The sequence below is a fragment of the Leptodactylus fuscus genome, chromosome 7 (genome assembly GCF_031893055.1).
Source record: "Leptodactylus fuscus isolate aLepFus1 chromosome 7, aLepFus1.hap2, whole genome shotgun sequence".
In the NCBI taxonomy this organism is placed as follows: Eukaryota; Metazoa; Chordata; class Amphibia; order Anura; family Leptodactylidae; genus Leptodactylus; species Leptodactylus fuscus.
In genome coordinates this window covers 12,258,047-12,488,803 of record NC_134271.1, presented here as the reverse complement: position 1 = coordinate 12,488,803, position 230,757 = coordinate 12,258,047, and the positions used below count along the sequence as shown (strand labels likewise).

General features: G+C 46.3%; 8 protein-coding genes across 9 annotated transcripts; 2 read left to right on the top strand and 6 right to left on the bottom strand.

Moving 5' to 3' along the window:
* Window positions 1-1,554: 1,554 nt before the first annotated feature.
* Window positions 1,555-17,307, bottom strand: LOC142212928 (catalase-like). Its single transcript, XM_075281059.1, has 13 exons — window positions 17,181-17,307; window positions 15,035-15,206; window positions 14,228-14,338; window positions 13,367-13,497; window positions 12,963-13,067; window positions 11,795-11,920; window positions 11,234-11,425; window positions 6,310-6,462; window positions 4,773-4,914; window positions 3,189-3,319; window positions 2,969-3,076; window positions 2,504-2,590; window positions 1,555-1,857 (listed from the first exon to the last, which is right to left on the bottom strand). Exons 1-13 carry the CDS (start codon window positions 17,211-17,213, stop codon window positions 1,813-1,815), a joined length of 1,536 nt encoding a protein of 511 aa, XP_075137160.1. The 5' UTR covers window positions 17,214-17,307; the 3' UTR covers window positions 1,555-1,812.
* A 3,045-nt stretch (window positions 17,308-20,352) lies between these two features.
* LOC142212927 (catalase) lies at window positions 20,353-36,767 on the bottom strand. The gene is made up of 13 exons (XM_075281058.1): window positions 36,692-36,767; window positions 31,145-31,316; window positions 29,790-29,900; window positions 29,576-29,706; window positions 28,074-28,178; window positions 27,262-27,387; window positions 24,988-25,179; window positions 24,746-24,898; window positions 24,177-24,315; window positions 23,502-23,632; window positions 22,544-22,651; window positions 22,145-22,231; window positions 20,353-21,069 (listed from the first exon to the last, which is right to left on the bottom strand). Exons 1-13 carry the CDS (start codon window positions 36,755-36,757, stop codon window positions 21,004-21,006), a joined length of 1,587 nt encoding a protein of 528 aa, XP_075137159.1. The 5' UTR covers window positions 36,758-36,767; the 3' UTR covers window positions 20,353-21,003.
* Window positions 36,768-38,735: 1,968 nt separating this feature from the next.
* LOC142214416 (catalase-like) lies at window positions 38,736-54,299 on the bottom strand. The gene is made up of 13 exons (XM_075283361.1): window positions 54,240-54,299; window positions 53,791-53,959; window positions 50,521-50,631; window positions 49,945-50,075; window positions 48,709-48,813; window positions 47,296-47,421; window positions 45,879-46,070; window positions 45,644-45,796; window positions 44,856-44,988; window positions 42,640-42,770; window positions 42,303-42,407; window positions 40,378-40,464; window positions 38,736-38,930 (listed from the first exon to the last, which is right to left on the bottom strand). The coding sequence occupies exons 1-12, from the start codon at window positions 54,297-54,299 to the stop codon at window positions 40,378-40,380; spliced, it is 1,503 nt and encodes a 500-aa protein (XP_075139462.1). The 3' UTR covers window positions 38,736-38,930.
* Window positions 54,300-69,236: 14,937 nt separating this feature from the next.
* Window positions 69,237-83,440, bottom strand: LOC142214689 (catalase-like). The gene is made up of 13 exons (XM_075283640.1): window positions 83,375-83,440; window positions 77,282-77,450; window positions 76,884-76,994; window positions 76,429-76,559; window positions 75,082-75,186; window positions 74,644-74,769; window positions 74,077-74,268; window positions 73,498-73,650; window positions 73,193-73,331; window positions 71,753-71,880; window positions 71,423-71,530; window positions 70,796-70,876; window positions 69,237-69,297 (listed from the first exon to the last, which is right to left on the bottom strand). The coding sequence occupies exons 1-13, from the start codon at window positions 83,438-83,440 to the stop codon at window positions 69,250-69,252; spliced, it is 1,557 nt and encodes a 518-aa protein (XP_075139741.1). The 3' UTR covers window positions 69,237-69,249.
* Window positions 83,441-93,040: 9,600 nt separating this feature from the next.
* Window positions 93,041-103,598, top strand: TFIP11 (tuftelin interacting protein 11). The gene is made up of 13 exons (XM_075281031.1): window positions 93,041-93,115; window positions 94,004-94,209; window positions 95,167-95,302; window positions 95,697-95,853; window positions 96,481-96,608; window positions 96,712-96,864; window positions 96,953-97,456; window positions 98,096-98,199; window positions 98,455-98,623; window positions 99,290-99,533; window positions 101,712-101,854; window positions 102,212-102,377; window positions 103,041-103,598. The coding sequence occupies exons 2-13, from the start codon at window positions 94,010-94,012 to the stop codon at window positions 103,388-103,390; spliced, it is 2,454 nt and encodes an 817-aa protein (XP_075137132.1). The 5' UTR covers window positions 93,041-93,115; window positions 94,004-94,009; the 3' UTR covers window positions 103,391-103,598.
* A 3,966-nt stretch (window positions 103,599-107,564) lies between these two features.
* Window positions 107,565-169,290, top strand: ABTB2 (ankyrin repeat and BTB domain containing 2). Its single transcript, XM_075281052.1, has 17 exons — window positions 107,565-108,576; window positions 156,668-156,814; window positions 157,066-157,279; window positions 160,087-160,239; window positions 160,469-160,634; window positions 160,783-160,872; window positions 161,366-161,467; window positions 161,897-161,993; window positions 162,185-162,320; window positions 162,692-162,918; window positions 163,076-163,254; window positions 164,600-164,705; window positions 165,160-165,262; window positions 165,732-165,822; window positions 167,341-167,409; window positions 167,915-168,028; window positions 168,924-169,290. Exons 1-17 carry the CDS (start codon window positions 107,715-107,717, stop codon window positions 169,119-169,121), a joined length of 3,054 nt encoding a protein of 1,017 aa, XP_075137153.1. The 5' UTR covers window positions 107,565-107,714; the 3' UTR covers window positions 169,122-169,290.
* A 467-nt stretch (window positions 169,291-169,757) lies between these two features.
* On the bottom strand, window positions 169,758-186,370 carry NAT10 (N-acetyltransferase 10). The gene is made up of 29 exons (XM_075281030.1): window positions 186,305-186,370; window positions 184,363-184,484; window positions 183,728-183,819; window positions 183,071-183,242; window positions 182,856-182,978; window positions 182,334-182,395; window positions 182,119-182,233; window positions 181,923-182,030; window positions 181,706-181,839; window positions 181,523-181,616; window positions 181,126-181,224; window positions 180,801-180,937; window positions 180,595-180,719; window positions 180,290-180,440; window positions 179,584-179,680; window positions 179,365-179,481; window positions 179,054-179,155; window positions 178,793-178,867; window positions 178,253-178,369; window positions 178,042-178,175; window positions 177,918-177,966; window positions 177,696-177,792; window positions 177,338-177,448; window positions 176,483-176,655; window positions 175,984-176,103; window positions 175,145-175,243; window positions 174,865-174,938; window positions 174,704-174,784; window positions 169,758-170,197 (listed from the first exon to the last, which is right to left on the bottom strand). The coding sequence occupies exons 2-29, from the start codon at window positions 184,468-184,470 to the stop codon at window positions 170,098-170,100; spliced, it is 3,066 nt and encodes a 1,021-aa protein (XP_075137131.1). The 5' UTR covers window positions 184,471-184,484; window positions 186,305-186,370; the 3' UTR covers window positions 169,758-170,097.
* A 1,848-nt stretch (window positions 186,371-188,218) lies between these two features.
* CAPRIN1 (cell cycle associated protein 1) lies at window positions 188,219-210,373 on the bottom strand. Of its 2 annotated transcripts, none has more exons than XM_075281027.1 (19): window positions 210,219-210,373; window positions 208,266-208,406; window positions 199,526-199,588; window positions 198,131-198,217; window positions 197,725-197,963; window positions 197,339-197,421; window positions 196,203-196,340; window positions 195,780-195,832; window positions 195,380-195,463; window positions 194,705-194,863; window positions 194,522-194,630; window positions 194,379-194,431; window positions 193,878-193,988; window positions 193,638-193,787; window positions 193,388-193,535; window positions 192,828-193,022; window positions 192,095-192,198; window positions 190,665-190,728; window positions 188,219-189,012 (listed from the first exon to the last, which is right to left on the bottom strand). In XM_075281027.1, exons 2-19 carry the CDS (start codon window positions 208,404-208,406, stop codon window positions 188,948-188,950), a joined length of 2,046 nt encoding a protein of 681 aa, XP_075137128.1. In that variant the 5' UTR covers window positions 210,219-210,373; the 3' UTR covers window positions 188,219-188,947. The 2 variants fall into 2 exon arrangements, with proteins under 2 accessions (XP_075137128.1, XP_075137129.1); XM_075281028.1 differs by having other exon boundaries at window positions 194,705-194,845.
* Between the last annotated feature and the right edge of the window lie 20,384 nt (window positions 210,374-230,757).

Sequence of the window (230,757 nt, the reverse complement as noted above, 5' to 3'; positions counted from 1 at the left end):
GCAACCAGTGGCTATCTTCCTTATTTTGGCATTGAAGGGACACCTAGGACCCCCTTCCTATTAGTTGGATGCGGAAGCCGCAGCATTCAAGTGAACACTGTGGCCTCTGCACTGAATGCCAATTATAGCGCCTTATATATTGTAGTGGCTGTGCTTGGTATTGCAATTCAGCCCCATTGACTTGAATGGGACTGAGCTGCTTTGGTACTATATGACTAATGAATGTGATGTCATCAGTACAGAGAAAATGATGCATCTGATGGATGGGGGACCTGGGTGGCAGACCCCCACCATTCACATATGGATGATCTATCCTAAGGATAGGTCATCAACATACAAGTCCCAGAAAGCCCCTTTAAGAGTGTATTCCGTGGGGACAGGCAAAACACATGGCACCAAACCTCCTGCTATACAAAGAAGAACCCCTTATGTAAGTGGACTTCCGCCTTAATTTGTAGCCCCTCCATTCTCACGGTGGTAGTAAGGACCCCTGTTCCATTCAGCAGCGCTCCCAAAATGTGGAAACACCCATTTTAATGCAAATATGTGCAGGCTCCTCCTCTTTAGGGTCCAGTTTGCAAGAAATTGGAGAGAAGGGGACGGAGATCTGCTACTCCTGCTTCATATAGGCGAAGTGTAAATGATTGTATGTAAAAATGTGAATAGAAAGTTGTCAATTCTATTTTTATGCAAAAACCAAATAAATATTATTTAACAACCCGGCGTCTAATTCTTGGGTTCGCACTTTGTGTTGGGAATTTTCGCCAGGTTCGCCCACCAGTTACTTTTCAGATAGTCACGTCCACTCACCTCTCCCGGGCTCCCTTGTCTGGCCCTCCATTGTGGTCCTCTTCAGTTGTCTTCTGGCCTCCTGGGGCCTGTGCTTGGGCCACAGCAGTCACATGGGGCATGGCATGTCATTACCGTGTGCCGCTGTTACATGTTACAACTGTATACAGTATATCCACACACGTACTTCAGCTTGGTACCTATATCTCTGCACTACATACACTCTGTATGGATGTACTGTATACTATTGGGAACTGTAAAAAAACTCTTGTGCGTTGAGCTCCCCCTAGTGGATGATGGAGGCAAATGTTATGAGAGTAAGTATACAGTATACAGGCTCAGTACATACAGCATGAAGTCTAGTTTCTAGGTTATTACGGATCGGTAATAGGAGATAGCACACGGACCCATTCATTTCTATGGCCAGATCCGTATGGGGTCTGTTGGACGGAGCCACAAACAATAGGGCCGGTCCTATTCCTGTCCGTTTTTGCGTCTCGATGGATGTCCATTTAGCTTTTTACAGACCCGCACATGACTACGGCTGTGTGTATGAAGCCTCATTCACTATATAATGCTGAGGATGGTGTGTGTATTGTCAGGGCCAGTGCCTAGGGCGGCGCCCTTGAGTCGGTGGTATCCTGCCTCTCGTGCATATAGAGCCACACATAGGGAGCGCCGTGTCACCTACAGCCGGTATATTCACATTTCCTCTTATGGAACAGTTGGATGACAAGCTCAACTCTGCTACATCTCTAATTTTATTCCAGACCTGATACAACAGACGTCATATATAGATATCGGGATAATAAATGTCGTAAGATTTTCCATCAGAGTAAAACAGAAAGTAATCCTTTTGTCTAAATCCGGTAGATCAAGCTGAGGCTGCTGGGCAGACTGGGACTTGTAGTTCTACAGGAGCCGATGACGTGATCTTTGGTTCAATAGCATGAAATATTTCCTTTGGTGCAGCAGGGGTTAAGTTTGTCGGGGATTTTCGTCCTGAGATCTTCGTCATGGTCCCTATTTCCTACAGGGACTGATTCGGGTGTAACAGTGCAGCGGTTCCTGGGGAGAAAAACAACAGCTTTAGTGTACGGTCATTAACCCCTTAGGGGTGTGGGGTGGTTTGGGCACTGAAGGGGGTGGAGGAGATAGCAAAATAAATTTTTGCTGTCCCACAAGAGGGCTCACAACTGCGGTCTCCACTTGGAACAATTGCTTCTTAGATGGGTCTCCTAACTGAAAGATGTTCACTAGGTTTCCTGCTTGAAATAAGCAGGTTCAAGTTGCCAACAGCGCTCCCACAGGACAAATAAGGCATCACACAGTCCCTTGACAATAAGATGAACACAAAGTGTCCACCTCCTAAGACGCCCAATGACCAGCTGTAATCTGCGTGGAAACCTGGTAGTAAGTGTTGAGTTTCCCTGCAGCACCACCACTGGAGGAATGAGGTATTACACTATGTCCATACACATCAATAGGCTGTGTGTATAATGTAGGACAGTACCGGTCCTCCAGAGCGAGGGACACTCTTTATAACCAGCGAGCAGATAAAAATCCTGCATTGAGGATCCCTTTTAATAAGTCAGAATTCTCTAAGACTGTATAAAATGGGTTTTCTAAATCTGACAATCCCTTTAAGATTTTTAGAGGTTTTTCACCCAGTTATTACATTGGAATACAGTCCTATGATTTCACTGGCTGTTACCTTCTTTCCACAGCCCTTGTTGTGCTTGTCCAGCAGAGTTTGGATACGGGCACCATAGTCCGGGTCCACATCTCGGAAATTTTTAACCTTAATCAAAAAAATAAGATAATTTAAGATTTTTATATAGGATTTCCATCTGCAGTCATCTGAGAGGAGGGATGACCGCAGATATGCTGCTCCCAAACCTCTCCTTTAAATTTTGTCAGTACCGTACCAATACAGACCTATAGAGACAATTTGACACTTAGATATTACACGTCTTGCAGCCACCACTAGAGGGAGCTCAGCTAAGCACTGCATACATGAATCTCTCTATACACTTCAATGGGATTGCAAAATTATCCACAAATGTATTCTCCGCTGTTACAGAGCTCCCATAGACGTAACTGCACATGTACAGCAGCCGCTTACATCATATATCATCCAATATAGAAATCCCCTTTAAGTCCTGTCATGGTCACTTACGGCTCTTTCTTGGATGAAGATCTGAGCGTCCTTCAAGTGCAGGGCGATATTTTCACACAGTTTCTGACGTTCGGCTTCGCTCAACGTCTGCCTGTAGAAAGTTCTCACCTGAAATCGAGCATTGATGATGTCACTGATGATGTCATCACGTTCCCCTAATCCTCCACTCAATGTAATTTTACATATATATGGCTGGTGGTTCATCAACCTTCCCCCTCACCTGAGACACGTTGTCATCATTGCTGCTATCATGGCGGGCAATGTCGCCAGAGGTGGAGAAAGCTTTCTCATTGTACTTGTGATGGTGCTGGGGTGAACTGAAGCTGTTGGGGTAATAATTTGGGGCAGTACCTAGAGGATAAGGTGGAAACAGTGGAGAGGTAAGTCATCAGGGTAGGTGGAGAGGGCTACAAATGTATAGGTAGGCCTGCAAGTTTTCTAGGCCTGCACGTTACTATTGAGCTCTGCTTGGTGCAGGACCTAATAGGAACGGCAATTTTACCATAGACTGCAATACTATAGTAGCGCAATCTATGGTATGAGCGATATCATCTATCAAATCTGAATGTATTTCTATTGTACGGCGAACGCCACAATGGGAACGAAAGTCAAAATGTTTCCTGGTTGTATGGAATATTAAGTGGTGCCATTAGGAAGTACAATCTGTCCCATAAAAAACAAGCCCCGATAATAATGGAAAAATAAAAAAATAAAAAAAAGTTTGGGATTTTGAACAGAAATTGGTTGTGGCTGGAAGGGTTAAAAATCTTGTGTTCTAGCCCATGACCGGGTTCAGACGGCTCAGGCACAGGATATTGCTGAAGGTTTATCACGGTAACATCAGAGGGAGCGCGGCATGTGACCTGTATGACTGGCGCTCTTATGTAGTCAAAGAATAGGGGAAATCTGCTGACTGTCACACAACACGAAAAATGAGGACAGAAGGCAACACAAGGGGTGGGGGGGCTTAGAAGAGAACAGGCCGAAGTTATAGAGGGGCATAAGCTAGGGGTGAGGGGCAGCGTATAGAATATCTGACTGAAGGCAAGTCTCTGTATGGCTGCAATACACTCTAGTAACCCCATAAGCCTTGTTCTGACGTTCCTCTGTTATTCCTCCTACAAGTTTTACAAATCCCCATCTGCCTGATTAAAGGGGCACAATCTGGCCCTGGCAGCTCTGACCGGACAGTACCACACGATGTGGGGACACACCCCAAACTGGTAACAGCCATTTGTCATACATTTCCAGGAGGAATAACAGAGGAACAGTGCATAAATTTTTATTTCAAGGGGAATACAAGTATTTATTGAAGCAGACATGTTAGGGGAAATTACATCTTATAGGGTGTTATTTTTTGGGGGGGCCAGTGAATCTCAGTGGGAGATTGGGGGTAATTAATGCTTTTGAAAGCAGAAAGTATAAAAGCCCGCTATATGTATTTCTACCTCTAGGTGGCGTTTAGAGTATTGTGTTGGAAACCTCTGAACGATTTGGTGTTGGATAAGTTCACAGCAGCGCACCATGTGGTCAGATCAGGTATTGCAATGGTTTAATATCATCCCTTCTTATCTATTGCACCCCATTGCACATGCCTGATAATGGGGTGTCCTGTTATTTTGATAATGTCTCATTGCTGAGAGCATACTTTAAAGTTTCTAAGCCCTAGTACAAAACCAGTACCCCATAAGTAGCCAAAGTCCATGCGTCCCATGTACTATATATATATATATCCCCCACTCAATGAAAATGAGACCTGTGTCCCATATTTGTAGGGCCATCACTATGGCCGCCACCCCCTTACTTGGAGCACTGAAGATGCACATCGGCCCATCCTGCTGATAGTTGGAGACGTGGGCAGCCCTCCGGGGGCAGTTGACTGGTAAATGTAAGTAGTTGGCACCAAGACGATGTCTGTGAGTATCCGGGTAGGAGAAGAGGCGTCCCTGTAAGATATAGACATACAATATGGTCAGAGTCACGTCAAGGATTCGTTTTATGCCACCAGTAGGGTTGAGCCGATCTTGAGATTTCAGGATCGTTTTTAAAATCCGATTTTCGATCATTTTCCAGACGATCCCGATCATGAAATTTGCTCGATCAATGGGGGCTACACGGTGGCTCAGTGGTTAGCACTGCAGCCTTGCAGCCCTGGTGTTCAAATCCCGCTAAGGGCAAAAAACCATCTGCAAGGAGTTTATATGTTCTCCTTGTGTTTGCATGGATTTCCATCCCATATTCCAAAAAAAGACATACTGATACCAATCGCTCAACCCTAGCCACCAGGTATGGTATTATTAGGAGCCTGTCCCCAAAATACACCCACCAGTGTTATGTTCCCATTATGTCTATCGCTGTCCAAATCTCCCACCAGTATGTCACTTAGAAGTGACCTGCGGGGGCGGTAGAATTTTACATATACCTGTACAATACACATATGCAACTAGTCTTCCTGTAAGCAAGGGGGCAGCATCATAGTGTAGGGACCTGGAAAGGGGCAGAACGGCAGCATTGGGAGACCGGCGAGGTGCCTATGACTTTTGTTTCTCTTTTTTTTTAAAAAAAAAAAAATCATCCAGACAATCCCTTCAAGGATGCAGCAATCGTTTCACTTTTTCATTGCCACGTTCTCAAAAAATCTTAACTTTTTTATTTCTCTGCAGCATCTAATGGGTTAAATGTGGCGGTTGCAGGAGGGTGCCCGCTGTGTGTTACAGTCTCTGACAACCCGGCAACATAGTAGTACGGCAAATAGCAGGAAGGTGTCAATCCTATCTGCTCATAAGTGAAGGGTATGGTAATGTGTGATAATGGTAATGTAATTACGTGCTCTGACACTAGATGGCGATATCACACTATCACTAGCTGGGTAAATGGGAAGAATATGCAAATCTGTCTTCCATGATCTAATTAGGAAGTCAGTGCCTCAGTCATGCAGTCCAATGGAGGGCGCTCCCTGAGGATGTGCAAGTCTGTCTTCCATGATGTAATGAGGCACTGACTTCCTAATTAGATCATGGAAGACAGATTTGCATATTCTTCCCATGTTCCCTTGCACAGTAGAGTGCTAATGGCTTAATAAGACTCCACACACCTAAATGGTGGCCTCTCCCTATGGAGGGTCAGTATCCCCCTAACCCTAGCAGGGTAAAGGATTATGTCGCTGCTATAATCACATGTTATATGGATAGAGGTGTCCCTTGACACGCTGCAGTGCCCCACACAACCACGAGATGGCTCCACATGATCACATATGACATTTGCACCCCACAACCACTAGGTGGCTCCACATGATCACATATGACATTTGCACCCTTCGCAATCGCAGCCACTTGTCTCACCTGCAGCATTTTATCGGGGCTGGGCTCAATCCCAGGGGGCATGTTGCTGGGGTCAAATGCGATCTGCTCTATTTCTGCAAAGTAATTTTCAGGGTTCCTGTTGAGCACCAGCTTACCCACAGGGATGAGGGGGTAATCCTTATGAGGCCAGACCTGAGGAAGACAGAGACCAACACAATATGGTGAATCCTAAATCTGCGCATCGTTCTAGACTTCCATTTTTCACGTAAAGACCCAACAGGACATGATCTAGTTTATGTAAGATTGTCTTTGATTTAAGAGGTTGCAAAAATTCAGAAAAAATGTCTGTTTTATTCCAGGAACAGGCAGTGTGCGAGCCACTAAGTGGGCATATTACTGTGTGAGGGCACTAAATGGGCATTATACTGTGTGAGGGCACTAAGGGGGCATTATACTGTGTGAGGGCACTAAGGGGGCATTATACTGTGTGAGGGCACTAAGGGGGCATTATACTGTGTGAGGGCACTAAGGGGGCATTATACTGTGTGAGGGCACTAAGGGGGCATTGTACTGTGTGAGGGCACTAAGGGGGCATTATACTGTGTGAGGGCACTAAGGGGGCATTATACTGTGTGATGGCACTAAGGGGGAATTATACTGTGTGAGGGCACTAAGGGGGCATTATACTGTGTGAGGGCACTAAGGGGGCATTATACTGTGTGAGGGCACTAATGGGGCATTATACTGTGTGAGGGCACTACGGGGGCATTGTACTGTGTGAGGGCACTAAGGGGGCATAATACTGTCTGGAGGCACTAAGGGGGCATTGTACTGTGTGAGGGCACTAAGGGGGCATTGTACTGTGTGAGGGCACTAAGGGGGCATTATACTGTGTGAGGGCACTAATGGGGCATTATACTGTGTGAGGGCACTAAGGGGGCATTGTACTGTGTGAGGGCACTAAGGGGGCATAATACTGTGTGGAGGCACTAAGGGGGCATTGTACTGTGTGAAGGCTACAGGGTAGCATTATAATGATGGGCACTAAGGAGGTAATATAGTGTGTGGGAACACTAAGGGGACTTTATACTGTGTGGTGGGCACTAATGGGACTCTATACTTTGTGAGGGCACTAAGGGGGCATTGTACTGTGTGAGGGCACTAAGGGGGCATTATACTGTGTGAGGGCACTAAGGGGGCATTGTACTGTGTGAGGGAACTAAGGGGGCATTGTACTGTGTGAGGGCAGTAAGGGGGCATAATACTGTGTGGAGGCACTAAGGGGGCATTGTACTGTGTGAGGGCACTAAGGGGGCATAATACTGTGTGAGGGCACTAAGGGGGCATTGTACTGTGTGAGGGCACTAAGGGGGCATTATACTGTGTGAAGGCTACAGGGTAGCATTATAATGATGGGCACTAAGGAGATAATATAGTGTGAGGGAACTAAGGGGGAAATTATACTGTGCGACTGGGAATTAAGGGGGCATTAACCTGGTGTAAAGAGCATTCAGAGGGCACTATACTGTATGACGGTACTAATGGAGCATTATACTGTGTGAGGTCATTAAGCGTGAATTATATGGGGTGAAGGGGCACTAAGGGGGTTTTATACAGGCGCACTGGGCACTCAGAGAGAATTATACTTAGTGGAGGAACCAATGGAGCATTATACTGTGTGAGGGCACTAAGGGGGCATTATTGGTGTGACGGACAGTATGGGAGACTTAAATCATTTGAGGGACACTAAGGGGGTATTATACTTTATGGGAATTTTAATGTGGGGGGCACTAAGGGATCATTATACTGTGGGGGCACTATTGGAGCATTATACTATGGGGCATTAAATTGTGGGAGCACTAATGGGACATTTTACCGTGTCAGGGTACTAAATTGTGTGGGGGCCACTAAAGGGACATTGCCAAAGTTTTTGGATAATTACTGTGTGGCACACAAACAGGGCACTATGGAAGTATGCGATTGGACGGGGAGGCGGAGCTTGACATCCCATATGCAAAGTAGGGCACTTATTAGAAATCAGAGCCCCACCCCTGGCACATGGCATAGTACTAATAAGTGAAGTACATCTGACCCCGATGGCGAAATCATTAAATCCTTGCATGGTTCAGATTATTGCGGATTAAAATTTAATATAAACCCTTTACTTGGATCAATAACAGGCCGATCCCAGACACCGCGTGTTGGCTGCCGACCATGACTGGAGGTTTCATAACCAGAAAAACTACAAGTCAATAACCCCATCAGTGTCATACATAACACTCCAATATCTGTAGGATCTGAACTACCACGACCGAATCTAATTACCAATTATGAAAGGACTGACACATCGGGGAGAGACGTGTTCACATCTGTGCAGTCTGGTTTACTAATGTCACTAAGGTTGTACTTGGAAGCCCTGAATTACCAGGAACCTATTAACAAGTTCACATGAATGTGACCCTCCACCCTGCTTTACTGATTTCGGCATATTTGAGATTTCTTCTTTAGCCCCAAACGTTCCTGAGCAATTGGTACAATTAGTTTTGATGGCGGATATGATAACTAGACTCCCTCATGCCAAGTGGGTGATGAAACAGGAAAAGGAACAGGCAAGGGGGTGTGACTCAAGGCTCTGATACTGTACACCTCTGACTGGAGTTTGGTGGCACTCCCCCTTGCCGACTCCTACCTAACACCACCCACTTGACATTAAGGAGTCTAGTAAGTATATCAGGCTGATGTTCCCCGAGACTTCAGCGCTCGGCCATCTATGTAATGCAGCGGTCTCCAATCTATACAAAACTACAACTCCCAGAATTCTCTAAGATTTCATATAGGGGACCACTGATAAAATTCATTGGACCTCATCCTATGGGCAGCTAAGCCATGGTGGGCCCCGCATGACTGTAATGGGCGCCATCAACCCCAGTAGGCCCTTCACATTCCTAGAATAGTCCGGTCTGCCATGTTACTTTGTACAGTAGCACGTTCCCCTCCCTTATATACTGTGCACCTACCAGCAGTTTATAATACGGGTCATGTTACTAATCTGTAATTACATTCACACAGTCTGACTGCACAACCAGGAGATTATACGCCGCGTTACATAATCTGTGCTGCCTTAGATGTTATAAAACACTGATCCCTGCATTAGGTGCCTGAAGATTAATAATAATAATTATGATACTTATTAGATTATAATCCTCATTAATATTATTATAATGACTCAGGTTCTTAGAATCGCTCAAATCTGCAAATACTTAAAGGACATGTCCATATATACATAGACCATCTACATAAATAGTAGAGCAAATCCATTATATCCTATCCTAGACCGAGATATAGTCTGTATTACACTCCAGAGCTGTCAATACAATTCTACTGAGTCAATGGAAACAGTCAACATGCATTTTTAATAACATTCACTTAAACCTGAACTCCTATAAGAAGGAACAGGCTGTTATTATTAAAATGTCATTATTAATCCTAATGGTTAAGACAGCGCCAACCCCATGGTCAGCACCAGCTAGGAGATTTTAGCACTAAAGCACCTTTGTAAATGCCACTGAGAGTATAATACTCAGGATCAGTACAGGATAAGTAATGTAATGTATGTACACAGTGACTGTACCAGCAGAATAGTGAGCGCAGCTCTGGAGTATAATACAGGATGTAACTCAGGATCAGTACAGGATAAGTAATGTAATGTATATACACAGTGACTGTAGCAGCAGAATAGTGAGCGCAGCTCTGGAGTGTAATACAGGATAAGTAATGTAATGTATGTACACAGTGACTGTACCAGCAGAATAGTGAGCGCAGCTCTGGAGTTTATACAGGATAAGTAATGTAATGTATGTACACAGTGACTGTACCAGCAGAATAGTGAGCGCAGCTCTGGAGTATAATACAGGATAAGTAATGTAATGTATGTACACAGTGACTGTACCAGCAGAATAGTGAGCGCAGCTCTGGAGTATAATACAGGATAAGTAATGTAATGTATGTACACAGTGACTGTAGCAGCAGAATAGTGAGTGCAGCTCTGGAGTATAATACAGGATAAGTAATGTAATGTATGTACACAGTGACTGCACCAGCAGAATAGTGAGCGCAGCTCTGGAGTATAATACAGGATAAGTAATGTAATGTATGTACACAGTGACTGCACCAGCAGAATAGTGAGCGCAGCTCTGGAGTATAATACAGGATAAGTAATGTAATGTATGTACACAGTGAGTGTGCCATCAGAATAGTGAGCGCAGCTCTGGAGTATAATACAGGATGTAACTCAGGATCAGTACAGGATAAGTAATGTAATGTATGTGCACAGTGACTGCACCAGCAGAATAGTGAGCGCAGCTCTGGAGTATAATACAGGATAAGTAATGTAATGTATGTACACAGTGACTGTACCAGCAGAATAGTGAGTGCAGCTCTGGAGTATAATACAGGATGTAACTCAGGATCAGTACAGGATAAGTAATGTAATGTATGTACACAGTGACTGCACCAGCAGAATAGTGAGCGCAGCTCTGGAGTATAATACAGGATAAGTAATGTAATGTATGTACACAGTGACTGCACCAGCAGAATAGTGAGTGCAGCTCTGGAGTATAATACAGGATAAGTAATGTAATGTATGTACACAGTGACTGCACCAGCAGAATAGTGAGCGCAGCTCTGGAGTATAATACAGGATAAGTAATGTAATGTATGTACACAGTGACTGCACCAGCAGAATAGTGAGCGCAGCTCTGGAGTATAATACAGGATAAGTAATGTAATGTATGTACACAGTGACTGCACCAGCAGAATAGTGAGTGCAGCTCTGGAGTATAGTACAGGATAAGTAATGTAATGTATGTACACAGTGACTGTACTAGCAGAATAGTGGGCGCAGCTCTGGAGTATAATACAGGATGTAACTCAGGACCAGATTGGAGGAACCAGCATCACGTACCTTGGTGAGGTCGAATGGATTGAATGGACAAGTCTCGGCCTGCTTGAATGTCATGACCTGGATGTACATGGTCCACGATGGGAAGTCCTTCTTAGCAATGGCCTGGAATAGGTCCCGGATTGCATAATCGGGGTCTTGGACCACCAGCCGGTCTGCGTCTTCTACTGACAGATTCTTGATGCCTTGATTAGACTGCAGGTAAGAAAACATTTTTACCCCATATTTTAACCTATGAGACACCTTATCGCTGCAATAAATGGGAACCAATGAAGATTAACCAGGGAGTGAATTTGTTTTGCAGCAGGGAGTACAGAAATAGATGAAGGATTGGGGGTGTTGGAACCGGAGCAGCGGGAATCGACAAGTAAGTATGACTTATTTTATTATTTTAACCCATTCTGAAAATTTTGGAGGACCCCTTTAAGATTTGTAGTGCCAGTCTATTATCAGGACAGAAGTATGGTGCCAGGAAATTTGGACCATCACCCTGTTTGTCATGGAACTGGAAAGCCTCAGAAATCCGGCCGAGATTGCGGTCCCTGATATATACAGGATACCCACCTTATAGTGGAATTTGCAGTATACGGCTTCTCCTTTGGCATTGACAAGTTTGAAGGTGTGAGATCCGTATCCATTCATGAACCTGTATCCATCGGGAATGCCGCGATCCGTGAACAGAAATGTCACCTTAGTAAGGAGAAAGAAGCAGGAACAAGTGATAGGAATAAAAGAAAATTCTTAACAGATGCGTCCATAGGTTACGTTTATTAAAAAAAAAACTCGGCAAAAATGTTCACTTTCTTTGTGTCTGATCCTATAGTCCTATGTAAATCCTTTCACTCTGACCAGATTGAGGGGATTCCTGCCACAGGGCTAAAAAGCAAATTTTGGCAACTGTGACTGCAGGATCAGACTACCCAGGGTGCATTTGTAGTCTGTAACCACACAGACACATAGAGATGCATAGGAGCTGTATGTGACCACGTAAGAGTTGGTTGTACATTAGTAATACTGTATATCTGTGAGCTTTGTTATGGATTCGATGGCTATAAGAGGCGATGGTGGTTGGGGCTACAAGCGGGGCTGGACACTCAACATCAAGGTATCAGGTCTCTGGAGTAAAAGATAAGCTCAGGCCGGGTGTGACATGTGGCAACCGGCCATCCTGATGTCATTTAAGGATAAACTATGGCGTGTTGTTCTTAGTGTAGCAGGAAGCACACTATTACAAGGCTCAGTTCACACTCACATCTGTAAAACTATAACGGATACCGGCAAAGACATTGTCTTAGATTTGGGTGATATCCTTCATTAGAAGAGTTCTCTGAAAATAGACTGATAATAGGGAGTCGCAATGTCGGGACCCTCTGCAATCATCTGGTGTAAAGTTCAGCAGCAAGTGTGTCATTCTCCTGCAGTGCCTCCGCAGGATAGAAGAAGTATTACACAATCAATGACCTCCAGAGTAAAGGTGTAAAAGTTTGTAGCCTCTCTCTACTCTGGCAGGTGAATCTGAATGAGGGACAACCCTTCACCCCCTGTATTAACTCAGAATTACTTAAAGCTGTGTTACCTATCAAAAATGGAGAGGACAAACTTAACAAAATAAAATTTAATAGTACTTTGCGCCATTTTAAAAAACCTGAAAAAAAGTGAAAGCCAGACACAAACCCCACCACTTTTTTTTCTACACTTATCTGGATATTAGAAAAAAGAAAGAAACACTTACCTGATGCAGTGACTCTGGCCGCAGGCTCCAGAAATCCCAAACCATGTCAGGGTCCTTCAGATGCGACTGTGGGTTCCTTTTCTGACTGTGTATGAAGGATGGAAACTGCACAGAACACATTATTAGTTTATACCAAGACACTGTTTCATTTCAGTAGAGTAGATGCTCTGTGCAGATCTGAGGGGGCTGGACATGGCTCTCAAGCACCGCCCCCGCAGAGCCTGCAGTAAGCATAAAACCACGAATCAGTTTTCCCAGGAGTGTTCTATTATTTGGGGGTTTTATAAGATGTAAAGCAAGGGGGCGGCTTTTTTTCAGGCTGCCATAGGTTGTATCTGGTATTGCAGCTAAGCCCCATTCAATTGCTTAGTAGTCAAGAACATATAATAACAGGTTTAATTTACCAAAATGGGATCCCGGATGAAGAATATTGGGGTGTTGTTACCAGCCAGGTCCCAAATTCCTTCATCTGTGTAGAACTTGATTGCAAATCCTCGTGGGTCACGGACAGTGTCAGCAGATCCGGCTTCTCCAGCTTTTGGGTGCAAAAAGAACAGGGCGTTTGGATTATGAAGGAGGAATAGGATCATAAAATCAAATTCACATGGGGTTGTCCCCCTTATACAGTGCCCTCTTCAGCTCAAGCACCCCATCAATTAACTAGTATTGGCTCGCAGCAGGAAATGGGTAATAAAAGGTTAATAATGTAAAGGACCCCATTTATTCATTCTATATGCCTTAAAGTGACTTTTCCAGGTCCCTCCCTGATGTCAGCATATGTTAGAGGGGAAGATGCTGAGTCCGGAGATATATAGTTTTCTATAATTTAATTCAGTATTTCCATGTATGATGCCATGAGAAAGCCTGTGAGTTCTAACCCCGCCCACACACAGCGATTGGCAGTTCTCCAGTTTGTATACAGATAGTGCAGCCAATCACAGTGTGTGGGCGGGGCAAGCAGGACTCACAGTCTTTTTGTAGGAGTCCTTACAGCATTTAAGTTTTTTTTTTTTAATGAAAATACTGAATAAACCCTAGAAAACTATATATCCCCGAACTCAGGCTCTCTTCCTCTATCACATGCTGGTCTCAGATAGGAGAATTGACAGAGCCACATTAATAGGACATATGGAAAAGATGTTGAGATCCTTTAAACTGCAGGTTCTAGGAGGGAAGTTTTTGCCATTTTTTTGCACAGTAGGGCAAAAATATTGTACAGTAGACAGAATGGGATTGACCCCAAGGTCATTGTAATCCAACCTTACCAACAGTAGAAAACCTGACCCCGATATCTGTTTTCTTCCCAATGGCCTCAAACACTTTGGCTTTGGTGTACTGGGTGATGTCATGGGTGACTTCAAAATATCCAAAAGCTCCTGCAGTAAGAAGAAAGAACACAAAGTAGTGAGAATTAGGACACGTCCACTACTACAAACCCAAGTCTGAGTCTGGATCCTTAGAGAAGTAGTGGTATCATAGTAGTAGCATACATTGTATGTCCCTTTGTCTTGGTCGGACATCTAAGGGATCTATGGCATTATCCTGCCATTGTGCATTTGGAGGAACTAGAAGTACCAGCAATCCCAGACTCTCAACCAGCCTGTTATAACAGATTTCCACACCTTAAAACTTAATCATGGGAAATAGAATTCAGTCTCATTTACAGAGATAAACAGAAGCTGCAGCTGCATTTCCCTCCTCTCCCCTCCTCTCTCATGTATTCCACCTCCTCTCCATCCCCTCTTCTATACCCGCCTCCTCTCTCTTCCATCTCCTTCCTGTCTCTTCCCTTACCCTCTTCTCAATTCCCCTCCTCCTCATGTCTTCTCCATACCCCTCCTCTCCCTCCCTCTCATTCCCTCTCCTTTCCGCACCATCTCCCTCCTCTCCCCTTCTCTCTTCACTGTCTTGAATATATGTTTTTATGATAGGTGGATGTTTCAGTAAATGAGGAGATTTGTGACATTTACAAAGAGCCTGAAGACAAGAAATGGAAATCTATATGGCCCTGGAAATTCAATGTACATACATGTAAAATGAACACACGTGTCCTCTGCAGCCATTTTACTTACCTGCTCCTTTAGCATGTACTACTCTCTCAGGGATCCTTTCTCGGTCAAAATGAGCCATCTCATCGAGAAATAATATGTCCTGGAGCAGCAGTGGCCCCCGGGGGCCCATAGTTAAGATATTAAGCTTGTCCCCGGTAGGAACACCTGCCCCGGTGGTGAGGACAGAAGAATCCTGGAGACAAGAACATTATAGAGAGGGGTGAAATTCTGATATCAGTAGATAATGAAATAATAATTCATCCTATTAATATTAAGTTTGTGTGTTTGGATGTTTGTGGGTTTGTGTGTTTGGATGTTTGTTTCAATCACACTCGAACGGCTGAATGGATTACCTAGAAATTTCACACACACACACATATTGGGCAGGAAGTGGTAATAGGCTACTTTAAAAGTGTCTCACTCACCCCAAAACACCACCGCGACCCTTCAAAGTTGTCGCCTTGTCCACTGTCGGGCCGGGCATGACGTCAGCGCAGGTAGTTAGACGCCACTCCTATTGGATGCATGGCGGTGTGTGGGCGGGATAGGGAGCCAGCACAGCAGCCCATAGCCAGGGGCGCAGGTGGAGGGAAAGGGGAGGGCCGGAGGTGCAGCAGCGGGGCCGTGGGCTCCCGGCCCATGGCGCTGGGGGAGGTGACCGCGCTGGCCGCAAGGAAAGAGCCGTGGGGGGCCACGGGCCGCGCTGCAGGTGGATTGTGCAAAGGTGAGGGGACAGCGGACGAAGTTGCGGGTTATAGCTAGTATAAAAATAATCTGCAAAATGTACCGCCATTCACAGATCCATTCACTGACAGCAAGCAGGGATCTCCAAAATTGCTGCATTGAATACAAAGTATATGGGAAGGTTGCAGACACTACGACTTATTCCTTTACCCGTTCTAATATTTGGTCAGGGGCACGCCATGTTCTCTGCTCACCCTTTGTTCTGTGCCATGTATTTGCTTGGCACGGTAACATTTCTGGATCTCGGCCAAACCTCACCCATTACCTTTGTCTTGGTATAATCCTCGATCTGATCAAACTCGGAAAACAACGCCATGTAGCCATGGAAAGGTCTGTAGAACTACAAGTCCCAGTATATCTGCATTGTATTGCTGATGCTCCACCGATGACCCCAATAATATCTTAATGACCCAGTCGGATTACACCCCCCCCCCCCCCCCAATCCTACACATCGCCTCAGGTATTTACTCTAGTGAAATAATAGGCTTTATTGTTTACCCATAACACGCCCAGTACAAGCCTTAGAATATTAACCCCTGCAGTACCATATATTATCCCTTCCAATACAAGGGCATAGCTATAGGGGGTGCAGAGGTAACAATCACTACCAGGCCCAGAAGCTTGAGGCGGCCCAAAGGCCTCTCTATAGTATATGAAGACACCAGCATTATAGATAGCACATGCTGAGTGCGGGCTCTGTTATAGATTTTGCAATGAGGGGCCAGGAGCTTCACAAGACGCCCCTGCACCAATGGTCTGCAGCCTATTGCTCTTCAGGCGTTGTAAGGCGAAACACAGCAAAAAAAAAATGCTGCAAAAAGGTATGTTTGTATTTTTGTCTCCTGCCCCTCCTAGATTAGCCTAGGGGCAAACACATCATTCACACAGGTAAAAGACAGTACACTGCATTTTTGAAAAAAAAATTTGAAACAAAAATATTTCTGGCAATATTTGGGTGAAATTTTTTAAAAATTAATTCCCTCTGCTGGAACTAAACCAACATGCTGCAACATGTGGCCTCAGCCCTACACTAGAACCCACAGCATGCTGGGCATTGTAGTCCCACAATACCTGGAGAAGTATATATAGAGGGCCACGAGGATACAATGGCTAGGACACTTTCCAAAAACATTCGCCGCCTGCTCTTAGTCAGTGACCTGCAACCTGTGGCTCTCCGGTTGTTACATAACTATAACTCCCAGCCTGGCCAGATAGCCTGCAGCACTTAGGACATGGTGGGAGTAGTAGTTATACAACATCTGGATAGCCACAGGTTGGAGTATGTCCATTATCCCCCCCTATGTCCCACAAGTCGCACCCATTGGCACTCCTTGGTATCATGTGTCTATGGCATTCCTCCCGAATCTGCCTCTTACATAAATACCCTTCCCTGCAGGTCCCCTCTGAGGTCCAGGACTCTTACTGGTCTTGTGGTGTCCTGCTTGGATTGTTCCATGATCAGGGTCTTGGGTTGCAGTCGGATTCTCAGATCTTGGCACTCGCCTGTTTGAGTGTCCCCTGGAGTGTTTGTTGCCGTCCCTTTATCTGGCCCTTCGCCGCCCTATCTGTTGTTATTTCCCCTCCCTCCTCACTTCTTGACTGGACTGTTACTGCCAAAAATATGTTGCAATCTTCCTCCTGTGTGCAGAAGCATCCTTGCACAAGCCCTAGGTCAGGATGAGACTGCAAAATGCCTTTAAGATGCAAAAGTAAGACAGAAGAGATGACATACCCTCATAGTACATTGCGCCCCATAGGCAGGATCCCCTGGATGTAGCAGAGCTGTCTGGGCTTATATGCAAGAAACTTGCCATGTTTTCTTCAAGACCCACAGACATGATAAAGTCAGCTCTGCTACATCTGCATTCATGACAAGTACGGTTATCTGAAGATCTTCGTCCAGATGCCCTCATGTCAAATATCATTTTGGATTCTATATACTGGCACTTTGGTACAACCACTTGCAGTGTATTGCACAGTAGGTTATCCACCATGTACTTGCAGTATGTGGCCTTCGTCTTAGGCTACATTAGCACGACCATAGCCAGCCATGGCATGGGTGGCAGATGGATGACATCCGTGTGATGTCCGCGTATCCAGGCCCCATTCCAGTGAGCCCATAAGAATAGGACCTGTCCTGGGTTTTGCCCCAGGCCTGTAAAAATACACAATGTGTGTGTATGGAGCCATAGAGATGAACGGGTTAGTGTGCTAGCCGTGAAAAAAATGGCTACCACACTGTTCGCGTGCATGAGGCCTTAGACTAGGTAGGCTCCGTTCGCAGAATCTGCCAGAGGAGAAAGCTCTGCACACTATTTAGTCTGGTGAAATCAAAGATAAAACAATGGATACCCATCAGCCCCCATTATAGTCAAATGGATCCCTCGTGGTCGTGGTTTTAATGTTTAGTCTGTTCATCAGTAGAAACAGAACGGACCAAAACATTGTGACTGGAGCCCCACGTGGCATAAACCGTGGCGTTTCACAGTCCCTTCTACTGAATCCCATCCACACATTGTAGAAAAATACTGCAATTTCCAAAACGTTGCGTTTTTGGAAATCGCAGCATGCCAATTATACCTACAGAAGCGCCAGCGGTTTTCTGATAGGAAGCAGAAAGATTTGTGGGGAAAAACTGCCATGTGTTGCCGCCACAGTTTTCCCCACAGCATTTCTTTGCGGTGGGACGCTATAGGGGGTCGTAGCCTCAATGTTTATACGTTGTGCGACAATAATTGAGTCTCTTAACATTCCTTGTGTATCCGCCACCATCGCTCATGACTTAATAACTTCTCCCCAGTATGATATACCGCCACCTCAGCTCTGCTACATCATATAGGATTTTAGGGACATAGTGTGATGTAAATGCAGAAACTTCATCTCTTCCCCTTCTGTAGCAGTTTCAGCCGCCATACAGGAAGCAGAGCTTGTCACACCGGGTGGTCCGGTTACACAACATCCACTTCTCTCCATTTATAGGGAAACAAACACCTGCATTACTGTCGAGTCACCCTGAGCGGTCAGAACAGGGACAATAAAATATCTGGAGCCATTTTTATTACTTAGGAGGGGCTATAAACCAACACGGGGCGAAAAGCCAAAGATCACAGTAGAGCGGCCTGCTGTGAAAGTCAATATAGTTGCATTGCCGCAACGGCAAGAGGTCCAGGCCATTGCTTTATACATAGTAGGCCTCAATCATCAAAAGTGATCTGATTGGCCATAGCAACCAATCACAGCGCAGCTTTCATTATTCCAGAGCAGTTTAGGAATTGTAAGCTGAGCTCTGATTGGTTACTAGGGCCAACCAGTCAGTCTTCCTGGTGTATAAAACCAAGGCCTGGGTGTCATGCAGTCGTAGTAATTTTGAGAATTGAGGCCTAATGTATACACGCACCTATTACATGTGCAAAGGAGATCATGACCCCGACAAGGCAAAGATTAAAGCAATGGTCAGATGCCATTTATTGTAATGTGGATATTAAGAGCAGAACCAGCACCAATATTAGTGCAAAACATAATAGGCTCAGATGGTGCAGTCACATGTTAGCGACTATCCAAAGATAATGTGTGTATTATCTCCGTACTGTGACATCACTGTGTGTATTATCCCTGTACTGTGACATCACTGTGTGTATTATCCTGTACTGTGACATCACTGTGTGTATTATCTCTGTACTGTGACATCACTGTGTGTATTATCCCTGTACTGTGACATCACTGTGTGTATTATCCCTGTACTGTGACATCACTGTGTGTATTATCCTGTACTGTGACATCACTGTGTGTATTATCTCCGTACTGTGACATCACTGTGTGTATTATCCTGTACTGTGACATCACTGTGTGTATTATCCCTGTACTGTGACATCACTGTGTGTATTATCCTGTACTGTGACATCACTGTGTGTATTATCTCCGTACTGTGACATCACTGTGTGTATTATCTCCGTACTGTGACATCACTGTGTGTATTATCCTGTACTGTGACATCACTGTGTGTATTATCTCCGTACTGTGACATCACTGTGTGTATTATCTCTGTACTGTGACATCACTGTGTGTATTATCCCTGTACTGTGACATCACTGTGTATTATCCCTGTACTGTGACATCACTGTGTGTATTATCTCTGTACTGTGACATCACTGTGTATTATCTCTGTACTGTGACATCACTGTGTGTATTATCCTGTACTGTGACATCACTGTGTGTATTATCTCTGTACTGTGACATCACTGTGTGTATTATCCTGTACTGTGACATCACTGTGTGTATTATCCTGTACTGTGACATCACTGTGTGTATTATCCTGTACTGTGACATCACTGTGTGTATTACCTCTATACTATGACCTCACCATGCACATAACACTCATCATAAACACAGGTCAACTTGCTGGGCACAAATATAAGCTGCACGATGACAGGTTGCTATAGGCAAAAAGGCCAATTTCGATAAATGTGGCTAGTGTGTGTGATACTGCCATCTACTACAAGGGGCCCATGCAGAGTAGCGACTACCAAGTTGCTTTGGACATCCCGTTTTGCGTTCAGTCCCCCCTTCCCACAGAGCCAAACACAACAACCCACACATTAACTGCATATAGATTTATTGTAAAAACACAATTATATAATTAATATTTGACATTGCCTTTCCAGTTACAGAAAACCCCACATCAAACAGAACAGGTGGACTGCCGCCATATTGAACACATGTACGGAAACTGTCTAGTAGTCAAACGCAGCCCTGCTGAACTACATACCACATGAGATTTGTGAACCGCGGGTCAATTACTGCAACGCCACGTCCGAGTGCAATGGTCTCCATATTACACAGCAATTATTGAGATCTTCATTATCGGAAGGCACAGAGCGTAGACAAGTTATTACACTTACTGAAATGTTAGATGTATAAAAACTACAAACTGCGCAGCGCCAGATCACCGAATCCAAAGCCTGGGCCCTCCGCCTGTTAACAGTCCTATCCAGTCTAGACTATACTAATCGACCACCGTACTGTATTCCAAGTTACTATTAGCTTCTCATTGTGCGATCATTGGCTTAAGTGCATATTAGAGCTTTGCTTGTGTATAAATCGGCGGATTATTTTTTTCTTAAAGAATTAGCTGGAAGGAGCCCAAGGATTGCCGTACATTCGATATGGTCTTATCTAAGCAATATGCTAAAATTAAAGGAGGCAGGTAAGATCTTATGGACGGATCATCCTGAGGAAGAAGACGACGTCTACAAGTTGGACTTGTCCTTTGCAGTTGTATAGGAGGAATGTTGGGTGTAGGTCTTCACAGTTTTCTGGATAAAAAAGGAAAAGAGAAGGAACCTGCTAGTTAACTAGGTCCTGTGATCACAGCAGCATCAACAGGGTTGCAAGCAATGTGAGAGGGTACGGTGCCAAGAAAGGAAAAATAAGGAGCGTCAATTGTAATGAGATTCAGTTTCCCCCCTTCTTGCCATATAAAAAGGCATTAACCTATTTCTAAGGGAGATTAGGATGCTGGATAGAATCATCAGATTGCAAGACTGGTCAGATTTTACTTGTCATATGCATTAAAGGGGTTTTCCAGCCTTACTACCCTTAGGGTAGGTCATTGATTGAAGACAAGAGGGTTTCCAAGACTCTGATACCCTGACCGGGTGTCTTAAACGACAGCAGCATTCCAGTCTCTTCACAGGATACCAAGCACGGTGTTGTACATTTGTATAGCAGCTGTGCTTGGTATTGCAGCTCAGCCCGTTCACTTAATAGGGACTGATCTGCAAATACGTCATGCGACCGATGATAGTGGCATCACATGGTATGCAAACTGGTGCTGTTGCCTCTTCAAACAGCTGATCTGCAGGGTCCCCGGAGTCACACCACCACTCATCTCTAAATAATGAGCTACCTGAAAGATAGGTTATCAATTAATAAGCCTAGAAAGTTCCTTTTAAACTTTATAGCACACACTGTAGGCTTCAAGTGTAGGGGTTCAAGGGTAACATGTTTTGGGGTTCTAACTGGGAACATTTGGGGGGGGTTCCATTCCCATTGACTCATTACAATCTATAGAACAACACAGGATAGAAAGCAAGGGCTGGGCTGACAACTCCTGACATTATAAATGAGTCAATGTAAATTACCATATAAAAGCGAGTGACATAAAAGATTATTCATGGGGTTATTTACAGGCATAAATCAGCAGAATAAAGAGGCAAATCCAATGTGTCAATGTTCAAGACTGATGTAACTGGGATCGTTCACTTTACTGGCCTGCAGCTACACACATCCAATACTGACACTTATGTAGGATATAGAAATGTCGCACGGTAGCAGAGGTTAGAGCGGCGGTCACACACAATTCCTATGACAGTATAATGGGATTATTACCTTTTTGTGGCCTTCTGCATTGTACTTGTCCAGCAGAGCCTGGATACGGGAGCCATATTCAGGGTGGACATCAGTGAAATTTTTCACCTGGGAGAAGAGAAAAAGCAGATGATGATGATGATCTGTCCATTGTGAGATTGTCATCTGTCTCATCTGAAGCTCCTGCACAGTGGACCAGTATAGCCAAGGTGGCGAGCTTCACGACGCATGCGCCCGAGGTCTGGCTCACGTGCACTTTCTTCAGATTCACTGAACCTCTGTTTTTTTGCAAGCGTATTTGGAGAAAGAAGCTTCTCAGACTGACCCCCATAGAAGTCTGGATGGATTTTGACGTCTCCAGTCCATTTGCAGTCAGTGGTGAGCGCAGACCTACAGCACAGAACTCAGGAATTTACTCACAGCTCTCTTCTGGATAAACAGCTGGGCGTCCTTCAAGTGTCCAGCGATGTTTGCACACAGCCTCTTGCGTTCCTCCTCGCTCAAAACTTTGGTGTAAAAGTCACGCACCTGCAGAGGAGAGGCAAGCAATAAGTCAACAACTGACAAAGCACAAGAGGGGTCTTAAAGGGGTTAGAATACCAATGACCTTATGACAGTCAGGGGTGCTGACACCCAGTAATCCTACAGAACCCCTTTACAAGCCCATGGTATCAAGTTCATCATTCCCAAGGCGATGGCAATTAATCAAATGACTGAGCTGTAATACCAAACATGGCCACTATGTAGTGTGCGGCGCTGTGCTTGGCAAATAGTAAAAGGAAAGCAGTACTCAACCAAGTGCTGCCACCTCTTCAAATGCCTGACAGTGGGATTATCAGATGTTGGACCTACACCAGGCTTATATTAAAAACTGATAATCTATCCTTAGGATAGGTTATTAAGTCCGGAAAACTCATTTAGGTCAGAGCCCCACATGGCGTAAACGGCGCTGTTTGGCGACGTCAAGAACACTGAGCAGACATGCTGCGATTTCCATAATATTGCTGCTTTGGAAATCGTAGCATATCAATTATATGTAGTAAAACCCTGGCGGTTTCCCTATAATGGGTATAATGGGAGCAGAAAGGCTGCAGAGGAGACCTCTGCAGACTCTGGGGAAAACCGCAGCACTTATTGTCAGTAGAAAGTCGTGGAGTAACCTCTCGTCCACCGCTTTAGCTTCAAGCGCCTGGATGCTACCAGAACAGCTGATCTGTGCAGGGTCCAGGTGTTGGACCCCCACAGACAACAAACTGATAACCCATGCTGTGGATAGGTCATTGGTATGAAGAAAAAAATAAATAAATAAATAATCGATTTGGGGCAGAATACCCCTTTAGTACAGACGGATATAATGTAAGGCATCCCGACTACTTACTTGTGACACATTGTCGTCGTCAGAGCTGTTATAGCGGGCCACGTCAGCAGACACACGGAATCGGCTTTCTCGGGCACAAGTCTGAACTTCAGGCGCGGAGAAGCTGTTGGGGTAATAATTCGGAGCACCGCCTGTGTACAAAACAAATGAACATATAAAAGTAGGGGCCACACGGTGGCTCAGTGGTTAACACTGCAGCCTTGGAGTCCTGGTGTTCAAATCCCACCAAGGGCAAAAAAACCTATCTGCAAGGAGTTTGTATGTTCTCCCCGTGTTTGCATGGATTTCCATCCCATATTCCAAAAAAAGACATACTGATAGGGAAAAATGTACATTGTGAGCTCTATGTGGGGCTTACAATCTACATTGGGGGTGTTAAATTTCAACTCTGCCCATCATCCAATGGAAGAGCCTGCATCCAAGCACAGCTGATCGGTAGGGGTCTCAGGAGCTAGCCCACCACCGTACAGGTAACAACTATAGCGGGAAGACGGAAAACTACAACTACTTATTGTCCAGTAATGAAAATAGCACCCTCGAGTTAGGGTCAGAAAATGGTCCAGCACAGAGGACTACATAGGACCTCCCCCGACCAGGTCACAGCACATCCACCCAATGCATTTTTAGGCAAGATGGCCACCAGCTCCTAGCATCCATCACCTTTGACGCACTTACCTTGGTTTTCAGTGAAGCACATGGGTCCGTCCCGTTGGTAATTGGCCACACGCGCTTTGTAGGGGCAGTTCACAGGTAACTGCAGATAGTTGGCCCCCAGGCGGTGTCTGTGTGTGTCTGGGTAGGAGAAAAGCCGACCCTGCAACATGTCAAACATGGGGTTAGAGGGAAAGATGGGATTTCTCTTAAAGCTCTAAACGTACCAGAAATGTACTGCGTTGTTTATAGTGGAATGTATTATAGAAGGATCATTTTGGACAGTGTGTTTTTGTTAGAAGAGTTTTCTGATTTCCCTACAGTGCCACCATAGGGTGAAAAGAGGAATTACACAACAGTGCGATGATGCAGGGTGTGGCAGGCCACTTCAAGGCTAAGGGTAAGTTCACACGGGGTTTTTGGAGTCCACCTCAGGTTCTGGTCCAAAATACGGGTAGCTGTGACTGTGCACCGGCATCCATCCGCGCACTCCACTCCGAATTAGGCCCAAATGAATGGGCCATGTCAGGAGGAGGGAGCGTCTTCAGGCTGAATCGCGAGACCAAACAACCTGCCAATTTGCCCGAGCTCACCTGTAACATTTTATCGGGGCTTGGCTCTATTCCGGGGGGCATGTTACTTGGATCAAAGGCAATCTGCTCCACTTCTGCAAAGTAGTTGGTTGGGTTACGGTTCAGGACCAGCTTGCCCACGGGGATGAGGGGGTAGTCTTTGTGAGGCCAGACCTGGAAGAAAAACCCCAAAAAACATGAAATAAAAATCCAGATACTAAGTGCACTCTGCATACTTTGGTGTGGAAAGGGTTACTACAGACCTTGGTTAAGTCAAAAGGATTGAAGGGGAATTTCTCAGCTTGCTCGAATGTCATGACCTGGATGTAGAAGGTCCAAGAGGGGAAGTTCCCATTGGCGATGGCGTCAAACAAGTCGTGGATTCCATAGTCCGGGTCTTTAGCCGCCAAGCGAGTGGCTTCCTCCACCGTCAGATTTTTGATGCCCTGATCGGTCTGAGTGTAACAGAGAAGAAACAGGTTATTGTGACCTGCGGAGGAATCACGGATGAGGTCAGATATCTGCAGCGTAGTTGTCTGAACCTGCAGAACGTCTATTATGGTTGCAGGTTCCAGCGCGGCTTTCATTGAACTTCAGAATAATTGCATGGGAAAGTTGTGGTGGAAGCCAGGAGACATCAGCGAGGTGGAGGAGTTTACAGAAATCATACAGTTGACTGGTCCTAGGTGTCCCCCTGGCAGTAGGCTAATCTTAAAGGGATAGTGCCCTTAAGGGGTTGTTCACATGCAGGAATTTGATCCTTAAGGCAGTGAATGGAGCAACGGTCATGCAAGCACACTGGTACACCATTCACAAAGAGGCTTTAGGAGCACATTCGGTCCCCTGTTCTGTTCACTGGGGGACCCACGGTTGACCCCCAGTGATCAGACACTTATAACCAACCCTATGTTAAGGGGATAAGTGTGTCATGTGACAGATCTGGCTTTAAGAAGCTTTATTTAGCGTTATTAGGGCACCTTTAAGACTGTCTTAGGAACCTATAACTACACCTTGTAATTCAGAGGACAGATGTAATTTATGTGCTAAAGTGTTAATATTACTTTTTAATTACATGATAATTATTAGTGAACGAACATGTCGTGTTTTATAAGACCTAACAAGACGATGACGCAGCAGCAGCTCTTACAAGTCATCCATAACACAGGTCTTTAGGGGGACACCTAATGGCAGAGCAGTGTACTGCACATTATATGTAACCTGCCATAAGCTTGTACAATGGACGTTTAGGCTGGGGCCCCATGTGGCATAAACAACGTGGCAAAAACTGTGGCGTTTTACAGCTCCAGCGAAGTGGATGAGATTCTAGCAAATCTCATCCCCACGTTGCAGCCAATTGTGTGCAGGAGATATGCTGGGAGTTCCAAAACCATTGCAATTTTGGAAATCTCAGCATGTCAATTATAGCTATGGAAATGTCGGCGGTTTCGCTATAGGTTAAAACCGCAACGCGGACACACTGCGATTTACCAAAACCGTTGCGGTTTTGGAAATCACAGCACGTCAATTAAATCTACGGAAACGCCAGCGGCTTTCTCGTAGATGTAATTGTGAAGTCCAGGGAGGAAAACACTGAACTTTCTGTTCAAAGTGCTGCAGGAAGAACGGCGATGTGTTCCCGCCGCGGTTGTTCCCTCAGCGCTTTGGTGCTGCATATCATCCCGTGGGGCCTTAGGCTCCGTTCCCACGGAGTAACGTGCCACGCATTCAGACACGTAGACACGTGTCAGAGTGTGAGCGCTCAAAACAGATCCCATTCACTTCAATGGGTGCCAGCTCACGCGCGCTACACATTGAAGTCAATGGGTTAAAAAGCCTCCCATTGATTTCTATGTGTAGCGCCCGTAAACCGGCACACATTGAAGTGAATGGGATCTGTTTTGAGCGCACACACTGACACGTGTTTACTAGAGATGAGCGAGTACTGTTCGGATCAGCCGATCCGAACAGCACGCACGCATTGAAATGAATGGACGTAGCCGGCACGCGGGGGATTAAGCGGCCGGCCGGCGTCAAAGCGGAAGTACCAGGTGCTTCCATTCATTTCAATGCCTGCGTGCTGTTCGGATCGGCTGATCCGAACAGTACTCGCTCATCTCTAGTGTTTACGTGTCTGAATGTGCGGCGCGTTACTCCGTGGGAACGGAGCCTTACAGTGGAAAAACCTCTCTTAATAGGTTCCTCACTGAGGACCTGACTGTGGTAGGAGGTGGTCTTTAGTGAGAAATCCCTTCCCTCAAGGCCAATCCACCCTACAACAGTCAGAATCAGTTGTGAAAGCGGTTGCTCCACGTTGGACATTTATGGCAAATCCACAAGATATGCCGCAAGTGTCTGATAAATGCAAGACATTGAGCCTGCCTCCATCTTGAGAACATGGTCACCTGACCCTAGTCCTATAGCCAATGAGAAGGAAGAGGCGGTCATGCCTGTGCTGCTCTCTCCACTCACAGCTATTGAAGTCCCAAAAACATAACCGTGTCCTATCCGTACATGCCTAACTAGGTGCCAGTACTAACCTTGTAATGAAATTTACAATACACGGCCTCATCTTTGGCATTGACCAGCTTGAAGGTGTGAGAACCGTAGCCGTTCATATGTCGGTGACCGTCAGGGATACCACGGTCAGAGAACAGGAAGGAGACCTGAGGGATAAAGACGTACAGAAGGATTTAGATGGCGGCTCCTCGAATATTCAGTCATTAATATTAATGTTCATTCCTGCATATTAAAGACAAAGGCAACACAAATATCTGCCGAAGGGAGCCCGCACCCATTTTAGACCAGAATTTAGCAGCTGCAATTAAAGGGGTTTGCATGGACTTTAAAACAGTTAAACTTAGGACACGGACACCCAGTACCCCTGCTGATCAGATGAATGATGGCGCTGTGGCGTCCAAAAAGCAGACAGTGCCATACATTATGTATCTCCAAAAAGCACCTCAAATATCACAATCTCTCCTGTATAAAACAAGGCCATAAATCGCCATGACCATGACAAAATATTGGCTAAAGTCTTGTCCATTAAGGCCCCATGCACACAGGGGAACTGGGACCAGAAAATCTGGACTGTTTATCAGCCAGACATGCCGCCCCAAATCCAGCCAGGCGATCTAATGATGCCAGAAGTTCCTGCCCCTTGTGTAGCTGCAGACAAGCAGGGACTCCCGACCTCATAGATGACTATGGTCTCCAAACTGGCCGAATTTCCTGGCTTGAACCCAATGTACCTACTGGATTTCCAAGCTTGGATTTCACCGTGTGCATCAGGCTTAAAGGGATAAGTGAAAGCACCCTTTTAGTGCCATAAGGATTAGTAACAAGCACTCACCTGGTGCAGAGATTCAGGACGCAGAGCCCAGAAATCCCAGACCATGTCGGGGTCTTTCATGTGAGTCTGGGGGTTTCTCTTCTGAGAGTGGATGAAAGAAGGAAACTAAAAGGAGAAGTTAAAAAAAATTACTTAAATTGCATCAGATGTAAATTTTTGCAAATTAAAGTCCTTCATATAAATGTGGCCAATATTACTGGCCCCCCTGAATGTTACGGGAGTTGTCCAGGAATTACAAGTCTCTGACCAGGAGGCCGGGGAAGGTGAAAAATAAAAATTACTCACCCGTTCCCCACCACTGTCCGCTCCAGCGAAATCCCTCGCCACACGTGACCATCAGTGACCTGAGCAGTCACAGTAAACGACATTCAAAATCAGTGACTAGGACAAGCCCCTGAGCGCTGATGGTCTGGGACATTGGTGGGGGACACTTTCTCCTGGCAGAGATCCCCAATTCCTGGGTAACCCATTTAATTACAGCTCTGATCCACCCTGCTCTATAAACATAGGTGCATCGGAACCTTGTACATTCCACTAAACTGCACCTGTGTGAGCTACAAACAGGAGTATCTCTTTGCTTTTTGCAGCAGACGCCGGCAGCTCAGAGCGCCCTGTTACAGCACCCTTAAAATGGCCAGTTTTATTTCCTGCTCTTTGTTCACAACGGGCAATGCAAGAGCGGTCTGAGCAAAATCCAATCATCTCCATCGCAGGCAGTCCAAAGGGTACAAGACCATCTCCAAGGTCCTAGTATCCTAGCTTCAACAAGACTAAATCTTATCAAAAAGTTTTGCTACTCCGGAAACAAAGAACCTTCCAGGACGTGGACAGGCAAAGTGATGAGAGAAGTCATGAAAGTTGATGTGAAATGTGGCAAAGGAGCCACATACGACATCCAAAGAGGTCCATGATGAGCTGGAGAGATCTGGGGTGATGGTTACCACTGAACTTTTGGATTCTACCCAAACCTACAACTTTTGGAGTTTGCTAACTGCGAAACACTATTATACTTTAGAGTCTCCTTCGACCCCAGAGCATAATGAATGGAGGGGGAGCAAAAACAACAGAGTATTCAGGTGTCCTCTTCCAGCCTCTGATTGACATCGTACAGGGGTCAATCCCAGTATTACGTGAGGACAGGCAGAGCAGTGACAACTGCAAAAGCCCCCGTCACATGGGGTCTGTGCTGAGTGTTCCTCGGTCTCTCCCATCTGCTAGGACAGCTCTAGTAGTATCCTGATTGGACGACACATTGAGAAGAGGGAGGGGCTGTGGAGCGTTTAGGACGCCACTCAAAGTGATCACTTGTAATCACGTGGATTTCTCTGTCAACTCTCATGACCATGACTCAGTCCCCAGTCCTATATATAAAACCCATCAGCAATTTTGCTTGACAGACTTCCATGACACCCTCTGAATACTTAAGAAGATGGGATGGGAGGTCCCAGTGCCCCTTTCCTCTGGACAGGTCAGAAGGTGAACAAGGAACCCTCTTCACTCACCAACATGGCGTCACGGATGAAGAAAATCGGGGTGTTATTTCCAGTCAAATCCCAGTTTCCGTCCTCCGTGTAGAACTTGACTGCGAACCCACGGGGATCACGCACCGTGTCGGCCGAGCCAGATTCTCCAGCTGCAAAAGGAAAAAAATTCTTATGGCGATCTATTAAAACGAAGCCATAAGCTACAGAAACTAGAGAGAGAAAAAAATCTTACCGACAGTGGAGCAGCGCACGGCGATCGGGGTCCTCTTCCCAATGTACTCAAATACTTTAGCCTTGGAATATTTAGTGATGTCGTGAGTCACCTCGAAATAGCCAAAAGCCCCTGGGAAAAATATATGAATATAACATTTACTCAGATGTGTGATTTTTTTTTTAAAAAAATTTTTATTATAAATTGTGGAATTGAGGAAAATACTGCCAAAGTGTACACACCCTGTAAGTGATGGCACTGGAACCAGAGGTGGAGGCCGCCGCAGGTTCCGGTCCAAAATATGGGTAGCTGCGACTGGATGCCAGTGCAGTGCACCGGCATCCAGTCGCGCACTCCGCTCTGGATTAGGCCTAGTCGGGAGGAGGGAGTGTCTTCAGGTGGAATCGCGAGGAAGAATGAGCATGTCGCTTCTTTTTTTCCGAGAGCCAGAACAAACGGCTCCCGGAAAAAAAAAAAAAAAAAACTGACCGGCTCCCATTGATTTCAATGGAAGCCGTCTTTTTGGTCAGGATTTTGAGACTGACACGGCCTCAAAATCCTGACCAAAATACCCTGTGTGAACTCAGCCTTAGGCTCTGTGCACATGACCATACTTTTCACACTGACATGTTTTGTATGGCTTGTACATTATCAGGCGTCTGTGCAGGGGACCGTAAGCCTGGGGAAGACTCAGGACAGGGCCTAGCATGGGACTCATGATTATTGGTGTCCCAAGACAACTAGTGGTAATGAATGGGTATGTGGAAGGCATGAATATGACCCATGTGCAGTCTGTGCATCTTCCCATGGACCCTATAACACGTATTCACCTGCATGTAGCCTCAGGGTGCTTCTAAATGGCGTGGCCTGGCTGTGGTAGTCACGTGTAACTCACCAGTAATGCCAGGCTACATCTATACTTGCAAGGTAAACCACAGCAAGGCTTCGATCCTTATGTACTGAGAATTTAATGCGTCATACACCCCACTTGTAACGCTGTCCACGCCCGTACTGAACTAAACCTCTATATTTACACCATGTCTTTACTCCCAGAACCTGTGCAGCTCAGTAAGACCAGAGAAACTCCACCTTGGCTTCACTGCGCATGCGCTAAGCCGCAGGTACACACATGGTGGAGCTGAGAGATACTTCCCCGGCTTCACTGTTCAACCGCACAGGCACTGGGAGCACCAGAGAGGAGTCTGACAAGAAATATAAAGGGTTTCTTGTTCCAAACCAGCAGGGACAGCTTTACAACGGGGCTATGTGAGACACTAAACGAAGGAGGCAAGGTTCGGGACTTGTGCACCCCAATGTCATCCCCTCTATGCCATAAAACTGACGAATTCTCCCCATTATGAGCCATGAGGTCTCACCTGCTCCTTTAGCGTGCACCACTCTTTCAGGGATCCTCTCCCGGTCAAAGTGCGCCATCTCATCTGTGAAGACCACATCCTGAACCAGCAGCGGCCCGCGGGGTCCGACAGTCAGGAGATTCAGCTTATCGGCTATAGGATTCCCACCGCCTGTCGTCAGGACATCCGGTTTCTAAAGGGACAGAGAAACAGAGTGACCAGTGAGAACCAAGGCAGGGTCACGTCACGTCTTCAAAAAACAAAAAACATGCCCCACACTGGCGGTCACGCAAGCCTAAGGGACTGACAGACATGGCAGGGGGCAGTACTGCCATTTTTGTTTGCCGGTCTACTGGGAACAAAGACCCTCAGATGTTGCAGACTTATTTTTCTAGCTATAGCTTTTGATCAGAGCAGCGCCCGGTCTGTGTCCAGAGAGGACACCCTACCCCCACCCCCTCCGGGTACCTCCCACCATTGCATAAGCTGAAGATCGCCCAGATCATGGGATTTTACTGGTGCCAAGTCAAACTGCTGACCCTAAACTATCAAAGCAAAGTCAAGGCCCGTGAACATGTGACAGGGAGTTTGGGGAAGGGGGGGTTAGAATGTGTTACAATGGCTGCCATTTACTGCTGCCCAGATTTCGAGAGCGATGTCTGAACCCACGGTCACACTTATGAAATATGATGGAAGGTCAGTCTGCCAAATCAGAAACGCCCTGAACTGCAGCAATGGACGTGGCAACTTAGCTGGAATCTGTGAGGAGACCTGCAGGTGTTCAGGTTCCCTGCAGTGCCCCCACAGGGGAAATCATGCATTACATGGTGTCTCCTGATATCTATTGACTATGCATAGTCCAGATATGCCAGGTCCTCTTTGCTTCAATTAATTGTCACTACTTGAACAGCGCCATACATTATATGGTGGCTACGCTTGGTACTGCATCTTGGCCCCCCATTCATTTGAAGCAGAGTGACCAATGGATGTGGTGAGTGGAGCCATTGTAGTCTCAGTATAGCCCTTTAAATAGTGGGGACCCTGAATGAGGACAACCCGATTCCTTGAGGACATAACAGGATGACCCATTGCGTTTGACCATCTGCACAAACCAACCATTGGGTAAGGCAGAGGAACTGAAACCGCTCCAGAGAACTGAATGGTCTGGCTGCAGTCCCTTGCAGAGCCAGGTGGGGCACCACTGTGCAGGGACAAATTGGGTATGCAATGCCAAGTTAGCTCTGCTGACCCTTCACTCTTACAATTGGCACTAGGTAGGGCTGTCCTGTCCACGACCACCCTCTAGGCACCAGAAGAGTCGCCACGTACAAGTGGCTCAGATTCTGCAAAACGTGCAAATGAAAACTCTGCAATGTTAATCCCACCATGTTGTAGCAGTGCTGGCTCCGATTACAGACTATTCCGCAAGACCTGGCACAAGGTCTGTGGCGGAGGCGCCAATTCTTCCATGAAATCAATGTAAACACCAGAAACCCCTTGGGATCGAGGCGTGGACGAGTGGCCTGGCAGATTGACGACCATAAGATCAGATCCTGCGGGGACGGTGTGTGTGATCACTGCTCTATATACACTCAAAACTCCTAGTATAGTATTACCTGCAACCCCACACCTAGTGCATACACTCAGGGTAAAGGTCACCTGCACGGCCGCCATTGTATGATATACATGGACCTTCACTGGCTGCAGAGTTTAACCTATGTCATGCCAGTTCAGAAGATTTACTATACTGCAGGCTTCAGAGGTGAAGTCATCCAATATAGAAAAAGTAATGTATGTACACAGTGACTGCACCAGCAGAATAGTGAGCGCAGCTCTGGAGTATAATACAGGATAAGTAATGTAATGTATGTACACAGTGACTGCACCAGCAGAATAGTGAGCGCAGCTCTGGAGTATAATACAGGATAAGTAATGTAATGTATGTACACAGTGACTGTACCAGCAGAATAGTGAGTGCAGCTCTGGAGTATAATACAGGATAAGTAATGTAATGTATGTACACAGTGACTGCACCAGCAGAATAGTGAGTGCAGCTCTGGAGTATAATACAGGATAAGTAATGTAATGTATGTACACAGTGACTGCACCAGCAGAATAGTGAGCGCAGCTCTGGAGTATAATACAGGATAAGTAATGTAATGTATGTACACAGTGACTGCACCAGCAGAATAGTGAGCGCAGCTCTGGAGTACAATACAGGATAAGTAATGTAATGTATGTACACAGTGACTGCACCAGCAGAATAGTGAGCACAGCTCTGGAGTATAATACAGGATAAGTAATGTAATGTATGTACACAGTGACTGCACCAGCAGAATAGTGAGCGCAGCTCTGGAGTATAATACAGGATAAGTAATGTAATGTATGTACACAGTGACTGCACCAGCAGAATAGTGAGCGCAGCTCTGGAGTACAATACAGGATAAGTAATGTAATGTATGTACACAGTGACTGCACCAGCAGAATAGTGAGCGCAGCTCTGGAGTATAATACAGGATAAGTAATGTAATGTATGTACACAGTGACTGTACCAGCAGAATAGTGAGCGCAGCTCTGGAGTATAATACAGGATAAGTAATGTAATGTATGTACACAGTGACTGCACCAGCAGAATAGTGAGCACAGCTCTGGAGTATAATACAGGATAAGTAATGTAATGTATGTACACAGTGACTGCACCAGCAGAATAGTGAGCACAGCTCTGGAGTATAATACAGGATAAGTAATGTATGTATGTACACAGTGACTGTACCAGCAGAATAGTGAGCGCAGCTCTGGAGTATAATACAGAATTAGTAATGCCCTTAATGTATTTAACTACACTATTAAGTCTAAAATGACACTATAAAGGACAGGGTGGTGTTTCAAAGGGGAAAAAAATTATTCAGAGCCTTTATTCTAATCTCATAAACCTATTTATTTGGCTTCTTATAAAACTGCCCTTTGTATGTGACAGAAAATTCGGGCAGATTAAGTTTGTGTTGTATAAGAAGTAAATAACGAAGAATGATGTGTAGACGACGAGTCATTGGAGCAAATGTCATGGAGAGCACAAAAGTCACAACAACAAGGCGCAGGAGCAGGTTATAGGGTCGGAGTCCACGAGACTTGGACTTGTAGTGCGATTATCAGTACAAGGTCTGGAAGATATTTCACCAGCTCCTTCCCTGACATTACTCCAAGACGTAGATTCTCCCCATAACGCAGTAAAATGCCAATCCAATGACATGTGTATTCTCATCACAGCTATCTATGGGATATCCACATATGCGGTCCCAGACAACTACCCCAGCACGGGCTGAAAAGCATCTAATAAGATAAGACACGACGTGATAGGGGCCAAAGTCCGGCCCGCTGTGTACAGATGACCCACAGGATATACAGAGGACTGCTGATTAGCGCCTCCCGGTGATCTGCGCCAGACTGCACCATGACCCAGTCCCCTCCCGACTCCATAACAGGGGTGTCTGATGTCTTCACCATTAACAACCGTTGTCTATGGAGTATGCCCAATTTGGATCCCCAGGAGATGAGCATATTAAGGGGTGGGGGGATTCGGAGTACTGCGATCTGCCAAATAAGCCGTTTGCACCAATGGTGCTACAAATAGGCCAAAGCAAAAAAAAAAAAAAAGCCAAGTAAAGTCCATGATGTTCTTTACCAGCTAAACTGTAATTCCAGCACAAGGAACCCTCACCTATTAGAAGAGTATGACCTGAAGAGGACTTTCACCTCAGGCTGTGCTGACGCAGCAAACCGCTATTGTGTTTTTGCAAAAACTGAGATACAATTGTGACAAGTGACCAATAGGAGACCTAAAAGCTGCAAAGGGTAAAAAATGCAAAAGTGGCGTCACAGAAGAAATGTAAATGCAAAACAATGTGCCAAAAGAACTCCCAGTCCTGGAAATGAAGGATTTGGGATCAGCGCTGCGTCCTCTTCCAAATTTTTGTTGCACAGCTGGATGCGAGGGGAAGCTGTGGCCCCTTGATCCTCAGGATCCGACCTCTGAGACCTCCAATGATCCTGAGAATGAGGGGCACAAAGATCTGGTGCAGGGCTGTGTCCCCGCTTTTAGCAGCATAGCCAGGTGGCCTGGGGACCATCTGTTGTGCAGTGTAAAGCCAATGTTGTGGCCCCTTCAGCCTCAGGATCTGATATCTGGGGCCTCTGCTGATCCCAAGGATGAAGGGTACCAAGTTCTAGTGTAATGCTTCCATTTAGGGCACCATTGTGCAGCTGTGGCCTCTTCTTTCTCAGGATCGGATATCTGGAACCTCCATCGATTCTGAGAATGAAGGGCACCAAGTACTGGTTTAGTGCAGTGCCCTCTTCCATTGTGCAGCTGTGACCCCTTCACCCTCAGGTTCTGATATCTGGGACCTCTGCTGGTCCCAAGAATGAGGGGTACCAAGTTTTAGTGTAGCAGTGCGTCCCCTTCTATTTGCACAGCCAGGTGCTCAGGTGTGCAGTATACAGTACACGTGCTCAGGTGTGCAGTATACAGTATATAACCAAAGCAGTGTCCCCAGCATTCTCAGGATCCGACCTCTGGGACCCCCAACAACTAGAAAGTAATAGAACATCCTGGAATATACCATCACTTCAAAAGATGGGAATGCCCCAGTCATACGTTGCCCCAACATAGTGTAAAAACTGCAACTTCATCAACTTTGTGGTCCCCGTCCTTGTTATATATCTCGGCTTGCTGACAACATATACAAGTCTTCTTGCTTGCATTTGGAGAATTATGACATTTATGCTGCTGAAGAGCTCACAGGACAGTCTAGACTGGGTGCAAGTGTAGCAAACACTCAGCTGTGAGAAGTCTTAGGTCTGCACAGGATGCAAACTAAGAAGATCAGTCACTGACAGCAAGCAGAGATCTTGGATCGAAGAAGAATTAACACCAAGTCTATTAGAAAGCTGCAATACGCTTCCTTTGGCCCTAGAATGTGGTTAGGGCCACACACAGATGCCCAGTGCAACCTTGAAGGACCCCAACATTGTGGTAGATGTAGGAAGGGTCTATGAAGTCTATGGAAAGGTCACCGCTAAGTGCAAACTGATGTCACAGCCAGGGCTATGGGGGCAAATGTCGCAGGACGGTGCCAAATCTACAAACAAGAGGCGACCGCTGCAAAATCTGGGGCTCAAAGGAATCTATGGGCTGCAATGGCCCGTCCTGTAACTAATCCTTATAGTGAGCCGGCTGCTGCACAACTACAACTCCCAGCATGCCATGGGCTGACAGAGCGTGCTGAGACTTGTAGTTGTGTAACATCTGGAGACTGCTATAGCTTATGCTACCAAGTGTAACCCTTTAATGCCTGTACATATATATATATATATATATATATATATATATATATATATATATATATATATATATATATATATATATATATATATATATATATATATATATATATATATGCCTGTACCCATAGGAGGGACGTCACCTAACAGTCCCACAGCTGCGCAGTGACAGGCGGGTGAGGCAGGGCTAGTAACCAACCACAGTGCGCGCTATTACAGGGCGGATACCTGGTTGCCCCGGCTCTCCTTCCACAGCTTCATCTGGTCAGCGCTCTTGTCTCTGTGGTCCGCCATATTGTCCCCGCAGTGCAGGCGCCGAGCAGGAGCGCCAGCTTATAAGGAGCAGAGCCACGCCCCGCCCACTACTGAAGGACCAGGCGCTGATTGGTGGAGAGCGCTGGGAGTAGTAAGCGCTGATTGGTGGAAGGAGCGGTGACAGGCAGAGTAGTAAATAGTGTGTACAAAGGGCGAGAGGGGCGGGAAGGAGGAGACGGTGTGAGCGGTGTGAGGGGAGAAGTGATGAGGAGGAGTGTGAGGAGAGGAGAGAGCGGTGTGAGGGGAGAAGTGATGATGGGGAGGGGGAGTGTGAGAAGAGAGAGGTGTGAGGGGAGAAGTGATAGGAGGAGGGGGAGTGTGAGGAGAGAGAAGAGAGAGCGGTGTGAGGGGAGAAGTGATGAGGAGGAGGGGAGAAGTGAGGAGAGGAGAAGAGAGAGGTGTGAGGGGAGAAGTGATGAGGAGGGGGAGTGTGAGGAGAGAGAAGAGAGAGCGGTGTGAGGGGAGAAGTGATGAGGAGGGGGAGTGTGAGGAGAGAGAAGAGAGAGCGGTGTGAGGGGAGAAGTGATAGGAGGAGGGGGAGTGTGAGGAGAGGAGAGAGCGGTGTGAGGGGAGAAGTGATGAGGAGGAGGAGGAGTGTGAGGAGAGGAGAGAGCGGTGTGAGGGGAGAAGTGATGATGGGGAGGAGGAGTGTGAGGAGAGGAGAAGAGAGAGGTGTGAGGGGAGAAGTGATAGGAGGAGGGGGAGTGTGAGGAGAGAGAAGAGAGAGCGGTGTGAGGGGAGAAGTGATGAGGAGGAGGGGAGAAGTGAGGAGAGGAGAAGAGAGAGGTGTGAGGGGAGAAGTGATGAGGAGGGGGAGTGTGAGGAGAGGAGAGAGCAGTGTGAGGGGAGAAGTGAGGAGAAGAGAGAGGTGTGAGGAGAGGAGAGAGCAGTGTGAGGGGAGAAGTGAGGAGAAGAGAGAGGTGTGAGGGGAGGAGAGAGCAGTGTGAGGGGAGAAGTGAGGAGAAGAGAGAGGTGTGAGGAGAGGAGAGAGCAGTGTGAGGGGAGAAGTGAGGAGAAGAGAGAGGTGTGAGGGGAGAAGTGATGAGGAGGGGGAGTGTGTGTGGAGAGGAGAAGAGAGAGCGGTGTGAGGGGAGAGAAGTGATAGGAGGATAGACTAAGGGAGAGGAGATTAGAGGGGTCTATAGACACCAGTATAACTGTATGGGTGACACCTGTGAGGGGCCCACAAGCCTAGGGGGTCATTAGTAGCCCTGGCCACACTAGAGATCATTAAACTTCCTTAATCTTTTTGATCAGTCTGCATTGTAAATGTATTCCCCCTGTCCTCTGGTGCGCTGGAGTGAGAAGATTTATGATACACAGCCTGCCACTGTCAGCGAGGAGACAAAGGTAACTCTTCAATGAGAAACTATATCAGCTAGTCAGCACCCTATGGTCACGGAGGGGATCAGTGGTACAATTACTATGTGGGGGGCACTGACGGGATGGACATGATGTGGCAAAGTCACCATGGTGGTCTGGGCTGGACAGAGAGGGAAATGTAAATGCTGATCAGTGTGAGGGCGTTCTATGGGCGAGTCCGTGAATTGCGGCCATTACGGACATGTTCTAAAAAGTGCGGACCTCGGTTGTGGCCCGGCACACCACGGATAAAATATCCGGTGGTGAAAGAGGCCGCCTTGACTATAATGTGTCCGCAATTGAAAACCCTCATTTGCGGTCCTAAACTACGGTCGTGTAAGAGCGGCCTACTGTGCCGCAGCAGATGTTTACCGTTATCTTTAGAGGCATTTTTGTGGTTGACTAGCACGCCACCTGCTGGACTGTCGTGTCGTTACGGTACAAATATGGAGCAAAATATCTTCCTTTTTGATTCCACAGTTTTTGTGACTCCAGCCATATGCTGGGACTTGTAGTCTCACCATAGGTGTCGTGTAAGGCAGGCCGGCTCTGACCCCCATGATGGCGGATCTTGAACAAAATCACTGAGGCCAAATTGAATGCTTTGCAGAATTTATTGATAGTCAGAAAGTGTTAAAAGCTCAATAGGCGCAGCGCAACCCCCAAACCCTCAAAGCAACGACACCGCATGAATTGTAAGCGATTGCAGAAAAATGATTAGATTGGCCACACATTTTAGGACGTCCGGTCTTCACCGCCATGCTTGGTGCTGGACCTGCTGAATGACGTCCTAGAAGGGAAAAAAATAAATAAAATTAAGAATTCTACCAATTTCTTATAAAGTGTCTTCATTCTGCACCCATCAGCTGATTTATATGGCTGGTAGAAGCGCTGAGTGCAGGTCTCTGTATATAGCATCCAGCTCCGTATACTGTAGTGTGGGGAAACTGCTGCACTCTTCCCATTCACTTCAATAGGACCGGAGCTGCTTCTGTCCGTATACCTTATATACACTTTCCAGCAGCCAAATCAGCTGATCGGTGCGGGGTCTGGTTGCCAGATCCCGAGCGATCTGATACTGCCGGATCCATTGCCGCTGGGTTTCTGACATCCCCTCCTTGCTACTCCCAAACTGTGTGTCCAGTGCCAACCATCTGGTCCCCTGGTGTCACCCCTGTAATACCAGGTAGGACATATCATGGCAATATTTGCAGGGTATGAGGTAATATCGCTGCCCCCTGGACGAAATCTGGAATTTGGTCGGGTGATTAGAAGAGCAGAGTCCTCGCTAATCTGTTGGGAACAAATCTCAGTTCTGCCAAGTTGGCGCAGGGCACGGACGGTTAATATATGTCCTCACCCTCTTTATTTGAGCAGCCGCTTTGCACAATATAACCTGAATGATTTATTAACCAGGTTAGGTTTTTGTGGATTGCAGATTTGGGTGCTGGTGAAGTGACCCGTAGATTGGAAAAATCCATGGGGGGGATTTTAGAGTGTATATGGAGAATTCTTACAAATCCAGGTGCGGTCCCTGGGACCAAGCTGCACAAAAACAGAGCAGGTCATTTTTTGCACCTCAGTGAGTGTCTGTTATTGGTAGGGCACATGGGCGCCATCCTTGGCATTTTCCATGGACCCGCACATGACTACAGTCGTGTGCATAGGGCATAAAGAGACAGAGTGGGCCCCCTAATGTCTTGGGCCCTGTGGCAGCCGACCAGCTGCTACCCCGGGAGTTACACCCCTGAAACTAACTCAGTTTTGAAGTATTACATCACGAGATGTAATGCAAGACAGAATTTAAAGAACACTTCAAAAATAAGTGATGCAGGGCCTGTATTGGTCACATGACTTGTTTGCAGCTCAGTCCCATTCAAGTGAATGGGACTGAGCTGCAATACCAAGCACAGCCGCTAGACAATTTACAGCGCTGTGCTTGGCTGTCTGTGAAGAGGCCGCAGTGCTCTCTTCTAACAGCTCATTAAGGGAATCAGGATGTTGGACCCCCACGATCTCCAATTGATGACATATCTTAAAGATAGGTCAGCAATTAGTAATCCTGGAAAACCCCTTTAAATCGAGACATCAGATGAAAAAAAATAAAACATGTCAGGGAGGTAAGAAAGTGGCAAAGAATCGGTTATATTGCAGCTTTGGGTTGGATGGTCAGGCTGTCTGGATTATCAAATGTCAATTCAGAGGAATTTTCTAGGTCATCGGTTTCCTGATCTTACCTATGGGTCTGGATTCAGATCCATCTCTTTCATTTTTTTCTCCACTCTTTTAGCAAGCTCATGATCCACTTCTTTTAAGAGATCCATCTAGGAAGCAGAAGAGTGTGCATGTTACACGTATCCCCTACAGGTTATCACCATGTTCATACACAGACGTGTCCATTACTCTGGACGTCTCCAGATACAAACTAACCAGAGGCGTAACTAAGAATGGTGGGGTTCCAAGGAGAACATTTGACATGGCCCCCCCCCCCCCCGACTTATACCCCATAGTGGCCCCTGTGCACAGTATTATGCTCCATAGTGGCCCCTGTGCACAGTATTATGCTCCATAGTGGCCCCTGTGCACAGTATTATGCTCCATAGTGGCCCCTGTGCACAGTATTATGCTCCATAGTGGCCCCTGTACACAGTATTATGCTCCATAGTGGCCTCTGCACACAGTATTATGCTCCATAGTGGCCCCTACACACAGTATTATACCCCATAGTGGCTTCTGCGCACATTATGCCGCATTGGGGACCACCCATGAACAATTATTAAGCCCTATATGGGACAGTGACTGTCAGACAACAAAGTAATATGATTGGAGACCCAGGGGAGGATACAAACATAAAAAACAATGTTATTTACTTCTGGGCTCTGGATCACTCTCCTGATGGAAGAGACGTCACTTGAGCCAGGCCTGCGTCACAATGCATTATGACACAGGCCCGGCCCATGTGACGTCTGGGATGTCACCAAATAGGCCCTTAAGCTTCGTGAGCCCAGGAGTAGTAAGTAACAGAGCCCTCCGATCATTATACTTAGGGGTCTGGAGACCCCCGGAGTATAACCATAGCAGTGTTTTTGGGGTTTGCGGGCTCGCAGCCTTACTTAACAATCCCCTTTTCTGATTACAGCCTCCGCAGAAGGGCAAGCGCCAGCGGCCGTGACCAGGAGCCAGGTTTGTAAGTAGGGCCCGTTGTATATCCTAGACATGTCTATTTGTGGCCGCCCAGTGGTTGTGTTGTGAATTGCAGTCAAGGGTTTTGCTAGCATGTATGTATGTTCAATATATTGTATTGAATTGTTCTAATTACAAAAAAGAGTCTTTCGAGAGGTTTTTAAAACATATTTTGTTATAAGGATGGGCATCATTTTGTGATTAGTGGGGGGTCTGACACCCGAGAGACCCCTGCTGATCAGCTGTTTAAAGAGGCTGCAGTTTTTTCTCTGTGCCAATGACATGTCCATCAATACATGCAGGTTCAGCAGCAGCTCAATCTCTTTCAAGTGAATGGGGCAGAACTGCAATACCAAGCACAACCATTAAGCAATGTACAGCGCTGTGCTTGGTATTCAGTGGAGAGGCTGCAGCACTCACCTAAATGCTCTTCAGTCAGCTGATCTGTATGGGGGTCCCAGGTGTCGAACCTCCACCAATCATATATCGAGGATAGATCATCCATATAGAAGTCCTGGAAACTCCCTTTAAGCAGTCTTAACCTCAGCCAATTCACTTGAACAGGACTGAGCCGCTGCTGTACCATGTGACTGATGAACATGACATCATTGGCACAGGAGAAGAGTCCGCAGCACTCATAAGCACAGCTGATCTGCGGGGGGCCATGGGTGCTGGTCATCAATAAATAACCCTTAGAAAACCCTTTTAAAGTGGTGATGTAAGATGCTCGCCTCTGAAAATTGTCCGATGCGCAGGCGTAGATTTGCACTACAGTTTGCGCCATATTCCTGTTCTTAAGTTAAATTTATCAAAAATCGCACCATTTCTCACCAGTTTTAAAAAGCGGCAAAAAAGAAGGAAAAGTGAAAGTTTAGCAAAAATATGGCCTATGTCAAAAGTTTAAGAAATTATAATGTTGTTGGGTGGGGTGAATCCAGTATACATTCTATATAGTAGATGGAGGAGGTCTGGTACTCACTGATTTTTTCTGGATGTCCTTCCTGGTCGGACGAATACTCCCTGCCAGGTTTGATACCAGGACCTTCTTCTGCTCCTCAGTGAGTGACTTGTAGAATTCCCCAGCCTATGGGAGTAAATAAGGAGAAAGATGCTAAATCCTTCTGACGACGCCATCTTGGCGAGCTTGTGCGCATACTCACAGCGAATCAGAGAAAACAGAGCTGCAGTATAAAGCATGAAAAGAAAGAGCAGCAGTCTGAGCCCTTGATGGTGGATTTTAGACTACCATAGACTCCATCAGATAATGCAGATAAGCTGGAGAACTAAAAAATCAGCACCGAAATATCTTATCATACCTGGATTTTTTGATGTTTAGTATCCGACTTGTATCTCTTGACAACATCACATATCTTGGTCTCCGTCGGCTTACATTTGGATTTAATTTGGGGCCCTCCCATAGAGTTCGGATAGTAATTTGGTTCACATCCTTCATGGAAAAGGAAACATTCTAGTCAAAATCGGCAAAAGGAACAGAATCTGTTCATCTCACACGTATAGGCGGCTACTTAGAGATACTGAAAACTGAGTACAACGTACTGCAGGGCCATTGTTCACCCGCCGGGCCATAAGGAACACCATGTTGGTGCGGTTTTTCAGTCACCCAGTAACCCATCCATTTGGCCTTATCCTTACAAGAGATGATGCACGAGAACTGCACCTCTATAAGATGGCGATAACACTATTTTGTGGGTTGTACCTTGCACAAATCCAGTGCATTGAAATCTATGGGGTTTCATAGTAATCTATGGATACACAGACATTGTATCCAAAGACTCCCATGAACCCTCCGGACTGCCACAGACTCCCATGAACCCTCCAGACTCCCAAGAATCCTCCGGACTCCCACAGACTCCCAAGAATCCTCCGGACTGCCACAGACTCCCATGAACCCTCCGGACTCCCACAGACTCCCATAAACCCTCTGGACTGCCACAGACTCCCAAGAATCCTCCGGACTGCCACAGACTCCCAAGAATCCTCTGGACTGCCACAGACTCCCAAGAACCCTCCGGACTCCCAAGAATCCTCCGGACTGCCACAGACTCCCAAGAATCCTCTGGACTGCCACAGACTCCCAAGAATCCTCTGGACTGCCACAGACTCCCAAGAACCCTCCGGACTCCCAAGAATCCTCCGGACTGCTACAGACTCCCAAGAATCCTCCGGACTCCCACAGACTCCCATGAACACTACAGACTCCCACAGACTCCCATGAATCCTCCGGACTCCAACAGACTCCCAAGAACCCTCCAGACTCCCACAGACTCCCAAGAATCCTTCGGACTGCCACAGACTCCCATGAACCCTCCGGACTCCCACAGACTCACATGAACCCTCTGGACTCCCACAGACTCACATGAACCCTCCGGACTCCCACAGACTCCCATGAATCCTCCGGACTGCCACAGACTCCCATGAACCCTCCGAACTCCCACAGACTCACATGAACCCTCTGGACTCCCACAGACTCACATGAACCCTCCGGACTCCCACAGACTTCCAAGAATCCTTCGGACTCCCACAAACCCTCCGGACTCCCACAGACATCCATGAACCCTCCGGACTCCCACAGACTCCCATGAACCCTCCGGACTCCTGATACAATGGCATTCTACAAATTCTATATCTATCTTTCACAGACATGAGGACCTCTAAGGCTTATAGCTGCATACATCCAGGCTATACGGCGTCAAAAGGGTGATCATGATTGATCATCTTCAATATTCCTCAACCACAGCGCCATACACTATATAGTGGCCATGCTTGGTATTGCAGCTCATCCCCATTCATTCGAAGGGAGTGTGCTGCAGCATGGCCATGTAACTGGTAGACAAGTCACTGAGCTGGGAAGTGGAGCTTAATATCAGTGTCCCCAACAACCCCGGTACTAGCATTTTGCCACGTCACTTAGGCACAGTCCCTTTCATCTTTCCTCTATTCGGGTCTACTTTCTAGACCAAGATCTATAATATCATTGACCGACCCTTAGGACGGAAAATCTGTTACCTCCACTACCACTCTGGGCCAGTTCATAGCGTCCTGCATTGTATAGAGGCTGCACTTGGTATTGCAGCTCAGCCCCATTCAGTTGAGCTGCAAACTGGGTTGAGACTAGAACGGAGTGGTTTAAATCAAGTGTGTCATGGATTCAGTAGGTGGCGCTGCCTGCCGGGGCATCACAGCTAACATACCCAGATCCTCACCATTTTCGGGTGTTGCTTTGTTGATGTAGAGGTTACCTTTACCTCTCCTATATACAACCCTAACCCGCTTGGTTGGATATGGCTACAGCAGCTGGTGCCTCATGCTAACTGTCACAGGAGGCAGCGCCACCTACTGGATCCACTCCATTCTAGTATCTACCCTGCAAACAGGCCATGTGAGCAATGAACTTAATGTCATATGGCCTGTGAGGTGGAGGCTGATCAGCGTGGGTGCTGGGTGTTGCAGAAAACCACTTTATTTTGTAGTGTCAGGCTTAAAAAGCCAGCCTGATGTGACATAAGCCTACCTTGGTTGTAAATACACATGTGTCCATCCCTGTTCAAATTGTGCACTTCATTCTTGGGACGATTCACCTTCAGATGTCTACCATTCACTCCAAGCCGATATTGTTGTGCATTTTTATAGGCAAATGCACGCCCCTGAAAAGAGACCAAAAACATCTTCAAGGACTCCGGGGAGAGGCTTTGGATGGTGGCCCTTTTGCTCTGTTGACAGCATTTAGTGAACTGCTTTACAGCAAAGTCATGACCATAGGCAGCAATAGTCTGGAGCCGACTCATTGAGGTCTAGGGGAGAGTTTTCTAGACATGCTCTGTGCATGGAGGGGGAGGAGATAAGCTGTGACATCATCTAGAGTCAGTAGTGATGTCATGATGGGTGTTATCTATAGAGGTGTTATCTTCTATTGTAATGCCGCATCAAACAGCAAAATCCCTCACCGCAAAGCCACTGATGTTTTGTATAACGCAGAAAAATCTGCAGCAGATGAGGATTCGTCCCGCAGCTTTCGTGGAAGACTGTGGGAAATTTGTGACCTACTGCTCAGGTGTAAGGTCACATGTCTGACCGCAGAGAGGAGCTTAAGGCTGTATTGATTTTGCAGTTGAAAACCCTCAATTGCGGACTTACCTTACAGCCATGCGAGACCGGCCTAACTGTTGTCTGTTTCCAATGGCATCCAGAAGACATTGGAACCAACCAACTTGGGATGTGAATGGAGGACAAGACCTGATGAGCAGAATTAAAGGGGATCCCTTCCTATTTAAGACCTTTAAGCATTTAGTGGTTACTTACAGTGAATGCCGGATCCTGGTGGCCCTCTATGTAACACGGTAAGTTATCGACGCAGAAGGCTGCCTGCTCCGTATGCTCAAAATGATTCCCAGGAATTTCATTTAAAGTGATTGTTCCTATTTCATGAAAGGGGAACTTGTCTTCATCCCAGGCCTGAAATAAAACACAGAATCAGGGGTTACACATTCTCGTAAAGATGGAGCCCTGACCCCATCCCCTCATACACTTTCCTTACCAGAGTGATGTTAGAGTAGCAATAGCCAAGTTCTTCAGCTTCTTTCAGGGTCATCAGCTGCATCTCCAATATCCAGGATGGGTACTCCCCATTTTGAATTAGCTCGTACAATCTTCTCCTAAAGTAGTGCGGATCCTTTCCAGATATTTCGGCTGCCTCCTTCGGGTTCAGGAATTCCAAACCCTGGTTGGTCTAAAGCAAGTCAGAAAAAAAATTGAAAATAAGTAATATAATAATAATAATAATAAAAAAATATATATTATAATAAAACAAACATAATAATAATAATAATAATAATTAATAATAATAATATACCAATAGTGTAATAATATTTATTATTATTATTATTTACTTTTTATTACTATTATTATTATTTATTATTAAAATTCATTCATAATATATTTTTATCATAGCATAAATAATAAAATTATAGTGATATTATTTTTGCGACTATTATTATTATAACAATAAAATTCTACGATAATGACAATAAAGCACAATAAATAATAACAACAATATTATCATTATTAGTATTAATAATAATAATAATATTCCAATATTGTCATTATATATTATTATTATTTATAATTTTTTTTATTATTTTATTATTCTAAAAAACATCATGAATATTGTATTTTCTTTTTTATCATAGCATAATAAATAATAAAACTATAATAATATTATTCTTTTTTGTTACTATTATTATTACAATAAAATTATATAATAATGATAATAACAATAAAACAAACGCAATAAATAATAACAATAAAATTATATTGTCATTATATTTTTTTATTATTTATATGTTGTTAATTGTAAGAAAAATTCATTAATAATATTTTTTATTATTATCATAGCATAATAAATAAAAAAATAAATTTATTATTATTATTATTATTACAACAATAAAATGGTATAGTAATAATACTGATTATAAGATGATATAAATAAAATATATAATATAGATATATATATATTCTACAAAGTCATTACAGTGACAGTAACACCCAGGGGTGCCCTTTATATAGAGGCAGGATGGCCAGCTCTTAGGGGTCCCATGGTGGGAGGGAGCTTACTGGCACATCTATAGTCATTACTTGCACATGTCACTAGAGGGAGCTCATTGCACACAGTATAATACAGCTCCATGACTAGAATCCGGATTGTCCAGGCTAATTTCTTTCTACCACAGCGCCATTCCTGTCTACAGGTAGTGTGTGGTATTGTAGCTCATTCCTATTCACTGCAACAGAGCTGAGCTGCAATACTCTCTACAACCTGTAGGCAGATGTGGCGCTGTTTGTGAACAAAAGCAGCCATATTTTTCTCTTCCTGGATCTGTACCATCCATTTGCAACAAGCTAACGTCTCATGTCAACCGCTCAATTTCAACAACACGTTAAAATGCGATACCCACTTTACATTTAAATCTTGCATAAGTAGTCTTTCCATCTTTCGTGAGTAGTTTATAAGCGTGGCAAGCATAGGCATCCATGTGTTCGTATCCATTCGGAATCGCTTCGTGAGAGTGCACATGCATCATCTAGAGGAGAAGGCAATAGTGAATCAGGTAGATGTAGTCTGTATGTCCTCAGAGAAGCCATCATGGCGGTCAAGAGACTACTTAACTGAGACCAAGACACAAAGAATTCAAAGAAAACTGGCATAACCACTGCCACCTGGTGGTGGGTAAAACCTATCAGCACAGGACCGCTGTACAAGTCTAGGTGTTAGGCTATGTTCACATGGAGGAATCTGCCATGAAATAAATGGCACACTCCATCCCAAATCCATGGCAGATTTCGCTCCCGAAGACAGAAAAACAGCGCCCCCCCCCCCTTATCACAGCTTGTTCCAATGAAAGTAACACATAAGGCATACGTCCCAACAGTCCCGGATTCTGAGGGACATTCCCGGACGCAGATGAGTTGAATACATAGGCGAGTAGAGTAGGGGCCGTCACAGCTCAGCTCCTGCTTTACCGTTGTGCTCCGGCTAGTGGATGTGTAGGCGCAATGTGATGACATCACTCACATCGCGCCTACAACTCTGTAAGTGGGACTGCGGAGAGAGCTGCGGGGGTGGGGGGGGGGGGAGAGGGAAAGGTGAGTATCAGTGTTTTTTGTGTTAAACATTGAGGGGGAACATAATGAAGGGAATCCATGAAACTAGGGGGCAGAAATGGAGGTGGAGGGCATGAAATTGGGGGTAGAGATGGGGGGATATGAAACTGGGGGCAGAGATGGAGGGGGGCATGAAACTGGAGGCAGATGGAAGGGTGATATAAAACTGGGGCAGAGATAGAGGGGGTCATGAAACTGGCGGCAGAGATTGAGGAGGGACATGAAACTGGCGGCAGAGATGGAGGGGGGAACATGATTCTGGGGGAAGAGATGGGGGGACATGAATCTGGGGGCAGAGATGAAGGGGGGAGGGACATGAAACTGGGGGCAGAGATGGAGGGGGGCATGAAACTGGGGCAGAGATAGAGGGGGGACATGAAATTGGCGGCAGAGATAGAGGGGGGACATGATTCTGGGGGGACATGAATCTGGGGGCAGAGATGAGGGACATGAAAATGGGGGAGAGATGGATGGGGGACATATAATTTACAGGTGACTGTAGGAGGATTATACTGTGTAAGGGCACATGAAAAATGAATGAGAATGGGCGGAGTCAACATAATAGTGGGCAGAGCTAAGTTTGCAGCACATTTTGTCCCTCTTTCTGTTCTTCAAAAGTTGGGAGTTATGCATAAGACATTTACAGACGAGGCCGCGTCTAGTCCCCATTTTTTTAAACATTAATATTTGTCGTGTAAATTCTGTACCGCATTGATAGCCTCCTGGTTGTGGATGATAAAATCCCACAGAGCGTTTTGATCCGGAAGATAACTACATGGATTTGGTCTTTGGCAATGGACGAAAGATGCAAACTAGGAAAGATGGAGAAGAATAAACATTTATTAACCCAAATGACTAGAACATAGTTATATAAGTAAAAATCTGAGACATTGGAGACGCTGCCAAATGACAGCCTCTCCCTCCTCTGCGCTGCATCCACTCTATGACCGTCTGTTTGCATTGTAAGGGGATGGAACATTGTACAGTACTGCAGGGATACAGAATGGAAAGTAATAGGGTGCCCAGAGAGGTTAACCCTGGAGACCCAAGAGTCAAGATCCACTCCAAGATTGTTATAGTGAGCAGGTAACACAAGTGCAGCTCTGAGACTTCAGAGAATGATGGATAGCACATCTGACTACACGACTACTGTCCTTATTTAGAGCATAAGAGCACGTTCCTGCTGCTAGTGATGGGTGAACATCACAAAATTTGTCTTACAAGTATTCACATGGTTCTGGTACAGTCCAACCAGACCCCAAAGTATAATAATTGGAGGCTCTGGGGAGGTGTAAAAAAGATAATATAGCACATACTGACCTCTCTGGAGGTTAGTAATGGCTGCGCACAAATGGACTTAGAGGAGCTGTAACCGCCCACTGTCACTGCCTTATGTGTTATTAAGCCGCATGTTTAATGGAACTGCAAAGTACTTTACCTCTGTTTAGAGGTGTGCCTGCCAAGTCTGTATCCTTATAGCAAGACTGTTTGTAACCATAACGCTAGGTGCGTCTTGTAAGACTGTAACCATCACGCTAGGTGCGTCTTGTAAGACTGTAACCATAACGCTAGGTGCGTCTTGTAAGACTATAACCATAACGCTAGGTGCGTCTTGTAAGACTGTAACCATAACGCTAGGTGCATCCTGTAAGACTGTAACCATAACGCTAGGTGCGTCTTGTAAGACTATAACCATAACGCTAGGTGCGTCTTGTAAGACTATAACCATAACGCTAGGTGCGTCTTGTAAGACTATAACCATTACATTAGATGCCTCTTGTAAGACTGTAACCATAACGCTAGGTGAGTCTTGTAAGACTGTATCCATTACATTAGATGCCTCTTGTAAGACTGTAACCATCAAGTCCGCTTCCTCAACCGAAGTAAAGTGACTTCTTGTAACTTCTGCAAATAACCCATATATGTGTATGGTATATACTGACCTTCATGGGGTCACTAATTCCAAATACTTCATGGCTGGTCATCGCAAAATCAGTGTTCCCTTCCTTATCATATAATTTAAGGGCGAGTCCATGTACATCTGGAGCAAGATCAGAAGTTCCTGCGTCCCCAACTGCGGATGAAATATCAACAATGGTGATTTAGAATATTTGGAGGACAATGAATCGGGATTGTCATTGCATATGGCATTCTGGGAATTCCAAAATTTGCTTTACTGAGTTGACTGAAATAACAAGCTAATGTCACATCCAATAATGCTTATGTGTAACTGTAGCAAGAAGGCCCCCCCCCCCCCTGCATGACAAAGGAAATGTTAGAATGAGCCCCCACCCATCGCTAAAAACACACATTTCATTGAGATCGCAGGCTGTTCTCCCAGTTCTGCATCCACCATTAGTGTGCACTTAGTATTATATAGCATCATAACCTTTTCAGGTGGGCCTTCCTGTTGGGGGCGCCCCATGTCACCTTGTCGTCTACCCCCTAAGGCTATGTCACTGGTCATGCCATATTTGGAAATAAGAATTTTGAGCACTTTTTGCCAATACATAACTTACTGGTGTTGGAGAATCGAGCAAACACGCGACATGTATATCCAACTTCACTTAATATTGGCGCACTGCAATATTGGGAGTAATCGTGAGTCACTTCGAATACTCCATAGGCTCCTATAAGAGAACAACAATACACGAGTTGGTGACATTGATGTATTCCGCCACTATAGACTAATCCTCAAACCGCTACTAAAATACATAACGCACAATAAGGCTCTGTTCACAGAGCAATGATGCCTATACCAGACTGATCCTATTGATTTTAATGGGATCCATCAGGGTTTTAGGATTTCACTATACTGCAAAACAAGAAGGATACCCCCAATGGATCCCACTAAAGAGAACCTTTAACCACCTCTACCAACTCCAGTTCATTGCATTTTATAATAAGAGCCACTCCACTGATTCCGGGCACGGTTGGAATTTTTTCTCTAGCCCCCCCCTCCCCACACACACACACACCGTTCCTGAAATATTGTTGCCGTTTGTTTTGGTGCCTGATATGCCGACTAGACTCTCTAACAGCAAGTGGGTGGTGTCAAACAGGAGGGAGCTCCAATCAGAGGCAGGCAGTGGAAGAGCTCTGAGTCACGCCCCCTTATCTGCACCCACTTGATATGAGGAACCAAAATGAACTGCACTGATTGCTCGGGAACAACGGGGGTGCTAGAGATAAAAATCCAACTGCAACAGAATCGGTAGCGCGGAAACTATTGAAAGATGAAAGGTCAAGTTGGAGATGGTGAAAGAGGTTTTCCAGGATTATTAATTGACTAGCTTCTGCCCACGACTTTGTCTGCGGGTTGTTGTTGGCGATGAGCCGCTTATAATTAGCCAAATGTGGTTGGCGGCGTCCGCGTGTCGGCTTTGCTACATCTGTGCATATGCGCAGCAGCCCCAGCTGTATGCACATCCGTATGGAGAGCAGAGCAAGCTGTGGTACCGCTGCCTCAGCTCTGCTACATCAGGCAATTTGGATCACAGGGGTTGTGTTGTCTGAGTGTCCTATCAGCGTCTGTGTTAACAGTGTATACAGTAGTATATAGTGGTATATAGAGTACATACAGTGTATACAGTAGTATATAGTGGTATATAGAGTACATACAGTGTATACAGTAGTATATAGTGGTATATAGAGTACATACAGTGTATACAGTAGTATATAGTGGTATATAGAGTACATACAGTGTATACAGTAGTATATAGTGGTATATAGAGTACATACAGTGTATACAGTAGTACATAGTGGTATATAGAGTACATACAGTGTATACAGTAGTATATAGTGGTATATAGAGTGCATACAGTGTATAAAGTAGTATATAGAGTACATACAGTGTATACAGTAGTATATAGTGGTATATAGAGTACATACAGTGTATACAGTAGTATATAGTGGTATATAGAGTGCATACAGTGTATAAAGTAGTATATAGAGTACATACAGTGTATACAGTAGTATATAGTGGTATATAGAGTACATACAATGTATACAGTAGTATATAGTGGTATATAGAGTACATAGAGTGTATACAGTAGTATATAGTGGTATATAGAGTACATACAGTGTATACAGTAGTACATAGTGGTATATAGAGTACATACAGTGTATAAAGTAGTATATAGAGTACATACAGTGTATACAGTAGTATATAGTGGTATATAGAGTGCATACAGTGTATAAAGTAGTATATAGAGTACATACAGTGTATACAGTAGTATATAGTGGTATATAGAGTACATACAGTGTATACAGTAGTATATAGTGGTATATAGAGTGCATACAGTGTATAAAGTAGTATATAGAGTACATAGAGTGTATACAGTAGTATATAGTGGTATATAGAGTACATACAATGTATACAGTAGTATATAGTGGTATATAGAGTACATACAGTGTATACAGTAGTATATAGTGGTATATAGAGTACATACAGTGTATACAGTAGTATATAGTGGTATATAGAGTACATACAGTGTATACAGTAGTATATAGTGGTATATAGAGTACATACAGTGTATACAGTAGTATATAGTGGTATATAGAGTACATACAGTGTATACAGTAGTATATAGTGGTATATAGAGTACATACAGTGTATACAGTAGTATATAGTGGTATATAGAGTACATACAGTGTATACAGTAGTATATAGTGGTATATAGAGTACATACAGTGTATACAGTAGTATATAGTGGTATATAGAGTACATACAGTGTATACAGTAGTATATAGTGGTATAGAGAGTACATACAGTGTATACAGTAGTATATAGTGGTATATAGGGTACATACAATGTGTGCTTTCACACTGTCCGACTACCTCTTGTTTATCCCCGCCCACAAATTAGCATGCAGCTCCGCCCACCATATAGCGTGATCTTATGGGACGGCTGAAGGGCCTGTGATGTCATCAAAGGTCCTCAAACGTAGTGTGTGTAAATTCGTACTTAACAGTCATGTAGTGACGTCATTTACTGGGATAAAAAGTAGCCTATATGTTAATCGGGGTTCCTATCTATGTGTGTGCCAAATTTCAGGCAAATCCGTTCAGCCGTTTTTGCGTGATTGAGGAACAAACACACAAACTTTCACATTTATAATATTAGTAGGATAGGATAGGATGATCTATCCTTAGGTCATCAGTTGGCAATCGGCAGGGGTTTGACACCCAGGTCCCCACCAGCACAGCACCATACATTGTATTGTGGCTGAGCGCTTTTTGGCTGCCTGAATGGTACCAAGCTGCAAACAGGTGAGTGATGAAAGTGACGTCACATGGCCTGCGAAGCAGAAGCGGCACTCTGGGAACAGCTGATCCATGGGGCTCCTAGGGTCGGGCATCCACTGATCTTCAACAACAGCAATGGAGCTGACGTCTACGCTAGATATTAAAGGGGATTTCTGAGACTGATGTGATCAGTGGGGTCTGACACCCAGGACCCTGTAGCTCATCTAACTGAAGAAGCCACAACATTCCACAGAATTACAAGCACAGCGCCATATGTCGTATAATGGCTGTGCTTGGTATTACAGCTCAGACCCGATCACTTGATTGATTGGGACTGAGCTGCTCTTGCACCATGTCCTTCATAATTGTGATTTCATAGGCAAGAGACTGGCCTCTTCAACAGCTGATCAGCCGGGATTCCAGGCATCAGGCTCCACTAACCTCATTTTGAGGATGGGCCATCAATGTTCAAGTCCTGGCTGTGTGATTAGAAACGTGCTGATCTTAAGTCTCATCCATTTTGCCTGGGGCGAGACACTTACCAATTCCATTGGGATGTACACCTCTTGGCGGAATCCTCTCATGATTAAAGGAAGACATAGTTTCAAGGAACAGACTATCCGCCATCATCAATGGACCACAGGGGCCCGCAGTCAAGGAATTAGACAGATTGTCTATGGGATGTCCTTCGTCGTTTGTGTATAGATCAGGCTGGAAAACAAAAATGGAAAGAGAAAATCGTTACATTACGCCATACCTCTGTCATTCTTCCTGGAAATAGATCAAGCGGCCATTCCTGTTGTCGACTGTGCAAGCAAACACCTTGAGGCATAGGTGAATATGGACATGTCTCATAGTCCAGGGGAACCGATGAATGCCCAGTTGTCAGTTACCAGGAGGGATAACTGAGGGACATGGCAATGCACAATTCTAAAAATGGAAAAAGAGAGTCAGGAGAGAAGAAGTTAATGAACAGATGGTATAAGGTTACCCCATGATGTTCATCATCACTGCCATGATCCAGATTCAAGGAGGCCTCTATGGTCGCCATGATGCCAGGTTGAGTGATGCTCCAGAGCTGTCTGCTTGTATTTATAGGACCAGTCCACAGAGGTATCCCGGCCCCGACCCTCAGGCGTATTCTTTGCACGCCGCGTCTGTTTGTTTATCCGTGATGACATTGCGGCCACACAGGCACATGTTCTCATATGTAACCACAAGATGCACAGAACTTACCTGCCCCGGGGGTATATTCAGGTCAAACATCTCAAGGGCTGCGTCCAGGCCTGGGGCAGCCAGACAAAGTGACTGCTCCTTGTTGTCTTCCTTGAAGCTACTTTACTTTCAAATGCAGGTTGTGCAGCAGACAATGAACCATAGGGGGGCTTGATTTTTGCAGGAAAAGTGGGGAGTCCTATTGACATCACCTTAATATTAAATTCCATGTACTGAGAAGCTGGGAGGAAAAAATGGGTGAAATTGGGGGGGGGGGGATGTTGCACCATTTTTGACACTGGGACCTTATTTCTGTCAGCTGTGCAAGTGCTCTTTTTTTGTAAGGTGAGCTGTAGCTTATCTTGATAAGATTTGGATGACTGTATACATACCGCCCAACTTTGAAAAGACAGAAAGAGGGACAAAATGTGTGGCACGCTATGTGGTGAAAAATCGGTATTGCTGTCAGTGTGTTTGTCTGACTGGGAGGTTCATCTGTTTCATTTGCCATTTTCTTTAGCCTTTTTTGGGGGGTTACGACTAGGGGAGCTGGTTAGCGGCTCCAGATCAAGGGCCGGGGGTTTGCAAGTGGATGATGTGGATTTGTGCAACACTCAGGAGGAGCCAGGGCTGGTATCACGGTAATATATCCGATGTGGTCGGCTTTCAGGGGATTAATCCTGGGTCCCAAATGTGCACAAAACCTCCTTTTTGATGTCCCCGACTACCCTCCCCCGCGTGATATCTGACAATGACAACAGACAACCAGGCTTCGGGGGTAATCGTTGCTCTTTTTACTAGCAGGACGACTTGATACAAATATACAGATGACGGAGTGATTCTTCACATACAATACAGCGATCTTTATAGACAATGTCCACTTAATCAGGCGATGGAGCTTTGAGCAAGAATACCTTGGACTTGGTTAACTCGTAGTAGCTTGGGAAGTTAAACTTGTATATACTTGTAGGGATGGCCTGTATCCAGGGGGTTAGTCCTCAACAAAGCTGGGTACACGTATATAGAAGAGGCGATACAAGTTATCGACGGCGGGGGACCCTCAATTTCCGTCAGATTAGCTATGGGCTCCTTAAATATATATTTGTCCCAAAGACTTACTTGAATAAAGAAATACGTGTGAAGTTCCCAGATGTATGGATACCGGACGGCCTACTCGTAGAGACGTGTAGCTTCAGGGGAAAACACTCCCTGAGGAACATCTTGGAGGCAGAGGAAAAGGCATCTCTGCTTGGAGATTCAGAAGAAAGTATTCTCTGAGAAGAAGCTTGGGTACAGAGGAAAAGACGTCTCTGTTACAATTTCCCGGAGACTTAGCTGCCATTTTTACAGCTTCCCATGTGCTTAGCTCCAGACCAAAAACCAAAGACAAAAAGTTCCCAACCCCCTCTCTAGAGTGGGCGGTCACTCAGCTCCGCCTCCAGGCCAGCCAAGCTCCCTTGAGTGGTCCTGGAGGTCGCCTAATTATAATGGACACTCCCTTTACAGTGCCAGCTCAAATTACAATGACAAAGTATAGGCAGGTGTAGTTCACAAAAACATCCACAAGATGGCGCATGCTCTGGTGAAATATAGAAGGAATGACGGGGGAGGAATCTTTTTTTACCTTATGTGCAAATGTCCATATCATCTCGGTCTGCACGGATGATTAGAGGAAATTGGACTAGCAGTACCGGGACATTACATTTGTACCTGGATATGACCCATTTCCATATCAGGAAGTCAAAGACGGACCAGGAGGGTAGGGGCTGTGTGGTACAGCTGTTTGGGGTCCCTGGGTGTAGTATGTTCAATAGCTTGTTTGGGGTGTTTTTGGAGCTTAGGGGTAGGGACCCCGGTCCCCTTCTTGTTCCCCGGTCCCCTTCTTTGTGGGAGGATGAGAGGCAATTTAATGATCACTCTTTTAGGATTGGGGTGGCGATAGAGGCGGCCAGACTGGGTTTGGGGAGGATGCGATTCGCAGGATTGGAGTCTCGCTGCTTCTGCTCATATTTGTGTCCTGATGGAGTGTGAATAGGGTTTTCAGGACTTGGGCACCTAATATAGTCTAGGGGGGGGATCATGGGGTTGGGGGGTTTTGTTTGCTGATAACTTAATTTTGTTTTCCAGGTGTGGAGCCTTGCTTAGTCTTGCTGATGGTGCATTCGATATTCTGGGGTGCTGTGAGGACAACGGTTCTTCCAGATGGTCAGCAACTTGGCTTCTCGAGAGATGTAGTGGTGGTCCAGTGGTTAGGTATGAGGTATGGTGTGGGGAAGGCTGTTTCTGGAGTTATGCTGCTGCTATGCGCAGCTGGATTGTCCACCGGACATTTTAGTTTTACACTTTGAGGGGAACGATTTAGAGGTTTGTCCTTTTAGGGAGTTGGTCCGGAATATCAAATTTGACTCGTTACGTTTATGATCGTTGTTTCCGAGCATGTTGATGGTGTGGTCAGATATTGTACCTGGGAAGTCTTGGTGGGAAGCCCAGTTGGTGGAGCGCCTTAACAAGGCCAGGGTTAAGGTGAACAGCGGTGGGGAGTTTTATGACCCGCAATGGTGGTACGACATTGTGACCTGGATTTGGGAGAAGATATGTTCTGAAGGAAGGATGGCGTGCATTTGAACGCAGTTGGCCTGGATTTGTGGGGCATTGAGACTGCTCTTGGTATGCGGCGGGATGCGTTCATCATGGTGGGGGGGATCCTCGAAGCTGGTTTGGGGTATGCAAATTGTTGTGGTTGGGAGGGTCCCGTGGTAGGGGTTAAACTCCCCTGGCCATTTGGTGGTTCTGGATGGGTTATGCTGTAGTGGACTGGAAGGGATGACAAGCAAGAAGCTTTATGAGATTGGTGCCCCTGAGCGTGTGGGTAACAGCTGGGGGTAATATTCCTAGTGCTAGGGAAACTTATAAGATAAGATAATCCTTTAATAGTCCCACATTGGGGAACTTTCAGCATGTTACAGCAGCCTAGTAATACAGATACAGGATAATACACAGTAATATATTACAGACGTAGACACACATAAGCTGAGAAGAGAAGATATACTAGGAGTCCATAGCAGCTAAGGAAAAAACGGAAGAGAAAGAGGAAGACTTCGTGGTCATCGTCATAATCTTTAGTTCTCTGTGCGGAGTGTCTCCGCTTGGTCTGATGTAGATTATACAGCCTGGTCACGGTTGGAAGGAAGGACCTGCGATAGCTCCTTCTCACACTTGGGGTGAAGCAGACGGTCGCTTACAGTGCTGCCAAGTCCCATCAGGGTCCCATACATGGGGTGGGATTGTTCTCCCGCATGGAGGTCACCACAGACAGTATCCGTCTGTCACCCACCACCTGTACTGGGTCCAAGGGGCTCCCCAGGACAGAGCTGGCCCTCCTGATCAGCCATTTCAAGTCTATTTCTGTCCCTGGTTGATATACTGCTTCCCCAGCAGGCTACACCGAAAAAGATGGCTGAGGCAACCACAGAGTTGAAGAAGGCCCTAAGAAGTGTCCCCTGGACTCCAAAGGCCCTAAGAAGTGTCCCCTGGACTCCGAAGGCCCTCAGCCTCCTGAGCAGGTAGAGTCTGCTGTGGCCCTTTCTGTGCAGCGCCTCCAGGTGATCAGCCCAGTCTAGTTTATTATTGAGGAGCACACCCAGATACTTATAGGTCCTGACTATCTCAATACATGTTCCTTGGAACTCCACTGGGGTCGGAGCACCTCTCCGTTTACTAAAGTCCACCACCATCTCCTTGGTCTTCCCAGCATTAATCCTGAGCTGGTTCCGCTGGCACCATTCAACAAAATCCCGGTTTAAGTCTCTGTATTCCCTATCGTCACCATCAGTGATAAGGCCGACTATAGCAGAGTCATCGGAGTACTTCTGTAAGTAACAGCTGGAGGAGTTGTGCTTAAAGTCAGCAGTGTACAGTGTGAAGAGAAAAGGGGCAAGAACTGTACCTTGTATACTGTATATAGTTGGCTAAACGGGTTTTGGGCTTCGAGGACCTCCTCCGTCAGGTCATCAGGGTCATTGTTTACAGCTTGGGGTAGACATTATATTGTCTACGGGTTATATAGTCATGAATAGGACATGCATGGAAGACTCACCAAGCCTATCAGGACTACCACCAGCAGGTTTCACCACCACAAGCCGCTTGCTACCCAGCAAAACTGAGCATATCTCCTCAGACATTGAGAGGAACCATCACCTGCCCCAGCCAACCTGATCCTGGCACACAGCCCGACCTGTACAATGACCGGGTAGATCCAGTGAGTCCCATCTTGGGAACTGAAGAACTCCAAACCCTCCTAGGGGCTACATGGCGACTTTGGTCACAACATTTCACGCGACCAATATAGTAAAAGTAAACAGGGTCTTTTGAAGGGAGTCCTCCAGAAGGGCATCTACTTGTTACAGCTGATCTGCACGACGTAATAAAAGTGAATGGGGTAGCCCTTTGACTCTTAGATTTCCATAACCCACTAACTAGCTTTATTGTGAAGTTATATGCTCCCCCTGGAGTACTGGATTGTTTCATATCACTTCCCAACCCTCTACACAAGTTGGTCATCCATAATGCCCTACACAACACCAGACCCTCATACCAGCCACAGACTATTTATTATGCAATGAGAAATTTTGGTTGGACATGAAGCCAAGTTTGTGTTATTTCTTGAGTCCTCCCTCGGGCCATAGAACAAGCAGTATATATGCAGATATAGCTCACCACAGCTTGTAAACAGACGCCATGCAGCTTCATGTTATACACAACCAATTAACCCTAAAACACAAGACAGACATCTGTAGCCACAAGTATCTGCACGGCTTAAAGGGGTTGTCTACTTTGAGACCAATGTTGACCAATAATAATAAAACAATTGTTTAATTTTTCAATATACTTTCTATATCAGTTTGTCACAATTTAATAGATCTCTGCTTGCTGTCATTCATTCTGCTTATTTCTAGTGGATAAAATTGTGAACATGGTCATGTGATGTACAGTCCGTGGTCATGTGATGTACAGTCCGTGGTCATGTGATGGATAGTCCATGGTCATGTGATAGACAGTCCATGGTCATGTGATGTACAGTCCATGGTCATGTGATGGACAGTCCATGGTCATGTGATGGATAGTCCATGGTCACGTGATGTACAGTCCATGGTCATGTGATGTACAGTCCGTGGTCATGTGATGTACAGTCCATGGTCATGTGATGGGTAGTCCATGGTCATGTGATAGACAGTCCATGGTCACGTGATGGATAGTCCATGGTCACGTGATGTACAGTCCATGGTCATGTGATGTACAGTCCATGGTCATGTGATGTATAGTCCATGGTCATGTGATGTACAGTCCATGGTCATGTGATGTATAGTCCATGGTCATGTGATGTATAGTCCATGGTCATGTGATGTATAGTCCATGGTCATGTGATGGACAGTCCATGGTCATGTGATGAACAGTCCATGGTCATGTGATGTACAGTCCATGGTCATGTGATGGATAGTCTATGGTCACGTGATGTACAGTCCATGGTCATGTGATGGATAGTCCATGGTCATGTGATGTACAGTCCATGGTTATGTGATGGATAGTCCATGGTCATGTAATAGTCCATGGTTATGTGATGTATAGTCCATGGTCATTCCTGGGATTCGGAGCAGGAGATCCCAGGAGCTCCACAGCTGTACCAGCATGTTGTGTACGCCGATACTATGTCATTCTATGACTGAAATAGTCCCTGCTCTGACGTAGAAAACCACCAGTAACGCACAGGACTTAGTGGCACAGGTGGCGTGATGACATCACTGCGTCGCACCATCTGTGCCACAACTACAAGGACAGTGTGCGGCTGCTCCGCTCATCGTGGGAGTGCGGTGAGGTGAGTATAAAATTTCTTGTTTTATGGTAAGGGATATATATTTATAAGGGGGGCTATTACTGATATCGGGCACTGTTTATAAGTAGGGACTCTTTATTTATAAGGAGGTGCCATAATAACTGATGAGGGGGTGCAAAAATCTATTAGGCGGTACAGAGATGGTTATTTGAATTGTGTGTGGTCATAAGGGGGATGGTTGTTATTGTTTTGGGGGCAGAAAGTGCGTTATTAATGGGCTGCCACTGGAAATATCTTGACGTTGTTCATATATCAGCATTTGGGGCCCTGCTTTTAATTTTGCCCAGGGACCCAGTTTGTCTAAAACCAGCCCTGGCTCTGCCCACCACCCTGCTTTTCTCTCCAGGTCACCGCTGGGTACTGCCACTGACTTGGGCTCGCTCCCTCACTGGCCACATCATGGACACAGTGGAGTTGAATCCGGGACATACGTCTCTCTGACTAGGACCGTGGGACACGACCCCGAAACTGGGACTGTTCCGCAGAATCCGGGACAGTTGGGAGGTATGCCTACAAGGACCACCACCAGATTTCGGCATCAATCAGCCATTTCCTTTGCTACAGTCAACAAAACCAAGAATATCTCCTCAGAGGTTGGAGGAAACACTTGCCAAAAGCCAACCTGTTCGGCACGCAGCCCACCACCCCCAGTAACCCAACCTGCGCAACATACTACATTAAATTGTGGGTGCACCAGGAGAGGAATGTTATACTGTGCAGGCATTTGGAAGTGAACATGATAATGTGGGGGACTATAATGTTATTTACCTAGCCCTAACCCCTCTCCTGCAACAATTGCTGCAAGGCAAACATGTACCTGTCCACAGAGCGCACAATGTCATATGAAGCCCCTACGGGTCGGCATTACAGGGCCATTTCTGTGGTTGCCCGTATAGTTGAGACTAGCGCTGAGGTCTGCAGGTTTGGCGTGGGGATGTGAAGTTTGGTAGAGGCCTCTCCTCCTCTTCCCTGGTGGTGGAGGTCCTTGGAATGGTGCCCCACTTGAATCCCTCAGCACCATAGTAGTGCCTGCCCCTGTATCCCCACCGTTGTGCCCCAGACACAAAACCCCCACAACTGGCGCAAATGATCCATTGGATATTTCTCATACGCAGTTTGGTTTGATACGAAGCCAAGTTTGTGTCGATCTCTGGTGTGTTTTTTTCTTGAGTCCTCCCTAAGGCCATAGAACAAGCAGTAAATACACCGATATCGCCGCCAGCCACAGCGTGTAAACAGATGGCATGCGGCATCACGCTATACACAACCAGTTTACATGAAACTTTTTTTTTGTACTGTGAGAACCATGAAAAGTAAGCGAGAAGCAAGATAAACATACGAAGGATTGGTATCGTATATAAAAAGCCGCCATTTTGATTATAAGGCTTCCAATGCATTGGTCAAGGCGCAGTTTGCTTACCTGTACAGAGTGGAGCATAACCTCCCACACTGCAGACGGGCTGCGTTCACGGGTGCTGGAGTCTACCTTGCTATGTCGGTTCCAGTTTAAGGGTACATTCACATGGCGGAAAATGAAGAGGAATTCTTTGTTTTCTGTCGCCACATTCAGCCACGGTTTGGTCGCACAGCATTGGCCATCCGTTGTGGCTTTCTGTTGCCGGTAAGTGCCAGAGGAGCTGTGGTCATTCCCTTCCCAACAATGAATGTTTCATCAATTGGCAACTAATTGCATTCTACCCAACCGTCCCGGATTCTGCGGGACATTCCCAGATTCCCATCCCTGTCAGCAGGAAGTATGTCCCAGTTTCAACTCACCTGCGTCCAGAGGTGAATACACTGGTGAATGAAGCAGGAGCTATTGGGAGACGACTCCTGCTTCACCGCGGTGCTCCGGCCCCCGGAGCTGTAGGCGCAATGTGATGATGTCACTCACATCACGCCCACAACTACAAGAACACTCCGTGACTGAGACTGCAGACAGCGGCAGGGGAGCGAGGAAAGGTGAGTATCTGTGTTTTTTATGTTAAACTTTGCGGACAAATTGAGAGGGAACATGATAAAGGACTCGGAGGCACATGAAACTAGGGGCAGATGGACGAGGACATTAAACTGGTGGCAGATGAAGGGGGGACATGAAACTGGGGGTAGAGATGGAGGGGGACATTAAATTGGGGGCAGATGGAATCCGCGTCAATATCCGGCTCAAAAAACCGCCTCCTACTGACTTCAATGGGAGCCGTACAATTCTTTTTCCTGTGAGCGGGAACAATCGCCCGCGGAAAAAAGAATCCTTCCCGACTAGGCCCATTTATTTGAGTCTAATTCGGAGCGAAATGCCGCGGCTGTCGAAATGCCGGTGGAGGCGTTTTTTGGTCTGGATTCTGAGGCGGCTTCCAGCATGAAAATCCGGTCCAAAAAACCCTGTCTGAACCAAGCATATGGACAGTGCCGCACCTCCCATGAGGCGACCTGAAGCGACCGCTTCAGGCGGCGCAATGTCAGGGCCCCAGGGAGGGCGGCATTTTTGCTTACCTAAGCCAGTCCAGGACAAGCTCCAGCAGCCTCCCCTCACACTCAGGCAGAGAGCAGGTCCTCTCCCTGCCTGCAGAAGCCCCGTCCCTTCAATAAGCCCTGCCCCTCCGCTGTGACACGCCCCATCCGATCCTCCCCCTCCTCCCGAGGGGGGGGGGGGCGGCTTTCTGTGGTTCGCCTCGGGCAGCGAAAGGGGCAGGTTCACCCATGCGTATGGAGTAGCCAAAAACAAATATCAGAAGAGCCAGAGTCCTAGCCAGGCCAAACCAGAAGGTCACAAGGCTATCCAAATCAGAAACCAAGGGGTAAACCAGGAGATCTGCCATAACCAGGAGTATTCCCAGGAGACACAAGGAGCCCAGCTGCAGAAGACAAGTCTACAGCCAAGTCTAAATACCGTTTTAACCCTATATTGGAGATCTGATTAGGTCAGCATCTTAAGATTGTCATAGGCTCAGCAGACCCATGCAAAGCTTGACTAGGGGTGATGGCAACCTTAAAGTGATAGCTGCAAGATGGAACTTTCTGACATGTCTGGCGCTGTTTCTGGAAGAAGGCTGCCATGTTATCACATTATGAGACTTCATCACTTTCAGTTTTGGCAGACATATGTCTGGGCGGTAGAAGAAGTCGGCAAATTATAAAGCTTGTCCGAGTTTTGGCCGCACAGACCATTGTAGGGAATCATACAAGACCTGTAGATGATATACTGATGCTGGTGTACAACTCTGTACTCTATGGCATTTGGGGGAGACCACAGTCGTATTTACTTAATTCCCTCCACAGCGCCACCACAGGAGTAATGAAACAATACACAATGCCCACTGAACTCAATGGACTGTCCATGTGTTATATGGACATGCTGGGTCCTCCAGGAGAAGAGACGCTCTTGGTAATAGATGAGGGTCCTGATAGGGGTCATCCTCTAGTAATTCAGAATTATCTAATTGGTGTTTCAGAATATCTTTATAGATATTATAAGTAATGGCACCACCTGCTGCTTATCAGTGGAACTGTAGTTTTTGTTTTGGGTTTTGAATTACATTATCTAGCAAAGGACCAGGCACAGATAGGTAAGAGCAACCCACAGACGAGGCCACTGCAAATTCTGAATGTCCCTTTAACATCATAATTCTTCTCCTCCTTGTCATCCTCAATGATGTGATCTTTAGGAATCCACATCATCATCATGATCTGATGGGTGCCCCCATAAACACCTGCAGAATTTGCCACCTATAAATGCCAGTCTTTACTGTCTTTGTGTATGAGGCCACACAATGGTTGTGTAGTGCATGACATGGGTTTTGTAAGCTGTCACAATATTTTATTGAACTCATGACAAACTGGTTTGGGGCCCAGAGTTGTAAGGAGCCTGCAGGCAGCTAGACATGGCCGGGGGCCCCTAGCATCATAACATCAGTCAGGGTAAGTTGATCTTCTGACCGTTGACTCCCTTGTAAAGATAGTCGATCACCAGCAGCAGAGATCAGCGCTCATCACTGCTTCCACCGGAGGTCACTGTGCTATCTCTGCTGCCACTAGAGGTCACTGTGCTATCCCTACTGCCACTAGAGGTCACTGTGCTATCTCTGCTGCCAGCAGAGGACACTGTGCTATCTCTGCTGCCACTAGAGGTCACTGTGCTATCCCTGCTGCCACTAGAGGTCACTGTGCTATCTCTGCTGCCACTAGAGGTCACTGTGCTATCTCTGCTGCTACTAGAGGTCTCTGTGCTATCTCTGCTGCCACTAGAGGTCACTGTGCTATCCCTGCTGCCATTAGAGGTCTCTGTGCTATCCCTGCTGCCACTAGAGGTCACTGTGCTACCTCTGCTGCTACTACAGGTCTCTGTGCTATCCCTGCTGCCACTAGAGGTCTCTGTGCTATCCCTGCTGCCACTAGAGGTCACTGTGCTATTCCCTGCTGCCACTAGAGGTCACTGTGCTATCCCTGCTGCCACTAGAGGTCTCTGTGCTATCCCTGCTGCCACTAGAGGTCACTGTGCTATTCCCTGCTGCCACTAGAGGTCACTGTGCTATCCCTGCTGCCACTAGAGGTCACTGTGCTATCCCTGCTGCCACTAGAGGTCTCTGTGCTATCCCTGCTACCACTAGAGGTCTCTGTGCTATCCCTGCTGCCACTAGAGGTCTCTGTGCTATCTCTGCTGCCACTAGAGGTCTCTGTGCTATCCCTGCTGCCACTAGAGGTCACTGTGCTATCCCTGCTGCCACTAGAGGTCTCTGTGCTATCTCTGCTGCCACTAGAGGTCTCTGTGCTATCCCTGCTGCCACTAGAGGTCTCTGTGCTATCCCTGCTGCCACTAGAGGTCTCTGTGCTATCCATGCTGCCACTAGAGGTCTCTGTGCTATCCCTGCTGCCACTAGAGGTCTCTGTGCTATCTCTGCTGCCACTAGAGGTCACTGTGCTATCTCTGCTGCCACTAGAGGTCACTGTGCTATCCCTGCTACCACTAGAGGTCACTGTGCTATCCCTGCTGCCACTAGAGGTCACTGTGCTATCCCTACTGCCACTAGAGGTCACTGTGCTATCTCTGCTGCCACTAGAGGTCACTGTGCTATCCCTGCTGCCACTAGAGGTCACTGTGCTATCTCTGCTGCCATTAGAGGTCACTGTGCTATTCCCTGCTGCCACTAGAGGTCACTGTGCTATCCCTGCTGCCACTAGAGGTCTCTGTGCTATCTCTGCTGCCACTAGAGGTCTCTGTGCTATCCCTGCTGCCACTAGAGGTCACTGTGCTATCCCTGCTGCCACTAGAGGTCACTGTGCTATCCCTGCTGCCACTAGAGGTCTCTGTGCTATCTCTGCTGCCACTAGAGGTCTCTGTGCTATCCCTGCTGCCACTAGAGGTCTCTGTGCTATCCCTGCTGCCACTAGAGGTCACTGTGCTATCCCTGCTGCCACTAGAGGTCTCTGTGCTATCCCTGCTGCTACTAGAGGTCACTGTACTATCCCTGCTGCCACTAGAGGTCTTTGTGCTATCCCTGCTGCCACTAGAGGTCACTGTGCTATCCCTGCTGCCACTAGAGGTCTCTGTGCTATCCATGCTGCCACTAGAGGTCTCTGTGCTATCCCTGCTGCCACTAGAGGTCTCTGTGCTATCCCTGCTGCCACTAGAGGTCACTGTGCTATCCCTGCTGCCACTAGAGGTCTCTGTGCTATCCCTGCTGCCACTAGAGGTCACTGTGCTATCCCTGCTGCCACTAGAGGTCACTGTGCTATCCCTGCTGCCACTAGAGGTCTCTGTGCTATCCCTGCTGCTACTAGAGGTCACTGTGCTATCCCTGCTGCCACTAGAGGTCTTTGTGCTATCCCTGCTGCCACTAGAGGTCACTGTGCTATCCCTGCTGCCACTAGAGGTCTCTGTGCTATCCATGCTGCCACTAGAGGTCTCTGTGCTATCCCTGCTGCCACTAGAGGTCTCTGTGCTATCCCTGCTGCCACTAGAGGTCACTGTGCTATCCCTGCTGCCACTAGAGGTCTCTGTGCTATCCCTGCTGCCACTAGAGGTCACTGTGCTATCCCTGCTGCCACTAGAGGTCACTGTGCTATCCCTGCTGCCACTAGAGGTCACTGTGCTATCCCTGCTGCCACTAGAGGTCTCTGTGCTATCCCTGCTGCCACTAGAGGTCACTGTGCTATCTCTGCTGCCACTAGAGGTCTCTGTGCTATCTCTGCTGCTACTAGAGGTCACTGTGCTATCCCTGCTGCCACTAGAGGTCTCTGTGCTATCTCTGCTGCCACTAGAGGTCTCTGTGCTATCCCTGCTGCCACTAGAGGTCTCTGTGCTATCCCTGCTGCCACTAGAGGTCACTGTGCTATCCCTGCTGCCACTAGAGGTCTCTGTGCTATCCCTGCTGCTACTAGAGGTCACTGTGCTATCCCTGCTGCCACTAGAGGTCTCTGTGCTATCCCTGCTGCCACTAGAGGTCACTGTGCTATCCCTGCTGCCACTAGAGGTCTCTGTGCTATCCCTGCTGCCACTAGAGGTCTCTGTGCTATCCCTGCTGCCACTAGAGGTCTCTGTGCTATCTCTGCTGCCACTAGAGGTCTCTGTGCTATCCCTGCTGCCACTAGAGGTCACTGTGCTATCTCTGCTGCCACTAGAGGTCTCTGTGCTATCCCTGCTGCCACTAGAGGTCACTGTGCTATCTCTGCTGCCACTAGAGGTCTCTGTGCTATCTCTGCTGCCACTAGAGGTCTCTGTGCTATCCCTGCTGCCACTAGAGGTCACTGTGCTACCCCTACTGCCACTAGAGGTCTCTGTGCTATCCCTGCTGCCACTAGAGGTCTCTGTGCTATCTCTGCTGCCACTAGAAGTCACTGTGCTATCTCTGCTGCCACTAGAGGTCACTGTGCTACCCCTACTGCCACTAGAGGTCACTGTGCTATCCCTGCTGCCACTAGAGGTCACTGTGCTATCCCTGCTGCCACTAGAGGTCACTGTGCTATCCCTGCTGCCACTAGAGGTCACTGTGCTATCTCTGCTGCCACTAGAGGTCACTGTGCTATCCCTGCTGCCACTAGAGGTCACTGTGCTATCCCTGCTGCCACTAGAGGTCTCTGTGCTATCTCTGCTGCCACAAGAGGTCACTGTGCTATCCCTGCTGCCACTAGAGGTCACTGTGCTATCTCTGCTGCCACTAGAGGTCTCTGTGCTATCCCTGCTGCTACTAGAGGTCACAGTGCTATCCCTGCTGCCACTAGAGGTCACTGTGCTATCTCTGCTGCCACTAGAGGTCACTGTGCTATCCCTGCTGCCACTAGAGGACTCTGTGCTATCTCTGCTGCCACTAGAGGTCACTGTGCTATCTCTGCTGCCACTAGAGGTCACTGTGCTATCCCTGCTGCCACTAGAGGTCACTGTGCTATCTCTGCTGCCGGGTATGTTCTCTCTTTACATAGAAGACAGTGTTCGGGGTATCAAACTTTCTCCGACTGTTGTCACGAGACTGGTATGGATGGGTCCTTTAAAGGCATATTACAGTTCATTCGTATTGATCCTCAGCATAACACCCGGGGCCTCCACTGATCAGCTGTTGGAAGAGATAGTGCTTATGCGATAGCTGTGACCCCTTCACTATTACATCTGACACTGTGCGATGTAAATATTGAAGGTGGGCTCCGTGTGGAATTTACGCTACATTTAACATGACTTAGGCCGGTTTACATCTATAAGTACGATGTCTAATCTTTATTGATGTATTAGAATCACTAGTCCAGTGAATAGCGGTAACATGGCCGTCTCTTGTATATACAGAGCAGAAGTTTTTGGCTTTTATTTTTATAAAATAATCTCCCTAGAACATATACATTCTAGTTTCACCATAAATTAAAGTCAGAAGACTGATAAATTCACTAACATCATCTATGTAGAGTATAAAATGTACATGTGTTCACGTAGGTTCCTGTTTTCTTAGTCTGGACACTTGTGAGAGCAGCAGTTTGTGCTCCAGAGCTGCTCTTCTTATATAAGGCCTCCTACACACGACCGTAGCCGATTTATAGTCCGCAAATACTGATCTGCACTAAACATGTCCGCCGTGCATCAGTATATACAGATCCTGTGTGATAAATCATGGTCCTTGGATACGGCACCCAGAAATTGCAGTCGTGTCTGGGCCCATAAAATGGATGGACCCTACTTTTATCTGCATTTGTGGTCGTGTCTATGAGGCCTTTGAAGATTTGGAATAGGGCCATGTAAATGCCGAAATTGTTCATACTTGTAAACTCTCCCAGATGGTCCTGGAGGCTCCCTCAAAAAAATGCTAACCCCTAGACTGCCAGAAAAATGGACAAGTCTCCCGGGCCCACCAGGGTAACAATCACTTTGTGAGATTTGGGCACTTTATATTCCTGGTTATGTCCAAAACGGGGTGTGACCTGCAAATTTACTACCCAAATGGGGCGTGACAATATGCAAAAGGAGCGTGGTGATACGTCAATGGGTCTCCCGAAACCCTTCGTTGCAATTTAGGCAAATACGGAATAATTATTAGTCCCTTTAGGGGTGCAAAATACAATAAAAATACAGAACAACTCAAAATACTGCAAGATATACGTAACTCTAGATGACTACAATGGAATCAACCAGAAGAAAGGAATTTTTTGGACATCTCCCTGTCATGGTGCCACCTATTGCAGGTTGTAGCATCTTGTGGGACTCCTCGCATCAGCCCATTCGGCCCATTCATTTTTGGTCCATCATCACAGTAGAACAGGAAATTTAGGCCTCCAACAATTCTTAGATTGGGCATAGAGTGAGGGGTTATTGTTACCCTTTTGGATCAGGTGGACGTTTCCTTGACCAAAGGCAAAAAAAAATAAAAAAATTTACACTTGAGGATATCAGTAAGTGGGATCCCAGACAAGAGGATACGGCTTAGTGTACGGTGACCTTCTGTAAGACCAGGGCCTGTGTGGCTTGTGCCTAAAAACAAAGGAGACAAGTAATAAGCCAAAGACACAGAGGACAATTACATTTACTGTAGAAACAGGACAGGACGTAGCGAAAAGGTCCAGGACTCCTACAATCATATAACAGTAATGCTAGGAGTGCGTCTCCTATAGTATACAGGCCTCCAAGTAAATTGTCCACCCCTACATACACTCACCGGCCACTTTATTAGGTACACCTGTCCAACTGCTCGTTAACACTTAATTTCTAATCAGCCAATCACATGGCGGCAACTCAGTGCATTTAGGCATGTAGACATGGTCAAGACAATCTCCTGCAGTTCAAACCGAGCATCAGTATGGGGAAGAAAGGTGATTTGAGTGCCTTTGAACGTGGCATGGTTGTTGGTGCCAGAAGGGCTGGTCTGAGTATTTCAGAAACTGCTGATCTACTGGGATTTTCACGCACAACCATCTCTAGGGTTTACAGAGAATGGTCCGAAAAAGAAAAAACATCCAGTGAGCGGCAGTTCTGTGGGCGGAAATGCATTGTTGATGCCAGAGGTCAGAGGAGAATGGCCAGACTGGTTCGAGCTGATAGAAAGGCAACAGTGACTCAAATAGCCACCCGTTACAACCAAGGTAGCCAGAAGAGCATCTCTGAACGCCGCACAGTACGTCCAACTTTGAGGCAGATGGGCTACAGCAGCAGAAGACCACACCGGGTGCCACTCCTTTCAGCTAAGAACAGAAAACTGAGGCTACAATTTGCACAAGCTCATCGAAATTGGACAATTGAAGATTGGAAAAACGTTGCCTGGTCTGATGAGTCTCGATTTCTGCTGCGACATTCGGATGGTAGGGTCAGAATTTGGCGTCAACAACATGAAAGCATGGATCCATCCTGCCTTGTATCAACGGTTCAGGCTGGTGGTGGTGGTGTCATGGTGTGGGGAATATTTTCTTGGCACTCTTTGGGCCCCTTGGTACCAATTGAGCATCGTTGCAACGCCAAAGCCTACCTGAGTATTGTTGCTGACCATGTCCATCCCTTTATGACCACAATGTACCCAACATCTGATGGCTACTTTCAGCAGGATAATGCAATGCCATGTCATAAAGCTGGAATCATCTCAGACTGGTTTCTTGAACATGACAATGAGTTCACTGTACTCCAATGGCCTCCACAGTCACCAGATCTCAATCCAATAGAGGAGCATCTTTGGGATGTGGTGGAACGGGAGATTCACATCATGGATGTGTAGCCGATAAATCTGCGGCAACTGTGTGATGCCATCATGTCAATATGGACCAAAATCTCTGAGGAATGCTTCCAGCACCTTGTTGTATCTATGCCACGAAGAATTGAGGCAGTTCTGAAGGCAAAAGGGGGTCCAACCCGTTACTAGCATGGTGTACCTAATAAAGTGGCCGGTGAGTGTATACCATATACCCTGCGCCTCGTTGTCCTCCTACCTTACAGAATGAAGACTGGGCCCTGATCACACTAAATATCATGTTCTCTGTTCTACCTGCTTCGCTGCTTCCAGCTTATCCAGCTCAGCTTGGACTCGGCGGCCATAGTCAGGATGTACGTCTGTGAAGTTCTTTACCTGGAAACACAGATCACATGTTAGCTTCGCCGCAAGCACAATAGTCAGCCCGATTCCTTGTTGGACTCGGTGCAAATGCTCAGCTTGGGTCCCACTTCACAACTATCACCTGTGCCCCAGCCGTACATTTTAGCTACACTTACATTTCCCTTTTCTTCTCTGCTTGGCCCAAATCGCCATGAAGGCTTCTCCACAACATGTCTGTACACATAAGCTTCCCATCGTTCCCATCCTCAGTCGGTGCCCCCCATATAGTAATCATCCCCTCAGAATCCCTCCTTGACTATAAGCTGCTAACCAATTGTTACATTTGCCATACACGGGTAATTTTCTCCTTTCTGACAGTGGAAGGCTGTGTATCATAAATCTTCTAGCTCCAGACAGTGCACCAGAGGGCAGGGAGAATAAATTTTACGATGCACAGACTGGCAGCCATGAAAGGAGATCAAAGAAGTTTATCCAGCCCTAATGTGGTGAGTGTGACCTGTGGGCCCCCTGTTTTTTGGGCCTGGTTGCAGCTGCACCTACACATATAATGAAGCTTACCGCTCTCTTCTGGATTAAACCTTTGGCTCCAAACAAGCTTTCTGCAATGTTCTCACAGACCCGCTGTCGCTCATCTTCGCACAGAACCTCAATATAGAATTTTCTCGCCTGGTAGGATAGAGAGTAACAGATTTGGATGAGGACTACGAGTAGCAGCCGACGGTGAATACATAATGAAAACAACTTCACATATCGATACCCACCTCCTCACATTACTCCAGGACCCCCACATCCCCACATTTACCAGGCCCCGTCCTCCCCGCAATCCTAGGCCCATTCCCTAAATTCGGTATCACCAACCAGACGTCTAGCACTGTGGGTGATACTTACCTGAGAAAAGTTATCTTCAGTGTCCTCATGCCTGGTCATATCCCCGCAGACACAAGATGGTTTCTCTACAAACTCACGACTGTCTCGTAGACACCCAAAACTGTTTGGATAATAGTTCGGAGCGTTACCTTAGGGGAGCACGAAATAAGGAGCGTCAGGTTTCAAGATTATTCAGCATTGGAATGAATGATATACATTGACTGGCCACTTTATTAGAGACCCCCGGCCTTTCCCCTGTATATTAGTCCCGGGTCATGTGACGTCTGACGTCATTGAAGATGGACTACTTCGGAGGCCGACAGAGTAGGAACTGGGAAATAGGTGAGTAACAGAGGTTTTTTTTATGTTTTTCTCCCCCAGGGTCTCCGATTATTATACTCTGGGGTCTGAAAAGATCCCAGAGTATAATAATTGTTTGTGGGTGTCCACAGTGGGACATAATACTGTGTGCAGGGGCCACTATGGTGTATAATACTGTGTGCAGGGGCCACTATGTGGCATAATACTGTGTGCAGGGGCCACTAAGGGACATAATACTGTGTGCAGGGGCCACTATGGGGGGTAATACTGTGTGGAGGGGCCACTATGGGGGATAATACTGTGTGCAGGGGCCACTATGGGGGATAATACTGTGTGCAGGGGCCACTATGGGACATAATACTGTGTGCAGGGGCCACTATGGGACATAATACTGTGTGCAAGGGCCACTATGGGAGATAATACTGTGTGGAGGGGCCACTATGGGGGATAATACTGTGTGCAGGGGCCACTATGGGACATAATACTGTGTGGAGGGGCCACTATGGGGATAATACTGTGTGCAGGGGCCACTATGGGACATAATACTGTGTGCAGGGGACACTATGGGGTATAATACTGTGTGCAGGGGCCACTATGGGGGATAATACTGTGTGCAGGGGCCTCTATGGGACATAATACTGTGTGCAGGGGCCACTATGGGACATAATACTGTGTGGAGGGGCCACTATGGGACATAATACTGTTTGGAGGGGCCACTATGGGGGATAATACTGTGTGCAGGGGCCACTATGGGGGATAATACTGTGTGCAGGGGCCACTATGGGGGATAATACTGTGTGCAGGGGCCACTATGGGGGATAATACTGTGTGCAGGGGCCACTATGGGGGATAATAGAGCGCGCAGGAATGCGTAGGAGGGAGTCGGTCGAGGTCTTCGGTGTCGGTCGGGGTGGGGCCCATGTCAAAAGTTCACCACGGGGCCCCGCCATTCCTAGTTACGCCACTGGATGAACCCTTCCTGTTTGGTGTCACCAGTTTGGTGGAAGTGGAGCAGTGGTAGGGGGAGGTTTACACATCGTCTGATACCTGAAGATGCTACCTTACACCATAAAGTCCAATGCACTACTGGATTGGGGGGGGGGGAGGTGTCTGTAATAAGTGAAGAGTCAAGCTCTGTACCTTGGTTGTCACCCATCGCCATGAACCCATCTCTCTGTAAATTGGCAGCTTTGGACCCTTGGGGACTGTTTACTGGAATTTGTAGATAATTTACTCCAAGCCGGTAACGCTGGGCATCGGGATAGGAAAACATGCGAGCCTTCAATGGATAAAATATGATTGGTTAGGTCCATATTCATCGGTTGTGATCAAGCCATTGACTAAACTTTAAGGATGGGTCAAGTGTCCATGGGACGCCATATGCAATAAGTTGGAACTGGTGTGTACACCCCTAACATATAATAGTATAGGAACAGGGATCTTACATGAAGAACCTTATCAGGACTGGGCTCCATTCCTGGCACCAGGTTATGGGGTGAGAAGGCGATCTGCTCCACTTCAGCAAAGTAATTGACTGGATTCCTGTTTAATGTAAATTTCCCCACTGGTATTAAAGGGAACTCTTCGTGAAACCAAACCTGAAATTGACAACGTGAAGTCACCAAGTTGTGTACAAAATTTGTTGCAGTATAGTTACAAAGGATGGAAAATTGCAATTGCTAAAAGTGGCCATGGACGTTCAAGATGAACCAGAAAATGGGAGGTTTAATAACCAGCCGATCACGATCGCGAAATTTGCTCGATCGCCGATCGGGATCCGATCTTTCCCGATCACTCAACCCTAGTCAATGCTTCTCTATGGAAAAAGTCACTTTTAGGGTTGAGCTGATTTTGAGATTTCAAAATCCCATTTCCAATCTTTTCCAATCCCAATCGCTCAACCCTATTTAGCAGACATTAGATTGTTGGATCCTGTTAGCAGAAGTCTTATATCTATGGTGGAACTCAATGAAGACCATCATGGTCCATGCATTGTACCCAAGGTGGAATACTCTTCTTCTTACCTTTGTGATATCAAAGGGATTAAATGGCATCTTCTTGATTTGGTCTAAGGTCATGACCTGGATGTACAATGTCCAGGATGGGTAGTCGCCCCTCTTTATTGCTTCTTCGAGATCTTTTATTGCGTAGTCGGGATTTGTTCCGGCCAAAGTCTTGGCGGCCTCTTTGGTCAGGTTTTTTATCCCTTGGTTAGACTGGAGGGAACAGAAGAAGAATTTAGGAAGAATAGGACCAAAAGGAAGAGCGATCCGCAGATTTGTGGGCATAGATTCACTTTTCCACAGAAGCTTAAAGAGGTTAACCACATTGGGAAGGATCTATCAAAGGCTGTTGAGACCTCTAGTGACCAGGGAGGAGCGGACATAAATTGTTTAATTCCCCTGCAGTGCCTCCAGAGGAGACATAAGGCATTGCATGCAATCAATTGACTCCCTGGGTAATGCCTGGCAGTGTTGAGTCCTCCAATTCAGGCCAGACTAAAGAAGGTCAGGCCTTCCCGACACGTATAGTAAATGGACACAGCCAACGCGGCGTGGAATGATAGGATGCTACGAACCTCAGATACGTACCAAGTAGTGGAATTTAGCATACACCACATCCCCCTGGGCATTCAGCAGTTTAAAGGCATGGTTCGAAAATCCATGCATGTGCCGATATCCATCAGGAATTCCTCTGTCCGCAAATAAGTGGGTGACCTGCATATAGACAAAATACGATCCATATTACCCACATTATAACAGCCCTAGTGCCCATATAATAGAGGCCATTGTGCTCACATAATGTCAATCATGGTGCCAATGTAATATCAGCCATAATACCGACATCATACCAGCCATAGTGCCCATATAATAGCAGCCATTGTTCATACTCACCCCTATAGTGCACAACATATCCCAGCCACATGATAACAACTACAATGCCCATCGATCTAATATTGATTATCTATCCTAAGGTTAGTGGGACACCCCATTCTACAAACTGAACGATCATTATATAATATTGGATACCTCATGAAGGGTTTCAGGACACAGACTCAGAAAATCCCATAGCATATTTGGGTCTTTACGGTGTGTCTGTGGGTTTCGTCTCTGAGCATGAGTAAGTGATGGGAACTGCAAAGAGAAAAGGTTGTGAAGATGTAAAATAGAGAAGAATCCTGTATGAGAAGTGACATCACATGGACGGCCAGTGATAAGCTCTGCTTACTTCAGATATGGCCTACACCAATTTATGGCCATGTTCATGGTTTATGATGCCCCTTTTACCGGAAAATACAAACTACTGCTCTTCAAATCTGTGGCCTCCAGTCATATGGGCCATCACTAGTTCTCTAATATTGGAGAACCAACAATATGAATGGACAGATCAAAAGTGATCTAAAACTAGACGAGAACTTTCTGGAACATCTCAAAGTTTTTCCCATAGACAAGAGTTAACCTTGATGTAAACGTCAGACCAATGGTGATCAACCTGACATATTGTGGGAACCTCAAGTCGACCCTTACCTCCATTACAGAATGGTACTCAGACCACGGCCAAGTCAAAGAACATCTGTGTATGCAAACGTAATCTAAAACTAGACTGGAGAAGTCTGGAACATCTCAAAGTTCTTAAGCTTTTCCCATAGACCATAGCTAGCCATGATGTAAACGTCAGACCAATGGTGGTCAACCTGACATACTATGGGGATGTCAAGTGGACTCTTACCTCCATCACAGAATTCCACTCATACCACGGCCAAGTCAAAGAACATCTGTGTATGCAAACGTGATCTAAAACTAGACTAGAGCAGTCTGAAACATATCAAAGTTCTTAGGCTTTTTCCATAGATCATAGTTAGAAATGACGTAGTCGTTAGACTAATGGCGGTCAACCTGCAGACCTCTAGTGGACCCTTGCCTCCATCACCATTGGGAACTCATACCATGGCCATGCCATGACCAAGTCAAAGAACATCTGTGTACGCAAAGGAGTCCACACATACAAAAAAAATCCATATCTATAGGTACATACAAATACACTCAACACAACTTTGGACATGGCGTGGATATCCCAGTGCCTCCATAACAGAGTTGGTTTTCTGTTGGTTGGACATAGCGCTCAGCATATACGAGTACACTTTCTTCCTTATTACCTTGTATAAGTCAACTATACCATATGATTCTGACTTCCCCTGGGGCCTACATACATGGGGTTGTATTAGGCTCCTGGGCCACCAGTTGGGCTTCGATAGCCCAACGTATAACAGTGTAAGGTGTGGTGGAAGGGAATAGTCAGGTTATAACAATTCACTAAGATCTGTCAATCATCAAATGGGATGAGGAAACATATTCAGGATGAGGGTATATACTAACCATTATGGGGTCTCTTATGAAGAAGATCGGGGTGTTGTTCCCAACAATATCCCAGTTTCCTTGTTCCGTATAGAATTTAACAGCAAAGCCACGAGGGTCTCTCACCAGATCAGACGTCCCCGATTCTCCAGCTGCAGACGTAATCGTGTAGAATAGGTTAAAAATAGGTAAAAAATGCATGAAAAAAGGTGCAAAAACTGTCTTATGTACAAATTATTGAAACCTCCGAAGGAAGAGTTTGCGTTTCTAATTCCGAGATACATGTGGGCTGTCATGTGGATGTTTATTAATCCAAGAAGACACCGTACAGTGCCCTGATATACTTGTATGCAAGTAGGTGATCGGGTGACCAGAGACCACTGACATAACTCCAAAGATGGCTGACAACAGTGACAATGTTCTGGAAGAACAGCTCTGGAGAACAAACTGCTGCTCTAATAGGGCTTACAGCTTACTTGTAGTAGAGAAGCGGACAGCTACTGGCGTCTTCTTCCCAATATACTCGAATACTTTGGCTTTGCAATACTTGGTGATATCATGGGTGACTTCAAAAGTACCAAACGCACCTAGAACATGAATGAAGACAGAATTATTAAAGGGGTTCTAAAACTACTGATGAACTATTGGGAATCTGACACCAGACACCACCACCGATCAGCTATTCATAGCAGACGATGCACAGAGAATGGAACAGGAAGCCAACACCTCCGTTCTTTGTATAGAGGTAGAACTGAGTCACTGCAGCTTAGCTCCCATTCAAGTGTATGGGAGATGATCTGCAGTACCTGTCCTGGCCACTACACAGAGAACGGAGCTATCCGCTTTCTGCTCCATTTTCTGTGTACATTCTTACCAGATCCGCGAGCATGCGCCACCCTCTCTGGAATTCGTTCCCTGACAAAGTGAGCCATTTCTTCGATGAACACACCATCCTGCAGCAGCATTGGCCCCCGAGGGCCCACTGTCAGAGAACGGTTTTTATTTCCAATGGGAATCCCATTTGCTGATGTCAAAAGCTCAAACTATGGAGAGAGAATGGGAGTTGTTATAGGGAAAATGATCCATAATGGTGACAATGGTGTAGGAAGTAATATAGGGGGTAATATAACCTGACTTGACGGGAAATTGTGGGCATGCTACAGAGACAATTTTGGAAGTTGGGTCATAAATGCTGATGTTGTGAGCATTGGGGGTCAAAGTCCCTTCACTGGCACAAAGGAGATTGCTGAATACTGTACCGCCAGTCAGAGATTTGCTTTACAGCAGCCACATTGACTATAGGAAATTGTACTCTGGAGAAGTCTGTTCTATAAGAGAGTGTTGTGGGCATGCTCTGTGCAGAGGTCACTGTGCAGGAGTAAGAGGAGAGCTGTGACTATCACCTAGCGTGAATGGCGGATCCTGTGTTATCCAGTGGTGAACCTAGCCTCTCTGCTGCCTGAGGCGGATGATCAAAAGAGGACCTCCCCCTTCCCGGACTGAATCCCGAGGGGAGGAGAAATTGACGTCTTTTGATCGTCCACCTCAGGCAGCGGGAAGGGGGGGGGGTGCTAGCGGTAACAGTACAGTGAATACAGTGCAGTAATATTTTGTTACTTACAGGAGGCGTCTTCCCACATTTCCTGTCTCTTCCCTTTGGACTGCCATGGCCACTTGTTCCAGCTGTGACTTGACTCTGTAAAGTTTACAACACAAACATCTTTGACTCCTTACTTCTACACGTACCCGATCCCCATATATATATATATATATATATATATATATATATATATATATATATATACCTTTCTATTCATGATGTCCCCTAATGAACACTTTTATAAATGTCCCTTGCATGTGGAATTATGTCCCACAGTAGCCCCTGCAGCCTCTATTATGCCCCATAGTGGCTCCTGCAACCTCTTTTATGCCCACAGCAGCCCCTGCAGCCTCTATTATGTCCCATAGTGGCTCCTGCAGCCTCTATTATGTCCCACAGTAGCCCCTGCAGCCTCTATTATGTCCCATAGTGGCTCCTGCAACCTATTTTATGCCCCATAGGGGCCACTGCAGCCTCTATTATGTCCCACAGTGGCCCCTGCAGTCTCTATTATGCCCCATAGTGGCTCCTGCAACCTCTTTTATTCCCACAGCAGCCCCTGCAGACTCTATTATGTCCAACAGTAGCCCCTGCAGCCTCTATTATGCCCCATAGTGGCTCCTGCAACCTCTTTTATTCCCACAGCAGCCCCTGCAGACTCTATTATGTCCCACAGTGGCCCCTGCAGCCTCTATTATGCCCCATAGTGGCTCCTGCAACCTCTTTTATGCCCCATAGGGGCCCCTGCAGACTCTGTAATGCCCCACAGTGGCTCCTGCAACCTCTTTTATGCCCCACAGCAGCCCCTGCAGCCTCTATTATGCCCAATAGACTGTGGGCCATAATAGAGGTTGCAGGGGCCACTGTGGTAAAGTTTGCAACACAGACATCTTTGACTCTTCACTTCACCGCGCACCCGATGCCCCCTAATGAAGGCTTTTATGAATGTCCCTTGCACGCAGAATTATGAAGCTTATTTTTGAAGCTTAGCGTCCAGAGAGAAAAGAAGGTTTTGGGATTTTTTTTTTCTAATTAATGGAAATTTTTTTAAAAAAACTTATTTTTGTGATATAAATAGAAGGTAGTTTCCTGACACTCCAGGCAAAACTGAAACATGAGGGTGCAGAGCCTGATACCCATGAGATGATCTATATAAAACCTTGGCATTCCTGGCAAAGAACCTCATGTACAAATAAATATTTCTTGGCTGTGTCACCACTCCTCACCTGCTAGGCATTTCTAGGAATTTGCAGGCGAGGCCATCGATGGCGGTAAAGATTACAAAATGGAGTAAATCATTCAAATTAATGATCGGGCGGGGTGACTACTCCCTTTTAATTAGTCCAAACTTTCGACAAAATTAATTTTTTTCACAGAATTTTACAAGAAAATGCTTGAAAAAATTGTCATTCTGTAGTCTTCCGTAATCAAGATATTTCGAAAGAATGGTGACATATGACCTGGTAATGGACCTTCTTTGACCAGTCAAGAATTGGCAGGCACGGACAAATTTTTTCTTGTGTGTCTGTGGGTCTTAGTTGCTGTTAGAGGTGAGCCGATCTTGAAATTTCAGGATCGATTTTAAAATCCGATTTCCAACCATTTTCCAGCTGATCCTGATCGTGAAATTTGCTCGATCGCCAATCAGGACCTGATCTTTCTCGATCCTGATGACTCAACCCTAATTGTATATTATATCACTTGGGGATCTATCTTAAGGTCATTGATGGAAATGTCCTGGGTAGGGTTTAGCCGATCTTGAGATTTCAGGATCGATTTTAAAATCCGATTTTCAATCATTTTCCAGCTGATCCCGATCGTGAAATTTGCTCGATCGCCAATCGGGATCCAATCTTTCTCGATCCCGATCGCTCAATCCTAATTGTATATTATATCACTTGATTGATCTATCTTAAGGTCATCGATGGAAATGTCCTGGGTGAGGTTGAGCCGATCTTGAGATTTCAGGATCAATTTCAAAATCTGATTTTTGATGTTTTACCAGCCGATCCCGATCGTGAAATTTGCTGAATTGCTAGTCGGGATCCGATCTTTCCCGATCCCAATTGCTCAACCCTAATTGTATATTATATCACTTGGGGATCTATCTTAAGGTCATTGATGCAAATGTCCTTGGTTGGGTTGAGCCGATCTTGAGATTTCAGGATCAATTTCAAAATCCGATTTTTGATCATTTTCCAGCTGATCCCAATCGTGAAATTTGCTCGATCGCCAATCGGAATCCGATCTTTCCTGATCGCTCAACCCTAGTTGCTGTTCTCACATTGGTTGTTTTTTGACGGCTACATTAGTATCTATTTATTTTTAATGGGCCTATTCACATGACCCAATTTTTTGAAGATCTTTTTTAATGGGCCATCAACAAATAGGACATGTCCTATTTTGGGCCACTTTCAGGGATCTCTCTATAGACTCAAGTCTAAAAGAGATAAGTGAAAAAAAAGGTTGCCCCATAGATGCAAAATGTCTCTTTTTCACGTCCAAATAGAGCCTTAAAGGGTTTGGCACAATGGAATGCACACCAGCACTCCATTAGAACATCGCATTCGGGTGAACTTTAGGGTCCCCGTTCTTCTAATTCCTGGGGGGGGTACCAGAGGGCATCATCACCATTGCAATGCCCTTGTTGCTCCAAAAAGTACATTTTGACAAAAATGACCATATCAGCGGCAGACTGAGGTTCCATAGGCCCACCAGAAGTGATTCTGAGGAACCACCTTCCAACAACAAGAGCTTGGCCGATATCATGAGGCCATGTTAGAAGCCCCTACTATCTATTCAGTCATCTGAGGGGGTTCCGATGCTCCGTTCCAATAATTATAGAGCAGGTCCTATCCTGAAATCGGATCAGAGCCCCCATAGAAATGAGTATAGCACAAGATGTCATCAATATAGCACTGGGATGTCATCTGAGTGACCCGACTGGCACCTACATGGCCTGCACACTCAGTCATGTGCATCAGGACTTAGGGCTTATTCACATGATAGTGAATATTTTTTGAATGCCCATCACATACACACCAATGTCTATGGGTCAGTTCACATGGTTATGCTTATGCCTGTCGAAATGGACAAAGATGGAGCCATAGAAATTCACGGTTTTCAAAAACATCCGTCATGTGTGAATAAGGCCTAAATCCTGTCATATCTAATAAAGTGCACATCTGGAGATTTCTGGCATCTAATGAGGTTAATTGGAGCAGGTCAGCTATAAGGCATGTCATAGCAGAGAATGTAGGATACATGTATACAATATTACAGTAATTACTCAAGCCAAGAAAATGTTTATAAAGCCTGATACAATGTAGACATTATAAAGTCGGCCATGATGATGAATGATCTAATTATACAGGCGACGCTATAGGGCAGGCTATAGATACACAAGAGACTATTTACTGCCCAGCCAAGGTGGAATCTCTAGGGCAATGCTATGATATCTCCTACGCCACCTACATGAATAAGATTAATAGGGACAAGTATTGGGTCACATTACAATCCGTATGATGGCTGCCAGACACCGGGATGAATCGGCCATGCCAAACATACCAATCCAGCCAACAGGAGATGGATAGGTGACTAAGCATGTGGCTGGATTGGTCTTGTGGAGAAAGGAGTTCCAAACTGTGTCCATAACTTTCATCGGCTTCAGGAGAGAGGGCCAAAAGAGTCACCTCTCCTATATAAGGCTGCTAAAGGGGGTCAGGTGAGATCTGGTAGTATCAGATTCCTTGGGCCCATCCTTCACCAATCCGTAAAAAGTAGACCATGGTACTTTTCACATATGAGTGTCTTCTGCTTGACCATTATTGTGTTATGGTACTCTGGTGGGTCAGTCCGATGCTTGGTCTGGGTTATGTCATCCCAAGAGTGGAATGGAAGTCCTCAACCAACCTCAGTCCAGATCTATTTATATGGCTGACTCTAGGCTAGGCCTACAGAAGAAGTATTGGTGGGTCACATATGTACAAATCAATATGACCATCATAGGACCTTCTGGTGGGCCAGTCCAACGCTGGGTCTGGGTCATCTCAAGAGTAGAATGGAAGCCCTCCAAATGCCTCAGTCCAGCCCTGTATATAAAGCTGACTTTAGGAGGAGCATTGGAGGGTCACATATAGGGTGCAACTATTGGTGATCATCATGCCATCAATAAAGTTGAAAAAAAATTGAATCACCGATGAAGCTGAAGCGTGGAGACCACAAGTGGTCTATTTCTGGGTTGTAATCTGCTTACAGACCGTGGGATTTAATTGATTGGATAGGCCATCAATATATGATTGGTGTTGTCCAAATCTTGGCACCCTCGCCGATCAGCTACTTGAAGAGGCTTTGGTGCTTTGCCGAGTGTCTCCACTCTTTATCTGCTTCGTTCCTTTCACTTGAAGATGTCTCGGTTCTTTCAAACACTTTATGGGGGTACCGAGAGTCCGATCCCAACAATGTCATGGTCAGTCCTAATAATAAGAAATCAATATTCTGATTTTTAGAACTCGCCGGCGACCTCTGCCATATCATAGGGGCTGAGTTGTCTCCTATGCGTCGGTTGTTGTTGGACACCCGCCAACAGTGTCCAGGATATAAATTTGGTATTGCTGTAATTGTACTGACCCAAAAAAATGGCTTCGTTTTTACCACACATTGAATGCCGTGAAAACAAAACCCCAAAACAACGATGGAATTTTTTTTCCATCCCACCCCACAAATAGTAATGCCTTTGAAAAATAAAACTTGACCTGCCAAAAACAAGCCCTATATGGGAATTTTGATTGAAAAATAGAAAAAGTTATGCCTATCGGTACAAAATGAAAACCAAAAATTGTCCCGATTTGGTTTTCCATATGATTGTATTACGGTACAATCTTCTATTGCCAAGAACAGAGATAAGAACACGCACCGCACTCTCTGGGAGACAAAGACCACCGACCTAGAAGACCACTTAGCCTGAACTGAGGTTTAGCAACTAATCGAGGAGACTTGCCATTGGTTATACACAGAGATCCCTATAAGGACCACGTCTTGAGAAGACCACCACCGATTAAATCCAACATGGATGAATTCCCTTACATGTGATGTATTAACCATGTTCTTGGAGAAGACCACCCCTCTAAAAGACCATTTTTCATGGTCACCTCACTGTATATATGGAAAGCAACTGATACAACATAAAACAAAGTTCTACTCGAAGGACGTCCATCTCAAATAAGATAGGCTTAGAGACTATGTTACCAAAGATCTGGTCTAGATCCAAAGTGGTCAACTCAAAGGGGGTCTTTTGGGCAAGGTTTTGCTAAACCTACTGTACATAAAATGCTCCTTTAAGAGAGAATATTAAAGGAATGTCATTACCTGAGCGCTTTGGGCTTCCTGCCCGGTCTTCTGATACTGAGCACTGTGCAGGCATTTGCTCGCCATGTTGACAAGTGAGTTCTCAGCACCTATTAGGTATGAGGTATATATATATAGTACAGGTGACACCCGCACCGCCCTTCAGTCAGGTATGCAAAACACGGGAGCTAATAAACACCCTTATTATATGGCATAATATTATAGTAGGCGGAGGCCTGTACTAGTGATAGACAGAAGGCTGCATCAACCCGGCCTCCCAAACCTACATGACAAGAGTATACGGTCACATATACAACTCGTAAGGTGCATACAGCTCTATTCACATACATGAAGTGCTATGCAACGTAATGATAAGACTCAATGTCACCAATGAGGTTTGCCCTACAAAACTCCATGTGGATACGGCTAAAGTCTGCATCAGGATTTACACCTACCACCTCGAAGTTTTAAAGGGAGTCTGTTCTTCAGGACCCAGCCCTGCAGATAGATAGGTTACTGTCACCAGAACCAGCATATCACCCCAGTCCTGCAGATAGATAGGTTACTGTCACCAGAACCAGCATATCATCCCAGCCCTGCAGATAGATAGGTTACTGTCACCAGACCAGCATATCACCCCAGCCCTGCAGATAGATAGGTTAGTGTCACCAGACTCAGCATATCACCCCAGTCCTGCAGATAGATAGGTTACTGTCACCAGAACCAGCATATCACCCCAGCCCTACAGATAGATATGTTAGTGTCACCAGACCCAGCATATCACCCCAGCCCTGCAGATAGATAGGTTACTGTCACCAGACCAGCATATCACCCCAGCCCTGCAGATAGATAGGTTACTGTCACCAGACCAGCATATCACCCCAGCCCTGCAGATAGATAGGTTACTGTCACCAGACCAGCATATCACCCCAGCCCTGCAGATAGATAGGTTACTGTCACCAGAACCAGCATATCACGCCAGCCCTACAGATAGATATGTTAGTGTCACCAGACCCAGCATATCACCCCAGCCCTGCAGATAGATAGGTTACTGTCACCAGACCAGCATATCACCCCAGCCCTGCAGATAGATAGGTTACTGTCACCAGACCAGCATATCACCCCAGCCCTGTAGATAGATAGGTTACTGTCACCAGACCAGCATATCACACCAGCCCTGCAGATAGATAGGTTAGTGTCACCAGACCAGCATATCACCCCAGCCCTGCAGATAGATAGGTTACTGTCACCAGACCAGCATATCACCCCAGCCCTGCAGATAGATAGGTTAGTGTCACCAGAACCAGCATATCACCCCAGCCCTGCAGATAGATAGGTTAGGGTCACCAGACCCAGCATATCACCCCAGCCCTGCAGATAGATAGGTTAGGGTCATTAGAACCAGAATATCACCCCAGCCCTGCAGATAGATAGGTTAGTGTCACCAGACCCAGCATATCACCCCAGCCCTGCAGATAGATAGGTTACTGTCACCAGACCAGCATATCACCCCAGCCCTGCAGATAGATAGGTTAGTGTCACCAGACCCAGTATATCACCCCAACCCTGCAGATAGATAGGTTACTGTCACCAGACCCAGTATATCACCCCAGCCCTGCAGATAGATAGGTTAGTGTCACCAGACCCAGCATATCACCCCAGCCCTGCAGATAGATAGGTTAGGGTCAACTGTATCAAACAATGTTTCCCCTTCCCTGTGAATCGCTGCCTCTGTTGCTGATATATCGCCATTTTGTCAATGTACAAGTGAGCACTTTGCAGCAATGAGGGTGTTGCCTCTTACCTCTTTGGAGCAATGGTGATGCCCTCGTTTACCCTAACGTATCTATCTATGGGACTGAGTTGATATGCTGGTTCTGGTGACACTCCCTTTAAAAGTTAACAAGAGCTCGTAAAGTGCAAATGATAGACACAGTCCCAAAAATTTGGTAGGGTTTGGAAGGGTTCTTTACTAATACTTGGATACATAAGAACATCTTTCTGAGCAATCAACAGAGTAGCAAACTGGCTAATGCAATAAGAGTCTCCATCTTCCTTGGGCAAGACATTGGGTAGCCCTATTGGGGTTGTTTGCGCTAGCTGAACCCCACTCACCAAATTCCAGCACACCATTGCACACTCTTCCCGTCTTGGGTTCCACTTCAGGCTCCTTGTGGCTCTGCCGATTCACTATTCTACTATTTACAGACACCTTTATACGTAGGGGGCGCTGTTATAGATATTGCATTGGGGTCCAGGAGCTTGGTTACACGTTAGTTTTGTATATCTATCTGGCTGTTTGATAATCCAGAATATTTAACAAGTACAAATCCAACTGCTGAAGGATTAAAGGATTTGTATTGTGTTTACTGATGCAGAACTGTCAGTAATTGTAGAATTATCATGATTATCATATACAGAAAACAATAGAAAAACCGGAGATTATAACAAATGCAACACAGACTGGTAAGAAGGGAGTTTACTAATAGAATCCTGAAAGTTTCAGTATTTACTTCCTCTAAGAAGTTTTTCTATTATAAAGTGATTTCCCAGGACTAGAGTTGAGCGATCGGGATTGGATAAGATCGGATCCCGATCGGCGATCGAGCAAATTTCACAATGGCGATCGGCTGGAATATGATCAGAAATGAGATTTTGAAATCTCAAGATCGGCTCAACCCTAAAAGTGACTTTTCCCATAGAGAAGCATTGACTAGGGTTGAGCGATCAGGATCGGGAAAGATCGGATCCCGATCAGCGATGGAGCAAATTTTACGATCGAGATTGGCTGGAAGATGATCGGAAATCATATTTTGAAATCGATCCTGATCTCAAGATCGGCTCAACCCTACCAAGGACATTTCTATCATTGACCTTAAGATAGATCCCCAAGTGAAGATCCGTGGGGGTCCACCATGTGAGAATCCAGTGGATTGGCTGGTTGAAGCAGGGGAACTGGGAAGGGGTAACAACTGGAATGTAGGGATAGATGAAAAATTTGCCCTCCGTCGACTCTTCCTTATTGGTTGCTCTTACTTATTTTGTGGCCATGGGTGGTGGCAACAAGCACTGCACCCCACAATCCGACTATGCTGGGGATTTCTTCTCCGCCATTATAGTGACAATGCTGCCCTCAAGGGTTCTCCTTGACCTCATAAACCTTCACTCACTTTTCTACAACCCACTAAACCTAAATTTGGGCTACAGTAGTGCAGGGTCATTCGAGAAGAAGTGTCTACACAACACCACCGGTCTTGAGGTGGGACACTGTATGGCCATCTATGGTGGCCAAACTAAGAAAACTTGACCGTCGCACAGCTATAAGGGTCACATATGTTGGAATTGCAGCAGGACCCCAATGTCTGAGTAGTCCTAATGGCCCCTCTACCGTAGGCGGACTCCAATGTAGCACATGGTAGGTGGAGGCGCTGTTACTGGGGCCCAGGAGCTCGGGTACATGTGAGTTTTGTTTGACAATCCAGTTGATGAAGGATTAAAGGATTTGTTCTGTGTTTACTGAGGCGAAAGTATCAGGAAATGTACAATTATGATTATTACGGTCTATATACAGAGAACAATAGAGAAACACAGACGGGTGACAATGGAGGTTACGTAGTGAGGGGTGTGAGCTGGAACGTAGAGATGGACGGCTGCATAGGTGGCCAATACTTGTCTAGAGTAGCCTTCGTGGACCAGCAAGGCTCATGATGTATCTATTCCAAATTTTTTAGCATGTCCTATTAGTCCTCATGCCCACGTCAATGAAAAATGGCCTTCATTTTTGGAACTCTATGGGTGCAATCACACGCCAAACAAACAAATCACAGGCCATAGTGACCAATCACACCCCAGAGCAACCAATCACAGCCCATATTAACCAATCATAGCCCATAGTGACCAATCACAGCACAGTTTGCATTTTGTATTTTGCCTTTGGAAAACTAAAGCTGTTCTGTGATTGGTCGCTTTGGGCTGTGATATGTTACCATGGGTCCATTTTTAGAGCCTGTTCAGATGTTGGAGAATGAAGGGGAATTTGAGGTGGAAATCTGCAGTGCACTGGCATCCCGTCGCGGCATTCTGCGATGGATTAGGCCCAAATGAATGGGCCGGAGCCTCGCGCCGCGGACACCGCAACTGATTCAGAATCCGCGGCAAGATAGGGCAGCTCGCTTCTTTTTTACGCTACTAGCTAGCAGAAAAGCGAAGCGAGCGGCTCCCACTGAAGTCAATGGGAGCCATTTTTGGCAGCAGATTTTGAGGCAGATTCCGCGTCAAAATCCGCTGCCAACTTCCCCTGTGTGAACTAGCCCTTACAGATTCTTGCATGTTCCTTAATTCCAGATTGAGGAATGACATGGAATATCACACGTACCGGGATGAAGCTTAGCACGACACCCTAGACTGGTTTCCCATAGAATGTATAATTAATTTAGAGTTATGCAATTAGTCATAAGGAAACATAACACCGTGAACAGGCTGACTACGGCCGACAGCATCGGCTGCCACTTTTACCCTGCACCATGTATAAGTTATTACTACTATTAGTGCCATTTAGAGAAACAGAACGAAGACTAAAAATCTGATACGGGAACATCCCTTTAAGAGCCTCAGACCTTGTGCTAGGTGTCTATCCATCAGCTGTCACACTACTGGCGATGACTGGTCATGGGTCAGCCCTGTATATTATATAGCAGCCCATTTAGCCTACAGCATTCCTCCTGACCCCATAATACACATGCAAGATGGCCTGGCCAAGTATGCATGTGGTCTCAATTCAGAGAGTGAAGTAAGTCACTGCTAGACTCCTCTTAGTTCCATTAAGAAAAAAAGGAGAATAATAAAGTGAAAAAAATTAAATTAATGGCCCCTGCCTCATAGACGCCCCGTCACTCCATTCATCTGTACGGGACTACTGACAGATAGAAATGTTGGATTGCTGCAAACTTTGTCCTGGACTCAGATATGTAAATGATAATAGGTGGGGTCTGATTGGACACTGGGTCTTGCCACAAGAGGGCGTGAAAGTGCTTCCCCCACTGCCCTATAAAAGGCTCTCAGAGGCTACGTCTGGGTAGTGTACCTCTTGTTAAAATCGCGTTGACTGCTAGATATGTCTCTACTAGAGATGAGCGAGTACTGTTCGGATCAGCCGATCCAAACAGCATGCACGCATTGAAATGAATGGACGTAGCTGGCACGCGGGGGGTTAAGCGGCCGGCGTCAAAGCGGAAGTACCAGGTGCTTCCATTCATTTCAATGCGTGCGTGCTGTTCGGATCGGCTGATCCGAACAGTACTCGCTCATCTCTAGTAGAGACATATCTAGCAGTCAACGCGATCTTAACAAGAAGTACACTACCCAAAAGTAGCCTCTGAGAGCCTTTTATAGGGCAGTGAGGGAAGCACTTTCACGCCCTCTTGTGGCAAGACCCAGTGTCTAATCAGACCGCAGGCTGATCCGAACAGTACTCGCTCATCTCTAGTCTCTACAATGCACTCAAAGACATTTTGTCCAGTTGACGGACTTTGAGAAGGGCCAGATCATTGGATCGTCATTTCGACAAATTTTCGGCCATCTAGACCATTGGGGCCTGGCTGTTTGGAGGTATTAGGTACAGTGGTTATATGTTATTCGTCAGGTAGATCATGAAACTCCCTCGTAGGTATTGGAACATGAGTTTACTAAGCCATAAAACAGCCCAGAATGATAATATTTGATACAGGAACCGAAACCAATACCAAATCTGTTATCCCTGCAAGTTATCCATTACCAGAAACCCGCTCTGCCCTAATGTCTCAGCACTGGGTATGTTGTTCTTGGAGTCTCCTCAGCCTTCGGTTTGCTGACTGTCAGCCTAATTCCTATGTGTTTACTAGCAATGGGAACATGTACATACAAATACCCATAGATGTCATTACACATCATTTCATACTGGTTCATATTCACATTAGATTTTTTTTTTTTACAGTTCTTACTTTTAATTACAGGTTAAAAATAATTATATTGCTATTAACCCCCGGCGCGCTCGCTCATCCGGTTCTACCACTTATTGTAATCTGCATTTAGATACAGATGATTCCAGAGCGCCATTTAAAGGGATTTTCTATTTTGGAGAAGGTGACTCATTTCTTCTTCATAATATTTGGGCTAAGGCCCCACATAGCGGGCCGCACAGTGGAAACGCGTTGTGATTTTTCCCGCAGTGCTTAAATTGGGAAAAAATTTAGGGGGAACTCCGGATATCGTTTTCACTGATTGAAGTCTATAGGACAAAACTGCAGTACCGAAAGCTGCTATTACAGTTTATACGGTGACGTCTCCCACCCTGTAAACATTACCGGGGGCCACACTGCTCTGAAACAGCTGAAATACAGTCAGACCCCCACAGATCTAATATTAAAATATTGAGGGATTACACCCACCTGACCGCGCATGAGGTTGCTTCAAATCCTGGACAACCCCTTTAAAGGGATTCTACCATTAAAACACTTTTTTTCCCTGGTTGACACGTAGGAATAGCCTTAAGAAAGGCTATTCTTCTCCTACCTTTAGATGTCTTCTCCGCACCGCCGTTCCATAGAAATCTAGGTTTTTGTCAGTATGCAAATAAGATTTCTCGCAGCACTGGGGGCGGGCCCCAGCGCTCAAACAGCACTGGGGGCATCCCCAATGCTGCAAGAGAACTCTCCAGCAACGCCTCCATCTTCAGGAATGTCCCCTTCACGTGTCTTCTTCCAGCGCAGGCGGTCAAACATGCCCGCAACTACAAGAAAAATGGCCGCTTACACAGTAAGTGGCCATTTTCTTGTGGCCTGTGGGCATGCGCAGTTGGCTCTGCCTGAGGCCTACAAGTTTGACCACCTGCGCCATAAGAAGATGCGTGAAGAGGACATTCCTGAAGAAGATGGAAAGTTCTCTTGCAGCATTGGGAACGCCCCCAGTGCTGTTTGAGTGCTGGGGCCCGCCCCCAGTGCTGCGAGAGATCTCATTTACATACCGAATAAAACTTAGATTTCTACGGAACGGCGGCGCGGAGAAGACATCTAAAGGTAGGAGAAGAATAGCCTTTCATAAGGCTATTTCTACGTGTCAACCAGAAAAAAAAGTGTTTTAATGGTAGAATCCCTTTAAAGACATAAATATCCATAAATGCTGGAAAACCTCTGTACTGACCATGCTCAAGCCATAAAGATGGCGGAGATAAGCAGCAAAGATAACTGTGGCACTACTTATCTTCGTAAAACAAAATTAGATGTGAAAACTCAAAATAAATCAGAAATAGAAGCCTCGGGGGTAGGGCACGGTGTAGACATTACACAAATAGACACACCAAATGTCTGGTTTTTGTTGTTACAATGGCTTTGTACTGGTTGGGTGAGATTTATGAAATATGGAGCTGTATAAAGGGCCGAGGAGTAAACACGTCCATCAAGATCCTGGAGTTATACGGGGTAAGGTGAGCAGAGCTTGTAAAGAGGTCTGTAAAATCTAGATAGGAATGCTACACCGGTCCCGGACGTCACAGCACTCTATATAGGCAGTATTCAGACCTGTCATTAGCATAGCTTACTTGGTGCTTATGTGGATTGTATGAACCCACGTGAGCACATAGCAGTGATAGGCCTGGGAGTCCGGGTCACACATACAGGCCTCATGACTATGACTATCATCGGTGCTATAATATAGGACAGAGTGTCGCGGAGACTCCGAGCAATGTAAATTCAGCCAAACACTGCTGCAATCGGCTACCACCCGAGGTTTAGGTCCCCTACTATTCATCCCCTAAAGAATTTACATCGAGCAGGGTACAGGCCTATAGACGTCAGAACTTTAGTAGAACTCATGATGGACCAGAGATCCAATGTGTAGAAGGACCCTCAAGTTTTCGATCCCCTGTAGTCCCGGTCCTGAAGGTAATTGATACCGATGACCTAACCATAGGATCAAGGTCTGATACTTGGACCCGTCCCAATTAGCTGTTTTGCCCTCCAGAAGCCATATACTAGGTATACAGCCCTAAGCACCCATGCTTCTTTTCAAGTGGCTGCAGTTCCAAGCACCACCACTACAGTGTACAGAGCACCATACACTGTATACAGCTACCGATCCATACACTGTATATAGCTATCAATCCATACACTGTAAACAGCTAGCGATCCATACACTGTATACAGCTACCGATCCATACACTGTATACAGCTAGCGATCCATACACTGTATACAGCTACCAATCCATACACTGTATACAGCTACCCATCCATACACTGTATACAGCTACCGATCCATACACTGTATACAGCTAGCGATCCATACACTGTATACAGCTAGCGATCCATACACTGTATACAGCTACCGATCCATACACTGTATACAGCTAGCGATCCATACACTGTATACAGCTACCAATCCATACACTGTATACAGCTAGCGATCCATACACTGTATACAGCTACCGATCCATACACTGTATACAGCTACCGATCCATACACTTTAGTGGTGGTACCTGGAAATGCAGCTCCACTCCTAAGCACTTGAATAGGAGCAGCACTGCTTCCGACTGTATACTTAGTACATGGCTACAGGCGGCCGAAACACTGGATCGTGACAGGGGTCCAAGTGTCGGAACTGACCGATCTGACACTGATGACCTATCCAGTATCAATTACCTTCAGGTCCTGGACAATCCTATAACCCTATGGGTAAGTTCACACTGAGTTTTTTGGTCAGGATTTTGAGGCCGTGTCCGCCTCAAAATCCTGACCAAAATGACGGCTCTGATTGAAATCAATGGAAGCCGGTCAGGTCTTTTTTTCCAGGAGCCGAGATGAGCGACATGCTCATTCTTCAGGCCGTTTCGCCTCGCAATTCGGACGATGATCTGTAAGAAAATCCATGACATAATATTATATGACACCTCCTAATGTGATGCGCGCGTTCATGTCCCACGATAATAATTTGTGTATACATTATATTTATGTAGGACTCACCATCAAGCTACGATGATTGAATCACAAAGAGTGAATTTGATCCCTTCCTTAGACCCCACAATGAGTACAGGCCGCAACACCCCTAAACACAGACTAGACTGTCTATTTGAGGCTGCAGTACCAATACGACACGTCCTGTGCAAAAACGTAAAGGACGGACGTAAAATGTCTCCTGTATTCCCACCAGTGCCAGTTTTTTTATGTTATACTGCCTGAGACGTAGGTAAAGAAGTTAGAAATTTGCGCCATATTTATTAAACAAATTTTTTTTATTTTATCTTCATTTTTTTTTACTATTTTTTTTTATTTTACACAGATATTTATGCGCTTCAGCAGCCTCAACCATATCGCCGTCATGACTAAACCGTCGTGATATTTCTGCACAAATATGGTGTCCGAAATTGTCGAAATTATTAAGATTTTTCCATTAACGTTGAGGGGACATTGTATAGGACAAACATTGTACCAAGAAAAACAATAAAAACAGCAAAAAAAGGCCAAAAATCTTTATTATTAGAAGCCAAAACTACTCCAGGGACTGTAATGAGTGAGGGGGACTACAAGTCTCAGCACTGCAGACACTGTAAAGGCCGAGACGTTCTGGTCTCTAATGGTAATCAAGTGAGAGACGCTACAGACTACATTTCCCGGAATGCCTAGCGCGGCGCCTATTGGAACGTCACCGAAGGGGGCGGGGTTACAGTTCAGACCCTCGCTGCTTTCCGTAGATTTCCGCACTCCGGTGTGAAAGGCCGCGGCACCGGATAGAAGGTAACTCTGACAACTGCTCCGGTCCCCGGTGTTCAGTATATGAGGTTTACAATCTCCCTTCACCGCTGCTCAGTCCATGGACTGTATATTGAAGTTCATTACTGCCGCCATGACGCATCCACCGTGCTTTACACTGCAGCCTCCAGCTTCGTAGCCTGTGTGTTCTCTGTCACTCACCTCTGTAGTGAAATTTTGGATAGTCAGATCTAGAGCTGTTTATGGCTTGGGGTACATGACCTTTGCCACTAAATGCGCCTAAAGATCGCATCGCCGCCAACAGGGTGCAGCCAATGACAGTGAATGTGGTGGCGTGGTGACCCAGCAGGTATAGCGGTGCAATAGTCGCCTGATATCGCACCCATGACTTCGCTCTCATTAGCTGGGATGCGGGCAGCGCCACATGGCGATATTTTTCCGGAATACGTGCGTCATCTTGATGGAGGTTCCCTGTGACAAGACATTAACAAGTGACAGGATAGGGCATAACTGGCTGATCGGAAGGGGTCCCAGGGGTCGCACCCCCCATTTTCAGTAGTTGACACCTCTGCACTTCAGCGGTCTCCGATGGTCCTATTGCAATAACTGGAATGACTAGGCAGCAAAACACCCCCGTTCTCATGATCAGTGGGGGTCCTAGTTCTTGGCCTCCACCAATCAGCAATGTACCCCCTATTTTTTCGGATTGGCTAAGCATCTACTATGTATGTGAATCCCTACCGTGGCATGCTGGGTGTTGTAGTTGCAGCAGTTGCTATAAGCCATGGCCTGTTAGACTAGACGTCCACTACAACTCCCATAATGTCAGGGCAGACTGAGACTTGTAGTTCTATCATCTTCGTGTCACCATCAGTATATTCGATCATCATTACATCTCTTCCTCTTCCACAGGTCACCATGTCTATGTCACACCTTTACGGGAAGGATGAAGACAGCGATGGCGTGGAGATGGAGAGCTTCCAGATCACCGACTGGGACATACAGAACGAGTTCAATCCAAACCGCAGGAAGCACTGGCAGACCAAGGAGGAAGCCACGTATGGCATGTGGGCAGAGCGAGACTCTGATGACGAAAGGCCAAGCTTTGGGGGCAAGAAGTAGGTGTCGCTTTCTTGTACAGGAGGAGGCTCCTTCTTAGACTGTGTTCTATGTCGGGGTCATGTGACCAGGAACCATTATCAGCCCATAGATGCTACACAACCAGTGCCATCTATGGACTAGACCAGGGGTAGGGAACCTTTGGCTCTCCAGCTGCTGTGAAACTACAACTCCCAGCATGCTCCATTCACTTCCATGGGAGTTCCCAGAACAGCAGAGCCAGTTTGCATGTTGGAAGTTGTAGTTTTGCAACAGCTGGAGAGCCGTACGTTCCCTACCCCTGGACTAGACCATTATGTAGTGTTTGATCATCTTCCTTATTTATGGTATTGGGTCTGTGTGGGTTTATTTTATTACTTAGCAGTGATCCTCCCCCACAGACAGGCTTCCGAAAAATCCCTGAACCTGCAACAGCCATTATTGAGGAATCTAACCATGGGGGCATTCACACGGAGTAACGCGGCGCTGATTCTGGCTTAATAACTTGCATAAGAATCAGCGCTGCAAAACAGAATCCCATTGATTTCAATGTGTTATGCGCGGTAAACGGAACCCATTCCGTTTTGAGTTATCGTGTCAGAATCGGCACCGCATGAATGCCCCCTAACCATTAGGAAATCTGGCCCTCTGTGTTTTTCATAGGATCAATGCTAAATGTTAGATGTATGGGGGTCTGACTGCAGGGTCCTCGCCAGTTTCTAGACTAGAGGACCCTTTTGCTGCATATAAGTCCGAGTGAACGGAGCGGCAATCACACATACGCTGAATATTAAAACCTATCGCAGGGATAGAAACAGCCGAGCCCGGGCATTGGTTTGTGCTAAATACGTTTGGCTGGATGAAAATCCTACAGACGTCTCCAATAAACCCTAAATTATAATTTAAGGGCAATGTTTAGATTTCCATCGTCCCCTACCCAACATGCAACGTCTCACACGTATTGCTCTCTTCTTAAGGTCTCGCGACTACTCCGCTCCGGTAAATTTCATCAGCGCTGGGATCCGCAAGCCTGCAGCAGAGGAGAAATCGGATAGTGACTCTGAGAACGAGAGCGCACCCAAAGAAGAAATCCAGCCTAAGAAGCTCAGAACGGTGAGCAGATCCCGATAGTGCATTATGTCGCAGTGCATGTAGGTCTATGTATCCAGCGGGGGCGAATTTATTAAGACGTCTGAATTAAGAGGCCTCGGTCTCTTAATAATTCAGGCTTACCCTTATGTGCTTAAAGCTACACCCGCCAGGAGCTAACATGGATTTCAGGTGTAACACACGCTAGCCCTCTGCCATACGTTAGAGTACATTTGTCAGGCCAAGGCGTTCCTGGCTCACCTTGGTCTCTGCCCACTTGATAAGATATTTTATAAGCAAGCCGTTTTTAATACAACCTGAATATTATACAGCCATCTTTGTATTGGAATGGTTGTCCCTCCAGTATGACTAGTGTGTATGTGTAACATCAGGATGCTTTTCTGTCCATGTCTTGCAGGGTGGGAATTTTAAGCCTTTACAGAAAACTTTTGCTGGAGGAATCAAGTCCAATAACGATTTTGGCTCTTGGGAGAGACATACAAAGGGAATTGGTCAGAAACTTCTGCAGAAGATGGGTTACGTCCCCGGGAGAGGCTTGGGGAAGAACGCTCAAGGTAACGGCGTATATGGAGAGTTTTATAAAGGTTTTTCCAGGATCGGAATATTAATTGCCTATCATTATTGTCAGATTGGTGGGGTCTGATCCTCGGTACCCCCACTAATCAGCCATTTGATATCTAGTAGCGGTGGGTTCAGGGTATTTCAGCTCCATCCAGATCACTTGAATGGGACAAAGCTGCAATATCCTGCACTACGGCTACTATGAGTACGGCGGGCGAGTAGATGGACTGATGTAACCAATGAAGAGGCTGCAGCGCTCCCTATCAAAGAGAGATCTGCACCCTTGTGATATTGATGGGCTGACCTATCGTAACCATCAATATTCTGATCCCGGAAGATCTCTTTAACCTATTAATAACCAGATCTATCGACACATCATCATTACTATTCACTAATCCATTGCGGATGTTGCATGAAGTCTATCCTGAAGTTATGGCATAATATCGATGCTCCCAGCTCAGTCTTACCTTGTGAGAGTCCATGTTATTCTGCACTGTGCTGGGTTATTGGCGCACTATACCATGCCAGTTTTGCAGATATCTGATTGATCCTATAGCTGATCCCTATCATTGACCCTATAACCTTATGGAAGGACTAAGAGCAGTCTTGTCTTTATTCAGGTATCATCGCTCCTATTGAGGCCAAGCAAAGAAAAGGAAAAGGAGCGGTGGGTGCCTACGGCTCCGAGAGAACCAAGCAGTCATTGAAGGATTTCCCCACGGTGGATTCGGAGGAAGAGGAGGAGAAGGTCGGTATCATGGACTTCCCATCACAGAGTCAGGGTGTTGCTAGTTTTACCTTTTCATTGCTAAAAATCTATATAATTGGCCGATTTTCTTTGCTGCATACAGGAATTTCAGAAAGAATTGAGTCAATGGAGAAAGGACCCCGGTGGAGGCAAGAAGAAGCCCAAGTACGCGTATAAGACGGTGGAGGAGCTGAAAGCCAAGGGGATAGGGGGGAAAGTAATGTCTGCTCCCCAGAAGGAGATATCACAAGTCAAGGTTTGTCCTATATGTTGCATCCCCTCACTGATAGATTTCCTCTCTATAAAACATGACAGATGAATATTTGTACTTCTCTCCGGTCCAGGTGATTGACATGACCGGACGAGAACAGAAAGTCTATTACAGCTACAGTCAGATCTCCCACAAACACAACATCCCGGGAGAGACCCCCACGGGAGGGAAAGAGGAGAAGCCTCAGGGGTTCGTCCTGCCTGAACTAGAGCACAACCTGCACCTCCTGATCGAGATGACGGAGCAGGAGATCATCCAGAATGACCGGCAGCTGCAGTACGAGAGGGACATGGTGGTAAATCTCACCCACGAGCTGGAAAAGCTCTCCGAAGTCTTATCCAGGGAGGACAAAGCCATTTATAACCTGAGCCAGGTCCTGAAGACGGTGGAGGAGTGTGAGCAGAGGATGCAGCCGGGCTGCGACAACCCCCTGACCCTGGACGAGTGTGCACGCATATTCCAGATGCTGCAGGAAAAGTATTATGAAGAGTACAAACTGTCGGAGAAGACAGACCTGGCGGTGGCCATCATCTACCCCCTGATGAGGGAATACTTTAAAGACTGGAACCCCCTGAGGGTGAGTGTACTAAAATATAGAGATGAGTGAACGCTGTTTGGATCAGCCGATCCGAACAGCACGCACCCATAGAAATGAATGGAAGCACCTGTGACGCCGGCCGGCCTCCGACAAAGTCAGCGTCACAGGTGCTTCCATTCATTTCTATGGGTGCGTGCTGTTCGGATCGGCTGATCCGAACAGTGTTCGCTCATCAATACTAAAATACCATGTGGGTGAGGATCCAGCTGGCAATATGGCGGTATATGTGATACTTCTCATGTTACAGTATTACTCCCACTTCCCCAGGCCTGATTCTCAGATGTCAGATTCGGAGGAGGTGAGCGGACGTAGGGCTTCGAGCTGCAGACAATGGTGTATAGCCCGGCCCCATCTTACTGCTATATACTGTATTGTATACACACAGAAGGATAATACCTACTCTTAGTGATACATTTTGCTTTGCAGTTGAAATACAATTGCTCCCTGTTATCAGCCTATTCAAGCCAGTATTCTTTAAAGGGTTTATCCAGCCCCAAAACCTATCGTGGTGTACGGCAAGACAACCCCTTTAATGTGATGAGTTCCTGCAAGTTCCTATAATGAATGCATTTATTTCCTGTGGCACAAATGACTAACCCTGACTGATTCCTGGTTTAGGATCCCCTGTATGGTATCGATATCATGACCAAGTGGAAGAATCTTCTGGAAGAAGGACACTTGTCCCACAGTGCACAGGACGCAGCAATGGACACGTATCACAGGTAAATTCGGGATTGTCTGTATGAGGTTGTAATGGCGATTGCCGTGTGCTAGTAGGGGTATTAGTGACCCCCCCCCAGTCTGTCATCTTACTGCCTATTGAACCCACTAAATTGCTCCTAACACAATAGTAATCCCAGACGCCAGATCCCCTTTCTTCCCCCTCCCCAGATAAGTCCGGCAGTGTTACCTTCCTCTACATTAGCTGGAGATGACGGGGAAGTCTCTAACTGCAAATATATAATCTTATTTTTCAGACTTCTCTGGGAGACATGGGTTCCTTTCCTGAGAAATGTCATCTCACAATGGCAGCCCAGAAATTGCGCGCCCATGGTGGACTTCTTGGACAGCTGGGTCCACTTGTTACCAGTCTGGATTCTGGATAATATACTGGACCAGCTCATTTTCCCCAAATTACAAAAAGAGGTGAGTCGGCAGTTCTGTATTAGATAGATAGGTGTGTATAACAATAATCATAGTAACATGGCAGGTGATGAATAGGATTTGATATTATGGGTTTTATCTGAGCCCCCGAGCACCTATGCATCTGATTGGTGCAAAGTCCAAGTCCGATCAGGTATACGGAGGGATGGTGCCGGAAGCTGAAGGCCCCATCCACTATACTGCAGCCCTTTAAGCCCCTTTAAGTCCTGCTGTTCCACATTGGGGGAGGACACACGGTTATTGTGGTTAGGGGGGTGCTGATACTTCCTAAGACATGGGATTTGCAACTTCTAAATGGTCTTTGCTAAAAGCATATTACCGTCATGTATATAGCTATGAAGATCTATGCGCCTCTATGGTCACAGACTACAGAACCCTGTGTAGTCTGATCCTGCAGTCAAGTCTGCCGCCATTACTCCGCATTGCTTACAAGACAGTAGAATAGAAGGCAGATTGGAAGAATAATGTATGGGCAGAGGATGTGAAGAAGGCGTATTTGTAGCCTGTAACTATATAGCAATATGAATCTGCATAGGCACTGCGTACACAAAACGGTAGAACCTTTTCTAGTCGCGTCATTATTATTTTACATCCTTTGGAGCAGAAATGGACGTACCCTTTCAATTACAATTTTTTTCAATTTTTTAGGTGGAAAACTGGAACCCGCTGACGGACACCGTACCCATCCACTCCTGGATCCACCCCTGGCTGCCATTAATGCAGTCTCGGCTGGAGCCGCTCTTCTCTCCAATCAGGAACAAGCTAGCCAACGCCCTGCAGAAATGGCACCCGAGCGACTCCTCAGCCAAACTCATCCTGCAGCCCTGGAAAGAGGTTTTTACTCCCGGATCCTGGGAAGCCTTCATGGTGAAAAACATCGCACCCAAGCTAGGTAAGAGGATGGGCGAGAAATACTCGGGGATCTAAAGCGACACCCCGGCAACAAATTGTAGACCGGCGAAAGTGAACAGGATAGTCACGTGCTCTATTTGTGTCCATTTTGCCGAATCCAGATACAGACGTGTGACTCCCCTCATAGACGTTCATGGGTGTTAGACATATAGCATGTGAATAAGGCAGAAAATGGAACAACACATTCATTTCTCAAAGACATTAAAAACGGAGCAGTCGTGTGAATAAGGCCTTAGCCGTTTCCTGTCGGTGTAGGGCATAGTGTAACCTTAAAGGGGTTTTGTCATTAAGGGCACTCCTCTCCCTGACCACAGTATGGCGATAAATATCAGATCGTTTGGGGTCCGACTGCCAGGACCTGCAGTGATGAGACCACAAGTCCCTCATGACTCCCCCTTGTGAATGGAGCGCCAATTTGCTTGCATGACCAGCCCTCCATTCACCTCTATGGGGCTGCTGACATTACAGTCCCTAGGACAGAGAAGAAGTGTCCTTAAAGGGGTTTTCTGGTTTTCCCAAATTGAAATTTTCATACTAATGAATGCTCCATAGGATAGGTCATCAGTATGTGATCTGTCAGGGTCCAACAGCCGGTCCCCACACAGATCTGTTCTCCTTGTGCGGGAAACTGCTGGTGGATAGATGGCGCGCTGCTCCTACTCAAGTAATGGTGGACGGGGCTGGTGCGGCGCTCCTGTTACTTGAATGGAAGCAGTGATACTTACGTGGAACCCGGAGACTGCCAGGGCAGATGATCTGTTTGGGTGTCAAACCTGAACAGATCATAAACTGAGGCGCTATCCTGTGGATTGTCATGTGAATGACAATTCGCTTTTGGGGCCGGATACCCCTTTAATTGTACAACCCCTCAAGGTGTGTAAGTTTGCTCACCCGGCTCTTCGTCCTTCTAATTCAGCCTCCCTTCTGGTCCTCCGCTCTGTCATGTGATCAGCAAACCGAAAAACGCTGTAAGAATCTGCAAGTCGGTCTGAAGATCACAGGACAGAGCGGAGGACCAGAAGGGAGACTGTATTAGAAGGACGAAGTGCCGGGTGAGTGACCTCCCATACTTAAAGAGGACCTTTCACCACTTTTGGGCACAGGCAGTTCTATATACTGCCGGAAAGCTGACAGTGCGCTGAATTCAGTGCACTGTCGGCTTTCCCGATCTGTGCCCGGTGTAAAGAGCTTACGGTGCCGGTACCGTAGTGCTCTATGGTCAGAAGGGCGTTTCTGACAGTCAGACAGAGACGTCCTTCTGCCTCGCGGCGCCAATCGCGCTGTGCTGTGGAGCGGGGAGGAACTCCCCCTCCCTCCCTGATAATGCTCGTCTATGGATGAGTACTGCGAGCAGAGGGAGGGGGTGTTCCTCCCCGCTCCACAGCACAGCGCGATTGGCGCCGCGAGGCAGAAGGACGTCTCTGTCTGACTGTCAGAAACGCCCTTCTGACCATAGAGCACTACGGTACCGGCACCGTAAGCTCTTTACACCGGGCACGGATCGGGAAAGCCGACAGTGCACTGAATTCAGCGCACTGTCAGCTTTCCGGCAGTATATAGAACTGCCTGTGCCCAAAAGTGGTGAAAGGTCCTCTTTAAGGCTTCATTGTGTCCTGTACTGCAGGCAATAGAATCTCCTAATCTCCTAATATGATCACACATCTCTAAAACATGCCTTCCTTTTCTGATCTCTGGGGGTTACACCTCAGGGCCCCTCCCCAATCCTGAGAATTAAGGGGATGCAGCAATGATTTATTGCTATGTCTCCTTTTTTCCTGCACAGAAGTGCCCAGAAATCTTTCGCTCAACCCTGTTCAAGTGAATGGAGAGCTGCAGCCCTGTTATTCTCTATCTATGGGGTCCCAGAGGTTGAACCCCAACCACTCATCAAGTAATGGTATATCCTGCTGATCTAGTATACAGGGCACACCCCTTTAACTATAAGACTATGATGTATCAGGAGGTCTGGTGTGATTGAGAAGAGGTGACCACGACGGTACCCCACAGGCAGGACGCCCTATTAGATCATATGGACATCATGGAAGGGGGTCAGGACCCATTGAACACATAGTACAAGTAAATTGATAAACCTACTTAGGAAGGCGACGCCAAGGAGATCACATCCGCCCACACTTAGACGTGTCGCTGTGTCTCGCAGGTATGTGCCTCGGAGAATTCATCATCAATCCGCACCAGCAGCACATGGACGTCTTCCACTGGGTGATGGATTGGGAGGGGATGATCTCACTATCGAGCCTCGTGGGACTCCTGGAGAAGCATTTCTTTCCAAAATGGCTACAGGTAAGTGGATTATAGACTGGGCTCGCGCTGCACATAGTCGCAGTCTGGCCGAGCTTCAAAGACACATTGAATGCAGGAAATAGGACATGGGGTAGAATGCGCGGGATGGGAGAGACGTCTGTTCTGTTCATTAACACCCTGCACATTATTAACTCATGCATTGCCATAAGCAGTACAGGGGTTCCTAATGGCCTCGCCCATGCTCAGTATTCTTTCGATAAGCGATGATGCCCTCACGTCTCTATGGTTGCATTTGTTTTGCAGCAGCCATGACATGTTTGGCAAATATTAGGCCATGACTTTGGCACATCAGTCACTTACCCTGTAGATAACGCCCGTCCACCATGTTCTTTGCAGGTCTTATGTTCCTGGCTCAGTAATAATCCTAACTACGAGGAGATCACCAAGTGGTATCTCGGCTGGAAGTCCATGTTCTCAGACCAGATTCTTGCCCATCCTGGAATCAAGGACCGATTTAATGAAGCTTTGGACATAATGAATAGAGCCGTGTCCTCTAATGTTGGTAAGTACACACATGTCCAAAGTCACACTCGTAATGTAGCATTAAAGGGGTTGTCTGGGGCTTGTATAATGGTGACGTGTCCTTAGGATAGGTTATGAATGTGTCATCAATGGGGATCCAACACAAGGGGACCGTATGGATCAGTTGTTTGAAGAGGCCTCAGTCATCACTTTCATTGGTCACATGGCACAGCAGCAGCTCAGTCCCATTCAAGTGAATGAGATTGAGCTGCAGTACCGAGCACAGCCACTATATAATGTACGGCGCTGTGCTTGATATTCAGTGATGAGGTTACAGCACTCCCCCAAACTTTGCAGCTTCTTCAACCAGTCTTCATTTTGGACCCCCCACTAATCATATAGTGATGAACGATTGTAAAGATAGGCCATCAGTATACAAGCGGACTCCATACTATTGCTACCTATGGCCAAGACTGTGCCGTAAAGCAGATCACTAAGTGCTGTTAACAGAACAGAAGCTCGGGCAAGATGGCCGACCCCATGGAATTAGAATAAAATAATCTGTAATCAGAAAATAGAAACAGATTAGGAATAAGGTTGGAAATTGGCAAAGCTTTCCTTATAATTCTCCGACAACCTGACAACATTTTGCTTCTTTAGATCCTTTGTTGCACATAAATAATCCATTTTCTGCCCCCCCCAGGTGCGTACATGCAGCCCGGCGCCCGGGAAAGCATAGCCTACCTGACCCAGACCGAGAGGCGCAAAGACTTCCAGTACGAGGCCATGCAGGAGCGGCGTGACGCAGAGAGCATTGCCCAGAGAGGCATCGGCGTCACCACCGTGCCCATGAACTTCAAGGACTTGATCCAGTCTAAAGCCGAGGAACATAACATCGTCTTTATGCCGCTCATCGGCAAGAGGCACGAAGGGAAGCAGCTCTACAACTTCAACCGCATTGTCATCTACATAGACCGGGGTGTGGTGTACGTGCAGGGCGAGAAGACCTGGGTGCCCACCTCGCTGCAGAGCCTGATAGACATGGCCAAGTAGGGGGCGCTATGTAGCTCCTCCTGGCGTTGTATATAACTGTAAAGAGAGACTGTGGAAGGCGGCGATACCTGTCACTATCACGGACTGTTCTTACTACTGTGATGTGTCCGCCATACAAATGGTGGAAAGGTCAGTGGAGACGACTCCTCCGGACTCCAAGGACTAAACCAGTTTCTATGAATTAAAGACCGACCATTAATATTTCTAAGAAGTGTCTTTATTTGTCTCTGGATTGGTTAGTTGTCAGTTTCGAGTTAGTAGGTCATATTGAATCACTCGCACGTTCATGTCACCTCCACCTCAAAAACATCTCCAGAATACACCCTTTCCTTACCAGAGATACACTAAAGACACTTATTGTCTCTCTGATTCATTCTCGCCTTGACTACTGTAATTCCTTACTAATCGGTCTTCCCCTCACTAAACTCTCCCCTCTACAATCTATTCTGAATGCAGCGGCCAGGCTCATCTATCAGGCTAGACGCTACAGCGATGCCTCGGGTCTGTGCCAGTCACTACATTGGCTGCCTATTCATTATAGAATAAAATATAAAGTTATTACTCTCATCCACAAGGCTCTCCATAATGCCGCACCTCCATACATTTCTTCCCTCATCTCTGTCTACCGCCCAACCCGTGCTCTCCGCTCACTCAATGACCTAACACTTACATCCTCTATTATCAGAACCTCCCCCGCTCGTATACAAGACTTCTCCCGAGCTGCACCACTTCTCTGGAATGCTCTACCCCGGACAATCAGATTAACTCCCAACTTCTACAGTTTCAAACGCAAACTAAAGACACATCTTTTCAGACAAGCCTATCACAATTCCTAATGCACAAAATTGTCTGAACACTGTATAAGCAATGCCGCCCCTGCTACCTCTTGTGTCACCCCCTCTACCTCATAGATTGTAAGCTCTTTTGAGCAGGGCCCTCAGTCCCATTGTGTGAAATGACGTTCTTTGTTATGTATGTCTGTATCTGAACCCTATAAATTGTACAGCGCTGCGGAATATGTTGGCGCTATATAAATAAAATGTATTATTATTATGTATTATTAGTAGGTCCCAAGTTCAGGACCCTGAGAGATCTGGAGGACCCAAAGCTTCACTCAAACCAATGGGCTGTCCATGTAATGCATTGGTCATCATGTAATGCTTAGTACTGCCAGTGGTGGCGCTGCAGGGAAACTGAATCCTTGCTGTCCAGATTACAGACAATCCATCTCTGACCTTTACATATAGTGTTTGGTGACACCTGGTGTTCAGAATGTATAGTGTATGTCCCTCTACTTAGCTGAGTGCTGGTGGACACACATGCTCAGTCACTCCACATAGCCAGGGCTCTGCATAATGATCCTCTCTTAGTTTCAGGGCAGCCAATAGGAATGGCTTTCTAATTTATTTGTCAGGAGAGGAGGAGAGACTACATTGTCGGCTATCAGAGGGAGAAGGAGACTGATTTTTAGGCAAAGTTTCTGCACTATATGTCCGTATAGCTGAGAAGACCAATTCTGTGCAGAGTCTCTGCAGTACATGGCAGCATAGCCGAGAAGACTCCTACGGTGGAAGTAAAAAGGGGCAATATTGTCAGAGGAGGAAGGAGACTGATTCCATGCAGAGTCTCTACAGTACATGACAGTATAGCTGAGAAGACCAATTCTGTGCAGAGTCTCTGCAGTACATGGCAGTATAGCCGAGAAGACTCCTACAGGGGAAGTAAGAAGGGATTATATTGCCAGCTGTCAGAGGAGGAAGTAGACTGATTCTGGGAAGAGTTTCTGCACTACAGGGCAGTATAGCTGAGAAGACTCCTGCAGAGGAAATAAGAAGGGGCTATACTGTCAGAGGGGAAAGGAGACTGACGCTGCAGTACCAAAATGGAAGCAAAAACTAAAAAAGTGTTATTTTATGTTTTAAACATTGTAAATGACTACAAAACAACCGCTCAGATCTTTTGGTATGAAAATAATTCACTAGAAAACCTATGAATACAAATTTACCCCCTTTTATCATTTCCGCTCTAGTCACATATTCCTGCCCCGGGGTTTCTCACCCATAAGATATGTTTTATTTGCGGTCACATGATATAATCCCCTGACTGTATCCTCCATGACGTCTGCCGTGTCTGTCCTGAAATCTCTTCTTGATCTGTAGAGACCCAGCCCTGGGCCATGGAGGCTGCAGTCACTGGGCTACAGAGTGACCATACGTGTGACCCTGTAGCCATTGGCTAGTTTCAGCTATAGCTACAGAAGACTTTTACAACGATTTTGAACTTCCTTATAATACAACCAATGTGGGCGAGTTGTGGATCACACAGCAGAGACGTCTTTATGTCTCACGCCCAGACAGTGGGGTCTTCTGGCCACCTAGTAAGACGCTTTGATGGATGGAGGTGGCAGCAGCTGTGCACGTCTAGTTCCTGAGCAGCTGCCACCACCCATAGACAACAGCAGGACCAGCGCTGAATCTGACAAGGACTTTCTCCTGGGGGTCTTCATCCACTTGCACTTTCCTAAACACCGCAGGGATGTAAATCCTCGGAATAGGAGGAAGGGTCTTGACTTTTCGGTGAATTATTTTTGTTCCTTTTCCTTTGTTTAGTTTAAAAATCAACACTTACCCTGTGTGGCCTGCAGGTGTCGCTCTTGTCACTCCAGGGTCTATAGTCTGTGTATCGTGATGAATAGTAGGAGGCAGCGGAACAAAATATAAGGATAGGTTCACACATTGCAGAAATGCTGCAGGTTTTACATCTACAGTCTGAGAGTGGATGAGGGGTCTCAAATATTTGCAACGCGTCAATTCTTCCGATTTCCACTATAGGTTTTACCCTCATGCAAAATCTGCAAGCGGTGGGCATGCTTCACTGCACTCTCAATCAGGATTAGGTAAATTTTAGCAGAATGTTTTTGCAGGTTTTTAGGAAAGGTCATCAGTGCATGACAGGCAGGGGGGCAAAACCTAACACCCCCGCTGATCTGCCAAAGGAAAAGTCTACCGGTCTCCAAAAAACATAGCAGTACCCAACACAATGACGCCCATATCTGTGCACAATGACACCCATGTCTGTGAATTGCAGTTCAATTCCTTTCAAGTGAATAGGGCTGCAGTACCAGACACAACCACAGAGAAGAGAGTGGCGCTGTGTACTGTAGTGAAGGAGCCATGGGTCTCTCCTGGGAGCTGCAAATATGTGTAAATGGACCTTATATATCGCCTGCCTACTCCGTAGGGTTGTTCCACAATCACGACTTATTTCCTAGCTGCAGGATCTGATCGCTGAGGGAGGGGGGTTGTCTTATCAGTGGGACACCCAGGGGTCGACAAGGAATTTCAGGGAAATGGGACTCGAAGCTGCAGGACCCCATGCAGGTCCTGTACCCTTATGGAAAACAGACATCCTGCGATGTAACTAAAGCATAGGTGACTTCGCCCTAGGAGCTTACACTCTATTAAAGCAACACGCAATAGAATTTGTGCTAAAAAAAAACGAAACACCTTTGTTTTTTTAGAATTTTCAAAATCGAAAATTCCCAAATAAAAATTTCTGACATCTCTAAACAGCCTTTGTTTTGTTTTTTCTGCTTGGATTTTCTTGCCAAACCACAAACCTGGGTGCAGATCTGATTCGGTGGGGGGGAGGGGGGGAGTCTGCCAGGACTGGAATTTACTCGTTTTGCACTGGGGAGGTAAATGGATTCTGTAAGATCAAGCAAGTTCATCCCAGGAAAATGTGCACCACGTTACGATGTCACGTCGATGATGTCATGGGTGTGTGAGGGGTTTGGGAAGCAGGGAGCCTCTGATAAGAACAAGGGTGAAGTTGTCAGTAAACTTTTTGTGTAGCCTCACAGACTGGAGACAAAGGTATCAGATCAGGTCTGTGCAAAATCTGGAGCTTGGGCTGCTTGGATTTAATTTCGGTGTGGCTCCTCCCCCCGGAGCTTCCTGATTGGCTGCAGCCTTGGAGAAATTAGCATAGAGACTGATCACTCACTGTGTGTCAGGCAGTTAGCCGAAATAAGTTTGCAGACAGCTTCTCCATCTGGAGGAAAGAGAGCGCCTCAGTCCTGCTTGGAAATCTCTCACCACAATCTATATCGACACCACTTCTAAAAACTTCCAGGAGCCTTGGAAATTTCACCTCGGATCCTTGGATTTTTTTCAGCAATATGGCATACAAAGCACAAGCCCTTCTCCGCTACCTTCAGGAGAGCGATATCCGTCACGTAAGGTGTCACCGTTTGGAAAGAATTCATTAGGCTCTAGGATTCCTGCCAGTTCTTCTCTCTTTTGGATTCCCATCATCCGTACCTATGGCTGGAATATACAGCTCCACGCTGAAGACCTTGGAGGATCTTACCTTGGACTCTGGATATGGGGCAGAAGACTCCTGCAGGTCTCTCAGCCTCTCATCCTCCAAATCCAACTCCCAGCCGTTGGCATCTTCTCAACACCGTGGGAATTGGTGGTATTATTCGGGATCCATGAATAGCCGGAATAGCAGCTGGGACACCATGAATACGGCTCTTACAGAAGACCCTGATGTGGTGGATATGTTCTCAAGGTGCCACCGGCTACCTGAGCTGGAGGACTTTCCATGGACAGATGAGGATATCGGAAAGCTCCTCCGAACAGGTAAAGGGGATGGGGGTGTTAAGTGGGAATTCTCCCAAGATGCCGTCAGGAGAATGTCGGTCTTGTTGAGGAGACCTCTTATAAGGATTTCAAGGGAAGCCCAACGCCTAAGCGTTCTTCACGCCAAGTGCACACGGTATGAGATCCAGAGTGCCATGAAACTCATCCTAAGCTGGGCACTGTCCCAAAGCTGCACACTGGCCACGGTCCGGGCTCTGTCCCTTTATAGCATGAGTGCCGGTGATGGACTGCGCCAAGGGAAATCTGCTCGGTGTGGACTCTCCTTGTCGGTGGGCAGGTTCTTCAGGTGGATGGTGGACACTAGAATATCGGTGCGGATCCACGAGTATGCCGCCATTTGCTTAACAGCTTGCATGGAGAACTTATTGGAAGAAATAAGAAACCGTGTTCTCGCAAGTCAAGGGACAGATGGGACAGAGATATCTCTGGATGCTTTGGAAATGGCCATCAGCAACGACGCCGAACTCTGGGGAGTCCTGCAGCCCTATGAGCACTTAATCTGTGGGAAGAACGCCAATGGTAAGAACCAACCGAAATCTTATCTACCATTATATGTAGGGTGCCAAGTTAGAGGATATGTCCATATGTACGGTCACACAATCTATGGTCGATGACCTAGGAAGCCACCAGGGAGAATTCTTTCTATAGATGGATGGAGTGGGGCACCTTTGCATTGGTCAGGTCGGTGATTGACAACTCCAAGTTTATTCTCTGCATACAGACACTTGTACAAGCTGCGGCTGCTGGTGTGAGATGTTTGGATAACAGTGGGGAATGTATGTGCGGAGAGGTGGAGATGTCACGCTCCACACCAGTCCTATCTTCTAGGAATTGCCAGATCTTGTGTCATTTCAGAGCCCAGACTGGATACACGAAAAATAACTAATCCGTGTGGGGTTTACTTTACAAGGGTGGACTATAGACATTATGGGCTGCCCATGGTCTATAGGACCGGTCTACGTTGGGAGAATGTTCACCATCGATCAGTGAAGTCTCACTCGGGTGTCTTGAGTTGTGACCCATCCAGTAAAAGAAATTTGCTGGATATGAGCAGATGTGAAGACTGTAGAAGGTCAATTTGTCCATTGGACATGGATAGGGTGACCATGGCAAACTCACCACAAAATCGGCATGATGTTCCTTTGGTTAACCATGAGCAAAAAGGATCATTAGATTTCATGGGAACCTTCTCTGTAGCCACCAGTAATGGTTCCACTTCCTACAAGATGGTGGAAGAGGGTTTCAACTTGGCAGATACTTATTTGGTTGGCATTCATATACAGTGATTACAGATGGCCACCAAGTCACATGATCTCTTGTATACTTAGCCCATTGGATTGACTCTTCTACAATGATTATAGATGGCCACTCAGGTGTTACGGTCTGTAGGATACTTGGCCAGTTGGGTTGACTCCTATATAGTGTCTATAGATGGCCATTCAGGTCACATGTTCTCTCGGCTACTTGGATAGTTGGGTTGGCACTCCTATACAGTGATGATAGATGGCTACCTAGGTCACATGGGCTCTCGTATACTTGGCCGGTTGGGTTGACATTCATATACAGTGATTATAGATGGCCGCCCAAGTCACATGGTCTGCTGGATACTTGGCCGGTTGGGTTGACATTCATATACAGTGATTATAGATGGCCGCCCAAGTCACATGGTCTGCTGGATACTTGGCCCATTGGGTTGAAATTCATATACAGTGATTATAGATGGCCGCCCAAGTCACATGGTCTGCTGGACACTTGGCTGGTTGGGTTGGCATTCCTATACAGCCACTATAGATGGCATCATTTATATTTATGTTGGCATACCCTGATGAAAAGTTGATGTAATCTGCGGGGCAACCTGGAAGTAAGTGTTCAACTCCCCTGCAGTGCCCCCACAGGTGAAATGAAGCATTACATACCTTCCTTTGAAATGAATGGTCTCTATGTAATGCATTGACATTCCAGGTCCTCCACGACGACTGAAGGATTGTCTTCTATTTTCTCCCACTCACTTAAAGGGGTTGTCCAGGACCATAACATTAAAATGCAGGTAGCAGGAGAGGACTGGAAGATAAGAAATAAAAGTATTCCTACTTACCTGCGTCCTCTCCTCCTCTCCTGTGCTGGGCCGGCCATTATATATATACAGGGCTGTTGCAGTGGTGTCGTCACATTGGCGGGATCCCTGCAGTCAATCACCCCTCTCAGATCTATACTATAACAGTCCCATCCAAGTGATGTCACTGCTATAGCCATTCTATACACAAACAAAGCAGTGACAGTGTTGGCCGGCCTATTGCAGGGGCGGAAGGGAGGAGGCAGGTAAATACGAATGCATTTTTATTTTATAGCCCTCCCCTGTTGCCCCTGCTTAAATTTTATGATCCCGGACAACCCCTTTAACTCAGTAACCCATTATAGCAATACAACGTGTATAATAGTTGCGCCTCCCTGCAACTTTTGCACAATGCTGTACAATAAGCACCAGCTCTGAACCATCCTGCAACTTTTTCATTGACGTCTAATGAACCACATCTCCAAATACAGTTCCTTAAAAGTAATTTTCTGCACAACCCTCCTGACATTGGTGCAGTCTGGTACAAGTCGCAGTCTGGCTCCACCCCATATCATCTTCGCATGACTCTAGACGTCTTGTACAATCACCTCCAGACTGCCAATCATACTAATAAATGAAGTGTCTGGCACTTACCCTGTACACAAATGAGGATTATAATAGACTGGAATTAATTATCAGCCTTGCATCTTATTATAGCCCCCCCCCCCAATGGCCCCGCACCAATAAATGTTATTATCTCCATCCCCAGACACATTGAATATGTCTGAATATTGATGTATGTAAATGGCGAGGCCTGATCAGGACAGAGGTGACAGGAGAGACATTTCAGAAGCAGACGGGTGCATTGTGTGCCTGACATATGGGGACTGTGGCGTCTCCTCTCGCCCTGCCAACACCGCTCTGCCCGGCCCTTTGTATGCCCAGCGGTTTGCATATGTTATCTGTAGACTGTAAGCTCCTGGCATCACTGAGCTGGGCAAGTCACTGTGGTCCTTATTGTCTGCCTTATTTTTGGAATCTTTGTCCCCAACCTATAGCTCCCCGGCTGTTGCAAAACTACAATTCCCAGCATGCCCTGAGAACCACAGACTGGAGGCTTTATGTGCCCTGGAGTCTGCCAGGGTTCTCCAACTTTTGGCACCCCAGTCACCCATCATGCACACTGTTCTTGCAACTCCTATGCAAATGGATAGAGCACACTGGGAGTTGTAGTTCTTAGCTGCCCAAGATGGTCGGCCCCAGTTCTCTGGTGTGAGTCAATGGCCTTCAACTTTTGCAAACTGGAAGTTTAGTTTTGCAACAGCTGTAGAGACATTGTAAGGACTATATTAGGCCATTGCGTGACTAGTAATTCCCTAATGTGCTGCTATTCCTGGTCTTGGCTGCAGGAAATTCAATATGATCCTTGTAGATCTGTCACAGGGCTGGTAGTTGTCAGTACACACTGGTTCTGCTAGTAGGGAGTTGTCAGAAGGTACTGTACTGCTTATAGAGAGTTGTCAGAAGGTACTGTACTGCTTATAGAGAGATGTCAGAAGGTACTGTACTGCTTATAGAGAGATGTCAGCAGGCAATGGTTCTGCTTGTAGGGAGTTGTCAGATGGCGATGGTTCTTATTGTAGGGAGGTGTCAGAACTCATAAGGTACTGGTTCTGCTTATAGAAAGTTGTCAGAAGGCAATGGTTCTTATTGTAGGAAGTTGTCAGAACTCAGAAGACACTGGTTCTGTTTGTAAGGAGTTGTCAGAAGACACTGGTTCTGTTTGTAAGGAGTTGTCAGAAGACGCTGGTTCTCATTCTACAGAGTTTTAGGGCAGTTCAATCGCAGAATGACAATGGAGAAGACAAGTCAGGACATCATGAGCCGCCTTCTATAGGACCCCCCTGTGATGACTGCACGGAGGCTGGGTGTGAATGGCGGCCATACACCTGTATAAACACTCCGTACACCTGTATTCTCCGTCTACTCTGTGTATATAGCTGCAGCTAAGTGTATCCTCTGTACTACACCGACTATACAGAGCTAGGAGACTCCTCGCCGGTCTCACCTCTTATAAGGGCGGATGGTCACTTAGTGGTTGGAGATAGACAAAAAACGTCTTTCTATACAGTCGTCTTGTGATGTATATGACAAAGACAAGGGAGACAAAGAGCGGAGCTATAGGTTTCATCTTAGGGTTGTGAGTCAGCGCAGGTGGCGTACAAAGAATACAGCGCTACGTCGCTTTAAGTAAAGGGAGACTCCGAACAAAGCTTAAAGGGGCACTCCAAGAAACACTGTGTTATGTCACTTTAGTTCAAGGTGCACGCTGAGAAAACTTGTGTTATGTCACTTTAATTAAAGGGACACTTTGAATATAACTGTTAAATTACTTAAAGGGGCACTCCAAACAAAATAATGTTCAATCACTTTAAATGAAGAGGCATTTCAAGCAAAACTATGTTACATCCCTTTAATTAAAGGCAATGTGTAAGCAACACTGCGTTATGCCACTTAAATGGGCACTCTAAGCAAAACAGTTAGGACATTTTATTTAAAGGGAAAGTCTGGGCAATGCTGAATTTCGCCATGTTAGTTAAAGGGGCACTTGAAGTAAAATTGTGTTGTGTCTCTTTAATTAAAGGGACAATACGAGTAAAACTGTGCTATGCTTAGCGCGGGGAACAAGGGGGTTGGGCATGACACGGAGCCTGGACCAGCCATAACACAGTAAGCTGATCACAAGACTCTATATAGAAACCTTGCTGTAAGTGTTCATGTTCCCTGCAGCGCCACCACTGGGAGTATGAAGTATTACACAGTGTCCATTCACATCAATGGGTTGTCTGTGTTTCATAGGACACTCTTAAAGTGAGATCTCCCCTTTGGGCAACCAATAAGGTCCCCAAGCGTTAACAATCCAACAGCAATTTTTCAATCCTCCCGACCCCACAGCGCCTCCACAGGGCAAATGAAACATTACACAGTGCCTATAAGCTGTCCATGGACTGTATGGACATGCTGAGTCCTCCAGAGCAGGAGACACTCTTTCTAATCTCTCTCCAGTGTAATAGATGAGGATCCTCCTGACCGTGACCCCTTTAGTGACCCATTTAACACTTTCCCTTGTCGTGTCTCCTGAAGACTCCTCCAACCTTCTTAATTGTTTACATCACATCAGCGGCCGCTTTGTGCGGCTTCGACTGTTGGTTACGGCAAATCTTCAATCCAGATGTTTAAAACCCCAACAGGGCGTTGGCTGAACATTGTCCAAAACCCTACTAGAAAAATATGAAAGCAATTACAGCTCTGGAGGAAAAGATTTAGAAGCCGCACTCTGGTCACTGAGATTCGGGAGACAGCGAGCAATAAAAGACGGTGGGAAATTATTACCAAAGTATAAAATCCTGCTACAAGTGACCCGAAGGCAAGAACTGACCTGATTTATGGCCGACTGCTGTAAAATTATCAAAGCAACTAATAAAAAATTACATTTTTGTTCCAATTATCATCGTTATTACATATTATTATTATTATTATTATCATCATCATCATTATTATTATAATTTTTTTATATATTATTTTTAATATTATTATTATTATTATTACATTTATTTTTTATTATTTTAGTATTATTATTATGAATTATTATTATTATTATTATTATGTTGAATTATTATTTTATTATTATATTTATTAGTTATAGTATCATTATTATATTTGGGATTATTATTGTACTATTATTATTATTAATACATTTTTTAAAATTATTATTTATTATTTTATTATTATTTTAAATATTATTTTTTAATATGATTATCATTACATTTATTTTTCGTTATTTTGCATTATTATTATTATTATTATATTTATTTTGATTATTTTTATTACATTTATTTTTTTTATTATTTTAGTATTATTAATTAATTTATTATAATTATTATTTTATTATATTATTAATTATTATTATTATTATTATTATTATTATTTCTAGTATCATTATTATATTTTGGATTATTATTGATGGCTCCAGCCTGTTCCAACCCTTGGTCATGTGATCAGAACCCGCACTCAGCCCCCAGGTTGCTCCATTCTGTATTATAAGAGGGTTAATCAATGGGTTCATTAGATGTGGATTAGCAATCCCAAGTGAAAATTTTGGAAAATTTGGACCTTAATGAAATTCAACATGGACCACATCCACACTTCTTGCCTGGCTCGGTCCAAGACTAAATCTGGCCCTACACGTGAGATTTATATCTGCAGATCATGGTCAGATCAATCTCATAGTTACATCTGTTGTTACTCTCAGGTGCATGACCACATTCTCCGCAAATTTTACCAAATTTTGCTGGATCTGCCAACAGTCTGCAGATAAATATCTTATGTATGTAGGACCAGCTTAAGAGAATCTATGGCGGAAGGAAGACAACACCACTTGGCCAAAATGTCGCTTCCCGGCCACTTCGACCTGAGTAATTTTTGACCCTCGAATTCTTCAATCTTGGCCAAACTGAAATTTTTAGAATTGTTTTGAACCAAAATAAAATATTTTGTAGTCAATTTTTGCGTAAATTCTACAATATCCGGAAGACCCCAAATGACTTGAGATGTTGACAATGTCCCTTTCAGTCCGTGATGACCGTATGACATAATTTGTCCCTTCCCAAAGTTTTTTGTTATTTTTGGCCACAAGTTGATGAGGACTTGCCACAAGGCCCTGGCTGTGGTCTTGTCCCCTTTCCCTTTTTCAGTGATGAAATCATCTAGATCCTTGTGTGAGGGATTTTGTTTTCTACATCTGGTTCCCAGCAAAGTTGCTGCCCGAGGCCACAGAAAATCCTGAGTCAGACGGAGATGACCTCATTATCCTTCATGTCCCGTTTTAGATTAGAAATCTCAGCCAGGGTTGCAGGTCCCGGGGACGTCTACCGGTATATCAGCAGTGCAAGCGAAAAGTCTTACAAACTATATGAACTAAAAAAAAATTAGATAATTTTTTGTTCGAAAATTTCCTTATCTCCGGAGTTTATTTTTGAATATTCATTTTTTGTAATTTTTTTTCCGGGAAGAAATCGATAAATTGATCTGAATTGCTAATCCCTTGGTTTACTGACCTGGTCGTCCTCAGGAGATGGTTAATTGGGTGAGATAGTCCAGCAAAAAAATAGTTAAAGGGATCCTATCATTGAGAATGACTTTTTTTTGTCCCTAACATGTCAGAATAGCCTTAAGAAAGGCTGTTCTTCTCCTACCTTTAGATGTCTTCTCTGCGCCGCCGTTCCGTAGAAATACTGGTTTTTGCCGGTATGCAAATGAGTTCTCTTGCAGCACTGGGGGCGGGCCCCAGCACTCAAACAGCACTGGGGGCGTCCCCAATGCTGCGAGAGCATTTTCCAGCGCCGCCTCCATCTTTGTCATCAAGATGACGTTCCTGACAAAGATGGAGGCGGCGCTGGAAAGTTTTCTGGCAGCATTGGGGACGTCCCCAGTGCTGTTTGAGCGCTGGGGCCCACCCCCAGTGCTGCGAGAGAACTCATTTGCATACCGGCGAAAACTGATATTTCTACGGAACAGCGGCGTAGAGAAGACATCTAAAGGTAGGAGAAGAATAGCCTTTCTTAAGGCTATTCTGACGTGATAGGGACAAAAAGTTCATTCTCAATGATAGGACCCCTTTAAAAAAATCAACAAAAACAGCAAAATAATTGGCAACGTGAAGACATTTTTGCTTGTAAATGACGCGTCTCCTGATTTATGATATTGCCGAGGACAAACACCTAATAATTATTTTAATGGCCTTCAATTATACAAGTGGAGGCTCGGTAAAAAGCTTCACTCGAAGCCAAAAAAAATCAGGTGTGACTGTAGAAGTTTCTCGTGTCTGTCCCACCTTAGGGTAAATTTTTGTAACTATACTTTCATCTTAATGGTTTTGCAGATATTTATGCACCTGCTGTCGAAACAATCCTCATCGGATGGATGAAATGAATTTCCGTTGCAAAAATTTATGCAAAGCATGTGCAAACATACCCAGTCCTGGAAGCTGAGATACGAGGGGCTGTTTGATGGAAGGCTCACCCTATACCGCTGCTTTAACTTTAGGCTTTTTTAGGATTTTGTTTCGCTTGACCAGCAAAGTAAGGGCAGAATCTATTTTTGACCCCGTGGCCTTAAGCAGCTTTACAGCACTCAGCACCTCATATCATAACTTCCTGGGACGCCCATTGAGGAGACGTGAGCGTCAGAGATATACTTGGTGTCTCACCCAGTTTTTGAGTGATGCTGGTTCATGCCAAGATAACCCTTCGCCTGAGTTCATTGGGGTCTCCATCACATACCCTTTCACACTAGGTCAGAAGGTCAAATTGACTTTGGAGAGGGAGAACATTCAGAAGAGTTAGTAAAGGGGTTAGCAAGAGAGAGGACTTTGGAGGACCTAACACGTCCATTGATTTCATTGAGCATTGTGTAATTCTTCATTATTCCTGTGGAGGTGCTGTAGGGAAACTTAACACTTGCTTCCTGGTTACAGCTTGTCTTTGGGGGTTCCAAACCTTGTGATCATACCATAGACCCTTCTAACGAAAACAAATTGACCACCAAAATGGACCACCCCTTTCGGAATAACTTATTAAGAAGCCTGATATTTGTCACTTTATATTTTTTGAAAAACTAAATGCAAAATTTTTGAAGCTAAAGTTGAAATTAAAATTACAGGGCTGGATAATGGATTGTTAGGTTGAGTATTGTATCTCCTGGATTAATAGACTTCTTCCTTCCCAACACTCAATGTTCTATCTTCTACATGGTCTTCAAGTCCCTTCTAGGGAGACTGGGACCCGGGCTGACAGCTATGATGTATTGTGGTGGCTGACAATTGCCGTGTTTCTAATTTAAGACTGTACAAGTCTCTTGCACCTTAGTGAAGTGGGGGTAGGAAGGAGATGATGCTCCACCAGTGAAGCCGAATAGGTCAGTGACCTCTGGTTTACTTTGATGTTGGCAGTAGAGGTGGCTCATGCTGGTGACTTATCATGGCAAACACCATCACATCTGCTCCGATCAGCTGTTCCATCAGATGTCGATCTAGAAAGTGTAGTATCCTTCCTGAAGTTTGTAGATTCAGGTTGAGCTGATTTGTCTGAAGGGTTATACGGATTATGTGACTTGAGTTGACTAAACCAGATGTAAATTCAGAACATTCTTCTCCAGACTCCAAGTCATGTCAATGATGGACTGTCCCACCAAAGTCAAAAATGCCAAAGATTCCTCTGCATACTCCAAGTCATGAGATGGACTGGTCCACCAGAAGATCCTTGGGCAAATAACAATAGTCCAGCAGGAGACATCCAAATTTGAAGAGTACTATGGTCTATGTACTAGGTTGTTGGAGTGTGGGCACCTAGAACAATTTTATCTTGTGCTGGTTGGTGTGGTGGGATGTCGGGTTATTCACAGTAGGATATGGTCCCAATCCATATAATACACGTCCTTCTTGACGAATTTTATAGGGTGGGCCTAAGGAACCTCAGTCCGACACTTTTGAGGAAAAACAGAATTGTAGGAAGGCTGCATATCCACAAGACCATTGGCCAATTCTGCCAGAGTTTGCCAAAATTTGGGAAAACACATACGCCACTCTAGGGCTAATATTTTGGAACAACTATTGACCCACCCAGTATGTTTTTGGAAGTATTTGAGGAAACGATGAGTACCAGGACCAGCTTAAGTCAAGACCATCATACAAACCGTCCTGAGATTATCCATTGTTGGTTTCGAGACAAGGACCCCGATTTTTAGGAAAGAGCAGCAGATTATACTTTCGTATATACTCAAGGAGGTGTCACTATCGGGGGTACAGAGGTAGATATTGGTACCAGGCCCTGGAGCCTGAGGGGTTACAAAGGCCTCTCTATATATAAAACACCAGTATTATAGATAGTACATAGTAAGGGGGGCCCAAATACAAATTTTGCGTAGCTTCAAATGATACCTTGATATATAGGGCTCTCCGCATTCATGGGGCCTTATACGTTTAGTAGCCATTACTACGGGTATGTGGAAACAAAGGGCACTTTATTGGCATTATAGGGTGTCTATGACCCTATAGATATGGCATCAATAAGTCATCAATAGCATTGACATAACAATGATCTCCAACCTACAGCTTTTGAGAACTACAACTCCAAGGCCGCTTGTATAATCTTAGATTCCAAGGTCCTGCTGAGAGTTGTAGTATTACAGTACATGAATGATGCCCATAGAGGAGAGGACTCTGCATTCCCGGACAGCTGTGTATCATGGCCGATAAGAGGCCTTTGTAGCCTGTAAGCGTGGCCTTGTCTAGCACAGCCGTGTTTGTCTGCGCTGTATTAAAGGGGTGTTGTTTTGACAAATGACTCCGGCCTCAAGGACAGACGTCAGCCAGACAGACATGGCGTGTCTATCTCTGGAAATGTCACTCAGGTTCCAACATATGGAAAGTTTTCTCTACACTTGGTAGAATTCAAGCGATGAAATCCGCTGCGGCCGCTCCAGGGTCCTAATGCAAAATCTGTAACATGTGCCATGGACAATCCTTTGTCCTCCATCTTTGGTCCTTCCATCAATCTTGCAGTCTGGGAGTTTTGCACTTTCACGGTGTGGGGTCTGACCTTGTGGATCCTAAATAAGATTAAAACCTGGACAAGCTTCTGTCCCTGGTATGATGGCACCCGATTTATCAGAATTTACGCCAGACAATCAGTATAAATGATATCCGAAATCTATAAAATGAACCTATAGGTATCAGAGCAGGTGCCATGCTGATGGCGGGTGCGCTGGAAAACGCCATTCTTCCGAAATCTACCCCATCAAGCTAAATATCAGCCTTTGAACCCTTAACAACCAATCAGATCTCCGCTTTCATTCACAAAACTATTATGGAGAAATGAAAGCTGCTCTGTGATTGGTTGCTATGGGAAACGAGGCCTATTTTTTAGGCTGAGGCCCAGAGACATCAATGTGAAAATTTATCGCCCCTATTTTTAATGCTCTGCCCCCTTTGGGGTGTTTCTTGCCTATTTTAGGGTATAAATGTTCCCTTTATACCCCTTTGTGATGTGACTGGCCTCTAAGGTCCTCCAGACACCTATAACATGACGGGTCACCCTGGGAGATTCGGTAACTCTTGCGGGGATGTCGGGAGGTCTCTCCTTTTTTGAGGGAGCCTTCCAGACGTTTCAGAAAGTTGTCCGGTATGGGCCGGCGCACGACACTGGTGTCTTGCATGGACCTTTAAGGCTAAGACAACATGGCGCCTCTGCAGGTGTGCTGTATCACTGACTCTCATTGCCCGTCTTGCTTCGCCCCTTGCACCGGGGAGTCTCCATAGTACTACGGTTATCCCTGCCAGCCCAATCCTGACTGAGCGCCCTCTGCCAGATCCCTGCTGTTGCTATGGGATTGAGACCCAGACAGGAAATCATGGCAGGACGGGACCAGGTCCAACACACACACCGCGCAGAACTCTTCATGTTTTGGGGAAAAAATTTCTCAGCGAGAGAGTAAAAGGAGCCTGTGTTCCTGAACCTGCCTGTGACCAGCGCCGTGCCCCCTGATCTGTGCCCCTCCAGGGCTGCGCTCTTACTAAAGTAACTTTATAAGCTCGTCCTATGCACACAGGGCTCTGACAGGCTGCAAAATGGTGAATGCATGCTGGGACTTGTAGTATTGCCACGGACTGGAGACCGCCGCTATAAGGGATATCTATTAACCATGAAGGACCCATATACATTTGTATAATGTCACTGTATTGGATGGATATTCATGAACCGGAAAGATCAGGCTGAACTGTGCTAGCAATGGCTCCAAATAGCAAAAGGATAGGTCCTTGATGACGAACCTATGGCACGGGTGCCACTCAGAGTCCTTTCTTTGGGCACCCATCTGTGGAACAGATTATATTGTGTGGGGGCCACTGTGGAGCACATTGTACGGTGTGGGGGTCACTGTGGTGCAGATTACACTGTGTGGGGGCCACTGTGGAACAGATTATACTGTGTGGGGGCCACTGTGGAGCACATTGTACGGTGTGGGGGTCACTGTGGTGCAGATTATACTGTGTGGGGGCCACTGTGGAGCACATTGTATGGTGTGGGGGTCACTGTGGTGCAGATTATACTGTGTGGGGGCCACTGTGGAGCACATTGTATGGTGTAGGGGTCACTGTGGAGCACATTGTACGGTGTGGGGGTCACTGTGGTGCAGATTATATTGTGTGGGGGCCACTGTGGAACACATTGTACGGTGTGGGGGTCACTGTGGTGCAGATTATACTGTGTGGGGGCCACTGTGGAGCACATTGTATGGTGTGGGGGTCACTGTGGAGCACATTGTACGGTGTGGGGGTCACTGTGGTGCAGATTATATTGTGTGGGGGCCACTGTGGAGCACATTGTACGGTGTGGGGGTCACTGTGGTGCAGATTATACTGTGTGGGGGCCACTGTGGAGCACATTGTATGGTGTGGGGGTCACTGTGGTGCAGATTATACTGTGTGGGGGTCACTGTGATGCAGATTATACTGTGTGGGGGTCACTGTGATGCAGATTATACTGTGTGGGGGCCACTGTGGAGCACATTGTATGGTGTGGGGGTCACTGTGGTGCAGATTATACTGTGTGGGGGTCACTGTGATGCAGATTATACTGTGTGGGGGTCACTGTGATGCAGATTATACTGTGTGGGGGCCACTGTGGAGCACATTGTACGGTGTGGGGGTCACTGTAGTGCAGATTATACTGTGTGGGGGTCACTGTGATGCAGATTATACTGTGTGGGGGCCACTGTGGAGCACATTGTACGGTGTGGGGGTCACTGTAGTGCAGATTATACTGTGTGGGGGCCACTGTGGAGCAGATTATACTGTGTGGGGGCCACTGTGGAGCACATTGTACGGTGTGGGGGTCACTGTGGTGCAGATTATACTGTGTGGGGGCCACTGTGGAGCACATTGTACGGTGTGGGGGTCACTGTGGAGCAGATTATACTGTGTGGGGACCACTGTGGTGCAGATTATACTGTGTGGGGGTCACTGTGAAGCAGATTGTACGGTGTGGGGGTCACAGTGGAGCTGAAAGCTCAATAAAGCCCCATTCACATGACCATATTTTGCATGTCTATAATTGTGTGCTATTGTGGTTAATTGCTTAAATTATTAAGGTTAAATTGCACTTTGTGATAAACTAGTGGGTTTTGGGTTGCAGTTTGGGCACTTGGTCTCTAAAAGGTTTGCCAGCACTGGGATAGGTCATCGATTGAAGATCAATGGGGGTCTAACACCTGGGGCCTCCACTGACCAGCTGTTTGCAGTAACCACTGCATTCGATTGAGAACTACGGCCCCTTAACAGACAATCAAGCACAGCTCCGTATTGATATTGCAGCTCAGCCCCATTCACTTGAATGGGACTGAGCTGCAGACAGGTCAAGAGACCAATGAATATATTACAAGGCCAGTAAAGCGGAATTGATGCTCACATGTCAGTAAACGCTCCACTTTGGGTTCACATTTTTAACCATATTTAAGATCTGTACATGTTGTCAGTGAACGGAAACCTTCTTGCTTATACTCGGTTGTAAAAAAAATCTCAACCTGATAGCCCCAATTTTTTGTCCCGTGATGTCAAGCAAAGAAAACGGACACCCGACATGCCCCATTATAGTTAATGGCGGTCCCTCAAAATTCATTGATGTCTTCTGGTCCGTTGCGAGACACGACACATCTATGGATGAAAATAAGAAGGTTTCCATTCGCCAACAGCAAGCAGGGGTCTTACCAACCAAAGTATATCAGAATCTTGTAGAACGTATTGAAGTTACATAAGACCCCTGTGGATTAAAGGTGGCCATTATGCTGCATCACTAGCCGCAGTCCACGTGGGCCTCCAGAAATAGCCTGCAGCCGCCTCCATGGACTCCCACACAAGTGCTGATCAGGTGATGACCTCAGCGTCCGTCTATTATACGGGCCGTGGTATAATGAAAGGACAATGTTGTCCTGTCAGGAGGTCTGATCACTGGTACAATGGGCCTGTCTAATAGACTTCTGCTGAATCAGAGCTCCTGACCTCTGCAGATCGCTGGGACTCCAATCCCGGCCTCATCCATTGAATCGACAAAAGCCTGAGTAATGTCATTATGTGAGGGCCGGAGATAATGAACCTCTTACTATGGTCCGGGCCTGCAGCACAGTTATTGCTATTTCAGACTATATGTGGACGTCATCACTTACTGAAATAGCTGACACCTTGTCAGTAGCGCCTGGAAACGCGTCAGGCGTCATTGCTGACATTGATTTATGAGGCGGCTTCTTGTATCTTAGAGCTGAAGGATAGGTCGCACGTAGGCGGTCTGCTATTCTGATTAGTAATGGAGAAGGTTTATCAATAAAGTTGTAGCGTCTGGCAAAAACTAGCATCGAAGAGGCGTAAAATGGGCAAAATATGTAACAGGGCTCACCATTCCCATGTCCTATCTATAATACCGGTGTCTTATATTATAGAGAGGTAGTCATTGATGCCTCTGACCTTCCTATAGCTATGGTACTGGTCCCTGGGGGTCTAGAGGCACTAAATTTGTCATGGGCATTATACTGGGTAGAAGAAGACTTATTGTATTTAAGAGGTTAATAATCTCATCCCTGGTAGTCTAGGGTGATGATGGGGTTACTATGAAAATCCCGGGTGGTTTAGAGTGATGATGGGGTTACTATGAACATCCCTGGTAGTCGAAGGTGATGGTGGGGTTACTATCAATATCCCTGGTGGTCTAGGGTTACTATGAACATCCTTAGTAGTCTAGCGTGATATAGGGATACTATGAATATCCCTAGTGGTCTAGGGTGATGGTGGGGTTACTAGGAACATCCCTAGTGGTCTAGACTGATATAGGGTTACTTTGAACATCCCTAATGGACTGGGGTGATATAGGGTTAATATGAATATCCCTGGTGGTCTAGGGTGATGGTGGGGTTACTATGAACATGACTAGTGGTCTAGAGTGATATAGGGTTACTTTGAACATCCTTAGTGGTTTAGGGTGATATAGGGTTAATATGAATATCCCTGGTGGTCTAGGGTGATATAGGGTTGCTTTGAACATCCCTAATGGACTGCGGTGATATAGGGTTAATATGAATATCCCTGGTGGTCTAGGGTGATGGTGGGGTTACTATGAACATGACTAGTGGTCTAGAGTGATATAGGGTTACTTTGAACATCCCTAGTGATTTAGGGTGATATAGGGTTAATATGAATATCCCTGGTGGTCTAAGGTGTTTATGGCATTACTATGAACATCCCTGATGGTCATGGGTTTAATTCTTTTTTTTTTTTTCTTTTTTTTTTAATGCAGATTGTGAGCCCCACATAGAGCTCACAATATCCATTTTTCCCTATCAGTATGTCTTTTTGGAATGTGGGATGGAAATCCATGCAAACACGGGAAGAACATACAAACTCCTTGCAGATGGTTTTTTGCCCTTGGTGGGATTTGAACACCAGGACCCCAGCGCTGTAAGGCTGCAGTGCTAACCACTGAGCCACCGTGTGGCCCCTTTTGTCATGGGTTTAATTCTACGACTGGTGCGTCCGTCCTCAGAGGCCTGTTAGGAAACAGGGGAGGAGCACAGTTTGCCTCCAACCACCCCCCAGGTTCCCTGTAAACCCACACATCCATCTGACATATATGTACACATACTGTTTACATCGCACCAAATATGGCAAATTGTCGCCCTCTTCTTTGGACAATTTTCAAAAATGTGAAGTGAAAAATATCTGAAACAATAGAATTTCCGCCTGAATTGTATCCACGTTTTAGTGCACGCGGTGACAGGTTTCTGGCACGTTTTGGTGAGTAAATCTCCCGTAATACATCTCACATTAGTCCTTGTCCCCAGTGGGGCTCGCAGTATGTTTTTGGAGTACAGGAGGAAACCGGAGAACCTGGAAGAAACTCACCCAAAACAGGAGGCGCGTACACAGTGCGACATACAGATGGTTTGTTCTTTATTATACGTAGTGCTGTCCTTCACGTAGACGGTAGATGTGCAAATTATCAGCGTAGTACATTGCTATTTTCAATTGTTTTACCATGTGGCGGTATTATAATATGTATCGTATACAGATGCAGAGCAGATGTAGTTTATTGGGTTTATATCATATGGAAGTATTATATACAGATGCAGAGCAGATGTCGTTTATTACCTCTTTATGCTTGTACTATTTAGGCAGCAGTATAGCATATGTAAATATTATATACAGCAGTAGAGTGATTATAGTGTATTGCTTCTATTCTTTTACTATGTAGCAGCAGTATAGTATATGTAAGTATTATACACTATGCAGCAGCAGTATAGTATATGTAAGTATTATACACTATGCAGCAGCAGTATAGTATATGTAAGTATTATACACTATGCAGCAGCAGTATAGTATATGTAAGTATTATACGCTATGTAGCAGCAGTATAGTATATGTAAGTATTATACACTATGCAGCAGCAGTATAGTATATGTAAGTATTATACGCTATGTAGCAGCAGTATAGTATATGTAAGTATTATACACTATGCAGCAGCAGTATAGTATATGTAAGTATTATACGCTATGTAGCAGCAGTATAGTATATGTAAGTATTATACACTATGCAGCAGCAGTATAGTATATGTAAGTATTATACGCTATGTAGCAGCAGTATAGTATATGTAAGTATTATACGCTATGTAGCAGCAGTATAGTATATGTAAGTATTATATACTGTGGTTGTAGTGCATTGCTATTATCCTTTTACTATGTAATAGTAGTATAGTATATGTAAGGACTAGCCTCTGCCTGTGACTTCGTCTGCGTGTTTTTGGCATCGATGATCCGCCTATATTCAGCAAATTGCTGGCGTTGATGATCTGCCTGTTTCGGCGTTTCGGCTGCTCTGAAGCTGGCCTGCCTCTGAACTTGTTCCTCACACCGTGCCTGTGATTGTTCCGGGTTCTCAGCAGCTGGCTGGGATGCCATATAATGAGCATGTTGTTGGCGTCGATGATCTTCCTGTTTCGGTGTTTCGGCTGCTCTGAAGCTGGCCTGCCTCTGAACTTGTTCCTCGCACCGTGCCTGTGATTGTTCCGGTATCTCAGCAGCTCGCTAGGACACCATATAATGATCATGTTGTTGGCGTTGATGATCCACCTACTCCGACATTTCGGCTGCTCTGAAGCTGGCCTGCCGCTGAACTTGTTCCTCGCACTGTGCCTGTGATTGTTCCGGTAACTCAGCAGCTTGCTAAGACGCCATATAATGATCGTGTTGGTATGTACTGTAGATGCATACTGTATACTATGTGCAAGCATTATAGTATATGTATTTTATTTAGCTGTAGCTGGGCGGTAGTTTATTGTCTTTCATGCTATTATAGCAGCAGCATTATAGTATACGTAATATTCACAGCTATAGGGGGTGTAGCATCTTTTTTATGACGGTTTTAGGTTTTACTATGTGGGAATTTTATAGGATGTGTATTATTTACAGATGTAGATAACAATTTGACTCTTTTGCACTTAAATTAAATTCAGATCTGTATAATTCCTGAAGTTATGGGTTACAGCACCGCTCACCTACCATGGGGGGCATCAAATCACTTTCTGACATGAACACAGCGCCCCTCGCTGAGAGATCTTCCCATACGTATGTATGTAATATACGTCACCTTGGCGGGATTGTCCATCCATCTCTCCCTAGTCTGCTTTCACTTAATAACATGTTCTAGATTTGCCGATTTCCTTTAGCCACATGTTCTAGAGACTCTGGAGCGTGGCCATCCCCTCATTTACTTGTCATTGCCCCTGTCAGCACTATATGGCGTTCCATTAGGTTCCAGCTGTAGCTTTAAGTACGTGATGCTGTATTAAATGTAATTTATCTCCCTAGGAATTATATACAGTCCTAGCAGTCAATATTGTACCGTCCTGATGTGCATTTAATTTATGGACGGTAAGAATGTATGGAATAAAGAGGATTCCTATAGCTGTGTACAATGTGGCGCCATACAACGTATAAATATTTCGCAGTACTCTATTGAAAGTGTAATAATTCATACTGTTTATGGTGCTGGTTAATATCCCTGACATGGACATAAATCAAGATGGTTGTATATCTTTAAACATGGGAGTCCCCTTGAATTTTACAAGGAAAAAACATACCGTAATTTAATTCAGTTGTCAGGATTTCCTCGGGGGTTGAGCTTACTTAGGATTTCCTCAGGGGTGGGGCTTACTTAGGATTTCCTCAATGGTGTGGTTTATTTAGATTTTTTTCCAAGATTGGGCTAATATAGGATTAGAGTCGTCTTAAAGGCAACCTGTCAGGTCGATATGGGTAAGGACATGACCCTGGTAACAACCTCCCTTTAAAGGTAATTTAATCGTGTCCCTTACAAGTTATTCTAGACCAAATTTGACTATATTTTTGTGTAATTTCTCCTTGACTAGTAATTGTCTTCATGTAAAATTGAGAACGTGTCCCCAGAGCTGATGTTCTACATGACCCCGGCCTGTCCTTCTACTCATGTATCTGATCTTTCCTCGGGCGGTGGACAGAGACGTTTCTACTCCTTGTTTAATTTGCAGATGGAAGGAAGAAGCTTCTTCTTTAATAACTTCCTAATTACCCTCTAATCCCAAATTCAGTTTGCCCCGGAGGTATCAGCTGCTGCACCTCAGACTAAACAGCTACAGATGAGGGCTCATTGCTGCACATTGACGTCCTCGCTTCTTCTATTTGCGGTTATATTAAACCCTAATCTCCTGCCTAATAAAATGGCGCTGTACAGACGGTATTATTTTACTCTTTATTAAGAAGGATGAAAGGACTATTTCTTACCGGGTCACATGACGCCGTCTCTTTTTCTGTTGAGCTATAGATGACTTCATGCTTTCAGGGAGTCTGTTACCGAAACCGAGTATATCACCCCACCCCCGCAGATAGATAGGTTAGTGTCACCAGAACCAGCATATCACCCCAGCCCTGCAGATAGATAGGTTACTGTCACCAGAACCAGCATATCACCCCAGCCCTGCAGATAGATAGGTTACTGTCACCAGAACCAGCATATCACCCCAGCCCTGCAGATAGATAGGTTACTGTCACCAGAACCAGCATATCACCCCAGCCCTGCAGATAGATAGGTTACTATCACCAGAACCAGCATATCACCCCAGCCCTGCAGATAGATAGGTTACTGTCACCAGACCCAGCATATCACCCCAGCCCTGCAGATAGATAGGTTACTGTCACCGTATCCAGCATATCACCCCAGCCCTGCAGATAGATAGGTTACTGTCACAAGAACCAGCATATCGCCCCAGTCCTGCAGATAGATAGGTTTGATTGGTGGGATTCTGACACCCAGGACCCCCGCCGATCAGCTGTCAGTGGTGCTTGGTTGAGCATCACTTCTCCTTCACAGACTAGTGATGTAACATTCATCAGTCAAATGGCCTGTTCGTAGCTCAGTCCAATTCAAGTAAATGGGACTGAGCTGCAATACCAAACATAGCCACTATACAATGTATGGCGCTGTGGTTTCTTCAAACTGCTGATTGGCAGGGGGGCCAGGTGTTGGACTCACACTGATCTGCTATTCATGACCTATACTAAGGGTACTTTATCCTTACATGTTGTGGGGCTCTTTACGTATCACAATCTGGACTCTGGAGATGGTCTATAGTCTAGTCCGACCCCACCATTTTCAAGACTATTTCCCATAGATATTTTTTGTTTATGATCCCAGAGATCTCAAAAATTTGTTACATTTGGTTTGTGACTTTTTTTAAGTGAGAAAACCTAAAGCCCCCCCCCCCCCTTCCATGTGCGTGATGGTCAGTCTTCCGGGCTGCTCAGGAACAGATGTCCAGCCATTGGATCTTCTTGCCTCCTAGTGAAGTTCAGGAGGTATATAACCCATGGATGGCCATCTGATTCCTGTAAGCTTCACTGGAGCAGACACATTTCCTCCAAACACCTACCCTGCAGGGGAATCTGTGCCATATGTGCAAGAGAGCAACACATTAACCCTGTTACAGCTTGTAAAGTGGAAGCGAATGGCAACTAACCAGAAATGTCTGTGCTAATCGTATGCAATGTACTGAGGATCGTCTATTGGTTTTATGGAATGACGGAAGTGTCTATAAACTGGCAGCTTAAAGGATATGTCCATCGCTCATAGATTGTAAGCAATTGAGAGCAGGACCCTCACTCCAGAGCTGCGCTCACTATTCTGCTGGTACAGTCACTGTGTACATACATTACATTACTTATCCTGTATTATACTCCAGAGCTGCACTCACTATTCTGCTGGTGCAGTCACTGTGTACATACATTACATTACTTATCCTGTATTATACTCCAGAGCTGCGCTCACTATTCTGCTGGTGCAGTCACTGTGTACATACATTACATTACTTATCCTGTATTATACTCCAGAGCTGAGCTCACTATTCTGCTGGTGCAGTCACTGTGTACATACATTACATTACTTATCCTGTATTATACTCCAGAGCTGCGCTCACTATTCTGCTGGTACAGTCACTGTGTACATACATTACATTACTTATCCTGTATTATACTCCAGAGCTGCGCTCACTATTCTGCTGGTGCAGTCACTGTTTACATACATTACATTACTTATCCTGTATTATACTCCAGAGCTGCGCTCACTATTCTGCTGGTGCAGTCACTGTGTACATACATTACATTACTTATCCTGTATTATACTCCAGAGCTGAGCTCACTATTCTGCTGGTGCAGTCACTGTGTACATACATTACATTACTTATCCTGTATTATACTCCAGAGCTGCGCTCACTATTCTGCTGGTGCAGTCACTGTGTACATACATTACATTACTTATCCTGTATTATACTCCAGAGCTGCGCTCACTATTCTGCTGGTGCAGTCACTGTGTACATACATTACATTACTTATCCTGTATTATACTCCAGAGCTGAGCTCACTATTCTGCTGGTGCAGTCACTGTGTACATACATTACATTACTTATCCTGTATTATACTCCAGAGCTGCGCTCACTATTCTGCTGGTGCAGTCACTGTGTACATACATTACATTACTTATCCTGTATTATACTCCAGAGCTGCACTCACTATTATGCTATTGCAGTCACTGTGTACATACATTACATTTCTTATCCTGTATTATACTCCAGAGCTGCGCTCACTATTCTGCAGATGATCTGTCACATACATCATTCCTATTCTCGCTGCAGACAATGACATGGCGCTGTATAAATTTCCCTCCTGTAATAACGTTTATCTGCCATTTGCTCTGTTAATATTGAGATAATTCCTTGCGTCCTCCCTCGCTCCCCCCCGCCAGCGGTCCTTGGGATTTTCCATCCTTCCGCCTGCAGTATTGGTGATTATTCAGATTCTTGGCGTTCTCAGGCAGCAGGACACAATGTAGCAGGACAAGATGAATGAACAGAGACTATTGTGTATTGTGCGGCAGCGTCCTCTCCATCCTCCGTGTCTAAAAACTGTTTTCAGCATTGAAATAGAAGATACAAGGGCGACGTCTTTCCAAAGTGCAGCTCTGTCAGGACAGGTTTTGGAGCTCCTGTATCCTACAGTCAACAGATACTGCGCAGTGTGAACAGTGGAAAGTCGACCTCAGGAATGGCGATCATCTCTCGATTTCTTATCATGTAATGCATTTGTCCGTCCTAATAGGTAGCAGCCTATGACATCACTGTGTGGGGGCCAGTAAAGGGGGCATTATAGTGTGTGGGGGCCAGTAAAGGGGGCATTATAGTGTGTGGGGGCCAGTAAAGGGGGCATTATAGTGTCTGGGGGCCATTAAAGAGACTGTGGGCTTGTAAGACCCGCCGTCCTACTAGTGTGACTACAGAAGATTTGGAAAAATGAAGATTTGGAATTAATTTTCCCCTCCCAATTTTTTCAAAAAGTCCTCAAGTGGTGAAAAAATTGGAAAAATGCGGTTTTTGGAGCAAAAATAAATTGGGCCTTTTTGAGGCTGGAATCCTGTACTTAGTATGATATATCCCCTGTATATTTTTACATGTTATATACCATAGTATATTAGGAGGGGCGATTTTTGGGGCCGCATCTATCATGTCATTACGACTAATGATAACAAAAACAAAAAATTGCAACACCCCTGAAGTTTGGCAATTATGGACCCAAGACCCCCCCCATTTGACTGATACAAGTCCAAAACAATTACCCCACCCAGGGGCTTGGATGTACAATAGAGAGCACCAGGCCCATGGCAGCGAGCGATACGAGACCCTCATTAATATTTGCCAGGCGCCCATTGGCGGCCGTATTGCTGCAGGACGTTCTCCTGACAAGATGCTGCCAGTGATTTATGGCGGCTGAACAGAGACAAGGCGAGTTTTTCTTTATTTTTAATGAAAGGTAATTATAAAACACTCAAGGGCCGGCGCCCCCCTCCCCTCCCGGACCCACCCCCTCCTTCTTGACAGGGAGCACTTCAGCGTTTTAGAACAGTACATAGTTTATTTGTTGGGGTCAGGACTGATCCTTGATCACAAACCATAGGGGGCAGATAGAAGATACCTCAGGACAGGTCCGCCTTTGTTTTTGTTAAATTGATGTCCAATATAGAAAATGTAGGACCCCAGACCCACGAGTAGGGGTAACGAACAAAAAGTCATATTACATTTCCCACTATTACTTTTATAATACTAGTAGTGATGAGCAAAATTTTGCAAGATTTTGCAAAAATTTAGGCTCCACCTTGGATTTCTGGTCTTCTTCCTGGGCCGTCCACCATCTTTCAGGTCACCACTGATGACTGTGATTGGGCCTCAGCGGCCACGTAGGGGGCATCTACATTATCATGCTTTGACCTGGGGACAGGCACTCCACGAAAAAACGGAACGCCTGCAGCAAAGCACAAAAAAAGGCGAGCAAATTTTTGGAATTTTTTAAAGCCCCCCACCACTTTCTATTCAGCCTTGAATTATTATACTCTCAGAACTAAAGACACCCCGGAGCATGACATCAACTTTAGTGGATTTGTGAGTTGCAAAGTCAAAAAATTTGTCCAAAGTTTTTGGAAAATTTGTAAGGAGCGCAGTTCCCTACTCAGTTTTTGGCCAAGGAACCTTGTAATTTTTTGGCATATGCATTGTATCGTAAAATAATTCCCACTAATACTGACTATATAAAGGGATATCCTGCAGATATTTTTAGGGTCAAGAGACCCCAAATAGTCACATTGGCGACATTCAGACCGATCGTGCATTAGATTCTCTCTTAGATCTTTGTAGGATTCTGTTTTATCTTTCATCCCTTTACCGAAACAGAATTTAAAGGGACGGCTCAAATATCTGCAGCTTGTTAAACGTCCTGAACTTCTTGTAAAAATCCTCAGAGCAGTTTTCCCAAGGACCTTGTAGGCAGCAGAGCCGGCCCGGGGTCTCTTGTGTCTTGTGACCTCCCGGAAAGGTCTTGCACTTTGATTCCTTCCTCTTTTGAAGCACCTGATCCCGACAGTGACTACTGCACCATAACCACATGTCTGCCAGCCTGCCCCGAGGCGCTGTGACATCTCATTAGACACGCCATTGGGGTGATATCAGTTCACAGGTCCTTGTGGTCTCCATCACAGTCAGTAAATCCGCCATAATACCCAGCACCTGTAGGATCAGCCGCCACCGCCTGGAGTCGTCCTATAATGATACGATACGTTATAACGTCTTCTGCGCCGGTTACGGTGTAAACAAAGCGACTATCCTCACATCCTACTCACAACTGTAAGGACGACCACACACACAGAGGTGGAGCCATGTTGGGCAGGGGGCCAACACTGCTGTATAACAGGCAACAAAACGCACCTATACCCCCGAGCGATGCAAATTAAAATCTGAAGAACCGGTTAACAGCATTTAGTGATATGCTTTACAGCACAGTCATGGCCATAGGCGGCAATAGACTGGGGCCGACTCATTGAGGTCTATGGGAGCGTTTTCTAGACATGGGGAAGGGGAGGAGATAAGATGCGACATCATCTGTTAGTAGTGATGTAATGATGGTGTTATCTACAGCGGTGTTATCTTCCATCTAATCCTGTCTGTGGTGTAAATAAGGTATGCAGAATTGGCAAGTGTTAGGTTATTATTAGGCTTAAGGGTTGCAGTGAAAATTGCAGGATAGTCACATGGAAAATCAAAACTTGGTTTAAAAAATAGGTCATTTTCTGGCAACACATTATTGGGTCACATACATTGACCATACATTGTGACAAGTGCCCTCTCCAGCGAGAGTGGTTTGTGCACAGCGTGAAACCAAGGCCTGATGCATAAGTATTCACACCCTTCTATTATACACAACAATTCTTATAAAGTGTAAGTGTAAGGGTGCATTCACACTGAGTAAACGCTAGCTTATTTTGTAGTGTAAAATTACACTTGTAAATTTTGCTATCCCATTGACTTCAATGACATTTTACAGGTGTATTTTTACAGGCGTATTTTTTACAGGCGTATTTTTTACAGGCGTATTTTTACACTTGTAAAAAAATATCATTGAAGTCAATGGGATAGCAAAATTTACAAGTGTAATTTTACACTACAAAATAAGCTAGCGTTTACTCAGTGTGAATGCACCCTTAATCTTCCTTTCGAGATGTCGGCCCCTTGGTCTTGGGTCCAGATGGCACAATGCGGCCTGGCGGCTATCTGACGGTTCGCCACCTCTAAGCGGTGCCGCTCGCTGGGTCTATTCTCCAGCCGATTGAACCATCTTTTGCACAGATTCTTCTTGCACTTTGAAGGCGTCTGAATGCTAATTCCTTCTTCCCGCGGCTGAATGCCGCTGCTATCAATGGTGTGAATCAGCTTAGCGCCCAGCAGCCTTTCTGCTGGGCAGAATCAATGGCCATTTTCTCACAGCTCTACACAATAAGACCCGGCTCCCCAGCTCTGCCCGCACGGGCCAAATCTCCGAGCCATCGCCTGAGAAGGAGGAAATGTTCCAGGCTCAATAAATAGCTTTCTGGTTGCTTGAATGGCTCCCTTTATCCCGCCGACTGAATGAATGGGACCTCTAAGTGACACGACTGCCTGCAGCAAGCGCAGAGGCCGCAGCCCAAACCGTGTGTGTGTGGGGCAGACTAAATCACTTTCAACCTGGCCCGTGCACTTCATTTTCCAAACCCCCATCATGTCCATCTGGAGTATAATGTGCTTGTGTTTTACAGCCGTACAAAAACATACATTGGAGAGAAGACCTATTATGCTATAGGGTAGGACTGCGGTGCGTTGGGCCCACGAGAGGAGACCCGTCCTCCTACTACAAACAAGTGCATGCCCCCTAAATATTATCATAAGCTCCACTGCTATCATTATACACACGTTACCTTATGGGCCGTCTACTATGGTAGAGCCTCGGCACACCTGAGAATTTTTTGGGTTAGGGCAGGGGTAGGGAACCTTCGGCTCTCCAGCTGCTGTGAAACTACAACTCCCAACATGCTCCATTCACTTCCATGGGAGTTCCAAGAACAGCAGAGCCAGTATGCATGCTGGGAGTTGTAGTTTTGCAACAGCTGGAGAGCCGTACGTTCCCTACCCCTGGGTTAGGGTGTCCATACATCTATACTTGCTCAGCTGAAACCTGTTCCTCCTGATCCGATCCTCCCGTACAACTTTAGTGGTGCAGAAGGGGAGGTCACACCTGGGCCCAAGAGCCTTAGGCGGCCCATAAATAGAGATGTGCAGTGTTGCAGAACAAGATGTTAATATTCTGTTTAAAAAATCATTATGTCACCGTATTGTCTCTTATATTGTCAGTTGGTAATGTCTGATGTCAGCCATTCTCTGTGTGCTGTATATTCTACTGCACTTAGCATTGTCTGCAGCAGTGTAGAGGTTAACTAGCTTTGCACCTTGTTTTAGCTTTGCAAACTCACGTTTTAGCATCTTGCAACTTCAGTCACATGCTTTGCTCTCAGCCTATAGGAGCACAAGCTGCTTCTAGGGTGAGCTGAGACTTGTCCCCAGTCCGGCCCCTGCATTCACAGAAAGAGGTGACTGCAAATGGAGTATAAGCCTGGGCTCCAGCCAGTCCACATGTCTTCCAGCATTGCTCCAGGCTGGTCAGAACCTCACATGGGCTATATCCAGCTACCAGTCCATTCCTGCCAGTCCTCACCTGGGAGATCATCTAAAAGTCTAATCCTGTTCTATTGGCCCAAGTCAGAGAATAAAGAAGTCCTCTGCCTGGATCCACGCTTCTCATGGGTTCCCCAGCTGGATCCAACCTAAGCGGCTTCCACGTCGTTGATTCACGGCTTTAGCACCCTGCGATAGGGCATTGCCTACTCTGTAAGTATACATGAGTCCCCCTGCGAACTTCCGGTTGGCACATGCGCAATGGAAGGGCGGCAAGAAGACTTCCTGTTCCTTAGTGAATTAACCAGGGCTGGGTATGTACTTCAGGGTATGGTCCTCGGGTTACGACGAGCCTGCTGCAGAACCTCATTTTCTGAATGCTATACAGTGTATAGCATTCGGCAAATGAAGGCTGATTGTGTAGCAGGCTCGTCCTTGCTACGAGCAGGTAAGTATGCTGTTACCAGTTGACTTTTTCTCATTGAAATGAATAGACCAGCGTTGATTGGCCAGTTGCCAGTGATTTGGCCAATCAACGCTGGTTCTGCCAGAGACTCGTCTGAGGAGGCGGAGTCTAACATCGGACTATTCATTCCAATGAGAAAAACTCTTGCCTGCCCGTAGCAAGGACGTGCCTGCTGCAGAATCAGTGTTCATTTGCCGAATGCTATACATATATATAGCATTCGGCAAATGAATATATATACTGTATAGCATTTAGCAAATGAGGTTCTGCAGCAGGCTCGTCGTAACCACGAAACAGTATGCCTATACCCCTGCTAGACATGGCAAACTCTCAAAACCGGAAAGAGATCTTCGACCGGAAATAGGAAGGGCGGGACTTAATCCTTTGTTATTGTTGTCAAAGGGGGACTCATGTATTCTCTTGCAATACATTGCACAGTATAGCCAAGCTGTGTTACATCTCCCAAGGTAGAGCCAAAACTGCACTGGACTGTATATCAATTAACCATTACCTACCCAGAATCTGTATACCTGCTATTACTGAGGATATGGGACTGTGACGGAAGTGCTGCAATTACTTGTGATAAGTGTAAAAGCTATACTGCTATTTGCTACTAAAGAGACTGTGTTAGGGCTTGTTCCCCACTGCGCCCGGTCTCCGTTCATACAGGTTTCCGTTTCCTGCACAAAACTGAGCAGGAGACGGAAACCTGCAGGACTCTTTCATATCCATTCATTCAGGCCTGAGACACAACCGTGACTACTACCCCCCATCAGTCCTGGACTACCACCGCCATCGTACACCCTCTTGCTCACTACAGATGGACGAACCACTTTGTCACGATTCAACCCAAATATTCCAAATTGTAACGAAACTGAAAAAACAGACAAACAAAATCTCATAGTCACCGACTAAGGCCCAAAAATTCTAAACGCCCATTGATATTGGTTAATGTCTTTGGTTTTTCTCTTCTTGGGCCCTTAAGGCCAGGTGGACGTATGGTTAACAAAAGAATTGCTGACATCAAAGGAGACCATCAGCAAGCAGTTAAGACAAAGAACATCTTTAAGACTGGTATAAATCAGTGATTTCCATGGCGTGTTTAATCAATCAACCATTTTAGGCCTCGTCCGGTTAAGACGAATTATGGAAGCCCCCCCCCCCATGTATTGTGACAGGTGCCGATGTGCTGCTATTTGAACTAGGCCATGTGCTGAGGGGAATTAATTGGGATATGACCTCCTTCCCCACCGGTCACCCCCTTGGCCATGTTGTAACATTCCTTTCCAGCGATAGGATTCGTCATGGGGTCAGCAGCGCCCGTTCCGCTTACAGCTGATGATGGACGCCACAGACACCCCCACCTGTTGCTGAGCTCTGTTGTCACATGAATCATTGCGCTTTCCTATTTTTGGAAACCTGTACCCAAATTTACCCAAATTTTACTTAACCCAAGATTGTCAAAGGCCTGGGCTCCCTGTAGGCAGTGATGGCAGGGGTTGCACACGAATCCCATCCATGTGCCATCGAACCACAGACCTGGTAAAGTCACACGGTTGTGTACATGTAACCTAATAATATGGAAGTATAAAAACCTAATTGAAATAAACATGGCGCCCAACACCTCAGACTATTCTGACACCTACATGAGCCCTAATATCTCCCTGTCGGAGCCGGTTTTCGTCATAGATCCCTTTAAATTCCCCTTCTGCATAACTTTCCACGTCCAACCATTTAGTAAAAAATTTTTCCGAAGATTGTTTTCAGTGTCAAATATTATGAATGTGGCGCAAGTGAAGGAAATCAGCAGTACGAGAGTTATAAAAGCCAGATGAGATGTCAGAGCCAAAAAATCAGTGTAGTCAGAGGTCACAGATGGAGAGCAGCGTGATTAGGGCAGACGTGATCGCCCCTGCCAAATCCAAGCCATGTAACGCGATCATCTCGCTGTAACTGGGTCCACCGAGGGCTCCCTAGTTATAGGTTGGATCAGGTCTGTATACGGTATGGATGCGGATGTCGCCACGAATTAGGCGGCTGAAGGGCGATCCCCATTATATGCTATGGCTTTATAAGCGTGGAAGAAAACAAGGCACTTAACCATATGCCGGACTATAAATCCATTAGTCACACTGTCCCCGGCTACTGCGATTACTGCTGAGGTGGTAGGAATAATGCGGCCATTACTAGTCATAGTGACTACTGACAGCCCGGGGGAGCTGGAGGGGGTGCGGAGGGTGCAGTCATGTAGGGTTAATACACACCGTAATGTCACAGTACAGGGATAATACACACAGTGATGTCTCAGTACAGGATAATACACACCGTAATGTCACAGTACAGGGATAATACACACAGTAATGTCACAGTACAGGGATAATACACACAGTGATGTCACAGTACAGGATAATACACACAGTGATGTCACAGTACAGGGATAATACACACAGTGATGTCACAGTATAGGATAATACACACAGTGATGTCAGAGTACAGGATAATACACGCAGTGATGTCACAGTACAGAGATAATACACACAGTGATGTCACAGTACAGGATAATACACACAGTGATGTCACAGTACAGAGATAATACACACAGTGATGTCACAGTACAGAGATAATACACACAGTGATGTCACAGTACAGGGATAATACACACAGTGATGTCACAGTACAGGATAATACACACAGTGATGTCACAGTACAGGATAATACACACAGTGATGTCACAGTACAGGATAATACACACAGTGATGTCACAGTACAGGATAATACACACAGTGATGTCACAGTACAGGATAATACACACAGTGATGTCACAGTACAGGATAATACACACAGTGATGTCACAGTACAGAGATAATACACACAGTGATGTCACAGTACAGGATAATACACACAGTGATGTCACAGTACAGGGATAATACACACAGTGATGTCACAGTACAGGGATAATACACACAGTGATGTCACAGTACAGGGATAATACACACAGTGATGTCACAGTACAGGGATAATACACACAGTGATGTCACAGTACAGGATAATACACACAGTGATGTCACAGTACAGGATAATACACACAGTGATGTCACAGTACAGGATAATACACACAGTGATGTCACAGTATGGGGATAATACGCACAGTGATGTCACAGTACAGGATAATACACACAGTGATGTCACAGTACAGGATAATACGCACAGTGATGTCACAGTACAGAGATAATACACACAGTGATGTCACAGTACAGGGATAGAGAACCCGAAGCCAGCGTCAGCTTTATTGGTTGTCACCCAGCTTTCCCAGGAACAGATACAACCAAGAAATAACTTTTTAGAGTATTCAAAGATAAAACTTCCCTAAGACCATTTTATTGGCAGTTTTTATAGGATAGGCCCAGATACATTTCGGAGCCCGCCATCCTTTGCCGCCATGCTACACTTAACAATAATCTCATTTACAGAATTTTAAAGCATGAAAAATAAAAATTCCAAACGTGCAGCCATTAAAATCCAGGCATCAAGACGAGACGTCCATGGGGTTGTTTGTATCCCAGTACTGTACACGTGTAGGGCGGATAGCGGCGGGCTCTGGGTTCCCCCTCATTAACGGCGGGGCTGCTGTTTGTTTATAGTGTAGAGCCTGATGCTCAGAGGGGGTGAGGGCAGACGGAGACCCCCTGGAGATAGCCGCTCCTGAATAGAGGGATTGTGCCTGACGCCGTCCGTGCGCCTGCTGACTGCTCGCTTCATTCATCAGCACAAGGGTTAAACGAAATCTCGCTGATATAAATTTTTATATGCGGGGTCTCCAGAGAACGCTATGGACATGTTGATTCAGGCTCAAGTTTTGCAAGGGTCGAGGAGGAGACGGCGTCCATTATGCCGCATATTACACACTGTATCACACACATAGTTGCACCGTTGCGTGTCCCTTTAGTCTATGACTTGACCTGGCCATAGACGTGCCTACATACGTTGACTTATTTTAAGTATTTTTTGGTAAATCTTGCCTAATATTGGTCCATGCTCTCTTGCACAAAGGATCGGCAAACTTTTGATCTGCCATGTTGGATTTTAGTCGCAGTCACCTCTCCTACAACACTGCATGCAAGTTTTCCAAATTTGTAGGTAATCTGACAACTTTAGTCGTGCGTTTCGGTACCATGGAGGAGGACGACGATAATAAGATTTAATTCGGCACAAAGGACAAAAATCCTGCATGTCGGGGATTTAGGAAACTGAAGTGAAGCCCAATCTGCTGTTTCCTGGAACTATTCCTCTCCTCTCCTAAGTGTTTGTTTGGTTTGGTGACGTCACTCGGTGAAAACACTGCTCTGCTTCTTCTCTCCGATGACTTGGACTGCGGGAGGGGGGTAAAGCTTTACCGAAAGGGAGTGCAGGAGGCCGCCATAGGTGCAGCTAACAACACAGAGGAGATGGCGGCCTCTATGTACCATAGGAAAGGGAGGCAGGTATAATCTGAGCTGTGGCCCCTTTCTAATGGGCCCCATCGCAACTGTAACACTGAGTATAGGGAGCACACTAGGCCTCGGTTATCAAAACAGCCTTGTTGCCCAAAGCAACCAATCACAGCACAGCTTTCATTTTTGAAACTGCTCTATTCAAATGGAAGCTGTGCTGTGATTGGCTGAATTGATAATTGAGGCCTAGTGTGCTCCCGATACTCTTACAGTTGCTGTGGGGCCCTTTAGAAAGGGGCCACAGCTCAGTTTTCTGGTGTATAAGGCTTGTACAAGCCACAAGTTTTTTCTGCACCAAAAAATTGAGATCTTTTTCTCTTTTACGTTAATGTTGCCACTTTCCTGAAAAGGGGGCATGGCGGGGGTCATAAACTGAAGCTCCTGGCCCTTACACCTAGTCTGGGGGCCCGCCACCTACCATGTCTTAAAAATACTGGTATCCTTATGTCACCGAGGGGTCTTTGGTAACCCAGAGGCCCCAGGTCTTGGGTGCGGCCTATGTTATAGCTGAATTTCCAGTTCCCCGTATGCTTATGATCATAAAAATCACATTTTAGTAGGTATAGTAAAAATATTTAAAGGGGTTGAATTAGATAAACATGGCTGCTTATTTCCAAAAACAGCGCCACCCCTGTCCACAGGTCGTGTCTGGTATTGCAGTTCAGCTCCATTGAAGTGAATGGGATTGATCTGCAATACCGCATACAACCTGTGGGCACATGTGGCGCTATTTTTGCCACAGTAATCATGGACAACCCCTTTGACTATAGGAATCAGACAGGGATACAGTGAAGTGCTTATTATTTTCCCTCAGGTCTACGTGAATTGCATCACATGGGTGTGTGTCGTACTCCAGCAGTGAATGTAATCGTAACGCTGCGGTGAACGCTCGCATTATTTTCGCTGCTTTCTTTGGCAGACTAATAAAGAGACAAAGTTTCCTTTCATTCTAAATGACGGTTTTGTTTACATAATATTCCGGCGACTTTTCCTCTCCGCTTTTACCCTTTACCTGCCAGGAGAACTCACTTGCCACGATAAGTAACTTTTAACCCCAATGATGCTGCTCAATTAGCCTATATGGCAGCTTCCCCTCTGTTTAGGGACCCCGCATCATATCACTGGGGTCTTCTAACCCTTCCAAAACATTTGGGAGACTCTCGCTAAAGTGGGTGACCTCCTGGCATCCCAAAAGAGTGTGCGAATCCCGTAGGTCTGGTGAAGTGCGTCCGTATCTACCCAGTCATCTTATATGTGACAATTTACAAAAATAAGCCATGACCATCACATTTCGCGTCCACGTCACAAAAACAAGGGGTAAAATGGGGCACGGTCGGTTGAAAATTTAAGCGTCGTGCCACTCCCGGATCTTGGCAAGTATTGGAAAGGTCCTAAAAGCCACTTTTTGAAGGATTTTAGGGGTGTTTTAGTCTTACAAATGCCCCAACTTACACAGGGCTATTCTTAGGGCTAGTTCACACGGTCACTAAGGGGGCGGATTATGGCGCGTAAGCCACGTCATGATCCGCCCCCTCACAATGGTGGTCTATGGAGAAGTGGGCTGTCCTTTCTTCAGGCGGATTCCATGGCTCGTTGAGTCGCGGCGTCCGCCTGGTGGCAGCAACCTCCGGACTCGGCCCATTCATTTGAGCCAGAAGCTATTGGATCAGACTACACAGGACTTGTTGACATGGAGACACAGATCTTCAAAGGAGTTCTGGATACTAAAAAAGAACAATACTGTAAAAAAATTTCTAGACTCCAGATACCTTGGAGCAATAAAACAATAATTGCAAAATTGGACATACGCTTTAAAGTCGCTAAGAGCGTTTGCAGTGACCAGAAGTGTGGAAATACACTGGGCGTAGGCGACTGGCAGCCGCTCGCTATTGCTCATCCTATTGGCTCCCGTAGCAGACAGACTGCATATACTCATCTCACTTTAAAATAGACGACAGATGAGAACAGCTCGCGGTGAGGTAACACGTCAGATGTCTAAAAAGTGTCATAAATACAAATGTGCATATAACCCTACTGTATACAGCAAATACAAGGAGGAATGGCCGCCGGTCCATTACCTACACCAATATTTTTGACATTTCCAGGACTAACCAGGCCAGTTATTCCTGACTAGAGTTCCCCGAAATCAGATGTTGGCCACTCTATGGGGCACAGGTGAGTATAAGGGCAACGTGAAAGATGAAGGGGATCATTGGGGTAGTAGTGTAGTCAGTAGACCAATATACCGACATCGGTATACGTCTCAGCTTCAAATTCCTATGTGTAAACATACCCGTAGGGTCCCCCCTCCCAAAAAAATTACCCACCCCGATTAATCTTTGGTTCAATGATGGGCCCCTTCCAATTAAAATTGAAGGCCGCACAGTATATTGCCCCCTTTACTGGCTCCCACACAGTATATTGTCCCTATTTAGGCCCCCCACACAGTATATTACTCTTTTCTTTTTGGCCCCCACGCAGTGATACATCAGCCAAATTTTCAAAAACTGGCGTCCATCACCGATGAAGCACTATTATTCTCCAGGGTCTCTGGGGGTCACCTGGGGTGCGCCGAGTGTCCTTATAGCATCACGGTCTGCCCACATGACCGCTGAGACCCAATCACAGGCCTCAGCAGTGACCCTGAGACTCGCAACGTCAGATGTGGGCTGGAAGAGACTCGAAGAAGACGCTGGAGGGCCACTGGGAGAGGTGAGTATAATTGTTGTTTTTATTCACCTCCTCTGGTGCCGCACAAGTTCAGCCGCTACCTTTTGGAGCATTCCTATAGGTAACGGTAACTGGTCCCCCGCTTACTGCAAATTGGCACAGTTTTACTGCGGAGCAATGTTTGTGCCAGGTTTGTAAAGATGGCGTATTTCCACACTTATTACGTCACTTTAATTTTTATATGTTCCAATTTTTACCATTATTCATCAGAATCTCTTCTGGTGCCCATTGCCATTGTCTATGATTGGAAATGTTCTGGGGACAAACAAGTTCTCGGCCCCGACTCCCCAATGTCACAGCGGGAACGGGGATTGCGGCCTAGGTCCCAGCTGGTCCATGGCCAGGTTTATTCAGTTTATACGGTGCCCAGCAGCCGACATCTAGGGATTGTAATGAGGTAATGGTTTATCTGTATAATGAAGAGCGAGATGAGAAGGAAATGGTGGGGGGTGGAAATCACTACAAGCAGATTGAATTGATAAAAAGAGCCGCAGGCAACCATTGGCCGGCGTTCAGATAAACAAGCAGCTTGTGATGTTATGTTTGTCTCAATGGCCGGCGTCCTGGGGCCCGGCATCCAGTTCACATGCTAATCCTTGTAGAGTGTTATTCGTGGTAATTCAAGAAAGGACTCTGAATACAGATCAAACGATTGGTCCACGACAAAATGGCCTCCTGCAAACTGTAAGGAAAAGTGGAAACAAGAGATGATATCAATCCGGACGCCCACGACAGAGAGATAATGTGCAGAGAAGCTTTATTGTGCAAAAACGGATGCAAATGAATCAAGGACAATGACATAACTCTGTATAAAATCTACCAATACCAGTACATGTATGTGATTCTGGAATGTGTCACATTGTACAAGCTGGGTTAGGGTAAGATTGATTTAGAGTTAGTGTAAAGATGATTGACAAGGATGCAGCACAACTATGTGCGCAAGGGTTAGGGCTAGAGTTAGAGATATGGAGGGGAATAAGGATGTATGAAGCAGAGCACATGCCTGACCACCGCTTTATTCATACAGGGGGCGCGGAACCCCCTCTGATCACTCTAAATACCTTTAAGGGGTGTTTGATGCAGATTTGGAATATTTGCATACAAATTTTTCCTTATTTTGCATGTATCAGACAGGGTCAAATTCCAAATCCCAAAGCAAATTCTGAGCCAACAGGAATTCTGCCTCAAATTCAGCAACACATTCCGGTGTGTGAACACCCCCTTAGAGAAGGAGTACAGGATTAGAAAAACATGAGTGCTTATTTACAAAAACAGCACCGCCCCTTTCCATAGGATGTCTCTGGTATTGCAGTTCAGCTCTATTGTAGTCAATGGGGCTGAGTTGCAATACCACACAAGATCTGTGGAAAAGTATGGCGCTGTTTTTGGCAGAAAGTGGCCACATAGTACTGCCATAGGGTTCCCACATAATACTGCACTGCATTTCTTCTTGATCCTGCTGAGTGGTTTTAGTTTGCTCTTGGGGTTCCTCTTCTCCAGGGGCCCCAATTACATAAGGGACCTGGGGTAATTTTCCAGTCCTCTACCCCTGGTCAGATATAGCAGTACTGTTTGTGTATCACTGGCGATTCTTTTTTTTCTCATAGCTGCTGGTAAAGTCATCGCCGTCCGCTCCTGGACACTTCATTACACCTTGGCTGTTCTTTGAATTAGGACTCTGTCCGATATAGGAAATACTTCCAGATCCCCAGACACAGCTGTGGAGGAATGCCAGGGGCCGGGGTCCCTCTCTGCTCTGTGCAGGGGGCTGCAAAGGAATAGACCGCAATAGGGGAGAGCTTGAAATTGGCACCATGTGAACTGCGTCCTATCTTCTGTTTGGGTTCCTTAGTGGTATCTTCTATGACTTCTCTAAACTTGACTCCAGGACTCTTGTCATCTTGGAATGTATCCCAGGGGAACAAATCTTTGTAATATTAAAATACTGATACTATGTAGAATGGAGAGGATGTACTGGACCATCAGGGGCGTCTTCTTATCATAGATGAGTCCTGGTTACAATACAGACAAGTCATGGTGCAAACTGGTGACAATTAGTGAGTCTTCCCAAATTTTGTGCCATTTTGACTTAAGTTGTCAGCTGACCCCTCCTCCACTGACAGCTATCCTGTTACTGTAAATTTTCTGTCCCCCAACATCTGCATGAAAGGGGCAATGGTGTGTCTATTATCTAATGTGTATGACCAACTTAAAGGGATTGTCCAGAGCTGAATGACAGCTAGTTTCACACCTGTACCTGGTCTCCGTTCGGGGATTCCGTCCCTGATACATTGTAGCAAACTAACATAGACATTTGTGCAATGCTCTGTGCGCTAAACAGCCCAGACTGCAGGAGCTAGCTGATAGATTTGTGCAGGTGCTGCAGATGTATTCAGTCTAGACAATGCTCTGTGTTCTACACAACCCTGTCTGATACATTGTAGCAATTGTGAAGAAACATTTGTGTATCTACTTTAGACAATGCTTTGTGTTCCAAATAACCCAGACTGATACATGTTTGCAAACTCATGTAGGTTTATGACAGTGCTACTATGGTATCCAGTCTAGACAATGCTCTGTGAGCTAAACACATGAGCAACAGCTGAACAGATCCCTCTACTTGATGTCTACAATGTATCAGTCAGCAGTCCAGGTCTTTTAGCTCACAGAGCATTGCCTAGATTGGATACAACAGCAGCAACAGCTCAAATTAACTACGGTAGTGTGCTAAAATGTATTAGTCTGGAGCCCAGGCGCTTTAGCTCACAGAGCATTGTCTCCACTGTATGTAGGAATGGTTCCGGTTCCAGAATTAGTTTACTGACCCTGTACAACTTTTTAAAATGTAGAATATTTTCACATGTACAGCAATTCCTCTGATCTGACATTCTCCTAGTTGCATGATCCCAGTGTACACTCTACATACTGTATATAACAACATGTCATGCTGCAGCAGAGTCTATCCCCGCACCAGGCCGCTGCCCCTCTATCATGCCTCCTCTCAGGCTCAGTAGGTTGTCACTTGCGGTCTATACACACAGCTCCTGCTTTCAGCTCTGCAGGAAATCATTATATATGGGCTTCCTTCTGCTTGGCGCTGAATACAGTCCTGTCCTGTCAGCCAGACGCACACAGCTTTTCCAGGAGAACAGAATTATGTGTGTTCAAAGTATAAAGGACAAATTCTCCGATGGCCGCTCTGTATATTCCCCAGAAATGTACAATTCATAATACAAACAGCAATCTGCAGCTTACAGAGCGCCGCACATTAACCCCTTATATTCTGCAGGGGCTGAAGACAATCCCGAATTATGTAAAGGGAACGTGAATGAGTTACAGTATAGCTGGGAGATAAAGTCATTAAGGGGCTGCACTGGGCTCAGGGGCTACAACTCCCAGCAGAGATCAACATAATAGTACATTTATTCCTGGAACTCAGGATCAGTACGGGATAAGTAATGTAATGTATGTACACAGTGACTGCACCAGCAGAATAGTGAGCGCAGCTCTGGAGTATAATACAGGATAAGTAATGTAATGTATGTACACAGTGACTGCACCAGCAGAATAGTGAGCGCAGCTCTGGAGTATAATACAGGATAAGTAATGTAATGTATGTACACAGTGACTGCACCAGCAGAATAGTGAGCGCAGCTCTGGAGTATAATACAGGATAAGTAATGTATGTACACAGTGACTGTACCAGTAGAATAGTGAGCGCAGCTCTGGAGAATAATACAGGATAAGTAATGTAATGTATGTACACAGTGACTGCACCAGCAGAATAGTGAGCGCAGCTCTGGAGTATAATACAGGATAAGTAATGTAATGTATGTACACAGTGACTGCACCAGCAGAATAGTGAGCGCAGCTCTGGAGTATAATACAGGATGTAACTCAGGATCAGTACAGGATAAGTAATGTAATGTATATACACAGTGACTGTACCAGCAGAATAGTGAGCGCAGCTCTGGAGTATAATACAGGATAAGTAATGTAATGTATGTACACAGTGACTGTACCAGCAGAATAGTGAGCGCAGCTCTGGAGTATAATACAGGATAAGTAATGTAATGTATGTACACAGTGACTGTACCAGCAGAATAGTGAGCGCAGCTCTGGAGTATAATACAGGATAAGTAATGTAATGTATGTACACAGTGACTGCACCAGCAGAATAGTGAGCGCAGCTCTGGAGTATAATACAGGATAAGTAATGTAATGTATGTTCACAGTAACTGCACCAGCAGAATAGTGAGCGCAGCTCTGGAGTATAATACAGGATAAGTAATGTAATGTATGTACACAGTGACTGTACCAGCAGAATAGTGAGCGCAGCTCTGGAGTATAATACAGGATGTAACTCAGGATCAGTACAGGATAAGTAATGTAATGTATATACACAGTGACTGTACCAGCAGAATAGTGAGCGCAGATCTGGAGTATAATACAGGATAAGTAATGTAATGTATGTACACAGTGACTGTACCAGCAGAATAGTGAGCGCAGCTCTGGAGTATAATACAGGATAAGTAATGTAATGTATGTACACAGTGACTGTACCAGCAGAATAGTGAGCGCAGCTCTGGAGTATAATACAGGATAAGTAATGTAATGTATGTACACAGTGACTGTACCAGCAGAATAGTGAGCGCAGCTCTGGAGTATAATACAGGATAAGTAATGTAATGTATGTTCACAGTAACTGCACCAGCAGAATAGTGAGCGCAGCTCTGGAGTATAATACAGGATAAGTAATGTAATGTATGTACACAGTGACTGTACCAGCAGAATAGTGAGCGCAGCTCTGGAGTATAATACAGGATAAGTAATGTATGTTCACAGTAACTGCACCAGCAGAATAGTGAGCGCAGCTCTGGAGTATAATACAGGATAAGTAATGTAATGTATGTACACAGTGACTGCACCAGCAGAATAGTGAGCGCAGCTCTGGAGTATAATACAGGATAAGTAATGTAATGTATGTACAGGGTGACTGTACCAGCAGAATAGTGAGCGCAGCTCTGGAGTATAATACAGGATAAGTAATGTAATGTATGTACACAGTGACTGCACCAGCAGAATAGTGAGCGCAGCTCTGGAGTATAATACAGGATAAGTAATGTAATGTATGTACACAGAGACTGCACCAGCAGAATAGTGAGCGCAGCTCTGGAGTATAATACAGGATAAGTAATGTATGTACAGGGTGACTGTACCAGCAGAATAGTGAGCGCAGCTCTGGAGTATAATAGAGGATAAGTAATGTAATGTATGTACACAGTGACTGTACCAGCCGAATAGTGAGCGCAGCTCTGGAGTATAATACAGGATAAGTAATGTATGTACAGGGTGACTGTACCAGCAGAATAGTGAGCGCAGCTCTGGAGTATAATACAGGATAAGTAATGTAATGTATATACACAGTGACTGCACCAGCAGAATAGTGAGTGCAGCTCTGGAGTATAATACAGGATGCTCAAACATCTATTGCACTACTATGACTCAGTCTGAAGAGATTGTCAGGTATTTATCGGGTAAGTTACTGTTGTCTATAATGAAGTGTTACATTCTAAAACCACATGGTACCCCTGGAGGCAGTAAATATTGGGCACCACTATGTTACTCCTGCTCTAGCTTGATATATTTTGGTCAAACTAAACATTTTGCTAGTCTTACAACTATTTGACAGACATATTCCAGGACACAGAAAAATTTCAATATTTGAAAACCAAAAATGTTTTATATTGACCCAAAAAGTTCCTGCTTGTGGATATTTCAGGACTAGTAATATGTAGTTTAATATTTGCTGCTAGTGATCATGTATATTGCTGTATCCTCAGTCGGAGCCTTCACCAGAGCAGGGGGGAACTGCAAACAGCGGCTCTAAGTCCAGAAGACTTGTCTGCTCCCCCATTTGATACCATATATACAACCGTAGATTATACCACCTTTCCCTTGAAGAGTCTTTCCTGGCAGCTCCCCCCAATGATTATAGCAGGGGTAAACCTGGCAGGAATATATATATATAGCCACTGGTGCCCAGTTTTTATTTTTACACCACCTTTAAAGGGTAAGGGGACCCTATGTCGTAATGGCAAAAATTTGTCTTTAAATCACTGATAGCAAAATATTTCATCTGATTATATTCCATATGCTCTTCGAGTAACTCTGTCTAGCCCGTATCTAAGAGCAGCATATGATAGAGGGAGAGGCACTGAGTTCGGAGATATATATAGCGTTCTATGTTTTGATTCAGGATTTCCATGTATAAAGCTGTTTAGATACTGTCAGTCATCCTAACTCCGCCCCCTGCCAATCACTCAGTGTGGGCGTGGTTAGCAGGACTCTCCAGCTTTCTCTAGTCCTGGCAGCACTTAAACAGCTTTATACATGGAAATACGTAATCAAACCATAGAAAACTATATATCCCCAAGCTCAGCGTCTCCCCCTCTATCATATGCTGCCCTTATATTGGGACCAGATAGTTCCCCTGTAAATTTTGATTGAAGACCATTGAGGCTTTAAAAAAAAAAAAGCACTCAGTTTTTTGAAGAGGATGGGGACATTAACATCCCCCATAATCAACATCATTTGTGCCCATTTTGTTAAATTTCTCCGATGACTTCTTAAAGGGATTGTCTCTCAAAACCTGTTTTTAATACCAAGCGAGCGAGATGATCAGCTGATCATTGTGGGTCCATTGTCACTATTTCTTGGTAATCTAGTCTCTGAATCTGCCCACCCATATCCGCTAGAGGCGAAATATAACATGACAAGGGGGTCCATTCCAACGAATGATACAACATGGACGTGCAGAGACCATCAGGACCTCTTACAGATCAGCTCTGCGTTTGGCTTCTGTCCAGTAAACCCAGTGGGCACCCAAATGTACCACCCCTTTACCTTCCAGGTCACGTCAGTGCATAGCCGTCCCCATTGATCAGGAATGGATTGATGACGACGACGAGCCCCTGATTGACCCCCAATGCCCAGGGCCCTTACTCACGTCTATAAAGCCTCGTGTTTACTCAGAGGCCTCGGTTTTACGTTACTTTCCGTCCAGAGATATTTTGTTGCCTACTTTCCAAGCTGGAGTCTCTTCTTCCCAGGAAATGAATGGAATAGTTACATGATTTTACAGTTTCTGCCTGAAGAGAAGGGATCATTGTATCTGTCCGCGCCATCGTAAGCCCCTCTCCGGGGTCGCCGTTCAGCTTGGTGGGAGGCATGGCTGCAGGGCTGGAAGGGTTAATGCAGGAGCGCTGGATCTCCGGGGACAGATGTACTTCCATATTAATAACATTTTAACAGCTCTGGCATCAGAAGCACAAATGGAGCAGTGTGTAAGGTGCCGATCGCTGGACACGTTAATTGTATCCAGATGCCGGGGAGAGAGGGAGCCAAACCCCAGAGAGCCAAGCCAAAGGCTGCACAGAGCACGGGCACAATAACCCTGTGTGTGCTGGAACCAAGGCGCTGGCACCCCGGCACAGTAACCCTCTGTTTGCTGCACTGTATCTAAATAACCTTATTGATGGCGGCACACATGGGCATAAGAGCACTGTGTATCATAGATGGCATAGTACAGTAACTGTATATATGTGGGCGCAGGCAGCTGCGCTATAATCACCATTATATATAGTTATTGTATGGATTGCAATGCATTGTGGGTCATTTACATCTCCTGATATCTAACAATGAAGGACATTCAATGACTGTAAGCTGAGGTCTGAACACTGAGAGGAGAATTTGTTGTAACGTTACAAGACCTCTTGGGTTACTTTATGTGCAATTTGTTACATTTGAAGCCACGCCTCTTTCTGGTAAGTCACACCCCTGATCTTCCTAAACCGAACCCCTGCTTAACCGTAAGCCGCACCCCTAGTCCTGTAAGCCATGCTCCTACCTTTCTCTAAGCCACACCCCCTTTTGGTTAGCCATATTCCTACTTCCCTCAATGCCTCACTCCATTCAGGTAAGCCCCCCTCCAAGCCACACCCCTTTTTTGTAAACTTCACTTCTATTTGCCTCTCACATGCCACTGTTTGGTAAGCGTCATTCCTGCTTTCATCTAAACCACACCCCTTTCTGGTAAGCCACAATGCACCCTCCTAAGCCACACCCCTTATTGGTAAGCCACAACCCTACTTCCCTCTAAGCCACACCCTTTTCCAGTAAAACACACCCCTACTTTCTACTAACACATACCCATTTTTGATAAGCCACACTCCTATTTCCCTCCATGCCACATGGCTTTCAGGTAAGCCACCCGCCTACGACCTTCTAAGCCACGCCTCTTTGTCCATTAAGGCGCAAAATATGCCCAAAAATGTAATAAATGTGTGGCTGCAAAAGCTTCTGTAGTACATATATAAAATGCATATTGAATATAACATTATCAACAAATAACATGAAGATTATGAATATTAGTGTAACAGGAAGGTCCGCCCCAGAGTAAGGCTTGGGCCGCCCTAGAGGAGTTCTTGGATAAATGCTCTAGTCACAATGCACAGTCTTGGTGGTGACAGATCTGTCTATGAATAGCCTTTTGATTCGTTGACAACCTGTTACCACAAGATCATCATAGTGGGAATAATGAACTGCAAAGTGGGGGTCACCAAACCGCTAATGAGCCCCTAAACCATCTCTATGAGAGTTACCCTCCTAGACATGAATAATTCTGCTGACAGCCACCACTAGAGGGAGCTCACTGCATTCTGCTCCTGTAATCCCCCCTTCCCCAGTGGTGGCTGCAGACAGACCAGGTCTATGCAGGGGATTTGGAGCTTTGTATCAGTAAATAGAAATTTATCTGCTCTAAAGATCACTTAGGACATCAGTAAAAGGCTAAGAAATCTGTGTATACACTTTAATATTTCCTTGTATGGGGGGCACTTGTTTAGAGCAGGTGCCGCACTCTCCAGCTGTGTGATCACTGTCTTCACCGTGTACCTGGGTTCAGAAGATGGTTAAGCTGTAGCTGATCCATGAGATTATCTGGATATTGTGAACCCCAGCAGGATAATCACCGCTTAGCTTAGACATCTGGACAGGTGGAAGATATAGAGAGAACAGCTCCGAATATCTGTCTACCTGATAACAGCGCCTCCCCTATGTTACAGGAAATGAATGGAACATCATGTCCTAGCTACAGGACACAGTGACTGCACCAGCAGAATAGTGAGCACAGCTCTGGAGTATAATACAGGATAAGTAATGTAATGTATGTACACAGTGACTGCACCAGCAGAATAGTGAGCGCAGCTCTGGAGTATAATACAGGATAAGTAATGTTATGTATGTACACAGTGACTGTACCAGCAGAATAGTGAGTGCAGCTCTGGAGTATAATACAGGATAAGTAATGTAATGTATGTACACAGTGACTGTACCAACAGAATAGTGAGCGCAGCTCTGGAGTATAATACAGGATAAGTAATATAATGTATGTACACAGTGACTGTACCAGCAGAATAGTGAGCGCAGCTCTGGAGTATAATACAGGATAAGTAATGTAATGTATGTACACAGTGACTGTACCAGCAGAATAGTGAGCGCAGCTCTGGATTATAATACAGGATAAGTAATGTAATGTATGTACACAGTGACTGTACCAACAGAATAGTGAGCGCAGCTCTGGAGTATAATACAGGATAAGTAATGTAATGTATGTACACAGTGACTGCACCAGCAGAATAGTGAGTGCAGCTCTGGAGTATAATACAGGATAAGTAATGTATGTACACAGTGACTGCACCAGCAGAATAGTGAGCGCAGCTCTGGAGTATAATACAGGATAAGTAATGTAATGTATGTACACAGTGACTGCACCAGCAGAATAGTGAGTGCAGCTCTGGAGTATAATACAGGATAAGTAATGTATGTACACAGTGACTGCACCAGCAGAATAGTGAGCGCAGCTCTGGAGTATAATACAGGATAAGTAATGTAATGTATGTACACAGTGACTGTACCAACAGAATAGTGAGCGCAGCTCTGGAGTATAATACAGGATAAGTAATGTAATGTATGTACACAGTGACTGCACCAGCAGAATAGTGAGTGCAGCTCTGGAGTATAATACAGGATAAGTAATGTATGTACACAGTGACTGCACCAGCAGAATAGTGAGCGCAGCTCTGGAGTATAATACAGGATAAGTAATGTAATGTATGTACACAGTGACTGTACCAGCAGAATAGTGAGCGCAGCTCTGGAGTATAATACAGGATAAGTAATGTAATGTATGTACACAGTGACTGCCCCAGCAGAATAGTGAGCGCAGCTCTGGAGTATAATACAGGATAAGTAATGTAATGTATGTACACAGTGACTGTACCAGCAGAATAGTGAGCGCAGCTCTGGAGTATAATACAGGATAAGTAATGTAATGTATGTACACACTGACTGTACCAACAGAATAGTGAGCGCAGCTCTGGAGTATAATACAGGATAAGTAATATAATGTATGTACACAGTGACTGTACCAGCAGAATAGTGAGTGCGGCTCTGTAGTATAATACAGGATAAGTAATGTAATGTATGTACACAGTGACTGTACCAACAGAATAGTGAGCGCAGCTCTGGAGTATAATACAGGATAAGTAATGTAATGTATGTACACAGTGACTACCAGCAGAATAGTGAGCGCAGCTCTGGAGTATAATACAGGATAAGTAATGTAATGTATGTACACAGTGACTGTACCAGCAGAATAGTGAGCTCAGCTCTGGAGTATAATACAGGATATAACATACCCTTGAAAACAGTCAGACATAACACCTTGTACACTTTAGATCTGTCAGATGTGTATTTATTCCTGTCTGGTCCTGTTGTATGATAATAGGCGGCTTCATTTTGCTTTTTGGCTCCCGATTTCTCTGTTTTCTGTACACTTGGACATCAGATGACTTATTTTGTGTTAGATAAAACTTGAGCAGGGGGTTTGGCCAGTTCCTTCCAGCTGGGGACTCTTATACCTTGGGATGTTTGCCAGGCTGAGCAGACATGAGAAGTTAATACGCTGCTGTCTTGTTGCTTGATCTGATCTCTGTATCTTTGCCTGCAGATGGCCATAAGACCCCCCTGAGATCTGCGCCATCTCCCTCCATTGATACAGAATGGGCTCCCCAGTGACCGGGCTCTGCTAATCTCCAGCACAAGCAGCCTTATTGTGTTATTGTGCCCCCTGGGTATAATGCCCAGCTGTTGGCGGTGCGTCTTGGTTGGGGGCACCATGTTGTATTACCTGTGCTCAGGTGTGGTCTATAGAGGCTCCCTATATAATGAGTGATGCCTGGGAGCGCACCAGTATAACCACACCAGCATCCCCTCTAAATGGTGGACTCTGGATAGGAAAGGGTCAAAAACAGCATCCTAATGGTGGGAGGTCTGTAGGGTGGGCAATTTTTAACTCTGTCACTTCCAGCTTGGTAGCTCCATATGTTTAACAGAAAAAAACTTGGTTTTAGATAAAGAAATTTCTGGTGACACATTCCCTTTAAGGCGTCGAGTGAACCCTCCATGTTCCCATCATGTCGGCTGCAGCACGAGCCCCTGATATACCCTCATGTTATGGCCCATCAACACCCCCCAATCTATGGATTAACCATTTACAGGTCAGCCCCATACCCCTTCCCCGTCTGCTGGAGTGATTAGCTCCCGTCTCCCAGAGATTTGGAACACGAATTCTCATCCTTGAGTTTTTGGAATTGAAAAACCTTCCTGCTTTTTGTTCTTTTCCGTAGAGCTGAGTGGAATGAAATAAAAGCTTGGGCCGGGGGCCAGCAGGTTATTCATGTCTCCTTTCTAAGGAAATTGACATGTTATATAATTTTTGGACCATGATGCCTTGCTTTGTAGTCTGGAGCCAGTAAGTACACGTCCTAGGTGCTGGGGTGTTGGATGTGTAGATGGTATTTTATAGGTCTTGTAGAAGTGCCCGCTATTGCAAAACTACAAGGCTCAGCGTGGCCAGCGACTATCTATTCCGCAATAAGATCTCTGCTTGCTGTCAGTGACTGAGGACACCCTGCTTTACTTGCAGAGTTTGTATATAGCTTGTCCTGCTCTCAGCTGAGAAATTGGATAATTGTATCTGGTCTAGACAATGCTCTGTGAGCTGAATGGTCTGGAATTAAAGGGGTTTTCAGGGATACATTAAAAACTCACTGCAAGGTGGGGTATCCCGTCTAGTCAGTGCTCTGTGAGCTAGACATTCTGGACTCCAGCTGATACATTGTAACAAACTAGCAGAGAGATGTGTGCAGTTACTGCTGGTGTATCCAGTCTAGACAATGCTTTGTGAGCTAAACATTATGGATTCTAGTTGCAGCTGATACATTGTAACAAACTAGCAGAGAGATGTGTGCTGCTGTATCTAGTCTAGGCAATGCTCTGTGAGCTGAATACATCTGCAGAAGCTGTACAAATCTCTCTAGTTGTTTGCTACAATGTATCAGCCTGGAGTCCAGGGTCTTTAGCTCATAGAGCATTGTGTAGACTACATACAGGAGCACCTGCACAACTCTCACGGTTACAATGTATCAGTCCAGGGTCCATGCACAGAACCGTGATTTCCATAGATCCTTTTGCAGACAGACAGTCAGGGCACGTCCTATTCCTGTCCGGTTTTGCGGATGTGCTGGCTGGCCCCAGTGAATGGCCAGTACACGGGCAACCATGCTATACAATCACAGCCGGCAACTTGCACACAGAGCATTGTCTAGACTGGATACATCAGCAGCACTGGCACAAATCAATCTTGTAATTTGCTGCAATGTATCAGCCTATAACCCAGGGCGTTTATCTCACAGAGCATTGTCTCATCTGGATATAATTGTCTCTTTCTCAGATCAGGACGAGCTATGTACAGGCTCTAGAAGTAAACCGGAGTGTTCTCAGTCACTGACAGCAAGCAGAGATCCTGCAAAGGGTGAATCCATTAAATAATAAATCTATTAGAAAGTTGTTAAACTTGTGATTTCCTTGAGCTTTATTTATATTAAATTGGAAAATTCCTTTAATTCCAGAAGTCTGAGCAGCCGGGTCTGTCTTGTGTTCAGTGTTATCTTCCTTTTAAGGCCTTGGCCAGCTCCTTATCTCCAGGGTCAGCTCCCTGCGATAACCTTCTGCTTCTTTGTTGCCTTCTTTGTCAAGTTGTCATACAGTGTGAGTTATATTTGTTGCCAGGAAAGCTGGGTGATGGACCAATAATATGGCTCCCATAAGCCCAAGAGGAGTGGGTGATCTATCACCAGGCAGACCTGGCACTCAGGAGTCTTGGAAAGTTGGGTAGCATTAGCACTCCTGTTGTTGGTCACTCAGCTTTCTTAGACTGAATGGGTATAATAACTAGCACATTCGCCTGAACCGATGGGGGAAATGTTCAGACATGTCCTATGAGACGATGGAACGGATTTGCCTCAGTTTTTATTTCCAATGTTCTGTGCCGAGTAATTTTCTCAATATAACTTTATAGCAGCCGGGCTCAGATTTCCTGATACAAAGCTCCAGAACCACTGCAGAGACAGAATTAAAGAAACAGTCCACAACCTATCTATGTAGTGCAGAATACTGCTTATACCTGTCCTAATTGATGGATTTGCAGGTTGTCTGCCATCTTGTCTCCTTCCTATTTGATATATTCTACTAATGCAGCCTACATTTCCCATGATGCATCTGACTTTGCAGAAGTTTCCTCACACTGAACTTTCTCTGCCCTATCTAAAGGCAGCAGTAATAGATCAGTGACATAAAATTGCTACATATTATATGATACACTGGGGGTTCTGCATGCAGCACACAGATAGTATAGACAGGCAGTGCGAGTCAAGGGAGAAAAATTTGGAGCTACTTCTCATAGGATACACTGGGGATTCTGCACACAGTTCACACAGATAGTCTAGACAGGCAATGTGAGTTAGGGGGGAGCAGCCTGAAACTCCATCACATAGAAATACACTCAACATTCTAGGGGCCACACGGTGGCTCAGTGGTTAGCACTGCAGCCTTGCAGCTCTGGAGTCTGCAAGGAGTTTGTATGTTCTCCCCGTGTTTGCATGGATTTCCATCCCATATTCCCAAAAAAAACAAACATACTGATAGGGAAAATGTACATTGTGAGCTCTATGTGGGGCTCACAATCTACATAAAAAAAAAAAAAAACACTCAACATTCTGCACACAGCACAAACAGGTAGTATAGACAGGCAGAGTGAAGCAGTGGGAGCATTGTGAAACTATATCTCTGGAGATTCTGCACACAGATAATATAAACATGTAGTGTGAGTAAGAGGAGAGCAGTGTGAAGCTGAATCTCAGAAATACACTGGAGATTCTGCATACAGAACAAACGGTATAAACATGTAGTGTGAGTAAGAGGAGAGCAGTGAGAAGCTGCATCTCCGAAATACACTGGAGATTCTGCATACAGAACAAACAAATGGTATAGACAGGTGGTGTGAGTGAGGGGAGGGGAGAGCAGTGAGAAGTACACTGGAGATTCTGCACACAGCATCCACAGATATTATATAGAGATGGTATGTGCAACGTGAAGTTGTCTGATTTGCATACTGAGAGGTAAATTTGGGATTACAATGACTGATGATTTGGTGACTGTTTTGGGAAGGATTTCTCATAGACTATCATTTTCTCTCTAGGCGTTCTCTCCCTTCCTCCGTACTTCAGTCCATATAAAGACAGTTCTCTTGATCGAGATGACGCCACCGATGCCTACACGCACCTTGAACTACGCACTTTGGAGCAGTCGCTGCTCGCCACCTGTGTCGGGAGCATCTCGGAGCTTAGTGAGTACACAGCAGTGACCGGTCTGTGCCCTTGTGTTAGTATATTAGTGAGCAGGCCATGTTGTGACCAGGGCTCGCTTACTGTGCTCACATGTGATCTGTAATGAACCTGATTGTGTCAGGGAAGGTCCTGCACCTCTATGGTAAGACTATATAGAAATCCATCACTACAGATCTCTGCTCGCTGTCATGATATGAAACATTGTGCACATGCAGAGCTACAATACAACTAATCTTTCTTGTGTCCTCAGGTGATCTGGTCTCCCGTGCCATGCATCATATGCAATGTCTGAACACCCCACGGCCTGGCATGAGCCCTGCACGGCAAACCCGCCATCCGCAGCAGCACATCACCTGGTCTCCTGACTCCCTGCACACCCTTTACTATTTCTTACGCTGCTCTCAGATGGAATCCATGGAAAATCCAAACTTGGACCCTCCAAGAATGTCGCTGCACAATGAGAGGTGAGAAGACCCTGTGGGGTAAAATCTGCTAGGCCGTGTCATACCTGTAGGGGGTGCCAGGTACAACCTCTACACACAGTGCCATCTACTCATAAAGCCCCGGAGGTAACCGCAGTGACTCCGCTCATAGCGCTCCAATGCCGCCACAATGTCCTCTATACTATTCACTGTTAGGGCTGAGATTTCAGGATCGTTTTTAAAATCCGATTTTCGATCATTTTCCAGCCAATCGCGATCGTGAAATTTGCTCGATTGCAGATCGGGATCCGATCTCTCCCGATCACTCAACCATAAATGCAATAAGTCATAGGTAGGGTTGATCCGATCTTGAGATTTCAGGATCACTTTCCAGCCGATCCTGATCGCTCAACCCTACTCACTGTGCTACAGTTCTGAGAGTTGGCCACTCTACCCACAGCGCCATCTACAGTGACCCTGCCCCTAGTACCGGGCATAATTGCCCCAAAGTCGGGCACTATGCCCTATTTACCCTTTTGCAAAGCAGAGTTTTTGGTTTTCTCTCAACTTTTCCAGCCGAATCCAATTTTTAAGATGTTGAGATTTTCTATTTATTGGGAATTCTTTTCATCTATTTTCTTTCATGTTTGTACAATTTCCAGAATTGTTCTTGAAAAAAAAAAAAAATTCAGCCGTAAATTCTTGTTTGAGAGTATCCAGAGAGAAGGGAAGGAGAAAGTGAGAGGCCGGTGGTCACATTACACGACCACAGAGCAATTAAACCTCGGCAATAACTTCAGACTCTTTAAGACCTTTGCCAATAGCAGAGCGGGCAGTCAGCGGGAGGTCGCCCCGCGCCAATCTACTGGAGCCTCCTATACAAATCGAAAAAATGTGTTCTGTGACTCTCCGCACCTCCTGGGAGAGAGATTTGTTGCATAATGGGGTTTTGTCAGTAAGTTTATGATCTAGTATAAAGAATCCTTGACATTCCCTACCAAAGTAACTACCGGGCCCCTAAGATTAGACAAGACATATTGCCCGGGGGGTAATGGGGACACCATACTGCACTGAAGCCAAGTATATAGGTGATGTCTCCTGCAATCTCCATGATCACAAGACTAGTGATCTATACAGTGATATATATGATGTATGTTGTGTGTATGCAGATATGCTGAAAACTTTAAAGAGGACCTTTCATCAACTCTTCGCACCATTTAATAGGCTCCGCTCCACTGATTCTAGCACAGTTGGAATTTTTTCTCTAACCCCCACCGTTCCAGAGCAATCAGTCCTGATAGTTTCAGCACCCAATAAGCTGATTTGGCTCCCTACTGTTAGGTGGGCGGTCCTATGTTGGAGGAGGTAGTCTGAGACTGCCCACCTGATAGTATTGTCACTCCTTAGGGAGAGACCACCATATAGGTGTGTGGAGACTTGTTAAGCCTTTAGCACTCCACTTTGCAAGGAACTATGGGAAGAATATGCAAATCCGCCTTCCATGATGTAATTAGGAAGACATTTGCTGCCTCATTGTTGCAAACCAATAGAGGGCGCTCACTGGAATGTGCAAGCCTGTCTTAAAACAGGATTCCAGTGAAATAACCCAATAATGGCTGCTCCCTTTAGCCTCATGCCCGACCTTCCAAGAGGCCTTTGTTTAGCAATGACGCTGGGATTATTACCAGGTTATAGTCTCTCAATCGAGGACAGCTGTTTCGATCTGGTTGGATCTCATCAGCCCGATGTAGAGAGGACTATAACCTGGTAGAGGTGAGAGGCTTAGACAGGGTTCGGGGGATATTGTCACTCCTTAGGGAGAGACCACCATATAGGTGTGTGGAGACTTGTTAAGCCTTTAGCACTCCACTTTGCAAGGAACTATGGGAAGAATATGCAAATCCGCCTTCCATGATGTAATTAGGAAGACATTTGCTGCCTCATTGTTGCAAACCAATAGAGGGCGCTCACTGGAATGTGCAAGCCTGTCTTAAGACAGGATTCCAGTGAAATAACCCAATAATGGCTGCTCCCTTTAGCCTCATGCCCGACCTTCCTATATGGTGGTCTCTCCCTAAGGAGTGACAATATCCCCCGAACCCTGTCTAAGCCTCTCACCTCTACCAGGTTATAGTCCTCTCTACATCGGGCTGATGAGATCCAACCAGATCGAAACAGCTGTCCTCGATTGAGAGACTATAACCTGGTAATAATCCCAGCGTCATTGCTAAACAAAGGCCTCTTGGAAGGTCGGGCATGAGGCTAAAGGGAGCAGCCATTATTGGGTTATTTCACTGGAATCCTGTCTTAAGACAGGCTTGCACATTCCAGTGAGCGCCCTCTATTGGTTTGCAACAATGAGGCAGCAAATGTCTTCCTAATTACATCATGGAAGGCGGATTTGCATATTCTTCCCATAGCACCTGATAGTAGGGAGCCAACTTAGTTTATTGGGTATCAGCACTGATTGCTCAGGGATGGTGGGGACTAGAGAAAAAATTCCAACAGTGCCGGAATCAGTGGAGCGGCCACTATTGAACCATGGAAGAGTTCGAGTTGGTGAAGATTTCTCTCTAAACTGACACATAACACAACAAAGTTAACATTTGCAATTTTTCTTCTGACTGCCTGCAGTCACTAGTAAAATTTTTATCTACCTGTAGTCACCACTAGGTGGTGTTCAGGACAGCTGCCACTGACCTCTCTGTATGCAGTGAGCTCCCCCTAGTGGTGCTTGCACATAAACAGGATTTTATCAAGGACCGCTAAAGTGGCATTGTATTGTATATCTATCTATTGTCATCAGTTCAGACTTGCACTGCCTGCCTTGACATGATACTGTTTTGCAGGCCATTCATCTTGCTGCCCCCATTGATGGAGTGGATGCGGGTGGCCATCACATATGCGGAACACCGTCGTAGCCTGACTGTAGATGCGGACGACATCAGACAGACGGCAAGATTACTGCTCCCGGGACTGGACTGTGAACCACGACAACTGAAGTAAGTACCAGGGCGGGCATCGACAACCCAGCAGTAAAGGCTGCCACGTGTCCACAGTGGGGCATTGTAGCGTACAACGAACACCCCTTTATCTGGCCAAAAACATCCCTGAGCCAAACCTACATGATAATGGAGGCCCTATATACTATAGGTCTATGGTCTTCATCCTCGTGTCCCTCCTTCAGATTTCTGTTTTCGTTCCATTTCTCCTACTCTCTTCTGCTCCAAGGCCTGAATGTTGCGTCAGCTCCCTGAGACGTCTGGATGCCATGGCGGCCACTGAACGCTTCCAGCAGGATTTGGGCTTCCGAATGCTGAACTGTGGGCGCACGGATCTCATCCCCCAGGCAGTGCGAGCATTGGGGTCTGAAGGCATCAACACCATGGACGATCAGGTGAAGGCTGCAAACATTCTTCTGTATCCCCTCCATAGCTCCACTGTATGTATAAGGACAAGTCGCCTCTAAGGCCGAGGGTATCATGGGTATGACAGAATACATATTTTTGTAGCCTTGACCGTTGACCTTTCCTGTTGCTTTTCAGGGTTTGACCCCGCTGATGTACGCCTGCGCCGCCGGGGATGAGGCCATGGTGCAAATGCTGATCGAGGCCGGAGCGGACCTGGATGTCGCTGTAAGAGAACGTCACATTCCCCTTTCTATACGATCACATGTTTTCCGTCACATCTCATGTAATTACTTGTAATCTAATTAAACTTCTGGATTTTGGACGCCACCGCATTGTACTTCGCCTCCTCCCGACGCCTTCATTTCATGTTCCTTTAAGTGGAGCCAGGAGGACATGTGGGAAGATGTCGGCCCGGGAGAAGTTTATCTGTGGCTTTTGTGGCTTCTCTTAATGACACAGCCTGAGTTTCCCAATATCTCATGTATATAATAAGCTCCGTGTCGTGTCGCTGCAGCTCCGGTGATCTCTGGTCCTGATCATGGGCAAGTGTCTAACATGTAGCAAGACACGCCAAAGTTATCACCAAACCATTGCCACAAGATAAATGTGTCGCAACGTCTGACAGCCCGGTCTATGTCTAAACGTGTCATCCTCCAATGTGGTTGGACAAGAGCAAATTGGTGACCAATATAGATAACACCTATGTTACCTCCTCCAGGTTCCTAGCATTTCCCCCCAACACCCCTCCGTGCACCCTGACACCCGCCATTGGACTGCATTAACCTTCGCCGTCCTCCATGGTCACATCTCCGTTGTGCAGGTAAGTTCCCCTTGATGGAAATGTCGGATTACTATAAAACTCGTCATCAAGTTGCATGTCAGGCTGATGTGTCAATGAGTACAGGTGTGGTCTGAGCAGACACTGGGTCTTGCCACAAGAGGGTGTAAGAGTGCTTCCCCCCTGCTCTATAAAAAGCTTCTCAAAGGCTACTTTTGGGTAGTGTACCTCTTGGAGACTGCTACACAGGCCTCTATGACAGATTTGAAGACATTTAGCCAAGTTTACAGACTTTTAGAGGATCCTCATTTTGATGAATTGGTTCCATCTAGGGTGTTCAAGGTGCCCATTACATGTCCTGCCATTGACTGTCAGAGTCTGCCAATGAGTGGGCATCAGTGGCCCTGACTGGCTATGTCCACATCATGGTGCTGGTCCTTTCCTATGATCTATATTTCTGCTTCCTTGTAGTTGCTTCTAGACGCCGGCGCCCATGTGGAGGGTTCGGCTGTGAACAGCAGCGAGGACAATTGTGCAGAGACCCCCTTACAGCTGGCATCAGCCGCAGGTACCATGTATAGGTTACTCCCATTGGTCCTGGGAGGAGGGTATAATAATCCCCAGGGGGCATTGGAAGGGGATGAAGACCCCAAACAATGCCCTGGCCCTTCTGTCTTGGTTGGCATAGCCCAGCACCCTTTCCTTCCGTGCCCTTGGGGTCACTGTTACCCCCTGATCCTTGTTCTTCTCCTTCTCCAGGTAACTATGAGCTGGTCAGTTTGCTTCTAGACAGAGGAGCTGACCCTCTACTGAACATGATGGAGTCCGGCCGCTTGTCCTCATCGCTTCATGAAGACATGAACTGCTTTAGCCATTCAGCCGCCCACGGGCACAGGTAAAGCCAAAAATATTCTAGAACTTTCTAAGAACAAATCCCCAGGTCAGTACGGAAATGCTTGACATATTCAGAAAGTCCATGGCCTGTCTGTAGATGATCCTGTACAATATAGAGGAGCCGGGGGCCATGCAAATAGTACAATGTGGCGCCATCTAGTGCACGTTAATGGTATGGCATGTGTCAGATCTGAGAGACTACCAGCACAGAATCTATGGGTGTAAATATAAGGGGTACAAAGTTAGCATTCACAGCTGGATCTGGCACTTCAGGGCGCCCAAGGACATTGCCACCATATAAGGTGGGGGCCCCATGACACATTTTGCATTGGTCTCAAGATCCTCCAGTCTCATCTGTTGCCCCTTCTGTAGGAACGTCCTGAGAAAGCTGCTGACCCAGCCCGAACTCTGCAGCGGAGACGTCTTATCCCTGGAGGAGATACTGGCAGAGGGGGTGGACAGTGACACCTCCAGTACTGGAAGCTTCGACCAAGGTCCTGTGCGGCTGTGTAAGACCAGAATGAAAGCCCTGCAGGAGGCGACGTACTATAGTGCAGAACATGGCTACCTGGACATCACCATAGAGCTCCACGGCCTCGGTAAGTCTCCTATGTATTATATGGGGTGAGCCCTGACATGGTTTGAGGTAAGTAGGAGAAATCTCAAGAAATTAGAAGGGTGCCGCGTATAAAGAGGAGGTAGCCGTAGAATGTTCTGGATTGTGAGGAATAATCCTGTGATTTCTATATGTCCTAGGCGTTCCCTGGAAGCTGCATGTATGGATCGAGTCTCTGCGGACGTCCTTCTATAACTCACATCACTCTGTAATGGAGAATCTACTGCGGGAATTCTGCACCATAAGAGAGGAGGATTATAATGAGGAGCTTCTTACCGAGGGTCTCACACTGCTATTCAACATCTTCAAGACCACTAAGGTAAGGAACAAACCCGTAATACATCCTGTATTATACTCCAGAGCTGCACTCACTATTCTGCTGGTGCAGTCACTGTGTACATACATTACATTACTTATCCTGTATTATACGCCAGAGCTGCACTCACTATTCTGCTGGTACAGTCACTGTGTACATACATTACATTACTTATCCTGTATTATACGCCAGAGCTGCGCTCACTATTCTGCTGGTACAGTCACTGAGTACATACATTACATTACTTATCCTGTATTATACGCCAGAGCTGCACTCACTATTCTGCTGGTACAGTCACTGTGTACATACATTACATTACTTATCCTGTATTATACTCCAGAGCTGCACTCACTATTCTGCTGGTGCAGTCACTGAGTACATACATTACATTACTTATCCTGTATTATGCTCCAGAGCTGCGCTCACTATTCTGCTGGTGCAGTCAGTGTACATACATTACATTACTTATCCTGTATTATACTCCAGAGCTGCGCTCTCTATTCTTCTGGTACAGTCACTGTGTACATACATTACATTACTTATCCTGTATTATACTCCAGAGCTGCGCTCACTATTCTGCTGGTACAGTCACTCTGTACATACATTACATTACTTATCCTGTATTATACTCCAGAGCTGCGCTCACTATTCTGCTGGTGCAGTCACTGTGTACATACATACATTACTTATCCTGTATTATACTCCAGAGCTGCGCTCACTATTCTGCTGGTACAGTCACTCTGTACATACATTACATTACTTATCCTGTATTATACTCCAGAGCTGCGCTCACTATTCTGCTGGTGCAGTCACTGTGTACATACATTACATTACTTATCCTGTATTATACTCCAGAGCTGCGCTCACTATTCTGCTGGTACAGTCACTGTGTACATATATTACATTACTTATCCTGTATTATACTCCAGAGCTGCGCTCACTATTCGGCTGGTGCAGTCACTGTGTACATACATTACATTACTTATCCTGTATTATACTCCAGAGCTGCGCTCACTATTCGGCTGGTGCAGTCACTGTGTACATACATTACATTACTTATCCTGTAGTGATTCTGTATTATACTCCAGAGCTGCACTCAGTATTCTGCTGTAAGTACATGGTGACTGCACCAGCAGAATAGTGATTGCAGCTCTGGAGTATAATACAGGATAAGTAATGTAATGTATGTACACAGTGACTGCACCAGCAGAATAGTGATTGCAGCTCTGGAGTATAATACAGGCTGTAACTCCAGACTAATTCTCTATGTTCCTTATATAACATTAGTTAATGATATTTTCTTGTCCATCCAATGACCTTCTTTTATACAATGTGTTTTACCCGACAGAGTGATACAATTACCCAACAAGTGGCCTCCATCTTTGCACACTGCTATGGAGACAGCCCAGTGCCCAAAATCCCGGAGATACAAAAGACCCTTCCTGCACGTCTAGGTGAGGAGAATTGGTGATCTGGATTCCTCCCATCCCCTCGGCAGGGTTCTCAGTATTGGGCTCCCAGTCTTTGCTCTCTACCACTTGCTTGCTCTTGTTTTTCATAATTTTGCAACTGTCCAACAGGGGGCAGATCAGACCAAAGATGTCGCATGTGATTGTACCCTAAAAAGGATCACTTTACTCCTTATAATATTGGGCTCAGAACGTGTTGGATATGTCAGATTAGATTGTGAGCCCTGTGGGTGACACAGATTGATGTGATTGATGTACAGCGCCGCGGAATATGTTGGCAACATATAAGCAAATGGAATTTTTGTAGTAGCTCTCAGGTCTCCAGGACCCCATACATCATATATTCTCACCCCATCTAGTCCTGGGCTGTGTTTAGTTCAGCAGACACCCACTTGCTGTATCCGGGGCTGATCAGACACCTATTGACTTTCTCTTGCAGATCCTCATTTCCTGAACAATAAAGAGATGTCAGATGTGACATTCCTGGTCGAGGGGAAGGTTTTCTATGCCCACAAGGTTCTCCTGGTCACAGCTTCCAACAGGTAAAGTATTGGGGGGGTGGGGGGACATTGTTACCTAGACAGGCCTTTGAATGTAATGGGAACTGTGTAAGGCTTTGGCTCTCCTATAGTGGTGCTGCAAGGCAAATGAACATATAGTGTAGCTTAGAGAGGACCCCTTCACCAAATATAGGTGCCGTTCCCCTGATTCTGGGGCACTTGGAATTTTTTCTCTAGCCCCTACCAATCCTGAGCAATCATTGCTGTTAGTTTCAGCACAATTAGGTAGTCTGGGACCCGCCTACTCAAGAGTAGGGAGCCTAACTAACATACTAGGTCATAAAACTAACAGCATTGATTACTCAGGAATGGTGGGGGCTAGAGAAAAAATTCCAACTGTGTCAAAGCCAGTGGAGCTGTGCCTATTGAAAAATGTAAAAAGTTGGAGTTGGTGGAGGTGGTGAAAGTTCCCCTTTAAATAACTGATACTAAGATTTTATTCATTTTGCAGGTTTAAATCCCTGATGACCAATATCAGTGATCAGGAGGACTCAGGAGTCACCGCCATTGAGATCACAGATGTAAAATTCTGCGTATTCCAGGTGGGCAGACACAATATGACATCCGTGGCAAAAATTCAATGAGAGGATTTACAGACAAGTAGACACAGGGATTGAGAATTATTTGTGGAAATGTCGAGTGTTGCACAAGGAATAGGATACAAAAGGTAAACTCCATAATCCTGAGCGTAGCGACTTCATCATAGAGCTCAGGAGTATGTAGTGTAAGCTGTATGCAGTGAGCTCCCTCTAGTGGTGGCTAAGGAAAAGTCATTAGTATAAGATTTTGGTACCTCCACCGATCAGCTGTTTACAGGAACATAGTCAAACTCAGTACTGCCATAGTATGGTGGTTGTGCTTGGTATTGCACCTCAATTCCATTCAGATGATTGGGACTGAGTTGTAACTCCTTTAAACTGCTGATCCCTCGGGGTGCCGGGAGCTGGACCCCCTCCATTCTGATACTGCCCTGTCTTAAAGATAGTAAATCAGTATTATTGTAACTTTTCCAGGCAGAATAATTATTGATGACCTATCCTGAGGATATATCATGAATTTTACGATCAGCAGGGGTCCAACACCCCAGCACGGACTGTACTATATGGCGGTGCATGCAGATCTCATGTCCCACCTGTATGGAGACAGCATTAGCAGAGCAGGATGTGTTATTGCTGCCAGGTGTCTGTCACGGAGGATAAAATACAACCGTACACGACAGATGAGTTAATGCCGCCAGACCTGGCGGAGATCTTCAGCTCTCACATCTCCATTAACACGAATTCCAAGAAAGCAGCAGACCCGTGTGAGCGTCAGGCCCCGATGTCAGGAACCTCGTCTGCCACAAGCTGCTTATTCAATAAACCCAGAGATGATGGGAATCGCAGGTCTCCGGTATCTCGCAGTTATCGCACCCCCGGACAGCCCTGGACTCTGCATCACATAGACATTTTTCCAGATGGATAAGCCCATGGGGGGAGTCGGCGATCTTCTCCATCGGACCTGTATGCAAAGTCTGGAGAAGAGATCCGGAGTCATTAATGCTCTGGAATCTGTGTAAATAATATCATGAGACGCGGCGTTCTTAAAGGGGAAATGTCGCTGCTGTACCGCTTATCTCCACCAGCGGGGTGCATGTGACGCCGCCGTCGCTCTATTCAAATGGGGATCTTGTAATGGGGCCTTCTGTGATTGGAAACTTGCCATCGGGTGATAAGGTGTGATCGTTAGACAACCCCTTTAATCTGCTTAAAGGGATTTTCCATCACAGAAATATTTTTTTATATGCAGCTCCCAATGGGTTAAAAGAATAACTAAAGCAGTCGACCTCTGAACAAATCCCTGTCTGACGCTGCGCAGGTCCCCCATTGGGGTCTACGTCCTGGTCACCATTAACATACAGGACGTTTATTTTGTATGCAGCTCCTATGTAGACCAATGCCTGTCCATGGTAACAGACTACAACCATAACCTGACTTGTGCTGATTTGCAGGATGGTTTGGAAATTTCCCAAATGTCATAGTTTCCTGATCCGTACTGATAATTGGCTTTCTGTCGTGCAGGCGATGATGCAGTACTTGTACTATGGCGGCACGGAAACCATACAGGTCCCCACGGCGTCCATCCTGGAGGTGAGTGCGTCTGTCCCCATGCCGGGGCACATTTAGAGGCCACACCCACATTGGAGCGTTTTAACAAAGCCACGCCCACACTGAGTAGCCACGTCCCCTTACGGTCTATATTGACTGTCGATAAACAATATAACTGGGAGTTTGAGACTCTTACATTGCAACCAATCACAGCGCAGCTTTCATTTCGTATCCTGCTCATGAAAAATGAAAGCTGCGCTGTGATTGGTTGCTAGGGACTACTAAGATAGATTTGCTTAGAGACTATCAAAATGGCCGCACTTCCTGTTGCCTTTTTCAAAATGGCCGCCACTGCCAAAAGGAACGTTCCATAATCTGTGTAAGTGAATCCAATACAACGAGTAGGGTTTGGTTGCTGAATTACCGGGGTTATTGGACTAGGGGCAGAGGGTCCGGACGTGTGCGGGGGGGATACCTGGATTTGTGCAGTCCTCGGTTCCCTGTCCTTCCATCTTCCTGATATAAATCATGGCGTTTCCCTTTCCAGCTCCTGTCTGCGGCCAGCCATTTCCAGCTAGAAGCTCTGCAGCGACATTGCGAGATCATCTGCTCTCAGAACATTGACCAAGACAACTGCGTCAGTATCTACAAATATGCCAAGGTGAGAACCATCACCTTACGTTACGTCTAAGCCCCCCGCCCTCATCTTCTCTGTGCCCCTCTTTTCAATGGGGGAAGAGCCAACAACTATTTATTAGTTTGCACCAAATCTATCACCGTAATGTCGCAACGTTGTCAATTTGCCGCATGGTAAATGCTTTTGCCCCTACAAACCTCATTCAAGTTAATGGGGGCTGAGTTGCAATTGCACGACATGGCCACTACACAGTGTATGGCGCTGTCTCCTCCTGGATCCAGCATGCAGAAACCAGCTGATCGGTGGAGGTGGCGAGCTTAGAATCACAACCTAAGGATAAGGTAGTCTTGGTCATCCCTTTTTTAGTGTATACGTCAGGGGCCTGATCTGATGTCACAATGGTTCCATGTCCTTCTGGTTACATCCAGAGCTGCAAGAGATTCAGGTCAGCTTTCCTGGGATATGTCCCTACATGTAGCCCCCTCTGCTATGGTTCAGGTTTGCACTCTGCTGCGTTGCATAGTGAGAGATGTAGTGTTATAGCTGATACAGTGTAGTAATCTGGTCCCGCTCCCAAATACACAGTTCATTATAATGCAAGACATCTGCAGAACCACCACCATGCTGATGGTTTCCTTGCAAAAGCCAGTTGGATTTTGAGTGCAGCTTCGTATGTGAATGGAGAACTAGTGTGCTGCACCCTGAGAGATCTACTGTTTTACACTATACTTCCATCCTTTTCCTGAATATACCAGACACAGGCATTACTAAGCAAGAGATCTCCTGGGCGTCACCGCCATGCTGATGGTTTCCTTGCAGTAGTCATTTGGAATTTGAATGCAGCTTTGTATGTGAATGGAGGACTCAATTTATTCTACAAGTTATGTTTACATTGATTACGTTCTATTCTATCTGGCAGATCCACAACGCCCCGGAGCTGGCTCTATACTGCGAGGGCTTCTTCCTACAGAACATGAGGCTGCTGCTGGAACTGGACGCCTTCAAGCAACTGATATACGGGCGTAACAGCAAAGTGCAAGGGCTGGACCCCCTGACGGACTTGAAAAACACACTGACCAATCGCATTAAAGACATGTATATCTCTTGCCGCGTGTAGGTCGCGTCTTATGTACATAGAGCAGATGACCGCGCCAATTCTTGCACAGTTATAATGGGCTGTTGTATGTGAGTGCTGTAGAATATTGGACTGTATATAAGTGTATGTAGATAGACCCCGTGCCTAAACTAAACGTCCATAGACACTAACCCCCCCACGCCTCCTCTCCCTCTCCCCCAGGGGTAACCATTGTCATCTTTCCCCCATAGCAACCCTGGCCGGGCTTCTCGGTGGGTTCACCTTCCCCCTCACAATCATTTGCACCTTATGGATCACTTTCGCATAGTGACATCACTTGTGTAATCCGGATCGGTTTTATATCATCTCATCTCCGACTTGTAACACATTGTGTAAAATATTAATAAAAAGGTCAATTATTGGTGAACAAAAAAAATTTAGCAATTTTTTTTTACTGTTGCACCAAGGTCATGTGCTCCCTGGCATCAGGAAGGTTCCTTTTATTTTTGTGGTGTCTTTTAGTATATTGCAATTTTCACATTGACCACTAGAGGTCAGCCTGAAAAAAAAGATTACACTCCCAGCTGGTGTGACTTGCTTTACAGCTTACAGTAAAACTGAATGTTACCATTGTAGAGCTTAACAAAAGGACAAAAAAAATTTAAATACGAAGTCCATTTAATAGTGCTGACATCAGAGGACAAAGCGATGTTCCGTAAAATATCAAACTTAGGTATACAAAATATCAGTCTGGAAACCAAAGTAAATGTCAGAGCTGAAGCCGTGAACCTCAATGGTCTATGGCTACGCCACAGTCATACATGAGACAATACATGTATTATAGCGATATGTTCAGCCCTGTACATACACACCATCACGTGTGCGCGGCGCCTCATACATTACACATATATACAGTGTTGTACCCGCTGCAGGATCACATTTACAATATACAGCCTCACCAGCAATACAGATACAATCCCGACCGCCTCACATAGGCACAGTTCACATCATCAGCTTTTCATTTCCCGAATTTCTGCTTCCTGTCTTTATTTTTCTTCAGTTTCTTTTGTGGCTTTCCTCCGTTCCTCTCCGGCTGCGCCAATTTGCGTTTCTTGTCACTAAAAAAAAAGACAACAGATCACTGGTGAAAACCTCAAAATGAAGACGTGACTGGCACATACACAGAGTCACCACTAGAGGGAGCTCACCAGCTGTATGCACTGAGATTCGCGAACACCCTCTAGTGGTGGCAAATAAATTTTATAAATTGGTGAAACTCAAGATGATAGAGTACAACAACTAAAGTCAAAGTAAGCACTATGCTCGCCACACTACATGTAATCCAAAAAGGAGCAATTGGAATAATAGAACTGATAAAACATAACCTTTAATAAGCCGGTTAAAATACTAAGATAGCAAGAATACATAAGAAATACCCACATAAGACCATAAGTCCAACTCAATCACCACATATCTGGACACGGCGGTCCCATAAGGAAATTAAACCAATTGGTGACTCACCTATTTGTAGTGGATGACCTGGAACTACTTTAAAAACAATCCAGGGAAGAAGTCTCCGTCCTGATGAAAGTGTTTGAGACAATAAAGAAAAGAAAAATGTCCCTAGACTATAAGACAGGGAGGGAACTGTATACCCCTAAGCCTAACACGGGGTCACCTCCCTAAATGGCCAGTGCCCCGACCGGAACCTTGCCCTGGTATTAGGATGTCCCTATACACGCCCTCCTGGACAGAGATTTGAACAAATGTGCTATAAAGAGTTAATTACAACTAAAGATGACATACCCGACATGCATGTTTCGTGGTGCATAAGTGACAGTAACACACACACTCATCAGGGGTAAATAACAAGGTTGCTAATAAACCGCACACATAAACACATGGGCATATGTATATATTAGCCCATCAGGGGAACAGACAGTCACTAAGGCTAGTGACTCAGTCACATTCATACCACACTAATAACAAGTGGTTAGATAGGCAGGACAGAGAAATGAACGAGTGAAGCTAAAGTTCAGTCCTCAGAACACTACGGAGTGCCGAACAGTGTACGTCCAAACCCTTCCCCTCGGGAGAGACGCGCCAAATGCGGGCATTTAAAGGAAACAGAAGTGCGCATGCGCGGTAAGTAAAACAGTCGCGCATGCCCAGATTTCACTGCTTTCGTACCCTATGTCGGGCGCATGCGCATTACATTGTCTGAGCGCCGCATATCCCGATCATAGAAACGGAGCCAAACTCAGGTAAATTTTGGCATCTAGGACAGCCTCAATGTTCTAACAGCTGGCCAAACATGAAAACAGGCTCATACAACTGACCCATATCAATAAGGGGCAGAAAATATGCCTGAGCGCAAAAAGGACAATCCCCTATGCATAAAAAGTACAAAAACGCACCATCCGTATTGTTACTAACCAGACAGTACCAATTTCAAAGGAATATTTAAACTGGTTAAAAGATTCAGGAACAGCTACAAGATAGCATACCCAGTGGTCGAATTACTACACATATAGTGCCAAATATCATATGAATGAAGCAAAGCTGAGTTGTTCATTAAGACCCCTAGGGTGTGTGGTCTGTAACCTAAAGATCCACTTTGTCTCTGTCTGTGTGACCAATCTATCCCAGTCGCCTTTGCGTGCTGGAAATTTAACGACATCAATGCCCGTGAATCTTAAACCGGTGAAATTTCCCGCATGCACGTCACGGATGTGTCGCGCAATAGGGGTATCTCGTGAATGTCGTATATCACCTAAGTGTTCACCTACACATCTACGAAATTCCCTGATAGTTTTGCCAATGTACTCAAGGCCACATTGACAGATGGCCCTATAGATCACACCTTTAGTACGGCAATTGATGAAATGTTGGATAGTGTACTTTGCTCCTGTAACCTGACTCATAAACTGTTTGCCACAGGCGATATATGGGCAAGCCACACACCCACTACACCTGTAGCAACCTTTTGTCTTGACTGGTAGCCAACTCTGGGGTGCTGATTGACCCACAAAGTGACTACTAACAACACGGTCCCTAATGTTACGCCCTCTCCGATATGTGATCTGTGGCGGATCTTCCACCAGCTCAGGGGCTGTGCGATGGGCAGTCCTTGTGCGCCATCGTACGCTAATTTGTTCCTGGGCTGGTGGGAGCATTCGCTGGGTCCGGGTGAGGGGGAGGGCGACTGGTTGGGGCGGGTTCACGTGTGGGCTCGTTATATCGACGATATTTTCGTCGTGTGGGAAGGATCCAGAAGTGATTTTGAAACTTTTGTTGGGTCCTTGAATGACAACCACATTGGCCTGCGGTTTACTTTTGAAATTGATCCCGTTAGTTTACCCTTTTTGGATGTGAGGATCTTCAGAGCGTCGGGTGGTGACATAAATACTACAATTTTTCGTAAAACTACAGCCACCAATTCTTTATTGAGGTGGGATAGTCACCACCCGTCGTCTCTGAAGAGGGGGATCCCCAATTTTTACGGCTGCGACGTAATTGTACTTCCATCCAGGATTTCAAGACCCAAGCGGATGATCTCCGTATTAGATTCTTGGCCAGGGGATACCCTGATTCCGTTTTACGGAAAGCTTACCAATTTGCACTCAAAAGTGATCGTACTCAGCTCCTTATTCCGAAGCAAAAAAACCCTGATGAGGGCCTGATAAGGCTCATAGCCACATTTGGTGGAGCCTCTGGGCCAGTGAGAGATATTATTAACAAGCACTGGGGGATCCTGTTGATGGATCCTGACATCGCTCCAGTGGTAGGATCTAGACCACAGATCACATACCGGAGAGGGCGTAACATTAGGGACCGTGTTGTTAGTAGTCACTTTGTGGGTCAATCAGCACCCCAGAGTTGGCTACCAGTCAAGACAAAAGGTTGCTACAGGTGTAGTGGGTGTGTGGCTTGCCCATATATCGCCTGTGGCAAACAGTTTATGAGTCAGGTTACAGGAGCAAAGTACACTATCCAACATTTCATCAATTGCCGTACTAAAGGTGTGATCTATAGGGCCATCTGTCAATGTGGCCTTGAGTACATTGGCAAAACTATCAGGGAATTTCGTAGATGTGTAGGTGAACACTTAGGTGATATACGACATTCACGAGATACCCCTATTGCGCGACACATCCGTGACGTGCATGCGGGAAATTTCACCGGTTTAAGATTCACGGGCATTGATGTCGTTAAATTTCCAGCACGCAAAGGCGACTGGGATAGATTGGTCACACAGACAGAGACAAAGTGGATCTTTAGGTTACAGACCACACACCCTAGGGGTCTTAATGAACAACTCAGCTTTGCTTCATTCATATGATATTTGGCACTATATGTGTAGTAATTCGACCACTGGGTATGCTATCTTGTAGCTGTTCCTGAATCTTTTAACCAGTTTAAATATTCCTTTGAAATTGGTACTGTCTGGTTAGTAACAATACGGATGGTGCGTTTTTGTACTTTTTATGCATAGGGGATTGTCCTTTTTGCGCTCAGGCATATTTTCTGCCCCTTATTGATATGGGTCAGTTGTATGAGCCTGTTTTCCTGTTTGGCCAGCTGTTAGAACATTGAGGCTGTCCTAGATGCCAAAATTTACCTGAGTTTGGCTCCGTTTCTATGATCGGGATATGCGGCGCTCAGACAATGTAATGCGCATGCGCCCGACATAGGGTACGAAAGCAGTGAAATCTGGGCATGCGCGACTGTTTTACTTACCGCGCATGCGCACTTCTGTTTCCTTTAAATGCCCGCATTTGGCGCGTCTCTCCCGAGGGGAAGGGTTTGGACGTACACTGTTCGGCACTCCGTAGTGTTCTGAGGACTGAACTTTAGCTTCACTCGTTCATTTCTCTGTCCTGCCTATCTAACCACTTGTTATTAGTGTGGTATGAATGTGACTGAGTCACTAGCCTTAGTGACTGTCTGTTCCCCTGATGGGCTAATATATACATATGCCCATGTGTTTATGTGTGCGGTTTATTAGCAACCTTGTTATTTACCCCTGATGAGTGTGTGTGTTACTGTCACTTATGCACCACGAAACATGCATGTCGGGTATGTCATCTTTAGTTGTAATTAACTCTTTATAGCACATTTTTTCAAATCTCTGTCCAGGAGGGCGTGTATAGGGACATCCTAATACCAGGGCAAGGTTCCGGTCGGGGCACTGGCCATTTAGGGAGGTGACCCCGTGTTAGGCTTAGGGGTATACAGCTCCCTCCCTGTCTTATAGTCTAGGGACATTTTTCTTTTCTTTATTGTCTCAAACACTTTCATCAGGACGGAGACTTCTTCCCTGGATTGTTTTTAAAGTAGTTCCAGGTCATCCACTACAAATAGGTGAGTCACCAATTGGTTTAATTTCCTTATGGGACCGCCGTGTCCAGATATGTGGTGATTGAGTTGGACTTATGGTCTTATGTGGGTATTTCTTATGTATTCTTGCTATCTTAGTATTTTAACCGGCTTATTAAAGGTTATGTTTTATCAGTTCTATTATTCCAATTGCTCCTTTTTGGATTACATAAACTCAAGATGATCCAACTCTTATTGCTTGTGTGAACGTTTCTTAAAAGTGAACCCCGTAAAACCAGACGCACCTCTTCACGCTGACGACGGACGTGTTCTGTCCGGTTTTCAGGACATCGTTCCATTCGTCATCATCTCCCCGGATGACATAACTGCGGAATAAGACAATGATGTCAATTATTACCCAAACCCTCGAATAGTTCCGCCGCTGATCGCTATTAGCGCCACTTACTGGGACAGATCAATTCCTTTTAACTTCTCCACTTCCTCCTTGTGCTTTTGCTGGAATTCCTTGGCCGCCTCTTCCTATTAAGGAAACAAGATCACGTATCAGGCTCTGTTCACACTTATAAAGCACCAGATGATCCCACCAATAAGGTCCGTCAAGGTTCCTTTAGGGTGCCCATTGCTTGGGTAGGAAAAAGCTCTGATATTCCCCCATTGATTCTAAGACACAGACCCTAAGGAGATGCTACATTACCACAAGGTTCCTTTAGAAGTGGAGAACTCACCAAATCCTCATTCAAGGACTTTGCAGTGGGCTCCATGATGACTTCCTTGGTGGTCACCATCTCATCCTCCACGGCCTTCTCCTGGATCTTGCTGAATAACTGGAGAAGAAAGACCATGAGAAGGTAAAGTGACCGAAGACTGAAGAAGGGTTTATAGTGCAAAATGATCAATCTACTGCCCCCTGGTGGTCGGACCCCCAAACATCACACTGTCATGGTCTATGATAGAGGAAAAGTCAAGAAAAGCCCTTTAAAGGAGTTGTGCAAATATGGCTGCTTTCTTCTTCTCAGGAAGTGACATCATGTATGACGGTCACATGGCAATGCCACATCTCCGTCCAATTAAAATGAAGGGGACTGAGCTGCAGCATGGCCATGTGAGTAATGGATATGATGCTGCTTCTTGAGAAGTCCTACACAACTCCCTTAAAGGGGAAGTCCAGTCTCTTGATCTGTCATGGGCATTAAAGGTTTTCCTATATGATTTATTAAACTGTATCTGTATCCGACTGGTGGGGATCTGACATCCGGACCAGACACCGATCCACTGATGTGGCTGTCTCTGGGTTTCAGGAGTTGCTGCTGTGGACGGGGCTGGAGGCAGCAATGGCGCCACCACAATAGAGTGGACATTAATAGGTACTGCCCTACCCAGTACAGTAAGCTTGTGGCGCCGAGTCGCAGCCGGGTGCAGGCATCAGTAGGAAAAATCCCCTTTATGACATCCATAGTCTGAAGATCAGTTTGGGTGGGGGTTCCACTTTAACTACACCACAATGCTGCTCTGATACAGGCCGCAGAGTCGGCACAGCTACATTTGATCCTTCTAGCGATGTTACCTGGACGACTTTCCGGATGATACGGTTGAAGAGCCCCATGAGCTGGCTGCTGGGCAGATCGATCTCCTTCTCCAGCTGGTCCATGGACTTGTGCTGCAGCCCCACACCCAGGAGCAAAGCCTAAAATATAGGGGGGCAAAAACATCAGGACATCCAGTACAAGGCAATGCGGTAATAACAAAATTATAGGGTTATTAGAAACTTATCAAATAAAACTTCTGCATCAATATCTCTGCTTGCTGTCGCTCCTCACGGTCTACTTGCTAGTCATGTGATCACAAGCGCCGGCGTGTTACGGCACACCGCGTGTACTGAGCCGTGCTCCAGAGTGTCCAGCACATGACCGCGACTTGTATCCCCCTCGAAGTAACTATGAAGGTTGCAGCAAGCAGAGATCCTGAGAATCACCAGGACGTGATATATTACTCATCATACAATATATTTATGGACAGCGGTGGGATTTCATGATGCTGCACATGCACACATGGTGGGGACTTACAGACTGCGCCGCCGACAGGTTCAGGTTTCCGTATTTTTGTAAAAAGAACATTTTTGAGATGGAGGGAATGAGGTCCATGATGAGGTGATAGTCCACCATGTTCTGGGAGTACATCTCCAGCCGCTTCAGGTCGTAGGGGGTAAAGGAGGCCTCCAGCTCCGAGCGCGTGATCACTGCGGGGGACGACAGAAGGGAGTTCAGAGTGCGCAGGGCACAGGCAACATGTCAGCTGCAGAGGGTAAAGGTCAGAGGACGCAAGACACAGAGTAGTGGTCAGAGGATGCAGGTTAGAAGTCAGAGGATGCTGGGCGCAAAATGGAGGTCAGAGGATGCCGGGGACAGGGTAGCGGTCAGAGGTCACCAGGTGCAGGATAGAGGTCACAGGACGCCAGGCACAGAGTAGTGGTCGGAGGACGCCAGGTGCAGGGTAGAAGTCACAGGACGCCAGGCGCAGGGTAGTGGTCAGAGGATGCCGGGCGCAGGGTAGAGGTCACGGGATGTCAGGCACAAGCTAGAGGTCACGGGATGTCAGGCACAGGGTAGAAGTCACAGGACGCCAGGCGCAGGGTAGTGGTCGGAGGACGCAAGGTGCAGGGTAGAAGTCACAGGACGTCAGGTGCAGGGTAGAAGTCAGAGGACGCCGGGTGCAGGGTAGAAGTCAGAGGACGCCGGGCGCAGGGTAGAAATCACAGGCCGCCAGGCCCAGGGTCGTGGTCAGAGGATGCCGGGCGCAGGGTAGAGGTCACGGGACGACAGGCACAGGCTAGAGATCACAGGACGCAAGGCACAGGCTAGAGGTCACGGGATGCCAGGCACAGGCTAGAGGTCAGGAGAAGAGTCTGAGGAGATACTCACGACTTTGCAATTCCTTCTTGACGTTCTTATTCTGCAGGATATTCAGCGCCACAGACGGCGAGAAATTTCTGAACTGATAGGAAAGGAGAGAGAGGAAACGTCTCCGAAAATCTGAAACAGAGAACCAGAGCGTAAATCTCCAGTATAAGGCAGGACATAGATATAACGAAATGTACAGAAGCTTTTTAATACACTTTGCATCTCCTCTCTGCTTGCTGTAAGTGAATAGAAGCAGGAAGCCTATATAATATATAATACTCCTCACAGCTGAGATTCTACCACAGTCGTCGCATCTAGTGAACCCTCATACTCATCTCTGACATCGGGGGACACATCCCAAGAAAGAGCAAAACTTCACCTTTCCAAAACGCGGTCAGCCATGGCTCCTGCTCAGACTCCTCGTCCTCCTGTAGACTCTTCAGCATGATGCAGGAGTGCTCCCCCGTCAGGTCGTTCTGCGGTAAGACAGGAAAAATAATTCTAACTATGAGACTATATAACATGTAGCAGGGTCCGCTACTCCCAGCATGCATAGCGTCGCAGACCCCACCCCCCACCACATGTAGAGAAAGACACTCACCGGCGTCTGTCGCAGATATACAGGAATGAACCCAGCTCGCTTCCAGAACCTGCCATGAGAGAGCGTTAGCCTCTGCTCTAAGGAACGTGTCAGTCTATACTGCTCTATAGGCTGGGGTACTCACTTTAAAAGTTTTGGTGTCAATCCATAGGACACCCCAAGATAATCCAGCTTTTCCGTGGGTCTCTCGCTGAGTCGCAGCAGCAGAGGGGGCAGATTCTTGCGAGGGGTGACCGTCTCTTCTAGAAGGCTGACCGCCTGGGATAAGGAGAAGGTTAGCACAGCCCTATTACAACAAGACTATATATAAGGGGGTCCCATAAGGGGGTCCTCACCTCGCTGCTTATGGAGGAGATCTCCTGAGGTTTATTGTTCACATTCTCTTCCAGGCAAGGAAACTTTCCCTCGTAATACATCTGTAGCAGCTGCAGCGCCCGACTCCCGTAACCCATCTGTAGGGACATATACAATCTCATCACATTCAACTGCAGCGCCAATTGAAAGAATTGGGACCCTTATACCCCTGGTCTTGGTGGAGTGGTCATACATACATGCCGCTGCTCCATTCATATCTATAGGGCTGCCATACAGAAATGGAGCAGCAGTGCACATGAGCATGATAACTTTCCTCCTGCCTGCAGTCACCACTAGAGGGAGCTGTGCCGTTTACTATTCAATGTATAAATATACAACCCTGAGCTCCCCCTAGTGGTGACTGCAGGTAAGAAGAACTTAGTCTAGAAAAACCGTCATCCTGGCATCAGACTATGGAGATACAGCAGCTATAGAAGAACACAAAGACTACTTATATAAGGACTAGAAGACATTAAGGCTAAAAATATCTTTGAACTACTTTGCAACACGCAAATTCTTACCCCTTGATAGTCCGGGTGAACGGCAATCCTCACTACTCGTGCTCCGGACAGACTGCCAAAATCAGGATCCTGGAACTGAGGGCGAGAAGAAATTGCGCAGTCAGGGACTATGTGATAAAGGCTGACAGCTATTCCTTCCGTCTTCTCATACACTTGCATGCCGAGCTCGGATAAGCATGTGCTATCAATGCTGGGAATCGCAGGTCCCTATATACATTAGATGGTCCGCTGCTACTAATCTGACACGTACGACCGACTTACCTGTTCTGACACCGTCCAGGGAATGAGATCTCCAGACGCCTTCTTCCCTCGAGAAAGACTGTTCATGATGGATTGACGGGAAATCTCTCCTTCAAGACAGACCTGAAGAAGAAGTAACAAGAAGTCAGAAGACATATTATGGTCGTCCAGCTTTGGTAGCACTATAACTCTCAGCATGCCCAGTCTATCCCAGACATGTCATTGCTGGTTGGAGTAGTTTCAGCAGGCACATTGCAATGCTCTCTTTAGCCTGCAGGGGGCGCTCCAAGAAAAGCGAGCATAACATCTGCAACTAGGGGAGTCACAATTACCTGGATCACCGCCAAGACCTCCGGTAAAGCATTCTGGGAAGGAGGAACCGGGGGAAGGAGGCAGAAGAGGTGATGGGCCGGGGCGTCAGACAACATCTGCAGGTCATTGGGTGAATTCTGTAGAAAGACATGGGGTCATTAGTTACATAGTGATGATAGGAGACCGCACCCTATATCGTCTGCCCCCGTGCGCTGGGTATATGCGGTGTAAGATCATACCTTGTAGTGAGAAGCAACATACAGCGCCATCAATCTCTGCAGGAACGATTCGGAGGCTTTATGGTAGCAGAACAGCGTGTCGCGGTTTACATAGTATCTGGTGCAAAATATTAAGGAAACCTGGTACGAAACCTGAGAGGGATTAATCCAGCCTACTAGGGGTTAACCATGTATAATAGAAAAGGATATATATATACAGCATGGGGGGGAGGGGGGGGGTAAGCGACTGACCACTAAGAGTGCCAATGATCACAAGAATGGGTCACTTGTACCAGTTTGAGTGGGATGATGGTCACAAGTGCTCGTACGGCTCCATTCACTTATATGGGACTGTTGGAGAGATACGGGTGCTCTGCCATCTCCAGCAAGTCCATAGAGATGAGTGGAGCAGTACTGAGCATGTGCAACCACTGCAGGGTCCTAGTGACCTGACCCTTATCCAATATCTTATGGATCATTCTTAAAGGGGTTGTCCATACTATGATACTTATTGCTGCGGCCTCTGAACTGCCTACCAAGCACAGCGCCATACATTGTATAGTGGCTCTGCTTGGTATTGCAGGTCAGCTTCATTCACTAGAATGGGACAGAGCTGCAGCACATAACTCCTTTGCATAGATATTTTTCACCAAGCCCATGGAGGAGCAGACACCGGCCACGCTGACATCTTAAGGTCCTAATACGACTAATGACACAGAGAGGATACAGGTCACAGGTGTCGGGCAGGGGACACCCAGAAATCATCCGGCTGATATTCAGACAGTCCAGACACAAGAGTTCGTTCAGCCATTTCTCCACCGGGTCTCCGGGAGCGTAACGTATAGACTCCTGCAGGGAAACTTCGTGAAGAGTCCGAGCTGAAAGACAAGAAGTCGCAAAATCTGTCACATAGAGAAAGCAGAACGTGCTGGAGGATCAAAGCAGCGGTCAGAAATATCACTGCCAACCAAGCAGCCATTGCATATACTCCGACAGATCCAAGGCGGACGCTACTCTAGGGCATGCACATACCTGAGGCCAGGCGCTGGGTGCTTGTGGACTTGTTCTCGGCTGTTATGGAGACCTGACTCTCGGCACTTTGCTGTCGCAGCTGCTGGATCAGTTTCAGGGACAGGGAACGGCCGGTGCCCTCGTATCTAAGACAGAAAGGTTGGACATCTAATAAAGCTGTATCATGACAATGACAAGAGCCGGTCACTCCATTACTAGGTACTCACCCATTGATGGTGGAGGCCATGAACACCAGGTAGGGGCCCAGGAGACTCTTGACAAGGGGCAGAGGAATGGCGGCCGCTTCATCTATGACCACCAGCTCAGCCTGACCCAACTTGACAGCATCGGCCGGGTGGATATACTGCAGGGAAGCCGAAGGCAATGTATAGTCAGTCTGCCATGTCATACAATGCCAAGCATCGGAGACCACACAATCCCCGTCCTGGCCAATAATGAAGACTGTGGCCGCATTATACGGATGTTATGGAAATCTCAGAGAACTGGGAGGTCCATGATCCACGAGGAGGTTGTAAGAGGCGGACATGTTACCTGTATGGTCTGTCGGTGCTCCTTGAAGACGTTCACGCGGACAACGGCTTTCTCAAACTCTGGATTAAGCGACTGGATGATCTCGTAGTCCAGATGTTCCTGTAACACAAGAATGAGGCAGTAATGTCAAGCTAGGCTATAGTGAAATAAATCAGCTTTATGGGCTAGTCTGGGCTTAGAAAAACATGGCTGCCTTGTTCCAGAACCAGCCATTTGTCCCTGGTATTGTAGCCCGGCTCCACTGAAGTGACTAGGACTGAGTTGCAATACCACGCACAACCTGGAGACAGATGTGGCGCTGTTTTGGGAAGAAGCAGCTACATTGTTCATTGTGAAAACTTCTATAAAGTGTTGACAATGGCGTCTGGGTCCAGATGTAGATCCCGCAGCCGCTCACCTGGTACTGCAGCGCATCGAAACCTTTAAATATGAACTCAAACAGAGTGTGCAGGTTGTCGGGACTCGGAGACGTCACAAAGATGTTGGAATATCTAAAAGTGGATGAAGAAAATATGTCATGTCTGGAGCACTAATGTACGTACAGATCAGAGACACGCGATGAATGAGCAGGAGACCATACCCGAATGCCACGGCGCCAGCTATCGCCAGACCAAGGGCGGCAGATTTCCCTCGACCTCGAGCTGCGGTCAGGGCCACCGTACTGCGGAGAGTCTTCTCGGATATGGCTTCTATAAACTTCAGCACTGCCTTGGCCTGGACAGTAAGAAAATCGTTCCCAGTTAGGCTCTGTTCACATGTATGTTTGGCACAGAAAACCATAAGTCGTTCCCATTTACCTGGTCCAATGTTTTGCAGTTGTCCACCAGGACGCCCACGGGCTGCGTGTCCTGGAGACTGAGCTTCACTTCCTGCAGTTCTTGCTCCTCAGGTGTCAGTGCTGCGTCCTGGAAAGAACAAGATGGCGGTGAGAGGAGGAAGCAAGGAATAAGGAGAATTGCAGTGCTGTGGCTACAGACGGGGCGGGCTGACTACCTGGGACTTCGGTGGCAGCGGCTTGATGTTGGCAACGTGGCTGGAGATGGGCAGAATATTCAGCTGGTCGTCGATCACCATGCAGTTCTTACAGGAGGCCAGAGACAAGATGAACCTGACAGGATTGCCAAAAAAAACAAGGATTACAATAAATTCTACAAGGTGCTTGCACTAAGTGAATAAGAACCTGCTGATCACACAGGCGTGCTGCAAACCTTTCATTGAAGCGACCGACCACGTCTTGATGGGCCTCTGTCCTGTAACGGGAGTGAACATCCTGCAAAAGGAAAGGACAAGCTATGATATATCATGGGGGGGAAGGGAAGACCATGACCGTACAATGGAGCACTGGGTATAGGTCACCATGACTTTTATCTTTTGATTAACGACCATCACAGTCACCCCAGATTGTTATTATTGCCCCTTTAAACAGCGCCACACCTGTCTACAGGCTGCGTGCAGTATTGCAACAGCTCAGCTCTATTCATTTAAGCAGTGAATTCCCCAGTAATCAGACATCTAAGTCCTATCCTGTGTCTAGAGCAGATATGACATTACTGGGATAGCCATTAAAACTTACAAGGAAGGGCCAAGGGGAAAAACAGACAGAGACAGGTCTATGCATCTCAGTGAAGCCCAAGTGACTCTGTGACTACCGGTCTGCACAGTCCAGATACAAGAGGAACAGGAGGAGCTTCACAGGCCGATACATAAAGAAAGTCGGATGCTTTACATACCATAGTCATGGTGTATAACTGTTTGAGGGAGGCCATGGTGCGAAGCAGAAGGACTACGATCCCACCTCCTTCCACTGTTTCTATGGTACGAGCCAGCAAGTTGGGGTTCAGCGCCTCAAAATCCTGGCAAAGAGACGAGAGACAGATGATTGACTACAGACATTCAGCTATATGAGGCCAAGGACCCGGGGGGTGCAGGGCAGAGAGTCACCCACCTGCAGGACGCACATGCCGTACGTGTTCCCCAGGATCTTATGGGTCTCGCTGTAATAACAGTAACGGATGTTGGTGGCAGCGATGAAAAGCTCGAAGGGGTCGTCCTCCTTAATGTCCAGCGAGCCGCTCTTTATCTTTTTCTGAAGATGCCTCATCTTTTTCTTTCGGTTACTGGAAGATAAGAGACAATGAATCCTCAATGCAGATAGGCCGAGGTCACCGTAAATGTGTCAGAGGTCACCGCAGACGTACAGAGGTGCCAGAGGTCACTGCAGACGTGTCAGAGGTCACCACAGAGGTGCCAGAGGTCACTGCAGACGTGCAGAGGTCACCGTAAATGTGTCAGAGGTCACCGCAGACGTACAGAGGTGCCAGAGGTCACTGCAGACGTGTCAGAGGTCACCACAGAGGTGCCAGAGGTCACTGCAGACGTGCAGAGGTCACCGTAAATGTGTCAGAGGTCACCGCAGACGTGCAGAGGTCACTGCAGACGTGCAGAGGTCACCGTAAATGTGTCAGAGGTCACCGCAGACGTGGCAGAGGTCACCGCAGACGTGGCAGAGACCACCATAAATGTGCCAGAGGTCACCGCAGATGTGCAGAGGTCACCGCAGACGTGCAGAGGTCACCGCAGGACACTACAGACGTCCTCTTACCTGCTGAAGCCCAGTTCTTTCTTGTAGCACCAGAGGACAGAGGGCCGCGCCTTCACTGCAGATTTGGAGAGCATGTGATGGAGGATGACCACCTGCCAGAACATACAACATACAGATTCACATGACGTAAAAATGGAACTCACATTTAACCCCTTCCTGCATTTCACTGCGGGATGGTGCAGGCCAAGCAGCTGTCCACGACATCTATTAGCCCCACAATCCGCTTCCTCTTCTCAGGCCACTAGTCACACGGCCATTCTGCAGCTCAGACCCATTCAAGTGAATGGGATTGATCTGCAATACCGAGGACAGCCACTAGACAACAAAAGCAGCGAAGAGTCTGCAGCTAGTCTGGTGCCACATCCCCTTCCATCAGCTGATCAGCAGGGGTGCTGGGAGTCAGACCCTTACCAACCTGATATTGATGACCTGTCCTATCCTACGTTTGTAACAACATGTATAATGAATCCTAAACTTTATTTATTGCGTCTGCGGTCTATAAATACCAAAGAACATTGAGAAACTAAAACTCTATGGCTCTTGGCACACACTAGAGGGCGCAGTCTATAGTCAGACAGGTAGGCAGATGTGTGCTGCTATGCCCCCTAGTGATTGCTGTTCACCCCCAGCATTACCTCATCCCTTCCATGGTCTCCCACAATGACAAAGAAGCTCCGGTGTTTCTCGGCCACTCCGTTCTCAATCAGGACCCGGATCCGGTTATCGATCTTCTTCCGCTGCATGGTGGTGATAGAATCTGGAGGAGAAATGTCAAAGTGGAAAGATCAGAAGATGACGGATGACGAAACGGTCAAGAGGTGAATGTATAGATTAGGCAGAATGGCATGAACGTTCTTAGACTTCTCCCAAAGAGGTGCTGCAGCAGCTGTAGTGTTTTGTAGCCTAGCCATATAGCAGCAGCACACACCATACGCTGGAGGAAGGGGTAGAGCTGAACCCCCCGTTTTATCAGTGTTGGTCTCTCCCAATACATCGATCACCTCTCCCATTTACTGCAGCCATTCTACCCGAATGTGAACGAGCCCTATAAATACCCCATTCACATGCTGCGGTTTTCATCCAGTTTTATTGGTCATGTTTACATGCAGTTTCTTGAAGGTGGATAATAGCTTCCTCTATCAAAAAGATGTTCTGCAGCAGCTGGGACAACACTTTGTACAATACATAGTGCAGTTTTTGATCGAGAAATTCTTCATATTAGTCAAAGAAGTTCTGCAGCAGCTGGGACAACCTACTGTCCTGCTCCACTACTGATTCCATAGTACACTGACCCAGCGCGGCAGATCTCATTGAGAAGAGGTGACAGAGATTCACACCGGTCTAAGAGGTTCTGCAGCAGCTGGGACAACATACTATACTATACTTGCTGCAGCACCGTTACTGACTGAGAAGCAGAACGGGAACTTCATATTAAAGAGGTTCTGCAGCAGCTGAGACAATAAAATGTACAATACACATTCCCGCGCAGTTACTGAGCAAAACAAAGCCCCCTCATCTTTTCTCAAAGAGGTTCTGCAGCAGCTGAGACACCACACCATACAACACTTGTCGCAGCACTGTTACTGACTGAGAAGCAGAACAGGAACTTCACATGAAAGAGGTTCTGCAGCAGCTGGGACAACATACTATACTTGCCGCAGCACCGTTACTGACTGAGAAGCAGAAGGGAAACTTCATATTAAAGAGGTTCTGCAGCAGCTGAGACACCACACCAGTATAACACTTGTCACAGCACTGTTACTGACTGAGAAGCAGAAGAGGAACTTCACACGAAAGAGGTTCTGCAGCAGCTGGGACAACATACTATACAATATTTGCCGCAGCACCATTACTAATGGAAAAGCAGAAGGGGAACTTCACATGAAAGAGGTTCTGCAGCAGCTGGGACATCTTACTGTTTAATACACAATCCTGCTTTATTATTGACTGCCCAGCTGCTGCTCTTTAAGAGGTGGTGATGACGCTTCACACCAAAGAGGTTCTGCAGCAGTTAGGGCAATGCACTGTGTAACACGCTCTCAAGTCTTAGTTCACTGCCTGGCATCCAACAATAAACCAAGAGGTTCTGCAGCAGCTGGGACAATACAATGTACAATACACATTCCAGCGCAGTTACTGAGCAAAATAAAGCCCCCTCATCTGTTCTCAAAGAGGTTCTGCAGCAGCTGTGTTGGATAACACACAATAGATTTAGTAAACGCACTGACTGAGACATGCCACCACTGTATAAGATAGGAATACCCCTTTAAGATGTAGCACAGACCCTGATAATATGAAAATCCCTTTAAGAGTCTGTTCACACCTGCAGGTTTCTGATGCAGTTCTTCATTCCATAATCAGGCGCTTCAATAACTACACCACAAAGCCTACACGTGTGAACATGCCCGAAACGTGATTGTAACGATGTGTGAAACGCAAAACTTCTGCGTTCAGTGTGAACACAGACTAACACACTGCCCAAACGTCCCCTTTAAGAAGAAACCGGTGACTACCGCGGCGAACACCTCACTTATCTATTCGTTCACACTACACGTGTAACTGCGTCTTGTTACATACCTTGTAGTCAGGCAGACGGGGCCGCACTCACATGCCGCATGTACACAGCGAGGGAGGACCCCGGGGCTGCCCTGGCGCCTGATCAGGGGCCTTCACCGCCCAGTCGCGCTATGACGTCACGTCCACGGAAGAGACGCCATATTGGAGCAGGCAACAGTCTGACCGTTTACTGCTACAAAGTCTAAATCTGTAGATTCCTTGTTCTGGGACACAAATGGTTAAATCTACTTGTAACTTCATCTTGTGGAGAATAAAGTTATAATAAGTATTCACAGGGTTTTTCTGATATTTTCCCCTAAGTTTTGTATAATTTTGGGGTGTTTCCTTGGGGGGGGGGGGGCACAATGTAAAGCAAATTCAGTTGTATGTAAATTCTGCTCTTAATATAGAGCTCATGCCCACAGTCGTGTATGGTTACGGGGTCCACAGACCAATACACGTCAGTGCCTGAGACCGAATCGCTGATGACATCACGTTCATAGATGACATGGTACAGCAGCAGCTCAGTCCCATTCAAGTGAATGGGGCTGAGCTGCAATACCAACCACAGACACCATATAATGTACACCGCTGTACTTGGAATTCAGTGAAGACACCACAGGGCTCACCAGAACGCTGCCACTTCCTCAACCAGCTGATTTATGGGGGTCCTGGGTCCCTCTTCTAAGGATCGGTTATCAGTATATAAGTCCTAGAAATCCTCTTTATACCGGACCTATTGATTCAGGTGACTTCAGGATACGCCGCTGTGTGTACATGAGGAATAGCGGCCATTAGATGACTTGTGTTCCGCAGTTTTCAGGCTCCGTTCCTCAGTTCTCCCTTGGCTGGTGCTGGACATTAGCTGCTATGTCTGCCATACTCTTTAATCCTTATATGACCAAACTAAATACGATAGGAAGAGTTGTCAGAGGGTCGGCGGAGCTACAGACCGAGCGCCTGTTTCAACCATTCACATATCCACGGAGGAATGAGGTAAATCCCATCTTTACCTCACAGAGACATGTGACGGCCGCCCTTTATAATGGCGTCTGGTTAATCCGCAGTCTCTTCATTCTCTGTGGTAGTCCGATTTTTTGCCACATCTTTTTTTACATTTCCCAATTTTCCCATTTAAAAAAAAACAAAAAAAAACCATAAACAAAAACATTGTTCCCTTTAACATCCCTTCACATCTAGTTACTGTACTTGTAATTTTCGCTCCAGGTTTGCCACCCTAGTCACTGGTATATAGAGTGATCAGTGTATACCAGTCTGTGTGGTACCAAAAAAGCATTCCGCCCCCTACCCCCCATGTAGTTTGTTATATGATCCGAGGACAGAAGCCCCTCCCTCTTACAGTATAGACATGGCATCTAAGGTGTTAAACAGCGGGACTGAATTTCTCTCCAAGCCCGGACTAGCGGCTGAGCCTCAGCTGTAACCATAGCCGACATCTGCTGTGTATGAGGTGGTCTCAGTTACTGAATTGACTCCATTAGGACATCTCCAAGGGGTTAAAATTTTATAAAATTTCATATTCTAATATAACAGCGAGTTACCTATACATAAGTAATAGAGATGAGTAATATTCGAAACTCCCGTTAGGCATAGGCACGCCGGGGGTTAAGCAGCCGGCTGCTGGCAAAGTCTGCGTGCCGGCCTCTTCCATTCATTCCTATGGCTGCGTGCTATCCGAAACGGCCTACTCGCTCATCTCTAATAAGTAACCATTGGCTGTTTGGAAACTACAACTCCCAGCATGCTCCGTGCACTTTTACAAGCGTTCCAATAACACATAAGCTGGGAGTTGTAGTTCTGTAACCCCTGCAGCACTGAAGGCCATCGCAGTAGATCCTGCGCCATATCTTAGACACCACCATTCCTCCCACTCATCCGGACTCGCACCACAACACTCGGCCATTTATTTTTTTTATAAACATGTTTTTATTTGCCTTCTTTGCCAACAACTGATCCGTCATTTGCCAGGATGCCCGCTCTCCTTCACAGGGAAAGAATGAACCACAAATGGCAGATACAGAGTGGTAACCCAGATGAAGAACTGATGCCCAACGAAGCCCAGAGCAGCGAGGATGCGACTTACCCAACGTGGCGCACACGCTCCCTGCAAATGCCAACAGAAACCAAACACTAGACCCGCAAGTCCCTAACGTACTTGTACTGCCCAAAAATCCCAACTCGGAAAGTGAAAAATTTATAACAAAAAACCCCTTCATATGACAACAGATGGACGACAAGATGTCTAGAGCTGCCCAGAGGATGCGCTATTAGCCCTATGCCTGGGCCTTAAAGGGGCGCCTTGAGGAAGAGACTACGCCCCCATCATCTCCAGCCCCCGCAGTGGTTATGTTACCAGAGAACTATGAGAATGTGTCCTTCAGAGCCAGAGACCACGAGGCCGTCCCCGACTTCTCACCGACGTACAGGAAGATCATGCAGCATGTGGATTCAAGGTTGTTTGCATATCCAGTTAATAGAAAGCTGACAAATGTCGTCTCATAACAAACCAGGCAACAAGAAAACAGTCCCCTCATCAGTAAGGATTCCTGGCAAGGAACAGGGGGAGGGGGGAAAAAAACAAAAAAAACAAGGTAACTTCTTGTATTAGCCACCAGCTGGTGTGCAAGGCTTCCTTCCAGCGGGTTAATTGACTTGCTGACTGGTCATTTGTGGCATCCCTCTGCTAGGTCTTGGGGGCCCTCCGCGACCTGAAAAAACGAAATAGCTTTCTTTAAAAATGCTAAAAAATAAAAATCTAAAAAAAAAACCTTATGTAGAATTTAACTAGTTCCTTTCATTGGTAATAGAGTTTGGCTTTAGACGCACCTATACCTTCAATAGAGGTCAGGAATAAAGTCATCTGACTCAATGGGGAGAGGAGTGAGCAGCTACTAGACACCCCCAACCGGGGCTCATCCCGATCCCTCACGCTAGGGTTCACACCTGTGCGTTTGTTTTTGTCCAAACCAGAAGGACAAACATTTAGATCTGTTCTATGACGGACATGAATGGAGCCTAAAGGGACCCCCATTGACTGTAATGAAGTCCCTGGGGTGTTGGTCAGGACTTTTGTGCAGACACTGCGACAGACGTGAACCCGGTGTTTTAGGATTCATGAACGCAACGGAGTATTTGATATTCAGAGAACTAATCCTATAAAATATCAGGAAACACTCAGTTGTGTGCACAAAGCCTTAATCCCAACCAGTCAGATGGGCGCCATATGCTCAAGGTAGTTGGCCAGTCCTGACATCTATCTATGTATGGGAGCCGTATTCTACTAGGGAGACCCCTACGTCTATGGATACGGGCACTGGGGGATCCGTTTAAAGGGCCAGCATTACTCTTTTGCAAGCCAGAATTTGCTAATTCACTGTATTGACTTCTTGTGATCTGTTCCATGTGAATGCGTGCTAAAGTTTGTAACGTAAGGGCCCATTCCCACGGAGTAACGCCGCGCTCATTCTGACACGTAAACACGTGTCAGAGTGAGCGCTTCTAAACAGAATCCCATTGACTTCAATGGGTTCCGTCTTACGCATTGATATCAATGGAAGACTTTTTAACCCATTGACTTCAATCTGTTACAAGCATTAAACGGAACCCACTGAAATCAATGGGATTCTGTTTGGAAGCGCTCACTCTGACACGAGTTTACGCAGCGTTACTCCGTGGCCCTAACATCCCGCAAATCTACCGTCTACACCCAGTCGCGCCTCGCTCGGGGATCGTGTAGTGCGCAGCAGAGCTAATTAAAAAAACAACAGACCACAAAGAACTCTGCAGTTGACGTTAACACAACTTTATTTGAAACTCAAGCAACAATTCACAAGTTTTGAGTTTGTTTTTTGTTTTTTTTGGAGGGAGAATTTTAATAGCAGGGGGGTAAAAACAATTTTTTTTTTTATTTAGTTTCGCTTGCAAAAGTTAAAATGGAAAAAAATATATATAATGATGAATGTACACAGCCCCATCTTGGTTGGGGAAAAAAAAAAGAAGTAAAGTTTACAGAAAAAAAATTAAGTTAAAACTTCAAGTTTTCAGGAGAGATTGTTAAAAGAAAAAAAACAAAAAAAAGCCAAGTCACTCTAGCAAAAGGCAAAGTTTATGACCGAGTGCTAACTTGATGCTTTGCGGATTTCAATGGATCCTATACAAAAAGAAAAAAAACAAAAAAAGGCGGAACGTCTCGCTCAGCACCCGAGAGTTTTACTACACCTCACTAGATGCTGTGGGAGACTTGTGATGGCCGACGTTATCTAGGGATGTTATTGTAGGGGATAAAATATTCCTTCTGCTCCTCAGGCTTGAAGCCATGACGCCTGGAAGCTGTATTAGGAGTGCATCGCTTGAGAATTACCTCGAGGGGCGCCCCGAGGACCTCCTTGTCCAGTGCCACGCTTAAAGTTTTGTTGGTAGCCATCCTGAGGAAGAGAGAAGACGGCAGGTTAGTTTTATAGGGATTGGCAACCATGGACGTGCGAGAGTCCTCCTGCATTCATCGCCGTGCCAAGGGAAGATTTCTTCTCTGACCTGCGGCGCTCCGTTACCTCCTGGTCCTACCCCAAGTATTAGGTCAGGGGCTCCAGTGTGGTGCTGGAGGACAATCTGCACTTTACCTCTAACCCCATGGGTGTTGCAAACCACAACTCCCAGTATGCCCTAGCAATCTTTGCAACTTGCTTTAGCCCTAGCCTTCAAACATGATCATTCAATGATCTCATCCCAAGATGCCCCAAACCCCTCAAGGGTCATACGGATGGGACGTGGGTGCTGAAAATACCCCAATCAACAGAAGGGATCAGCAGAACACCAGAGTTTCCGATCAGTATCCCTTGGATACACGCACCAGGATTGCAACGATTCCTAGGTCATTTATAAAGACTGGCATTCTATACGCGGACCTTAAAGTCCCCAACTAGTAGGAGAATTGAACTCTATATAAGTTGAGTGCTGGATTTCCACTTTGAAGTATCTGAATTGAACTCTATGCCAGTAAGAAACTAGTATAGATGTCTGGAACTGAGTAAAGTAACGTGTCCTACACCTGGCCAGCCTTGTTCTCCACCCGCTTTCGTAAAAATTAGAGATGAGCGAGTAGTACTCGCTGTTCGAATGTAAAAGTTCAATGCAGAACCAGAATTGATTGGCCGAATGCTATACAGTCGGCCAATCAACGCTGGTTCTCCTCCTACCTTTAGAAGTCTTCTCCATGCAGCGTCCCCACGGCGTCTTCCGGCTCTTCATTCACTCTGCCAGGCATCGGGCTTGTAGTGCGGGCATGCGCAGTCGGCTCTGCCCAGGCCTGATGCCGCGGGGACGCTGCACGGAGAAGACTTCTCGGAGGATCCAGCCCGACCCTCACTCGTGGACTTGGTAAGTATAATTTGATCGAATGTTGCCTACCCCTGAAACGAGCATTTTTCCCCCATAGACTATAATAGGGTTCGATATTCAATTTCAGTAGTCGAATATTGAGGTGCTACTCAAAACGAATATCGAACCTCGGACATTTTACTGTTCGCTCATCTCTAGTAAAAATAGTGAACGGAGCACAAAAAGAACATGCTCCACATTGTGTATGCCAAATATGTGCCAGATTTATACCCATCATGCCAGAAAATTGACATAGATGGGTTAGTAAACTCTCCCCCTTTTCATTTTGTGAATGGGGGGGGGGGGGGTCTTAACACCCGAACCTCCAACAAAAACGGTTGACATATCAAGAGGTCTTCTAATAAGCACCACTTAAAGACGTCTCCAGTCATTTTATTCCTAAGTAACACTTACCCGTTGGTAGTTGTTGGTATAATCCCGGGGAGCGTTGAACTGTGGCTGTGAATAACCGCTGTTTGGAGTGTTGGAGAAGGCAGGGCGGTAGCCATCATAACCTCCTGCGAGCATAGAAGATGGAAGATTAAGTAAGTCTGACACACCCGAGAAAGTAACACCAAGTACAAACCTCATTAAATGGGCTGAGGACACAGCTACCCCATCCCCCAGCAATGAGGAGAACAGGAGCTAACAGTGTCCAAATGTGCTCTATGTGAACGGAGCAGAGGTGTGCATGCTCTGCCACCACGCCATTCACGTTAAGGGGACTTTAAGGTTCTCTAGCAGCCCCATGTAAATGAGTAGAGCGGTGCCCGAGCTTGTACACCACACTACGTCCACATATGGCAGAGGCCAACAACCTGGCTCTCCACCCATTGTGAAACTACAGCTCCCAGAAGTCATACCTGCTCTATTGATCTTGGAACCCACGATTATATAAGTTGACAGAGCATGCTGGGAGGTTTAGTGCAAAAGTTGTAGACCCCTGAAATCTAAGTATCAACCGGGACAATATGAGTCCTCACTGAATGCTGCAGACCCCAGACAAGAACTCCCCCAGCGATCAGACATCTAACTCTCACCCTGTAGATAGGGGAGAGCTAGGGTGGGTCACAGGGTTTTAAAGGAGACAGCCCCTATATAAAGAGATCATAAACATCCGAGTGATCCGCCACGTTCCAGGACGTACCTCTGAAGCCATTAGACGGCCCTCTGTATCCATTCATCAAACCCCTGCTGCCGCGCTGTCCTCCACGGGGCATCCCTCGGTTGTTGTAGAAGGGTTGGCTGTTGCGAGGAAATCCGGCATTTTGCTGTTGTGCCTGCTGATGCCCAGCCGTAGCTTGGTGAGACTGGTCCGATGCTGCATGGTAAGGGTTTACCACTAAAACAATGTGAAGGATAAAAAGCAAGGCTTGAAATTGTATCTGGAAAGTCTAAAAACCGTACAGTTGATAGTGGTGCAACCCCTCGGCGAAGGTCCAACACCCAGGACCCCCACAATCAGCATTTAGGCCAAACACCCCCATACATATTGTAGCAGCTGTGCTTGGCAGCTCGGTCCCATTGGGACATCCGCACAAGGTAGAATCTGCGGCCAGCTGATCGGTGGGAGTCCAACACTGATCACATATCAATGACCTACCCCAAGCATCGGTCACCAATATACATATCCTGGAAAATCTGTTTAAACCTCCATTACAAGAGACTGGTTCTTTCCAACCTAGTGGACATTGGCGGCCATCTTACCTGTTTGTAGCTGCTCTTGTTGAAGTTCAGATTGTTCCACTTGGTGAGGCTGACCAGGGAAAGACTGATTGTAACCGGCTTGGTATTGGTTCTGTTTCAGGGTATCGGCCTCATTCACAGGAGGGACAGGCGCATTCATATTAAATACCTACGGTACAAAGACACATACATTGAAGCTGTGGCCGTTACATCTACAAAGTGTACAGGTTAGCCTGTTCATACCACCGCCATCTTAATATGATAAACCTACCGTCTGCATGGACTGGAATGGAGCAGCGTTCACATTGATACCACTGCTGTGCAGCGGCTTGTTGGACCCAGTCTGAAACACCTGAGGTGGGGAAGCAGCGGTGAGCGACGAGGAAGTTTGTGTGGGGTCTGTACTTAAGGTGAGAGATGCCTGCAAATAAGACAAGTGGCTTTAGAGAAGGGTCTTCAAAGAGAAAAGGGCAGGAGGGCTTTTGAAGACGGCAGCATGGCGGTACGCTACCTGAATTTGCTCCAAGGCATCTTTTGGGGACCTCTGTTCTGTGGGATGAGATGTTTGGTACATCTGTGCAGAACCAGGATAGCCTTCGCTAGTGGAAGATACCAAAGAAACCTTGAAAAGAAGTAAAGCAAATCTAGGTAAGAACAGGATCTAGAGCAGGGGTAGGGAACCTTTGGCTCTCCAGCTGCTGTGAAACTACAACTCCCAGCATGCTCCATTCACTTCCATGGGAGTTTCCAGAACAGCAGAGCAAGTATGCATGCTGGGAGTTGTAGTTTTGCAACAGCTGGAGAGCCGTACGTTCCCTACCCCTGATCTAGAGCGACCATGGGGAAGGGTCACATCACATGCCTCTCCACCAGCCTCAATACAGCAGGGCTGTCCGCGGAGGAGACAAATGTGGAGGCAAATTAATAAGTTGCTAATATCTGACTATAGATCAGGTAAGCAAAATAAAGCCAGGCTAAGATCACCACGTCCTAACTGCGAGCATTAACTCACCTGCGTGCTATCTGGACCTTGGTTGGGTTGGGATAGCCGGGGCTCAGAGTGAACTAGAGCAAGAGAGAGGAAGGTTAGTTGCACAACAGTCTGTTCATTAACAGTGAATAATAATAATTATTATATATCTCAAGTTCACTCACCGGGCTGACAAACCATCTGTGGCAGATCCAAGCTTTGCGCTGGGTTCATGGGTTGTGCAGATACAATGGCTGGGTCAATTGGTTGGTTATCAAAGTCCAACATAGAATCCTAGGAAGGCAGAACTGATGTAAGTGTCTGACAAGTGCTGCAATATCTGCTGCAAGGAAAGGCTTCCTACTAACCTGCATGAAATTGTAGGGACCTTGCATTTGGGCCATCAGATCCTGAACCCTCTGCCTTCGGACAATGGGGTCAGGCTGAACTTGAGGGATAGCGTTTAGCTGGAGGGGCTCGGGATTCGGAGGGGATGCCACCTGCTGTTGCTGGAGAGAGTTCACAACCTTTAAACAAAAGTACAATCATAGATGTAACAAACCAAACTGTTGGCTCCTGCACCCGCTAAGTTACACACAAGATGGCACTCATTTAGTCTGAGGCCTATGTTGTGGAAACACAGCTTTTTTTGTTTGTTTGTGCTTGGTATTGCAATGCAGTCCCATTCACTTGAAAGGGACTGAGCTGCAAACAAGCCAGTGCAGGCTTCTGATTTTTTTTTCCTGTGGAATAATATGCAGGAGAAAAGTAATGGGATGCGTGAATATAGATGAATGGGTTCTGTTCCTGCCCTTGGAAACATGAACAGAAACCAACAATGTGTGAGGGCTTGGTTGGCAAGGTGCTGTGCAGGAAAGCATGCAGAAAGCAAGTCATCTTGCCAGGGGAACATAGTGATAGAGTAGACATGGGAATGCACCAAGTGCAAGAAGAAAACACTAAATTTGTACCAAGAAGATGATGACAAGTTACTTCTCAGGACTTTCCGAAATAAGAGGGCGTAGGAAGAGTCAGTCACTTACTTCAACAGTTTCTACTGTCCAGTCATCGACTTGTTCCTTCTCACTGCTGAACTGGTTGTCAGCCATGAACTGTCTGTTCACAAACTGTAGGAGAAAATGAAAGCACAAAAGAAGCTGTAGAGGCCGACGAATGTAATTGTACAGGAGGATCAAAAGAGCAAAAAGCGGAAAGAACATGAAAGTCAAGACTATATAGGAGGAAACGGGAGCAACCAGACCTGAAAGCATCAGACAAGCTGCAGGTACTGAACTAATAGCCATAGAGTAGTATGCCAGGAGAGACATTATCCCCCCCCCGCCAACTGCTGGGCAAGACAGCGCCATCCCCAAACTGCTGACTGCTGTCTAGTGCGCCACCGGCATCAGCAAGTCAGCCAAGAGAACGCATTGCGAGCCTTACCTCAGTGGACTCTACTTCAGTGGGCTCAGCATATTCCTCCACAGTTTCGGGTTCTAAGGGGAAGAGGGAAAATAATATTTATTTCCAGGAAAAAAAAATATATGCAAAGCACTTTCCAAATTTAAAGGTACAACCCCCCTATTCCTGTGTATATGTATAAGCCTGGTTCCAGAGCTCAGTTCTATTTAAGAGAATGGGCCTGAGCCACAAAACCCAAATATATGGATGTGGCGCTAGTGAAATTGCCACAGCCCCTTTAGTTGCTGGTCAGCAGGGTGCCAGAAGTAATCCCGGACAGATCTGGTATTGATGACTTATTGTAAAGATAGCCCATCAATATCTTAAGTGCTCTACAAATAGATCATCCGTCTATTAATAACACACACTATGGCAGAGTAGTGGACGCGGCCATGAAAGGATTACCAAGCTCCGGCGCTTGTTCTTCTGCAGGCGGCACTGCAAGGGCTTCCTCTTCCTCACACAGTCCATTGTGATGATTCTGGGGGCTATCAAAATATCCGCTCTGAAGGACGCGATCCAGAAGATCATGCAGGGTTTTATCTAGAAAAACAAAGACAAGCCCTTATCAGCTCACATGTGTAACTATACAGAGACTAAATGCAACCATGTTGTGTGTACAGTGCTGTGCCGACACATATTGGGAGCAGGAAGATACTGAATTTCAACATATCTGACCCTTTGCTCAATTTGATAACCCATACCTGGGGTCAGGCAGCCGCTTAGCCCCCTCTCCCTATAGAGAACATGCATGTGTACACCCAGGACATTGTGGGACTAAAGTCATCCGAAAGGATTAAAAGACTCAATGGCCCAGATTGACCATCATGGCTACCACAAGGCGCTAAAGCATCTGCTTGAAGTTTGTGTGAATTCTCAGAACAAAGGGTGTGATCCTTTATATGCTGCAGCTGCTAAGTCCCCACCAGTCCTTACAAGGGAGTTCCATTTTACTCCCTTCGCCCGCCATGCTTGACCTGAGGGTTCTGACCTTGGGTCATGGGATAGTAAGGGACACCAGGTCCCCAGGGAACTCCATCTTCTCTCCAGGTTACAAAGGCAGGTAGTTACCTTTGATAAGGAGGCTGGAAGCTTAAAGTAAAGCCAGTCCTCATAGTCAAGGTAACCTACCCATCTGTGAAACCTGAGAGGAGGCAGCGAAACCCCCTCATATCACATGACCCCGAGATTCGGCAAGGAAGGGTTGTGAAGTGAACCCAATGGAGGCCAGAACCTCAGCACTGCCATCTGAAGAGAAACCTTCAAAATGAAGCAGAGTTGTTGCCTTTGACCAGGAACACATGAACTTATCAGCTTCTAATCGGATTTCTAGAAAGAGGGCACGCTGTGTGCATCAGCAACAATACTGCTGAGAGGGCAGAGCTGGCACCGCGCCCGGGTCACTGCTGACTAAGGAAGAGACAGAAAAGGCAACACAGCCAACGGCAGCGTCATAGACTAAAGAGGGCCCAACAAATGGACATTTCTGGAGGAGACGCTGATCCCCCCTCCCCCAGTCACACGATCTACACAAGTCTTACATGTGGTTCCACAGACGGCCTTGTCTTTTCCTTCAAGAACATCCCACAGGTGAATAGACGCCTGTTCATACTGCTCCGTCAACCTAATCAAAAAGAAGGAAGGTGGTCACATTTTAGGTTCCTACATCTTCAAGTAACCAATTTGTACAGGACAGGGGCCTGCACATTGTACAGTGGCCATGCCTGGTATTACAGGTCAGCAACAGGTCCTGTGACTGATGAACATGACATTGCATTGTCTGTGAAGCTGAGCTGCCATTCAGAGAGCGTTGCTCCTTCAAACAGCTGATCTGTGGGGGTCCCACAGACCCTTTCAGTTGGGGGTAGTTGCATTGCACCCCACAGAACACGGCTGTCCAAACAAATCCAAACCGGTTCCATCTCACCTTACAGTTGGGTCCCGATCAGGTTCCACCAGCTTGTAGAACTCATCCAACAGGCTCAGCTCTTCCTCCGACAAAACCGGAACGCTGTTTACACCTTGCTTCAAGTCGTTGCGGACTTCCTCGTCGCCGAGCTTGTCCAAGATGAACTGGAGCTCTAGCACCGTCTTTAAACGTTTCTGTTCCGCTTCTTCCCGCATGAGCTGCTCCCGCCGAGCCGTCTTTTTGATAGTTTTCTGAATCTAAAATGGAGTAATGTTGTATCCATTAGAATAAGGGTTAAAGTTTGGAGCGGGGCCCTAGTTCCTTAGGATAGGACATATCAGATGGTGGTCGCACCCTGGGCACCCTCCAGGTAAAGAGGCCACAATGTAAGAACTTGGTAGTACGGGTAAAGTCAATTACTTACATCTTGCCCCAAAGCCATGAAACTTCTTTGAAGCTCACGAGCAAATTCCATGTTTGTTACAACCTCTTGATATTTCGCCACCGCATCCTAAGGACAGACGAAACATAAACGTGAACTCTGCTCCAAAACATTTCACAATATTCCATTGACCGAGCTGCTGCAGTTTTTATGGGAACCTTTATCTTATCTTGTACAACTAAATTTCATGAGGGGTTTTATGGACTGTACAGACAGGAGAGCAGTGCATTATGGGAGCTCTGGTGACCGAGACTGAACTAGTGTGCGAGAATGGAGAACAAGCCACAAAGCTTCCTGGAAACCGATACCAATATCAAAGTGAAACTGCTGCAAAGTTATTCCACTCATGTCCATTGCAACCGATTTCTCAACACTAAAGCCAGGGCTGATATTAAAGCAGCGGATGAACAATTATCCTTTAGGCCGGAGCTGCTCAGATGGTAAGACCCTTCTCATTCGGGTCAGTAAGGCCTAGTGCAGAAAAGCAAATGTTCAGGGCAAAGGTCTCCCATGATTATAGAGAAGGTCCTATCCATGGAACAGAATGGTTCAGGAGCCCCCCATAGATGAGAGTACGTCACAGAAGGCTTTTGGATGTCCCCGAGTGTCAACCAAATGCCTTCTGCTGCAAAATTGTCATTGCAAATGTCATCCACACTACTGTAGACTGTGACACCTACAACGACCACGAGCCACGCGGTCCTATCCTTACATTTCCTCCCTCATCTCAGTCTACCGCCCAACCCGTGCTCTCCGCTCACTCAATGACCTAACACTTCCATCCTCTATTATCAGAACCTCCCCCGCTCGTATACAAGACTTCTCCCGAGCTGCACCACTTCTCTGGAATGCTCTACCCCGGACAATCAGATTAACTCCCAATTTCTACAGCTTCAAACGCAAAGTAAAAACACACCTTATCAGACAGGCCGATCACAATTCCTAATGTAAACCCTTCCGTACTATAATTAGATTCCCTAAAATGAACCCTCCTCTGTCCCCGCTCCCACATTACCCCACATGATATGATGTCATCTCAGGCTAACTCTATAGGTCCAAGCTCCATCCACATGTTACAGGACACGACTGGTGACGGCTCATACAGTTTTATGTTTGTGTAATGACAGTCACCTCTATTACAGAATTATCTGACCCCTGTATAAGCAATACCGCCCCTGCTACCTCTTGTGTCACCCCCTCTACCTCATAGATTGTAAGCTCTTGTGAGCAGGGCCCTCAGTCCCATTGTGTGAAATGACTTTCTTTGTTATGTATCTTTCTGTCTGTATTTGAACCCTACAAATTGTACAGCGCTGCGGAATATGTTGGCGCTATAGAAATAAAATATTATTACAATGCGGTCATTTCTGTACTCACCAGTTGGTCCTGATTCAGCCGTTCTCCTTTGTTCATTCGGTCCTGGTAGTCGTCCAACTTGCCCTGCAAGACATTATATACAATTATAGAGGCTGCACATTGAAGCTTCCCATTGGACACAGGCAATAAGGGTCCAGCCGGGTCCAGGCATGTTTAATCCTACACATGTACTAGAACATAGAGACTTCACAAGAGGCAGATGATTTTTACTTCCTGCTACATAACATGGGAACCCGTCTAAAATCACCTACAGATACAATGGCGTGGTATAGAAACAGTAATAGGTGATAACTATAAGTGACTGGACAGCCCCATAACATTACATCTGATGTACCCAAATACGCTGTACAGAATAGCAGGGTGTCTGTACGTTCATACAAAGACAACCAACAACCTAACGCTCAGTCACCAGCTATTCCTTTTAACCCCAACACACGTGGCCAAGTTTGGATGGGTTTTGGGCGAGGGGAGGCGACCGATGCTAGACACCTCTGGTGTTGGTTTGTCTCCCCTCAAAAGTATCAGCCATGTCGAAATCCAACTCCGCAACCCATCTGTACCCCAATAACTGTCAAGTAAGTCAGGAGACCATTGGCCACTGCGGCTGGGTTTGGTTTTGAACACATTTGGCCAAAATGGCAGCCATTGAGGGATTTATCGGCCCCAAAGGATGGATAGGTCATCAGTATGAAACAATGACCCTCTAAGACACATGGCAGCTTATAGTAATGAAATAAAAATCTTGCAAGTAGCCAAATCTTCTGACTAGTCCTATAGGGCACGACAACATAGCGAAGAGCGCTGTACATGCCCACGACTACGGACAAGGCCCAAACACTAAGCTCTTGTAAGTAGATGTATCCGCTTTACTACTCGCCACCGGTTACTTCTCCTCTTCATTAGTTGCAGATCTCTAAATTAATATTTACTTTACAGTCTAACTAACCCTGCAGCAACCTCTGCCAAGCTGAGTGTGTGAGAAGTAACACGATGTTCAGCCAGGACATGACTTGTATCCTGCAGGTTTCCCCTCAGCGGTCCCGGGGCTGCCATGATGTCTGCCATACAGGGCACACTGAATTGTGCAGCCTGATCTCCTTTTCCCCAGACATCATGGAGTCCAGACTATAGTAAGAGCTGTCCAGTACTGAAGTGGGGAAGCCTTTCTATTTCTGTACGTGATCCCGCTGATATAACTTGCATTTACAGCAGTCTCATGGCCTTAGGCGGCCGTCGTCTGGTGCAGACTCAATCCTGTCTGATGTAAATGAGGGGACTGCTGCAAAGAAATCCCCTACAGCATTGGCAAGTGTCAGCCTATTACAGTGTGAAAATGACTGGATTTTAAAGGCATATTCAGGTGACACATTCCCTTTAAGGCTTCTGCAGTGTATCAGGAGCAGGTGCTCGGACATATACAACCACTTCTGTCTTTTCAGACATTGCTACGTCTATAGGACCCAATAACCACATACCTGCCAAGTATCCCCCCCACCACCACCACCATGACCGCCAACAAATACAGCATAGTCTGTGCACAAGTGAGAACTGAAACGCGCTGGATGATAGAGGGATTTTCCTGGAATATCCAGCAGTGTAATACACTTTATAGGTGCCCTGACACCAAACACCTCCGCCCCCACTAAATTCATGACGTCAGTGGGGTGTGGTGTGAACGGAGCCATCCTTAAAGTGGACCTTTCATCAGATTGGGCACAGGCAGTTCTATATACTGTTGGAAAGCTGAATTCAGCGCACTGTCGGCTTTCCCGATCTGTGCCCGGTGTAAAGCGCTATCAGTCCCGGGACCGTAGCGCTTTAGTGTCAGAAGGGCGTTTCTGACAGTCTGTCAGGAACGTCCTTCTGCCTTGCGGCGCCTATAGCGCTGTACTGTGGAGCGGGGAGGAACGTTCCCTCCCTCTCCTGATAACACTCATCTATGGACGAGCACTGTGAGGAGGGGGGGGCCTCCACAGTACAGCGAGATAGGCGCCGCAAGGCAGAAGGACGTTCTTGACAGACTGTCAGAAACGCCCTTCTGACACTAAAGCGCTACGGTCCCGGGACCGATAGCGCTTTACACCGGGCACAGACCGGGAAAGCCGATAGTGCGCTGAATTCAGCGCACTGTCAGCTTTCCAGTAGTATATAACACTGCATGTGCCTGATCTGATGAAAGGTCCTCTTTAAGCATGGCATCCTTCTGCCTGGTTCACATCTGCATTCAGGTAGTCCGCTTGGGGACCCCAGAATGGAAACCTAAACACATTAAAAAACAATTCCCTACGGAAACCCGTGGACCCCATGACTATAATGGAGTCGCTGTGGTTTCCACACAAAACAAGCGCAGAGAAGAGGGCTGCCTGCAGGACTTCTCTCTCCGGATGTTTTTTTTGCAAACCATAAGGACTCCATTATAATCTGCGGGTTTTCCAGGTAACGGATTTCTAATGTGTATAGGATTCTGTTCAGTGGAGACCCCAAGCAGACTCCCTGAACGCAGATGTGAACTAGGCCTTAATGTGGTTATGCAATGAGGAGGAATTAAGGATTGGACACAGATCACCCATTCCAACAACTAAAAGCGAGACCGCCAACCACAGGTAGATCAGCAGTCGGCCGGGACCACCAGCAATGTCAAGGGCTAGTGCACATGTATGACTGTGGCTCCAGTCACGTCTATGGGGCTGTAGTGCTGCCGTCTGCCATACCCTATAATAATAGTGAGGAGGGGTCACCTGTGCACATAGAGAATAGGACAGCCCATTATTTCATTTTAAATATTTTTATTACAAATTATATTAACCCCTTAGCGACCTTTGACGTAGTATTACATCAAGAGTCGCATGGGGATGTATGGAGCGAGCTCAGGAGCTGAGCTAGCTCCATGTAACACAGCCTAGACCTGCCCGCACCGATTGCTGCTGTTAACCCTTTACAAACTGCGGTCAAACGTGACCGCAGCGTGTAAATTGTGCAGGCGGCACGGGTGCCGCCATTTTCTGCCCTCCTGAACGTCACCGAAGGGCGGCGATCAGTTGCTATGACAGTCAGAAGCCTATCGGTTCTATTGCACGATGCCGGAGGCAGCCTCTAATAGAACTGCTGTGATTTTGCTATTCACTGCAATACTGTAGTACTGTATGAGCGATCAGACCCCTGAGGTTTCAAGGTACCTAAGGGGTCTGATCATAAATGTAAAAGAAGAAAAAAAAAAAAAAGTTTTTAAAAGTATTAAAAAAATAAATAAAAGTTCAAATCCCCCCCCTTTCCCTAGATCAGATATAAAAGTAAATAAAGAACATTAAACAAACATTAGGTCTCCCCGCGCTCCAAAATCCCCGAACTATTAAAATATTTATCCTGTACTATGAACGGTGTGGCGGCAAAAAAAAAAAAAAAAGACACTTTGCCTCCTATCAAAAATTGAATATAAAGTGATGAAACCGTCAGATCTTTCCCCAAATGGTATCAATAGAAACGTCATCTTGTCCCGCATAAAAAGACACCGCACCCATCTCCGTACATGTAACTATGAAAAAGTTACAGGTGTCAGAACATGGCGACAAATTTTTATTTTTCTATTTTGCAAAGTTTTTCATTTTTTTTAAAAAGTATAAAAACATTAAAAACACTCTATAAATTTGGCATCACCGTGTTTGTACTGACACGTAGAGCACAGGTAACGCGTCATTTGTACCAAACTGTGAACGCTGTAAAAATTAAACCCATATAAAAATGGCGCAAATGCATTTTTTTTTTCTCCAATTGCACCTCATTCTGAATTATTTGCCGGCTTCCCCGTACATTGCACAGCCTAGTGAATGGCGCCATTACAAAGTGCAATGTGTCCCGCAAACAATAAGCCGTCATGCGACTATGGGAACCGAAAAATGAAAAAGTTATGGCTCGTGAAAGGTGAGGAGGGAAAAAACGAAAATGTGAAACCAAAAAATAGCCTGGTCCTTAAGGGGTTAAAAAAATTGGCCTGTCCTTAAGGGGTTAAAAAAAAATAAAAATATCCTGGTACTTAAGGGGTTAAATATTAAGTTTTATCTATAAAGATGATACAATATAAATAAACTCTCCATAGACTTCCCCTCAGGCAGCAGCAATGCTGGGAGTTGTAGTCCTGCACCCGGAGCCCCCTCCTCCTCCTCAGACACAATGAGCCGCCTCCCCTCCTCCCTCCCCTCACACTGGGAGCCGCCATGTTTCCGCGGCCTAGTCCATGTGCGGCGCCCGGGACTCGCCTGACACAAAGAGCCGGCACAGCGCTCCGGAGACTGCGGCCTCGCCCTGCCGGCGGCGGCCTCTCCGGATCGGTGCCGGGCTCCGGGAGCAGAGAGGCGGCGGCTCCATATACCGTGGCGGGGATGAGGGGAGACACGTGCGGCCTCCATTACAGCCCACACTGCGCCCACCTCACGTGCGGGGAGACTACAACTCCCAGCATGCCCACCACTCAGAGCTACAACTCCCAGCATGCCCGCCACTCAGAACTACAACTCCCAGCATGCCCACCACTCAGAGCTACAACTCCCAGCATGCCCGCCACTCAGAGCTACTACTCCCAGCATGCCCCCCACTCAGAGCTACAACTCCCAGCATGCCCGCCACTCAGAGCTACAACTCCCAGCATGCCCGCCACTCAGAGCTACAACTCCCAGCATGCCCGCCACTCAGAGCTACAACTCCCAGCATGCCCGCCACTCAGAGCTACAACTCCCAGCATGCCCGCCACTCAGAGCTACAACTCCCAGCATGCCCACCACTCAGAACTACAACTCCCAGCATGCCCACCACTCAGAGCTACAACTCCCAGCATGCCCGCCACTCAGAACTACAACTCCCAGCATGCCCGCCACTCAGAACTACAACTCCCAGCATGCCCACCACTCAGAGCTACAACTCCCAGCATGCCCGCCACTCAGAGCTACAACTCCCAGCATGCCCACCACTCAGAGCTACAACTCCCAGCATGCCCGCCACTCAGAGCTACAACTCCCAGCAGGCCCGCCACTCAGAGCTACAACTCCCAGCATGCCCGCCACTCAGAACTACAACTCCCAGCATGCCCGCCACTCAGAACTACAACTCCCAGCATGCCCACCACTCAGAGCTACAACTCCCAGCAGGCCCGCCACTCAGAGCTACAACTCCCAGCATGCCCACCACTCAGAGCTACAACTCCCAGCATGCCCGCCACTCAGAGCTACAACTCCCAGCATGCCCGCCACTCAGAGCTACTACTCCCAGCATGCCCGCCACTCAGAGCTACAACTCCCAGCATGCCCCCCACTCAGAGCTACAACTCCCAGCATGCCCGCCACTCAGAGCTACAACTCCCAGCATGCCCGCCACTCAGAGCTACAACTCCCAGCATGCCCACCACTCAGAGCTACAACTCCCAGCATGCCCGCCACTCAGAGCTACAACTCCCAGCATGCCCGCCACTCAGAGCTACAACTCCCAGCATGCCCACCACTCAGAACTACAACTCCCAGCATGCCCACCACTCAGAGCTACAACTCCCAGCATGCCCGCCACTCAGAACTACAACTCCCAGCATGCCCGCCACTCAGAACTACAACTCCCAGCATGCCCGCCACTCAGAACTACAACTCCCAGCATGCCCGCCACTCAGAACTACAACTCCCAGCATGCCCACCACTCAGAGCTACAACTCCCAGCATGCCCACCACTCAGAGCTACAACTCCCAGCATGCCCACCACTCAGAGCTACAACTCCCAGCATGCCCGCCACTCAGAGCTACAACTCCCAGCATGCCCGCCACTCAGAGCTACAACTCCCAGCATGCCCGCCACTCAGAGCTACAACTCCCAGCATGCCCGCCACTCAGAACTACAACTCCCAGCATGCCCGCCACTCAGAACTACAACTCCCTGGGCCACGCTCGGACTTGTAGTTCCACAGGCAGCTGATCGTGTGATGGGCCGGGCAGTCAGCCATTACTTCCTATAGAGTTTCTGTCATAACAACCCTGGCCGTCATGTTGGATATCAGACAGCAGGGGGCGCTACCTGGGCTTTACATGTCTTCTAATGGACCCCCTGCACGCACTACCAAAATGGCCTCACTGGGGGCTTCATCTGGCCATGTACAGGCGCTGTATACCGCTCCATGGGGGAGACAGATTTGGTAACAGTTTAGTTCCAGCCATGTAATGGTTAACAAGTGCAGTAACTCGCCATTTCGGGGTGCGCAGCCGTGACCCCAGACATGGGCAGCCATGAGAAACCAACCTGGGACTTGTAGTTCTACATTAGTTGTAATTTTTGTATCCAAACCTAAACAGAGCGTGCACATCCATGGCTTGTACAATATGGCCACCTGTACACGACGTGTGCTCACCGCCGATCTGTGTCACCGCTACACACTACATCTGTACGGATATAATACAACTACACAACGTGCCAAACACGTGAGCCCCCTAACATCGCAACATCAGCAACAAAGCACAATTCACTTAGGAGGAGTCACATTATCAGTATCGAATGTCCATTGCTCTTATCCAGCACAGGAAGAGAACAGACATTAAAGGGATTGTGCCGTTAAGGACACTTAGCCCTGACTCACACGTTTGATCACTGGGTGCCAGTGACAAAGAACAGGGGGATGGATCCCCCTAAACCCTCCATGTGCCCAGACCAGCAGTGCAGTCATGTGACCATCGCTCCAATGGGGCGCCTGCAGCCACATAGAAGTGAATGGAGAAGCGGTCACCCCTGACCCATGTACAAGGGGGTCTCAGGGGAACGCAGTCCCCTGTTCTCTTCATCACTGTCAATGGGAACAGACACAGGGGGGAGGCTTCTCTCTAGTACCATTCAAGTCTGGTGCACACATCCTATAACGGATAAGAGCAATGGACATCCCCTAAAACTTACAGGGAAAAGTTGTAGGGTCGAGGCCGAGAAGATGTTGTGGAAATGCATTTTTCAGTGTTAAGAATGGATTTAGCAGGAGATGATGAACAGTGAAACTGAAACCTATAGCTCCTAACCCCAGGTACAGCGCCGCTCAGGATGAAATCAACAAAGACGCCTCGGGGTAGGAATAATACGACATTTATTGGGAACAATACGCCTGGCTTGTTGCATTTTTTCTGAAATGCAGCTTTCCCACATTTCCCTACTCGCCTAGGGACGGCCTTACCCTTTAAATGCCTGAACCAACGACCCGCGGAGGGACAAAGAGGTCAAATCAACAGCAACATTAGAATATACACGTTATCTGCAGATACTACCAAAGTGGTCACTGCCCCAATGCCAAAGGGGCGCCCCAGTCACATGACACAGGGGTAAGTCACTCAGTGTCAGCACTGACCATACAAACCAAAAAATTGCAAGTGTTTGTGAGATGTCGACAGATAGCCGAGCTACAGGGTGCAGGCACAACACTGGCATCTCCATAAAAGTATCAGACTGGGACAAAAACTACAAATCCCAGCATGCCCTGATAGTGAGACTATAGAGGAAAGCCAGGATGAGAACCTCTACTCAGCTTCTTCATACTCCATAAAGGGAGGGGGCGGCCACTAAAATGGGGGCTTCATATGGATAAGATAACACATCAGCAGGCTGCTTTGGAGAAATTTGGGCAAATAAAAGGCACAGCCAGGGGACTTGGAGGGAAAATCTGCAGCGCGTTCTTCTGTACAGTGCTGCAGGAAAAACCGTACACAGCTCAGGGGGTTTATTGTGCAGATCTCTGTGCAATCCCCTGCAGATCTATGTGCAACCCCCTGCAGATCTCCGTGCAACCCCCTGCAGCAATAATTGATGCGGCATTAGATTAAACCTGCAGCGTAAGACTCTGTGTGCTGCAGGTAATATCACGGCAGGTGGATGAGATCTGGTTACCGCCACCATACACTATACAACCCACTGCAATGATTGTCCATGGGGCCTGGACTCAGTTTTTTCAGGATCCTTATGGCCAGCAGGTCCATCAGATCGGAGGGGATTTGACTCTGCTTATCCTCTTTTTGATGGGGTCAAAACATTCCTGTCAGCACCTTGACCCCTTCAATGTCTCCTCAGTCATCTACCTGCATGCTGTATACTTGGCAGTGACAAGCGCCCCCCCACCTTGCAGAAGATCACTATGACGGGAGCCTTGATCTCCAAACTGACTGAGAAATACAGGCATTATATGGTCTGACTCTTCTATACTGTATTTGCTTGTGTGCAGGGGACTTGGACTATCTCTATAACAGGACTGATATTATATTCTAGCTCCATTAGAAACATTATCCATGACACCAGTGTGAACTAAGGCCAATAGAGACCAGAAAACGCTGCAAAAAACAAAACACGCACATTTCCCACAACTTGTGGTTTAAGGCTGGAATCACACATGCACCTTATATGATGCAGATCCTTGAGCAAGGAGGAGTAGAAATCTTTCCTTTGTATTTGCCTTCCTTCCGATTCCAAAAATCTGCACCAAAACCTGCATGTGCGATTCCAACCTACTTGCAGGAAAAGCTTTAAAACAAGCCTGAGAAAGAAGACGACACTTCCAAGGCAGGGACCGGTTAGAATTGCAGCAGCACATGACAGGGGATTACGTTACTCGGCCTGCAGGGTGACTGATACGCTCACACACAGAAGTTTCTAGAGAGTGCTCAGCTGGTGTGCAGGGCTGCTACTGGGCATGTAAACAGCGGGCACTACCAATCCCATATATCGCTTCATCCTGCAGACTACAAACCTTCTTCTTTTCCAGGTTACGAATCTTCTTGTCAAGGACCACCAGGATCTGTTTCATGGCCTCACTCTGTATATTTCCAGTACCAGTCGCCGCTGCCTCGCCGGAGCCCGGCACAGCCTTGCTGCTTGTGGCTGAGGGCATCTGAGAAAGACATATATACACACACGTTAGCTTTCTAGTGCACTTAACTCCTTGTCACGTAAATTTTATATATACCAACACCTACTATTGCACAAGTGTGCACACGTTGCATGCGTATCGGTGCAAACGGTGTAGAAAATAAAGCAGCACCAAGGACAGAGACGGCCGGTACTTACATTCAAGGCTGGATGAGATATTTTGGTTTAAGAGATGACAAGACACTTTACTTGCAAATACCAGCCTTGAGTTTGAGCGGTCTCTTGCATGCTGTATAATCTGAATTGGGGCCATTCTATAGGGCAAACCCCCTATCAGTCAGCTGATCACTAGAGGCCCGCACCTAAAGCGATCAGCTGTCAGTGGGGGAAATGTTGTACTACACATCGGTCATTGACTTGTATTGAATGGCCAACAAAAGTAGAAGTTGCTCCAGAGCAGGACCCGGCTAGGACCTCCATACTGGGTGGCAGTGCTGCAAATGGTAAAATCTGCAGCAGGAATATGGGTGAGATCTTAAAGGGATTGACATTTTAGAAGAGAGGTGTTATATGCTAAATAGAAAATGACATATTAAATCTCTTGCTGCTCTGGCGGCCCATACTGGCTGCAATGGTTGCAATACATAATCGTCTTGTGCTATACATGGAAGCGTCACCACTGCAGGGGTCATGTCTGTCACATCAGGACCATCAGTTATGTGAGGGTCTGACACCCAGGACCCGCACAGATCAGCTCCCAATGTTTTACATGTCAGGAGCCAGTCTGCCCACTCGCCATACAATGTGCACTGCATAGACTACAATGGGATAACTCTGCAGTATCTAACATCACTGCCGCGCTTTGACAGCGAGCAAGCAGGACAACTCCAGGAATGTAAACATTATCAGGAGCCACGCTGTCCAGCAACAGCTGATAGGTGGGGGGTCCCGGGTGTCAGAACCTCGCAGCTCTAACATTGATGACCTATACTAAGGCTAGGGCATCGATATTACAAAGTGGACAACCCCTTTAATTCCCGCTATTTTATGGAGTCCATAAATCAGACGATTTTCCAGACCCAAGTGTGTGACATCTGAGTGTTCCCGGATGTCAGTGTCGCCCTGCTCAGGAGCAACCCTGTATGTCCCACTGGGGAGCAACTTTTACTTGTCCTTGTATTATCTGGCGCCCCATTCATTATATACTACATTTGTCGTGCAGGCCAAGCCAGATCTGCTGAAAAATCCAATACCCTATAGGGAACCCGACAGCTGGGGGCGGGGGGGGGATCCGACAGCTGGGACCACCACCAATCAATAGGACGTGCACCATCACGCCATAGAGATGAGCGAGCGGGACCACGGGAGAGGCAAAATTCCCCCCCCCCCCCCCCCCCCCGTTCTTACAATCAGTGGGGGTCCCAGCACTCGGTCCCCATCAGATCTACCCCCAGAGTATCCCTTTAATATTACAGGACTAATCCAATCATGTCCTCACTCATTTTGGTCGCACCAGTGTTTGGGGGGGGGGGGGGGGGACAATAAGAATCGACACAAAAAAAAAAAGTTTTAATTCCCGGATTGAATAGGATTAAATGGCCATGTCCCCCCCACACAGAGCCCGCTGACACCACACAGACACCGATCATCAATGCGGTCGGCATCCCGACCACAGAGTGAGAGGAGTCGGTCCAGGGCTCCCCCCACTGATGGATCCGTCCGCCCACGAGGACAATAACCCCCATTATCCCCCCTATAAGTCATTATCATGCCGCCCGCAGCCCCGGATGTCCCCCCGCTTCCCGGGCCCCGATGTGCCGCCCTCCCGCCCCACCTTTCAGGGTCTCCGCGGTGTGTCGGTCACGGGGCCTGAGCGCTGGTCGCGGTGTGAGGTTGAGAGAGGAGTCGCCGCCGCCACTGCCGCCTCACCGAGCTAATGAGGCCGAGAGACAGGAAGCGGAGGGATTTACACAGCTGGGGGCCTGAGGAGGGCTGCCCACCGCGCTGCCTGAAATGTGGCGGGACCTGGACGGTCTCTCCGGGGAGTCCGTGCGCTCCTCTGCGGTGTTCAGAGCCCGGCTCCGGGGCGGCTAGACTCTACAGCAGTCGGTCTGGAGCTGGTGCTGGGAACAGAAGCATCAGGCGCCAGGGGTGAGCCTCAACGGACAATGGAAAGGAGGAGGCAGGGGCCAGGCCGCAGGGAAGGGGAGGGGCTTATACCTATAATGTGGGCGTGGCTATGCTGTGACAGCCTGCTGAACCACGCCCTCTCCTTAAAGGGGCAGTGCTGTCATTGTTTTTGTCTTCCTTGTTATTATCTGTTCCTCGAGTGTGAAATAACAGGACATAGGTCACTGGATAGGAAATAGTGCGAGTGTGACAACCTCCCGTCACCTCATACTGTCCCCTCTGTGATCGCGCCATCACAACAATCCGTCTTATCAACCTCTAATTTGTAATCAATTCATCAGATATTGCGGCCGGTTATAGAACTTGTTGCATTTTTGACTGGAGAAAGCGTTGGATTAGTTTCTGGGCCCGGCGAATGGCGACATGCTGAAATAAGTTTTTTGCAACTTTGCAAAAAGTTGCATTTTATAAATCTGGCTAAAAGGTTTGGCTAAAACCCGACTAAAAATCTGGCTAAAACCCGACTAGGGTTGAGCGATCGGGATCGGAAAAGATCGGAGCAAATTTCACGATTGCGATCGGCTGGAAAATGATCAGATTTTGAAATCTCAAACCTAAAAGTGACTTTTCCCATAGAGAAGCATTGACTAGGGTTGAGTGATCGGGATCAGGAAAGATCAGATCCCGATTGGAGATCGAGAAAATTTCACGATCGGGATCGGCTGGAAAATGATCGGAAATTTTAAAATCGATCCTGAAATCTCAACATCGGCTCAACCCTATTGAATTAAAAGGGTTTTCTCACTGCTGACTCCTGTAGGGCATCAGTGTCTGGTCACTGAGACTCCCCAACCTTTATGAGAATGGGGGACCCCTGTGTGCCCCATGGGAATGGGCCGGTGGTGCACATGGATCGTGGGACCAGCTGGCTATCTAAGGCTAGGTTCACACATAAGAATTTGGGAATAAATTTGAGGCCTCTGATTTCTGTTCATATTGCAGCCCTTTGGGCCCATAGCGTGAGGCTGAGGCAGAACTTCAGTTTTCCGCTGAGGCTTTGCTGTGGCCCATAACATGGACAAATGTCTCTGCAGTGGCCCCGTATAATATCATTTAACCCCCCAATAATCCATCACACAATACCCTCCCCCGTGGCCCCTCAGATGATAGAATACAACAGGGAGAAGGAACCTTTGGCCCTCCAGCCCCATTCACTTCCATGTGAGTTCAGAACAGCAGAGCCAGTATGCATGCTGGGAGTTGTAGTTTTGCAACAGCTGGAGAGCCGTACGTTTCCTACCCCTGTAATACAACAAACAAACCAAAAAATATACATATACATATATATATATATATATTGCCTTGTGAAAGTATTCGGCCCCTTGAACGTTTCAACCTTTTGCCACATTTCAGGCTTCAAACATAAAGATATCACATTTTAATTTTGGGGAAAGTAATAACAACAAGTGGGACACAATTGTGAAGCAGAACAAAATTTATTGGATATTTTAAACTTTTTTAACAAATAAAAAACTGAAAAGTGGGGCGTGCAAAATCATTCAACCCCTTTACCTTCAGTGCAGTAATCTCACTCCGCTCAGTTCAGTTCGGATCTCTGAATGATCCAATGTCGTCCTAAATGACTGATGATGATGAATAGGATCCACCTGTGTGTAAACAAGTCTCTTTATAAATTCCGTTCCACTCCTAGGAACCGATCTATAAAACATTTTGGCTCAAAAAACCGCAAAAAAAAAAAAAGCTGCATTTCCGCAACGTGGGGCCTCAGCCGTAAAGTGTAGAGAGGAGCGAACACTGTTTTGCCGGCGTCCGGCCGGTGTCACAGGTGCTTCCATTCATTTCTATGGGAGCGTGCTGTTCAGATCGGCTGATCCGAACAGTGTTTGCTCATCTCTAGTAAAGTGATTTACCTCTGGGGCTGATCAGCAGTTTAAAACCAGCGGGAGTTATAGGGTCTAGAGATGAGTGAATACTATTCGAAACTCGAGTTTCGAATACCTCGCTCCCATAGGAATGAATGGGAGTGGGCGAACTGCAAGGGGTTAAGTGCTGGCGCGTGGCCGGTCCCGTTCATTCCTATGGAGCGAGGTATTCGAAACTGCAATTTCGAATACTATTCGGTCGTCTCCTCACACGGAGGAATTTGGTGTGAAATTTCAACGCTGAAAAAAAAGTCTCCCATTGACTTCAGGGGGTTGCTTTTTCTAGCAGAATCCACACGGTCCATTCAGACGGAGGAAAATGATCCATTTGCAGCAATTCCAGCCTTGCAGACCTTTGACATTCTAGCTGTTAGGCCCCGCTCCCACGGAGTAACGCACCGCGCATTCAGACACGTATACACATGTCAGAGTGTGAGCGCTCAAAACAGATCCCATTCACTTCAATGTGTGCCGGCTTACGGGTGCTACACGTTGAATTCAATGGGAGGCTTTTTAACCCTTTGATTTCAATGTGTAGCGCGCGTGAGCCGGCACACATGGAAGTGAATGGGATCTGTATTGAGCGCTCACACTCTGACATGTGTATACGTGTCTGAATGCGCGGCGCGTTACTCCACACAGTTAGCAAACACAATGTACCATCAGAACCCCGGAGCGATGGTTGCTGGGCCTCTATACACCTATGTAGATGCTGCATTAAAACCCAGACATGTGCAGATAAAATAGTCATTTACCACATTGACAATGTATAGAGGGGATTTTTGATTCAGTGAGTGTTATCTTCATTGAAAAAAACTGCTTTTCTTTAAAAAAAAAAAAAAAATAGGGAAATTTCTAAGTGACCTTAAACTTTTTATAGGTGCAACTTTTGCAATAGTCGGGTGTACCTTTGTCTTAGTATAGGCAGGTCTGTTAAAGGTTATCAAAATTAGACACAGCGCCACACCTGTGCAGAGGCCATGCTGGGTTACTGCAGCTATATGCAAGCTGAACTGCAATAGCGCCCCCTGGCCACTACACAGTGTGTGGAGCTGTATGTGCAGCGATCAGATGATCGTGGGGGTGCCAGGTTTCGGACCTCCACAATTTGGTATTTATAGACCCCGTTTTAAATGTATCTGTATCCTCAGGGCACTTATACAGTTGGATACAAAGGTGGTGCAGGACGCCAACATGCAGGTGCCATGTAGTGCCAAATCGCAGACAGAGCAGACCTTAGCGATCTCCTCCTTTGGTCTTGGAAACAGGGGCTAGGTGAGTAGTTGTTTGGTAGGGGTACCTGAGGATTTTTTTTTTCAGGGGTGCCCTGAGTCTGAAAATTTTGTGAGGTGGGTCACTTATGAGACATCCTAACTAGAGATGAGCGAGTACTGTTGGGATCAGCCGATCCGAACAGCACGCTCGCATAGAAATGAATGGACGTAGCCGGCACGCAGGGGGTTAAGCGGCCGGCCGCCGTCAAAGCGGAAGTACCAGGTGCATCCATTCATTTCTATGGAGCGTGCTGTTCGGATCGGCTGATCCCAACAGTACTCGCTCATCTGTAATCCTAACTATGTAGGACACTTGGAAAGTTTATGAGGCACAAAGGGGCACCATTACTGTGTGGGAGGGGCACAAAGGTGACTAAGGGTCCATTCACATGAAAAACGCGCGTTCATTTTGGCAAAATACACGTGTAAAAATAAGACTCCCATTGACTTCAATGACATTTTTTACAAGTGTAGAAAACATGACGCGTTTCTTTTACGTGTTTTTTTACATGTGTAAAAAAACCTCATTGAAGTCAATGGGAGTCTTAGTTTTTACACGTGTATTTTGTCAAAATGAGCGCACGTGTGAATGGACTCTAAGAGATATTGAGCATGTATGGACCAGAATTGGGATAGAGGTGGGGCACAAAGTTTGTCTATCACAATGGGGGGCCATTTCTTGGTCCTGACAAGTCTGTGTGTATTACAACACATTTCTGCTCAGTTGTACCTGTTCCTCTCCTCCACTAGGTGGCGCTTTATTACCATTATAATCTCAGTTCTCAGACCATCACTTTATGATCGCTCAGTCCTTGTGATCTCTAAGATCAGCCATCTCTAAGGTCTCATGAAATTTACAAAAAAAAATAAAAATCTTTTATTCCCTGAATAAGTCAGACCTCATACGCCTGAGTGTGCAGGCCGAGGGGGAAAGGGCAACTTTTTTAATGGAAGGTATCTGTCTGCGTTCTGTATCCCATTGACTTCGGTGTGTGCCAATGTGATACAATGTCACGGATCGGATATATATGGACCCAGCCCAATGACCCCAGTGTATACTTACACCAGGTTCACACAAGCGTCAGGGTTTTCATCCTTTGGGTCCACATGAGGACCTGAAAGACGGAAACCCTGTCCACACCCCTTTTCTGACTAGGACATGCCAAAATCGTCAAACTGAATATTAGGGACTTTCTGGAAAATTTGGGCGTGCCAACCATAGCCACCTTCTTCCATGTCCCACGGCCAACAGGGTCTTAAGGCCCCTTTTACATGACTGAAACCACAGGAGGACGAGGATTGTAGAAGCCCTAAAAGGCTAAAAGTCCATGTTTATTAATTAACCCCTTTAATGCCATCCAATGTCTGTCCATTGTTGAGAGCCGCTTTAAAGGTCAGTGTTTCTCCGCTCAGAAAGTTCATTTCGGTTCAGCAGAAATGTCAGATCTCGATGTGAAAGGGACAGATAAAATAACCGGGATTCCTATGGAAATATTTCACCCTCTCCTGGGACAGAGCACAAAAAACGCATTTACGTAGCTTGCCCTGGCGTCGCGTCCTGGAGCCGGTCTGTAGTGATGACAAGGTGCGGTTCTTATGCACCCCCTACACATAGAAGAACAAAGTTAGCCAAATCCCTCCATTTCCCTGACATCATCTGTAGGGGTATAAGCAAACCTTCCAACTTTTGAAGAACTGAAAGAGGGACAAAGTGTGCGGTGCGCGTACCTCGCCGCTGCAAATTTAGCCCCGCCCACTTTTATGTTGACTGCGCCCATTCTCATTCATTTTTCATGTGCCCCCACACAGTATAATTCTCCTACAGTCACCCGTAAGTTATATGCCCCCCTCCATCTCTGCCCCCAGATTCATGTCCCCCCCATCTCTGCCCCCAGATTCATGTCCCCCCATCTCTGCCCCCAGATTCATGTCCCCCCATCTCTGTCCCCAGATTCATGTCCCCTCCATCTCTGTCCCCAGATTCATGTCCCCTCCATCTCTGCCCCCAGATTCATGTCCCCCCATCTCTGCCCCCAGATTCATGTCCCCCATCTCTGTCCCCAGATTCATGTCCCCTCCATCTCTGCCCCCAGATTCATGTCCCCCATCTCTGCCCCCAGATTCATGTCCCCCATCTCTGTCCCCAGATTCATGTCCCCCCATCTCTGCCCCCAGATTCATGTCCCCCATCTCTGTCCCCAGATTCATGTCCCCTCCATCTCTGCCCCCAGATTCATGTCCCCCATCTCTGCCCCCAGATTCATGTCCCCCATCTCTGTCCCCAGATTCATGTCCCCCCATCTCTGTCCCCAGATTCATGTCCCCCCATCTCTGCCCCCAGATTCATGTCCCCCCATCTCTGTCCCCAGATTCATGTCCCCTCCATCTCTGCCCCCAGATTCATGTCCCCCCATCTCTGCCCCCAGATTCATGTCCCCCCATCTCTGCCCCCAGATTCATGTCCCCCCATCTCTGCCCCCAGATTCATGTCCCTCCATCTCTGTCCCCAGATTCATGTCCCTCCATCTCTGTCCCCAGATTCATGTCCCCCCATCTCTGCCCCCAGATTCATGTCCCCCCATCTCTGCCCCATTTCATGTCCCCCCATCTCTGCCCCCAGATTCATGTCCCCCCATCTCAGCACCCAGAATCATGTCCCCCCATCTCTGCCCCCAGATTCATGTCCCCCCCATCTCTGCCCCCAGATTCATGTCCCCCCATCTCAGCACCCAGAATCATGTCCCCTCCATCTCTGCCCCCAGATTCATGTCCACTCCATCTCTGCACAGTTTCATGCCATTCCCCCCCCCCCCCCTTCATCTGCCCCCAGTTTCATAGGCCCGCGGAAATCGGGACTGTTGGGAGGTATGGTATAAGGGTGACGCAAAAATCACCCCTTTACCCCCAACCTTGCCTATTTAACCCCCTTCAGTATAATCCACCCTCCTATCAGTTGGGGCCTAAGTGTAATACCAGCAGTAAATACACCCACAAGTCGGTCAATGACTTCTGTAGGCTATAAGACCATCCGTATTCTCCAAGGGAGAGGCCGCTCACCCCATGCCTGACACCCACTGATAACCAGGGCTGGGTCCAGAACTGACAACTTTCACAGGGGTTGAGCATGATTGGCTTAGATAAGACATGATGTCCTCATCTTCATGGTATGGGGCAGCAGGATTTTGGTTTTGTTTTTTTTGCAAAGACATAGAAAGTAAAAGTGAAATTATGACAAGGCTAGCGCTCCAATGGAGGGCAACGACTAGTATATAGGACATAAAGACCTCCTGCTATATATACATCTCGTGCCCATTATGCCAAGAGTGTATATATTTTACTAAAACATCCCCTTCCACTTCATGTAAGTGTAATTCATGGACTGCAGACGCCACAATCACATAGACAATGCATATTACCAGCACATATGGAAAATATAACATGACTACCGAAATCTCATGGAGGTTTAATGGTTAGTCCACTCTATATGGGCACCAGCGTCTATAGGGATAGATGGTATCAAGTGTCCTGCAGCCGCACACCCCTCCTCCACCTATAGGTATGCTGAATGGGTATGTTATTATGGCCATAGAGGCACAGCCATCTGGCCCGTTGCTATCCTGTTATTGCATAGACCCCAATGTAATCCCTGGGCCCCTCCGATTACATGCCTTGTATAATCCCGGTGTTGTCCTCTAGGGTAGTGGGACCTACTAGTGGCTCGGGTGTGTCTGCCATCTCTGCCCCTTCGATATCAATGTCGCTGAGCTCTGGCTTCATGGCACAGGACTTGCACCGTATCTGTAGTTTTATATACTACTGACTAATCCTTGAGAGAGGTAGATAATAGGTAGATAGAGTAGATAGGTAGAGTAGTAGAGTAATAGGTAGAGGTAGATATATCCGCCCCTATCTCATGTCTTATAGATAACACTCAGACACCAGAAACCCTTGCCCAGACTGAAAGACCCCTGGTGTAAGGATTTATCTCACTATGGGGAGCAGCCATTGAGCTCTGTCTGCCCATCACTATCTTGTCTGCTGACCCGCTGGCACCTTAGAGGGCAGACATGTCAAGGTCACATGACTGGACTCATTGGTATGGGGGCTGGGGGAGACCCTTATGACTAGCTTTAAAGGGGTTGTCCAGGAGTATATTATTGATAAACGTCATCAATAGCAGATCAGCAGCGGTCTGACTTACAACACCCCACCAATCAGCTGTAGCATCCAAGTGCATTTACATCTATGGGGACTTCCAATCCATTCTGTTCCAAAGACTCGAAGCAGGATAGTACCCGCTTTATTTTCATCGGAACGGATCCGACATTGAACACCCCCTTGGATGACACAATCAGAAACGGGCATGGAGCCTAAGAATACGTTTCCACTTCCTTCCACATACATGTATAAGACATATGTGAATGCAGATATTACTGATATGATTTTGAGGTCTGTTTGTCGCTCTTCCTATTTGTTCAGTTTCTATATACGGGATCCTCCGCTGAGCTCTGGAGGCCACATACTGTGCGTGCCCTAGGGCCATCCTATAACGTGCTGGCTCATTAAGTGGAGCTCGGCCTGGTAATTAGCCGGCTCATTAGATGTAACGCTGCACTTTAATTGGTTGATTCATTAAGGCAGAAGATGTCAAACTGTGCGGTGCGAACCGGAAACCGTCGCTGGTAATGAGATGAAGGAAAGATTCAACCCATCAGCATGTAACAAGGTGGAATTCAGACTGGGCTACAAAACTTGGGAACTTTTCTTAATAATAATAATAATAATAATAATAATACATTTTATTTCTATAGCGCCAACATATTCCGCAGCGCTGTACAATTTGTAGGGTTCAAATACAGACAGAAAGATACATTACAAAGAAAGTCATTTCACACACTGGGACTGAGGGCCCTGCTCACAAGAGCTTACAATCTATGAGGTAGAGGGGGTGACACAAGAGGTAGCAGGGGCGGCATTGCTTATACAGAGGTCAGACACTTCTGTAATAGAGGTGACTGTCATTACACAAACATAAGACTATATGAGCCGTCACCAGTCGTGTCCTGTAACATGTGGATGAAGCTTGGACCTATAAAATTATCCTGAAATGGCCTCATATCATGTGGGGTAATGTGGGAGCGGGGACAGAGGAGGGTTAGATTTTGGGGATTCTAATTATAGTACGGAAGGGTTTACATTAAGAATTGTGATCGGCCTGTCTGATAAGATGCGTCTTTAGTTTGCGTTTGAAACTGTAGAAATTGGGAGTTAAATTGTCCGGGGTAGAGCATTCCAGAGAAGTGGTGCAGCTCGGGAGAAGTCTTGTATACGAGCGTGGGAGGTTCTGATAATAGAGGATGTAAGTGTTAGGTCATTGAGTGAGCGGAGAACTGATATTTATGCTAAAAGGGTTTTCTGGCCCCCCAAATTTCCATCCCCTTTTCATATGGATGACCTACCTGGACCCCACACAGATCAGATGGAGAAGCGGTTAGTGAATGGGGAGCACATGCGGCACCGTTCCTATTCAAGTTAGGCTACGTTCACACCTGCGCCCGCTCTCCATTTGGGGATTCTGTCTCTGTATCCTCTTAAAAAATGCTAGCAGGACTTCTCTCTCCGCATTTTTCAGGCATTAATCAGCAGACCCCATTATACAGATTTAGGTTTATCCAACACCAAACCAGTTGCATGAAATTTGGCGAGCAGTTTGCTAACTGTAGCATGGGAGATGGGTGGTCTCGTGGGGTTTCTTGCATTGAAGTCTGCTACAATGAACCAGGTACTGCGTCCACCAGACATCAACACAACGTCTGTCCACTCCTCGTCGGTTAACCTCTGCGACGTGTCAAAGGCTGTAACAATAAGAAATGTGTCAATAACTCAATAATGGATAAAGCTACATAAAAAATTAGCTCACCATTGTTTTTCTTGTGCAATTCTCTATGTGTTTGATGTGTCACATGACCCCGTTCCCATTGAAAAAAGTAAAGTGGAATCCAAAATGGCAGCTTTGCATGGGAATCACCCAGCCTCAAATGTTTCCCCCCTCTCATGTACTAATATGCCACAAATGGTAAGGTGATATCAGATACCACTTCCATTTGATCTGGGAGTATACATACTCATGGCCCACCCTGTAGTCTATGGGTGGGCCATAAGTGGATTGGGTTTCTATCTTTGAGGTCCCCAAGGAAAGTGAAGCATAGGTGTGTAGCCTAGCATAGCAGAAGGATAGATGACCGTCCCGTGGTCTTCAGTATGGAAAGTAAATTTGGGGTCACATCACAAATAGGGAGAAAACACAACCCCCCTGCAGATACAGTCCCTGGTTGGATTAGTTGACGGCCCATTCCTTTCCTTGGGCTGCCGAGGCCACTGGTAGGCCTCAAGCCACGTGAAGTGAAGACTTCCACCAAAAGAAGAACTGGGGCGCCACTGAACCGCAGAGTGTGAGGGGGCACCAAAGCATCGGGGGCAGGTGACTATGGGGGGTGAAGGGAGTTTCCACCTTCCCCGGCCTCCAGGCATAAAATTGTATATTTTGGACAACCCCTTTGAAATACTGGGGTCTTCCTACATATCAGAGGGGCGCTTGGGACCAGGCCTGGATGTGACTGTCTACTCAGCACCGTCGTGCCTTGTCCTAATGGACTTTACAAACCACTAAGCAGCAATTTGGTTATCTCACAAGAGAAAACAGGAAAAGACGAGGCCGGCCATTTATTAATGGGAGAAAAGTGATGGAACAAGATGGCAGGAAGTGGCTTTTCTTTCCTTCTCGGAGCTTCCTTTAAGTTAATAACCGGTGACATTACATTGGATTTGATCTTTGACTTCCATTAACCTCTGACATTAGAGACTTCTCTATCTTGACTCAGATCAATGTGAGTGACATTTTGCAAATTAGTCACCGTCAGCGCAGAATCCATAAGCGTGAGCCGCAATGAGGTCTCAAGCCATGGAGATGCATGTCGGGGCAAAATGGCTGACCCATAGAAAATAGGATGTCCTGGCGCCTCGCAATCCGTAACAAGAGACTGAATCTGCTCTGTGTCTGATCCCTCGGATCTGGTGAGGTTTTCCGTATTTATTCTGTCTTGTACGCCACATATAACGGTGGCAGGATAAGGGCGTACTGGAAGCCATCAGCCCTGCCAAAAACTGGTGTAAATGATACTGGAAATCTTCGACATCTGCAGACAGCCTGACAAACCGGTCATGGGGTTAAGGCAATGCCAGTCTTCAAAAATCTCCCCCAATGAATTCGGATGTTGTTGTGGAGCACTGGCCATATGGAGGTAGTCTATAAGCGTTGCTTCAGTGGAGTTTGCGGCACCGTATGGCAGCAGCCTAGTGTGTTGCACCGCTCCATTAATGGAAATTGCACCACTTAGGGCAAGTAATGGCCACCAATAACGTGAGTGAGCAGATTTCCCCATTTTGGGTGCGGTCCGGTCCTGTAAGGGTTAATAGAGGGTGCGCTGCTACTGACTTTCTGCAGCAATTAGCACTGTTTGTTTACTCAGGAGCCTAATAACAGGGGCTGACACAGAGCCAGTGCTAATCACTCCGCTTGCTCTGGTAACGCTTGCTCAGTAGACCTTGTTTACATTTTAATGAGCTGTTTTCGTCATCCTGAGCTGGGACAATTAGTGAAGATACACATTGAGGTTTCCAGGCTTCCCTGATCCCCTGCAATGGAAAAGATGTCAGATTGACTCATCCGGCGCTTACGTTGCCTCATTCAGGAGGGAGCAATTTAAAATAAGACAAAGCTGATCTACCCCTCCGGTGGTGCCAGGTGATTAGCAGTGAGACCAGGCTGGCATCGGTAGCTTAGGGGCGTTCACCCTACAGCATGGGCACTCAGAACAGATAAAGAGTTATAGGAACACTTGGGGGGTGTTCACAGATTTGATGCAGAAATTGCAGTTCTTGGCCAATTCATCTGAATCCATGCACATGTAAAATGCTGAACGAGTTGCCCTTGAAGGTGGTCACAATGACATGCACCCGGCAATGACATGCCCTCTCTGCAATGGCACACCACGTACAATAAAATGCCTGCTCCACAATGGCATGCCACGCCACAGTGACGTGCCTCCTCTGCAGTAATGTGACATCTTACAATGACGAGTCCCCTCCATAGCAATATGTCCCCTGCACAATGATGTGCCTGCCCTGCAATGATATACCTCCAACAATGACATGCCCCCTGTGCAATGAAATGCCCCTCACAATGACGTCACCTCCACAATGACCTTCCCCCTTTGCAATCATATGCCCCCATCGATGACGTTTCCAACAATGATGCGCTCCTCCACAATGACATGTCCCCACCACAATGACATGCCCGTTTCTGCAATGATATACCCCTCCACAACAACGTGCCCCCTCTCGCAATGACACGTCTCCTCCACAACAACGTGCCCCCTCTGCAGTGACTTGCCACCTCCTCAGTACAAAATTTGTAAAGGGCTCCCCCCCATTTACCATGACTCTATAATAATGGTGTAGTCTTATATTGCACAAAGACCTATGGGCCCCCCTCGGGCTCTAGGGCCCGGTAGTGATTGCTAACTCTGCACCCTCTATAGCTACGGCTTTAAGATGTTGCCCCCCACAATGACATACCCTCTTCACAAGGACGTACCCCTCGGCAATGATAAACACAGTGAAATGCCCCCACCAAAGTTATGCTCCCCCTCCTCAATGATGCACCCCTCCACAATAATATGCCCCCCTGACAACGATATACTTCTCAGGTGTCCCGTCCATTATGAATTGCCCCACCAAACTGACGTTCCCCCTCCACAAGATCATTCTCCCTCCTCGATGACGTGCCCCCGACAATGACATGTCCCTCCACAGTGACGTGCCCCCCACAATAATGAGCCCCCCATCTGTTGCCAGACTAAATAACCTACTAAAAGTCGATGTCCCGCAGCCCTACTAATACCAATATCACAAAAATCATATTGTCTGCTGGAAACACCAAAGTCATCAGAATCTTCTAAAAGCTTGGCCCCCTCCCCCGCACACTCAGGAAGAAGAATATTACATAATGCTCCCTGCATACAATCCCCCCATTAGGCCGCGATAGTAACGGAGCGTCTAAGTGCCCCCTGCCAGCGACAGGCAGGAAATTACAAATGTGATGTTGAAATGTGGCCTTGTTGAAGAGTTGACACCAGGGTAATAGATGCCGCGTTTCCTGTTTTTACTGAAAATTCTTTGCGAGGTAAAACATCCTATTAAAAAGTCCTGGCCAGGGCACAAAACTCGCACGTTCGGGAGCTCGGGGAGAGGATTACGGTGGGAGATAGTCCAGAGGACAATGTTTTTGGGAAAAAAATTTTGCAACTTTTTGCAATTTTGCATAAAAATTGGAGATGCTTAGCGTAAAGGGGCAAGTGATGTGACCAACAGCAACAGTGAGCCTAAAGTCAGCCATATAATGGTTATCCCTCCGATGACCCCATAAACACGCACACTTGGGTCGCCAGGTGCTTTGAATAGAAAGCATGACAATGAAACATTCAGCCATGATTTATACTTGTCACGTCCTGTGCCCCGTAGACCGGGGCCTCATGGGACGAAAACGCAGCAATTTGCCCGCAGCGGGAAAAATTGCGGCGTTTTACATTAAGAGCAAAGTGAATGGGATCCCATGCCCACTTTGCAGTAAAAACCATGCTGCAAACATGCAAGATTTCCAAAACCAGCATGATTTTGGAAATGATACCCACAGAAACGCCAGCGGTTTCCCCATAGATATAATCGAAACAAAGTCCATAGAAGAAACGTCTGCAAACATTCTGTCTAAAGCGCGTCAGGAAGAACCATGATGCGTTGCCACCTAGGTACGGGGTGACACTGTTGTACCCTCGGACTGCAGGGCAGCTTGAACTTGTTTGGATGTTAGTCGAGGTTCTTTATCCGCCATCCGCACAATCTTGCATTGAAATCTCTCATCAATTATTCTTTTGCGTCCACATCTAGGGAGGTTAGCCACAGTGCCATGGGCTTTACACTTCTTACTGACACTGCGCACGGTAGACACAGGAACATTCAGTTCTTTGGAGATGGACTTGTAGCCTTGAGATTGCTCAGGCTTCCTCACAATTTTGCTTCTCAAGTCCTCAGACAGTTCTTTGGTCTTCTTTCTTTTCTCCATGCTCAATGTGGTCACACAAGGACACAGGACAGAGGTTAAGTCCATTTCAACTGGCTGCAAGTGTGATTTAGTTATTGCCACCACCTGTTAGGTGCCTCAGATAAGTAACAGGTGCTGTTAATTACACAAATTAGAGAAGCATCACATGATTTTTCAAACAGTCCCTTTTTTATGTTTGGTGTGGAATTATATCCAATTTGGCTTCTTGACAATTCTTTTTGTGGTTTTCCATTGAAGACAAATTAACTGAAGATAATACCAAAGAATTTGTGATTGCAATCATTTTCTGGAAGACTGAGTATTATCTGACAGAATTGCAGGGGTGTCAATACTTTTGGCCAACACTGTATGCATATATACTATTGTACATGTTTAGGTATTAGGGTTGAGCGATCGGGACCAGGAAAGATTGGATCTTGATCGTCGATGGAGCAAATTTCATAATCGTGATTGCGATCGGCTGGAAAATGATCGAAAATCGGATTTTGAATTCTCAAGACTGGCTCAACCCTACAGCATATATAATATACAATTAGGGTTGAGCGATCGGGATCGGGAAAGATCGGATCCCGATTGGCGATCGAGCAAATTTCACGATCGCGGAAAATGATCGGAAATCGGATTTTAAAATCAATCCTGAAATCTCAAGATCGGCTCAACCCTAGTAGGTACTGTGTATATATATGTATTCATGTACAGTGATGACTGATCCCCTTAGTCCCGGTATAGACTGTCTCCCTGGCGCGGACCCTATAGCAGGTTATAGCCTGCAGGTGAATGGGTTAACACCACATGTTCTTTACACGGAAATGAGTTAGTGAGCCCCTTCTTCCTGCAGTTAAAAAGAAGAAGTGAAAGAGCCCCCCGTCCTGTGCTCAGGGTACACGGCGTCCTGCAGGATGTGGCACCCCGGCAATGCTCAGGCCCTGGCGTCCCTATGGAGCAGCCCCATTAGTGACCACCGTCATGGCCCTGCGGTGCCCTAATCACATAAATGGCCAATTGGCGAGCACTAGAGATTACCCAGCATCCTCTTCCTGCACGGACTGTCCCCGCTCTGTTGTTTTATGATAACTCGCTGGCTCCTTTTCAAGCTTCCATATCTCTACAGCTTCCTGCCTGGTCCCAGAGAAGTGACTGCACCTCCAGGATAAGGGTCACGAGGTCGGGAGACAAAAGGGGCTCGAGATGAGACTTTAAACACGGTTTTAGGAGATCTAGAAGATCCGGCGGCTAAAATATTATATTTCCTAACGTAAAGGGGTGTGTGACATTACAATTCTGACGTCCTATCTTTTGGGTGGGATTTCAGTATCTGATCAGTAGGAATGTGCGAAACGCCACCAAATCCTGCGGCCAGAGGCGTAACGTCAAGATCCTGGGCCCCGATGCAAAATCTATAAAGGGGCCTACCATTTAAAGTAGTGGCATATTTTATGTGTTATGGGCCCCGGGTCTGGGGCCCGGTACCGACTGCAGCACCCCGTATAGCATAAAAACAAAACCAAAACTTTTTGAAATCGGACAAATTTTTGCAAAAACACACTATCCACCCTTCACCGCCAAGGGATAAGCAGCGCCAGTTCTACCTCGAGGCCGCTTATCTCCGGCCATCTTTTCATGTTTTAGAATATAGAATTTTGAAAATTAACCCCTGAGAGTCGCGTCACATTGTTATGACTTCCTATACAACACAATTAGCATCAGCCAGGGAAGCGGCATGTAAAGAGTGGCAGCGGCAGCCAGGGGGCCCCGTCCTCGGCTCATGTGATTCAGTTCCTGCACGGCCCTAATTAATGTGTTTGCTTTAACCGAGTCATCACCTAGGGAAGAATTTATAAGGGAATTGAGTTTTCCTGTACTTCTAGTCAATTAGAGAAAATTGCCCGGTCGCAATCCCACATTGCTCGCAACGTTCTGTTAATTGGCCTGAATGCTGTGCCCTTAAAGGGAACGAGTCGCCAATTTTCTGATTTTTTTTTAAATTCTATTTTCTGTCCGTGATTATGGGGACAGCCATCTTGCCTGAGCTTCTTCTCTGCTCTTTTAACAGCATTTAGTGATATGCTTTACAGCAGCCTCGTGGGCGGGCACAGTAATAGTCTGGAGGCGACTCATTGGGGTCTATGGGGGAGTTTTCTAGACATCGGGAGGGGAGGAGATAAGCTGTGACGTCATCTACTGTCAATAGTGATGTAATGGTGGGCCATTGGGAGGTGTTATCTTCCATTGTAATCCTGTCTGTGATGTAAATGAGGTTACTGCTGCAAAACCCCTTATAGAAGAGTCAGTTCGTGACTAAAGGCCGGAACTAGAGATGAGCGAATAGTATTCCAAACTATAGTTTAGAATACCTCGCTCATATAGAAATGCATGGAAGCGGCCCAACACCAAGGGGTTAAGCGCCAGCCGGTGGCGCCGGGCGCTAACATGCATTCCTGTGGAGCGAGGTATTCGAATCAACTCCCACATGATCAGGTATACGGATAATACGTTGCGTACAGTAATACCACGGTATGCTCTTGAGCTCCCCCTAGTGAGGGAAATTTATCATCCCTTTATGCCAGAAACTGGTGTAAAAAAAAAAAAAAAGTTGCAAATTTTTGGGCAGACTCTCTCACCAGATAAATTTAGTAAAATTTATTATAGCATCAAATTATAAGCTCCTCCCCCCAAATTGGTCAATTTTACGTTGGGGCATCGGGAAGCCTGTCACATCAGCTCCATTACCCAAATGCAAATTTAGAAGGAGAGACAAAAACACGTTTGACATGATGTTGTCAGGGGTCGTTCTCTCATAGAAGTCAGTAGTGGCCGCCATCTTTATACGGAGTCATCACAATACAGTGCGGCGACCTTATCCCTTAGAGTAAAGCCGAAATAAGACGCACACATTCTTACGACCACAATGTAGGACAGAGAAGAAAGATACGGTGAAGAGGGAAGTTGTTGAGAGATTACAAGCGTCTCATATCTTGCTGCAGTTGTTACTGGAAATTAAAGGGGCCCTTCATGGAAATTCTCAGGAACAAAAAAAAGCCTCTGCATGAAAAGCCAAAGCTCGCCGTGGGGAATTCACATCTCGCCTCTGCCGTTATGTGTTTTCCCAGCTGTGAACCTGGAACATGTCCGCTCACAGCTCCAAAAACACCAAAGAGCAAAACATAGTACAATAATCATTAAGCAAATAGACAGAGAATTTTTTTATTCCGAATTTTTTTTTTTTTTAAATGAACATATCTATATGGGGGCTTGTTTTTTGTAGGATGTTCTGAACTTTCTATATAGAGGATGTGAATGTGTATGCACCATTCAGGCAGCAAATATGGCCATTGCAGGGATCCATCTTTCCATAGACCTTAAAGGGATCCTATCTTTCAGACACAATTTTTTCTAAGCAACATGTCGGAATAGTCTTAAGAAAGGCTATTCTTCTCCTAATTTTCGTTGTCTTCTCCAAGCCGCCGTTCACTTGAAATCCCAGTTTTTCTCGGTATGTAAATGAGTTCTCTCGCAGCAGTGGGGGCGGTCCTCAGCACTCAAACAGCACTGGGGGCATTCCAATGAGAGAACTCTCCAGCGCCGCCTCCATCTTCTTCTGGAACGAGGTCTTCACCGCATCTTCTTCCGGCGGTGTCTTTTAACTTCTAGGCCGAGGGCAAAGCTGACTGCGCATGCTTGCAGCCACAAGAAATATGGCCACTTGCACAGTATTGTAAGCGGCCATTTTCTTGTGGCTGGCGGGCATGTGCAGTCGGCTTTGCCCTAAGCCCGAGGCCTAGAAGTTAGAAGCCAGCGACGGAAGAAGATGCGGTGAAGACCTCGTTCCAGAAGAAGATGGAGGTGGCGCTGGAGAGTTCTCTGGAAGCATTGGGAACGCCCCCAGTGCTGCGAAAGAACTCCTTTACATACCGAGAAAAAACGGAATTTCAAGCGAATGGCAGCTTGGAGAAGACAACGAAAGGTAGGAGAAGAGTAGCCTTTCTTAAGGCTATTCCGACGTGTTAGAAAAAATTGTGTTTGAAAGATAGGATCCCTTTAATTTCTTATTGAATAACCTGCAATATCGGACTCTCAGTATTAATTGGGGCCCCGGCCTTAGGCTAAGACCCCATATTACGGAAACGCAAAAAAAAAATGTTTTACGGTACCAGCAAAGCGAATGAGATTCTGGCTAATCCCATCCATATATTGTGGACGGAAAAAAAAATGCTGCGGAAAAGCCACGATTTCAAAAACGTGTGCGTTTTTAAAAAACGAAGTATGTCAATTTTACCTGTGGAAATGCGCGATTTCCCTATAGATTGGATAAGGGAAATAAAAAAACCACAAAGATAAAAACATAGCAAAAGCTCAATGAAAAACATTGCAGAAAAACGTAATGCGTTTCTGTTGTATTTTTTTAACTGTGTTCCGCAATGTGAGGCCTCAGCCTTAGGATCCGTGCGCACGATGTAACGTGGAGCTCATTCTGATACGTAAACTTGTGTCAGAGTCGGCCCTTCAAAACAGAATCCCATTGACTTCAATGGGTTCCGTTTAACGCGCGTAACTCATTGAAATCAATGGGTTAAAAAGCCTCCCATTGATTTCAATGTGTAGCTCGCGTAAGACGGAACCCATTGAAGTCAATGGGATTCTGTTTTGAAGTGCCGACTCTGACATGAGTTTACATATCAGAATGAGCGCCGCGTTACATCGTGTGCACAGGCCCTTAGGGTGTACTATGTACTAGCCATTTCCAAGCTTTGACAGGTGCTGGGCGGCCTAGTGACATGGCTTAGTACAGTATACCCCTATAATCTGGTTGCCACTAGAATTATTAGGGTGTCCCTCCATGATCAAACCTTTCTCCATTCCTAGCGGTTGTGACATGCACAGTGACAGCATGTAGTGCTTGTCCAGGTGCTGATAGGGTTAATCGTATTAGCCAGAATCTATCACAGCGGCCATGTAGGAAAGACCTCTATACAGTGAATATGAGAACCAACGCTCACTCCATAGGCCACATCTTAACGTGTATTGTTTGGCGGACTCTCACACGCCGTGTGTGGCACATTACTTCACTGCCATGTGAACTTTCCAGCAGATCTCGGCGTGTTCTGACTTTGCGGTGAAAGCCTTTAGGCCTCTTTGTCAGTGCAGATTCCCCCGAGGATGTCCAGGGTGTGTCGGCCCTCCAGAGCCGTATCAATATGAAGTTGTGCAGGCTAAGGAAATGAGTCAGCCATAAAAGGCCCGAGTATCCTCAGGGAGAGGCGGCAATCTGTATTATCCCGCTACAATAATACCATTTCAGAGAGACAGCGGAACCAGAGCCCGACGTAGTCATGTAAACTGCTTCCTGTATTTGCCAAACAAAACTGCGCCTGGACTGCTCAGCTCGGACGCTGCGATAGCTGGCGAAGAGCGCCGATAGCGAGGCAAACCTGACGGGGCAGAGCGGGCACCACATGTCACTGACATCACCCATTCAGCATCCTTCCCTCTTCTTCTCCATCCAGAATGGCGCTTTCCAACTGGCAAATGGAAGACCAGATGTTAAGGCTTAAAGTATGAGCTTTACCCATGGCGGGTGTCCAGTATAGAAATCCCATTTATATACAGTGATCCCTCCGGCGCTGTGGCTTTGATCAGGGGTCTCTGCATGTAGACGAATATTTATACTCCCCTGTCCCTTCTCTTGTCCTCTTGGTGTCCATTTACTTGTGCAGGGTATGTGCCCTATTACTGGTATTGTGGGTAAAGGCATGGGCCCTATTACTGGTATTGTGGGTAAGAGCATGTGCCCTATTACTGGTATTGTGGGTAAAGGCATGGGCCCTATTACTGGTGATGTGGGTAAGGGTATGTGCCCTATTACTGGCATTATGGGTAAGGGCATGGGCTCTATTACTGGCATTGTGGGTAAGAGCATGTGCCCTATTACTGGTATTGTGGGTAAAGGCATGGGCCCTATTACTGGTATTGTGGGTAAGGGCATGGGCTCTATTACTGGCATTGTGGGTAAGAGCATGTGCCCTATTACTGGTATTGTGGGTAAAGGCATGGGCCCTATTACTGGTATTGTGGGTAAAGGCATGGGCCCTATTACTGGTGATGTGGGTAAGGGTATGTGCCCTATTACTGGCATTATGGGTAAGGGCATGGGCCCTATTACTGGTATTGTGGGTAAGAGCATGTGCCCTATTACTGGTATTGTGGGTAAGGGCATGGGCCCTATTACTGGTATTGTGGGTAAGGGCATGGGCCCTATTACTGGTATTGTGGGTAAGGGCATGGGCCCTATTACTGGCATTGTGTGTAAAGGCATGGGTCCTATTACTGGTATTGTGGGTAAAGGCATGGGCTCTATTACTGGTATTGTGGGTAAAGGCATATGTCCTATTACTGGCATTTTGGGTAAGGGCGCAGGCCCTATTACTGGCATTTTGGGTAACAACATAGGCCCTGTTACTGCCATTGGTAAGGGTACATGCCTATTACTGGCATTGTGGGTAGTGAAAGAAGACGTGATGCCATTAATCCAGCATCTGACCACTCCGGCCTCTATGCAAACAAATGGACATTGGGAGGACAAGAAAAGAGACAGCAGCAGCCCTGGATTCATGGGGTACAGGGGAGTAATATTTTTTTGTTATTTTAGGCAAATTATCCACATTGTGGGGTGCTGCACCCCTAACCCCCACAATACAGAAAGGATACCTCTATACCCCATTAGAAAAATCACTGTTAATAACTGGGAGTCCTCTGTAAAGCATCAGCATTTCTTGATTATCTATAGAGCAGTTATAAAGAGTCTCTCCCACTTTAGGACTGTCTTGTATTACACAGACAACACATTGA

Coding starts and splice junctions, on each gene's coding strand:
- NAT10 (XM_075281030.1), bottom strand. CDS start 184,470: ATGCAGCGGAAGAAGATCGATAACCGGATCCGGGTCCTGATTGAGAAC. Junction 182,031..182,118: donor CGCTGCCACCGAAGTCCCAG/GTAGTCAGCCCG, acceptor TGTTCTTTCCAG/GACGCAGCACTGACACCTGA. Junction 176,104..176,482: donor ACCTGTCGGCGGCGCAGTCT/GTAAGTCCCCAC, acceptor CCTATATTTTAG/GCTTTGCTCCTGGGTGTGGG.
- CAPRIN1 (XM_075281027.1), bottom strand. CDS start 208,406: ATGCCCTCAGCCACAAGCAGCAAGGCTGTGCCGGGCTCCGGCGAGGCA. Junction 194,432..194,521: donor ACAGATGGTTTGTCAGCCCG/GTGAGTGAACTT, acceptor CTCTTGCTCTAG/TTCACTCTGAGCCCCGGCTA. Junction 193,989..194,378: donor AAGGTCCAGATAGCACGCAG/GTGAGTTAATGC, acceptor CTTCTTTTCAAG/GTTTCTTTGGTATCTTCCAC.
- LOC142212928 (XM_075281059.1), bottom strand. CDS start 17,213: ATGGAACAATCCAAGCAGGACACCACAAGACCA. Junction 13,068..13,366: donor TCATCCGGGATCCCATTTTG/GTAAATTAAACC, acceptor TGTTCTGTGCAG/TTTCCATCCTTCATACACAG. Junction 3,077..3,188: donor ATGATGACAACGTGTCTCAG/GTGAGGGGGAAG, acceptor GCTCGATTTCAG/GTGAGAACTTTCTACAGGCA.
- ABTB2 (XM_075281052.1), top strand. CDS start 107,715: ATGGCTGGAATATACAGCTCCACGCTGAAGACCTTGGAGGATCTTACC. Junction 156,815..157,065: donor CGGGAGCATCTCGGAGCTTA/GTGAGTACACAG, acceptor TTGTGTCCTCAG/GTGATCTGGTCTCCCGTGCC. Junction 160,635..160,782: donor TCAACACCATGGACGATCAG/GTGAAGGCTGCA, acceptor GTTGCTTTTCAG/GGTTTGACCCCGCTGATGTA.
- LOC142214689 (XM_075283640.1), bottom strand. CDS start 83,440: ATGGCGAGCAAATGCCTGCACAGTGCTCAGTATCAGAAGACCGGGCAG. Junction 75,187..76,428: donor TCATAAGAGACCCCATAATG/GTTAGTATATAC, acceptor TTCTCTTTGCAG/TTCCCATCACTTACTCATGC. Junction 74,770..75,081: donor GTCCTGAAACCCTTCATGAG/GTATCCAATATT, acceptor GTCTATATGCAG/GTCACCCACTTATTTGCGGA.
- LOC142214416 (XM_075283361.1), bottom strand. CDS start 54,299: ATGGCGACCATAGAGGCCTCCTTGAATCTGGATCATGGCAGTGATGAT. Junction 47,422..48,708: donor ACCAGGAGGCTATCAATGCG/GTACAGAATTTA, acceptor CTTCTCCTCTAG/ATGATGCATGTGCACTCTCA. Junction 46,071..47,295: donor ATGCAAGATTTAAATGTAAA/GTGGGTATCGCA, acceptor GACTTGCTTTAG/ACCAACCAGGGTTTGGAATT.
- LOC142212927 (XM_075281058.1), bottom strand. CDS start 36,757: ATGGCGGACCACAGAGACAAGAGCGCTGACCAGATGAAGCTGTGGAAG. Junction 27,388..28,073: donor GTCCTGAATCTCTGCACCAG/GTGAGTGCTTGT, acceptor TTTATCCCTCAG/GTCTCCTTCCTGTTCTCTGA. Junction 22,652..23,501: donor ACGACGACAATGTGTCACAA/GTAAGTAGTCGG, acceptor TCTCCTCTGCAG/GTGCGTGACTTTTACACCAA.
- TFIP11 (XM_075281031.1), top strand. CDS start 94,010: ATGTCTATGTCACACCTTTACGGGAAGGATGAAGACAGCGATGGCGTG. Junction 96,865..96,952: donor AGGAGATATCACAAGTCAAG/GTTTGTCCTATA, acceptor TCTCCGGTCCAG/GTGATTGACATGACCGGACG. Junction 97,457..98,095: donor AAGACTGGAACCCCCTGAGG/GTGAGTGTACTA, acceptor TTCCTGGTTTAG/GATCCCCTGTATGGTATCGA.